The following is a 260,558-nucleotide window of genomic DNA, read 5'->3' as shown; positions in this document are numbered from 1 at the left end:
TGTCACTGCAGGCTAGTGACCATTTTTACCAATTCTGATTAGCACACTGGAACACCCTTATAATTCCCTAGTATATGGTACCTAGGTACCCAGGGTATTGGGGTTCCAGGAGATCCCCATGGGCTGCAGCATTTCTATTGCCACCCATAGGGAGCTCAGACCAATATTACACAGGACTGCCACTGCAGCCTAAGTGAAATAACGTCCACGTTATTTCACAGCCATTTTACACTGCACTTAAGTAACTTATAAGTCACCTATATGTCTAACCCTCACTTGGTGAAGGTTAGGTGCAAAGTTACTAAGTGTGAGTGCACCCTGGCACTAGCCAAGGTGCCCCCACATAGTTCAGGGCAATTTCCCCGGACTTTGTGAGTGCGGGGACACCATTACACACGTGCACTACATATAGGTCAATTCCAATATGTAGCTTCACAATGGTAACTCCGAATATGGCCAGGTAACATGTCTTAGATCATGGAATTGTCCCCCCATGCCAAATCTGGTACTGGGGTGCCAATCCCATGCATCCCCGGGGCTCCAGCATGGAGCCCGGTTATTGCCAAACCAGCTCTCTGGGGTTTTCACTGCAGCTACCGCTGCTGCCAACCCACAAACAGGCTTCTGCCCTCCTGGGGTCTGGGCAGCCCAGTCCCAGCAAGCCATAACAAAGGATTTCCTCAGAGAGGGTGTTACACCCTCTCCCTTGGAAATAGGTGTTAAGGGCCTCAGAGGAGTAGCCTCTCCTGGCCTCTGGGAATGCTTTGAAGGGCACAGATGGTGCCCTCCTGGCATAAACCAGTCTACACCGGTTCAGGGATCCCCGAGCCCCTGCTCTGGCATGAAACTGGACAAAGGAAAGGGGAGTGACCACTTCCCTGTCCATCACCACCCAAGGGGTGGTGCCCAGAGCTCCTCCAGTGTGTCCCAGACCTCTGCCATCTTGAATTCAGAGGTGTGAGGGCGCAATGGAGGCTTTTGAGTGGCCAGTGCCAGCAGGTGACGTCAGAGACCCATCCTGATAGGTGCTTACCTGACTAGGTGGCCATTCCTCCTCTGAGGGCTATTTAGGGTCTCTCCTGTGGGCTTCTCTTCAGATAACGAATGCAAGAGCTCACCAGAGTTCCTCTGCATCTCCCTCTTCGACTTCTGCCAAGAATCGACCGCTGACTGCTCCAGCACGCCTGCAAAACTGCAACAAAGTAGCAAGAAGACTACCAGCGACATTGTAGCGCCTAATCCTGCCGGCTTTCTCGACTGTTTCCTGGTGGTGCATGCTCTGGGGGGGGTGTCAGCCTTCACCCTGCACTGGAAGCCAAGAAGAAATCTCCCGTGGGTTGACGGAATCCTCCCCCTGCTAATGCAGGCACCAAACTTCTGCTACTCCGATCCTCTGGGTCCCCTCGCATTGTGACGAGCGTGGTCCCTGGAACACAGGAGCTGGATCCAAGTGACCGCGACAGTCCAGTGGTCCATCTGTCCAAATTTGGTGGAAGTAAGCCCATGCCTCCCCACGCCGGACAGTAATCCTTTGTACTGCGTGAACTGCGGTTGCTAGGGCTTCTGTGCACTTTTGTAAGGAATCCTTCATGCACGGCACAGCCCAGGTTCCCAGCACTCTGTCCTGCATTGCTCAACTCGCTGAGTTGACCACCAACTTCGTGGGACCTTCCTTGATAGTGTTGAGACGACTGCCGTGCTCAGTTTTCTTGAATCCGTGTACAAGTACTTCTGCGGGTGCTGCCTGCTTCTGCATGGGCTCTCTGTGTTGCTGAGCGCCCCCTCCGTCTCCTCCTCCAAGGGGCGACCTCCTGGTCTTTCCTGAGTCCGGGCAGCACCCATTTTCTTCAACCGCGACCTTTGCATCTAGCAAAGCTTGTTTGTGGTCTTTCTGTGTGGAAACAACTCTCCATCCTCCAGGACGCCGTGGGACATCTTCTATGCAAAGGAGAAGTTCCTGGCATCTTCTGTTGTTTCAGAATCTTCAGCTTCTTCCACCCGGAGGCAGCCATTTTGCACCTTCATCTGGGGTTTAGTGGGATCTTGCCCCCCCCGGACACTTTTGTGACTCTTGGACTTGGTCCCCTTCCTTTGCAGGTCCTCACGTCCAGGAATCCGTCTTCAGTGCTTTGCAGTCAGTTGTGGTCTTGGCAGAATCTCCTTTCACGACTTTAGTGTGTTTCTGGGGAAGTAGGGTAACTTTACTCCTACTTTTCAGGGTCTTGGGGTGGGGTATCTTGGACACCCTTAGTGTTTTCTTACACTCCCAGCAACCCTCTACACACTACACCAGGCCTGGGGTCCCTAAGCGGTTCGCATTCCACTTTCTTAGTATATGGTTTGTGTTGCCCCTAGGCCTATTGCTTCCTATTGTATTCTACAGTGTTTGCACTACTTTTCTAACTGTTTATTTACCTGATTTTGGTTTGTGTGTATATTTTGTGTATTTTACTTACCTCCTAAGGGACTATATCCTCTGAGATATTTTTGGCACATTGTCACTAAAATAAAGTACCTTTATTTTTAGTAACTCTGAGTATTGTGATTCCTATGATATAGTGCTTTATGATGTAAGTGGTATAGTAGGAGCTTTGCATGTCTCTTAGTTCAGCCTAAGCTGCTCTGATATAGCTACCTCTAACAGCCTAAGCTGCTAGAACACTACTAATAAGGGATAACTGGACCTGGCACAAGGTGTAAGAACCATCAGGTACCCACTATAAGCCAGGCCAGCCTCCTACACCATGGTGATGCTTATCAAATCGTGAATGCTGTCTGCACCGAGCATCTTCCACCAATGGAGGGAGCTCTGTTTATATGTTTTGCAACCACTGAAAATGCATTGTCAAAGATTTTGCAAGTTGGAGATCTTGCTAAATCTCTTGCTAGGAGATGCAACATGGAACACATATTCCTTTCCTCCTCTGCCTTTCCTGCCGCACGTTTTGAAGAACATCAGGCACTACTGAGCCCAAGTTATCTTAGTGACTCCAAATTTGACTAGGCAAATGTGGTATACAGAACATCTGGGCTTGAGCGTATGTCCCCAATCAGACCACCACTCAGGATTGTCTGTCCAACAGCAGGGCCAGGTTTTGCGCCTGAACCTGTGCAATCTGCACCTCCATTCCTGGAGACTGCGTAGGAGCAGTTGAATGTATTCAATCTACCACATGAAGTTATGGATGTCATCTTTGCTACCAGCTATCCATCTAAAAAGTCTGTTTATGCCGGACACTGGGACAATTGTCTGGTGTGGAGTACGCTAAACAGATCTTTTGCAAGCCAAATTGTTGGATGTTTAATTGTTTTGTCTTTGGCCCAGCAAAACCTTATTTTGTGCACTGTTACAGGTGATTTGCCAGCCCTTTTTGCCTTTTTTCCTTACTAGACCAACATTTTTTTAAATCCTTTGTTGTCATACAGTTCATTAAAGGTTTGACACACGTTTCCCCCTAAAGCATTTATGACGCCTCATTAGGACCTTAACTTGCCTTTGTTTCTCATGTGTGCTCCTTTCAAGTCAATGCATTGCTGCTGTTTGCATCTTTTGACTTTAAAGACAGTCTTTCTCATTGCAATAACTTCAGCTCATCCCATGAGTGACCTCCAGGTACAACTGCCCTACACCATCTTTTTTCCAGACATTCTGGTGCTGAAGACTGGGCTACCATACCAAAGACCAGTGAGTTGACAAGCAACTTTCTGTGGGCTTCTATGGGGCAAAGAAAGGAAAGTCAGCACAGAAAATATTCTGTTGATGCCGATAGTCCTCTACATGAAGGACTGCTACGCCCTGGCTTAAACGTAGACTGGCCAGACTGAAGGTCCATTCCTCCTGGACTAAGACTGCTACCACTGTATTGGCAAATGGACTGCCTATTGTTCAAATCTGCCAAGCTGCAATATGAGCATCAGTGCACGTGCTAATCAAGCACTACTGCCTTGAAAAGGTCGGACAAGAAGAGCATTTCCCCCTCTTTGTCAACGTAGTAATGCAAGACTTTTTGGTTTGAGTCCACGTCACAGACTTTCCACCTCCTGGAGGTGCTGCTTTGGTATCATTTCTGAAGGTAAGGTGTCTGCAATTAGAAGCATCCATCATAAGAACCAGTTACTTACTTTTGGTAACACATTTTCTAGAGGATACTCTATCTGGTCACAGATTACACTCTGCCCTCCCATCTCCCCACTTGTCTCTTTGTTCCCAAATTAGAGATCTGCACAGTGGTAGCGACAATTGTTTTGTGCTCAGTGCCAAGGGTATAGAAAGCGTCAAGCAGGAAACTGACGTTGATGTGCAGCATGGCTCTCTAATGTGGCTATGATCCGCTCTGTCACTTCTGGAGTGAAACAAAGCCAATGCAGAGTGCACAGCACTGAATAGTGTAGCATGGGAGCACTGTTATGAAATGTTTCCAGATCCAATCTGGCACATTGGGAACATTCTAATGAAGAGGAATCTGCAATTAGAGTATCCACTAGAAAGAGCGGTACCGGAGGGAAGTCATTTTTTTTCTTTTTTTTTTTTCCTCTCTTAGATAATTGCCATGATATAGCCGTTCACTTGAAAATCAGGTGGAATGTGTGGCGCCATGTGTAGGGCATATTGTTCACCGTTAGCCAGTAATAGGTTGGAAGGCTCTTTGTTTCTGTAGGATCACAAAGCCTTAAAAAAGGAAGTCCCCAGTTTTTCTGGGATGCTGCCATGAGTATTCCAGCTGAAAGTGTTGAAATCTGGTCAGTATGTCAAGTGCCTGTCTAGTCAACTGCCTCAATTGGCAGTGGACTTACTGCGAATCCTAGCCATCCCCGAGTCCTGCTAGAGGTGCTGGGCCTTCATCCACCTCAATAAAGACAAATGGGCAGAACTCGACTGGTAGTCCTTCGGTCTTAGCTGATGGGAATTATGTGCTCTGGGAAAGGGGAGATGGTGTAAAAGTGTCAGGACCTGGCAGGAGTGGGGCAAGGTGAAGTCTTTAGAGTATGGATAATAATCTTGCCCCACTCCAAGACAGAGGACATGGTATTCAGATCAAACGTTGACCAGTAAACGAGCGCCGATTCCCCACAATGCCAACATGCTGGTGATTTTCGCCTGCAGCAACAACACAAGACAGACCAACACATTTTGACGAGTAGATGAAGGGAAACTCACAAGAAAGGAGGACAATGATGGGATGGAGAGTGACAGGGAACTGAATACCGAAAAACGTGATAAAAGTGCTGGTAAGCCAAGCTGAGTGGTCGAACTATATGGGAGTGGAGAGGCAATGTAATCACTATTTATTGCCAGTTACAGGGCCATTTTCGAATTTGCATTTTTGAAACATTCTTTGATTAGGTAGTGAGATTAAAATGTACAATTAATCAGTAAATATATTTACGAATTGAGCATGTAATAAATGTCTACAAAAGTGACACATGCCTTCTACAGTGCAATATAGTTAATAAAATGCTTACACTCTTAAACATTTTTTAAAAAGAAATCTGCATAATTTTCAAAACATTTCAAAACGTCTGTTTTTATTGTACATATCTGCTGTTTATTTCACACTATCATCGTTTTACTCCATTCTCCTTTCGGTAAAAATAAGTGCAATTTCTGCTTTCCAATATAATGTAATCAAAGACCTCAATATTAAGAGCTGAAAATATGATTTATCTCACAGAGAGACACCTACTAACGCTTCTGAGTATCCTAAGAATACAACCATCTGCTCCCTTGGAATTATCCTAGTCAACTTCTCTTTCATATACAAAATAACTCCCTAGCCAAAACTGTCATATTTTCTGCCACATCCATATAATATGGGTCCAACTCCGGTATCTGCCAAATCCCTAAAACATTGAGAAATTACCTCATCATTAATTTTATGTACAAATACTGTTGCTCTATATATTAGCCATTTGACAAAGAGCGACATCCTTCTAAAATGTGCACCTCTAGTTATTCTAAGGTTCAATGCAGTCACTTCTTTCCATTCATTTAGTTCATTTCACCTGTGCCTCCTTTTCATTGTTATTTTACTACAAAATATCTTCCTCTGATTTCTCTAATAACTGCTTGTACCATTGCCTTAATCGAATATTTTTTGGATCTTCTAATAACCCTTACACTATATCTTTTTTTTTTCTTTTTCAAAGAATGCCTCATCCATGTTATGAAGCAGTGTTCTTATCTTCATTTAGCACCACTTCAATTATTGGTGTCTGAAGGAAAGTGTCACTATTGGCATGGTTACCCCCCTACTTTTTGCCTAGTGTTGATGCCAACTTTGTTTGAAGTGTGATGGAATCCTGCTAACCAGGCCCCAGCACCAGTGTTCTTTCCCAACGACTGTACCATTGTTTCCACAATTGGCACAACCCTGGCACACAGTTAAGTCCCTTGTAAAAAGTACCCATGGTACCAAGGGCCCTGTGGCCAGGGAAGGTCTCTAAGGGCTGCAGCTTGTATTAGGCCACCCTAGGGGACCCCTCACCAAGCACATGCACACTGCCTTGCAGCTTGTGTGTGTGCTAGTGGGGAGAAAAAGACAACGTCGACATGGCACAAACCACTAGCTGTGGCATAGGTAAGTCACCCCTCTAGCAGGCCTTACCACCCTAAGGCAGGGTGCACTATACCACAGGTGAGGGCATAGCTGCATGAGCAATATGCCCCTCTAAGTCCATTCTTAGACATTGTAAGTGCAGCGTAGCCATATTGACTATATGGTCTGGGCATTTGTCATTACGAACTCCACAGCTCCATAATGGCTTCACTGAATACTGGGAAGTTTGGTATCAAACATCTCAGCACAATAAACCCACACTGATGCCAGTGTGGGATTTATTGAAAAATGCACAAAGAGGGCATCTTAGAGATGTGCTCTGTATGTTAGCCAAACTGTTAGTGTAGGACTGACCGGTCTGTGCCAGCCTGCCACTTTCAGACAAGTTTCTGACCACATGGGGTCAGGGCTTTTGTGCTCTCGGTGGTCGGAAACAAAGCCTGTCCTAGGTGGAGGTGCTTCACACCTTCCCCCCTACAGGAACTGTAACACCTGGCAGTGAGCCTCAAAGGCTCAAGCCTCGGATTAAAGTGCCCCAGGGCACTCCAGCTATTTGAGATGCCCACCCCATGGACAAAGCCTCTTTTTTGGCAGCAAGTCCAAAGGGAAAAATAGGAAAAGCCAGGAGGAGTGACCACCCCTAAGATGTCCAGAGCTGAGGTGACCCCCACCCAGCAGAATCCTCCATATTGGTTTGGAGGACAGGGACCAATAGGATTAGGTTTGTGCCCACCTCCCAAAAGGAAGTGGGCACAAGGAGGGTGTAGCCACCCTCAGGGACAGTAGCCATTGGCTACTGCTCTCTGAGCCCTACAACACCCCTAAATCTAGGATTTAAGGGCCTCCCTGAACCCAGCTCACCAGATTCCTGGCAACCTGACAAGAAGGAGGACTGCTTAGCTGATTTCCCCAGCGGAGAAGAAGGAAGACAACTGATTTGGCACCAGCCCTACCGGCCTGGTTCCTGCTTCAATGAACCTGCAAAAGAACACCGAAGCATCCAGCGGGACCAGCAACCTCTGACAAGCTCCAGAGAACTGCCTTGCACCCAAAAGGACCAAGAACTCACGTGGACAGCAGCCCTCTTCCCGGAGAAACCAACAACTAAGGACTCTAACCTCATTCCAAATGCGTGTGTCCTAACCACTCTGCACCTGACACCAACGACCCGTGTCCAGGTGGTCCAACCAGCTAGAGAGGATCCCCAGGTGATTCCAAGCAAGTGCCCACCCTGGGTTGACCTATCCACCCCTCCTGGATGACGCCTGCAGAGGGAATCCCGAGGACCTCCCTGACCACGAAAGCTCAGGACGAAGATGTCCCTTATCAAAGGACCCACTACACCGCTGCCCCCAGGCCTTGGAGAAACCAACACCCAGTGCAGGCACGTTCAGCAGGCAGCCCTCCTCCCTACACGACTGATGGTATGCCCGAGACGCCCCTTTGGACCTCGCCCATAGCCTCCAAGTGACCCCCAGGGTCCCCTCATAGATCAGCATTGGAAGCCTGACGTCGTGTTTGCACCCTGCATCCGGCCGCTCCTGTGCCTCTGTGGTGTGTGTTTGGCCCTCCAATGTTCTTCTAATCTCCCCTGGTCTGCGCTCCGAGCCACGGGTACTTACCTTCAGGCAGACCTGATTCCGAGTACCCCCTGTCTCTGTAGGAGCCCACTTTAAATTTGCTCATCTTCGACCTCTGCTTTCTGCCGGCCCAGTGTTGCTGGTGGTGGGTGTTTGGGGTTAACTTGAACCCTAACCGGTGGACTGCCTGTAACCCGGAGACTAGTTGTGCTTACCTGCAAATTGTATTAACATTTCTTCCCCCCAGGAACTGTTTCTGAAAATTACATTGTGTCCATTTTTAAAACAGATTATTGCCAATTATTCAAAAACGGTATAACTTATTGATTTCAAACAAAGTACTGTTGATACATGTGTGAAATACAAACCTATTGAAGTACTTAACTGCAACTTGAATTTTGCGGTTCTGAAAATAAATTAAGAAAATATATTTTTTCTATATAAAATCATTGGTCTGGAGTTGTCATTGAGTGTGTGCCTCTTCTATTGTCTGTGTGTGTACAAATGCTTTGCATTACCCACACTACCACAAAAGAGAGCATTAGTATGATCTACTTTAGCTTCTGTTAAGCCTCTGGGGTGTAGTGAATCCTATCTTGTTTTAATGGGAAACAGAACTTAGCTTAGCCTTTGGCTTGCAGACTCGTGCCTCAGTGACTTTTACCCTACTTAGTTTGCTCTGTTTTAGCGCATTTATTTATTCATATGCTTCCAAGATGGCTGCCTTGTTTCTAGTTAGGCCAATGTTTTAGTTTCACGTGATCAGTGCCATCACGCTAAGGCGTCAATATCAATCAACAAAGATAAACTGTAGGTGTTCACATTAGGTACTTTCCCTCTTCACGCCTTTGAGGGAATTGTTTTCATAAATTGCCGTCTCAAGCATGTCTTGTTATCTATTGTTTGGGAACAGACCTACGTCAGGGGTCCGAGCAGATGTCTATAAATGCGACTCACTTAGACAGATAGTCAGAGGGATTCCGACCAGATGCCATTGCTGCTATCGATGCGGCATGTCACCTGGACACTGACCCAGTCTTTGTGTCCCTACGGAGTCTGAGCTACAGACCTCATTCCAAGGTAACAAAGATTGGGGGGCTCTTCTCATGGACATGACATTGGCAGATTAGATTTACCATACTTCGCTCTCTTTGGGTTAAAGATTAGGTTTATCATGCTAGGGTATTAGGACATTTTTCACATCTTATGTCATGTTATGTCATTGCAAGATGGCGGGGGTCTTCATATTAATGACTCTCGTCTTCACAATTCTGTTTCTTCCATTGTTCATTATCCTAATCATTGCAGCCCATTCAATTTATCGTAGATTGCAGTTATGTTAAGAAAACCTGTTGAAAAACTTTACTGCATCTCCTTCATTGCCTGTGTTTGATTGAGACATGTTGTTCATTTGTGAAAGGGGTACTCTCCGTTTAACCACGACACTCCCTGAGATGTCACACTCTTGAGTCCATGTGTAAAGGCTGCCACAAATCACCTTTTACTGTTTGGGTTTTTGGTGAGGTGCTGCTTGTGAGCCGGAAGGGTTGGGACAACAGTTGCGACTTGTTGTGGGATAGTCAGAGTCGCCTACAAACATAAGTACTGTCGTCCTTAAACCAGAAGTCTTGCCTAGAGCCAGAGTCAAACTACGACATGGCGCCACTAACGATGGTGTTTAGGCACTAATTTACAGATACCCTGACTATCACTGTCTCACATACAGCAGGTACCTTAAGTACCATTATACGGGGATGTCCGTGGTCTTGGGGAAGATGATCTCAGCTGAACAGGGAGCACCTAATTAGGCTGTAGGTTGTTTGAGCTCCAACTATTAAAAGGACTTTTCTCCCCACTTGGTGTTCCATCTCTTTACCCATTTCACAAAATGGCTAACGCCATTGACAGCCCTGAAAATGCTAGACAAGCATTAAAACTACACTTAGTAGCACATGGCTTAAGAGAAGGGGGTGGGGATGTTACACTCATAGTGGAAACTAGTGAAGCTTATCAAACAGAAACATTTTATTCCTGGGTTCGCTTTCCTAAGGAAGACAACACTACATTCACGTTCCACACATACAGAATTGCAAACCTATCTCATCGCTACCAGGCATACCAGTATCATGAAATACTGCTCACTTATAAGGAGCATCGGAACTGGTTTGAAGGTGCCCTACCACATGTAATACAACCCGTGAGATTAGGTCCCTTAGGTAATGATGGACCAACGTGGCCTATGTTTGCCACATACCCACCTCACCCAGGTATACAAAATATACAGACAGCAGATCTGCGAAATCTGTACATTGCGATAGTAACACTATATAGATGACTTGTTTAGTTTGTAATGCGAACTCTGAACACTATACCAGTGCGTCCAACACCACCAGCTCCTACTGGATACCAATTGGCTACTGGGATGAATCCATAAACAGTGCATACTATCATGGGCAAGGTAACCACGGAATGAGAGAAAATCCAGTTCTGGATAGCCCAGAAAACAAATCAGCTGGAAGCTGTGTTTCCCCATACGGGACCACAGGAAAAACAGAGTGCTCACAGTGTCCTTGCCCTTCAGGATGGTTCCCTCAGTGGATGACTGTGCCATATGGGGTGCAGTCTTTGCTGCAATTTATACTGCCACACATGGTACCCCAACACTTGCCTATTTACCTTTAGTGTTTAAACAAATTCAGAATAAGCATGGGGCTGCAGCAGCCCTAGATTTGGGGATGAAATTAATGCGTGACTTCGACACAGTCTTCTCAATCATACTCAGTAATATTAAAGGGGAAGCAGTAGCACTGGCTAAATGCCAGCACCTCTGAGGGATGCCACACTTGGACCAGGAGAAACAGCTACCGAAAATTATTTCCGACACCTATACCAGTATAGGACGGGATAGCTTGGGAGCCAAGCCGAAAAAGCTGGGACTACATAGTACCACCCAAAGGGGGGTACTAAACAAGCACAGGAGGGTTATAAGAAGTGATGGGGTAAACAAAAACAGTTTAAAGATGGACGAAATCAGAGAGCAGATTCTCCACAAGAACTCCGACAGGAGATATACTCTCAGAAAAAGAAAAAATATATAAGCTCCTGACAGATCTATTGAATCACGCCCCTCTCATTCCTTTCAGGACGCACTGGATGGATGTAGCAAAAGAGGGGGCCGTCCTGATCGACGGCCTGAATACGTAAAACAGAAGAAAGGCTCACCACAGTCTTCAGACAAAAAGAAGATAAGTCCCCACAACAAAAGCCACAGTTTAAAAAGAAAAAGGTGGCAGCACTGTCAGTTAAAAATGCCAGTACACTTGAGAACATTGCTGAAGAACAAGACGTGGGCAGTGACACTATTAGACAGCGGAGCAGAGGTCACAATATGTCGCCAGAGTCTGAAAGATCATCTGGATGCGACAGCAACTAGTGATGTCATTACAGTTGAGACTGTGGACAGGCGCATCCTCCCACTCGACAGGGTTTATGATTTAAATATCCAAATTGAAGGAGACGTGGAGCGCACCATTGGTGTGAAATTCTGGAATGAACTTAGTTGTGATATCCTACTGGCCGAAAGGGACTGGCCACGCGAGCACATCCGTAAGTTCCCACATGGGGAAGATGTAATTTTGCCTTCTTTCTCTGACTACCTCCCTGGTGCGGGTCACGACCAGTGGCCGACACCAGGGAGGGGGTGCATCGCACTCGAGGATTTATATATATATATATTTTTTTTTATTCCCCAGGAGACACAGAAGCTTTTCTGCGTCTCCCCCCTCCCGCCCCTTTGTGACGTCAGCGCACCGCGAGGCGCGCCGACATCACTTTGTGGATTTCCCCATCAGAGCAGGAAGCAGCCGCAAGGCGGCCTTCCCCACGTTCGGGAAGGCCTCGTAAAAGGGGAGACTCTCCCCTTTCTTACGAGGCCTTCCTGAAAGTGTTTCCTGGCAGGAAACACCACTAGACACCAGGGATTTCACTTGGGGGGGTCGGCCCCCTCGGAAAACGGGCCGGCCCCCACCCGGGGGCATTTTTTTTTTTTTTTTTTAAACTTAGGCAATTATTCTTTTTTTTTTTTAAATAAATTTAAAAAAAAGAAAAAGAAATGGTCAGGGGGTCGCCCGTGGGCAGGGCGACCCCCTGTGGGGGCAACTTTTTTTTTTTTTGTTGTAGGTTTTCCCTGGGGGCCATTTTGGCCACCAAGGAAACCATACAACAAAAAAAAAATATATAGATCGATATATATATATATATATATATATAAAATCTACATGGATATATCTATAGATAGATCTATAGATATATATATATATATATAAATCACTTTTGTCAATACGTGTGTGGTTTCCCTGGGGGCTGCGATCGCCCCCCAGGAAAACCAGACCCACATATAAAAGTGTTCTATATATATATATATATATATATATATATATATATATATATATATTGCCACCATTTGTCTTGCAGTTGCAGCTTGCGTCTTCAAAGCAATGCACATACTTCAACTGACGCATTTCAATTGTAGCTTTTAGGCAGCAATAAAAAAGTCAAGTAAGTATTGTGATTATGTTTCTGCTACAAAAGGGTCAGACTTTTGTCTAGTGGCAGTTTTAGTGCCATAAAGAAGCGCAGAAGTTTTATATGCCTACTGCAAAGAGCAAATTTGTATTTTATGTAAATAGCTGAGTACATTAGTAAAGTCAGCCATTACCTGCGCTATAATACAAATGAAATGTATGTGCGGGGTGGAGGGTGGCAATGGAGAGATGAAGGGCCCTTTTGCTGGGTGGTAATGAGGGAATCCGAGGAGGAGGGAGTGGGAGCACCAATAATGATTGCTGGACTGGGCGCAGGAGGTGCTAAAGACTGTGACGAATGGTATGTGACAAGGTGTTTTTTGAGTGTCTTGAAAGAACGTGCTGATTGAGGAAAAAAGCGCAGGTAAGGTGGCCTCTACTGTTGCACGTATCTCACACACACCATCGATTTTGTGACTGTCTACGTAGGCTAGTGTTTTAGAGCAACAGTTTAGCCAATAGCAGAGATGGCATCTTGATGGATGACTGCTGCCGTCACTCGGGTTATAGAGGACAGCTCTGACATAGGATCAGAGAATAAGACATCAGATACTGAGACAGCATCTGAGGGATAGGACAATTGCGCAGACTCTGGGAGTGATTTTTCAGTCGGAGGCGGCCCATTTGATAACTCCTCTTCCAGTAAATTATGAGGGAGGTGATGAGGACAGTCCTGCTGTCCCTTCGCAAGCACAGTCTGTGCAACGGAGTAATAGTGGGTTAGCCCAACCCAGAGAGCAGGTGAATGCGGCGGCAAGCAGAAAGAGAGAGAGTGCTCTCTTGGGATCTCCCCAATTTAGTTCAGCCCCAAATTCCACCGCCCAAATCATATTGTGGATACATCAAAATTATCTATCGCAAAACAAACTGGTTTTGTAAGACAGGCACCTGTGTTTTTGGTCCTGGGTTCGGCGGCCATATAGAGAAACACACTAAACCCAAACATTTCTGGAAACTAGACATTCAGGGGAATCCACAGAGGTGTGACTTGTGTGGATTCCCCAAACTTTTCTTACCCAGAATACCCTGCAAAGCTGAAATATTGAATAAAAACTCTATTTTTCTCGCATTTCTGTCACACAAACTACAGGAATATGCTGGGATCCACAAAATTCTTACCACCCAGTGATTCCTCACCTGTCCTGATAAAAACACTACCCCACTTGAGTGCCTACACCTAGTGCCTGCATCAGGAATGGATCACCCCAGGGTCAACAGCTGCCTCATGTAAGGACCAACATTGACCGTTCTGTGATCTATTCCTGTCGCGGGCACCAGGCCTACCCACACAAGTGAGGTACCATTTTTATCGGGAGACTTCGGGGAACGCTGGGTGAAAGAAAATTTGTGGCTCCTCTCAGATTCCAGAACTTTCTGTCACCGAAATATGAGGAAAATTTTGTTTTTTTTAGCCAAATTTTGAGGTTTGCAAGGGATTCTGGGTAACAGAACCTGGTCAGAGCCCCACAAATCACCCCATCTTGGATTCCCCTAGGTCTCTAGTTTTTAAAAATGCACAGGTTTGGTAGGTTTCCGTAGGTGCCGGCTGAGCTAGAGGCCAAAATCTACAGGTAGGCACTTTGCAAAAAAAACCTTTGTTTTCTGTGAAAAAATGTGATGTGTCCACGTTGTGTTTTGGGCCATTTCCATTAGTGGGCGCTAGGCCTACCCATGCTAGTGAGGTACCATTTTTATCGGGAGACTTGGGGGGAACGCTGGGTGGAAGGAAATTTGTGGCTCCTCTCAGATTCCAGAACTTTCTGTCACTGAAATGTGAGGAAAATGTGTTTTTTTTTTGTTGTCAAATTTTGAGGTTTGCAAAGGATTCTGGGTAACAGAACCTGGTCAGAGCCCCACAAGTCACCCCATCTTGGATTCCCCTAGGACTCTAGTTTTAAAAAATGCACAGGTTTGGTAGGTTTCCCTAGGTGCCGGCTGAGCTAGAGGTCAAAATCTACAGGTAGGCACTCTGCAAAAAACACCTCAGTTTCCTGTCGCGAGCATTAGGCCAACCCACGCAAGTGAGGTACCATTTTTATCGGGAGACTTGGGGGAACACAGAATAGCAAAACAAGTGTTATTGCCCCTTGTCTTTCTCTACATTTTTTCCTTCCAAATGTAAGACAGTGTGTAAAAAGACGTCTATTTGAGAAATGGCCTGTAATTCACATGCTAGTATGGGCACCCCAGAATTCAGAGATGTGCAAATAACCACTGCTTCTCAACACCTTATCTTATGCCCATTTTGGAAATACAAAGGTTTGCTTGATACCTATTTTTCACTCTTTATATTTCAGCAAATGAATTGCTGTATACCCAGTATAGAATGAAAACCCATTGCAAGGTGCACCTCATTTATTGGCTCTGGGTACCTAGGGATCTTGATGAACCTACAAGCCCTATATATCCTCGCAACCGGAAGAGTCCAGCAAACGTAGCGGTATATTGCTTTAAAAAATCTGACATTGCAGGAAAAAGTTACAGAGTAAAACGTGGAGAAAAATGGCTGTTTTTTTCAGCTCACTTTCAATATTTTTTTATTTCAGCTGTTATTTTCTGTACGAAAACCTTGTAGGATCTACACAAATGACCCCTTGCTGAATTCAGAATTTTATCTACTTTTCAGAAATGTTTAGCTTTCCGGGATCCAGCATTGGTTTCACACCCATTCCTGTCACTAACTGGAAGGAGGCTGAAAGCACCAAAAATAGTAAAAATGGGGTATGTCCCAGTAAAATGCCAAAATTGTGTTGAAAAATGTGGTTTTCTGATTCAAGTCTGCCTGTTCCTGAAAGGTAGGAAGATGGTGATTTTAGCACCAGAAACCCTTTGTTGATGCCATTTTCAGGGAAAAAACCACAAGCCTTCTTCGGCAGCCCTTTTTTCCCATTTTTTGGAAAAAAGCGACATTTTCACTGTATTTTGGCTAATTTCTTGGTCTTCTCCAGGGTAAACCACAAACTCTGGGTACCATTAGAATCCGTAGGATGTTGGGAAAAAAGGACGCAAATTTGGCGTGGATTGCTTATGTGGACAAAAAGTTATGAAGGCCTAAGCGCGAACTACCCCAAATAGCTAAAAAAAAGGGCTCTGCACTGGGTGGGGAAAAGGCCCAGCAGCTAAGAGGTTAACAACATAGTGCACAAAAAATACAAACAACCTTGGATATTTCTAAAAAAAAATTCTGCCAAAACTTAGCATACAAAAGTCAGGACCTGAGTGCATTCTCATTTGGCTCATAAAAACGCTTCTGCCGTTTGTTCCAAGGCTACAAGAATAGCCCAGGGCTGTTCTCAGCCCGTGTGATATCAATATTACATGATATTGACCCTGAGGCATTGTCCTACGTGGATGACATGTGTCTCACAGATGACGACCTCAACATTCATCTTGCCAGGGTTGATCAGATAATTTTAGGATTCGCAACACTCGGCTGCAAACTTAATTTTAGAAAGACTAAAATAGCCTTTCTCAGCGTATTGTTCCTGAGTTATGAGCTATCCAACGAGGGGAAGAGCTTGGCCCAGTTCTGGAAAATTTGCTCAACTCCACCAAACACTCTCAAGAAACTACAGTTTTTACTTGGTTTCTTTAATTTTGACAGAACATACATTCTTGACTATGCCCAACGCATCAATCCACTTTATGACTTAATACACCCTGATTTTTCTAGCAGACACTGGACAGTTGAACACACACACATCCTTAGGGAATTGCAACAGGACATGCTAGAAGCCAAACACATGTACACCCGTGACAACAAAACAAATTTGGTCATCAGAATAATTGCTGGTGCCATTGGGTTCACTTATGTCACTTTTAACGAGGGCGACACAATGCCCATAGCATATAAATCACATTTATACTCAAATGTAGAACAATGTTTTGCACCCACAGAAAACATTCTAACTGCAGTTCAGATGGTTGTCATTAAGGAGAGGCCACTTGCCCAAGGGAAACGCATCATTGTTGTTACCCCGGTGCCAGCCTTTGAGGCTGTCACCAAAGCAAGCGTTCCTAATGCTAAAGCATTACGTCCACGCTGGATTCAGTGGGCAACCTCAGTGACTGCCACTGATGTTGACTACATCTTTGATCCAAAACTTCAGACACAAGAATTTCTCCAATACAAACAGGAGTACCCCACTCCTCTAGATATTTTGCCACCTGACAGATACCATACTGTCATATATTCAGATGGTTCAGCACAGCCAGTTGTAAGTACCAAACATCAATATTCAGCCGCTTGCACAGCCGTGATCAGAGTGCTGAAGGATGGTGTATTCCACACTCACAATACCTACACGCAGACCCTAGGGGACTGCACAGCTCAGCTGGCTGACCTCAAAGCACTTATCTTAGCGCTAGAACACACAGAGCCAGGATTACTGACTTTGATTGTCTGTGACTCATACTACTGCATCCAGTCCTGCAATGATTATCTTAATCGTTGGCGATTGAACGGGTTTAGAGATTCTGAAGGGAACACTATAAAACACAGAACTCTGTGGGGAAGGGTGGCTGATCTTAAGTATAAGCTACATTGTGTCCATGTAGTACATACATTGGGCCACCAATGTGTAGGAGTACACGTTATCGGCAACACTTTGGCTGATGAAGCGGAAAAATCTGCAACGGCTTCTGTGGCTGCAGTGACTCGTTCTCAGACGAGATTGGATAGTGAAATTCTGACTGCCGTGAAAGCTTGGGCTGATGGCAAGTCTTTTCCAAAAGCATACTATACAAAATACCCTTACCACATCAGTGCACAAAATGTTGCATATGCAACACTTCTTGGGGTTGGAGATCAAGTGATCCCCAACCAAGACCAGAAATTAGATTTCATCAAAGCAGCGCATGAGGGTGTTGCATCTGCTCATGCTGGTGTTTCGGCTGCGGTAATACTCTTACAGAAACGCTTCTGGTGGCCAGGTCTATACAAACAGACAAAACAATACGTCCTTTGTTGGGACATTTGCCAGCAAATCAAGGGCCCCAACATCAAACGCCCACCGCAGACATCCCTTTTAGTGTCCAGCAGGTGACTACAATGTCTGTACCTGGAGCACTGTTGTCCGCTCCAACCTAATGATGCATATAACTACATCTTAGTCGCTTTAGATTCTTGTTCTAGATTCCTGTGGGTGTGGCCACAGCGGTCGGTTGATGCTCGAACTGTTATAAAAGACTTGCTGATCTTTATCGGTACATATGCAGTTGCAGCTTTCCATTCGGACCAGGGCTCTGCCTTTGCCTCTAAGGCACTCAGGGACACCCTGGGGACGATGGGTTTTGAACTCCATTACTCCTCACCATACCATCCCGAGGGAAATTTGGGTGTGGAGAGGAGGAATCGTGATCTAAAGCAGTCCTTAACAGCTATAGTATTAGGTTCTGGCCACAGTTAGCTTCATCACCTCTATGGGGTTCAGAGAGCACTGAATAATCCTCCAAGCCAGTCCTTGTTTGGGGAGGGTGGGTCGATGCACTCCCTAAGAGGTTCTCTTTGGGATACCTATGTATGTCCCAGATCTTGATGGCCCTGGTTTGGTGGCAGCAGACACACCTTTTGATAAAAATGAACTTCTCACTGGTTTACAGGAGCTTCAGCAATTTTGTGATGATAAATCATCTGCCAGTGCTGCCTCCTTAGGAATAAGGGATTTACCAACAACTTCCACTGGCTGGATTCCTATAGTTGGGGATCTGGTTCGTGAGAAGATCGCGGTGAAGAAGGAATTCAGTCCATCCTACAGACCACTGGTCCCAGGCCTGGGAGTACTAGCTACCAGAACTGTCATTTTACCACTGCTGCCTGGTTCCAAAGCAAACAGATTCATTTCCATTGATGACATCAAGCTTCACCACGTGGCTGATCCTGCACAGTAGACCAGATGTCCCTTGGGTAGTTCCTGGTCCCCTCTCATTACCCAACAGCACATACCTCTTCAAAGCAGAAATAACATTACTTCTGACTACACAAGCATGTCCAATGATGCTGTAAATACCTCCTCGACCGTGGGGAGGGTGGAAAATGAGCTCTTGCTGATTCCGGTTACCACTTCAATGACAGCACCTGTCCAAGATTTGGCTGTTTTTTTACACCAATACAACACAGTCTGATGACACCGTCTACTATGAGCCTCCACACAAAATGGATTCATCCACTGGTAATGCATCTGCTCCTGCGTTTGCAGAGACTCCTTCTGGTTACTTCATCGACATTGATGACTTTTCTTTAGACTCATCCACTCCTGTGAATACAAATGTTTCAAAGACACATAAGCTGTACCTAGGGCTTAAACATAACTATTGAATTCACCCCTGGAACTATTTATGGGTCTGCTTGATATTTTTTGTATTGTTTCTATGGATTGGTTTCGTGGCTGTTTTCTTTTTACTTATAAATGGTCATTACCTATCTGAGCACTCGTCTTTTGAGCCTGTAGATGAAGTCTTAACTCCATATAATTCCTCACATAAGGTCTGAGGAGGCTTGTCTCTTGTGACTATTTTAGCTGTACCTATTCCTGATGAGATTGTGTGAGACAAAGTTATATTTGATATATACGGGCCTACTGAGGTCATTCATATTCATATGTCTTTAAAATTTCTATGACTGGTGTAATTACACCTGGTGTTGTATCTGACGATTGGCATGTCCAGACAGTTGGTTTTATGTTAACTGAAATGAAGGACTATTCAGTATTTGAAAGTGATGATATATACACAAATACAATGAATTATGGGGAAATGTTCTGCCGTAACAACTGGGGACATTACTATCTGCACCATGCTACTAGAAATAGACAAGTATTTAACTACACACAGTGGAAACACTGTTCAACGCCACCTGTGGGGAGCCCAAAACATTTTACAGATAAATGTACTTATTTTTCTGGGCATGTCACAAAAAATGCAGAGTCATATTATTTCAAGTTACCTCCTTTCAAAATTAGGAAAATTTTGCTAACTGATACAAAACTGATTTATTCAGATTCCTTGGTTTCTCGTCTTACAGTTGAAGGCTACAAATCCTGGAAGAACACTATTGATTTAAAGAGTGTATGGGGAACACAAAATTGGCAAATACAGGGTAGGAAGCTTTGTTTAGAGCGTGCCTTATTCCTGTGCAAATGATCTTTTTGAAAGACACTATTCAGCAGACATCCTGTCTGGGGTTAGCAAAAATAAAAGAAATGAACACGCCCAGTATCCCCGCAACGTTTAATAATTAGCAATCCTTCCTGAATGTCACAGAGGAAGTGCTAGATGCAAAGGTTCAGGCTGGTACCTATAACTCTTCACTTTCCAGTCCTGGCGGGTGTTTGATTTGGCCAATAGACACAAATGAGTGTCAGGCACGTTTTGTGAATTCCTCAGGGTTTCAAGATTAGCCGGCCAAACCCTTGCTTTGTCTTGGATCAACACATGGGTATAGTTACAACATTCAGTGTGGGTAAACTATGCCAACAGTGAGTACAGGCTAACACTTTAGCCGCAGTTAAGGAACATCTTAACACTTTCTGAAGATATAGACTTGCAGGACTTCTTGTTAGGTCCTAGAAAACCACGCTCTAAAAGATTTATCTATGCCATATATAATGAGACCTGGAAGCTTTCCCAGATATACGCTGCTCCGTGTTGGAGGCAAATAGATAAGAAAAACTTAAAGGCTTTAGCTGTTGTCGACAGCGGCATTAACACTCTGTCCAACAGGACTTATTCCCTGACATACATAGTATCATCTGCAATAGATATCATTCAGACAGACATGTCCCTTTTATATCATGGGCAAAGTCAGCTGCGTTCCATCATGCAGTTAGGTTGGACGTTATAGACTTTGAAAAATGGCAGAGTTCCATGGAAGTACATAGCGGTAGTGAATTGTTCACTGCTTTTAATTTATCCAAGGAACAACAGACAGTGACTAAAAGGGAAGCGATTTTCACCTTGCTTCACATAGAGAAGTTAGAGAAGTTGCCTTTCACAGTTGCGGAGTCCTTCAACAGTATGGCTCCTACATGGCATTATTAATCTGCCCATTTCCACTTTTTGTTTTTCGAAATGCCTGAAACATCTTGCCGTGGGCAGGTACAAGCAACTAGGCGACAGCTACATTAAAGAAAAGTAGGAATTGCCCTTTGAACACAAATGTCTGAAAGGTGAAACAGAGGTCTTTCTTAGCTGAAGCGAATGTGAGACTACTGTTAGTCATTCAATGAACTGCAAGCTGGTGTCCCTCACGGCCTTTGCAATGCGGGGGTCACAAACTTGGCCTGTTTTCTGAAGGGTACTCCAGTCCCTTTGATCCGACCAGCATTTCATGTACTTTCGAATGGAAGTTATGTGGTGCAGAGCGACCAAAGCTGTTGCGGTATGCGACCAGGAATTGCCTATGCAATTTCATTCTCGAAGGTCATTACATGTTGTGAACAAGTTTCATTCCCCCCACACGAGAGATAAAAGTATCAGAAATGTGGCCTCACATTGATACTGCTAATGTAAATAATGACAAGCTGAGTAGACTAAAGGCGCTACTGTTCCAAAAACAAGTCGCGTTGACATTACCTAGAGAGACATATGCTCTCCAGATTGCGAGATCATCAGCCGAGATACAATCCCTATCAAATACCAACTTCCCCAAGCACTTTGGAGAGCTGATATCCAGAATTTTCAACGATTCGAGCTCTACAGGGATTGTCCAATTCTTTAAGGCTGTTGGGTCTGGATTTGTGTCCATCTTCCAGACTGTCTTTGGAGTCATTCCATCCGCCATCCATTCACTCTTTTCCAGTGTGTTTGGCAGCTTTCCTATAATTTTGGCATTAATAGGCGGAATCCTGCTGCTATTTCTTCTGATTCGCAGTGGTTGTGTCTTTCCAGCTAGGCAAAGCATGGAGCCACTGCCACAAGCTCAAATGTGCTGTGAACGCATGGTTCAGGTCTTTAATGCTCCATTGCTGGAAGAGTTGAGGCATGATTGGTCATTGTCATTCCAACCACTGCTATGGTGCGTACAACCAGTCTTTTGTTGTGTGTGGTGTCTCTTCGAACATTTGCCTACAGTGTCTTGCTGTCATGCCAGTGCCTCCTGTGGACCAAGCACTGCTGATGTCCCCGATGAGGGTTCATTTACGGTTGTGACCCTTGAGACTAAGGCTGATTCACGTGGCCACCTATGAGCCCCCTTCGGTGAATGATCTGGCTGTTTTTGGCACTGTGGAGAGTGCTACTCCTGCAGGTGGACCTGCACAAGAGACTGCTACGCACTACTGCTCCGTGGATCCATCTGCCTATCCGGTCATCATTCTCACATCTGACGATGTGGCCTCTTTCCTGAGGTCCTTTCCATTCAGTGGCTTTGAAGATACTCTTCAAGATCATGACAACTGTTAGAAAGATTTGATGATTGGCTTACTATACCAACTTCAAAGTTTGCCCTTACTTTTGCCTGCTGTGCTTGTCATGGTGAACATTATGGGGGTCATTTTGACCTCAGCGGCTTTTGTCAAGACCGCTGAGGGACCGCCGTGCTGAAGACTGCCAGTGGTGGCGGTTTTCCGCTCGGCGTATTATGACTGTTGGCAGCTCTCTGTCCTTTTTCGGACGGAGAGCCGCCAACAGCCATACTGACGGTCGGCGGGGAAGTGGAGGTTGCTCCACCTCCACCGCCACGTCAACAGAACACCGCCCACTAAATCACGTCCTGTGATTCGGCGTGGCAGTGTTCTGTTGACGGTGTGGTGTCGGAGGAGCAGCCCCCATGGATCCCATCCCCTCCCGGAGGATCGACGGACCAGGTAAGTCGATCTTCCGTTAGGGGAGGGGCGAGTGGGGGGTGTTGTGTGCGTGCATGGGGGTCTGCGTGTGTGTATGTAGTGGAGGGTGTGAGTACCTGTATGCTTGCGGGGGTGTTTTGAGTTTGGGAATGAGTGCGTGTATGTCTGTAGGTATATCTGTATGGTTGTGTGAGTGTATGTTTGAATGTGGGTTTGTGTGTCAGACTGTGTCTGTGGATGTTGGCATGTATGTCGGTGTGTGTGCGTGTATGTGTGTTGGTGGTGCCTGCGTGCGTGTCGTGTGTGATTGAGTGATGTGATGTTGGGGGTTGGGGTGGGGAGGGGGGTCCTGCCACCTTTGGGGGGTGGCGGGGGTGTAGGGGAGTGTAGGAGAGGGAGTCGGGGTGGGGGAGACCCCTATCAGTGCCAGGGAAGAAATTCCCTGGCACTGATAGTGCTTACCGCCATGGATTTCATGGCGGTTCCAAACCGCATGAAATCCATGGCGGTCAGCCGGGTCCAAATACCGCCGGCGGTATAGTGACGACCGCCGGGCTGGAGACCTAGGTCTCCAGCCCAGTGGGCGGAACGGAGAAGCGGCGGATGACCATGGCAGTAACCGCCATGGTCATAATTGCAAAAAATTGAGCGCCAGCCTGTTGGCGGTCTTACCGCTGCTTCTCCGCTGTCCGCCAGGGTCGTAATGACCCCCATAATCTCTTTGTATGGTTTTTAGCTATTGATTTTTAACACGTTTTTAAATGTGATTTTTTTTTTTTTTAATCTAGTTTTTATGCTTTTACTCCAGAGCACTTTTAGCATTGGCTTCATTCACCTTCAGTGATGTCATCCTATGGTGTCATACTTGTTACGGCAATGGGGAGGGTGTAGTGAATCCTATCTTGTTTCAATGGGAAACAGGAGTTAGCTTAGCCTTTGGCTTGCAGACCCGTGCCCCCGTTACCCAGTGACTTTAACCCTACTTAGCTTGCTCTGTTTTAGCGCATTTATTTAATTATATGTTTCCTAGATGGCTGCCTTGTTTCTAGTTAGGCTAGGACCTACGTCAGGGGTCCGAGCAGATCTGTATAAATGCACCTCACTTAGACAGATAGTCAGAGGGATTCCGACTAGATGCCATCGCTGCTATTGATGCTGCACGTCACCTTGACGCTGACCTAGTCTTCCTTCATGTCCCTACAGGGTCTGAGCTAGAGACCACATTCCAAGGTAACGAGGGTTGGGGCCTCTTCTCATGGACATGGCATGGCGAATTAGGTTTACCACACCTAGCTCTCTTTAGGTTAGAGATTAGGTTTATCATGCTAGGGTATGAGGACATTTTTCACATCTATGTCACTTTGTTATTGCAAGATGGCGGGGATCTTTGTATTAATGACACTTGTCTTCACAATTCTGCTTCTTGCATTGTTCATTAACCTAATCATTTCAGCCCATGCAACGTATCATAAATTGCAGTTTTGTTAATAAAACCTTTTGAAACTTTACTGCATCTCCTTCATTGCCTGTGTTTGACTGAGACATGTTGTTCATGTGTGAAAGGGGTAATCTCAGTTTAACCTCAACACTTCCTGAGAGTCATGCGTAAAGGCTGCCACAAATCACATTTTACTGTTTGGGTTTTTGGTGAGGTGCTGCTTGTGAGCTGGGAGGGTTGGGACAACAGTTGCAACTTGTTGTAGGATAGGCAGAGTCTCCTGCAAACGTAAGTACTGTCATCCTTAAACCAGCAGTCTTTCCTAGAGCAAGAGTCAAATTACAACAGGGGAACCCCTGGACTCTGTGCACACTATGGGGCAATTTTTGACGCACAATCGGCACAAACCCTGCCCCATATTTATACTTTGACGTCCAACCCTGCGGGCGTCAAAGTTCCACCATGTGCGTCATTTTTTGGAAGGGGGAACCAGCCTAGCGTTAATTATATGCAAGGTAGGCGTTCCCTTCCAAAAAATGACTTTAAGGCCTGTGCCCCATATTTATACTGTGACGTCATTTTGACGCACAGGAGGGGGCAGGCCTTAAAAAACGGCGCCCAGCCTGATGGGCGCCGTTTTTTAATGCCTGGGTCAGGGCAGGCGTTAAGGGACCTGTGGGCTCGGAAGGAGCCCAGAGGTGCCCTCCCCTGCCCCCAGGGACACCCCCTGCCACCCTTGCCCACCCCAGGAGGACACCCAAGGATGCAGGGACCCATCCCAGGGAAGTAAAGGTAAGTTGGGGTAATTATTTTTTTTCATATTTTTTTTGTGGCATAGGGGGGCCTGATTTGGGCCCCCCTACATGCCACTATGCCCAATGACCATGCCCAGGTGACATAAGTCCCCTGGGCATGGCCATTGGGCAAGGAGGCATGACTCCTGTCTTTGCTAAGACAGGAGTCATTTCAATGGGGGTTGGGCGTCAAAAAGAATGGCGCAAATCGGGTTGAGGCCTGAATTTTGCCTCAGACCTGACTTGCCCCATTTTTTGACGCCCAACCTCCATTTTCCCCTACGTCGGCGCTGCCTGGTGTGAGTCTTTTTTTTTTACGCACACCAGTCCGCAGCGCCGGCTAACGTCATTCAATAAATAAGGCGCCCGCATGGCGCTTTGGAATGGCGTTAGCCGGCGGTAAAACTTTTGACGCACAACTGCGTTGGCGCAGTTGTGCGTCAAAAAGTATAAATATGGGCCTATATCTCATTTTGATATAGTATATACAGAGCCAGCATCCTACAGTGCCCTTTAAATTGATCCTGTATAACTGACCAGGAAAACTGACAGTTGCCTGACATTAAATAAGTTATGTTAATTATGGTGATGTTCTTTATTTAATTTTTTGGGGAAAGTTGAAAGTTTATTTTCACAGTTTATTTGGGGAATAAAATCCTGGGTCTTGCATTGTCACTTTATATGTGCCAAAAAAGGAGGGGGCATTACCATTTCCCAAAAAACAATTGCATTGTTACTCTGCTTTTGCAGCTTTTTGTTCAAGATCTTAAAAAATCTCATTAAATATTTATAACACTCATTATTAGACATGCTTTCTGAAGGAAATAGAGGAATATTGTACCTATCTATACCCAAATGCTCAAAAAGCGTGTGATTTAAAACATTGGTCTCACTTTTTAGAAAGCAAGAAAAGAATTACAAGTAAGTTGGTATTCCTTTGATAAATATGGAAACTAAATTGATTGATTTGGTATGGACAAAAGGATGCTTTCTCACAGAGAGAGAGAAATATAGCCAATGTGGACTATCCTCAGCCATGTTTGCACTGCTGTTAAATATGTTGATGTCATGGAAGTGACCCTGATACTAGGAAATCTCCACCACTGCAGAAGTTAGTTGTTTAGCTATCTTGTGTGCCACTGTCTTGTCTTCCACAGACGCCAACCCTAGCACTGTGTTTTTCCATTGGATACTTATGGTAAAATCATTTTCTTACACATAGTCTTACTATGCTGGTGCATGTAAGCTCTTCCCTGCTTGTCTTTGTGTTGAAATCATGACAGCTGTTCTAGCACTACCTTTTACAATGGTTATACCTTCCTGAAGGCTCAAACAGGAGTTAAACTTGCATCTCAGTATTTGAACCCCAACCTCCATAAGCCTTCCTCCAATACAAACGTTGGTAAGCCGGGAGCAATTCTCAAGTTCTTTTCATTTTTCTTGAAGGATGATGTCTTGACTTGTAGACTATCCTGCTTTAAAAATATTTGTTCTATGGCTTCTTTATTAGGGAAAACCTCGAATTGGGAGACCCTCTTGCTCAGGCCATGGATGCCCCCTTTCACTTTCCAAATATCTTTGCTGAGGTCAGCTCTGAGTAAAGCAAAGTCCCCTTTCAGGCCTTTGAACAATGGCTTTCTGAAGTCCTTTATGACTATCAAGGCCTCTGAAGCTGCCAAGGCGGATGTGATTGAAGGGTCATGATTTGATGAGAGTAAACATTCCACCTGCGTCGCTGATCAGTTTGTCACTTTAAATTAATTAACATTAATATTTAACATAAGAATATATTTACTATTTTGTTTTTTCAAGAAAATATATATATATATATATATATATATATATATATATATATATATATATATATTTTTTTTTTTTTTTTTTTTTTACTTTTCCCCATAATTGACCAGGGGGAGAATCCACAGTCTGGGTAGAGATCTGCCAGTGGTAAATATAGAGAACATTATACATGTTGTTTAAACTTTATAATAAATTAATAAAAAATATTTGTATGTTAAATATTAATGTCAATTATTATATATATATATATATATATATATATATATATATATATATATAGAGAGATAGTAAATTTAGACTAAAGTAACAATGCTACAGCACTATTAACTTACTTTTGAAATAAATATTTAAATAATTAAAATAAATTCACATCTAAAGTAAACAAATTAAAGTTTTACGATGGATTAGTAACTATTAAAAGTGAGCTGTAGAATTCATTTAGAGCAATTTACTTGTGTTATAGTCAAAATGAATGGTGCATTCATTCATTTATAAAAGGTTGTTAAAATATTTTATCATTAATTCATGTTTTATTTTTGTTTTTTGTTAACATTAAATTCTATTTATTAACATTAACTATTTCTAATAAATTGTTTCAATTTAACATTATTTCCTGTACAGTTTTAGGTTTAGCCCCTACCTCCATTATTTTCTATGTGAGGGTTTTGCTGTATCAGGGGTTGGCCATATGTGGTGCTGGACTAATACTGTTATTATAGTTTTGAAAATAGTAACTTATGCTCCTAAATTTGTCTCCACACCCTTTTCAGAGGGTGGAGACATTTAAGTCTATACATTTAAATAACTTACACTCAGATTTTTCCAATTAGCAAATGCAGTAAAGTTATTTCAATGTGTAAGAGTAAATTACAAGTATTAAGGGGCATATTTATACTCCGTTTGCGCCGAATTTGCGTCGTTTTTTTCGACGCAAATTCGACGCTAAACTAACGCCAACTAACGCCATATTTATACTATGGCGTTAGACGCTTCGGGCGCCAAAGTGCCCGGAGAGTGCGTCATTTTTTAGCGTGAACCCCTTCCTTGCGTTAATGATATGCAAGGGAGGCGTTCCCGTCTTAAAAAATGACTCCCAGGCCTTTACGTGGTATTTATACTCCCGGGCAAAAATGACGCCCGGGAGTGGGCGTGGCCAAAAACGGCGCTTTTGAGCCGCTTTTTAACGCCTGGGTCAGGCATGGCGTTAAGGGACAAGTGGGCTCAAAATGAGCCCAGAGTGCCCTCCCCTGCCCCCAGGGACCCCCCCTGCCACCCTTGCCCACCCCAGGAGGACACCCAAGGACGGAGGGACCCATCCCATGGACATTAAGGTAAGTTCAGGTAAGTATTTTTTTTTTTTTTTTTTGTGGCATAGGGGGGCCTGATTTGTGCCCCCCTACATGCCACTATGCCCAATGACCATGCCCAGGGGACAGAAGTCCCCTGGGCATGGCCATTGGGCAAGGGGGCATGACTCCTATCTTTACAATGATAGGAGTCATGTTGATGGGGGATGGGCGTCGAAAAAACATGGCGCAAGTCGGGTTACGACGATTTTTTCGACGTAACCTGACTTGCCCCATTTTAAGACGCCCATACGCCATTTTCCCCCTACGCCGGCGCTGCCTGGTCTACGTGGTTTTTTTCCACGCACACCAGGCAGCGCCGGTCCGCTTGCGCCGGCTAACGCCATTCCATAAATACGGCGCCCGCATGGCGCTTCAGAATGGCGTTAGACGGCGCAAAATCTTTTGACGCTAAACTGCGTTAGCGCAGTTTAGCGTCAAAAACTATAAATATGGGCCTAAATGACTCAAAAGTGTTAGTTACCTTTGTGAAAGAGTCCAAGGGGTTACACATTTGCCATGTTGAGGTTTCCCAGAAAAAGAGCTGTCTGTTTGTTTTATGCCAGCCACAAATAAGATTATCCATACAAAGTTTAATTCTTTGAACTCTGGTGATTCGGGTAAGAAAATATGGGTCTGCATGGACTATAAAGCACAGCGAAATCAGGACTGGATACACACGAAATGATAATTCTTGAGAGATCTGAAGAGCAGAGACCAGGGTCCAACCTTGAAAGTTCAATGGGCGGCAAGGAGCTATGAGATGTCCCTGATACAACTCAGAAGTAGTGAGTCAGGGGACTTCAGAGAGTATCCTTTATGATCTGTGTGGTATGGACACTCATGAGTTAATCACTGGGCAGGTGTAAAGAGATTAAAGGTCTATTTGTTTGTTGAAAGATTGTGTTCACAAAGGCTTCAAAAACACAAAATGCAATCCATTACTCGATAGTGTGTGTAATCACTTCCCTAAAAGGTTATAACAGAGTGTAGAAAGTTTAATATCCCAACTTGCTACAGGAAATATTGGTCATTTGTTGGGGTCAATATTACAAACATAATTGCTCCTTATATACCTTGCAACATTATCTTACATATTTTATGGTACGTATCTTTGGAGCCTATATGGCATATTTGACTGCTATGTCAATAGTCGTGTACTACTTTTCTGTTCCATAAAATTCTATCCCAACCTTTGACTATATTTAAAAGAATTGTATGGTGGTAGAGTCAAGTGGTGAACATGGCAGACATGCTTCTCTGGGGCTGGCTTGCTGGGAGCATTCGCCTGCTGCTGCTGCTGTTAAGGGGTACTGCTGGGGATGCAGAGATGTGGTGATAAAGCTTGTAGGTATGGGTTTGGGGGCCCCAGGCTGTGGACAAGCCTCCGCAACTGCGAAGAAGGAGATGGGAGAGCAGCTTTTATGAATTGAAACATGAGACGATTGTGATTGGTTGGGAGGCCCGGTACCAGATATGAGGTTGAAGTCTCCAGCCGGCTAATACAGATTGGGGTGAGGGCCTCTCAGACTGAAAATTATGTTGGCTACTTCAGGACTGTAGATCCTCGGACACCCTTCACGTAGAACAAGTGCAGCAAGGGGTAGTTCCCTGGGGAAGCAACATTTCACAGTGGACCTAACGGTAGGCCAAGCTAAGCCTTCTCCAATAAGTAGCTCATGAGCTACTGGCAGCTTTCCAGGTACCTGTAAGAAGTTACCTCAAGTGCAGCCCAGCTTTTGCTTGGTTGATTTAATTTATGTATAGCAAAATTAAAATTGTGCATTTGAGGTGTGTGTTCAAAACTCATAAGTTGATGTTTGGAGAAATATAACTAAATTTCCTAAATATATTTAGAGCTCCTATTTGAGTGATAAATCATGTGCTATTGGGGAGACTTAGGGCCTCATTACGAGTTTGGCAGACGGGATAACCATCCGCCAAACCTCCGACGGGGAGGTTGCCGCCATGCTGGCTATGTCCACGCCAGGCCCATTACGACTTTCCTGCTGTTTCCAAGGTTTCCGCACATGAGCCAGGTGGGAAAGGGGTGGCACCATTGTCGCAGGCTTGTAATTGAGCCTGCGGCAATGCTGCCGCCTCGGGGTGCACCACAGGGTGCGTTGGCCAATATCCCTTTCTTGGGAAGAGTGCTGTAAACAAAATGTGCATTGTTTCGAGCTGCAAGAAATGTGGCATTCCTGTAAAAGCCGTCAGTTCTATGTCTTTTGACTGGACATCCTTCGATTTGTTTCTACATTGGGGCATATGAAGAATAACTTATCAGCTCCAACATTACTTATGTACTAACAACACTGATGACTTCATATCTGGTTTTCTTTTATGACCACAGAAAAGTGTGACTGGATCCACAATCTTTGAGATAGCAACCTTTGTCCTGCTTGAGGTCTCAGCTGCTTGTGAGTATTTTAATGCAAGTTCCTACTTTAAATCTTAGTTAGTTCCTCCTAATAGGTACTTGGCAAGGTGCCCTCCTCCTTACAAAGAAGAAACACATCCCAGCCCCCAAACCTATATAAATCAAATACATTTCCTTTGTTTTGAGAGGTCAGTTCAGGCTTCAAACTACCACTAATCGTATTTAATGAATAAACTTTGTCAGAAACAGTGGCCTCACTTTGACGTCTATCCTATCTCTGAGTCGATGGTGTAAAAGACATCCAATGAATGGCTAAATGTTCCGCTAAATCTAGGAATGAAGTATGAACAAAGTGCTCATTTCAAAGACAGCAAAATTGCATTTTCCAAATTTACCCAAAAGCCAACGTAACAGGCATAGAGCACTTATATAGAAACACCATTCAGTAAATAGACATACACCCCGTGAGACTAGAATCAAAGCGTTTGTGAATCATATAAACGCCGACCCCACTCTTGAGACCTATGTAGAAAATGTAAGGTTCTTGATTGTGCACATTAAGGGGCATAGTTACAAGAAAGTAGTGCATCAGCTCTGATGCACTGCTTTTCTTGCTTCGCTCCTGCATCCTCCTAACGTCACAATGGTAACAGTGTATTTACTATACAGTGCACCATGGCGCACATTAGCATCATAATTTATGACGCTAATATGGCGCTTTGCTGGATTAGTGGCATAAATCATGGCGCTAGTCCAACATAGCACAAGGAGGCCAATAGGTTGTTATGGGAGCGTCAGTTTAATGCCTGCCCTTGGCAGGCATAAAAAATGATTAAAAGAATCTTATAAATTTCACTGTGCCATTCTTTTGGGCCTCCTTGCATGGGAACGCCCTCTTGCATATGTTATACCTGGAGCAGGTATAATGTGGCGCAAGGGATTACAAAGTGGTGCAATGCATGGATTGTGCCACCTTGTAAATATGGCACACTATGGGGGCCTCCTTAAAGTCTCCTTAGCATAAAAAACAAATGACGCCAGGGTGGCACAAGAGTCTTGTAAATATGTCCCTCAATCTGCTGAGGAAGTACAATCCTGTACCACCCACCCTTCCCTTTATGTTAGCTCTTGTCCTCTTCCACCTTGTTTACTGTAAGTTCCTACTGGGGTGGGTGTGATACCATATCCTATCACCGCCCTCATTGTCTCGTCCCAGTGCTAAGACTGCGTCATAGTCGTACAAGAACAGCTCCATGGGCTCACACGGTACTGCACAGAGAAACTCCTTGTTACCACAGCCCATGAGAACTGCAATAGATCACAAAAGAAATTGAGCCAATCGAGGTTGAACACCCAACTGAACTGCACAAACATATCTAACTGGCATGCATTGATATACTATAGAGCATCCACTTGTTCAAACTGGGTTAAAACACTAAGGTCCACCACCAGTCTGATGTACAACTAATCCTGTGCCTCTCTTTGAGGAACCCTATCACCTCCTTTTGATCAGCATCTCCAAAAACCTATCTCCTCGAGCCAAATGACTGTAGGCCATGCACCTTCACTGTTGCACCTGTAAAGGGCTCTCATAGCAGTCTTGTGATATATGAAATACATAAGTTGACCGCAATACTTTGATTTTTGTTGAAGCACAAAGAAACCAATTCTGGGTATATGCTGCGCTACATAAAAAGTCCTGAAAATAGACAATAGAAAATGTTGCTTTCTAATCCGGCGTGGCTCCTCCGCTAAAACAATTAATAATTACAGCTGTAACAAAATGAGTAAGTATAAACCAAAGAGGTGTGAGGATAGTTTTATTTTCTATAGGTAAATGTGAAAAATATTCCAATAATTGGTCATGGTGTTACTATCATAGTTATTGTTTTTGAAGGCTACATTTTGGGTTTGTGGTACCTAGTTTTGTATAATCTGGTATACATGATCGTATCTGTTAGACTCGCTTTGTACACGTGACAGGTAGTAGACGCCTTGGCTATAGATATAACAAACCCTTTGTTGGCAAGGGTTCCTGCAAGGTTTCACCGTAAATAAATCAAAGCTAGACTTCTTATGTCTCCTTATTTAATATATACATATATGTATGTGTGTAGTTATATATAGTCACACACACGCACAAACACACATATATATATATATAATATTAAACCCAGTTTGAATTGGCAAGTATGCATTTTTTGCCACCATATCTGATGAGCCCTCTTTAGTTTTGTATGTAGGTGAACATCATTATAAGCTCTTCATGTTCTTCAAAGGTTCCCTCCTGAGGTTGACCTTAGGTGGATTTCACGCACGAGTTCACATACATAATACCTCGGTTTATTAGGTGTGTGATGGAAGGCGCCAGAAATTATCGGTGGGCGTGTGAGGGAAGGGAGATTGCAACGCACTGGCAGGACGGAGGTTGTATTAAGCAAGCAAAGTCGCAATAGAGACAATCCCTGCATTTATTCCGAACAGTGCTAGATTGTTGTGAGGCCGTGATTCCTGCCAGCATGCAGGGATTGGAATAAATATTGCTGAAATTCGCCTCTGTCCCCGGAAGAGCTTCTTATGCCCTGAGTTGGGTAATAATAAACATCGTTATCTGTTATTGGCGCCAACATAGCTCCACAAGAGTGAATGTATGCTCACAACTGCGCCGGCTATTCTATTCTATGATATGTTATGTGATATTTATTTAGACTTTTGGCCCGTGATTACTAAGACTTTGTGCAGGGAAAAGTGGCATATGGTATTTACGATCCAGCGCAAAATGAGTTTTACACAGGAAATGTGTCCATGTCTCAGCGCCTAAAAATGCTTTGACTCGAGTGGGTTACTGTAGTCAATCAGCTCAAACAATCATAGATTTTAATGCAAAACTCAACCTACTAATATAGCCATACTCTGCTTTGTATCAAACAACTAACCCCCATTTGAAGACCTCAGCAAGGTGGAATGGGTTAATTACTAAGAAGAAGGCCCAGCAAAATGCACAGCACACGTTCAATGCACGGGATCCTTCGGAGTTTGTCTAGGCATAGGAATTTGTATTGGAATTGTACGCTTGCGCTACAAATATACCCTCGATGGAGCACTCACCTCTTCACCATGTTGTGACGTTGTGCAGCATGAAAGGCAGCCTCGTCTGGGGGGCTTTTACTGGAGGTTGTGCGACTGCTTGCACTGCGGTGTGAGGTTTGTGCTGCCCTGCACAACCTCACAACGCAGAAGCGTCGTTCCACTTGTGTCACTTCAAACCACGTGGAAAACATTTGTAAATAACCCTCTAAAAAGCCAGTGCAGAGATTAGCCGCAGCAGGCCAATCATACTACAAATGGCAATATACCATGGCCTAGATTCACGTATAGGCCACACTCACTGACTGCTTCTGTGTAAATTTGTTGCGCTGTGTAGCATGAACCGGAGAGACCAGAAGAGCGCCATACGTACCACGATGCGTGTTGTTCTGTTTTCTCCCTGCTCAAGCGCACTGAAGGAGCCATGCCCCATTGGGCCTGCCATCGCGCCACAGTGCAAGGATGTCTGCATTGTCTGCAGCATAGTTTATGTACTGGAAGGCATTCCTTCCAGTACCAAAACTAAGCTTTAGGGTTTCCACACTTTGTATGTGTGCTGTTTAGTGAAACATTGTGTCCTCATTTTGCCTACCTCGAGGAGGCACCACATTTTGGTGCAAATACCTATCTACAATTATAGATGGGGATTTACATCAAACCTCATGGGTAGTTGCATGGGGACGCCCCTTGCACCTCCTATGGAAAGCTTCCTTTACACAAAACAACGGGAGGCAGCACATTGCGCAACTTTGAATTACTTTGGGTTTAAATCCAATGCAAATGCCAATTGTGAATCTCACATTTGTGTTCGTAAATCTAAGTCTGTGTTTTCCTACCATGTGCAACGCATAGAAACACAACGAATTTATTTGCTGTGATGTGTTGTGTGGAAAAATTAGTAAATTAATAAACCACAGGGTATTAAGGTAATTTGGTTGCAGCGCACATTATTCAAGCACCGTACATGTGTGCTGAAGTGTTTTTCACCACAAACTCGAAGCTGTGAATACGTGCAGTGCACCATTGAAGTGCAACAAGCAATTTAACTGGACAGTAGTTCGAGCCAATCATCCAATTTTACACATGCAATCAATGACAACAATGCTAACACAAACAGGAAGATGTTTCAGAACCAACAACACATGGTCACCCTCATATGTAACCTGAATTAAAGAAATGTTAACTTTTCAAACATTAGTATGAGACAGGTCCAGATCAATGATTAATCACATCAGTACCATCTTATTGCTCAATGAGCTGTGTGACAAGATTGGTGATCTCAGTCATGCTTTGCGTGGTCTAGAATTTTAGGACTACTGCGGAGCTAGGGAACTGTTCTCTAAGCAGAAGTAATAATATTTCAATGAATTGTAAATAACACCTAACAATTACCATACTCAATGACTTTTAGGGTTTTAGCTTTGCTATGCAGAGCCCTGCTTTGTCTATAGATGGGAGGCTGATGATGGAGAGTGGCCTGGTGAGGATGGAGCAGAAGAACAGTGGATCTGTTTTGGAGCCATTACGGTGAATTAAACTCGGGGCACTCCTTGTTTCAACAAAGGTTGAAAAAAAAACAGCTTTTGTGGTTTGATACTTTGTGTGTTTGTTCGCTGTCAATACATAGATCTTTATAAACAAGCTAACACTCATTGGATGATGTCATCAGAGATGACCTGAAGTAATAGGGGTGGTTCTTTTGCTGATAACCCTGAGGATAGTGTGAAAGGTGATCTTACAGAGCTTAGCTGACAGGTGAGCCATAAGGGACTCTGGGGCCAGATTTACAAAGAAACTGGTGCATCAGCACTGATGTGCCTGTTTTCTTGAATCATCCCTGCCCCACATAACAACACTATGAGTGTGCTGTATTTTTAATACGGCGCACCATGGCGCACGTTAGGCCAATAGCGCCAACAAGAATATTGACGCTAGTCGAGCAAAGTGCAAGGAGATCCATAGGTTAATATAACCTATGCTTTGAGCAGGTGTTAAAAATGACTCAGAAAATGGCACAATGAAATCTTGTAGATTTCACTGTACCATTTTTGCAGGACTCCTAAAACCCCCTTTGCATACATTATGGCATAATGTGGCGCAAGGGGGTGCAAAGTGGCTCAATGCATGCATTACCCACTTTTTAAATCCAGCACAGCAAAAATGCCTTCCTAATGCCACATCAGTATTAAAAATAATGTTAATGTGGTGCAAGGAGGCAGTAGGGGCTTGTAAATCTGCCCCTCTGTGTGTGACTGGTAGAAGATAGAAGGGCATAGAAAAACAATAAAAAAACAATATCTGATTTACAAAGGTGTTTTGTAAATACAAAGCCTTTCATTAGCAAAATCACAGTACTAGTGATCATAAAACACCTCTGCGTGATGTCCTAAAGCTATTTTTGTGGGTCAGAAAAGTATTCTGCAACACATTGCAAATGAAAGATTTGGGACCATATTTATACTTTTTTAGCGCCGCATTTGCGCCGCTTTTTGACGCACAAAAGCGCAAACTTACAAAATACAATTGTATTTTGTAAGTTTGCGCCATTTTTGCTCCAAAAAACAGCGCAAATGCGGCACAAAAAAAGTATAAGTATTGGCCTTGGTATTTTGGCAGACCAAGAAAGAGACAGATCTGGTTTTAACACTGGTTTGTCATTACAGAGATAAGGAGAATAAGGTGTCGAAAACGTGAATACAAGGACACTGGCACACAGAGACATGGACAATGAGATGGGGTGACAAGAACTCTACATGGGGAGCCTGATATAGGGATACGGAGCTACAGTCAGGCACCTAGGACATTAATTATGATACAACAAACCATATAATACAAGAAGACTTGGAGGCTCAGACTATGGGAGACACATACATTTAGAGAGGGAGACATGGACAGGAAGAAGAGGGTAGGAAGACAATCCCAATGTGGCAGAGAAACATGAACACTAGTTAAGAGAGGTACTGTGATAATAAGATATGCACAGAGGAGCAGATAGATCTACACTGTGGTGTGGAGACCCACACACAGGTTCATTGACACTGGGTCAAGAAGACGAAGATACACATACAAGAGAACAAAAGGAGACACACTTAAGGCCTGATTCACAAAGGAAAACGTACACTTTTGTGTAAGTTTACGATTGTTTGCTATTCACAAAGGTTTTTTACTATAAGTACCTCTAGGTCTGCACAGTTTCTGCACATAAAAAGATAAAACTAGCTTTTTGTTTTTTATATGCGGAGTCTTCGCAGTTGTAAAGATACTACTGGTAAAATACCTTTGTAAATAGCAAACGATTGTAAACTTACACAAAAGTGTAAGTTTATGTTTGAGAAATAGGCCCTTAGAGTAGAAGATATGCCGACTAGGGTGGAAAGATGGGAGATAGTAAGACGAATAAGATTTGCACAGCACAACGCTGCACGAAATCTGCACTGCTTGAAATTATTGCAATTCTACAGCATTGTATTTCTAATGTGATGCACGCCACCAATGTTATCAGCTATGTACATGCAAATAATGCATGTTCAAATGTAGCCATGTGCCATGGTGCAAAGGGTATCGAACATGACTTTTGTGCTTGATACACACCTTCCTGTACCATAGTCCTAACAGATAACTCCAGGGTAAATCCCATGTGTACTTTTTTGTGATTGCTACACGTATTACATACCATGCAATCTCACCCATCCCAACTTTTGCCCTTTGTTTCAACTGTTTCCAATAGGTGTGACTATTCCATGCAATGCTAATTTGAGTGAATTTAGCAGGTGTGGATTTTTATTGACGGCAGTGGGTGTTTATGCAGGTCCTGCCTTTTAATGCCCACTTTGCCTTAATTATCAGGCAATACAAGGCGTTTAATAGTGCGCTTGCAGAGACTTTAGTTACAAAAGATTTTTTGTCCATCAAAGATAGTCAATAATACTGAACACTTGGACCTAAGACAGGTGGAGTTGATACAAAAACAGAGACACAAACAGAGTCCGGAAGACTTGAGGACAAGGAACTAGAGGAGTGGCACAAAGACAGCCAGAAACACAGAGAAAGGAAGACACAACAGACTACTTAGCACAGTACATTCGGGAACTGTGGAACCGGACTATGTATACATCTGTTTCAACCCACATGGATGAGCTAAGATGGATGCCTTCTACATGTTAGTAATGTGACTCTTCACTGATGTTGCAGTTCTATGCTGCATGACTATGTTTGGACAACTACACCTTCTGTAATGGTAGAGTGATAGATGAGCGAATCATCTTGCACTATGAACTTTAATGTACCGTTTACAAGTGGGACCAACATAATTCTTGTGCAGTCTGCTTGCCCTTCCCTTTAGCTCCTTCAGGAGCAGACCTTTGGACTCTGGGAGATACAGTCCTCCCCACCCCTGCTCTTTATTCCAATGATTTGCTGAGACTTAGAACTTTTCCCCTGACCCAAGAAGAAGACTTGACCAAGTTTCTGACATGCTGATGCTTTCCCTTTGTACTTACTTTTTGCCCACTTTGGTTAGTCACCTTTTGCCCCAGATGTCATTTTTCCAAATTTTGTTTGTACTTTTCATTTCCATTTTCACTCTATTTTCTCTCACCCTTTTACATCCTTGTTCCGCCCTCCTTCCGGTTGATCTCTTGGGTTCATCCAATGGAATTCACTGGTTGGGGCGTCACTTCCAGATCTCCGTTTGCTGCAAGCAAAAGTCCTTTGTCACTATTGTTGTTTTTGTATCCCTGCCCTCCTTACATCTGTTTTCCTTAATTTCTTGTTCCAGGAGCGGCTTGGTATGAGTGGAGGGGAAGCAATCTGACTCCTGACCTAGCAACACACCGGGAAAGGAGAGGGTTGGGGTGGGAGCACCTTCACACTTGTCCTTTTAAATATTCTCCTGTTTCAGAATAAAACAAAAACAGGTATAAATACCTTTTGGTGGTAAATGATAAGCAATGTTGCATGAAAGTTGATTATGCCAGGTGTAGTGGAAGTAACATCATCCTTTGTCCCACCCCAATTCCCAGGATGGTGGGCAAAGAGGTTATTATCTCCCCAGAAATATGCCTTTTAAGGGGACTATGCTTGTGCTGCAGCATTTATTTATAGATTGTAAGACTAAGCTGGCCTGTTTATTAATAATGATGAGCCTGTTGACAAGCCAATTACCACTGGATGGCATCAGATGCTGGATATGAGGTGTTTTTTTTTTTTTTTCCCCCAGTTTATGTGTTTTTAATCTTGGAAACATGTCCTCCTTCTTTGAAGGGTCTCATTCGGTTCGTTGACCCAGGCCCATCAAACGCCTCTGACATGCTTATGTAGATCCTTCAATAGCCTGCTATTCACTGCTGAGTGGCTGTCTATGGTCCATACCGAGAAGATCACAGATAATGGTGAGAAGAGAAAACGACTGAACTTGAACATGACTATTAGACCCCTAGTAACCGTCTCTTTATGCTGCTGCCTTTATGACCCCTGATACCAGAGAAAGCAACAAAGAGCAAGCTCTGACCGTCATTAATTGATGTCCACGCTATGTGTGTAAGTACTCAGATAAAAGAGTAGTATCTTATCTGACTCTATCATCCTTAATCCTTCTCCTGGGTTGAAGACAATGGGAACAGCTAGGGAATATTAACTCACCATGTTCTCCATTGATGCTTCAGGCAGTTTGGCGTGGGCCACGAGGGGAAGCAGCAGATTGTCTGGTTGAATGGAAGGTATGTGGTTAGAAGAGTTTTGAGTGTGTGTGTGGGGGGAAGTCTTCCTCATTCTTGCCTTACCCTTTGCACCCATTGGGTCTCGTTGCTTCATGCTGTTGGGTAGCCCAGATGCTTGTACGGTGGGTGAGTTAGTGAGGTAGGCTGGCAGGATAAGATGAGAGTGTGATGGTGGGTATTAAGCTGCTCCAGGAAAAATGGATGGGCACCTTGTTGATGCCAGGAGTGGTTGAGTGCCATGTGCCAGAGGTCAGGCAAGAGGGACCTTCAAAGAGGATTGGCGGGCAGTAGAGCAGTGGGAGGGAAGGCAAAAGAAGTAACAGAGTCAGAGTTGCGATGGAGGAGCGACCAGCAAGGGCTAGGAACGCAGAGCACCAGTGGTACTGCAGGGAGTGGGGTGGGACAGTGATCAGGGCCCAAGGCTGCAAGAGTGTGCAGCCTGTTGGAGGCCCCCGCTGGGCAGGGATAGGCTGTGGAATTCAGGACAGCAGCAAAGGCAGGGAGGCAGGGGCACATCAGGTGGTGCTACAGTGCAATGAGAGCCGAGCTGTGCTGGCAAGGAGTTGACAGAATCAAAGGCGAGATAGAGGGAAGACAAGGAGAGAGAAGGGTGGAGGTGAGGACCACAAGGCAATCAGTTAGGAGAGGGCAGGGTATGGGAAGAAGGAAAGAGGGAGTTAGGTGGAAGAGGTGTGAGGACCGCAGTGGATAGGTAGGTTCCAAAGGAGGGAATGAGGCAGACTCAGGTAGATGAGGGTGGATGAAAGGAAACAAATTGGGAGAAGAATAGGAGAATAGTAGGCATGGATACTGAATGGCCTAGGGTGGCTCTGTGCGTAGGTGCACGTGGCTCTAGTTATCTCTTTGTGAAAGGAATGCCACAACAGGTGGGTACAAGTGGCAGTGGGTAGTCAGCAGAATTAGAGACAACTCCCTCGTGGCGGCTCAAAAAGCGAGACAGACCTGGGACTGCCTCTCTGCCAACGGCAATGAGGTAGACTTGGTTTTGTAATGAAGTGGGAGCTGGTGATGTGGGAAGGCTGCAGACTAACAGGACAACAAAGACGAGGGAAAGTAATGAGGAAGAGCTGGATTATGAGGAACAAGTAGACGGGGTAGGATTTTTTTAGTGGCGGCTGGATTCGTGGCCAAGTGGCAGGGCGGGGGCATAAAACAAAAAAGACACATAAAAACAAAAGAAAACCTTGCCTGCTGCATCTCCGCCAGTTCATCGCCGTTATGGGTCCCTCGCTGAAGGCACAGGCTCCCAGCCCGCCCTGCAGCCAACCCTAACACTGCTCTCGTGCTGCTGGCAGCACGAGAGCAGCATCAGGATTGGCCTGAGCGCTCCCGATTTGCACTCCCAGGCGGACTGGGAGAGCCTGTGCCTGCTCTCTCCAACCTGACAACACAGTGCCGGGTTGGCGACAGCTCAATGCGCATGTGTGCTTGGCCGTTCTGAGCTAGCAGACCAAACACACATGCACACTGAGGAGAGTGCACCTACCACTCCCCCGGTGTCTGTCATCCCCATGGCCCTGCCCCCAAAAAATAAAACGATAATAAACCTAGTTTATTATCGTTTTATTTTTCAAGTTTGCAGCTGCTGCTTTTGGCGGTGGGGGGTGATGCTCCTCCACCGTAGCTAAGGATAGCTGCTGGGGTTTTGGAGGGGAACTTGGGAAGGGGAAGTGAGGGATGACAGGCAGCGTGACAACGGTAGGAATATGGAGAGCTGGGAGTTGAGAGGGATGGTGGGTGCTTGAATGTTTGGGGAGGTGTGCCAAGGAACATGGAAATAAGGAGAAGAGAGAGTGGTGTTTCCCAGAGCCCAGTATGGAAACTGCAATGAGGTATACTAGCGCACATGATGCATTGAGGTTGGTCAGGAAGTGAGAAAAGGGAGAGGGGATGGAAACGTGTAGCAGCAGATTTGTTGTTGTAGTGAAAGCATTACTGATGGCTACTCAGTGCTATGGGCACTTATTGGAATGGTTCTTTAAGACTGCAACAGGTTGTAACATGGCAATACATTATTTCGATGATTTCTTTTTTACATGCAGGTGTAGGGCAGAGGATTGTGAAGCTGCCCTGTGGTCTTTTCAGGATTTGGCAGAGGAAGTACGATTAGCACTAGAAGAAATGAAGGGTCATGCAAGTACTCACATTTTTTGGTACTGGGCGGGATTCTGTAACAAGGGCAGAGAGATTTCTAACAAGAAAGTGGAGATTTTTCTGCAGCTGATGCAAATGGCGGTAAGGGAGGATAAAATGGAGCAGCTGAAAGTTCAGTAATCATTGGGGCATGTGAACTTTACGTGTAGTGTAGCCAGGGAAAGGATGACGTTTTGTAGGAGAAAATAATTGGTCGTTTCTGAGGAGTAGTTCCCACATAATAGAGTGATGGGGTGGGGTTCTGTAGGTCTTTTCAAGTCTAGCCTCAAGGGTGTTAGTGACTGGACTAAGGTCTCACGGTCTCGAGATGTTAGCAGGTCTTTTATCTTGCAAATGTGATATAGTTGCCATAGAGCATTCTTAGCTGTGTAGTTGTGTGACCCTGCCGTGAGAGTTTCTCATTGAGAGTAATCCCCTGAGATTTAGCCTTGCTTGCAAAGGTTTGTTTCCGAAGGAGTTCAAGTAGATGATAAGATTATTTGTAATGCTTTTTTGATGTGAAGAGTAAATGTTTATTTTTTTACATATTCTGCTGCGACATCACACTGGTGGATTAGCCATGAGAGCGATACAAGGTTCATGGTATATTCCTGGGCTTTAGGAAAATTATCACTGCCTTATGTGTGAAAGACACCAGTAAAGAAAAAGGAAATCCCCTGTAAGAAGAGCAGGGTGATGTAACAAACGCATGCATATTGACGACAGTCTGAAAAACTCATATCATTTGTCAAATATAAGAAATTCACTATTAAAATTGACTGATTCTGTTTGGTCCATTATTCCCATAGGAAGTCAGTTCTAGGCATTTGTAATTTCCCTGCAATTTTTTTTTTTTTTTTTTTTAATGGCTAAGTCACTGAATTAGCATTTGACTCGAATAACAATAAGGCATACATGTGGCATTTCCTGTTACTAGTAGGTAAGAAATCCTAGGCCCAAACACCATAAATGTAAATCAGCCTCTGGGTTCCGTTCACAGTGAAACTCCTCCTGCTTGCTTGTTAATTTGCCTAGTTTTTACATTTATTTGTATTATTTTGTATATTTTCTCCCACTGTTATACAGTGGGATATGTTGGTGTTGGAATTCACAAAACAGAGGAGTGGATCAAAACTGTAAACAGTTTCTATCCTCCGTTGGTGGGGAGTCACTAGGTTGATGTAACTAAATAAGGTTTCAATTAACTTCACACTTTGAATAGTAGATAGTCCAGTTCCAGCTTGAGATAGAGTGGAAGCCAATTGTGTTTGTTCTCGATCTTGTACGTTAGAGCACTGACAGGAAAATCCCACTGCCCAAAGCTCTGCAGTCTTCCATCTTGGTTAAATTCTCTTGTAAAATGTCACAGCTTTTCAAGTCTGTCCTGCTTGCATGACAGAGCTAATAAGTTTTGGCAGAGGGCCTAGAATTATACAAATATGTTACTAATGCACTATTTACAATAAAAGAGGCACAATTTTGAGCTGCAGTAAACAACAATTGTTCTGTAAATATTAGCTAGTACCTGAGGCCCAAATCATTCTATACTCTTCTACTGCTTGAGCAGATTATCTGTGATGGCATATGAGTGGTGTGAAGGAAAATGCCATGACTTTAAGAAGGGAAAGGGATGCAACTAGTGTGCAGACTATTTAAAACGCAGAGATGCTTTAGGCAGTAAATAAAAAGGGACCACAAAGGATGGGGGGCAGATTTACTCATTTTTCCTGCAATATGGGACAGCAAGCAAACTTGCTGTGCTGCGTTGCATGAAATGGAGACAGCAGAAATGTGCCATATCAATTAAGATATGGCACATTTGTGCTGCCTTCTAGCACTGTTGGATTGTGTGCCGCCTAACGCCAATGCAAGCACCCTTGCACCGTAATGCAGAGGTGCCAACGTTACAAACAGGATTGTTTTTCTGCAGAAATTGGCACCTTTCTGCACAAAAACAATCCTTAATGGCGTTTTCCTCTTTCTGTGTGCGCTGTAAAATGCAGTACATGTGGAAGGAAAAAATAGTCAGGAAAAATAACCATCTTTTTCTTCTTTAGGCCTCACTGGAGAATGTGTTGCATTTTGACGCATTCCGAGGTTTTCAAGTCTTGGGAATGCATCAAAATCCATGGGTGGCTGCATGGGAACGTTGTGTTACTTTGTATTTACTAAACCACACAAAGCGGCTTTGCATGGCTTAGTAAATAATAACCTATTATAAATGTAACACTTTATTTATTAAAGTTCATGTTAGTTTTGGAGCAGTTCACTTGCAAAGATGTTTTTTAAACAGGTAAATGTTTATTTTTTAAAATTTTGTATAACACATTTTAACTCACATGATCACTACAATCGTACACTGAGGTGGATCTACAACTAACTGCAGACCATCCATTTCAACAGCATTGCTTGTTCGTACGATCCATATCATAGTTACAAAGTCTTACCTAATAGTGCGCCACAAACAGAAACTACGGGGCAGTATCATCGATAGATGCACGTCACTAGTATTTCCACCAAAGACTCTCCTTAGCTACTAGCAAGTGCCCATTCTCTTCCCAAGAAGGACGTCCGCCTGATATAATAATAATGTTGCAGACATTAAACAGCATAATGTCCAGCAAGGGTGAAGGCGGCAGGGAGCATTGTGGAATACAGGTCTCCTAATCCTGGCTCCATAGGGACTGAACTTCCGTTTCAAGAAAGGTCATCCTCACTTCCGTCCACTGGTCCGCTACAGGTCGGCACCGGCACTTTTTTTTTTTTAGGGCCGGGGCTTATTCTTCTGCCTAAAGCATTTGTTGCGAGCAAAAGACACATATGGGAAAAGTGGAAGAAGGGAAAAACGAAAAAGCGTCACAAAGGGAGAAAGTAGAAAGCTGCAAGAGTGAGCTCAGGTGACAGGGAGTGGCTTTATATGCATTGAAGAGCCCGAGATGGCTTCAGGATTACGCCGCCTCAGTATTACGTGTTCTCACATTTAATTGCAGCAGCCGCGTGTTTCAGAGGAGGGCTTTGGGCACCGGCACGTTTTTATTTACAAATTAAGCAGTGCTCAGAGTCAAGGCGGCGCCCTCTGCCCTAGTCCACCTTTCAAGCTCCTGTTTTTCACCTGCTTTGAATTGCAAAGACTGCGAGTAAGGACCAGAGCTAGGTCTAAAAATGCATTACCAGCTTTCCGTTCTCTTTTTCTTACATATATGCCTAAAGGGCAGATTTTCTCGGTGAGCAATGCCAGCCTGGGTAAATAGAATTCCAAATCACCTGCCAGCTTTGCCCAGAATGGGAAGAGTACTGGGCAATCCCAGATCTTGTGAACGAACCCCACATCTGCAAGGCTACATCGGGGACAGTGCATGCATCATCACATTCAATCTGTGGAGAATGAGCTTCGTTTTTATGCAAATAATTGAATTCTGTGTAGTTATAATGGGTATTCCTTGAGACTGTGTGTACTTGTCCTAACCCTCGCCGCACTCCTCCTCTTGGGGTTGCCTACAATTTCTTCTTCTCACCTACTCTGTAAAGTCAGTAGCTTATCAGACACTATCTTAAGAGTTTTTTTTATAGAGCCAGGAAACCAATTTACATCCATTACCCGAATATCAGCAAGACCTGCAAGAGCTTGTGTTTCTGCAGCTCCATTGACCAGTTGCCCAATATGGCCCACATTTAAGAAAACGTGGTGCATCAGCTGTGATGCACTGCTTTTCTTGCGCCAGCCCACCGGCACCTAACGACACCATGGTTGCACTGTATTTATAATACGGCGCACCATGGGGATCATTAGCACAATAGCGTAAACATTTTCTATAGTGTTGTGGCGCTTTACTACACTAGCGTCAAAATGTTTGACGCTAGTGCAGCAAAGCACAAGGAGGCCTATAGGTTAGTATGGGAGCGTCATTTTAACACCTGCTCTGAGCAGGCATTAAAAATAACTGAAAAAATGGTGCAGTGAAATCTTTCAAATTTCACTGCACCATTTTTGCAGGCCTCTTAGTGCAGGATCGCCCCCTTGCAAACATTATGCCTGGTGCAGGCATAATGTGGCGCAAGAGGTTATAAAGTGGCTCAATGCATGCATTGCGCCACTTTGTAAATATGGTGTGGCAGACAAGCCACTTTAGCGCTACCTAAGCATAAAAAAAATGACCGTAACGCGGTGCTAATAAATATGCCTCTAAGTGCAGCAAATATCACAACACTGTACCAGTTATCACAAACTTAGGGGCATATTTACAGGAACGTGGTACATCAGTCCCAATGCACCACTTTTCTTGTGTTGTCTCTGCCCTACCTAACAACACCATGGTTGCGCCGTATTTACAATACAGCACACCATGGAGGTCGTTAGGACAATGGCATCAAATGTTATGACACTATTGTGGCACTTTGCTGCACTAGGGTCAAACATTTTGACGCCAGTGCAACAAAGCACAGGAAGGCCCAATAATTAAAATGGGTGCTTCATTTTAACGACTGCTCTGAGCAGGCATTAAAAATGCTAGAAAAAATGGTGCAGTGACATGTTGTAAATTTCTGTGCGCCATATTTTTGGGTCTCCCTGCATCAGAACACCTCCCTTGCATACATTATGCCTGGCGCAGGCATAATGTGGTGCAGGGGTTCCCAAAGTGTTGCAATGCAAGCATCGCGCCACTTTGTAAATATGGCGCGGGGGAAAGGCCTCCTTCACGCTGCCTTAACGTAAAATAAAATGACAGTAGGGTGGTGCAAGGTGGCGCTAGGGGCTTGTAAATATGCCCCTTAGAACAGATGCACCACTTTTCTTGCGTTGCCCTGCGCCCCTCTAACATCAATATAGTAGTGCTGTATTTACTATACATCGCACCATGCGTAGGTTAGCACAATAGCATTATAATTCATGACGCTATTCTGGTGCTTTGCTGGATCAGCACTGTAAATTATGGCGCTAGTCCAGGAAGGCACAGGGCGGCCCTTAGGTTATTATGGGAGCGTCGGTTTAAAGCATGCCCTCAGCAGGCATTAAGAACGATGGAAAAAATGGTGCAGGGAAATATTGTAAATTTCACTGCACCAGTTTTTCGGGCCTTCCTGCGTTGGAATGCCCCCCACTGCATACATTATACCTGGCACAGGTATAATGTGGCACAAGGCGTTACTTTATAAATATTTTAAATATGGCGCACAGTGGGAGCCTCCTTAATGCCTCCTTAGCATAAAAAAAACAAAATGATGCTAGGGCGGGGCAAGGAGGTGCAAGGGCCTTGTAAATATGCCCCTAAGTGGAGGAGGGGCCATCTGAATCATTGCAGTTAGGCTTTGGAGAAACATCCCTCAGAGTAACATTCACCCATGATCTCTATACCAACTGCCTGCCTCTAATGCAGACATCTCCCTGTGAGGAAACCCCCTCATGGCGTGGGTAGTCCCATCAGTGTTTGCACTGGGAAATACCACAGGTACTATAATGTTTTCCTGGTCACCACTTTCCAGCAGCAAAGCACTGTAGCGAGGAGTTAAGGTGATCGTGAATGTTTCAACCTTACCCTAGAAGCATTTCCACCAGTGCTCCCTCCCATTGCCATACACCCACCTCTGCCTTCTCCACCAGGTTCACACCTGTCAGCCATCACACTAACCATTGTAGCAGGGCTCTTAGGTGGTATAGTTCATAATCTTGAACTCCCAGGCCTCCACCCTTGGTTGACCGATGCAGAGTACATAGTGACATGCAATAATGCCTGCTATCCCAGATCAGATCTCTGAGCACGGAATTAAGAGATCTAAAACCATATCTGAGGTATCCAGACGATCAAGTTTATACATAAACATAATAATCTACTAAATACTACTGTTTTAATTAGAGTGATCCCAGCCATTATGGGTCATAGCGATGTATGCCAAAAAAGCCATATTTCCCCTCAGTGCCTGCAAGTGGCCACCTAGATTACCTTCTTGTGTGTCAGTGTCTATGTGATATACTTTGACTCCCAAGTATTTTAGAACTCGAGGTTCCCACTTAATACTGAGTATTGTTACTGCAGTAGTTGCTTGTTGTGGATCAGGTGATATCAGAAATGCACAGGTCATTCCCCCAATCGTTACGTAGGCCGGACACCCTCCCCAAGTCTTCTAAAATTGCTATGCTCCAAGGGGCCCAAAAAGTGCAAGGGACCTTATTTCTGCATCAGTACAAAAGCATATAATCAGTGTACAATGATATCATATGCTTGCCATCGCATGGAGAGAAATTCCTGACTCCTTCTGCTTTCATCACACTGGCAAATAAAGCATCGGAGAGAGGGGGAAGACCGGTCTTGTTCCCCAGCACCCATTTACAGTAGTGCAACCGATACTGCCCCTAGGTTCATACACTGCATAACAGGTCTAAGGTGTCCCCAAGGCCCGATGTGCGAAGCTATTTTGCAGTCGCAAACTGGAAAATTTGCCTTTTGCAACCACAAAGTGGCCTTGTTGCACGTACTAGCCCTATTTTACTAGTTGGAATCCTGTTACCAACTCTTAAAATAGGGATTGCGACTCGCAATTAGGAAGGGGAACGTCCCTTCCTAATTGCAACTCGTAGGCTCATGTATGATTGTTTTGCAACCGTGAATGCGGTCGCAAAACAATCGCAGATACCACCAATTTCAATTTGGTGGTAACCCATTCGCAAATGGGAAGAGGTCCCTGAGGGACCCCTTCCCCTTTGTGAATGGGGGTGCCAACATTTTTCAGAGCAGGCAGTAGTCCCACGGACCAGGCCTAGTCTGAAAAAATTAAAAGATAACTTTTCTTTTTTGTTTTTTAAATGCGTCCTTTTTGTACTCTGCTGACACCAGCAACCCGCATTTCCTGTGATTGTTGCCATTCACAAATGGGTCGCAAATTGCAATCTGCCTCATGAATAATAATGAGGCAGGTCCCTGGCGACCCATTCGTAAATCGCTGACAGAGTGGATTACACTATTGAACATTTTGTTTTGCGACTCAAAATTGGTGATTGAAAAAAACACAAATTGCGATTCTCAAAATGAAATGGTCGTATTTCTGGCCCAAAATGCCTTGTGTAAATCAATCCACAGTTGTGGCTCGATGTTGATGTTGCATCCAGAATTCAATAAAGCCTCCTAATTTTGAAGGAAGCATTGTATTAAGGGACAAAATTATTCTAGTCCTCCTGGAACAAGGTCTGAAGGTGAGGCTGCATGTGATTTGCTAGTATCTTACTGAGAATTTTATAACCAAGATTCAGCATGGACAAGGGGCTATACGAGGCAACATTCAATGCATTGGTTCCAGGTTTAGGAATGCAAACATTGACTCCTCTAAAGTGGTGGGCAAAGAACCTCACTCCAATGCCTCCTCATACATCTCAGCTAGCCTGGATGATAACTGAGGTACATAAATCTCTTAACGTTCCACATACAGCCCATCATTTCCCTGCATCTTACTCCGCACAAGTTCCTTAATGGCTACTTTAATCTCGGGCTTCATTATCAGTCTGCCTAGAGTCTCATGTTCCTCATTAGCCAACTGGATTAGTAGCGCCAAATTAAAAAAAAACTTCAGTTTCTTCCTCAGGAGCCAATTCTTGTTCTCCATACAAGTTTTAGTAATGCTAGGAAAACACTTGGGATCAGATTCCCTACATTCTCTTGCAATGTAACGCAACAGCCAAAAATGCTGCACTGCATTGTGTGAGAAGGAGCAAGCAGGAGAGGCCATACCTACAGAGATATGGCTCTCTCCTTCTCTCTACCTAGCACTTTTACAGAAATTTGCTGACGAGTGCCATGCACACCCATTTGCACCATAGCTCAAGGGCGTGTGCATGAGCCTAGCATTATTTTTGTACTGGAAGGGTTTAAATCCAGTACAAAACACTTTGGCCCTCATTACAACCCTGGCGGACGGCAGAAAAATTGAGAAATGTACTGCCAACAGGCTGGCAGTACATTTCCCCATATTAGGACATTGGCGGTTTGGCTCAAGCCAAACTGCCAGTGTACCATTCCGTCCGCCACGGCGGTAACAGCCGCCGGGGTGGAGACTTCAGTCTCCAGCCAGGCGGCCGTCACTAGCCTGCCCCCGGGATCATGACCTCGCCTAGCAGCATGGTTTTCGTGGCTTCCTTACCACCACGAAAACCATGGCAGTAGGCACTATCAGTGACAGGGAATTTCTTTCCTGTCACTGATAGGGGTCTTCCCCTCCCTCCCCCCATCCACAGGTTTCCCCCCCACCCTCCTCCCACTCCAGACCCCCAACATACATGCACCTTCACGCACGATCGAACACACGCATATACACACTTATACCCACATCCATCCCCGCATGCATACATCCATTCACACACACATCCACACACTTACATACATACATGCACACACGCATTCGCACAACACAACATACACGCACTCACACATCCATACATGCACACTCGCATCCATGGACACACAGACATACACCCCCTCCCCCCCACACACACACACAACAACCCCGACCCCTCTCCCCTGTTGTAGCACTCGACTTACCTGATTTCAGGGGGTCCTCTGACAGGAGACGGGACGGTGTGCTGCTGGAAGCAACAGCGTCCACCAGCAGAAGACCAGCAGGCCGTATCATGGGTCATGATACGGTCTGCGGCGGTCTACTGGTGTGGCGCTGCTGCTGGCAGCAGCACCACCTTACCGCCATCCGCCGGCATGGCCGCAGCCAGAATTCTGCCATCCTTCTGGCGGAATTCCGGCTACGGTCATAATTTGGCAGACAGGTGGTATTCTGGCGACCGTCGCCGCGGTGGTAGGCGGTTACTTCCGCCAATGTTATAATGAGGACCTATGTCTAAACAACGTTTAAAACTATTCCTACTTTGTATGTGTGATGTACAGTACAGCACACATGCAAACTCATAACAGAAAGGAGAAATGTAAACATTTCTCCTTTTAACACATGCCTTCAAATGGCATGAACGTTGGACATAAAATCCTATCTCAGATTTTTGGTAGATAGGGTTTCACGTCAATAAGCATGGGTGGTTGCATGGGAATGCATGGATGAATGGGAATGCCCATATACCACCCATGTAACGCCCCCTTGACGCTAAGTAACACAAATCAGCACTTCAAACTGCTTTGCTTTACTTTTAGGCAACTTTTCAGCACAAAACAAGTTTTGTGCTGGAAAGTAAATAAAAACATAGCACAAAATGCTTGTAAATCTGGGCCTTCATGTATCTCCTAGTGAGCAAACGCTATGTCACCAGCTGAATTTCGAGTTTGAGTAACTGGGTGATGCCTAGTTGCAGTATTAGCCAGATTAACAATCTTCCTGCCCAGCCCTTCTGTATATGGGATGTATTAGGTTTTCGCAGTAGTCTAGGGCCCTCAATTTTTCTACTCCTAGAAGTGTGTTGCTGGAGTTTCCGAAAGCCCTCTTTCTAAGTCACGGATATTTGTTTAAATTTGAATGATGAAATTTTTTAGTGTATTCTTCAACCCTACGACTTTGGTAGTGAAGAGGCCTCTAATCAGTACAATATAGGCATCCCAGTCAGTGCAAAGGTGGTTCAGTCATTTGATGAATAATTTGAAAAAAAATCCTGTGTGATATTCCCCACTGGATCCTTAAACGCTGGTTCCTGAATATGCAAAACCGCGAGTTTCCATTTCCGGATGACGGTCAGTCGCTGCCCCCACAAGAGTTTTAAAAGAAGCAGATTATGCTCTGATAGGATGCGCCTCAAATACACACTGTGTATGAACTGGCTGTTCACCCCCAGGGAACACAGAATCTTATTGAATGTGACCTGCAAGTCATGTACGGGAGAGTAGAACGAGTGTTCCTTTCACTTCTCACCCAGTCCATAAAATTAAATGCTAATTTTATCATTGGTGTCTCAGCGTGTGGGGGAGTCCATCTGTCAAGTCCCCAACCACCAGCACCATAGTCCGCAGATCCAATGTCAAGAGTGAAGCATGGAACTCTAAAAATGTTATAGGTCTACATATGGAAGGTACATGCTGCTTACGGTGATTGATTTCCTGTTAGTCTACCATGCAGCATTAAATGTCATCCGTCTGTGTCAGAGTGTTATGTTGTAGATTTTAGTGGGCTAATTGTCTTAACCCAGCCCAATTCACCTCTAGCGTAAGAGGAAAATCAGGTGGCATAAATCTGCCTTCTCCATGTCCTCTCAGATTGGTCACCTCCCCCAATTTTGAATGAGTTTTTTGTAAGAGCGCCATATCTAACCCTCCCCCTCCATCTCAGGTAGGCCGATGTTTTATAGCGCTTGCTAATGCACCATATCCGCTTAACATTCAAAATGAGGAACGTCTAAGTAGATTACAATATTTATTCAAGAAAGCACATATCTGTCTAGTCCAGTGGTGACAAATCTCTCTAGCTAAGGTAAGATTGGGGTGAGGCAACTCTGTTGTGCTAGGGACATAAGTTATCTGGGTTTGCTCTGTGTTACTAACCTCAAGTCCCATTCTTCTGGTTGGTGTGGGAACGGCAATCTGCCCAAAACAAATTACACAAGAAAAAAGAAGTAGGAAAACAAGACGATAACTGATGGATCATCTTCATCCTTCGCAGGAATCAAAGCTCATTGATGTCAAATGATCTCTGGACTTTGCATAGGATGTGGTAGAACTAATAAATCAAATTTCAAAACAAACCAACTAAGTTACACAGTATGACCAATGTGGCCATACAAGGAAAACTCCAGCCAGGAGTAAAGTTAAGGGATTTATTACAAACGTAAGCTTGAGTCAAGTAAACAATTTTCACACATTATAAAGATAGAGAATCACCAAGAGTTGCCCACAGTGAAGAAATAGCTTCAGGCAGACCAAAATTAAAAGAACTAGCCACTCAATGAATAAAATACAAAAAAAACAATAAGAAAACTTGATGTAGAGTGAATAAGGCCTATATTTCAAAGAAAATAACGGAGTGCGACGCTGCTCCAAAACCGGCAGCACCGCGCTCCGTCATTCTCACAACACAGGGATCTGCGTATATAATTGAATACGGCGCACCCCTGTGTTGTCCCCTTGCTGGTGCTAAATTTAGCTGCCTGCGCCAATGCAGGCATCCGTGCACCATCGTGCAAAGAAGTCTGTGTTGAGGGGTGTGATTGTTTATGTGTGGGAAGGTGTCCCTTCCTGCACATAAACAATCACTAATGGTGATTTGGCCCTTCTGTGTTTGCTGCAGAATGCATCACTCATGGAAGTGCCAAAGCATAATTTTGAAATAATCTTTTATGTGCAGGAAGGGGCACCTGTCCACATATAAACATTCATGTCTGCCATTTTGCTCTTTCTATGCGTGCTGCAGAATGCAGCACACATAAAAAGCAAAAAAACAATGAGGAATAAAAGTATTCCTACTTGTTGCACCTTGCTAACGCCACCTATGGGGTGGCGTTAGATTTTGGTGCTGCCTCAGGTTTACGAAAACTTGTAAATCTGAGGCAGCGTCAAAATTCAATGGGTGTTGCTGTGGCACACCCACAGCAACACCCATTGCACGCCCCTTCTACTTAAAGGGCTGCGTGTGAAGGGGCCATATTTACAAGGTAGCATTAAGCCACAAAAAGTGGCTTAACATCACCTTGCTAATACGGCGCAGTGCATAGCGCCACTGGAGCGTCACGAAAAGTGATGCTCTGGTGGCTAGAGGCTCATAAATATGCCCCTAAGTGTTGCTCAGATTTACAGGCATCAAGGCAATTGAAATCACCAACATTCAATTTAACTGGGCACAGGGAAACCCTACAGTTTAACCAAAACAGGGGAAGATGTGTGGAATGGAACACATGGGAGCAAAAGACTAAAGGCCAGATTTAAGAGTGCCTAGCGCCATTCCAACTCCACATTAGCGTCATTTTTTTACGCTAATGTGGCATTGGAGGCCCAAAACGCTGCGCCATATTTACACAGTGGTGCAATGTTTGCTTTGCTGCACTTTGTAACCCCTTGCGCCCCATTATGACTGTGCCATGCATAATGTATGCAAGGGGGGGGGCGTTCCGGCGCTTGGGGTCCGAAAAAATGGCACAAAGAAATCTAAAAGATTTCTTTGCATCATTTTTATTGGTATTTTAATGCCTGCTAAGAGCAAGCGTTAAAGGGAGGTTATCATTGTTTTGACGCTTATACTGCAAAGCCCCGGACTAGCTTAAAAAATTATGACGCTAGTACCCCTGACTATCACTATGGTGCACCGTATTTTAAATACAGCGCACACATGGTGGCGTTAGAGGGGAGAGCTAAGGGGTGCAAGAAAAGTGGCGCTGCACAAAGTGCAGCGCCACTTTTCATAAATCTGCCCCTAAATGAACAAAAGGACAGAAAGAATTTGGAAAAAGGTAATCTTGGGCAACAAGTTACTAACTAAGGTAGGAGAAAAGTAGGTAAAAAGAGAAAGCATAAGCATGTCGGAAGCTCAATCAAGGATCTTCTTTAGGGGATAGGGAGAACATTCTAAGTCTCAGCAGGGCATTTCAGAGGGGCAAAGCAGAGAGGAAAATACCTCTCCAATGAGCTCAGCATGCAGGGTTCTTCCTCTAATAGGCAGCCGTCCAGATTCTTCTCTGACAGAATACTGATCTGATGAAAGTACTACTGGGTATTGACATATCAAATTCATACGGCAATCTGATTCGTCAGCGCAAAAGTTAATTTAACGGTGAAGTGGCATCATCTAATAGAAATCAATCTTATGACCCCTAACTTAAAAACCTTAGGTTTTCCCAAGTCTGTCATGAGACCAGCGTCCATCCATGTAACTTCATATGAGATTGAAACAAATGTGTAAATTTCTATTCCACAGTCCAGGATGATCCACATCCAAGGTCGAATTCTTTCAATTCTCTGTGTAAAACAATAAACATTTATTATTAAGCTAGTCTTCTCATGGGAACGAAGTCTGAAAGGAAAGTTCACATTAGCAAAATGACAACATTTTCTGCACAGTCATGAAATATAGAACCAAGCAGGCCTGACTTAGGTTAATGCAATTGAGTTATTACAGCACATTAATGCATCCACTGCACAGACAGGGCAGGAATCACCTCCGGTGTCCTCCCAATTATATCCCAGGTTCTGCAGCAATTCAGCATTCATCCACCTCACCTCAGGACCCTAAAGCACTCCTGCTTTCTCTGCCACTGAGGTCCTGTATAGTACCTGGACATCACCTCAGGCTGCCTTGGGATCTCCTCCCTCTGATGAGGTGCAAGCACCTCCTGGACTGTTCCCTCGTTCAGGTTCAATAAACATTGCCTTTCTACTGTCCCAGAAGAGTTCTATGTTGTCCTTTTTTGTGATAACACACTGAAATTCTCTTCCTGTCATTTTTCACAGTCAACAAAACTAGGGCCTTTTTGAAACCATTTCAAAACCTGGCATTTTCTATCCACCAGAGATTTGATTCCTCCTTTCCAGGACTGACATCTGATTCTAGCATCAGAAAGCCCTTTGGGCGAGTGTGCACTCTAAAAATGGTATTCATCATTAATTCATTCATTCACATCCACTATGCTTCTTCACACACCCACTGACTGACATATGTCAACGCAACCACCGTCATATACCAACATTCCTGCAGAACCAAACTCATGAGCAAAAACCCACAGACATACCCCACATACCTACCTTCATAAGTTCACACACACAACTAACATCACAGGCCTGCACAACCACCATCATACGCCAATGCAATCACCAGCATACGCCAATGCAACCACTTTCATACACCTGGGCAAACCATACGTACAAAGGGAGTAGGTAGTTTGTCCCCAGTGCTCTCGTTTTGCTGTGCCGAAGGGTAGAATTAAAAAAATAATAAAAATACAGAGATAAGTGAGTGATCTGTCACCCACTGCAGCCCTTTGTTTATAGGAAGGGCCAAAAGACAGGTGGTACCTGAACCACAGCTTTGTGGTCTGCTACATTGTGTGGGGTGCGGAAGAGTACATTAACTGGGACTGGCTCCTGTGCCCTGTTCTCCATTGGGAACAGCTGCTAGTTACTCTGCTGTTTTTTACAGCCCCACTCTCCCTTGGCAAGGTGAGGACGTTCAGTGAACATCTCCCTGCATTTGGGCAATTATGGAGTGAGTCCTTGGACAAGGAGAGAGAGGGCTTTTGTGGGGCAGCATAGGCTGCAGAGGTGAAACTTCAAAGTGCTCTTCCACTCTTAGGAAAGGAGGTGGTATAGACACAGTTAAACCCTCCCCAACCCTTAGACTAGGCAGAAAGTGAATAACTTGACTTCCCGGGCCTTAGGCATTGGGGCTTTATATTGAACTACTAGGCCAAGATGGCTGGCGGGTAAAAGCCTCATTTATCTTCCCTCCTGTCCTCTTACAATACTACAGCATCAGGTCTCCCACTATTCTACTTTTTTACTGTTTCCCATTTGTCCTCCCAATTTTGTGAACATTGAGAGGAAAAGTCATATCAGTGTCCAGAGTGTATGCACAGAGTATTGTGCATTCACAATGTGTCCCTATTGTCCACGATGTGTAACATTGTGAAAAATCAGAAAATATACATTCTGACGTGCACTGGACATTCACATTTTGATTAAATCTCCATCGCAGCTGAATAAATATTCACAAAGTAAGATAAGGCACCAAAAGAAGGTAAGGCCACGATGACATAAAATTGGAGGCCCATATTTATACTTTTCTAGCGTCGCATTTACGTCATTTTTTTTTTTTGCAAAAGCAGCACAAACACAAAGGCCCATATTTATACTTTTTGACGCAAACCAGCGCCGGCGCTGGTTTGCATACATTTTTTTACCACCGGCTAACGCCATTCCAACGTACCAGGCGGGCACCTTATTTATGGATTGACGTTAGCCGGTGCTGCGGGCTGGTTAGAGTAAAAAAAAAATGACTCTAACCGGGCAGCGCAGGCATAGGGAAGAATGGGGGTTGTGTGTCAAAAAATGGTGCAAGTCAGATTAGAGTAAAAAAATCATGGCTCTAACCGGACTTGCACCATTTTTTTACGCACATCCCCCATTGAAATGACTCCTGTCTTAGGAAAGACAGGAGTCATGCCCCCCTGCCCAATGGCCATGCCCAGGGGAGTACTGACCCCTGGGCATGGTCATTGGGCACAGTGGCATGTAGGGGGGCCCAAGTTAGGCCCCCCTCTGCCACTTAAAAAAATAAAATAAATACTTACCTCAACTTACCTGTACTTACCTGGGATGTATCCCCCATCCATGGGTGTCCTCCAGGGGTGGGCGAGGGTGGCAGGGGGTGTCCCTGGGGGCAGGGAAGGGCACCTGTGGACTGCTTCAATTGTCGGAGACCATGGAAATGAGCCCACAAGTCCCTTAACGCCTGCCCTCACCCAGGCGTTAAAAAAACGTTGCAAATCAGGCTGTGCGCTATTTTTTAAGGCCCACCCCCTCGAAATGACGCAGGAGTATAAATAAGGCGCACATGCCTTAAAGTCATTTTTGGGACGGGAACGCCTACCTTGCATGTCATTAACACAGGGTGGTTTCCCACATCCAGAAAATGACGCACACTGCTGAATTTTGACGTTCGCGGGGTCGGGCGTCAAAGTATAAATCTGGTGTTAGGTTTGCACCGAATTTGCGTAAAAATTTTTGATGCAAATTCGGCGCAAACAGAGTATAAATATGGGCCAAAATTCAATTATATTTTGAAAGTTTGTGCCGTTTTTGCATTAAAAAAAATTACGCAAATGCGGCCCTAGAGAAGTATAAATATGGGCCGGAGTTTCCAAATTAAATGAGCAAAAACATCTCCTAAAGGAAATTATGTTGCATTTGCAAATATTTTAGTACCATGCCTTATGAACTGACATTCTTCCCAAATTCTGTACAAAGTAGCCAAAGGGTGGCAAAGTTGTTAAGGGTGCAAAAGTGGGATTTCCTACATGTTTGGTGCTTTCAGTGCTAGGCATAATGATGATACAGACAGCTAAATCATTAACAGCAGAAAGGAATGATGATGAAAATGCCATGTCACTGTCTTTATACCTACCACGAGATTATCGTTACTTACTACATAAATTGTTCATAACGCTGTATATGAGGCTCATGTTTCAAAAACAATAGACTGGAATGTAGCCCCTGAAAATTAGCAGTGGCTGAGATTAATTCAAGTATTCCACCTATCAATTTTTGTTTTTCTAAGTGAGACACTATAAGTATGATGGGTATGCCCGGCATGGGTCGCATAAGTAATATGCCTTTGCACTCAAGCTGCACCTCACTGATAAAGCCTAAAAGGTTGATAAAGTAAAAGGGAGAATTTGTATTGCCATTTGGATAGGATCTGGCCTAGCAGTTCATGTTACACTCTTTCTATTGGAGCAGGACCAAGACTGATCTGTATAGGGCCACCCTCTGACTAGAGTGGAATAGAGGAAAAATGATGGTCTGGAATACAACACTAGGTAATTACCAGTGGTTCAGATGAATTCAATAATTTCACCCATCATGTTTTGCTTGTGTTACATATCTAGGGCAGGGACGCAAGATGGAAGCAGTGCTCTAGATCCCCCCATCATGGACCACTAATTTGCCCTCTCCTTGCCTCACCACCAGTCACCATGGCTGTTGAAGCCACCCAGGCCAAATAGAGGCTTGCATAAAACAAGCATTGGCAAAGCCAATAGGTTGCGTCTATGTGAAATCTATTGTCTTTCTCAATGTTTTTTACATGCTGACAGTAGCATGGAAAGTTAATTAAAACCACTGCTTATGCATCACAGCTTTTTTTAAGGAGTCAGAGCACATTTGTAACAAAGTTAATTCATTTGAAACATTGAAATTATTGATTATTTAGGAATGTTTATTTTTTCCTCAGCCGTAGACAAAACATGAACAATGTATTTACTTTGTCACTAGTCTGACTTGCCATACCTGTAATGTACATTGATTAGCTCTATAATTGGGATGATGGAGGGGTGGAAACGTTAGGAAATTCTAGGGGTAGTTCTCGGGTTCACTTCGAAGGGCAGGGGCATCTCGAAATACTTCACCACCAACAGAATTAGTTTGACCTTTCTGAAGGCGTACCATTTAGAATCCATGACACAACAGGTCTTTATTACACTCCACAGTCCCAATCAGACTTTTTATAAAGGTTGTGCAAACAACGCGGGACATGAGGACTATGACTGGAGTGGAGCCGTTTCAGCAGAAAGCATTGTTAAAGTTAGTTCCATTACGTACCTGACCATATGCAATCTTGATTTTGTTTTCCATGCCAAGCAGTAACAACTCTCCGAAACATATTTGGGCCCGTATTTATACTTTTTGACGCTAAACTGCGCTAACGCAGTTTAGCGTCAAAAAAGTTTGCGCCGGCTAACGCCATTCTGAAGCGTCATGCGGGCGCCGTATTTATTGAATGGCGTTAGCCGGCGCAAGCAGACCGGCGCTGCCTGGTGTGCGCGGAAAAAAAACACGTACACCAGGCAGCGCCGGCGTTGGGAAAAATGGCGCTAGGGCGTCTTAAAAATGGTGCAAGTCAGGTTGACGCAAAAAATCGCCTCCACCCGATTTGCGCCATTTTTAACGACGCCCAGACGCCATTTACATGACTCCTGTCTTAGTAAAGACAGGAGTCATGCCCCTTGCCCAATGGCCATGCCCAGGGGACTTATGTCCCCTGGGCATGGTCATTGGGCATTGAGGCATGTAGGGGGGCACAAATCAGGCCCCCCTATGCCCCAAAAAAATATTTAAAAAAAAAAAATTATACTTACCTGAACTTACCTGAATGTCCCTGGGGTGGGTCCCTCCATCCTTGGGTGTCCTCCTGGGGTGGGCAAGGGTGGCAGGGGGGGTCCCTGGGGGCATGGGAGGGCAGCTGTGGGCTCATTTTGAGCCCACAGGTCCCTTAACGCCTGCCCTGACCCAGGCGCTAAAATCCGGCGCAAATGCGGGGTTTTTTGCCCCGCCCACTCCTGGGCGTCATTTTTGCCCGGGAGTATAAATACGACGCATTTGCGGCGCAGTCATTTTTTTAGACGGGAACACCTACCTTGCATCTCATTAACGCAAGGAAGGCGTTCACGCAAAAAAATGACGCTCTTTCCTCATACTTTGGCGCTAGACGCGTCTAACGCCAAAGTATAAATATGGCGTTAGTTTTGCGCCGAATTTGCGTCGAAAAAAACGACGCAAATTCGGCGCAAACGGAGTATAAATATGCCCCTTGATGTCAAATCATAAAGAAACCTTTTCACGACTCGCACCTGATTGTGCTACACTGTCAAAACAAGGAATACGCTGGACCCAATGTTACCAAATAACTTCAGCACTATATGCTGTTAAAAAAAACCTAAAGCAAAGCTTTTGAATGCACAGTACCGTACCCCTTTGATTTTATGCAGTTAATCAATAGTTAATGCAATACCTTTGTGGAGCATAACTCTTCAGAACTATGGCAATTACAAGATGGTGCATTTCACAGTCCACCCACTTATATGACTTGCAAACCTATAGCGAGAGCTCTTTAAAAGGTTTATTCCTGCACACAGCAGCAGCCTTCCACTGTAATTTCAAGTGCTGGACACCTCTGCATGATGTGCTTAAAGTGCCCTCCATTCAGACAGCTGAAGAAAGCAAGACTAGGAGAAAGAGGAGAGGACGTGGCGTTTCGACCAGAGCTGCAGACTTTGGAGCTGGTGAACAAGGGTTGAGTCTCGGCGTCACACCCACCATCCTATGATTCTGCGCAAATCATTTTATCTCCCCGTTTCAACAAAAAAAATGAATGTGTTGCAGTGTAATGTAACTGGTGTTCATGTAAAGCCCTCGAATACCTTAAGGTCGATTGTGCTATCTAAAAAAAAACCAAGCATTTGCTATGCAACGGGTCTCGCGTTTGCTTGAGCTAGAGCAATTAGCATTGTAAACTCCTAACCGGACTTTTCTTGCCGCATAAATTGAAAATGAAAATAAAACAGTTTCACATAACTAACTGGACTTTTCTTGCCATATAAACTGAAAAGTAAAAGTTTCACATAAGTGAGCTGACGGCTGCCATCAGTGCAAAGCAGACACACAAAGGGAAAGAAAAGTTAACTTGTAGTGAAAACTATCTACAAAAGTGCAATTATCCATGTAACCGGCAAAAGTGCAATTATCTACGTAACCGTCAAAAGTGCAATTAACTATGTAACAGGGTCGCTGTCATGCAAAGCACTCGACTTCTGCCCAGCAAGATCGCGATGCGAAAAAAGAGAAAAAGTAGTCCAGAAACCGGACGGAAAACGTGGAGCCTCGTATGTTTTCAGTACTTGGTCGCTGCGCTCGAGGAGGGCTAAACACCGGAAAAGGCATGACTTAAGCATGCTTTTAACTAATGAAAGCAAGCAGTTTTAAAAAGGCAAGCTCACAAACCAATGAAAGAAACTGGCGTGACATGGGTGTGGTTTGAAGCCCAAATAGAGATTACAACACGGGACGGAGTGCTTTGCGCTCGCCCCTAAAAAGGGGAAGTGATTTTTCACAGGGGCAGTGACACCACAGTGAAGGTGACAAAAACAAATGGAGCAGGTGGAGAGGGCAAGGGAGAGTAACACCTCAGGGAGGTTGACAAAAACAATGTGATAGTTTGCTGTAACAAAAAAGATCTCGATTACGAAGTTGAAAGTGTAGCTTCCTCAACCATCGAGGAGAATTCAGCATGCATTTTAGAAAATGTACGTGTAAATAATGAAACTGTAAGAAGTTAGGTAAAGGCACAACTAAACAATAAGAGTGAAGAATCCATGCCTGCCTCCAGGAAAATAATTCTTTCTTCCAATACATCAGCAAAAGCACAGGTTCAATGCGTGCAGCCAGGGAAAGTAAGGACCGTATTTAAGAGCCCCTACCACCACTACCGGAGCGTCGCTTTTAGTGACGCTCCAGTGGCGCTATGCACTACAACGTATTTACAAGGTGGCATTAAGCCACTTTTTGTGGCTTAACCTCACCTCATAAATAAGTCCCTACCACACACAGCACTTTGCGTGGAAGGGGCATGCAATGGGTGTTGCTGTGAGCGTGCCACAGCAACACCCATTGCATTTTTATGCTGCTCCAGATTTACGAGTCTTTGTAAACCTGAGGCAGCGCCAAAATTTAATGCCACCCCATGGGTGGCATTAGCAGGGTGCAACAAGGAGAAATGCTTTCATTTCTCCTTGTTTTTTGCTCTTTCTATGTGTGTTGCATTTTGCAGCACACATAGAAAGAGCAAATCCCCATCAGAGATAGTCTAACAAGGACGTGTGGCCAAGCCGCCGACCATGACGGCTGCACGGGTGTAAAGCTCCTCAGGCAGCTCACGGGTGATTGACTGGAACGGGCCGCCACAGCATGCACGGCTGACGGTGGCGGAGCGGTGAGGAGCGGCTCGCTGTTGGTGGGATGCGTGGATGCTGCTTTGGTTGCGGCCCACGCCCGTCCGGCTCGCGTGCTTCAGAGATTCCGAGGCGACAGGGGCCTCGGGTAAGCCTGAGGTGGGGGGTCAACTGGGCAGCATGGTGCTGCCCGGCGGTGTTGGCGCGAGTCCTCCCTCCACCCAGTCTAACATCGGGGAAGGCTGGGGCTTCCCCCAGGGCCTGAGCTGGTGACTCTTGGACAGTGCGGCCCTGCCGGGCTGCCATTGTGACGTCAGTGGTGGGGGCTGCTGATGCAGCCTCCGTCGGAGGCCCTGGACTATACCCGCCCCCCCCATGGTTCACTGGGGGTGCGGTGAGCGGCTGTGGCCCCCGGCACTGCTGGTGTGCTGCTGTGTAGGCCGCGGGGGCCTGATTGGTAGGTAAGCCCCCTATCTCTCCTCGCCTCTGGGTTCCCAGGTGCTGCGGAGTGCCCACCTTGATGAGGTTGGGGGGCAGCTCCACACTTTGGACCAACTTCAACGCGACTCCTCGGCTACATTGTAGCGATGTTTCGATCATGGATGCGCTAATGAGGAGCATCCATCTAGTTGCCCTGTGGTAATTTGGTGCCCGGGTGGATGCTGTTTGCCCGGCTCTAAAGCGTGGTGCAGCAGCTGTGGAGTTTTGGAGTCTCTGCCCTCTATTAGACATGGGTTGCGTTGACCTGAAACAGCAAAAACTTCCATTGGAGAAGCAGAAGCAGATTGGCATGACTGCTGTGGCTGCGAAGGACGAGGATGGTGCTCATGATGGCCACATATGTGATCAAGCAGTTGGTGGAGGGGGCATAATGGCTGAGCAGTGCGCCGGGTTCTGAGCCATTGACACCAGATTTGATTCCTAAACCACCAGGTTAGACAACATGGGAAGCAGGCTAGATAAGCAACAGACCTGCCTGGAGGGGGCAGAGGGTCGCATCTCTGCTGTCGAGGATGGGACAGCGACATTACTAAATCATCTCAAGAAAGTGGAGGGCAGGTTAAAAACAGTAGTTATTAAAAATGAAGACTTGGAGACTCGGGGGCACCGCAACAACCTTCGTGTTTCGGGAATTTCTGAAACCATTAACACTAGTCGGCTGGACCTGTTCAGTGAGAACCTTCTGGTGGAGCTGCTAGTATGCCAGAGCTTCTCCCCAACCTTCGTGGTGGAGAGGGCACATCGTACTAAGTTATAGGGACTGTGATACTGCCCTTTGCCTGGCCAGGGAAAAGGCCCCTTTGCAAGATCAGGGTGTGGTTGTATCCCTCTTTCCAGACTTTATGCCTGCTGTTCTGGATGCCAGGTGGAAGTTTTCTGAAGTCAAACGAGTGCTCCGGAACCTTGACATTTATTATGGCATGATATACCCGGCTAGGCTGAGAGTGGAGGGGGATGGTAAGCTGCGCTATTTCGCCAATCCCGGTGATGTCATGGCATTCGTAATCCCACTCAGATGCCCGACAATGTGGATATGCAGCCTGCTTCCAGGATGGATTTGTTTCCCCATACTAGGACAGATTGGCCTGCTTGTGAAGTTTCATTATGCACAGTTCTGAATTGATCTCCCCAGGTTGCATATGACAATTACATTTTCCACTGCTCTGTCACCTTTTCCACAGGTTCCTTATATGGATTGCCCATTCCGGTTCCGAATATGCTATCACTCTTGCCTTCTGTCTGAGAGCGCCTCGAAGTTGCGTTGCCATTCTCCCATGGTTGATACCGAGATACTTGTTGTTCTGTTGGAAATGTCCCTGTTAGGGATTACAGGTGATTCACTTGGCAGTTATAGGGCGGATGTGGGAGCTGGGTGGGTTGTTTTATTTCAATGGATTTTATGTTTGTATGTTATGCAATGCAGTCAACATTTATACTTTTCTCTCTTACGAATGGCCACACGCTCCCCTCAAGCGGCCGCTAACTCTCTTGTCGTAAAACAGTCCATGGACCTAACTCTTATGTCCTGGAACGTATGTGACCTCAATAACCCCTGCAAAGGCAAATTGGTGCTGCAATATCTCCACAGGTAAAAGGTGCAGGTTGCTTTTCTACAAGAGATACACCTCCCTGCCGGCGCTGTGCCCTCCTTCGCATCCACATGGGGCTCCCACCGTTACATTGCTAGTTATAGCACCTATTCCCGGGGGAAGGGGGTATGTTTTTGGTGCATAAGAATGTACCATTTAGGCCCCTATCTTCACAGTCGACTGTAGATATGTTTTGGTTTCGGGGCTGCTCGACAATCTCAAGATTTTACTTGTAAACATTTATGCACTGAATGTTGAGACGCCTGAATTTTTTTATGACCTTCATTACCACATAGAATACTTTAAGGTAGACCACATTCTGCTGGGAGGTGATCTTAATATGGCAATGGACCTGGCGCTTGACACCACCTCTAATGCCCAAGCATCTAAACCCCAATCCCGCCGAGCCATAGATGACATCTGTGAAGCCTTTGCCCTACATGACCCCTAGAGATTGTATGGTACTGACGCCCTGGCCTACACTTTTTGTTCAGCGCCCCGTGGCACCTGGTCGCGCATCGATTATTGGCTCCTTACTAGTGTAGTCACTCAGTGGGTCACAGCTGTCAAGCACCTACCCCACACTGTCAGATCACTCACAGGTACAAATCGCACTTGTATCCCTGTGACCAGAGGCACTAGGAAACTCTGGAGGTTCCCTGACATGGCACTTCAGGACGCACCATCCTGCACAAAAGTGAGGGAGGCAATGATTGAATTTTTCAAGTTAAATTAAGGTTCGATGGGCACTTGGGCAGTGCTTTTGGATGTTTTTAAGGCATACCTCAGGGATATTTGCATATCTACCCATTCAGGAATTCTGAGCGATGTACGTCGCAGGCTAGCCCGAGTGGAGATGCAGCTCACAGATATTGATCGGGAGCCTGGGATGACTGACATTTTATGCCAACTCCACCGTCGTAGACTGTTGCTTCATGACTTTAATGAACTGGCAGAAAGAGAGGCGAATTACATGGGCAAGTACATTATGTCACGTAAATATGGTGAGGGTGACAGACCTGGGAAGACGCTGGCCAGACTATTACGTCCATCGTACCCCACGTCACACATACTTTAAATTAAGAGGTCTAATAGTAGCGGTCCTGTCTGAGCTCTTTACATACTGCTCCTGCCTGTACATGGCCCAGCCAACACAACCATGCCCTGCATTGAAAAAATACTTAGACCACATTGCAATGGTATGGTTAGCCACTGCCCAAAAGCAGTTCCACAGAGAGCCTTTCTCTACTGAGGAGGTAATACAGGCAATAGATTCATTGGAAGGGGCGCTGGCCTGGGGACTTGATGGGTTTACTGGGGTGTTCTAAAAGAGGTATAAAGACATACTGAGTGCCCGCCCCATCTCAGTGTATACAGATGTGTTGGAAGCTGGAGACCTCCCTGAGACAATATGTGAGGCGGTTATCACCCTTTTGCGAAAACTTGGTAAAGACCCTCTCAGAGCTTTTTTCCACTGACCGACAGCACCGTTCCACCCACAGTTGAGTCCCCCCTGTGATGGTATGCTGATTCCGCGAATTATCTTGGTATTCATATTCACAGAGACAAGGAACAGGTTGTTTCTTTAAATTATGGGCCTGCCATAGAGAAGACTCACTGCCCAGGTGGGCAGATGGGTAAAGTTCCCACTCTCTATGGTGGGCCTCATTTCACTTATTAAAATGATGTTTTTTCCACAATTCTTGTATATCTCTTTGAACATCCCGGTGCTGCTCACAAACTCCTTTTTGGAGACACTTCGAGGTTTGCTCATTTGGCTGGTGTGGGCAGACAGGCATTCCTGTATTTGCTGGGAGGTCCTTACCCTTCCGTATGAACGGGGTGGGTTCGGGGTTCCCCATCTTCAGGACTACTACGTTGTGGCGCAATGTCAATATTTGCATCACTGGTATCACCCTGACGCTCACCTTCCTTATTCAATCCCAGAGTGAGATCTGGCACCTCCTGTCCCATTGGACGCCCTCTTGCCTAGAGGAGTCCCCCACACCACAGAGCTATCCAAACTCTCTCTACATATAGCTGGGCATTGTGTGGTGTAGCCAGGCCCGCCTACTTCAATGTGACACGCTATACTCCTCAGCACGGATATTGATTAAAAAAACCTTTTTACCTATTACGCAGGAGGCGCTTGTTCAGTGAACATTACAAAAGCTCAAAATCCAGACCATTGGTGATGTCTTTCCAAATGACCACATATTCTCGGGCACAGCGGATACCAACTTTTCGGATGCCACCCATTTAGAACACTTTGTACTTTGTCGCCTACAGAACGCTTTGTGGGCACGGCACCCCACTTATCCACTGGCTCTGGCTGATTTTGCACCACTTACCTTGGTCGCTACAGTGGACTCAGGGGCATGACTGGTCTCCAGACTATATTGTGTATGTATCATGGCCCTCCCGGTTTCAGACGCACGACTCAGAGAGTCCTGGGAAAGGGACCTGGGACGTCCCCTATTCCAAAAAGTCTGGGAGGCGTGTTGTGCACAGAGCCGGTTTGTCTCATTTAATCAGCGCCATAAGATGATCCATTTCAAATTCCCGAGAAGAGCTTGTATTACCCTTATTGCCATGGCTCACATTTATCAGAACCACTCCCCCATCTGCCTAAATGCTGTGCACTGTCTGCTGACTTTCCACACTTGACCTGGACCTGTCCAAATATCAGTTGCTTTTGGTGTGAGGTTTTTGATTGATTATTGTGGGATGGCTTCTCTGTCCTGATCCGCTCATGGCTTTTCTGGGTTACATCGAAGATAAACCAAAAACTATTAGCCGCCTCACAGCTATTTCACTCTTATTGGCCAAATGTAAGATAGCACTTCTGTGGGGCACCAAATGTATGTCAACCACCACTTCCTGGTTAACAAGTCTTACATATTGCGACACTAACAGTGAACTTTGTGCATTGCTACAGCCTGTGACAGCTAAGCCAAAAGATATTTGGCAGCCACTGAGGGACAACTTGAGTACACTGGTTACCTCTCCACCTTCCTCACAGTCCTCTACTGAAATATGATGCTCCTGTGGTCCTCTCTTTCCCCCTTTTTTTGGCACCCTTGTTCCGAACATGCTGGCTCTACCTTTCTCTATGGCACTGAATATGCTCCTGTTCTGATCAGTCATTTCAAATGCCATGAACCTGTTCACCCTGTACTTGTCATACACAGTAATGCCTGTACTCTGAAATATTGATTTGCCATTTACGTGTGGAATGGGTTTTTTGCTAGACCTGCATTGCTATGTGTTTGTTTTTTGTTACATCTGAAAATGATAAATAACATGCGAAAAGAGAGATAGTCTAACAAACCCTAAATACTTAACAACTTGTCTCTTCTTGTAATTGACATTGTAAGGGTGTATTTAAAATGAGTAAATGTAGTGGCTTTTGCTAACTTTCTCAATTCAATTTTCCTACTGGCCTTGACATACAAAATTCCAGCCATTTAGTTAATTTACTGCAACTGTAATGTGAATACAAATTTTGAAATGTATGTTTATGCATATGTAAAGTATATATTCAGCTGTGCTGTGTGTAATAAGTTATTTACTTTTATTGTTGAGTTTGGTAGGGGCTATAACTCAGGCAAAGCCTCAAGTGAGTCATGGTGACTGTTAGGGTCTTTGGTTGGCAGTCAGCTTATACCCTGTCCAAGTAAGGACCCTCACTCAAGTCAGGGTGAGTCACACACAATCCAGATGATCCAGTGTCCACCCTCTGGTAGCTTGGCATTGAGCAGTCAGGCTTAACTTAGAAGGCAATGTGTAAAGTATTTGTGCAATAAATCATGCAATAACACAGTATAACAGCACAAAAAATACACCACACCGTGTTTAGAAAAATATAAAATATTTATCTGGTTAAATCCAGGTCAAAATGATCAAGATTTGACCCAGTGATCTGGTCCAGTTATATAAACATGATATCAAATGCAATAGCAGCTGGGGGCCCAATACCCAGTGCTTGGAAAGGGGCTGAAATAATTCCCATTTATAAAAGAAGGAGTTGTGAGCTCCCCTGCTAACTATAGACTTATCAGCCTTATTGATAATCTCCAAAATATTTTTGCTAAACAGCTTTTGGATAGGCTGCTGGATTGGGCTGATGTCCATTATGTGATATCCCCTCTTCAGGTTGGTTTCCGCCCCAAAACTAGTACAGTGGGTTGGGTTTTCATGTTGGCGATCCTTTATTGGAAATATGTAACTCTTGCTAAACAAAATTGATACGTTGCTTTCATGGACCGTCGGCCTTCTTTTGATTTGGTCCCCAGAGAAAAACTATGGGGTGTTCTACATAAAATAGGTACTCCAGTGAATATAATCCATCTTTCACAGTGGTTACACAAGAGCACATATGCCCAGATGAGATGGGGTAATCAGGGAGAACTAACAGATCACATTGCCATCCAGCAGGGGGGTTCGTCAAGGTTGTGTCTTGGCACCAACATTATTTACTTTATATATAAACGAGGTGGTACAAGCTGTATCTCTCTACCAAAACAATGCCCCCTCCTTAAATGCGCAAAACATTTCTATACTACTTTTTGCGCATGACTCCCTCCTCATCTCGAAGACTCTAATGGGTCTTCAGACTCTCATTGATAAGTTTATAACTTTCTGTACAGACCATGGGTTGGAATTGAATGCTAGCAAAACCAAACTAATGGTGTTTAGTTCAGGATGAGCTAGGAGATGCACTATCACTTTAGCCGGGGCTCCCTCCGAAAAAGTAAGCTCAATAGATTATATGGGTGCTCCGAAAGCCGTTTCCCGGGCTAGAAAGAGCTATTTGGCTAAAGTGCAAAATGCTGCTACTTATGGCGCAGAGATGTGGGGATTTTGCAAAACTACTAAACTGTCTGTGAGTGAAAATAGTTTTGCCAGAGCATTACTTGAGTGCCCAGGCAATACTCCCTTGATTCCCATCTTTCTGGACCTTGGTTTTAATCGTATCTCCGATACGATAGCCCTAAGACCGTTACTCTTTTGGGTAGGATTTGGATGACCCCACAGCCCATTATTTATAGGGTCTCCCTTCTCGATCTTTTAAAAAGACCTAATGCAGCCTCTAGCCCATGGCTTAGGCATGTGTCTAGCTGGTTTTGTACCCTGGGACTTGGGAATTACTGGGAAAATCCACAGGATCTAGGGAAGGCCATAAACTATCTTTGAAAACAGTCTATTGGTCCTATGTTACGAACACCTATCGCCTTGGTACATCACATGGAAGACTGACTAACCTATTTCTTGATTTCAAGTGGTACCCCCAGTATGCACCTTAATTAGATCTTATTCCTGACTCCCTAGGAAAGAGCCTGTATGCCCATTTTCGTTACAGGTGTTTACTGTTACTGTCTTTCACTGGCAGTTGGAGGACACCGTCAGTGTCTAACCTATGCCCAGGCTGCAATGCTGTCCTGGAATCAGTTGAACATTTTATGTTCTTCTGCCCAGCTTATGCTTCTCCTTGACGCAAGTGGATTCGTCCAGTTTGTCAGAACTTGGGCATCAGACAATTATTGCCCATAGGATTTTAAAGAGTGATACCTCTATTGCTCTGATTAACGCAGTTAGCAAGTTCCTTGTGGCTGCATGGTATCTACGAAGTTGCCTTTTAAAAATTCCGTAATCTGTAAATATGTATGTTATAGGGCAAGAACTGAGAGATTTATATACTTTTGTTTTATTGCTAGTATTAAATGGTGTTTTTAATTGCTTTTTACTATTTATTTTTTAATCCATTGTAATTTGTAATTATATAGAGTATTGTGGTTATTTGCTTTGATTGCTGTATGACCGAAAGAAACTTGTGTTATAAAGATCAAGATTTGGTAAGTACATGTTGAAATATCACTTTAGAGAATGATAAAAAGAGTCTTAAGTTCTTAAAAAGCAACAAGTGTCTCTAGCAAGCACAAAGTACCTGGTTTGCGTCTAAATTATCCACAAGGTGCCGCAGAGGAGGAGATGCGTGGAAAACGGGGAGGTGTGAGTCAGTTTCTCCGGGTGCACACAGGTGATAGGTCGATATTTTCCTATGTAATCAGGGCCTTGCGTCGATTTCCGGCGCAAAGACTTGGATCCTCTTCGGGTTGCAGGGTATTTGGACACCCTGGGGACGATGCAGAGAAATCCTCGGCGTGCAGGACGAAGTCATAGGAGCTGCGTCGATCCGGTGGGCGATGCGGGGACATTTGTGTTGCACTGCAGGGGCTGCGTCGATTCTTCTCGCAGGAAGACAGGCTGCATCATTCTGTCTCAGCTACGTGTCGATCCAGTGGGGCGTGCGTCGAAGTTCCGGTCGCAATGCTGGTGCTGCATCGATCTCCTCTCGGGGGCCGGGCTGCGTCATTCCAGTTCGGCGTGCAGTGATTTTCTCACTGCGATGCAGGCTGTATTTCTGACAGGCTGTGCATCAAATTTCTGCCGCACAAGGAGTTCTTTACAGGATGAAGTCATTTTGGTCCTGAGACTTCAAGGAACAGGAAGCAAGCTCTATCCAAGCCCTTGGGGAGCACTTCTCAGCAGTGCCAGAGGGCAGCAAGGCAGCAGGGCAACAGCAGGGCCGCAGTCCTTTGCAGAAAAGCAGACAGGTGAGTCCTCTGGGCAGCCAGTCAGTTCCTCTCAGCAGGTTGCAGGTTCTGGTTCAGAGTTTCTTCACCAGTTATATCTTGTCCAGAAGTGTCTGAGTTGATAGGGTCAGAGGCCCTGTTTAAATACCCAAATGTGCCTTTGAAGTGGGGGGGACTTCAAAGAGTGGCTCAGAAGCGCACCAGGTCCCCTTTCAGTTCCATCCTGTCTGCCAGGATCCCAGTAGGGGGTTTGGCATTCCATTGCGTGAGCGCAGGCCACTGTCCTTTCAAATGTAAGTGCCAGGCCCTCCACCCACCCAGCCCAGGAAGACCCATTCAGTATGCAGATGTGTGCAGGTGTGACTGAGCATCCTGTGTTTGGGGTTGTCTAAGTGAAATGCACAAGGGAGCTGTCAACTAACTTAGCCAGGCGTGGATTGTAAGGCACAGAAGGATGTAAGTGCAGAGAAATGCTAACTTTCTAAAAGTGGCATTTCTAAAATAGTAATATTAAATCCAACTTAACCAGTCAGCAGGATTTTGTATTACCATTCTGGCCATTCTAAATATGACCTTGTTACTCCTTTCAGTTCAGAATCTACCACTCAAACAGTATATGAGGGTAGCCCAAATGTTAGTCTATGAAAGGAGCAGGTCTCACAGCAGTGTAAAACAAATTTAGGAGTTCTACACTACCAGAACATATAAACTACACAGGTATATGTCCTGCCTTTTATCTACATAGCACCCTGCCCTATGGGCTACCTAGGGCCTACCTTAGGGGTGACTTATATGTAGAAAAAGGGGAGTTTAAGGCTTGGAAAGTACTTTTAAATGCCAAGTCGAATTGGCAGTGAAACTGCACTCACAGGCCTTGCAATGGCAGGCCTGAGGCATGGTTAAGGGGCTACTTATGTGGGTGGCACAAGCAATGCTGCAGGCCCACTAGTAGCATTTAATCTACAGGCCCTGGGCACATGTAGTGCAATTTACTGGGGACTTACAAGTAGATTAAATAAGCCAATTGGGTAGGAACCAATGTCATCATGTTTTCAGGGAGAGAGCATATGCACTTTAGCACTGTTAGCAGTGGTAAAGTGCGCAGAGTCCTATTATGTCATGTGTATTTGTTTTAACAAAAATATTTAATCAAAACCAGGATACTAGGGTTTAAATTTTTGCAGCAAGGTAAAGTCACATTCATAGATATGGTGACTATAGGGAAAGTTGTTTACAGTGTGAAAGGATTGTTTTATGCAATCTGTGAGTCAGTTAAAGGTTTACTCATGGCACTTTGCTGTCCTTTGGTAATAAACGTGAGTATGACCCTTGCACTGTAGTAATACGTGTTTAAATGTGTGTTAATTAGTAACATGCTCTAAAAAGCACTTGTATTGGGCCACATTTATTTTAATTGCTATGGTATATATCTTTTTTTTCACAGAAAAAACAAAGGTTAAAGTGATATATTTGGGTATGGTGATAACATCTTAGCTCACTTACAAAAACCATTGATAAAACAGAGGTTAAAGTGACATTGTAGTTAAGTGTTGAAATCAGATAAAAACTAATGTTTAAAAACCTTCACAGTTTACTCAGCTAACTATAACTTGCACCCTCAACATGCATTACCAATGATCTCACATATTTCAGAACATGACATGTTAAATTACATCATTGATTAAATCACTAATGACACCCTAAATGACATCATTGATGAAAGCACTGATGACATCACTAAAAACACAATAGTCTGTGTATATACAGCATAGAGTTGCTGAGTGTACACATGTGGGTCCTTAGCATGAAAAAAGTGTAAACCCTTTAGACAAGTGTAATTGTGCATGTTGAAAGTTACATGGTTCGCCATTTGCAAATCACTTAGGTTTGGGGTTATGGTTGTGCACAGCTCTGCACATTTGGGAATGGCCAGAAAGACTGATGTCTTTCCAGACCTTGCAGCCACCCCTCTGCAGGCAGCCAGCTCTAGCTCTGCTCAGATTCCAGCTATGTACAGTGGGGGTAAGTGGCAAGGACTGGGCTGTTGCCAGGCTCTGCTCCAATCCCATCAAGTTGCAGACAACCGCCATGTATGGCTGTCGGCCAGGTGAAGCAATAGTACACTGAATACTTTTTTACTTACTTAATACCAAACCAAGTAATGGCCTTTCCTTGAATAATGTTCTATTTACGTACAAGGTTTGGTATAATAACATTGAGCCCTTTTTTCATGTTAAAGAGCAAAGATGCAATGGAAGTTAAAATGGGGAAGGTTACGTTTGACCATGTGTATTAAATGCTCCATTTGAGGGATGAGCTCTAAACATGCTGTGAAGAAGTCATACAAGATATAGCTTTCTTCTTTTTGAATTTCAGACAGATATGCCAAATGGAACCAAAGTTATTGACAAACAAAAATGTTGTTCAATGGAAAATCTGACTTAACCATACCTTCAGTGGTGTTATCACTGCTCAGTGTTTAATTTCAGTCCAGTGCTTAATCTGAGCCGGTGGTTGTGAGTGACGCCTACCGGTACTCATTTTTGGGGACCTGCACTCATTTTTCCTCATCAGACGTTGTCCCCGAGTAAGAAAGGGAAAATCTCACACGGGTAAAGATGAAAGAAGAGAAAGAGGCATGAGTTGGAATCATGACTATGCAGCATTGGTATTTGACATGCAGACATTCAAGATCACCGGTTGCAAGCTTCTGAGCAAAACTTTGGGCCCATCATTTATTTGTTTACAAACTAGGCACTGTTACGGCCTCTGTTATTCATGTAATTTTAATGACTAACGGCTTCATTATGAGTTTGGCGGTCCATGGACCACCATGGCGATGTTGGTGGTCGGAGCGCTGTATTATGAGTCATGCGGGTCTATGGAACAAAGACTGCCATGGTGACGAAGCACCACAAACAGGCTGGCGAGCCAGTGTTTCCGCTGGACACAATATGAGGTTACACAGCACTAATGTGACCATGGCAGTCCAACCACCATGTCTCAGCAGGCGGAAACAAGGAGTATAAAGGGAGACACTTACCTGCAGGCAGCCTTACACGTATGGCACCACCATGGAGCACATCACACATGTCCTGCCACTGATGCTGATCATTGAAGTTGCAAAAAATCCACAGCTCTGTGGACGCAACCAACCGTAAGCTACATTATATGGGATGCAACCAACCGTAAGCCACATTATATGGTGGTCACGCTACGGGCACAAAGTACACTTGTCATTGTGCCTGGGTCAGAATCATACACAAATAAGGACACATTCACAGTCACTAAATGCCCTGTTTGGGCAAGTCACTCACACTGCACCTTAACACTACTCAAAAACACACATCTACTCATCTCAGGGCCAGTGAAGTGTACACAACATTTTGCCATATGACACCAACAACATAAAGCATAACCTCTGCAAATACAACTCACACACTCACATTACACACATGCCATGGACTGTCATCACATTTAACCCCACATTTGTATGGATGTGGTATGGAACACAAATACCACTCCTATTAAACAGCCCTCTAATGGACACTCACATCACACACATTGAAACACAATGGAAGGACAATGGGATGCACAATAGACAGAGAGACAAATATACAAAGCTCACCATGCAGACACTACCTGTACATAGGGATGGGTGCATCAGGAGCACTCACGGAAGGAGGGTGCACTGGGACACATATCACTTTGCATATGCCCCTTAAACAACATTTGCACAGGAACTGGCTTTTTAGGTATCTCTGGGACAAATAATACTAGACTCAAGTGGCATGCCTACCTGCACAATGTGGAACTGCAAGTCAACAAAGCAAATGCAACTCCAACTGCATGGGGCATATATCTACCTGAAGTAGCTGCAAGGTCCACAAGCTAAATGGACACATGCACATTCAAATGCAAAGGAATCTAGCACAATTGAACATACTCCATGTCTGCACAAACATAACTCAAACTGCCACACATTACATGAATGTGTAATCCGTATCAGGGGGACACGTCTAACACCATACATGCTCACATTGGACATCACAAGATTAAATACTTACCATACCAAACAGAACACAATGCTATGATACCACAATTGTATTAACACCCACATATCCATACAGTCAACATATACCCTTGTCCTGGGGGACACCAGCACTGCCCACAAAGTTAGATACTGCAAACATCAGCAAATGGATCAGCAAGCAGGCTTAAACACACACAACTGTAGGAATACAACACAAGTTACTCAGGAACAACATAAAGGTAGAAAAGGAATGCAGGACAAATGTATACAAAAAAACAACTGTTTGGGTTTATGTCATAGCAAATGGAAAATTTTCAAGGCCATTGCCCAGTCCTTATGGAATTCCCCATGCACATCACTGTGCTCTCACTTGACTCCTTTACTGCCAAGGAACCTTCACAGGAAGGGGCATCAAGTGGGCAGGCAGGCACCTCAGGGATCATCCTTGTGGGGCGGGGGGCTGATTTGGGATGGTTGGGTTTGCGGTTGGGTTTGGGAGGGGTGGACTGCTTCTTAGGAGGGGTAAGCTTCTTCTTGGGGGTATGGGTGCTTGCAGGGGGGCAGATGTGACTGGGGAGGACTTTGATGTGGAAGGGATGGGATGGGAAGTAGGTCGGGCCTCTTGGGTTTTGGGGGGGTGGAGGAAACAGGGGAAAGGGCAAGCTCAAATAAAAAATCTATATTAAGAACACAGGGATGGTCATCAGAAGGGGTGGGGGATTTGGAGATCAAGAGAGTGGTTGTCTGCTGTGTCGGTGTGGATGTCTTGGGTGTGGGCATGTGTGAGGGATACGTATATTGCGTGGTGTCTGTTGCATGTGTAAGTATGGGTGTTTGCATGTCTTGGGAGGCTGTGAGGTGGAAGTGCTGGGTGATGGAGTGGTGGATGTGTGTGTGTCTGTTGGGGTGGTTGTCTGCAGGTATGCTGGTAGTGGTGGATGTGTGTGTGTCTGGGGAAGTGGTGTCTGCAGGTATGGTGGATGTGGTTGATGTCTGTGTGTCTGTTGGGGTGGTGTCTGTGGGTATTGTGGATGTGGTGGATGTCTGTGTGTCTGTTGTGGTGGTGTCTGCGGGTATGTTGGGTGTGTCACTGACTGTTGTGGGGATGGCTGTGGTGATGCCTGTGTGTTACGGTGGGGGGCGGTGGAGCCTGGGAAAGTGATGGCTGATGTTGTGTGTGTGGGTGTCTGTTGAGTGCTTGCGTGCCAGTGTGTTTTGTGGTGTTTGTGTTTATGTGTCCTGCTCTTGTGTGCTGAAGTGGGTGCGTGCGTATCAGTCTGTGTGCTTGGGATAGGTAGAGGAATGGGGGTTTTGGATTGGGAAGAGGGAGGTACGGAAGGTAGGGGGTGACTGGCTACCATTGGTGTGGAGGCCAGAGCCTGAAAAGAGCTCCAGTAGGGCAGACATTGCAGTATCGATGCTTTCCAGGAATGCATTTGCCTGTTGCAGGTGGGTGGATAACCCTTAGATGGAATTTACAATCGCTGTCTGACCCACAGAGGTGCTCCTCAGGAGGCCAATGGCCTCCTCACTGAGGACAGCAGGGGTAATAGGGGCTGGGGCAGATGTGCCTTCTGCAAAGGAGATGCACACCCTCTTGGGTGAGCGGGCACGGCCAAATGGGTATGGAGCAACAGGAAGGGTGGCAATAGAGCTGGAGGTGGCGGACAGAGATTGTACAGGGGTACATCCCGATGGGTCCACCACCACTAGGGAGTGTCTGCTGGAGGAAGAATCCGATGATGATGAGGACGTAGATCTGATCTACCCTGTGGCACTCCCCTCACCCTCCGGGCCACTGTGTCCCTCTGTGTGGGTGGTGTCATGACCCAAGCTCCAAAGGCCAGAAATGTCCCCGCTCAGCTGTGCCCTGTCTCATTCACTGCCCTGGGCTGATGCTACAAATACAAAGAGAAATAGGGTCATCACATGTCCAGATCACACTTGAACAACAGTTGTGATTAGCAAACATTACCATGATGTCAAGTAGGCCGAAGAAACAAACTCCACCTGAGTGTCCTATACATGTACCATACCAAATGTATGCATGCCATCGAAACTGTCAACAGTTGCCCACAGGAAATCAGGATCTCACTCCACTACAATTGCATGGCTGAAGTTGTTTCTTCACAGTAACCATTGAACAAGTAGGAGACCTCATCATCTTCAATACTTTGCCTCATTGTCAACATCAGGGCAGTGCGCGCTCTACGGGCGACTAGAATGCAAAAACCCAGCACTCTCAAGATAACGTAATTTATGCATCGTGCTGATATGCTGTTGTTTAACCTTTTGCATTGCAGAGTTTAATCCTGAAGACTTATGTTCAAGGTGCATATAAATACTGTTCATTTGCAATGTACTGCTGCAGGCTTTCAGAGTGTGTCAGGGTGTGGTCCCTTTCCAGGGCCTTCTAGAAGCTTTCCCTGCAGCATACCTGGGTGTGGTTTGTGGGCTGGGCCAAGACTCCATATAAGGGAGCCAGCCCAGCTCCACCTGCTCATTATTCAGAGGTCCCGAGTCAGAGCAGCAGCAACTTCCTGAGCTCCTGTTCCGGAGGCCTACTTTGATCTTCCAGGCCTCGCCCTTTCACTTTGTTCAGTGATTCTTGATCAGGGCGGTAAGACAGAGGTCGGGCTGGGCCCCCGATTCCGTTCTCGAAGGATTTCGAGTTCTTGGGCCTAATTAGCATGATAAATCTATTTTGCTCTCGTGCGTGTGAATGTGCGCTTGATTTTTAATGGCATTTACATGCTGGCATTCTAATCAGCGAGACGTGCGATTCTTTTCTCGTGTACAAATCTTGATATTCATTGTGCGCTACCATTTTATGGCATTTACAAGGTAGCATGTGAATCAGCAAGATGCGCAATTCATTTTCCTGTGCTTAATTCATGTTATTCATTGTACCCTACCATTTCTTGGCATTCATATGGTGGTATTCGAATCTGCAAGACGCGCAATTCATTTCCTGTGCTTAATTCATGTTATTCATTGTACGCTACCATTTCTTGGAATTCACTTGGTGGCCTTCGGATCGGCAAGACGCGCGATTCGTTTCTTGCGTTTAATTCATGATATTCATTGTGTGTTACCATTTCATGGCATTTACTTGGTGACCTTCGAATCGGCAAGACGCGCGATTCATTTCTCGTGCCTAACTCATGTTATTCATTGTGCACAATCATTTCATAGCATTTATAAACCTTTGTGGAAATCTGCAATGTGCGCAATTCATGTTCCTGCATTTTAAGAAAACTAAAGTGTTAGAATTCTAGATGTTATATTGTATGTGCATAATAAGTCCCTCAAGTACAATTCATATGGTGTTATAGAAATCTTTCAGATTATTTCCTGGTCCTCATGCAAAAGACTATTCTTGAATTTGAAAGTGTAATGCTAGAAGGTTCTGATGTTTCTAATCCATGTGTAACATTTCATTGAGTGGTTGGTACTAATCTTTCTTGATTCCCTCACAGGTATCCAGACATCTTGAGGCCGAGTTATTTAAGTCCATGCTTAAGTTATCCATGTTTCCAGTATGACAATGCTTAGAGTCATAGCCTAGTAATGATTAATATGATATAATCTGGATATTGAGGCCCATATTTATACTTTTTTAGTGCTGCATTTGCGTCGTTTTTTGATGCAAAATCGGCGCAAACTTACAAAATACAATTGTATTTTGTAAGTTTGAGCTGTTTTTGCATCAAAAAGCGGCGCAAGTGCGGCGCTAAAAAAGTATAAATATGGGCCTGTGTGTTTTCACCTTTTTGCTTCCTACAGGTCTTCTTCCCAGCAGTTCCCTTCCTAATCCCCTTTTCCCCACTTGGACTCTCTTAGACTCTGTGACATTCTAATCAGAGTATTGGAGCTGTCTTGTGGTGAACGTGTTGGGAACGTGCACAGACCCCGAGGATCTGGTGACTCTGACAGAATAGTGAGCCCATGAATTAATAATCCTCCTGGTTTGTGTATGTTCTCAGCATGGCCACACTGGACGAGCTAGTCAAGGTTATCACGCAGCTCCAGGCAGAAGTGGTGTCATCAAAAGATTTAGCAGCTAGTCTAGCTGAGAGAGTGAGTCAGTTACAGCATAAGGTAGAGAAGAAGGAACAAAATCCTACAGGTGTGTCTTGGCCAGGTCCTTCCTCTCAGACCTCTGGAGGAAATCCCACAAACATTTCCCTCAATGTTCCTTCGGCCATTCCTTTAGCTCCACCAGAACGTTTCTCAGGCGATCCCTTGAAAGCGCAATCTTTCCTGGTTCAAGTGGAATTACATTTCACCTGCCGACCACATACTTTCCCTGATGCCCAGTCCAAAGTAGCTTTCTTGTTATCATATCTGACTGGAGATGCTGCTACATGGGCTATACCTCTTGTGCATAAAGACAGTCCCTTGCTTTACAACTGGAGAAACTTTGTTCGTGAGTTTGAGCGAGTATTTAATTGTAGAACTGTAACATTGTCGGCAGATCGTGAATTATTAGACTTACGACAAGGTAATCAATATTTAGGTGGTCATTACAACCCTGGCGGACGGTGTTAAAGTGGCGGTAAGACCGCAAACAGGCCGGCGAAAAAAAAAAGGGAATTATGACCGTGCGGAAACCGCCAACAAAGACAGCCACTTTAACACTCCGACCGCCATGGCGGTACAGACAAGCAGCGCAGCGGTCACCGCCAACAGACAGGCGGGAGACAAAGTACCACCCACAGTATCACAACCTACCAATCCGACACCTTTTCCGGGGCGGATTCACCGTGGATAAAAACACAGCAGAAACAGCCATTTCAAAGGGAAAACGCTCACCTCAAACACTCCACGATGAAGGAGGGCACCATGGAGCCGGAACTCCAAATACTCCCTGCGATAGTCTTCCTGCTCCTGTACGATGACCATCAACGGTGGCGCCGAAGACAACGGTGAGTACTGCACCTACGACACAGGGGGGGGAGGCAAAAGTCAGGGACACACACACGCAACACCCCCACCCCCACCCTCACCCACTACAACACACACACCAATGCATATCCAAACAACACAGTAACAATCCCCAGCCCCCCCGGAAGAATGCAAAGACAAAAGGAAATGAGTGCAACCATTGTAATGTATAAAAAAACAGTAAGCTAATATATACAGATATATATACACATTCTACAAAATATACATCACGATTAGTAGTGCAGGTATGCACCATTCAATGTCCGTGGACCACTGGCCCCAAAATGCATGGGCGAGGCCCACACTAGATACCTGAGCAAACCGGAGAGAACACTGCTGGGGCATCAGATAGAAATACAACAGGCACCTCAGGGGGAAGGGTATGGGGGGCACCTCAGCCGGATGACAGAACCACGCCAGATCCACAAGGGGGCTCCATGCCCATTGATGTATCCTGGGGAGTGCAAAGCCGCAGTCTCACAAGTCCTTTCAGTGGGTGGTGTGCCCACTGTACCATCCTGGGGAGTGCAAAGCCACAGTCTCACAAGTCTCTACAGTGGGTGGTTTGCCCACTGTACCATCCTGGGGAGTGCAAAGCCACAGTCTCACAAGTCTTTTCAGTGGGTGGTTTGCCAACTGTACCATCCTGGGGAGTGCAAAGCCACAGTCTCACAAGTCTCTACAGTGGGTGGTTTGCCCACTGTACCATCCTGGGGAGTGCAAAGCCACGTTCTCTCAAGTCAATAAAAGGCTCCACTGGTTCTGGAGGGGGCTTGGTGCCCAGAGTGCTTCATCCTGTTAAGGACAGACGGAGTGGATGCTGTTCTCCACTGGTTCTGGAGGGGGACTGAGTCCAGAGTGCATCACTGTCCCCGTGACGGTCCCTGTTCCGTCACTGCCCCTGCCGCACATGGGCTAGCGGTGCTTGAGTTGGCGGTGCTTGCCCTGTTCAGCGGTGCTTGCCATGGCGGTCTTTGCCCTGTTCAGCGGTGCTTGACTTTGCAGTTTCTGACCTGTTCAGCGGTGCTTGCCATGGCGGTGCTTGCCCTGTTCAGCGGTGCTTGCCATGGCGGTCTTTGCCCTGTTCAGCGGTTCTTGACTTTGCAGTTTCTGACCTGTTCAGCGGTGCTTGCCATGGCGGTGCTTGCCCTGTTCAGCGGTGCTTGCCATGGTGGTCTTTGCCCTGTTCAGCGGTGCTTGCCCTGTTCAGCGGTGCTTGACTTTGCTGTCTCTGACTTGTTCAGCGGTGCTTGACCATGCAGTTTCTGACCTGTTCAGCGGTGCTTGCCATGGCGGTCTTTGCCCTGTTCAGCGGTGCTTGCCATGGCGGTCTTTGCCCTGTTCAGCGGTTCTTGCCCTGTTCAGCAGTGCTTGACTTTGCTGTCTCTGACCTGTTCAGCGGTGCTTGACTTTGCAGTTTCTGACCTGTGCAGCGGTGTTTGCCATGGCAGTCCCTCACTGCCCAGTGGGGCTGTGGCTGCCGGGGCTCTCCTGGGCACTGACTCCAGCGGTGGTCTCCGAACCAGTGACAATGGGACTGCCCTCCTGGGCACTGACTCTGGCGATGGTCTCCTGACCACTGACGATGGGGCTGGCGGAGGCCTCCTGGGCAGCAGGGATGATGGCGGCCTTCTCCGCCGCGCTGCTCTTCCCAGACTTTTGCGCTTTCTTCTGCCCCTTCCCCACCTTGGGAGGAGTCACAGCTGAGTCGACACTCCCCCCGGGACCCTTGTGAGCGGCTTTGCCGGCTGGAGTCTTCCCCCTATCCCGTCAAGCACTGTCCAACTTCTGGTGCTTCACAGGGGGGGGACTGGCTGTGCTTTGGCTCCGTGTCACACTGGCTGCCCTGGTGCCCGGTGCACTCCACATACCTCTAACAGGCACCACTGGTACCAGAGATTTTTTGGCTGAGGTGCTAGTACGGGACCTATGAATCGGAGGGGGGGTGGGAAAGAGGTCAACGTTGCTCAGGAAAAGTTTCTGACGAACACTGGGACGGGTAGCTGGAGGGGGTCTGGGAGTGGAGGAAGAGGAGGTGGTTGTAGGAGGTGTAACTTTTGATGATTTGGGTGCAGGTGCATGTTCTGGAGGCTGTCGTGAGGTGGATGGATGCTGGGTGTGTGTGTGCCCGCGTTTGTGTACTTTGGGAGGAGGCGTCACAGACACACTGGGAGAGGACACAGGGGACGTGTAAATGGTAGTGGGGGTGGTGAGTGCAGGTGAGCGGGGTGTGCTTTTGGGTGTTCTGGTGCGAGTCATAGTGGCTGTAGTGGTAGTGCATGCAGGTGAGAGTTTTGACGACACTGGGAGGGAGGAGGGATACGACGAGGAGGGGGACACAGTGGAGGCAGTGGATGTTGCTGTGTCTGTATGTGGGTGATGCTTGTGTGAGTGCCTGTGGGATGTGTGGTGCCTATGTTTGCCTGAGCTTCCCTTGTGTGTTGAAGTGTGTGCAGGCTGGTCTGATGGTGTGCTTGGGATAGGCAGGTATACAGGGGATTGGGTCTGGGTGGAGGAAGTTGGAAGGGAGAGGCTAGACACAGGGACAATGGCTGCCATCAGTGCTGAGACCAGAGATTGCAGGGTTCGATGATGAGCAGCCTGACCAGAATGAATGCCCTCCAGGAATGCATTAGTGTGTTGCAACTCCCTTTCTACACCCTGGATGGCATTCACAATGGTAGACAGCCCAACAGTGAGTGACCTGAGGAGGTCAATGGCCTCCTCACTGAGGGCAGCAGAGGTGACAGGGGCAGGGGCTGAGATGCCTGGGGCGAAGGTGATGCCCACCCCCCTGGGTGAGCGGGCACGGGGCACACGCTGAGGGGCTTCTGGGAGGGCAGTGCTGGTAGGGGGGGGGTGGCGGCTGTACCTGTAGAAGTGGGGGGCACAGATGTTGCCGACACCACAAGGGAGCTCCCATCGGAGGACGAGTCCGTGTCGCTGGTTGCTGATCCGGTGACCGCCGTGAAGCGCCCCTCGCCCTCCGTCCCACTGGTGTATTCGGAGTCCGTGGTGTGGCCCTCCATGGCCATGTGGGATGCAGCCCCCTCTTGCTCCGGTGCCACTGTACCTCCGCCTGATGATGCTGATGCACAAAAGAACAGGGAGAGCACAAAAAGGGGGGGAGGACAGATGAAAGACAGGTTGAGTGCATGGCTTACCGCTACCGTTGGTGGACAATACAGACACAGCAGCCCCCTACACTATGCCACGCTGTTGGGCTCTACAGATGCAGTTCCTGGGATATGGCCTACATGTCTATGGGACATCTGCACACATAGATGACACAGGGACATATATACCTGTACTTGGCACTCTACAGAGGTGGGGTGGAGTGGCACATGGCCTGCATTACGGAGGGGCCTGGCCTACGGAACTCGCCCTGGCCTAGGGAAACCCACAGCCCTCCTCCCCCACCCAGACCCCTCCACTGCGCGCAGAGTCAGCTGAATGAGAGTGTACTCACCCCCTTGTGTCTGCTGTGATGCCCTCAAGCGCCCATCCAACTCAGGTTAGGCCACCGCCAGGATCCGGAACATCAGGGGGGTCATGGTGCGACGGGCACCCCTCCCACATTGGGAGGCCATCCCCAGCTGAGCCTCCGCCATCTTCTTGCTCCAGCGGCGAATGTCCTCCCATCTTTTACGGCAGTGGGTGCTCCGTCTCTGGTGGACCCCCAGGGTCCGGACGTCCTTGGCGATGGCATGCCAAATATCCTTCTTCTGGTGGGCGCTGACCTACATGACATGGACAGGGGAAGAAGAGAAGTCATTACCAACTGCACCGTCGAAATGAGTGGCCCACATCCCTGCCCTTGCCATGTGGCACATGCATTCACAGTCCTTCATGCTCACAGAACTCTGCCCCCTTCCTTCTTACGAGCAGCCCTCTCCAGCCAGGCATAGCCCATACAACTTGCACCCTATGTTCCCACCGGTTGGTCTGGAGGACCGTAGAGTAGCGTGTACTGGGGGAGGACCCCGTCCACAAGCTTCTCCAACTCCTGTGCAGTGAAGGCAGGGGCCCTTTCCCCAGACGCACGTGCCATTGTCTCTTCCAGACCGAGGTCACAGCAGCACTTGCAGTATAGGTTCTCTCCTGTCGAAGATCAGGTATCGAGTGATTCAACAGATAGAAAATGGCGGTCACGTCCGCGGCGGTGACGTCCTCGGCGGTGCATATCATCACCGCCGGCGCACTTCCTCATTAGCTCCTGGGACCCATAGGGTCCAATATTAACCAATGCAGCATTGCGCCGCCGTCTTCGACCACCTACCACGACGGTGTATAACGCCAGCGCAGTTACCTCACATCCCATTGTCCCAGCTTAGAGGTCAGGCAGCCGCCATTTCAGGGGGCCACATTGCTTCATTTTCAACTGCGTCACACATACCTAGGCCTGAACTCAACACTCCTACAGACAACTTTTTGGATTATGTTTCGTGTTCTGTGTATCTGTGGGTACATACCTCTGAGTTGCTTGACTCTGTGGTCGCTTTTGTCCTTCCTAGGCACCGTCAGCTGGGACATGTGAGGAGATGGCGGAATCCTCCGGTGTACAGACCGCTGGTGGACCTGTTGACAATGGAGGAGCGACATTTAATCATCACCTAAAGGTTTGACCGTGCCACAATCCAGGAACTGTGTACCCAGTTGGAGCCAGACCTGATGTCAGCAATCCGCCATCCCACAGGAATCCCCCCTCAAGTGCAGGTGTTATCAGTGCTCCATTTCCTTGCAAGTGGGTCATTTCAGACAACAGTGGCCATGGCATCAGGGATGTCCCAGCCTATGTTTTCCAACGTGTTGTCCAGAGTGTTGTCTGCCCGGCTGAAACACATGAGGAGCTACATTGTTTTCCCTCAGGTGGAGGATTTAGCTACAGTGAAAGGTGACTTCTATGCCCTTGGACATATCCCCAACATCATAGGTGCCATTGATGGGACCCATGTAGCTCTGGTCCCCCCCTACAGGAGTGAACAGGTGTACAGGAACCGGAAGAGTTATCATTCCATGAATGTACAGATGGTATGTTTGGCAAACCAGTACATCTCCCAGGTAAATGCTATGTTCCCTGGCTCTGTGCATGACGCCTACATCCTGCGGAATAGCAGCATCCCTTATGTGATGGGTCAACTCCAGAGGCACCAGGTGTGGCTATTAGGGGACTCTGGTTACCCCAACCTGTCATGGCTACTGACCCCAGTGAGGAATCCCAGGACCAGGGCAGAGGAACGCTACAATGAGGCCCATGGGCGGACTAGGAGGGTGATCAAACGCACCTTCGGCCTCCTGAAGGCCAGGTTCAGGTGCCTCCATATGACAGGTGGTTCCCTATTCTACTCACCAAGGAAGGTGTGCCAGATCATCATCGCCTGCTGTATGCTTCACAATCTTGCTTTGCGACGCCAGGTGCCTTTTCTACAGGAGGATGGTCCAGATGACGGTGTTGTGGCAGCTGTGGAGCCTGTGGACAGTGATGAGGAGGAAGCAGAGGAAGAAGACATTGACAACAGGGACTCAGTCATACAGCAATATTTCCAGTGACACAAAGGTGAGAACACTTTCTTGACTACTACAAGTACTTTCACACTTCTACCTCTATCCTGTCTGTCAATTTCAAGCAGTATTTGGTAACTGAGTTGTACATTTCCCTTACGGTTTCACAGGTGTGGTTACTAACGTGTGTCATCTGCTTGCATCCTTCATGGACTTGTGATGTGTGACATAGGTATGTTGACATTACTATTGAGAACTAATTTTGTCACTGTAATTGCTAATACACATTTTCTAAATCACAGACTGACTCTAGATTGTTTTGTGGTTCAAGGGTGTTTATTGAAGTGCTAAATATTGGAGGGGGTGGTAAAATGGTGAGGGGTGATGGTGGAGGAATGTCCATGGCAGAGTCCAGTCTATTACTCTCACAGGTGCATTGCCCATATGGGCATAGGAAGTGGAGCTGGGGCAGTTCCAATATGGACAGGGTTATAAAGTGGGACCGTGCGATGACAATCAAGGTGGTCTCATTTCTTGGCGGGGTTCTTGCCATTGTGCTCTGTCCTGTTCCTGGATCTCAGGGACCGCTTGCGGGGTGGTTCTCAGTCTGCAGGGGGTTGGGTGCTGGTGTGGTGGTCCTGTGGCGGGCGTCCTGTCCACTAGCGCCGGCGGAGGTGGTGGGCAGCTCATCGTCCATGCTAGTGTCAGGGGCCCCTTGGAGTGCCACGGTGTCCCTCATGCTGTTCTGTATGTCCTTCAGCACCACTACGATGGTGCCCAGGGCGGAGCTGATGGTTCTGAGTTCCTCCCTGAAGCCCAAATACTGTTCCTCCTGCAGGCGCTGGGTCTCCTGAAACTTGGCCAGGACCGTTGCCATTGTCTCCTGGGAGTGGTGGTATGCTCCCATGATGGAGGAGAGGGCCTCGTGGAGAGTGGGTTCCCTTGGCCTGTCCGCCCCTGTCGCATGGCAGCCCTCCCAGTTTCCCTGTGTTCCTGTGCCTCCGTCCCCTGGACCGTGTGCCCACTACCATTGTCCCCAGGTCCCTGTTGTTGTTGGGGTGGTGGGTTATCCTGGGTTCCCTGTAGTGGTGGACACACAGCTGATTGACATGTCCTGGGGACGGAGGTATGGGCCCGCTGGGTGGGTGCTGTGCTGGTGTTTACAGAGGGGGGTAGGTCTGTGTTGGGCTGTGCCTGTGTCAGGGGAACCGACTGTCCCGAGGCCCACGATGGTCCGGGCTGGTCATCTGGATCCAGTTGGCCAGATCTGCTGTCATCACTGTGGGCCTCTTCTGTGGGTGGGGTAGAGATGTCTGGACCCTCCTGTCTGGTGACGTTAGGTAGTGGTCCTGCAGGGGTGTAAAAGTATGATTATTGCATGTGTGTGTGTCATGGTGTGCAATGGGTGGGTGAGCGTGTACCCCAGTGCTAGCATTCCTGTGTGGGGGCTTGTGTGATGATGGTTGGGGGGGGTGTTATGGGTATGTGCCGTGGGCATGCTTTAGTGAGGGGGTGTCCATGCTTTGTTGTGTCATGCAGGGCTTGGTGTTGGGATGTGTGGTTTGTGTTATTAGTACATTAGTGAGGAGTTGGAGTGATAGGGGAGGGGTGAGGGTGGGGGTGTGTGATAGCATGCAGGTAGGGTGGGGGATATGATAGTTAAGATTTGACTTACCAGTGTCCATTCCTCCACCGCCTCCTCCGAGGCCCTCAGGATGCATAATGGTCAAGACCTGCTCCTCCCATGTTGTTAGTTGTGGGGGAGCAGGTAGGGGTTCGCCGCCAGTCTGCTGTACCGCAATGTTGTGCCTGGAGACCACGGAACGCACCTTCCCCCGTAGGTCGTTCCACCTCTTCCTGATGTCGTCCCAATTTCTTGGGTGCTGTCCCACTGCGTTGGCCCTGTAGACTATTCTTCGCCATAGCTCCATCTTCCTAGCTATGGAGGTGTGCTGCACCTGTACTCCAAATAGCTCTGGCTCTACCCGTACGATTTCCTCCACCATGACCCTGAGCTCCTCCTCAGAGAACCTGGGGTGTCTTTGGCGTGCCATGGGGTGGTGTAGGTGATGTGTGGGGTGGTGTATGTGGTGATGAGTGTGGTGATGTGTAGTGGTGTGTGGTGTTTTGTGCGTGGATGTTGTGTGGGTGATGGTGTTGTGTGCCTCTGTGTGGTGGGGTTGTCTATTCTGTGCTCTCTCTCTGGCCTTTGTCAATAATGTTTTGTCGTAGGGGTTTGTGGGTGATGTGGGTGTGTGTTTTAGATTGTGTTGGGTGTGTGGGAGTGGTGTTTGTATGTGTATCAGGTGTGTGTAATTCGAATTGTCCAATGTGGCGGTGTTTTGGAGATGTGTGTGTATTTTGAGTGCAGCGGTGTGTCCCGCCAATGGAACACCGTGGTTGAAAGACCGCCGCGTGGATTCGTGGGTCGTGATAGCATGGGTGTGTTTCTGTTGGCGTGACGGTGTCGGTTTTGTTTTCGCCAGTTCATCACTGACCTTTGGTGTGGCAGACTTGTGTGGGTGTCTGAATTTCGGCGGATTCCGAGATGTGGGTCATAATAGCTGTGGCGGATTTCAGCGTCCGCGGCGGTGTTTTGGCGGTCTTCTGCACGGCAGTAAGCAGCTTTTACCGCCAATGTTGTAATGAGGGCTGTAGTATCATATTTAGCCAACTTTAACCGGCTGGTAGCCGAGACATCCTGGCCTGAAGAAAAGCAAGCGGCCTTGTTCTACAAGGGACTCAAAGAGGAACTGAAAGATATTATAGCTCAAATAGACCCGCAGCCTACAGACTGTCAAGACCTGATAAACCTCGTTTTGAGACTGGATATCGTTTAACAGAACGAAGGGGAACACGCAAAAAGACTGAAACATATTCCTGGTGTGTTCACGATAACAGAGACTCAAGAATTCAGAAAGAAAGGATGCCAGAACCTATGGAAATTGGAACAATCAGGAGACCATTGACCAAAGACGAAAAGGACCTACGTAAAAAGAATGGGCAATGTCTTTATTGTGGGCGCAAGGGTCATTTTGCCAAAGAATGTCCAATCAAACAAAAGAGCAAACGAGGTCCTGTCCAGAAAGTTGCAGCCAATGCACAAGTCGAGTCAGAAAACTAAAACACCCAAGATGTAAAGAAGGGTTGCTCTTGGGTGTCACCGTGGATCCTTCACAATCTAGACATCTCAAGCTGGGCATAAAAGTTCAAGTAAAAAAAAAGACTTATTTCAAGAAGGCCCTAGTAGACTCTGGGGCTACGGGAACTTTGTTGATGACCAATTGGTTCGTGCATGGGGGATCCCATGTATTGAGAAAAAGACCCCAGAAATCATCCAGGCAGTAGATGGAAAACTCTTGACTGGAGGTCCGGTAACTCTTCAGACTGTTCCCTTGTCGGTGATCTGTGAGGATAAGAACCAAAGAAAGAAATGTAAATAGAAACTCATCCTTGACGTGATCCATGCTCCCCAGTATAGAATTATCCTTGGCTTACCCTGGTTAACTCATCACAATCTTGAGATTCATTGGGCAGAATGAAAGGTTGTGTTCTCATCAGCGCTATGTAAAGAACAATGCCTCCAAAAGTCTCAAGTACCAAAAGTTTGCAACTATTACATAGCCACTGCAGCGGAGAAAGAAGTTAAGTTGCCCAAGCAGTATTCATCCTACGAAGATGTATTCGATGGGAAAGAAGCAGAAAACTTGCCTCCTCATAGATCCTATGACTGTAAAATTGATCTAGTTCCAGGTGCGATACTCCCCAACTGTTGTGTATACGCCCAGTCAGAACATGAAAATCAACATTTACGAAAGTATCTAGATCAATTCTTGGAGAATGGTTTCATTCGCCCTTCTAAGTCTCCTGCAGCCTCTCCTTTGTTTTTTGTCCAAAGGCAAATGGAGATCTTCAACCTTGTATCGACTATAGGGGTTCTGCACAAAGTCAGCATCAAGAACAAATATCCCTTACCCCTAATTCCGGTCTTGCAGGAACAAGTAAAGAAAGCAAAAATCTACACAAAGCTTGATCTACAAGATGCTTATCATTTGGTCAGAATGAGAGAGGGCTACGAATGGAAAACAGCATTCAAGACAAGATATGGCCTCTTTGAATACACCGTCATGCCTTTTGGTCTGTGTAATGCTCCAGCAGCATTTCAATTTTTCTTGACCAACGTTCTTAGAGAGTATCTCGACATATTTGCCATAGTCTACATCGATGATATTTTGATCTACTCTGACAATGAAAATGAACATGTACAACATGTCAAGAAAATTCTTGCAGCCCTTCGAAAGCACCATTTATATTGCAAGCTAACCAAGTGTGAGTTTCATGTTACCAGAGTTGAGTTTTTAGGGGTTACCCTTACCCCTCAAGGAATGGTGATGGCAGAAAAGAAAGTAAAAGCCGTATCTGAGTGGCCCATCCCAAAGACTGTTCGTGATGTACAATGTTTACTGGGGTTTGCACATTTTTACCGGAGGTTCATAATTCACTTCTCCCAGACAGTGGCCCCAATCACTAAGTTATTAAGAAAGAAAGAAAAAATTGTATGGTCCCCAGAAGCTGACCAAGCCTTTTCAACTTTGAAGGAAGCATTTTCCACTGCCCCAGTCCTGACTCACCCAGATGCGGATCGTCCCTTCATAGTGGAAGCTTATGCTTCCAATGTGGCAATAGGTGCAGTCTTGTCACAACAAAACAAAGACTCTGGCCAACTTCATCCTGTAGCTTACATGTCTCGGAAGCTGAACGAAGCCGAACAGAGCTATGTCATTGCTGAAAAAGAGCTTCCGGCGATTTGTGACGCCTTTAAAGAATGGAGACATCATTTGTTGGGTGCCAAATACACTGTCACAGTATATACTGATCATCGCAATCTCCAGTTCATGAGTTCCGCCAGACTTTTGCCTCCTCTGCAATTACGCTGGATGCTGTTTTTTGCCGAATTTGATTTTGTGGTAACTTTCCGACCTGGTAAAGACAATCCCAAAGCTGACGCCTTGTCCCGCCAAGAGTCTGCCTGCAGAAAGTCCTATGTATCATAAAAACTGAAGATTTCTTTGAAGACATCTGCAATTCTTTCACTGTTGAGAAATGGCAGACATGGGCCCAAGCAGATCCCAAAAGGTCAATCAAGCAAGGATGACCTTTTCATGACGCTCGTTTGTTCGTGCCCACTTCCAAACTTCACAAGATAGTATTTAATTGGTTGCATGGCACACCTACGGCAGGTCATCCAGGTACTCCTAAAACTCTTGAATTAATCCAACGCTATTTTTGGTGGCATACTCTGACAAAAGATGTAAAAGCAATGGTGAACAACTGCGAAGTCTGTGCTCGTATTAAAACAAGTCATTCAAAACCGAAAGGGTTGTTGCATCCACTCCCAACTCCGAGTCGTCCTTGGGAGCACATTTCTTTAGATTTTATTGCAGGTCTACCAGTGGTTCAACAACATTCAGTAATCCTGGTGGTAGTAGACAGTCTCATGAAATATGGACATTTCATTGCCTGTAAGATATTGCCCACCTCCAGTGAACTGTCAACTATTTTACTGAATAGAGTGGTTCGTTATCATGGACTGCCGAAAATGATCCTCTCCGATCGAGGGTCGCAATTTGCCTCCAATTTCTGGAAGACATGGTGCAAAACACTTCAAGGGACATCCATACTATCTACTAGCCACCATCCTCAAACAGATGGTCGAACGGAGAGACTAAATCAAACTTTGAAGAAATACCTGCGTGCTTATGCAGAAAATACACTTCATTCTTGGACATCAATGCTCTGGTTAGCTGAGTTAGCCTACAATAACTCTTTCCACACTTCTACTGGCATTACACCCTTTTTTGGCTTGTTTGGCTATCATCCTGACACCTTGCCCATCACGATCCCTCAAGAAAGTTCTCTTACACCAGCTGTGTCAGAAACCATTCAACATCTTCATCAAACCCAGAAATTGATTCAACAGCATTTAGAAAAGGCCAAACAAAAATACAAAAAGCAATATGACAAGAAACATTGTGAGGGACCGCAGTATCAACCAGGTGATAAAGTATGGCTTTCTACAAAACATATAGACTTCAAGAAGAAGCACATGTTCAACCCTAAATTCATAGGTCCTTACACTGTCCTTCAGCAAATCAATCCTGTGACCTATAAACTGCAATTGCCAAGATCATTATGGATTCATCCAGTGTTCCACACTTCCCTCTTGAAAAAGGCAGTCCAGAAGGTCCGCTCTCATCCAGCTCCAGTTCTAGTGCAAGGGGAAGTAGAATACGAAGTCAAGAAGGTGTTGGATTCCAAACTGAGAGGGCGTAATCTATGGTACTTAATCTCATGGAAAGGTTATGGCCCTGAAAGTAACTCATGGGTTTCCGCATCTGATATTCATGCTCCAGTACTTGTGAGGCGTTTTCATCGTCTCAATCCAGACAAACCAGGCCCTAGAGCGCGTCTGGGAGAGGGGAGTACTGTCAACATCAGGGCAGTGCGCGCTCTATGGGCGACTAGAATGCAAAAATCCAGCACTCTCAAGATAACGTAATTTATGCATCGTGCTGATATGCTGTTGTTTAACCTTTTGCATTGCAGAGTTTCATCCTGAAGACTGATGTTCAAGGTGCATTTAAATACTGTTAATTTGCAATGTACTGCTGCAGGCTTTCAGAGTGTGTCAGGGTGTGGTCCCTTTCCAGGGCCTTCTAGAAGCTTTCCCTGCAGCATGCCTGGGTGTGGTTTGTGGGCTGGGCCAAGACTCTATATAAGGGAGCCAGCCCAGCTCCACGTGCTCACTATTCAGAGGTCCCGGTGCAGAGCAGCAGCAACTTCCTGAGCTCCTGTTCCGGAGGCCTACTTTTATCTTCCAGGCCTCGCCCTTTCACTTTGTGTTCGGTGATTCTTGATCAGGGCGGTAAGACGGAGGTCGGGCTGGGCCCCCGATTCCGTTCTCGAAGGATTTCGAGTTCTTGGGCCTAATTAGCATGATAAATCTATTTTGCTCTCATGCGTATGAATGTGCACTTGATGTTGAATGGCATTTACATGCTGGCATTCGAATCGGCTAGACGCACAATTCTTTTCTCGTGTACAACTCTTGATATTCATTGTGCGCTACCATTTTATGGCATTTACAAGGTAGCATTCGAATCGGCAAGACGTTCGATTCATTTTCCTGTGCTTAATTCATGTTATTCATTGTATGCTACTATTTCTTGGCATTCACATGGTGGTATTCGAATCGGCAAGACGCGCGATTTATTTCCTGTGCTTAATTCATGTTATTCATTGTACGCTACCATTTCTTGGCACTCATATGGTGGTACTCGAATCGGCAAGATGCGCGATTCATTTCCTGTGCTTAATTCATGTTATTCATTGTACGCAACCATTTATCGGAATTCATATGGTGGCTTTCGAATCGGTAAGACGCGCAATTCATTTCTTGTGTTAATTCATAATATTCAGTGAGAGCTACCATTTCTTGCCATTCACATGGTGGCCTTTGAATCGGCAAGAAGCGTGATTAATTTCTTGTGTCGAATTCATGATATTCATTGTGCGTTACCAACTCATGGCATTCACATGGTGGTATTCGAATCGGCAAGATGCACGATTCATTTCCTCTGCTTAATTTATGATATTCAGTGTGCGTTATCATTTTTTGGCATTCACATGGTGGCCTGCAAATCGGCAAGAAGCGCGATTCATTCCTTGTGTTTAATTCATGATATTCAATGTGTGCTACCATTTCTTGGTATTCACTTGGCGGCCTTCGAATCGGCAAGACACGTGATTTGTTTCTTGCGTTTAATTCATGATATTCATTGTGTGTTACCACTTCATGGCATTTACTTGGTGACCTTCAAATCGGCAAGACGCGCAATTCATTTCTCGTGCCTAACTCATGTTATTCATTGTGCACAATCATTTCATGGCATATATAAACCTTTGTGGAAATCTGCAATGTGCGCAATTCCTGTTCCTGCATTTTAAGAAAACTAAAGTGTTAGAATTCTAGCTGTTATATTGTGCATAATAAGTCCCTCAAGTACAATTTATATGGTGTTATAGAAATCTTTCAGATTATTTCTTGGTCCTCATGCAAAAGGCTATTCTTGAATTTGAAAGTGTAATGCTAGAAGGTTCTGATGTTTCTAATCCATGTGTAACATTTCATTGAGTGGTTTATTAGAAAGTGGTACTAATCTTTCTTGATTCCCTCACAGGTATCCAGACATCTTGAGGCCTAGTTATTTAAGTCCATGCTTATGTTATCCATGTTTCCAGTATGACAATGCTTAGAGTCATAGCCTAGTAATGATTAATATGATATAATCTTGTTATTGTGCGTTTTAACCTTTTTGCTTCCTACAGGTCTCCTTCCCAGCAGTTCCTTTCCTAGTCCCCTTTTCCCCACTTGGACTCTCTTGGACTCTGTGACATTCTAATCAGAGTATTGGAGCTGTCTTGTGGTGGACGTGTTGGGAACGTGCACAGACCCCGAGGATCTGGTGACTCTGACACTCATTGGGCATACATCACTTACCTGTTGTCATACAATAGTACGCCAATGCCAACTCCATTCCCACAAATCCCACACAAGGTCATGCACACATCTATTTGTCACATACAAAATGACACAACAATAATAAATGATACTCCCAGAACATGCCATGTTGCTGACAAGGGTACAATAGCCTGGAGAAGGTGATATGGAAATACTCATGTTACACTGAAAACAGTTCCACAATGCACACTTCACCAAGTGATGTTTGTCCCAAAGGAGTCATGGAAGTAGTACTAATGTTGCTCAGATAGGCCACACATTTGGCATGGAAATGTACACTGTAGACAAAATGTGTAAAATGTCAGTGAGATATGTCTTTAAGCTCCACAACTCAATGAATCAGCAACTCCAAGGTTTAGGAAGCTGCCTGCTGTGTGGTGGACACCTGAGGTGCTTACATCTTATGCCAGGTCCAGGTATCCCCATTTAGTGTAGTGTAGGCAGTGTCTAGAAGCCAGGCTCTCTAGAGGTAGCTGTGAATGAGCAGCCAAGGCTTATCTAGGAGACATGCTAAGCTCATGTAATACCACTGCAGTCACACAGCACTTACACACATGTTACAAACATAAAGGTATTTTATTTTAGTGAGACAAATACCAAGAAGTACTAGAGAGGCAACCCTCCAATAAAAGGTAAGTAACACGCTAGATATGTACACTAGTAATCAGCAATAGGCATAGAAAGTAATAGAAAACAGTGCAAATGCAAATAGACAATAGTGAACCTAGGGGGACCCCAAGGATATGCTAAAAAAATGGAATGAGAACAAAGGACCCCCACCTAGGTAAGTGGAATGTGTTGAGGGGAGTTGGGGTTACTAGGAAACCCCAAAGGTAAGTACCACAGTGCCCCCTAGTGCCCAGGAAGAAAGGAGTAAATTACTGGATTTTCACCCAAAAGGAAGGAAAAGAAGAAAATGCAACACCCAGACAAGACTGAAAGAACCCAGCGGTGGATTCCTGAAGGAGAAGACCTGTGGAAGTAGGGGACCAAGTCCAGAAGTCACAGAAGAGCCCAGGGTGAGCAAGAGCTACTACCCACCTAGCTGTGGATGCAGGAGTTGGTTGACGGTGGGATGAAGACAATCAGGAATGCAGCTGTGGAGCAGGTGAATAGTTTCTGGAGGATGCAGTCGACGTCCCATACCGGATGGATGATTGCTGTTGGTCAGTGGCGTGGAAAAGCCACCAACGAGCCTTGGCAAAGGCAGAAGTTGCGGTGAGGCACAAAGTGTAGCTGCCAGGGACCAGCAATGTCCAGGAGGACTCAACCCATGGGGAAAGCCTTTGGGAGACCCTCTGCAAGGCAGAGAGTCCAAAGAAGAAGAGGCAGCCCCCACAGGAGACCCACTGAGAACAAGGAGTCGCATTGGAGCCCACACAGCATAACTGGGGAAGGGTCCCACACCGCAGGAGAAGCACGCAGAGGGCTGTGTGTGCCACAGGAAGGAGTGCTGGGGGCTTGGGGCTACACGGTGCCTGGAGATCCTGTGTAGGAGATGCAAGCAAGCTTATGTAGCTGAAAGAGACACAGTGCATGGGAGTACTGTCCTGCGTGGGAAGACAAGGGATTACCTCTACCAAAGGTGGACAGCTGGCAGAGAGGACCAAGAGGACTACCGCAGACCACCACCCATGATGCTGAAATCACACAGCTTAGGATAAGAAGAGATCCATGCAGCCAGTCGTTGTTGCAGTTGGTGTCTGGGTATGCAGGAGACTGACTCCTTCACTCCAAGGGAGATTCCTTCTTCCTACTTGTGCAGACTGAAGACTTGCCGCCCTCAGAGGATGCACAGCTGGAGAAATGTTGCAGAAACTGGAAGGAGCCATGGAAAACAATGTTGCAAGCAGAGTTTTCGTTGTGGATGCTGATTGTTGGTTCCTGGATGGTCCAGTCGCGGTTCCAGTGGCTAGAAGTCAAAGTAGAGATTCCAGCTAGAATCTTGCAAGCAGAATATGAGGACCTACCCAAGAGAGAGACCCTAAATAGCCCTGAAAGGGTGATTTGTCACCTAGCCAGGTGACCACCTATCAGGAGGGGTCCCTGATGTCACCTGCCTGGCCTGGCCACTCAGATGCTCCCAGAGGTCCCTGCCCACCTTGAATTCAAGATGGCAGAACCCAGTGACCCTCTGGAGGAGGTTTGGGCACCACCTCTGGGGCGGTGATGGACAGGAGAGTGGTCACTACCCTTTCCAGTTTTGTGCCAGAGCAGTGACTGAGAGTCCCTTAACCGGTATTGACTGGTTTATGCCCAAAGGGTACAAAATGTGCCCTTCAAAGCATACCAGTGGCTTGGGGTGCCTACCCCTCTGCAGCCATGTAAGACCTTTTTCCAAAGGCAGATGGTGTTGCCCCCCTCTCCCAAAGGAAATCCTTTGTTCTGGCAACCTGGGCTTGAGCTGTTCAAGCAGCAGGCGGGCAAAAACCTGTCTGAGGGGTGGCAGCATCTTGAGCTGAGCCCCAGAATGCTGGAAGGAGCAATGCTAGTGGTCCTCTAAGGAGCCCCCAACGTGCATGGAATCATGCTTCCAATACTGGCAACAGTATTGGGGTTTTATTCCGACATGTTTGATATCAAACATGCCGATGTTCGTAGTTACCATTATTTAGCTGGACATAGGAGTGGGTACAGTCCCACACTTACATAGCCATAGTGTCACTCCCACAGCCTGGACTACGTCCCATACTGGGACATAATTTGACAGGTCCTGGTCTCTCCAGGCTGGGCAAACAGAATCTACATGACACTCTGTTCCCACCACTTCCATGCATGACAGTACATCATGTGGCCATCAGCAATGTGGCATGTGGTGTGTGTGGCAACCGAAAGGGAACAGTGAGTCATGATATGCTTTCCACACAACAGTTTATCAAGGCCAGATGTTGTTTGAAAGATTTTTGGTACTATACACATTGCTCACATGATTCTCAAATAACTCATACAGCTTGCAAACACAGCTCATGCTGTCATACATATAAATGTTGTCCAAAAATTACAACAGTCATGAGGAAAGAGATGTTGTTGGATGGCAGTAATGTCTCCTTACCTAGTAATGTGCATCCAACACAAGGATGACCTAGGACCCCAAAAACCTCACAAAACACAATATGTATCTGCACATTCTCCATCCCATTAAAGCCACACACACTGCAACAACAGGCACACACAAAATGTAACTGGCACACAGGGGCACATTGCAGCTTGTGAGCAGGAAAAGGATGATGAAGTACAGAAAACTGTGTGCAAATGAGGTACTTACCTGCTGCTTTGGTTAGTCAAAGAGCTGTCCATTAAGGGGTAGGACCTCAGTAACAAGCCTCTCCAGCTCCTCTAGAGAGAAGGCAGGGGCCCTATCCCCTGCAGGACGTGGCGATGATTGCTCCCAGAGGCTGCACACAGCAGCTCAGTTCATGGAGTTGTTGCTGGCAGCAGTGTTGGGAGTCAAGTGAATGAATCTACAGAACATGGCCTACACGTCCGCCACATATGTGGTTGTCACTGCCGGTGGACACAGCCATTGGGCCGCAACTGCCACTAGCAACAACATGAGCCAACGGAAGTGTCCAATGCCATGCCATGTCTACTGCCATGATGACTTCCACCAGTAGTCACAGGGGGTTCCTAATGTCCAGTGGAGTAGTTCAGGCATCTGCCATTTTGGCAGCCTGAAATGCGATATTGGGCTTTATAAACTGTGTTACATCTACAAAACATATATTTTTACCTCACAAACATCCTTATCCTGTCTTGTCATGTAGGTCCTACTACTCAATCACTATTGTAGTATGTCCACCATCGTTGACGGTCATTTCGGCGGACGAAGTATAGAGTCACATTTGTAGGGTCATTGGTGTTGCACATCTTTGAATTTTGTCCAAATCCATGGTGTGGACACGTGTTGAAAACCATGGGGGGTGGTTCACATGTGACCGTTGTGTAGTTGGCAGCTGTGATGTATACTGGGTGCCATGTCTATACAGTCAGAAATGCTTTGTCACATGTTATTATTGACATGCATGAGGTATGTTGCTGTAGACACACTGACTAATGTTAGAAATCATGTCTTGTCATGCATAAGTACCCAGGGAGAGGGAGGATGCAACAACCTCCTGTCTACCATCCACTGCCAGACCTTCAGACCATGAAGCAAAGGCACATCATGTAGTACTGCCTTGATAGGCAAACAATAGTGGACTTATGCTGTCAATTGGAAACAGATCTGATGACAGCTATTAGTTATCCAACCACCATACTACCCATTGCACAAGTCATGTCAGTATTGCACTTCCTAGCCACAGGGTCCCTTCAACATACAGTGGCCCTTTCTGCTAGTATGTCTCAACCTATGTTCAGTCTGGTGTTGAAGGATGTTGTCTCAGCAATGTTGAAACACCTTGACATCTATATCAGGTTTCCCAGACGTGAGTATTTATCCCAAGTGAAGGCTGATTTTTATGGTTTTGCATGCCTCCCACGTGTGGTGGGGGCCATTGATGGCACACACATTGGCTTGGTGCGACCCCAGGCCAATGAACAAGTTTATTGAAAGAGAAAGAACTTCCATTCCATCAATGTAAAAATTGTCTGTTTGGCAGATCTCTACATTTCACAAGACTGTGCCCATTATCCGGGTTCAGCCCATGATTCCTTCATAATGCAGAAGAGCACCATATCCTAGCTGATGTCACAACTGTACCCAAACAGGACCTGGCTGGTTGGTAAGTCACATCTGTCCTGATTGTGTGTGTGCAATGTCAGGTGCTACAATCATGACCTAAGTGAGTCCTTGTTGCATATATGTCCCATTCATCATCATCATCATCATAAAAGTTTATTTCGGCCACAAGAAGTGGCCATAAAAGTATACACAATAAAAACAGCACACAATATATAGAAATTACCAATAAAAATACATACATTTAAAAAAATAGGAGAGAGGAAATAAACATGCATAAATAGAAACACATACTCTGGGTCATAAAAAATCCATTGCAAATAGAAATGCCCCTATCAAAACAGTAGAGATTTTCTTCTGCTAAGTGCACATTTTAAAAAAGTGAAGAAGTTTAAAGGAGAATCTAACTGTTGTAAATACACCAGAGCTGCCTTTGTGAATCTGATGCCCTTTTTACGGATAATTGGGACTAGAAACTGCATTGAAAGATCTTCAAAATAATTACAAAATAAAATGCAACAGTCTTTGTGGAGAGGATTTGTCACAAAGGCATAAAGCACCTTAGCAGGGTTGAATTGGCCTAAGGGAAACCCCAGACTCTATCACACAAAACCAAACCTAAATCTGGTGAGCAGGCACCTATCCGAGAAAGTATCTATCGACACAAGACAAGGGTCAATAGAGGGAGAAAGATGAACTTCCGCATAGTCCCTAACGGACCGCTTCTCAAACTCGAGGCGCTCCCTCAACAGCCAAGACCTGTTCATGAAGGCAGTTTTGACCCATGAGACATAGCCTAGCCAAGGGATTCTCAGCTTCACACCCCAAACAATGGAGAATAATCTCCCTAATTAATGAGGCATGTATATGGGCCCTGATCTAGCACCCAAGAAGTAAAGGAGCAAACCTAACAACATCCTCTACATACTCTATCCCGAGCTCCTGATGGACAATAAATGTGGAGCATTAAGGAGAACCCCTAGGATTCTCCTCAAAATCCTATTATGCTCCACCTGAAGTGCACTGGTGTTCCCATACCCCCAAATTTCAGCCCTATATTTGAGTATAGGGAGACATTTCTTTCTATACACTTCCAGGAGAGGGGCCATAGGTTTCTTACCAATATTCTTGGCCATGTTAAAGATGCACCCCACTGCACTGGCAAATTTGCCCCTCACCCTGGTAATGCAAGGCCCCCAGCTAAATCTGGTGTCCATAACACACCAAGGTTCGAGAGCTCAGGGACCTGTGCAACAGGCTGACCATTAAGCACAATACCCCACATCCTGTAGCTCTTCCGATTACAAACCATGGCAAAGGTTTTTGCTTGATTAATTGTCAAGCCTAAGGAGCCCATAAAGGATAAAAATTCCTAGAATAGAATATGAAGGCCGTTTGGGGTTCTAGATAATAAAACCGCATCATCTGCATCTAAAAAAATTGGGCCCTTTTTCCTGCCAATCATGGGGATGTTCAGGGTTGCATTATTATACAAAAGAAATAAGATTGGTGCCAATACACAATCCTGCCCCACCCCACGCCCCAGGCTAAAACTTTCAAACCTATCCCCAAGCGGGCCAATTCCTTAACAGGAGACTCTGCATATCTGAACTGTGTTTGGTTGTTGACGCCACTAAGGAATCCAACTACACCATGGAATGTCTGCTTCAATGAGGCCCATGAAAAAACACAACAGATACTCTCCTCCTCTACTCTGCCGGAAAAGTGTGTCAGACCACTGTGGCATGCTGCATGCTCCACAACATTGTCGTGCAGGGGAATATCCCACACATCTCAGAGGAGGAGGAGCCTGAAGTGCTACCGGTTGTGACTCCTGAAAGGCCAAGTGAGGATGACAGTAGTGAAGAGGAAACAGCTGACTTGTGGGAAGATCTCATCAACAGCTACTTTTCATGAGTGTAAGTATGTCATGTGATGGCATGACAGTGACTGAACAATGAACTGTAGTTGTGAGTATGTGTGGTGTTGAGTGTTTTAGAAACAACTAGGGAGCTGATACTCTGCAATATTCAACCAAGGCTTCATGATGAGTTAGCTTTTGCCATATCCCCACCTTGATGATGTTGCTTTGTTTGTGTCAGTTTCCTTGCAATATCGTTTCAGTTCCAGATGCTTGCTGTGTGATCTGTGTTATAGGTATGTTTTCAAGCCTATACTCCTTGTTTTGTCTTTGTACAGGTGCCTTCACCATGACAATGACATCCTCATGTGGGCATTTCAGAGTTGTGACATTGGCAGGAATCTGATGCTATTCTGACATACAAAGTGGACATGGATTGTCACAGGTATTGTAGGTCACAGATTTTGGGTGTATGAGACCTGTGCTATAACAGCTTGAACAGTGTTTGGGTAGAAGGTCAGAAGTGCACATTGGACTTGTTTTGTGTGCTGTGGTGGGCCAATTGCAACAAGCGTGTCATCATGTGGGCATGAAATATGTATTCATAGACTTCAACCAAGTCATTTTCCCTTCACATTGGCTAAAACCTATTCTTGTATGACCTGTATCTAACTGTAGATGTGTTTGATCATTGCAGGTCAAAGTGCCTGTGCCACAACACTAACATATGTTTGTGTCATACCACCAGATGCATGGTCATTGGATTATGATGGGCCTGTGATCAGCGACTGTTGTAGTGCAATCTGTCTGTATCTTGGATTATGTGATGCTGGATTACTTCGGTGAGGTATGTGATAAGAATCAAGCTGGTAACATCATCCACTTTGATGTGTGCCTATTCTACAGGACAATGACAAATCCCTTCCTTCATGGTCTGTGGGGCTGTACCTTGAATGTCACACATTCTTGTTTCAAAAAGCTAAGACATATAGACAACCTTTGTGCTTGTGCTGTACACTGGAATAAAATGTCTGGTGTGACCAGCCACTTGTACTAATATATTTTTGTGTAAAGGTTGTAATCCTGCGCAGAATACTGGGTACCTCTAACATATCCCTCATTGCACAACTAGCTTGTGTCTTGATTATATGGTTCACATGGTCTTATATCTCTACATACCAAAATGTGTAAAGCAAAGGTATTTGGACAAGTGACCACTGGTCTGGTATTTTGAGTTACAGAAACAGTGTCCTGGGAGTTGCAGTCAAGTCCCTCTCCATACTACATACACTTGATGCTATCCTCCCAAGTGATTAAACTTCATTTGGGATTTCACAAATAGATGTATTTGGGGCAAGTGAACACTGTTTGGTGGTTGGAGTTATTGAAACAGGGCATATTGGGCTCTGCATTCCAGTCACTCCCTCTACTTCTCAGCACCATACAAATGATGTTCTCCCAGGAGGGTAAACGTCAATTGAGAGTTAACAGACATGGGTATTTTGGCATGTGAACACTAGGCTTGTGTTTGGAGCTAGAGAAGCAGAGCCCCCTGGCCTTAGCAGTCATGTCACTCCCTCTACGCCATACACTTGATAAATGTCATCCCCCAGACGAGTACACTTCATTTGTGAGTTACCAAACAAGGGTAAATGGAGAACAGAACACTGGACTGGTTGTTGGAGTGATCGTAACAGAGCCTCCTGGGAGGTGCAGTCATTTCAGACCCTGTACTACACACAATATACAAATAGTGTTCCCCCAGGTTAGTACACTTCATGTGTGAGTTACCAAACAGGAGTCTTTGGAGAAGAGGACACTGGGCTGGTAAGTGAAGTAACAGTGTCAGAGCCTCCTGGCCTTATCAGTCATGTCTCCCCCTTTACTTCATACACTTGATAAATGTCATCCCCCAAGGTGGGTACACTTCATTTGTGAGTTACCAAACAAGGGTATTTGGAGAAGAGAATACTGTACTAGTGGTTGGAGTGACAGTAACAGAGCCTCCTGGAGTTGCAGTCATGTTAGTCCCTGTACTACATACACTATATAAATATTAACCCCCCCAGGTGAGTACACTTCATGTGTGAGTTACCAAACAAGAGTCTTTGGAGAAGAGGACACTGGGCTAGTGAGTGAAGTAACAGTGATGGAGCCTTCGGACCTTAGCAATTATTTCACTCCCTCCACAACACACACTATACAAAAGGTGTCCTCCCTGCTGAGTAAACCTACATTGCGAGTTGCCAAACAAGAGTTTTTCGATGATGACCACTTTTCTGGTATTTAGAGTCAGAGAAACAGGTCCTCCTGTGAGTTGCTGTCAGTTTATTCAATCTACTTCACACACTTGACCAATCGTATCCCACAAGGTGAGTAAACGTCATTTGTGAGTTGACACACAAGGGTATTTGGACAAGGGAACACTGAGCTGGTGTATGGGGCTTTTTAAAAAGTGCCACCTGGGAGATGCAGCCATGTCACTGTCTGTACTACACCCACTATACAAATGTTATCCCCTAGGTGAGTACACTAGAATTTATAATGGTGAAACAAATGTATTGGGGCATGTGTCCATTGTGCTGGTGGTTAGAGTTAGATGAATAGTACCTCTTGTGAGTTGCAGTCAGATAACTCTCTCTACTACACTCACACTTGACCAATGTTCTCTCCCCCAGATGAGTACACTGCCATTGAGAGTTCATTAACAGATGTATTGTAGCATGTGACCACTGTGCAAGTGTCTGTGGTTACAGGAATAGTGCCTGCTGGGAGTTGTAGTCATGTCAGAGCCTGTACTACACAGACTTGACAAATGTTATCTCCTCAGGTGCGTACCCTTAAATTGATAGATAACAAACAGGGGTCTTTGGAAAAGTGACCACTGGTCTGCTCTTTGGAGTTATGGAAGCAGTGCCTGCTGGGAGTTGGATTCATGTCAGTCCTTGTACTACACACACAATGCAAATGTCATCTCCCCAGGTGAGTATATTTCAATTGTAAGTTGCCCAATAGAGGTCTTTGGACAGGTGAACACTTGGCTGGTGAGTGGAGTAACAGTAAATGAGGCAAAAGGATTGGTATGAGCATGCATGACTGCATTTTGATGACATTTTTAGTGTTGTAACTTACCAGACTACACTCCCCAGGTATTCCTGTCAAGCCCTCAGGGTGCAGGATGGCCAAGACCAAGACCTTCCCTTCCCAGGTAAATAGATGTAATGGGGCACTGGGAGGGCGACCACCAGTCTTCTTGGCCTGCAGCTGGTGCCTGGGGACCAGGGAATGGACCTTGCCCCTGTGCTCATTCCACCTCTTCCTGATGTCCTCCTTTGTGTGCAGGGCGGTGCCTCTAGCATTCATTCTGTCAACGATCCTGTCCCACATTTCCATTTTCCTACTGAGAGTACTATGATTGACTTGTGCTCCAAACAATTGTCGCTCTGCTTTTCTGATTGAATCTACTGTGACTCGTAATGCATCCACAGAAAAATGGGGATTTTTGGATCGTGACATGGTGGAACAAAAAATAATGGGTGACAGTGACTTACTAAACAGGGGAAGTGCAATAGGATGTGAATGGACAAAAGTGTGTGCTGGGTGACCAATGGGATGGTGAAAAAAAGGCGTGCCTAATCTATGTACTAAAGTGCTAGGACTTTGTTGTCTTGCAGTGGAAATGCAAAGGATTGTGATCTGTGAAGGGGTGTGTTTTATAGTGTCCTTTGCAGGTGTGTCCACTGTGGCAATGTGTGTCAGCTGTGTTGTTTTCAAATTAATTCAATGTGAAGTTGTGTATTACTTTGCTGACTGTGGACTGGCGTGGTTCGGACAGCCATTGGCTGACTGCCATGGGGGTATGGCACGGTGACCTCATGCTTCTAATAAGGTCAGTGGTTGGTCGCTGTGCTGTCGGTGCTGGAGGTCAGACTACCTATTTCCAGGCTGCCGCACTGCTGGCGGTCTGCCATTTTTGCTTGGCGGGTGGCGGTCCTGCCTGTATAACTTATATTAGGGCGGTCTGAAAGACCGCTAACATGGTGGACTTTTCAAGACCACCAACATGGAGGTCGGGTGGTCCAACCGCCAAACCCATAATGATGCCCTTAATAGTTGAAAATAATCAAGAACTGTGAACTTTGCACTGAAAAATACATTAGATTCTATTGAGATGAAAATGAGTCTGCAGTTTTCAACCTTTCTTGAACCTTGTACTGCTCTATTCTTTGAACTGAACCGGCTTTTTAAAATTGCCTTTGTTGTATCTGTTAGCAGTGCATCGGGTGAAAAATAGTTTTTCAGCACTATATTAATCAAGTCACATATGCACACGACAGAGGAAAGGTCCGATCTTTGCACATGAGCAATTAAATGTAATCTTCAAGCCCAGATCTGTATAGACAAAGTTATTGAAAGATCTGCAGCAGTCTAAAAGAATTCCTGTTTAAACTTCTACTGATGCAAACCCTAGGCTTATGTAGTGCTTGAAGAACACTCAATATTGCCTTATAGAAAATATGTTGCAAAGTATTGCACTAAGCGTGTCATTAAGACCCTGGTGGACGGCGGTAATTTGGGGAAAGGTACTGCCAACAGGCTGCCGGTACCTCTTCCCAAATTATGACATTGGGCGGTTTGGCTCAAGCCAAACCGCCAATGTACCACTCCGTCTGCCAGGGTGGTAAAGGCCGCTGGTCTGGAGACTTCAGTCTCAAGCCAGGCAGCCGTCACAATCCCACCCTCGGGATAATGACCCCGCCTACCGCCATGGTGTTCGTGGCAATCATACCGCCACGAAAACCATTGCGGCCAGCACTATCAGTGCCAGGGAATTTCTTCCCCGGCACTGATAGGGGTCTCATTTGCCCCCCTCCCCAGAGTCCTCCCCCACGTCCCCATCCCTCTCCCGCCCCCCCACATATACACACCCACACATGCACACATACACATTCATACACACACGCATACCCACATCCACCCACACATGCACAAATACATACCCACACACCGCAACACACACTTACATACATTGTCGCCCACACGCATTCACAACACACAACATACACGTACACTCACAGTCAGTCATTCACGCACGCATTCCACGCAACTCACACCCACATGCACGCATACAGAAACAGACACCCCCCCCACAACACCCACAAACACACCACTCCCCACCCCATCTCCTGTCTGAGAACCCGACTTACCTGCTTGCAGGGGGTCCTCCGGCAGGAGACGGCACGCAGTGCTGCAGCTAGCATCAGCGTCCGCCAGCAAAACACTGCCAGGCCGTATCATAGAACATGATACGGTAGGCGGTGTTTTGCTGGTGTGGCGCTGCAGCTGGCAGCAGCGCCACCTTACTGCCGTCCGTCGCCATGACCGTTGACGGACTTCCGCCAGCCTTCTGACGGTATTCCATAGACGGTTATAATGCGGTTGGCAGCTGGTAGCCACAGCGATGGTATGTTGGCGGCCGTCGCCGTGGCGGTAGGCGGCATTTACCGCCTAACTTGACAATATAGATAGGCAGCATGACTACGATGTTGGGTTGGGAACATCTTTAGCTGCCACTATAAGTCCCTAGAAAATGGTACTTAGCACCCAGGGAATGAGGTACTAAGGGTAGACCCCTGAGGGCAGCAGCACAGATTGTGCCACCCTCAAGGACCATGCATCCCGGTGCACACAGCACTGCCATTGCAAGCTAAGTATCCTGGTGCAATCCTAAAATGCAAAACTGATATGGCACACAGCCCGTGTGACCTGTCTACTACAAACTATATGCTATATAGGTAAGCCACCCCTCTGGCAGGCGTTCCAGTCCTAAGGCAGGGTGCACTATAATGCATGTGTGGGCATAGATGCATGAGCAATATGCCCCTACTGTGTACTTGCCAAACCTGGGATATAGTAAGTGAACAGAGCAGCCGTTTTAAGTGCTTGTGCTGGACACTGATCAATATGAGTTTCACAGCTACATGATGGCCACGCTGAACCCTGGGTTGTTTGGTATCAAACAACTCAGAACAATAAATCCAAACTGGTACCAGAATTGGATGTATTGTAAAATGTACCCAGAGACCACCTTAGTGGTGCTCCCTGCAAAAACGAACTAACCCCGGCCTGGTCGCCTTCCACCACCAGACAAGATTCCTGGTTACCGCCATGGTCATCCGCCGGTTCTCCATTCCGCCCGCCGGGCTGTATTTTGACCCGGCTGACCGCCATGGATTTCATGCGGTTTGAAACCGCCATGAAATCCATGGCGGTAAGCACTATCAGTTCCCTGGGAATTCCTTCCCTGGCATTGATAGGGGTCTCCCCCACCCCCCACCCCCACCCCGACTCCCTCCTCTACACCCCCCACCACTCCTGCCACCCCCCAAAGGTGGCAGGACCCCCCATCCCACCCTGACCCCCAACATCACATAACTCACACACACACGACACGCACGCAGGCACCACCAACACACACACGCACACACACCGACATACATGCCAACATCCACACTCACAGTCAGACACGCACACCCACATTAAAACATCCACGCACACATCCATACAGACATACCCACAGACATACACGCACTCATTCCCAAAACACGCAACACCCCCGCAAGCATACACGCACTCACACACCCCCTCTACATTCACAGACGCACACCCCCATGCACCCACACAACACTCCCCCACCCCCCTTCCCTAATGGACGATCGACTTACCTGGTCCGTCGATCCTCCGGGAGGGGACGGGAGCCATGGGGGCTGCTCCGCCGACACCACACCGCCAACAGAACACCGCCACGCCGAATCACAGGACGTGATTCGGTGGGCGGTGTTCTGTTGGCGTGGCGGTGGAGGTGGAGCAACCTCCACTTCCCCGCCGCCCGCCAGTATGGCTGTTGGTGGCTCTCCGTCCGAAAAAGGACGGAGAGCAGCCAACAGTCATAATACGCCGAGCGGCAAACCGCCACTACTGGCGGTCTTCCGCACGGCGGTCCCTCGGCGGTCTTGTAAAAAGACCGCCGAGGTTGTAATAACCACCTATGTGTTTTATTAACAAGTATTAAATCTATTGCATTTTATATTTTCTTGTGTTAGCAGAACTAAGGCCCACAGAGCTTGCATTTCCAGTCATGTAAACATGCTGAATTGTTTTTCACAACGTGAAGCCTTCTTTCAGATTTCGTCCCCATGAGAAGCATAGTCCCATTTGTAAAAAGTCTATTGTTTAACTGTAGAAAATATTTACCCATTTGGCCTTGAGAGCCCTGTAATGCAGGAACATTAACTGAAATAGTATACATTTGTTACAACCCATTGAAGTCACACGGAAAAGGAGATTTTCTCAGAGATGTCTCTCTGGGAAAATGTCAAACTCTTGCAATCTGAAGTCTGCCAATAATTTATGATTGGATGATGCCTATTTAGAATAACATGAACTGACCCTGGTGACCAATTGGAACATTTCATGTGGGTTAATATACCGTTCGCTGATCGAACTTTGTGCAGAAGCAGTCCTGTCTTGGTCTGGGACAGACAATCTCCTGATGCTTCCTGACCAGATGTTTTGCTGATGAAGATTCCCTGAATGCTTTATCCCTTGGAGAGGTATCTTTCTCTCTGCCTACTTGAAATGCTCTTTTAGGCTAGAAACTACACAGGGCTGACATTTATTTTATTTTTTATTTTAGTTAGTGTCCTGTAGTCCAAGTTATTCTTTTTCACTTATTTTTGTCCCTTTTTGTACTTTGTATTTTGCCCATATGTGTTTCTCCCCACACATGTATTTCCCTAATTTGGTTAGCCGTAGGTTTGACCTGTGCGCAGCCAAAGATTTTTGATGATTGAATTTTAATTGACTAAATGATTGTGCAATCTGAGCACCATATGATTTCTGTGTCTCAGATATTTCTATTGACTTTTTGTCTCATTCTACTTGAATGCTTAGTTTTATTGATGTTAGTACACCTGAATTTATTTCATCACCTTGAGCAACCCTTGGTGATTATGTATCTCTATAACTTGGTGCCTGAGTTTGAGTTAGATTCCTGATTGGAGTTTACTTTCCAGTGGCCACATTAGTCATGGTGTCTAAATTGTTGGGGTAGTGTTGAAGTAATTGTTGTTGATGGTTCACCACACATCTTTCGGGGTCCAAAGATCTGTTGACCTTGTTGTGCATTTGATTAACGCATAGGATGAAAATGTGTCCACAGTTCTGGTAGAGGATTTTTTAATTATTTTTGTTTAGTATTGGGGAGATAGGATTGACTCCATGTCATTGCCCAGTCCAAAATTTGCTCACACTGTAATTCGTCCCATAGTCAGTTCCAGAGATGAAGGTCTAGCTTTGTGAATACAAGTGACGTGTTGTGTGAGTATGAATAAGGTCTCCTTTTCGATATAAGGTTGCGAAGAAGCATGATGTTGTGAAGTGTTTTGTGGAGTCGTCATACTCAAAGAGATTGTATTGCTTTGTGCTAAAAAATGCCCGTGGTTGTTGTTGATGAGTCTGTCATAGCCTAAGATCCCAGAATAACGCACAAATGTAGAAGACACTTGCTTAATCTATTGTCTGCAGTGAGGTACTTGTCATTAGACGTTGTTGACAGTGCCAATAGTTTTCCTTGAGTGAGTGAAAGTTGGTTGGTATTTAGTGAATCTGAAAGGCCTTCGGAGGATCTATATCAAAAGGAGTGAGAATTGCTGGTCAAGTTTCACTTGTTGTGTAATTGTGAAAACCATAGTCAAAAGTGTAGCCCGTACAACTTTCAAAGTGAATAAGTTCCTACCCGTAGTGTGCAGACAGATTTTGCTTTTTGCTTGCAATGTTTTGCATTAGGTGTGAGTGAGCGATTGTGTGAGAGACAATTACGAAGCGGTTGCAGGCGGTGGGAGAAGTGAGTGTGACATAATTCTGTGCTGCGCTGGTATAGGTTGCTTATTGTGAAGCCGTACTGGTATTTGGTGAACAGTACCAAAGGATTGTGGGATTGAATTTACTTCCTGATTTGATCAGAAATTCTTGTGGGCTAATTTAATTTAAGCAAAAATTAAGTTTTTCAAAGCCTAAAAAAGTGCGCTAAGGGGAGATGTGTTTGTTCCAGTTAGAGAGGGTGAAAAGGTAGCACCCGAGGGTACACCAGCTTATGAAGTGTCAGAAACAAGAGGAGTTTCAGCACGCTTATGGCTTTAACAATGGTGTAAAGAAACTTAGAACGGGTAGCTTTTCCTTGTTGTGGATCATCAAAACTGAGAATCTTTGAAAATTTGAGGGGAATGATGTGCAAATCAAAGCCTCCTCCAAGACCTACCAAATTGGAAGCCCTTGCTATTTAGGAACTTGTGGCAAGACAGAAAGAAACAACATACCTTTAGAACAGAAAGCAGAAAGCAATTAAGGCTTTATTGAAAGCTAGATGGGATGCAGAACAGAAAAGGTGGAGAGCAGAGATACTAGATGGAGTAGGAATGTTCTCAGCCATTACAGAGTAAGGTGATGGGAGTATCAACAAAAAAACAGCCAAAAGAGGGGCAAAAAGTGGGATATTCGGAGTACAAACTCCTGGTCCCGTGTGTAAGGTTCCCAATAGTCAATAAATCAAAAAAGGTTACACACGGTTCCAAACCAAACAGAGGGTTTATTTCAAAAGGATGAATCAATCAGTAGATGAAAACCGACAATTCTCGAAGCAAGAGCCCTCACTCACCTTCCGGTGACATGCTTCATCATGGGGCCAAGCTCCTCGTCAGGCCGGCGCTGCAATGCCTGACGGCCCCAGAGAGGGGCTCTTTGCCGGAGATCTTTTAAGAATCGTGTATGGCCGGTCAAAAACAGTAAAGTGAAGGATTGGTATATGGAAAAATGTTAAAAATGACTAGAGGTAATCACTGAAGGTTTTATTCTCATACTGGTACCTCTGACATGATTAAAACCAGTGTGGGGGGAGATAGTGGAATGATGTCCACAAACCCCACAAAAAAACAGGTAGGTATAATTACTGTGTCTCTTACTAGGGAATAATAAGAAAGGGACGGTGCACACAGGATCCCCTGTGTCACTCTATGTAGTTGGTCAACATGTTTCTCGCTTTTAATGCGATTCGTCAGGACCTATTTACATACCTAATCCTTTAAACCATGGATGTTCCCAAAAATAAGGAAATCAAAACCTAAGAGAGTTGAGAAGAAAGAAACCAAGGTTAGAACATGGCATAATTTATAAGGACAGTGTGTTTACAAAATCCTATATCGTGAAACCCCATACGTAAGTGCGGGATCCCTACAGTGCCATGTGACGTAGAAAAGTGATCATAACACTCATAGACAAGAAAGTGTGCGGAAGCCAATCAGGCAACGAAACATCCACTTTGCTTACCCTCCAAAAACTAATGGTAGGGCCTCATCGGGGTGGTGTCAGGCTCTAAAAATCCACTCTGATCTACATATATACACAGAGAATACAGACAATATTATTACAGATAATGGTCACCAGATTTGGTTATCCAACACATTAATCATGACCACAATAAATAGAGTGTGTCACTCACTAGTAGACTCCCTTATTACTGCAAATTACTAGTACCCGACCTCATATCATGTCTGGTCGGAGATGCAGCAGTATGAGCAATACATATAAATCAAAATTGCATTATAGAGGTATTACCCAACTTATTAATGACATAAGGATTCATTATGACCCTAAATCATGTGATATTACACAAACATTATAAATACAAAAGAAAAGAAAAGACAATGTCCTATTGGGACATACTGCAAAGAAAGGGACTAAAGAAAAATACAACAGAAGCACCAGGCGAAACTATCAGCAATCTCATAAGCAGGGCGCTCCCTAGTGTATCATAATCGTAAAAAGCACCAAAAGACCCATGTAAGTAGAACAGTCGGGAGAGTACCAGGAGGGCTATAAGCAATTGCGGTTGTATAGACAACATATAAATCAGAGAGTGCTGAAGGTCGCATTTCTACGCGCCATCCTTATCGCGCTCCCAGCCACAACAAGGACGCGCTGTAAAGGAGTGAACGCGTGAGCGTCCACATCCATTTCCCTCGTTCGGTAGGTAGAAGAAGGAGAGCGCGCGGGATCTAAAGCGCGTATCTCCTGAAATTTTGGCGTCCAAGCACCCAAATACATTTGAATGGTGTCCGCGAGCACACGCGGGCACACAAGTACAAACGCCGATACCGCATGGTCAAAATTACTTGGCCATGCAGTGTCGGGATTTGGAAATCGACAGTAAAAACTATGCATCCATTTCAAAAAGGCACTTACTTAACCAGATGACGGACACTGCCAAGCCACCTATGCCTAATTTAAAAAAGGCACTTACTTAACCAGATGACGGACACTGCCAAGCCACCTATGCCTAAGCACCTAGCTTGGCTTGTGTATATATGTTTACCTTCGAGCAACGCCACATCCTGACTCCTGACCAACCATTCTTTTCCAACATTAAATTGTGGCGCCGGTATATAGATGATATCCTAGTGATTTGGAAGGGCGATATGGACCAAGCCATAGCTTTTACCCAGTGGGTCAACACTTTGGATACTCATCTTCGTTTCAGTTCCACCATTTCTGACAAAGAAGTATCCTTTCTTGACCTACGAATCACACTCAGAGATGGATTGCTTATCTCATCCGTATATCATAAACCTACGGATCGTAATAGTCTTTTACTTTACAATAGTTACCACCCCAAAGCCCTTCGAGATAACTTGCCTTTCGGGCAATTTTTGAGGATACAACGTAACTGTTCAGATAAAAATGATTTCCACACACAAGCTAATACTTTATGTCGGAAACTTTATGAACGTAAATATCCCATATCTAGCATTCGACAGGCTAAGAAAAGGGCCAGCAACATTGTGAGAAAGTAGCCTCTTTCTAGCCTTGTTACCCCCACTTTAGGCCTGTTTGTGAGTGTATGTCAGGGTGTTTTCACTGTCTCACTGGGATCCTGCCAGCCAGGGCCCAGTGCTCATAGTGAAAACCCTATGTTTTCAGTATGTTTGTTATGTGTCACTGGGACCCTGCTAGTCAGGACCCCAGTGCTCATAAGTTTGTGACCTATAGGTATGTGTTCCCTGTGTGATGCCTAACTGTCTCACTGAGGCTCTGCTAACCAGAACCTCAGTGGTTATGCTCTCTCATTTCTTTCAAATTGTCACTGACAGGCTAGTGACCAATTTTTACCAATTTACATTGGCTTACTGGAACACCCTTATAATTCCCTAGTATATGCTACTGAGGTACCCAGGGTATTGGGGTTCCAGGAGATCCCTATGGGCTGCAGCATTTCTTTTGCCACCCATAGGGAGCTCTGACAATTCTTACACAGGCCTCCCACTGCAGCCTGAGTGAAATAACGTACACGTTATTTCACAGCCATTTTACACTGCACTTAAGTAACTTATAAGTCACCTATATGTCTAACCTTTACCTGGTAAAGGTTAGGTGCAAAGTTACTTAGTGTGAGGGCACCCTGGCACTAGCCAAGGTGCCCCCACATTGTTCAGAGCCAATTCCCTGAACTTTGTGAGTGCGGGGACACCATTACACTCGTGCACTACATATAGGTCACTACCTATATGTAGCTTCACAATGGTAACTCCGAATATGGCCATGTAACATGTCTATGATCATGGAATTGCCCCCTCTATACCATCCTGGCATAGTTGGCACAATCCCATGATCCCAGTGGTCTGTAGCACAGACCCTGGTACTGCCAAACTGCCCTTCCTGGGGTTTCACTGCAGCTGCTGCTGCTGCCAGCCCCTGAGACAGGCAGCTGCCCTCCTGGGGTCCAGCCAGGCCTGGCCCAGGATGGCAGAACATAGGACTTCCTCTGGGAGAGGGTGTGACACCCTCTCCCTTTGGAAAATGGTGTGAAGGCAGGGGAGGAGTAGCCTCCCTCAGCCTCTGGAAATGCTTTCTTGGGCACAGATGTGCCCAATTCTGCATAAGCCAGTCTACACCGGTTCAGGGACCCCTTAGCCCTGCTCTGGCGCGAAACTGGACAAAGGAAAGGGGAGTGACCACTCCCCTGACCTGTACCTCCCCTGGGAGGTGCCCAGAGCTCCTCCAGTGTGCTCCAGACCTCTGCCATCTTGGAAACAGAGGTGCTGCTGGCACACTGGACTGCTCTGAGTGGCCAGTGCCACCAGGTGACGTCAGAGACTCCTTGTGATAGGCTCCTTCAGGTGTTGCTAGCCTATCCTCTCTCCTAAGTAGCCAAACCCTCTTTTCTGGCTATTTAGGGTCTCTGTCTCTTGGGATTCCTTAGATAACGAATGCAAGAGCTCAGCCGAGTTCCTCTGCATCTCTCTCTTCACCTTCTGCCAAGGAATCGCATGCTGACCGCGCTGGAAGCCTGCAAACCTGCAACATAGTAGCAAAGACGACTACTGCAACTCTGTAACGCTGATCCTGCCGCCTTCTCGACTGTTTTCCTGGTGGTGCATGCTGTGGGGGTAGTCTGCCTCCTCTCTGCACTAGAAGCTGCGAAGAAATCTCCTGTGGGTCGACGGAATCTTCCCCCTGCAAACGCAGGCACCAAAAAGCTGCATTACCGGTCCCTTGGGTCTCCTCTCAGCACGACGAGCGAGGTCCCTCGAATCCAGCAACTCTGTCCAAGTGACTCCCACAGTCCAGTGACTCTTCAGTCCAAGTTTGGTGGAGGTAAGTCCTTGCCTCACCTCGCTAGACTGCATTGCTGGGAACCGCGACTTTTGCAGCTACTCCGGCCCCTGTGCACTTCCGGCGGAAATCCTTCGTGCACAGCCAAGCCTGGGTCCACGGCACTCTAACCTGCATTGCACAACTTTCTAAGTTGGTCTCCGGCGACGTGGGACTCCTTTGTGTAACTTCGGGTGAGCACCGTTTCACGCATCCTCGTAGTGCCTGTTTCTGGCACTTCTCCGGGTGCTACCTGCTGCTAAGAGGGCTCCTTGTCTTGCTCGACGTCCCCTCTACCTCCTGGTCCAATTTGCGACCTCCTGGGCCGCAGCAGCGTCCAAAAACGCTAACCGCACGATTTGCTGCTAGCAAGGCTTGTTGGCGTTCTTTTGGCGGGAAAACACTTCTGCACGACTCTACAAGGCGAGAGGAATCCGTCCTCCAAAGGGGAAGTCTCTGGCCCTTTGCGTTCCTGCAGAAACCGCAGCTTCTTCAGTCCAGTCGAAGCTTCTTTGCACCCGCAGCTGGCATTTCCTGGGCATCTGCCCATCTCCGACTTGCTTGTGACTTTTGGACTTGGTCCCCTTGTTCCACAGGTACCCCAGATTGGAAATACAGCGTTGTTGCATTGTTGGTTTGTGTCTTTCCTGCATTATTCCTCTAACACGACTTCTTTGTCTTTAGGGGAACTTTAGTGCACTTTGCACTCACTTTTCAGGGTCTTGGGGTGGGCTATTTTCCTAACCCTCACTATTTTCTAATAGTCCCAGCGACCCTCTACAAGGTCACATAGGTTTGGGGTCCATTCGTGGTTCACATTCCACTTTTGGAGTATATGGTTTGTGTTGCCCCTATCCCTATGTGTCCCCATTGCATCCTATTGTAACTATACATTGTTTGCACTGTTTTCTAAGACTATACTGCATATTTCTGGTAATGTGTATATATATCTTGTGTATATTTCCTATCCTCTCACTGAGGGTACACTCTGAGATACTTTGGCATATTGTCATAAAAATAAAGTACCTTTATTTTTAGTATAACTGTGTATTGTGTTTTCTTATGATATTGTGCATATGACACTAGGTGGTACTGTAGTAGCTTCACACGTCTCCTAGTTCAGCCTAGGCTGCTCTGCTAAGCTACCATTATCTATCAGCCTAAGCTGCTAGACACCCTATACACTAATAAGGGATAACTGGGCCTGGTGCAAGGTGCAAGTACCCCTTGGTACTCACTACAAGCCAGTCCAGCCTCCTACATTGGTTGTGCAGCGGTGGGATAAGTGCTTTGAGACTACTTACCACTCTTGTCATTGTACTTTTCATAAGAGAAAAATATACAAAACAAGTTCAGTGTATATACACATTGCCAAAAAGATTTGCATTTCCTCTTTTCACTCTTTTCTAAGTGCTGAAAAGTACTTCTAACTTTCTAAAAAGTTCTAAAAAATTTAAAAAGTTTTTTTTCCAGTCTTTCTAAAAGCTCTGACAAACTTTTTCTCTTTTTCTATCACTTTAACTCTCTCTAAAAATGTCTGGCACAGGCCAAAATGTTGATCTGTCCAAACTTGCATATGATCACCTTAGCTGGAAAGGAGCAAGGAGTCTCTGCATAGAGAGAGGTTTGAGTGTAGGGAAGAATCCTTCCTTGGAATTGTTACTTAACATGCTTAGAGAACAAGATAAGGCAAGAAGTGCCCCATCTGTTGAAAAAGTAGCTAATGGTTCCCAATCTGATCCAGGGACTCCCCCAGGAAAAGATTCAGGAAAGAAACTTCCTAGCCTGCCCATTACTAGACAGTCTAGCATAGTTGGTAATGATGATGGGTCACACCATACAAATAGTGTTGTCTCACATCATAGCAAAAGCATTTACTCACACCACAGTGGTACTGATGTTTCTGTTAGCCAAGCTGTTAGGGTGTCCTCTGTAATGGACAGGTCTCCTTCTGTCCATTCTCACCATACTTCTGTTTCAAGGCATGTCCCTCCCACCCACCCTGATGACAGATTGTTAGAAAGGGAGCTCAATAGATTGAGAGTGGAACAAACCAGACTGAAGCTCAAGAAGCAACAGCTGGATTTGGATAGACAGACTTTAGAAGTAGAGAAGGAGAGACAGAAACTGGGTCTAGAAACCCATGGTGGCAGCAGCAGTATTCCCCATAGTCATCCTGCAAAAGAGCATGATTTCAGGAATCTGCATAAGATAGTTCCCCCTTATAAGGAGGGGGATGACATTAACAAGTGGTTTGCTGCACTTGAGAGGGCCTGTGTTGTACAGGATGTCCCTCAAAGGCAGTGGGCTGCTATCCTATGGCTATCATTTAGTGGAAAAGGTAGGGATAGGCTCCTTACTGTAAAAGAAAATGAAGCTAATGATTCCAAAGTTCTTAAGAATGCACTCCTGGATGGTTATGGCTTAACCACTGAACAATACAGGATAAAGTTCAGAGAGACCAAAAAGGAGTCTTCACAAGACTGGGTTGATTTCATTGACCATTCAGTGAAGGCCTTGGAGGGGTGGTTACATGGCAGTAAAGTTACTGATTATGACAGCCTGTATAACTTGATCCTGAGAGAGCATATTCTTAATAATTGTGTGTCTGATTTGTTGCACCAGTACTTGGTGGACTCTGATCTGACCTCTCCCCAAGAATTGGGAAAGAAGGCAGACAAATGGGTCAGAACAAGGGTGAACAGAAAAGTTGATACAGGGGGTGACAAAGAGAACACTAAGAAGAAAGATGGTGAAAAATCTCAAGATAAGCATGGGGACAAGGGTAAAACCAAAGATCCCACTTCAAATCTTAAACACTCTTCAGAGGGTGGGGATAAAACAAATTCTTTCTCTTCTTCTCAACCTACACAATTTAAAAAGCCTTGGTGCTTTGTGTGTAAAAATAGAGGCCATAGGCCAGGGGATAAGTCCTGTCCAGGTAAACCCCCTGAGCCTACCACCACTAATACATCAAGCTCTAGTGCCCCTTGCAGTAGTGGTACTAGTGGTGGGACTGCTGGCAACAGTCAAGCAAAGGGTGTAGTTGGGTTCACTTATGGGTCCATCATAGAAACTGGGGTAGTCAGTCCCAAGACAGTTTCTGTCACACCTAGTGGCATTGGCCTTGCCACACTGGCTGCTTGTCCCCTTACAATGGATATGTACAGGCAGACAGTTTCAATAAATGGTGTTGAGGCCTTGGCCTACAGGGACACAGGTGCCAGTATCACTTTGGTGACTGAAAACCTAGTGCCTCCTGAACAACACATCATTGGACAACAGTATAAGATTATTGATGTCCATAACTCCACTAAGTTTCTTCCCTTAGCTATAATTCAGTTTAGTTGGGGTGGAGTTACTGGCCCTAAGCAGGTGGTGGTATCACCTAGCTTACCTGTAGACTGTCTCTTAGGTAATGACCTAGAGGCCTCAGGTTGGGCTGATGTAGAGTTTTATGCCCATGCAGCCATGCTGGGCATCCCTGAGGAATTGTTCCCTCTCATTTCTACTGAAATGAAAAAGCAAAGGAGAGAAGGCCTGAAAACTCAGGATCCTTCTCCATCAACAGGTAAAAAGGGTATCACAGTATCCCCTAACCACCCTGCCATTCAGGATACCATTCCTGTGGTGGGAGAAACCTCTCCTGGGGTGGCACCTGTTCCAAGGGAATCATCAGCTGGCAAAGCTGTACTCCCTGAGGTAGAAGTACCTCTCTGTGGGATAACTAACATTGGTGACAAAAAGAGCACCATTTTAGTTAACATGGAGCATCCCTCCAACCCTCCCAGAGAAACTTTAGTGCAGAAACTCTGCACTGCCTCACAACACTTAGGACAGCATCCCTGCCCTAGTGTGGAGCTCATAGGACAGCATCCCTGCCCTGCTCCAATTCAAGAGAAACAGCATCCCTGTTCTCTCTTCCAGCCATATGGACAAAGTTTTTGCCCAGCTATGGCTTTTCTGAGACAGCATCCCTGTCTGGCATTTCCATCACTACAAATAGGTTCAGTGGACAATTCCCACTGCTCTAAACTAAAACTTACTGATAGAAACTCTGAAAATACATATTCACATTGTTGCTTAGCTAAAAAACTTCAAACAGGGTGGTTTACATCCCCACAGGGAAGTAACCATATAGTGGATGATAAAGGGACTAACCAGTCTATTGCAGAGCTACTCTCTACTTATCACCACTTAGACAATAAAGTCTCAACTGGCCAAGGTTAGCCTTATTGTCCTTCGTTTGGGGGGGGGGGGGGGGGTTGTGTGAGAAAGTAGCCTCTTTCTAGCCTTGTTACCCCCACTTTAGGCCTGTTTGTGAGTGTATGTCAGGGTGTTTTCACTGTCTCACTGGGATCTTGCCAGCCAGGGCCCAGTGCTCATAGTGAAAACCCTATGTTTTCAGTATGTTTGTTATGTGTCACTGGGACCCTGCTAGTCAGGACCCCAGTGCTCATAAGTTTGTGACCTATAGGTATGTGTTCCCTGTGTGATGCCTAACTGTCTCACTGAGGCTCTGCTAACCAGAACCTCAGTGGTTATGCTCTCTCATTTCTTTCAAATTGTCACTGACAGGCTAGTGACCAATTTTTACCAATTTACATTGGCTTACTGGAACACCCTTATAATTCCCTAGTATATGGTACTGAGGTACCCAGGGTATTGGGGTTCCAGGAGATCCCTATGGGCTGCAGCATTTCTTTTGCCACCCATAGGGAGCTCTGACAATTCTTACACAGGCCTGCCACTGCAGCCTGAGTGAAATAACGTACACGTTATTTCACAGCCATTTTACACTGCACTTAAGTAACTTATAAGTCACCCATATGTCTAACCTTTACCTGGTAAAGGTTAGGTGCAAAGTTACTTAGTGTGAGGGCACCCTGGCACTAGCCAAGGTGCCCCCACATTGTTCAGAGCCAATTCCCTGAACTTTGTGAGTGCGGGGACACCATTACACTCGTGCACTACATATAGGTCACTACCTATATGTAGCTTCACAATGGTAACTCCGAATATGGCCATGTAACATGTCTATGATCATGGAATTGCCCCCTCTATACCATCCTGGCATAGTTGGCACAATCCCATGATCCCAGTGGTCTGTAGCACAGACCCTGGTACTGCCAAACTGCCCTTCCTGGGGTTTCACTGCAGCTGCTGCTGCTGCCAGCCCCTGAGACAGGCAGCTGCCCTCCTGGGGTCCAGCCAGGCCTGGCCCAGGATGGCAGAACAAAGGACTTCCTCTGAGAGAGGGTGTGACACCCTCTCCCTTTGGAAAATGGTGTGAAGGCAGGGGAGGAGTAGCCTCCCTCAGCCTCTGGAAATGCTTTCTTGGGCACAGATGTGCCCAATTCTGCATAAGCCAGTCTACACCGGTTCAGGGACCCCTTAGCCCTGCTCTGGCGCGAAACTGGACAAAGGAAAGGGGAGTGACCACTCCCCTGACCTGTACCTCCCCTGGGAGGTGCCCAGAGCTCCTCCAGTGTGCTCCAGACCTCTGCCATCTTGGAAACAGAGGTGCTGCTGGCACACTGGACTGCTCTGAGTGGCCAGTGCCACCAGGTGACGTCAGAGACTCCTTGTGATAGGCTCCTTCAGGTGTTGCTAGCCTATCCTCTCTCCTAAGTAGCCAAACCCTCTTTTCTGGCTATTTAGGGTCTCTGTCTCTTGGGATTCCTTAGATAACGAATGCAAGAGCTCAGCCGAGTTCCTCTGCATCTCTCTCTTCACCTTCTGCCAAGGAATCGACTGCTGACCGCGCTGGAAGCCTGCAAACCTGCAACATAGTAGCAAAGACGACTACTGCAACTCTGTAACGCTGATCCTGCCGCCTTCTCGACTGTTTTCCTGGTGGTGCATGCTGTGGGGGTAGTCTGCCTCCTCTCTGCACTAGAAGCTCCGAAGAAATCTCCCGTGGGTCGACGGAATCTTCCCCCTGCAACCGCAGGCACCAAAAAGCTGCATTACCGGTCCCTTGGGTCTCCTCTCAGCACGACGAGCGAGGTCCCTCGAATCCAGCAACTCTGTCCAAGTGACTCCCACAGTCCAGTGACTCTTCAGTCCAAGTTTGGTGGAGGTAAGTCCTTGCCTCACCTCGCTAGACTGCATTGCTGGGAACCGCGACTTTTGCAGCTACTCCGGCCCCTGTGCACTTCCGGCGGAAATCCTTCGTGCACAGCCAAGCCTGGGTCCACGGCACTCTAACCTGCATTGCACGACTTTCTAAGTTGGTCTCCGGCGACGTGGGACTCCTTTGTGTAACTTCGGGTGAGCACCATTTCATGCATCCTCGTAGTGCCTGTTTCTGGCACTTCTCCGGGTGCTACCTGCTGCTAAGAGGGCTACTTGTCTTGCTCGACGTCCCCTCTACCTCCTGGTCCAATTTGCGACCTCCTGGTCCCTCCTGGGCCGCAGCAGCGTCCAAAAACGCTAACCGCACGATTTGCTGCTAGCAAGGCTTGTTGGCGTTCTTTTCGCGAGAAAACACTTCTGCACGACTCTACAAGGCGAGAGGAATCCGTCCTCCAAAGGGGAAGTCTCTGGCCCTTTGCGTTCTTGCAGAAACCGCAGCTTCTTCAGTCCAGTCGAAGCTTCTTTGCACCCGCAGCTGGCATTTCCTGGGCATCTGCCCATCTCCGACTTGCTTGTGACTTTTGGACTTGGTCCCCTTGTTCCACAGGTACCCCAGATTGGAAATCCAGCGTTGTTGCATTGTTGGTTTGTGTCTTTCCTGCATTATTCCTCTAACACGACTTCTTTGTCTTTAGGGGAACTTTAGTGCACTTTGCACTCACTTTTCAGGGTCTTGGGGTGGGCTATTTTCCTAACCCTCACTATTTTCTAATAGTCCCAGCGACCCTCTACAAGGTCACATAGGTTTGGGGTCCATTCGTGGTTCACATTCCACTTTTGGAGTATATGGTTTGTGTTGCCCCTATCCCTATGTGTCCCCATTGCATCCTATTGTAACTATACATTGTTTGCACTGTTTTCTAAGACTATACTGCATATTTCTGGTAATGTGTATATATATCTTGTGTATATTTCCTATCCTCTCACTGAGGGTACACTCTGAGATACTTTGGCATATTGTCATAAAAATAAAGTACCTTTATTTTTAGTATAACTGTGTATTGTGTTTTCTTATGATATTGTGCATATGACACTAGGTGGTACTGTAGTAGCTTCACACGTCTCCTAGTTCAGCCTAAGCTGCTCTGCTAAGCTACCATTATCTATCAGCCTAAGCTGCTAGACACCCTAAACACTAATAAGGGATAACTGGGCCTGGTGCAAGGTGCAAGTACCCCTTGGTACTCACTACAAGCCAATCCAGCCTCCTACAAACATCCCTAGAGAAACATTATTGACTGATAACATCCGTACACAACAATCAAGATTAACCTGTGTGACCACGTTCACTCCTCTTAGCAACCAGATAAAGGGCATTATCCGGAGGATTTGGCCCATCCTCACTAGTGCAGGCACTGCATTAGAACGCCCTCTCTTTGCCTTTAAAAGAACCTCTAACATTAAGGACCTAGTGGTCCATACCAGACCTAGAATTAACCGGCCCCTTGATAATTCGGGCCCTAGCCAATGGCTTAAAGTGAAGGGGCATTACCCTTGTGGTTGCTGTAATGTTTGTCCCTTTACCGATAGTGTCCAGGAAGTGGAAATAGGTGAACAGAAGACCTGGCGATTAAGATCCCATACTAATTGCCGCACTAAGAGTTGTATTTATATGATTACTTGTCCGTGCAACCTAAAATACATCGGCATGACGACCAGAATGGTGAAAATTCGTATTAACGAGCACCGCAGCACTATTAGATGTAAGAGATCCTCCACCAAATTGACCAACCATTTTATTGAGAAACAGCACACTCCCAACGATATCAAATGGATTGTTCTAGAAACTATGAGAGATAATGTAGACTGCTCAAAGAAACTTCTAGAAAGAGAACAACGGTGGGTCTTCAGACTTAAGACCCATGAACTCGGTCTTAAAGATGATATTCAGTGGACCAGCTTTATTGATTGACAACTACACTTTTTAAATTTTTCATACAACAGACCACACTATTGTAGTCCTTGAATGTGGCTACTTGGTGATTACTCAAGTTTGGAGGACTGGTGATAATATTTGAATTTATTCTTTTTCACCTATTTTGATTTTTTCAGGGGTTACTTCCCCTGATGATTCTGTGACCAGACTACTCCAAAATGGCTGACACCTTCTTTCTGGATCCACTTTCCATTATGCTGATTCCCTTTGTAGTCCTTTTTTAGTTTCGACTTTCCTCCCTTCTGTTAAAAAGTTCCCGGCACCAGTTGGCTTCTTGATACCGGGGGATTGGATTAGGCATAGGTGGCTTGGCAGTGTCCGTCATCTGGTTAAGTAAGTGCCTTTTTGAAATGGATGCATAGTTTTTACTGTTGATTTCCAAATCCCGACACTGCATGGCCAAGTAATTTTGACCATGCGGTATCGGCGTTTGTACTTGTGTGCCCGCGTGTGCTCGCGGACACCATTCAAATGTATTTGGGCGCTTGGATGCCAAAATTTCAGGAGATACGCGCTTTAGATCCTGCGCGCTCTCCTTCTTCTACCTACCGAACGAGGGAAATGGATGTGGACGCTCACACGTTCACTCCTTTACAGCGCGTCCTTGTTGTGGCTGGGAGCGCGATAAGGATGGCGCGTAGAAATGCGACCTTCAGCACTCTCTGATTTATATGTTGTCTATACAACCGCAATTGCTTATAGCCCTCCTGGTACTCTCCCGACTGTTCTACTTACATGGGTCTTTTGGTGCTTTTTACGATTATGATACACTATTGAGCGCCCTGCTTATGAGATTGCTGATAGTTTCGCCTGGTGCTTCTGTTGTATTTTTCTTTAGTCCCTTTCTTTGCAGTACGTCCCAATAGGACATTGTCTTTTCTTTTCTTTGTATTTATAATGTTTGTGTAATATCACATGATTTAGGGTCATAATGAATCCTTATGTCATTAATAAGTTGGGTAATACCTCTATAATGCAATTTTGATTTATATGTATTGTTCATACTGCTGCATCTCCGACCAGACATGATATGAGGTCGGGTACTAGTAATTTGCAGTAATAAGGGAGTCTACTAGTGAGTGACACACTCTATTTATTGTGGTCATGATTAATGTGTTGGATAACCAAATCTGGTGACCATTATCTGTAATAATATTGTCTGCATTCTCTGTGTATATATGTAGATCAGAGTGGATTTTTAGAGCCTGACACCACCCCAATGAGGCCCTACCATTAGTTTTTGGAGGGTAAGCAAAGTGGATGTTTAGTTGCCTGATTGGCTTCCGCACACTTTCTTGTCTATGAGTGTTATGATCACTTTTCTACGTCACATGGCACTGTAGGGATCCCGCACTTACGTATGGGGTTTCACGATATAGGATTTTGTAAACACACTGTCCTTATAAATTATGCCATGTTCTAACCTTGGTTTCTTTCTTCTCAACTCTCTTAGGTTTTGATTTCCTTATTTTTGGGAACATCCATAGTTTAAAGGATTAGGTATGTAAATAGGTCCTGACGAATCGCATTAAAAGCGAGAAACATGTTGACCAACTACATAGAGTGACACAGGGGATCCTGTGTGCACCGTCTATTTCTTATTATTCCATAGTAAGAGACACAGGGCCTCATTATGACCCTGGCGGGCGGCGGAGGCCACCCGCCAGGATCCCGCCCTCCAAATTACCGCGCCGCGGTCAAAAGACCGCGGCGGGTATTACGAGTTTTCCCCTGGGCTGGCGGGCGGTTCCAGTTAAACCGCCCGCCAGCCCAGGGGAAAACGACCTTCCCACGAGGATGCCGGCTCGTAATCGAGCCGGCGGAGTGGGAAGGTGCGACGGGTGCTACTGCACCCGTCGCGTATTTCACTGTCTGCAAGGCAGACAGTGAAATACATTTTGGGGCCCTCTTACGGGGGCCCCTGCCGTGCCCATGCCATTGGCATGGGCACGGCAGGGGCCCCCAGGGGCCCCGCGACCCCCCCTACCGCCATCCTGTTCATGGCGGCTTTCCCGCCATGAACTGGATGGCGGTAGGGGGGGTCAGAATCCTCATGGCTGCGGAGCGCGCTCCGCAGCCATGGAGGATTCCAATGAGCAGCGGAAAGTCAGCGGGAGACCGCTGACTTTCCGCTTCTGACCGCGGCTGAACCGCTGCGGTCAGAATGCTCATTGGAGCACCGCCAGCCTGTCGGCGGTGCTCCCGTGGTCGGTGGCCCTGGCGGCCACCGGCCGCCAGGGTCAGAATGACCCTCACAGTAATTATACCTACCTGTTTTTTTGTGGGGTTTGTGGACATCATTCCACTATCTCCCCCCACACTGGTTTTAATCATGTCAGAGGTACCAGTATGAGAATAAAACCTTCAGTGATTACCTCTAATCATTTTTAACATTTTTCCATATACCAATCCTTCACTTTACTGTTTTTGACCGGCCATACACGATTCTTAAAAGATCTCCAGCAAAGAGCCCCTCTGTGGGGCCGTCAGGCATTGCAGCGCCGGCCTGACGAGGAGCTTGGCCCCATGATGAAGCATGTCACCGGAAGGTGAGTGAGGGCTCTTGCTTCGAGAATTGTCGGTTTTCATCTACTGATGGGAGTATCAAACTTAAGACAAGAAAGAAACAGTCAGTGAAGACAGAACAGTCAGCAGAAGACAAGGGTAAAAAGACAGTTACATATGAGAGTGATTCAGAAGACGAGTTAAAAAATCAGCTTCGGATGAATCGTCCCCCACTGTATCATTCAGTTGAGGAGGCAGTACAGAATGTGGCCCTGGATATGCCAACTGCTCCAGGTACACAGATTCCAATCCAATTCAAATAGTTTCAAGTACACATACAACTTCAAGAACACAAGTGCTCCGGGTTATCCACCCGTTTCAACCATCAATACAGCACAGTCCATTACAAGTTTAGTTGTGAACCAGGAAATGCCAAGATCTAATATGAATCATCTATGCAGAACTGTACTTAGAATCACCCTATGCCAATGTATACACCATTGCAGACAATGTTGAATGTTACCCTGAATCAAAAAGGACAAACTTTGGGTACTGTTTTAACAGGTCAAAATAATGGAATGACCATTCCACAGAGTCAGACAAATTTGATCGGTCCCAATGAACTAACAGTTCCTGTGACTATAGGTCCAGTTGTTCCATAATATGATTCCCTGGAAGTAATGCCCAGTCAATGAAAGCTTCAGCAGTTCCTGAAATGCCAGCAGCATCTGCTGGGATATCGCCAATCGGTATCCAAAAATCAGTCTATTCAAACAATTTGGGGGTGCAGAGAATAGCTTTGTTTGTCCCAACTTTGACCCCTAACTAAATTGCAGAACCTAAGCAGATGTTAAATCAAGTAGGACCAGTTCTTGACAAGAGGATTCCTAGGGGCACCCCACTTCCGTACATGCCCAAACCAGATCATATTACAAGTGTACATTGTAGCACCCCGCCAAATGTGCCACAGAGAACTAATATTAGTTTGCAAGGTCTTTCAGCACAGCAGTTGTTGCGAGTCACTCACCTGAACTCCAGGTGGTTCCAATGGGGTGACTTAAATCCCGGAACTGACAGGGCAGCAATGAAGGGCATACTGCAACCCTAGGAGTTTTCAAGAGGAAGGGGGAGGGATGAGAGAAATACCAGGACTTCTGTGTATTTGGATTTCTCTACTCCGGGCATTGCTGGGCTCAAGGATATTTGGATTCTGGTTCTGAATTCAGGATACTGAAAATCAGGATTATTCAGATACAAGGGTCTGAACTCTCATTTCCCTGTAATGAAACCACACTTTAAAACAAAAAAAACCTTAACAGATTTTTGGCATTAACTAAAGTCAAATCAACATACCAATAATTCACACTAGAAACATTTGCCAGTGTGATTCGAAAATTATCCAGGAATTATCATGAACTGGAATTATCATGTACAAGGATTTCACTGAGAGAAAATAACTGGGTTAATCACAACAAAACTACTTCAAATTCTTCAGTAGTTCAAGTCTCTCAATAGTTCAACGTTCAAACGCAAATATGCAATGGCAATCAGACTATAGTTCTCAGTTGTCCCAAAAGTCTTTAGAACATCAACATCAGATTCTGATCAAGAAAGCACATATTGAAACCCAATTATGAACACAAGATCCAGAAAGGCACAGGTATTACAAGAAATATGACTTTTCTCTAATATCTTTTCAGGGACAAGATTGATCCGAACATTGTCGCTGGCTTCAGATAAGTTTGACTAATCAGTGCTTATCGAGATCCCAAATTAAACAGAAAAACTTGTGTTATCTTATTTGAGATGATTTGTGTCTTTTTTTCAGCACAAAAAAGTGCAATGTGAGATATGAATTGCAAGCTCCCTGCCTTTTACAGGTACTGTGGTAACTGCGGAGAAGATCGGAAATACTAGCTCGGAACTCAGGAACACCAACACTGTGAGAAGAGGCCTGTCCCTGTGAAGGTGTGGCTGGAGCTGCGAAGAGAGGTTTGCTGCCGTGATGGGAAGGCTGTCAAAGACTGGAGACAGGTAAGCGTCACTTCCAAGTTAAACGAGGCTAAGCAGGATTTAGCATAAAACACCAGCTTTTATAGCCGGCCCGAACCAGGTGCAAGGAAACACATGGGGAAAACAGAGGAACTCTAAAGTCATTATTGTAATTGCACATGTTTCTGTCTTTTTGCCATTAGAAGGCTCAATTAAAGAGCCAGGAATTGTCTACAGTTGGCATGTGCTTCCTGGATTACTTGGGTGAGATCCAAGTGAATGTAGACAGTTGAAGTGTGCTCCCTGGATTACCTGGGTGAAGCCGAAGGGTTCAGAAGTTGACCACAAGCATTGGTCTAGATTTTAAATGTTGCCATTATGTTAATAGCTGAGTTGCCATGTTACACAAGCTTTCAAAGCCATAACATGATTCGAACTGGTACAGTGATGAAAAGAAAATACCAAACATCTCTGAATTTCTTTCTTTTGGCCAAGCCGTTACAGAGATTTACACACAAGGACGTGTCTGATCCGATACCATTAGATGACGAATGCATGAAAACCTTCACTGAGCTGAGAGGAAGCTTGTGCCGAGCCCCAGCTCTGGGAATGCCTGATTACAACAAATGTCTTTTTTTGTTTTGCTGTGAGAGGGGTGATGCGCTCTCTCTGTTTCGGCACAGTTACATGGAAGAGCCAACAAGCCTGTGGCATATTTTTTAGGCACACTGATCCTGTAGCTGCTGCACTGCCTGGCTGTTTAAAAGCCGTCACCGCATTAAGTGTCAGTATTAAGCAATGCAAAGGCATTGTTATGGGCCACACCCTGAACATTTTCATTCCCCACTCAGCTGAGCTTTTGCTTACCTGTTTTAAGACCCAGTTTCTCTCAAGTGCTTATTTGACCCACTGCAAGCAAGTGATCCTAGGTTCCCCTAATGTAAACTTTAAATGATGTAATGGTTTGAATGTTGCAATTATTTTGCCAGATCCTGTTGAAAATGCAGACAATCAATAGGATGAGGTTGAGCATGACTGTCTTGATGTGACTGAACTCTGCACCAAATCAAGACCAGGTATTCAAGATGTCCCCTTGGTTGAAAATGACCTTTGCCTTTTTGTTGATGGCTCCTATTTAAGAGATTCTGAAGGTGCTCTGAGAGGTGGTTATGCAGTTTGCCAAATCTCAGGTGTGATAGAAGCTTCTTGGCTTTGAGAAATCTTTTCTGCCTAAGAAACCGAAGTGGTTCCTCTTACTAGAGCATGCTGTATTTTTGAACAGCTCAAAGTGATCATATTCACTGATAGTCAATATGGGTTTGGTATTGTTCACAACTTTGGACAGTTGTGGTCCCAGAGAGGTTTCATGACCTCTTCTGGATCACCTATCCGAAACAGTGAGAAAGTTTATCAATTGCTGAAAGCATTACAGTTACCTGTGAAAATTGCAGTTGAAAATGTGCAGCTCAACAGAAATAAAATGATTACATATATTTGGCAAAATACCTATGTTGACGAAGTTGCGAGTTGGCTTGCATTGCACTTCCTTTAATGAAGAATTGAGTTATGGAAGTGACGATGAGACAAGTTAAAATGTCTTCATGATAGCCATTGATACTTGGGAAGAAGTCAAAAGATTGCAGGATGAAGTGATAAAAGAAGGGAAGCAGGGTTGGATTACAGCAAGATGTGTCCAGAGGAATGAGGATGATGTTTGGGTTTTGAGTGAGGATAAAGCAGTGTTGTCGAATAGCTTATTGTACCCGATGGCAAGATACTACCATTGGCAGGCTCACATTGGTAGAGTCGCAATGATTAGACCATTCAGACAAACATGACTCAACCCTAGATTCAGATTGGTTGCAGAAGCAGTGTGTCACACACATGTAATGTGTCAGCAGATGAATGCAGGGAAACACTCAGTTGTTACACTGAGCCATATAGACAGGTCAAGAGGATATTTCAACTGAATGCAACTTGATTTCATTGAATTGCCAATGTGCAATGGGTTGAGATATGTGTTGGTTGTGGTGTGTGTTTTCTCCTATTGGGTCGAGGCTTACTCAACTAGAGGAAATGATAGCCTTACAGTTTCAATACAGTTATTGAGGGAGTTTTCCAACTTCTCTGGAATCAGATCGAGGCATTTCAACAGTGAGATCCTAAATTATAGTGTGTGGCATTACAAGTTTATCAAAGATTGCATTGCAGTTGCAGACCAGAAGTCTCAGCTCTGGTAGAGCAGAAAAATGGAACACTGAAGTCTTGAATGGCCAACGTATGCTTATCGTCAACACTGAAATGGGCAGATGGATTGTCTCTTGTCATGATGAGTATGTGCAGCACACCCGATAGAAAGACAGGCTATTTGCTACATGAGATCATCATGGGGCGAGCTATGCGATTGCTAGCAGTGCCTGCTAACGCTCTTGTGAACATTACAAATGACTTTGTTCTGGATTGTTGCAAAGGACTAGATGATGTGGTTCGTTCTTTGCCAGGTTTCAGAAGCAACTGTGCAACCACAAGAACTTTTTCGTTACCTGACTCCTGGCACTAGGGTGCTAGTGAAGAAGTAAGTAAGAAAGACATGCTTGGAGCTGAGTTGGAAAGGCCTGTACCAGATTGTTCTTCTTACAACAACAACTGTGAAGTGTGCTGGCATTCCGAACTGGATCTATGCAATCCACACACGTAAAGTTCCAAGTCCCCTTCGTGAAACAATGCCTATTCCCGAAGGGTCAGTTACAGTGAGAGAAAGGGTCACGTTTGGCCTAGCTGTGTGGACTGAACAAGTGGCTAAAGCAGAGCATGCACAGTCTGGTAAAAATCTGAGCTGGTCAACAGCAGTTGAATGTACAGAAGGGTTGAGACAAAGTCAGGAAATTGTTGCTAGCTCAGATAATGTTGAAATATCAGTAGTGCAAGAGAAAAGAGCTGTTACTGGAGATCAGTGACCTGAGAAAAGCCCAGGGCCATTGATAAAAGTGCTTCTACTCCTGCTAAAGTAACTGAAGAATCAGAGCAAAGTGATAGTAAAACAGAAGATCGTGTGACAAGGAGAGCAAAGAGAAAAAGGGTGCCAGGTCACAGATACTCTGCTCCTGAATCAACATATTTCACAACTGATGACTGGGAGAATTAGTTTGTTGCCTTTTTCTTTAACTTTGAAATCTTATTGCTGCTTGATGAACAGATACATTATTTGCTGGAAGTGCTAATCAGTGATTACCAAATGGTTTATTATTAGAGATATTTGAACTCTTAGTTGGGTCTTTTGAATTTTTGTAAACAAGAAAAACTCTTGATGAAATTTCGAATCTTTATTTTTGTTTTTGAAAAAACTGTTTTTGCAGTTGCTTTGCTCATATAAAGAAAAGACTGAAATCTTTTTGCCATCATTAAAGAACTCACCAAACCAAAATCCTTCGCCACCGACCAGCCCTCACTCCCAAGACCTCTGCAACTCCCTCTCCAACTACTTCCACCGCAAGATCGTAGACATATATGAAAGTTTCACATCGGCATCTCCTACCATCACCCCCAACCACACAACCAACACCAGAGCACCCTGCCGCACCAACGTACTGAACTCCTGGACCCCCACTAACGATGAAGAAACCAGCAAAACCATGAGCTCCATCCACTCAGGCTCCCCTATAGACATCTGCCCCCACCACGTCCTCAACAAGGCCAACAAAATCATCGCTCCCCAGCTCCGAGCCGTCATCAACAGCACCTTCGAGACCTCAACCTTCCCGGATATGTGGAAACACGCTGAAGTCAACGCCCTGCTAAAGAAGCCCAAAGCAGACCCCGGACACCTCAAGGACTACCGGCCCATCTCCCTCCTCCCCTTCCCTGCAAAGGTCATCGAGAAGATCCTCAAAGGCCAACTGACCCACTTCTTGGAGGACAACAACATGCTAGACATCTCCCAATCCAGATTCCGTAGGAACCACAGCACTGAGACTGCACTCATCGCCGCAACCAACGACATCAGGACCATGCTCGACAAAGGCGAAACCGCTGCCCTCATCCTCCTAGATCCCTCGGCAGCCTTCAACACCGTCTGACACCACACCCTGCGCACACGCCTCTTTGATGCTGGGATCTGCCAAAAGGCCCTGGACTGGCTCACATCCTTCCTCTCGGGCAGAACCCAGAGTCCGCCTCCCTCCCTCCGTTCCTGTCTGAAGCCACTATGACCATCTGCGGCATTCCCCAAGGATCCTCTCTCAGCCCAACTCTCTTCAACATCTACATGGCTCCGCTCACCAACATTGTCAGATCCCACAGCCTCAACATCATCTCCTACGCAGATGACACCCAGCTGATCCTCTCTCTCACCAAGGACCCTGCCACCACTAAGACTAGCCTCCACGACGGACTGCATGCCATCGCCAACTGGATGAAGATGAGCCGCCTCAAACTGAACTCCGACAAGACTGAGATCCTAATCCTCGGTTCCAACCGCTCCACATGGGATGACTCCTGGTGGCCAGCCACCCTAGGAACTGCACCGACACCCACCACCCACAGACGCAACCTAGGTTTCATCCTTGACTCATCTTTCACCATGACCCAGCAAGTCAACGCCGTCTCATCCGCCTGTTTCAACACCCTCTGCATGCTCCGCAAGATCTTCAGATGGATCCCCACCGAAACTAGAAAGAAGGTCACCCACTTCCTCGTCAGCAGCAGACTGAACTACAGCAACGCGCTCTACACAGGATCAACGGCCAAGCTCCAGAAGAGACTGCAACAAATACAGAACGCCTCCCCACGCCTCATCCTCAACATTCCTTGCCGTGACCACATCACAGCTCACCTCAGAGATCTACACTGGCTTCCCGTCAACAAGAGGATCACGTTCAAGCTCCTGGTCCACGCTCACAAAGCTCTCCACAACACAGGTCCTGCCTACCTCAACGAGCGACTTACCTTCCATATTCCCACCCGCCAGCTACGATCCGCCAACCTCGCCACCGTCCCTCGCATCCGTCGGACCACAGCCGGCGGCAGATCCTTTTCCCATCTCGCTGCCAAGACGTGGTACTCCCTCCCGGTTCACCTACAACAGATCCAGGCTCTCCTGACCTTCAGGAAACGCCTCAAGACCTGGCTTTTCGAGCAGTAGCAGTCCCGTCCCGCCCCTTTCAGTGCCTTGAGACCCTAAAGGGTGAGTAGAGCTCTTTACAAATGATTGATTGATTGATTGATTGATTGACTGAAAGAGACAGTGAAATAATTGAAAGACGCTTTTGCATTTTTGATTTTGATTTTATTTTGAATTTGATGTATGTTGTGGTCTGAGTCTAGAAAAGCCATTAATGTTGGTCGAAGTGAGAAGAGTACATGCAAGTGTGTGTGTGCATAGATTTAGAAGTAGCATGGGTTATTGTGATCATATTGATGATTATTGGATTGAGTTTGCATGTTAAGGATGAGAGTGAAAAAACTTCAGTCACAAGTTCCCCGAATTTAGAAGGTTCACCCACAAATCAAGGTCCCCTATATGAGGATGAGAAATGTTTAAAAACAGATAATTCTAAGACAGATTTGACATCAAATGTATATTACAAATTATTATATGAGTACATCGAAAGCATGGAGGTGCAGAATTGCTATGTTTGCATGAAAGACCCATCGGTACAGGAAGGAATCACTTATCACAGCTTGCCACTAACGTATGGAATTTATTGTAGTCTATTACTAGAACGGCTGTATAATCAGGAGTTTTACCAATACTTGTATTCAAATTATGATCTAGTTGTTTGTTTCATACCTATCATGAAGAAGCTGAGTAGTACTGGTAAAGCGAAAAACATTGACATTGTGGGAGGATTCTTTGAGCCTACCCTGACATTTAGAACAGGATATACACACAAAAAATAGTTTGACCTGCATACTTAGGCCCGTATTTATACTTTTTTTGCGCTGCATTTGTGTCACTTTTTGACACAAAAGTGGGGCAAACTTACAAAATACAATTATATTTTGTAAGTCTGCACCGCTTTTGCGTCAAAAAATGACGCAAATGCTGTGCAAAAAAAAGTATAAATAAGGGCCTTAGTTTAGTAGAGAAAGAATTAATTGGACAGGTTTATGACTGAAGGAGGGCAATGAAAGCCAAAATAGAAAAGGAAGTAGTTATACAAAATTAGGAAAAACATACACCACATTCAGTGTCAGAAAATCAAGGATTTGTGGCTTTAGATTAGCAACAAGTATGAAAATTATTTTTATTTAGACCAAAGTCAAAGACAGATACACATTTTGTAGGAACTAGTGAATGTAGACATGCATTTGTGTTCAGAAATTCATGGACCTTTATGTTAAATGGACAGGATCCCACCATACCAGGTGTTTATTTTATATGTGGAAAGAAAGCTTATTACAAGCTGCTGAAAAGCTGGTATGGAACTTGATACTTGAGAGTAGTTTCACTGAAAATGTATCATATGGACAGCATAAATGAACCAGTTTGGAATGAGAAATCAAACTCCAGAGTTAAAAGAGGAGCAAGTGCCTCCGATAGTAGGAGATATTTTGGTGCCATAATGCCATCAGTGGAAGTTCTCTTGAATGATCTCAAGATTAAGAAATTACCAACAATAGTAGACAAGCTATCTACTGAATCTGCAGAAGCTATGTTATTACAGACTGCCAATACATCACAGTCCATTACAAGTCCAGTTGTGAACCAGGTAATGCCAAGAAATAATGTTTATCAAACTGTGCATGTAGATGGTTGCTGTGAGATCAATGGTTTTGCAAAATCTTCTTGCGTTAGACATTTTACTCACAAAGGAGTGCCGAGTCTGTAAGACATTACGGGCCATATTTATACTTTTTGACGCAAAACTGCGCTAACGCAGTTTTGCGCCCAAAAAATTAGCGCCGGCTAACGCCATTCTGAAGCACCATGCGGGCGCCGTATTTATTCAATGACGTTATCCGGCGTTAGCCGCCGGCGCTGTCTGGTGTGCGTTGAAAAAAACGACGTACACCAGGCAGCGCCGGCGTAGGGGAAAAATGGCGTATGGGCGTCCACAAATGGTGCAAGTCAGGCTGAGGCAAAAAAATCGCCACAACCCGATTTGCGCCATTTTTTTACGACGCCCATCCCCCATTGAAATGACTCCTGTCTTAGCAAAGACAGGAGTCATGCCCCCTTGCCCAATGGCCATGCCCAGGGGACTTCTGTCCCCTGGGCATGGTCATTGGGCATAGTGGCATGTAGGGGGGCACAAATCAGGCCCCCCTATGCCACAAAAAAAAAAAAAAAAATACTTACCTGGACTTACCTTAATGTCCCTGGGGTGGGTCCCTCCATCCTTGGGTGTCCTCCTGGGGTGGGCAAGGGTGGCAGGGGGTGTCCCTGGGGGCAGGGGAGGGCACCTCTGGGCTCATTCTGAGCCCACAGGTCCCTTAACGCCTGCCCTGACCCAGGCGCTAAAATCCGGCGCTAATGCAGGTTTTTTAGACCCGCCCACTCCCGGGCGTCATTTTTGCCCGGGAGTATAAATACGACGCATATGCATCGGAGTCATTTTTTAAGACGGGAACGCCTACCTTGCATATCATCAACGCAAGGAAGGTGTTCACGCAAAAAAATGACGCTAACTCCATGAACTTTGGCGCTAGACGCGTCTAACGCCAAAGTATAAATATGGAGTTAGTTTTGCGTCGAATTTGCGTTGCAAAAAATGACGCAAATTCGGCGCAAACGGAGTATAAATATGCCCCTACATGTGCAACATTGTTGTACATACATACCTGTTAAAAGTAAGGAGATAAGAAAGCACACTGCAAACACGACTGATTTGAAGAGAGGCCTGAAAGGTTTGACATCCACCGGTGCATGGGAAGCTATTGGAAGTGTTTTTTCAGCCATTAGAAAATGGTTTGGAGACATGGGAAAGGGGATAGTAGGAAGTATCTTGAGACCCCTGTTGATTATGGCTTTGTGGTCTATAGTTACACTTGGATTTTACAAACTGTACAAGATGCTGTAGGAAAAAAGAGAAAGGAATGAGCAGATGAAAGAGAAAATAGAAATGGAGAAAAGGAGAAGCATTTATTACTGTAATCCCAAGAAGATGGAGCATTACAGCAGACCTTATTGAAATAAGACATCAAAATTCTGTGTTATCTCATTGAAATGATAATTTGGCCTTCTGTCAAAGCAGAGACTTCTAGAGAGTAAATTTTAGCTCTGCCCCTCGTATCATGGAAGTCAGCAGACTGTGACAAGTTTAAGCTCATAAATCTAAAATAGAGGAAAACTAACGTAGAAAGCTGCACTGACCCGCATTTTAAATGTCCAATGTGCTTGTATTTCAAATTTGACATAGGTGTCAATTTGATTAAATCACATGCTAGAAGGTTAAAGTTGATGTTTAAATGTAAGTTAGACTCTAAACTAGTAGTGTTTATAGAAACAAATTTAGATTTATGTTTAATGAAAGATTAATAACTGAAAATTTACACAAGTGAGAAAAATGCACTTCTCTGTTATACTTAGTGTAATGCATCAGCACAGATTTTCCATTTAAATTAAATGTTTTACTCATACTGATGAAATATTATTAATGTTGAATTTATAAAGTCTGCAAATTATGGCCCTCATTACAACCCTGGCGGTAAATCCCGCTTTCTGCCGTGCTGAAGACTGCCAACATACCGTTGCGGAGGCGGAATTCCACTACAGGTATTACAACCCACATTTCAGAATCCTCCAAAATACAGACACCCACACAAGTCCGCCACACCAAAGGTCAGTGATAAACTGGCGATACCAAAACCTCCACCATCACGCCAACAAGAATACGCCACACTATCACAACCCACGAATCAACGCGGCGGTCTTACAACCGCGGTAATCCATAGGCGATACACACCGCCGCGCTCAAAATACACACACATTTACAAAACACCACCACATTGGACAATTCAAAATACACACACCTGATACACATACACATACCACACCCACACACTCACAACCCTATAAAACACACACCAACATTACCCAGAAACCCTTACAACTACATTTTCTTTTAAAAGCTGAGAGAGAGAGAATTGCAAACACAACCCCAGCATCCATAGGCACACAACACCATTACTCATACAACATCCACGCACCTCAAACAACACACACCAACACAACACATCACAAAGCACAATAAACAGCACCTCACACATCACCCACACAACATCATGGCACCTGAAAGACACCCCAGGTTTTCAGAGGAGGAGCTCAGGGTCATGGTGGATGGAAATCATCTGGGTAGAGCCACAGCTTTTCGGATCACAGGTGCAACACACCTCCATTGCTAGGAAGATGGAGCTATGGCGGAGAATCGTCGACAGGGTCAACGCAGTGGGACAGCATCCAAGAACACGGGATGACATCAGGAAGAGGTGGAACGACCTATGGGGGAAGGTGCGTTCAGTGGTATCCAGACACCAGATTGCTGTACAGAGGACTGGCGGTTGACCCCACCTCCTCCCCCACAATTAACAACATGGGGGGAGCAAGTCTTGGCAATACTGCATCCTGAGGGCCTCGCAGGAGTAGCAGGAGGACTGGACTCTGGTAAGTCATATCTAATTTTCCAAATCCCCCCACCCCACCTGCATGCCACCACATACCCCCACCCTCACCCCCATCACTCAAACACCTCACATATGTCCCACTATCACAACCCACACATCCCAATACCAAGGCCCTGCATGCAACACCTATGCATGGACCACCATTACCAAAGCATGTCCAGTACAGATACCCACACAGACCCCAAACCAACTATCACAAAAGGGCAAATACAATTATGCAAGCACAAGAGTAGAGGGTACCTCACCCAATGAACAATATGGCACACACAGATACTAAAACTATGCATTTACACCCCAACAGGACCCATACCCAACGCCACCGGACAGGAGGTGCCAGACATATCCAGTCCCCCCACAGAAGAGGCCCATAGTGATGACAGAAGCTCTGCATGCCTGGATCAAGATGACCAGCCCGGCCCTTCAGGGACCTCTAGACAGTCGGATCCCCTGTCACTGTCACAAGCCACCACAGGACCTCCCCCCTCAGGAAACACCAACACAGCACCAACCCAGCGGGCCCATCCCTCTGTCCCTAGGACACGTCAATCAGCAGTGTGTCCACCACTACAGGGAACCCAGGCAAACCTATCAACCCAAGAAAATCAGGGACCTGGGGTCAGTGACAGTAGGCACATGGTTCAGGGGACAGAGACACAGTATAACAGGGAAGCTGGGAGGACTGCTGTGCAACAGGGGGAGGACAGGCCCAGGGAACCGACACTCCACAAGGCACTCTCCAACATCATGGGAGCATACCACCATCCCTAGGAGACCATGGGCATGGTACTGGCCAAGTTTCAGAAGACTCAGCGGCTGCAGGAGGAACACTACCTTGGGATCAGGGAGGACTTGAAGTCCATTAACAACACCCTGGTCACCATTGCAGGGGTGCTGGCAGACCTTGTCAACACCATGAGGAACACAGTGGCACACAAACGGGCCCCTGACACTAGCCTGGACGATGAACAGCCCTCCACCTCCGCTGGAGCTAGTGGACAGGAGGCACCGCCACAGGACCAACAGGCCACCAGCACCCCACCCCCTGCAGAAGGAGAACCACCCCGCAAACGGTCCCTGAGATCCAGGAACAAGACAGAGAACATTGCCAAGACCCCCGCCAGGAAATAAGACCCTCCTGAATGTCACCCTTCTGTCTCACTTTGTCACCCTGTCCACCTTAAACTACCATTGCTCCCCTTCCTATGCCCCATTGGACAATGCACCTGTGAGACCAAGAGACTGGACTGTACCATGGACATTCCTCCACCATCACCCCAGCCCATTCCACACTCCCCTTCCACTTATTAGCACAGAAATAAACACCCTTGAATCACAAAACAATCCTAAGTCAGTCTGTGCTTTCACAAATGTGTAATTGCAACCTCTCTGAAATATAGCAATGTCAATGTACTTGTTCACATACCAATGTTACACAGTTGTAGGCCGGCAGTAAACATAGCAGAGGGCACAAAGTGGGACTCAGATCTGTGAAATGGAAAGCCAAAGTGACAAGTCAGGGTCCATACGCAGAAGTAAAAAGGCAGATTTATGCTAGGTCCTACAATAGTATGAGATGTGGGAAGCAGTTCCATCCTGTTACCTGTGTCTCACTGGAAGTATTGCATGATGATGTTGTTACGGTTGTCTACATCTTCTTCTTCTGCCTCCTCATCTTCACTGTCCACAGGCTCCACAGCTGCCACAAGACCACCATCAGGCACATCCTCCTGCAGAAAAGGCACCTGGCGTCGCAAAGCCAGGTTGTGCAACATACAGCATGCCACGATGATCTGGCACACCTTCTTCGGTGAGTAGTATAGGGATCCACCTGTCAGATGGAGGCACCGGAATCTGGCCTTCAGAGGCCGAAGGTGCGCTCTATTATCCTCCTAGTTCGCCCATGTGCCTCATTGTAGCATTCCTCTACCCTTGTCCTGGGATTCCTCACTGGGGTCAGTAGCCATGACAGGATGGGGTAACCAGAGTCACCTGCAAATATCGAGGGACAACTGTTAGACATCCTCCAAACATTAGGGAATCTCCCATACCCAGACAGCAAATGAAACTGTGTGGGGACTTTAGGCTCACCTATTAGCCACACACAGTGCCTCTGGAGTTGCCCTGCACATAAGGGATGCTGCTATTCCTCAAAATGTAAGCGTCATGCACTGAGCCAGGATACTGTCAGAGTCACCAGATCCTCGGGGTCTGTGCACGTTCCCAACACTTCCACCACAAGACAGCTCCAATACTCTGATTAGATTTATCAAAGAGTCTAACAGAGTCCAAGTGGGGAAAAGGGGATTAGGACGGGAACAGCTGGGAAGGAGACCTGTAGGAAGCAAAAGGTTAAAACACAACATCAAAATTACATCTCATGAAATCAGTACCATGCTACAACTCTAAGCTTCGTCTTTTCCGAAAAACATGAACAACCCTAGAATAGTCCTAAAACTGACTAGGCTTTAGATGAGCGAATGCCTAGGGAGGAAACAGGAAAAGTTAAATAGGACTTTCAGATTCGAGTACTTTCTTTAGCATGAGAATCAGGAAACACTCTGAGCAATTTCTAAACAACCATATGAATCTCCTTTTAAGAATATATATCAGGAACACACAGCATTACATCTAGAACTCTGGTATTGTTGTGTTCATCTCAGAAAAAACATTGGGAAGTGAATTGCACACATTGCAGATTTTTATATGAGTATTAAACACCATAAAGGATTGTGCACCATGAAATCACACAACGTAGATTCAAGGAATAAATCATGCAACGTTCCAACTTGAAATGCTACCAAGAAAATGTCTTAGAATAGTAGCACACAGTAATTTACATTATTTATACACGAGGAAAGAATTGCGCGTCTTGCCGATTCAAATGCCACCATACAAATGCCAAGAAATAGTAGCGCACAATGAACAACATGAAAAGCACTCAGGGAAAGAATCGCGCGTCTTGTCGATTCAAATGCCACCATGCAAATGCCAAGAAATGGTAGCGCACAATGAACAACATGAAAAAACACTCAAGGAAAGAATCGCGCGTGTTGCCGATTCGAATGCCACCATGTAAATGCCAGAAAATGGTAGCGCACAATGAACAGCATGAATTACACACGAGAAGTGAATCGCGCGTTTCGCCGATTCGAATGCCACCATGTAAATGTCAAGAAAAGGTAGCGCGCGCGCAATGAACAACAAAGTTAAATGCTCATGAAACGAGTTGCACGTCTTGCCAACTCGTAAAACATCATGTAAATGTCAAGAAATAGCGCGCAATGAACAACAATGTAATAACGAAGTCAAATCTTTATGGAATAAATTGCGCGTCCTCCCTATTTGCAATCCACCATACAAATGTCAAAAAATGGCAGCACACAAGTAATCTGTTATTCATTTAAGAATTAAAATCAAGAATATGAAAATTCTCAATTACGGTGTTGGGAAATGTCCAAACACCGTCTTACCGCCTGGAAACAGTGATCACCAATGAGAGATGAGTGCAGAAGACTGGAAAATCCAAATAGGCCACCGGGACAGGAGCTCAGGAAGAGGCTGCTGCTTTGCACCGGGATCTCTGAATACTGAGTACTGGAAGTTGGGCTGACTCTCTTTTATAGAGTCTTGGCCCAGCCTAGAACCACGCCCAGGCATGTTGCAGGGAAAGTCTCTATAAGGCCCTGGAAAGGGACCACACCCTAACAAACTCTGAATGTCTGCAGCAATACATTGCAAATGTACAGTATTTATAAGCACCTTAAAAATGAATCTTTTGGATGGAATTCTGCAATGCAAAAGGTTAAACAATAACATATCATCACAATGCATCAATTACATTATCTTGCGCGTGTTGGGTTTTTGCATTCTAGATGCCCGTAGAGCGCGCACTGTCCTGGTGTTGACAGTACTCCCCTCTCCCAGGCGCGCTCTAGGGCCTGGTTTATCTGGATTGAGACGATGAAAGCGTCTCACAAGTACTGGAGCATGAACATCAGATGCGGAAACCCATGAATTACTTTCAGGGCCATAACCTTTCCATGAGATTAAGTACCATAGGTTACGCCCTCTCAGTTTAGAGTCCAACACTTTCTTGACTTCATATTCTTCTTCCCCCTGTACTAGAACAGGAGCTGGATGAGGGTGGACCTTTTGGACTGCCTTTTTTAAGAGGGAAGTATGGAACACTGGATGAATCCGTAATGATTTTGGCAATTGTAGTTTATAGGTCACAGGATTGATTTGCTGAAGAACAGTGTAAGGACCTATAAATTTGGGGTTGAACATGTGCTTCTTCTTGAAGTCTATATGTTTTGTGGAAAGCCACACTTTGTCACCAGGTTGATACTGCGGTCCCTCACAATGTTTCTTGTCATAATGCTTTTTGTATTTTTTTTGTTGCTTTTTCTAAATGTTGTTGAATCGATTTCTGAGTTTGATGCAAATGTTGAATGATTTCTGACACAGCTGGAGTGAGAGAACTTTCTTGAGGAATTGTGATGGGCAAGGTGTCAGGATGATAGCCAAACAAACCAAAGAAGGGTGTAACGCCAGTAGATGTGTGGAAGGAGTTGTTGTAGGCTAACTCAGCTAACCAGAGCATTGATGTCCATGAATTAAGTGCTTTTTCAGCGTGCGCACGAAGGTATTGCTTCAAAGTCTGATTTAGTCTCTCCGTTTGACCATCTGTTTGAGGATGGTGGCTAGTAGATAGGGTAGATGTCACTTGGAGTGTTTTACACCATGTCTTCCAGAAGTTGGAGGAAAAATGGCGATCCCCGATCGGAGAGGATCACTTTTGGCAGTCCATGATAACGAACCACTCTATTCAGTAAGATAGTTGCCAGTTCACTAGAGGTGGGTAATTTCTTACAGGCAATGAAATGTCCATATTTCGTGAGACTATCTACTACCACCAGAATTACTGAATGCTGTTGAACCACTGGCAGACCTGTAATAAAGTCTAAAGAGATGTGTTCCCACGGACGACTTGTGGTTGGGAGTGGGAGTAAAAACCCTTTCGGTTTTGAATGACTTGTTTTAGTGCGAGCACAGACTTCGCAGTTGTTTACCATTGTTTTTACATCCTTTGTTAAGGTAGGCCACCAAAAATAGCGTTGGATTAATTCAAGAGTTTTAGGAGTACCAGGGTGACCTGCTGTAGGTATAACATGCAACCAATGAAACACTATCTTGCGAAGTTTGGTAGTGGGCACGAACAAACGAGCATCGTGAAAGGGTAATCCTTGCTTGATTGATCTTTTCGGATCTGCTTGGGCCCACGCCTGCCATTTTTCAACAGTGAATGAATTGCGGATGTCTTCAAAGAAATCTTCTGTTTTTATGATACATAGGACCTTGTCAGGAGCAATGATAGCTCTGGAGGTTTGAACTGCAGGCAATGTGGTAGACTCTTGGCGGGACAAGGCGTCAGCTTTGCGATTATCTTTACCAGGCCGGAAGGTTACCACAAAATCAAACTCGGCAAAAAACAGCATCCAGCGTAATTGCCGAGGAGTCAAAAGCCTGGCAGAACTCATGAATTGAAGATTGCGATGATCAGTATATACTGTGACAGTATATTTAGCTCCCAAAAAATGATGTCTCCATTCTTTAAAGGCGTCACGAATCGCCAGAAGCTCTTTTTCAGCAATGACATAGTTCTGTTCGGCTTCGTTCAACTTCCGAGACATGTAAGCTACAGGATGAAGCTGACCAGTGTCTTTGTTTCGTTGTGACAAGACTGCTCCTATCGCCACATCTGAAGCATCAGCTTCCACTATGAAAGGTCGATCCGCATCTGGATGAGTCAAGACTGGGGCAGTGGGGAAAGCTTCTTTCAAAGTTGAAAAGGCTTGGTCTGCTTCTGGGGACCATACAAATTTTTCTTTCTTTCTTAATAACTTAGTAATTGGAGCCACTGTCTGGGAGAAATGATTGATGAACCTCCGGTAAAAATTTGCAAAGCCCAGGAAACATTGTACATCACGAACAGTCTTTGGGATGGGCCATTCAGATACAGCTTTTATTTTCCTTTCTGCCATCACCATACCTTGAGGGGTAAGGATAACCCCTAAAAACTCAACTGTGGTAACATGAAACTCACACTTGGTTAGCTTGCAATATAAATGGTGTTTACGAAGGGCTGCCAAACTTTTCTTGACATGTTGAACATGTTCATTCTCATTGTCTGAGTAGATCAAAATGTCATCAATGTAAACTATGGCAAAGATATTGAGGTACTCTCTAAGAACATCATTTAAGAAAAATGTAAATGCTGCTGGAGCATTGCACAGACCAAAAGGCATGACGGTGTATTCAAAAAGGCCATATCTTGTTTTGAATGCCGTTTTCCATTCGTCACCCTCTCTCATTCTGACCAAATGGTAAGCACCTCGAAGATCAAGCTTCGTGTAGATTTTTGCTTTCTTTACTTGTTCCAGTAAGACCGGAATTAGAGGCAAAGGATATTTGTTCTTGATGGTGATTTTATTCAAGCCCCTATAGTCGATACAAGTTCGAAGCTCTCCGTTCGCTTTTGAAACAAAAAACAAAGGAGAAGCTGTGGGAGACTTAGAGGGGCGGATGAAACCATTCTCTAAGAATTGATCCAAGTATTTTCGTAAATGTTGATTTTCATGTTCTGACAGGGCATACACACGACAGTTGGGAAGTATCCCCCCTGGGACTAGATCAATTTGACAGTCATATGATCTATGAGGAGGTAAGTTCTCTGCTTCCTTCTCATCAAATACATCTTCATAAGACGAATACTGTTTGGGCAACTGAACTTCTTTCTCTGTGGCGGTAGCTATGTAAGAATGGTGAACTTCCGATTCTTGAGTACCGCCGCCCGCCATGCGGTCACCGCCATTTGGCCGCTCTGCGGTCAAAAGACCGCGGAGGCCATTCTGGCTTTCCCGCTGGGCCGGCGGGCGCCCGTCAAAGGAGAGCCCACCGGCCCAGCGGGAAAGGCCCTGCAACATAGAAGCCGGCTCCGAATGGAGCCGGCGGTGTTGCAGGGGTGCGACGGGTGCAGTTGCACCCATCGTGATTTTCACTGTCTGCTATGCAGACAGTGAAAATCATGCTGGGGCCCTGTTAGGGAGCCCCTGCACTGCCCATGCCAGTGGCATGGGCAGTGCAGGGGCCCCCAGGGGCCCCACGACACCCGTTCCCGCCATCCTGTTCCTGGCGGTAAAAACCGCCAGAAACAGGGTGGCGGGAAGGGGGTCGGAATCTCCATGGCGGCGCTGCTTGCAGCGCCGCCATGGAGATTCAGCCCAGACAGGGGAAATCCGGCGGGAAACCGCTGGATCCCCTTTCTGACCGCGGCTTTACTGCCGCGGTCAGAATGGGCAGGGAAGCACCGCCAGCCTGTTGGCGGTGCTGCCAGGGTTGGAATGACCCCCAATGTTCTTTACATAGCACTGATGGGAACACAATCTTTCGATCTGCCCAATTAATCTCTGGATTGTGATGAGTTAACCATGGCAAGCCAAGGATGATCCCATACTGGGGAGCATGGATCACGTCAAGGATGAGTTCCTCTTTATGTTTCTTTCTTTGATTTTTACCTTCACAAATTATTGTCAAGGGGACAGTCTGAAGAGTTATCGGACCTCCAGTGAAGAGTTTTCCATCAACTGCCTGGATGGTTTCTGGGGTCTTCTTTTCAATCCATTGGATCCCCCATGCACGAACCAATTGGGCGTCAACAAAGTTTTCGGTAGCCCCAGAGTCGACTAGAGCCTTCTTGAAATAGGTATTTTTCTTGACCTGAACTCTTATTCCTAATTTTAGATGTTTGGATTGTGAAGGATCCATGGTGACACCCAAGAGCAACCCTTCTCTGCAACTTGGGTGCTTTAGATTTCCCGACTCGAATGATGCATTGGTTGCAACTTTCTGAACTGGGCCTCGCTTGCTCTTTGTTTTGATTGGACAATCTTTGGCGAAATGACCTTTCCGCCCACAATAGAGACATTGCCCATTTTTTCTGCGTAGGTCCTTTTCATCTTTGGTCAAAGGTCTCCTGATGGTTCCAATTTCCATCGGTTCCGGCGTTCTTTCTCTCTGAGTTCTTGAGTCTTTGTTATCATGAGCATGCCAAGAATGTTTTTCAGTCTTTTTACGCGTTCCTTTTCGTTCATTTAAACGATGATCAAGCCTCAAGACAAGGTTTATTAAATCTTGACAGTTTGCAGGTTGTGGGTCGATTTGCGCTAAGATGTCTTTTAGCTCCTCTTTGAGTCCCCTGTAAAACAAGGACGCTTGTTTTTCTTCAGGCCAGGATGTCTCAGCAACCAGCCGATTAAAGTTAGCTAAATATGACACTAAGTCCTGATTCCCTTGGCGTAAGTCTAATAATTCACGATCTGCTGACTGTGTTACAGTTCTACGATCGAAAACTCTCTCAAATTCACAAACAAAATGTTTCCAGTTGTACAACAGGGGACTATTTTTACGCACAAGAGGAATAGCCCAGGTAGCTGCATCTCCAGACAGATATGACAACAAGAAAGCTACTTTAGACTGGGCATCGGGGAAAGTATGTGGTCTGCAGGTGAAGTGAAGTTCCACTTGAACCAGAAAAGATTGCGCATTCAAGGGATCACCTGAGAAGCGTTCTGGGGGAGCTAAAGGAATGGCTGAAGGAACATTGAGGGAAATGTTAGTCGGATTACCTCCAGAAGTCCGAGAAAAAGTACCTGGCCAAGACACACCTGTGGGACTTTGTTCTTTCTTCTCAACCTTATTCTGTAACTGACTCACCCTCTCAGCTAGACTATTTGTCAAATCCTTTGATGATACCACTTCTGACTTGAGCTGGGTGATAGCCTTGACTAGCTCGTCCAGTGTGGCCATGCTGAGAACATACACAAACCAGGAGGATAATAATTTGTGGGCTCACTATTCTGTCAGAGTCACCAGATCCTCGGGGTCTGTGCACGTTCCCAACACTTCCACCACAAGACAGCTCCAATACTCTGATTAGATTTATCACAGAGTCTAAGAGAGTCCAAGTGGGGAAAAGGGGATTAGGACGGGAACAGCTGGGAAGGAGACCTGTAGGAAGCAAAAGGTTAAATCACAACATCAAAATTACATCTCATGAAATCAGTACCATGCTACAACTCTAAGCTTTGTCTTTTCCGAAAAACATGAACAACCCTAGAATAGTCCTAAAACTGACTAGGCTTTAGATGAGCGAATGCCTAGGGAGGAAACAGGAAAAGTTAAATAGGACTTTCAGATTCGAGTACTTTCTTTAGCATGAGAATCAGGAAACACTCTGAGCAATTTCTAAACAACCATATGAATCTCCTTTTAAGAATATATATCAGGAACACACAGCATTACATCTAGAACTCTGGTATTGTTGTGTTCATCTCAGAAAAAACATTGGGAAGTGAATTGCGCACATTGCAGATTTTTATATGAGTATTAAACACCATAAAGGATTGTGCACCATGAAATCACACAACGTAGATTCAAGGAATAAATCACGCAACGTGTCAACTTGAAATGCTACCAAGAAAATGTCTTAGAATAGTAGCGCACAGTAATTTACATTATTTATACACGAGGAAAGAATTGCGCGTCTTGCTGATTCAAATGCCACCATACAAATGCCAAGAAATGGTAGCGCACAATGAACAACATTAAAAGCACTCAGGGAAAGAATCGCGCGTCTTGTCGATTCAAATGCCACCATGCAAATGCCAAGAAATGGTAGCGCACAATGAAGAACATGAAAAAACACTCAAGGAAAGAATCGCGCGTGTTGCCGATTCGAATGCCACCATGTAAATGCCAGAAAATGGTAGCGCACAATGAACAGCATGAATTACACACGAGAAGTGAATCGCGCGTTTCGCCGTTTCGAATGCCACCATGTAAATGTCAAGAAAAGGTAGCGCGCGCGCAATGAACAACAAAGTTAAATGCTCATGAAACGAGTTGCACGTCTTGCCAACTCGTAAAACATCATGTAAATGTCAAGAAATATCAGCACGCAATGAACAACAATGTAATAACGAAGTCAAATCTTTATGGAATAAATTGCGCGTCCTCCCTATTTGCAATCCACCATACAAATGTCAAAAAATGGCAGCACACAAGTAATCTGTTATTCATTTAAGAATTAAAATCAAGAATATGAAAATTCTCAATTATGGTGTTGGGAAATGTCCAAACACCGTCTTACTGCCTGGAGACAGTGATCACCAATGAGAGATGAGTGCATAAGACTGGAAAATCCAAATAGGCCACCGGGACAGGAGCTCAGGAAGAAGCTGCTGCTCTGCACCGGGACCTCTGAATAGTGAGCACTGGAAGTTGGGCTGACTCTCTTTTATAGAGTCTTGGCCCAGCCTAGAACCACGCCCAGGCATGTTGCAGGTACAGTCTCTAGAAGGCCCTGGAAAGGGACCACACCCTAACAGACTCTGAATGTCTGCAGCAATGCATTGCAAATGTACAGTATTTATAAGCACCTTAAAAATGAATCTTTTGGATGGAATTCTGCAATCTTGCGCGTGTTGGGTTTTTGCATTCTAGATGCCCGTAGAGCGCACACTGTCCTGGTGTTGACAGATACTTGGCATTCACATGGGAGATGTACTGGTCTGCCAAACACACCATCTGCACATTCATTGAATGGTAGCTTTTCCAGTTTCTGTACACCTGTTTATTCCTGCGGGGGGGGGGGCAAATGGCCCATCAATGGCACCAATTATGTTGGGGATATGTCCCAGGGCATAAAAGTCACCTTTCACTGTGGGCAGATCCTCCGCCTGAGGGAAAACGATGTAGCTGCACATGTGTTTCAGCAGGGCAGATAACACTCTGGAGAACACGTTAGAGAACATTGGCTGTGACATCCCTGATGCCATGGCTACTGTTTTTTTAAAAGACCCACTTGCCAGGAAATGGAGCACAGATGGGACCTGCACTATAGGGGGGATTCCTGTGGGATGGCGGATAGCTGACATCAGGTCTGGCTCCAACTGGGCACACAGTTCCTGGATTGTTTGCACAATCAAGTCTGTAAGTGATAATGATGTGTCTGCCTTCCATTGTCGACAGGTCCTGCAGGGGTCTGTACACCAGAGGATGCTGCCATCTCATCACCTGCCCCAGCGGACGTGCCCTATGGATGAGAACGGTGAGCAGAGGGTCATACACCACATAGGTTTCACAAGGCTGTTTAGCACAATCATAAAATTTTCTCTATGTGCCTTTGTCTGTCCGTATTCCTGGCCCAAATAGGTGTGACGCAGTTAGTTGGCCTGCCATGTGGCCCCCTGAAATGGCAGCTGCCTGACCCAATCCCCTATACTTCAGCCTATCCAAAGCACACCATCGGACCAGCATGCACACTCATCAACACACAAGAGTGGACATGACAAACATGAGCACCACACATCCCACAGGCACTCACACAAGCACCATCCCCATGCAGACACACCAACATACACTGCCTCCACTGTGTCCCCCTCCTCCATGTCCTCCTCCTCCCTCCCTGTCTCGTCTCCACTCACACCTGCATGCACTACATCTTCATCCACCACCTCCATCAACCAGTACGCCCATTACCACACACCGCTCATGTGCAATCACCGCCCCCACTACCATGCACACAGCCCCTGTGTCCTCTCCCAGTGTGTATGTGAGCCCTCCTCCCAAAGTACACAAACGCAGGCACACACCCACCCAACAGCCATCCACATCACAACAGCCTCCGGCCCATGCATCTTCCTGTCCCAGTGTGTCTAAGAAACTCTTCCTGGCTAACATTGACCTCTTCCCTACACCTTCCCCCCGTCCTTCGCCTAGGGCCAGGCTGTCCAGGTCCCAGCCCAGCACCTCAGCCACCAAATCATCCAGCACAGTGGTCTCAGCAAGTCCGGTCACATCGAGGGCGTCACCCATCAGGGCTGCCAGTGTGCCACCTAGCGAGGCCAAGGAGCAGGCCATTCCGCCCCCTGCCAAGGTGAAGAAGGTGCCCACATGCCGGAGGGAGAAGCCGCACCTACCACCAAGCAAGGGCTCCTCCAAGCCAAATGGGGATAGTGGCAAGGGACTAGCAGCGACATCAAAGGTGGGGAAGGGACACAAGGCGAAGAGTAGGTCAGGACAGGGCACGGAGGCTCCGGCTGAGGGACCAGAGTCACCCCTTCTGTCAACCAGAACATCAACCTGTACGGCGGTGGACACTGCCACCTGCACCGCCACCTGTACGTCTGCAACAGTCCCCAGCATCATCCCCAGTGGGCAGCCGTCCGAGGCTGCAGGAGACGTCCTGCTGTGTCCTTCCACAGGTGCAGACACATGCAACACCGCCAGCACCTCCACCACAGACACCGCCGCAACCACTGTCACGAGCCCCACGACGTGCTCAGACAGTGCCACCACAGCTGACATGGCAATCATCCCCAGTTGCCAGCTGTCCGAGGCTGCAGGAGACGTCCTGGACCCTGCACAGCATACATGAGGCACGACACCCAGCACTGTTTGTACCTTCAGGTGGCAGGCGAAGTCACAGCAGGGTGGAGTGTGTCTCTGCCTCCATGCAGTATCATGCTACCTGTTCCCAGGCAATCTCGTGGCACACACACCCAGGTGAGGGAATGGGACCTGCCACACTGCATGTGAAGCACTCTGGGCACAAAGCCCCCTCCAGAACCAGTGGAGATTCACATCCACTACTTCAGTCCTAGGCAGGATGAAGCACTCTGGGCACAAAGCCCCCTCCAGAACCAGTAGAGATTCACATCCACTACCTCAGTCCTTGGCAGGATGAAGCACTCTGGGCACAATGCCCCCTCCAGAACCAGTGGAGACTGACATCCACTTGAGAGACTGTGGCTTTGCACTCCCCAGGATAAAGCAGTGGGCAAACCACCCACTGGAGAGACTTGTGAGACTGTGCCTTTGCACTCCCCAGGATAAAGCAGTGGGCAAGCCACCCACTGGAGAGACTTGTGAGACTGTGGCTTTGCACTCCCCAGGATAAAGCAGTGGGCAAACCACCCACTTGAGAGACTGTGGCTTTGCACTCCCCAGGATAAAGCAGTGGGCAAACCACCCACTGGAGAGACTTGTGAGACTGTGGCTTTGCACTCCCCAGGATAAAGCAGTGGGCAAACCACCAACTGGAGAGACTTGTGAGACTGTCACTTTGCACTCCTCAGGACCAATCAGCGGGCATGGAGCCCCCTCGTGGAGCAGTGGCGTTGTCTGTTCATATGGCTGAGGTGCCCCCCTCTCCCCCTCCCCCTGAGGTGCCTGTTTATTTTCCATCTGATGCCCCTGCAGAGTTCTCTCCGTTTCGAATCAGGTATCTTGTGTGAGCTTCGCCCATGTATTTTGGGACACTGATCCACGGACAATGATTTCATTCATATCCGGACTTATGTAGTTGGTGTACATATTTGTGTATACTGATATTTGAATTTGGCCTATCTGATATTTCAATGATTACACTTGTTACAATAATTTCCTTTTGTCCTTGCGTTCTTCCAGGGGGTGACGGGGTGTATATGTAATGTTGCTGCATGTATTTGTGTGTATGGTGTTGTGGGTGAGGGTGGGGGTGTTGCGTATTGCGTGGTTGTGTAACTCTCTTTTACCTCCCACCCTCCCCTGTGTGCTAGGTGCAGTACTCACCTTGGTCGTCGCCAGCGTCTTTGCTGCTCCTGATACAAGAGGAGGTAGATCAGCATCAGCAGGACCTGTAACTCGGGCTCCATGGCGTTCTGGTTATTCGTAAAGTGTCGAAAGGTGAGTGGTTTCCGTTCCAAGTCCTGTTTCTGCCATGCTTTTGATGGCGTTGGTACCGCCCCGGAAAAGGTGGCAGATAGGTGTGTTGTAATACAGTGGGTGGAACCTTGTCTTCCGCGTCTGTTGGCGGTTACCGCCGCAGTCTTTGTTTCTACCGCTGTGGTGGTCGGAGTGTTAAAGTGGCTGTCTATGTTGGCGGTTTCCGCCATGGTCGTGATTCCATTTTTTTTACCGCCAGCCTGTTGCCGGTATTACTGCCGCTTTCACACCGACCGCCAGGGTTGTAATGAGGGCCTATGTGTTTTATTAACATGTATTAAATCTATTGCATTTTATGTTTTCTTGTATTAGCATAAGTGAGGCCTATAGAGCTTGCATTTCGCAGTCATGTAAATGTGCTGAATTGTTTTTTCACAACTTGAAGTCTTCTTACAGATTTCGTTCCCATGAGAAGCAAAGTCCCATTTGTAAAAAGTCTTGTTTAACTATAGAAGAACACTACCCGTTTGACCTTGAGAGTCCTGTAATGCAGGAACATGAGCTGAAATTGCATATACTTGTTACAACCCACTGGAATCACAAAGAAAATGAGATGTTCTCATGACAGACCTGGGGGAATGTTGTGGTGAATCCATTTTAGTTCTTATTGGGACTCATGAGTTTAGCTTAGCCTTTAGCTTGCAGGCCTGTGCCCCTGTCACCTAGTGACTTTTAACTTACTTAACTTGCTCTGTTTTAGTCAATTTATTTTATTATTTATTTTAAGATGGCTGCTATTGTTTGTAGTTTAGAACTTTTTTGATGTGTATTATCAGTGCCACTCTGTGAAGGCGTCACTATCAGCATCATAATCAAGTGATGTACGCAGGTATTAACATCATATCCTTTTCTCACTTAAGTGTGACAGGAACATAATGTATACTTGTTGGGGATTGTTTATATAAATGCCGCCACGAGTCTGCCTCCTTACCAATTATTTGGAAACAGACTTGCGTCAGGGGTCCTACATGATCTGTATATATACATCTCATATGGACAAGGTCACTAGAGGGATTCCTTCCAGATGCCATCTACACTGCACGTCACCTTGCTGCAGAACTCAGCCTTTGTGTCACCACAGAGACTGACCTAGAGACCTCATTCCAAGGTAACAAGTGTTTGGGGGTGCCTCTCATGGACATGGTACTGGCAAATTAAGTTTATCATACCTAGCTCTCATTAGGTGAGGGATTAGGTTCTCTTTGCTAGGAGTTTTACATCTCATGTTTATTTTAAGATGGTGGGGGGGTTGTTTTCACAACTCTCATCTTCACAATTATGCTTCTTTTACTGTTCATTATCCTAATCATTGCAGCGCATGCATTTTATCATACATTGCAGTCTTTTCAATAAATATATTGAAAACTCCTCTGCATCTCCTTCATTGCCTGTGTGTGACTGAGACATTCTGCTAACGTGAGTAAAAGGTAACTTCCGTTCCACCACGACTTTCTTGAGATATCGCAATCTAGAGTCCATACATAAGGCTGCCAGAAATCACCTTTTACTGTTTGGGTTTTTAGTGAGGCACTGCTTGTGAGCTGGGAGGGTTGGGCCGACAGTTGTGACTTGTTGTAGGAGTGGCTTAGTTGCCTACAAATAAAAGTGCTGTCTCCCCTAAACCAGCAGTCTTGTCTAGAAGCGAGTCCAACTACGACAATGTTGAACTGTTGCAATGTGAAGTCTGCGAATAATTTATGACTGGATGATGCTCCTTTAACATAACATGAACTGACCCTGGTGCCCAATTAGAAAATTTCATGTGCCGTAATATACTGTTTGCTAATCGAACTTTGTACAGAATCAGTCCTCTCTTGGTCTGAGACAGACACTTTCCTGATGCTTGCTGACCAGATTCTGTGCTGATAAAGATTACCTTACAGCGGCATCCTTTGGAGATGTACCTTCCTCTCTGCCAATTACCCTTCCCCCTTGAAATGCCGTTTTAGGTTAGACACTCCACCATGCTGACGCTTATTTTATTTTTCGTTTTACTTAGTGACCTGTAGCCCGAGTTATTCTTTTCCAAATAATTTTGTCCCTATTTGTATTTTGTATTTTACCTGCATGTTTCTCCCTACACATGTATTTCCCTAATTTGGTTAGCTGTAGTATTAACCTGTGCCCAGGCAAATATTTTTGACTTGATTGAATTTTAATTGACTAAATGTGCAATCTGAGCACTGCGTGATTTCCGTGTCCCAGATATTTCTACTGACTTTCTGTATCATTCAACTTGACTGCTTAGTTTTATTGATGTTACTACACCTGAATTTATTTTGTTGCCTTGGGCAACACTTGGTTATTTATCTCTATAACTTGGTTTTGCACCTAGTCTACATGACTTCGAGCTTGAGTTTATAATTAAGCTTTGACCTTGATTCCTGATTGCAGTTTTCCTTCCACAGTGGTCATGATATCTGAATTATTGGGGTGGTGTAGAAGTAATTGTTGATGGTTCACCACAAATCTTTCTGGGTCCAAAGGTCAGTTGACCTCACTGTACATTTGATCCCTGCAAAAGGTGAAATCCCTGAGATAAACCTGACATTAATGGTAAATTGACTCCATGTCACCAGCACGAACAGTGGGGGTTGTATCCCTGGTTCAAGTCAAATAAACCAACATGACAGAAAAAACGCCCGAAACAAAGATTAGAAAAAGAAAGCTCGGGACGGGAACACTGTGTTCCCGGCGACATAATGTCAAGTGCTAACCTTACTGCAGGAGGGATCTGAACAAATCTCACTAAAGGGTGGTCACCAAAGCACTTTGAACATTTGATTTAAAAGGACTGATTCTTATGTGGAAAATTAAGAACTAGCCCAGTCCCGCGAGAGAGAACACATGACCTTTAATTTTCCACCCAACCGGCTCTTTTATTTCCGCGTGCTGACAACGGGGACGCCAGAGCAGCTCTGTGAGAAAAGGAAGCAGCCCAGCGCAAACAATGAGCGTCAGATATGTTTGCATAGGGGGGCCGTTGCTTTTGAGAAAAAAAAACACACCCGGAGCTGTCTTTGCATCGGGGATGCTGCCAGGCTCCGCCCTAGCATGGCTCTGCACTAAAGCAACGTGTACCAATGCTCTGGCAGGGAGCCTCTAGCAGCAACTCTACTATCAGAGCTCGCGCAGGCAACTGCTGCGCGTGCAGAGGCCGGGACCACCAGCAAGCAGCGCGAGCCAGGACCTGGCGGCTGCGCGTGCGGGACTGCGAGCGACACGCGAGACTTGCAGAGCACAAGTTCTTTCAGGTAGGTTCCTCCTGCGGAGTGTCGAGTGCCAGGTACTGTTTTCCCGCAAACAACCTCAGAAATACCAAATAGTCAAGAAGCGCAGGTTAGAACGTGGCGAGAAAAGTATTTTAACAACCCCCTATCCCCCCCCCAATTTGGATAATTGACGTGAAGTATTAAAAAACTTTCCATATTTTGCTCCAGATCTAAATGTTAACCCAGCGTAGTGTATTTTTACTGGAGCTTTCGGGTCGGGATAGCGTATCAGTCGAGGAAGTCTCGTTGCAACGTTGACAGGTTGATGTGAGCTTAATTTTGCCACCACACCAGCGAAGACACCTTGGTGGGACAGTCCCTCAATTAGGAACAGAAATAGCAGTATGAGCAAGTCCCAAGTTTCTGTCCGTCAAACTAAAATAACTGTTTCTGTTGCCCGAGTTTCACCTACACACAGGGCTTCCCTGTCTACAAAGTACTTGAAATTAAATTGCAACCGCTGAAGTGCCCTGTATGTGACATAGCTCTAGTGCGGCGGCCTTCAGACGTTTTAATGTACACCCTCCTTACTAACAATACATCACTGAGCCTTACAGACTGACAAACATATTTTCTCATAATAATTCGGTGGCATCGCCGGCTCTGAACATATTTAACTATAAAAACATTACCGTTCTGTGAAGTTACCCATTTAAAAAATGCGAATTCGTGATTGCTAACTTGCTAGTGGCAGTCCGTCAATCTAAAAGTGTACAATTGTCCAGAGTGTAAGAGCCCTTAATGGTTACTTGCAACAAATCTCGCATTGGCGCATATAGGACATGGAATGACAAAAACATTACTGATGCCCCATTACATAATGGCTCGCAGTCACTCAGTTTTCTGTGTACAACATGCGTTAGCCATGGTACATTATGGGCATAGAAAATGTTCCTGTTGTCCAGAACCTGGCACTCCCCCTGAGATGAATTCAGCCCCCTCCAGGATGACCCCCCACAGTTTGAAGCCCTATTCTCTAGGGTGACCTTTTTGAGGGACAGGACCCCTATTTTACCTTCATTTTCAGTAAAAAAAAAAAAGACTTACTTCCCTGATCCTACCGTCCAAACTCAAGAACTTCAATGGAAAGTTTGTTTTGAAAAATCATACTGTAGCTGTTCAACTTAAGGATTTTAGGGCCAAAGCAAGACATATTTTGAGGCCCACTGACAGATAAACTTTGAATTTTATTACTGATTTTGTATGAATTTATGCTTGTAAAATGGCAAACAAAAGTGATTTATAGCTTAAACTTTCAGAAACGGGTCTCCCAACAGCTGAAATACGTTTTTCCCAGGGCCCCAAAAATCTTAAAAATGGCCTGGGTAGAGAGGAAGTCAGAGATACATTAAGGCAGAGAAGAGAAAGGGTAAGAGAGAATTAGACACATGTATAATATAAAAATCAGTTTCGGAGTGGGCAACATTATAGGTTGTGGCACTGGGCAGTTGCCCACTTTGCCCATGCCTTAAAACGTCTCTGGTACAAAATCTCATATGAAATAATATAAAGTTTGACCCACTGCTAAAAAAAGAAACGTGGACAAGTGCTAACTGACAACCACTATGAAAAAAGAGTGACACTGTTCCATCAAACATTTATTGTAATTAGAGTAAGGATTGTGTGCGGAATTGTCAATGTATTTTAGTGTCATAGGAGTGGCACATTTGTTTGCCCGCCTTTCTCTCCATTCCTTCACTCCCTTGGCTACAGTGTGCTTATGGCTGTGAGAAATTATTTAACGGATGCAGGTTTTAAATCCAGGAAGATGGTTCAGTGAGTTGAGCACTTGTGGCTGGCCTGTGTGTTTATGTGACACCCGCTTATGCATGGAAATACTGGCATGCACTGCAAATTCATCCTTTCATCCTTCTGAGGTTACTACTATTGCAAAAGGATCCAGGAGCTTTGTATTAAAGAATGCACATCCATTAACGTGTAGGCAGTGCCCGGGTATTGACCGTGCACGTACTGGTTGCTAAACCCCACGTACCTTTCTGCTTTGGAGGCTACTGAAACTGTTGAGTGACCCACCATTACTGGGAGAACCAAACTAAATAGCACTGCACTAAATAGCAGTAAGAGGGCAGCACTCTCAAATTTGCAAGTCCACGTGGGGAAGTTGAACAGTTGAAAATAATTATGGTTCTTGGATATTATTTGTTTGTTATACAGCAACCTTGTATTCTTGATATATTGTAATATTACATCTCATAAAATAGCAGATACATGTATTATCAACATATGACTTCCTTAAGACCCAAACGGAATCTGTGTCTTGGATATAATGAGTCAATGTATGTAAACACTGGCATCAGATACAGTAGCGTTCTCTGTGTGGTAGGGCAGAATGGGCTCTTATGGACTCTAAGTTTATCCCACCTCTGAAGAAAATGGCCATCATTGGTGGTTAGTGCATTGTGGCATGTTTGTTGAGTATGTGGGTGTGCAGTATTGGGTGTCAAAGATATAAACCACCTAGAAGGTTCTAGGATTTATTCACTTGATGCTGTTATGGGTGTTTGTGGACCTGCATTTCATGAATTAAAATACCCCCATGCATAGCCAATTCATTTGTTTGTCCAGCTGAGGTTAATTAACTGAGTAGTGTAAAAGAAATAATAAATTGAGGAGGAGGCGGAGCACCATGGCTATAACCACTGCCTTTAGAACATTGCTGACCAGGTTCGAATCCCAGCTTTGGGTCAACATCCTGGGAATATGGTCAAATAATTTAATCTCCCTATGCTGAAAAAATGTTTTGTTAAGAAAGTGAAACTGTAACGCAAAGTTTTTTTTATGCAAAGCACTCTAATACCCTCGGGCCTGGTTTGCACAAAAAAGTGCAAAAAAATGGGATGTAATGGGTTTAGAAATAGCAAAACTGGTGTATGAAGTACTTCAGAAAGAACAGTTTTTTTGTTTAGATCCACATCTGCGCACTTACTCATGTCTTGGACAAATCTAATTGCAAATTAATGTTCTTCTAAGAAGTGCTTGAAAACCATGTTCCACAAGGAGGTTGGAGAGTCTGTAGGGGAATTTTTGGAGGGGTGGCATTTAGTGTAAAGGGTGAACTTTAGGCAAATAAGGACAGTAACATTGATGAAGAATTTTTAGGATAGAAGACCGTAACACAGGATTTTAGGATAAGCCCTCAAGGTTTAGGAAATGTGGTAATTAAATTTACGCACGCAAGGTAGGTTTGCAAATGTAAACTCTGTAATTTGCAAAATCAATGGATTCGCAACTGCAAAAATTCCTTTTTTTAAATTACAAACCCATTTTTTGAGTTGGAAAACGCAGCTGCCACAGAATCGCATAATCCCAGTGGCCTTGGATTACAAATGCAGATGATGGTCTACACTCACTGGGAAAAGGTGGGTGAGAGAAAAAGGAACATTCCTTTTGTGGGCAAATCAAGAGCAGAAAGCAGAGGTTTAATTGAGTTCAAGATTGGTTAGGGTAGAAAAGTATAGAATTGTAAAAATAGGGGATCAAAACTGAAGGGTAGAATTTGAGTTTGACGTAGTAGGGTGGTGGTCCTGGTTGTTGTCATGAAGTGACCCCTGATCTTGTCAATAAAAGGTAGCTAATTTTTAAAGTTTGTAAATCAGACTCTTGTGAGTGGTCATTGTCAACAGTCTCCTTATCTATTGACCATGCATTGGTTGGGGAGACACCCTTCCACTGAAAACACATCTAAACCACTGCCAGGGCCATGGAGAGCCACTCGTACCAGTGCGGTAGTATCCGCGGGATGGTGAGGTGCCATGGAGAAGCACTAAGTCAGTGAGTGAGGTTATAGCCACACCGATTTCACGCAGAGCACAGATTCAGCCCTGAACATGAGTTACTGTTGGACAGGATCCAACAACATGTATAATGTTGCAGTCCAGATGTTTGCTTCTTCACCAGAGATAGGAGGTACTGATGCCTCTCCTTCAGAGATGGGCCAAGCATCATCGCCATTCACAACAGATTTTAAAAACAGCTGAACTTGAGGCAGGTGTTTATCCTGGACGGGCTGTTCCTCCTTGGAGTACACAGTGATGAAATGATCCTGCTACATAAACAGCAGCATTGATTCGGTGGGTTTGTCGAATATACCTTCCAGTATGAATCCATATAAGCCGGAAACCACCCTCCTGCAGCAAACTCATGAAGTGAGATAGCTCACAGGTAGAGAGCGAGCCAGGGATGGGCAGCCAGGTTCTTTTTAAGGAATTGTGAAAGTCGTAAGTATTTCTCCAGGAACTTCCGGATGTTGACTGTTACACCGCAATCTTTCAACAATATTTAATGCCATAGATGTTACCTTTTTCATGCGACTAAAACTGGAGCAGCTTTTCTTGTCTGTATACCTTATTCAAGTAACTCAAGTACATCTAGATTGTAATAGTGGTGCTTCAGGCTTGAAGTAGATTTTAATGTCTGTAAGTGTTTCTGTCACTTGTGAGTACAAGTGCAGCAGACTTTCTTCGCTTCAAGTATTTTTTCTGCCAGTGGTGCCTCCTGATTTCAGCTACATCAACTCTCCGTAACATGCAGGTGAGACCGCAGAACCCCTGTTTCTCTAACTGGTCTCTATAAGGACAGCTCATTGATTGCTGACAGTGGAAATGTCTTGTTGAAACTGCATCTCATGCATGTGAATTGTTATTACCCGTATGTTGAACTAAAACAACTTCTGCTCCCCTTGTAATCAGAATGAGGACATCTGGTTGCCAACAGCAGGACTTTAATCTTCATGCAGTCTCTGGGAGGATATCTTTTTAGTACACATGTAGCTTTTACTTTCTGTACACTCTATGTGAGGGAACCTAGTTGCTGTCAGTGGTGTTGATGGCTTTAGCCTCAGTGCCTTGTCTATGAGAATATGTGTTCAGTAGAGTTTCAGACTCCCCCTCCTTCATAATCACGGGGAGCATGCATAGTTGATGACTACCTTTGTTGACATATGTGATGTCACCAGCAATGCCGTAGGTGATGTAATTTGTGATGTCATTTCTGGTGTCTTGGATGCGGATTGCTGTGATTTGTAGCTAACCATAATTCCGAATCACAGTAATCCCCTCAATTGGAGTAATTTTCAAAAATGTAAAGTGTCTGTTTTTAGTAATGATAGTTGGGTTGTTCATATTAGTGCACACGCATAATATCACCAAATGAATAATTTTCAGTGATACTTATTTTTGCTTGTACCTCTGCCCCGTGTATCTACTGACATCGCTTACGGCCACTTACGGCATTATGCACAAATGGTATAGTCATAGGTCATGTCCTGTGCCCAGCATCCCTTTCAGAGCTTTCCGTGGACAGGACATGGCTCTAAGAATGATCGTTTTCCCGTCTAAATTTGGAGAATGCTCACATAGGCTTCACCTAATCTTGGCACATTATTTATTCAACAAGATTGTATGAGGTGGTTGAGGTGGGTCTTGAACCACAAAATAACACATTGGCTGAAAAAGAGCCCCATTCAATCAGTTTCTTAGTTTACAAACATAGGGGCATATTTAAGAAAGGTGGTGCTGCACAAAGTGCAGCACCCCTTTCCTTTTGTGGTTTAATGCCCTCCTACTACCACCATTTAAAATATTGCACACCATGGCGCAGGGTAGGGGGCAATAGCGTTATTTTGTATGACGCTATTGATGTACTCTGCAGAAGTGCCAACATTTTGGCACTACTCCTGGAGAGTACATATGGGCCCATTGTAAACAATGATGTGCCCCCTTTCAACGCCTGCTCTGAACAGGCGTTAAAAGTGATGAAAAAAATGACGCAAGGAACTCTCTTAGATTTCCTTGCGCCATTTTTTCGGCCCCCCCAACGCGGAAACCCCCCTTTTGAATACATTATGCCTGGTGCAGGCATAATGTAGCGCATAAGCTTACAAAGTGGTGTAATGCAAGCATTGCACTACTTTGTAAATATTGCGCTAGGATTTAGGTCTCATTGGCCACATTAGCGTCAGAAAAAATGATGCTAATGTGGCGCAAGGAGGTGCTAGGGGCTCTTAAATATGACCCCTAATTTTTATAATATCTAGATATGTTGAGGCATATTTATAAGCTCCTAGCGCCACCTTGCGCCACATTAGTGTAATTTTTATACGCTAATGTGGCCCACAAGGCCAAAATCCTAGCGCCATATTTACAAAGTAGCTCAATGCATGCACTTTGTAACCCTTTGTGCTACATTATGGCTGCGACAGACATAATGTATGCGAAGAGAGTGTTCCCCCATGGGGGGGTGAAAAAATGGTAGCAAGGAAATCTAAGGGATTTTGTACTGCACTTTAAAGTGCTCAGAGCATGCGTTAAAAGGGGGCTTCCATTATTTATAATGGGCCCCTATGTACTCTCCAGGAGTACTGCCAATATTTTTGGCACTACACCTGCACAGTACATCAATAGCAACATGAAACATGATACTATTGCCCCCTTCCCTGCACTGGATTTTAAATACAGCGCACACATGGTGGCGGTAGGGGGGCACTAAGGGGTGCAGGGCAAGTGGAGCTGCACTCAGTGCAGCGCTACTTTCCATAAATCTTCCCTGTTGATGGAGCGTGGTGCTGAGCCAAAATTGGCAGCGCTGCACACTGTTATTTTCACAATGCAGGGATGCGTCGTATTGAATTGAATACAGCGCACTTCTGTGTTGTCCCCTGCACTGGCGCTAAATTTAGCTGCCAACACAGGCATCCTTGCACCATTGTGCAAGGATGTCTGCCTTGAGAGGTGTGATGGTTTATGTGCGGGAAGGTGTCCCTTCCTGCACATAAACAATCACTAATGTCGATTTGGCACTTCTGTGTGTGCTGCAAAATGCAGAACTCACAAAAGTGCCATAGCGTCATTTTCAAATGATTGTTTATGTGCAAGAAGTGACACCTTCCTGCACATAAACAATCATTTCTGGCATTTTCCCTTTCTATGCGTGCTGCAGAATGCAGCACACATAGAAAAAGCAAATAATGAGATGGAATAAAAGTATTCCTCCTCGTTGCGCCTTGCTAACGCCACCCCTGGGGTGACGTTATATTTTGGCGCTGCCTCAGGTTTACGAAAATACATAAATCCGGGGCAGCGTCAAAATGCAATGAGTGTTGTTGTGGTACACCCTCAGCAACACCCATTGCACGCCCCTTCTATGCAAAGGGCTGATCGTGAAGGGTCCATGTTTACAAGGCACAGCGCCACCGGAGCGTCAAGAAAAGTGGTGCTCCGGTAGCAGTAGGGGGTCATAAACATGCTCCTACCGCCACTGGAGCTCATAAACATGCCCCTAAATGAGGCAGGAGGGTTAGGTTTTATCTTGCTTAGTATTCATGCTGTACAGCAGTTTTTGCTGTACTGAAGTGAAAAATGTCATAAAGGATTTTGAATGGGAAATGTAACTTACTGCTGTGATGTGTTTCTCATTTGCCACAGGACTCAAAAATCTTGGGGCGGTAAACTTGCTGAAACAACAATGTTGAAACAAAAGGGAAGGATATAGGAAAGGATTTTAGGCCAGGATTCCGAGCAACAGAAGAGGTGAGTATATACATTAAATATAGGGATTAGGTAAAAAAGATAATGTCTAGGACCTCGTTTTGGGTCCTCCTTTAATGTAATTAAATTAAACAAATGTGTGGAAAGAGTACAGTTGAGCAAAAAAAAGGAATAATACATGGAGTAAGGTAATGGAATGTTAATGGGTATGCTGTGTCTCTTCCACCACTTTTCTTGCATCCCTTGGTGCCCCCCTAACGCCACCATGTGTGCCATGTATCTAAGATACGGTGCTGCATGACGGTAGTTAGGGAACTAGTGTCAACATTTTTAATGCTATGTCGGAGCTTTGCAGGGTTAACGTAAAAGATGTTGATGCTAATCCTGAAAAGCCCATTAAGGCCCATTGTAAGCAATGGTGTGCCTCCTTTTAACGCCCTCTCTGGGCAGGCACTAAAAGTGTGAAAAAATGACACAAAGAAATCTCTTAGATGGCACAGGCTTACTGTGGCTCAAAGGGTTACTAAGTGGAGCAATACGTGCATTGTGCCACTTTGTAAATATGGCGCAGTGATTTTGGCCTCGTTGGGCCACATTAGCGCAAAGAAATGATGCGAATGTGGCCCAAGGAGGCGCTAGGTGCTCTTAAATCTTCCTCTTAATTTGTTGAGTAATAGCAATTAACCTTAAACACGAGACATTTTTATATTAAACTCGACATTCCTGAAAAAATGCCTCGAGGGCTAGAAAAAATAGGACTCATATTGATAATTCAGCGAAAAATCCTGCTGACGAAATGGAACCAATATGACTTTTGTCTTTAATCTACATTAAACTTTCCAGCACCACACTAAGATGCACAGATTCTTTTTTGCGAGTGTTGTGGAGATCCATCTAATAAGGCCCAAGATAATAGCGTTAAGTACATTTTATCTATAAACTGCCTACTCTCACAATCTGTGGCACCACATGTGTAATATAGGTAGAACATTTATCTAAATATTTGTAAAGCATTTTCTAGCAAAGAAGATAATTTTAAGTGCTAAATCATTTAAGCTAACTGCCAAAAGTGAATATGGCGACAAAAATTAAAGTGTGAGGCTTGTAAAGAGAAAGTATGGAAAGAAAGAGAAAAGACAGTAGACTTGAGATGTGAATTTTATCAGGGATAGACTCTCATTAGTCAGTGGTTATGCATGCAGTTTTCCACACTTTTATTGAAGAACTGGTTTTATTGTTTGTATTTTTGGGTGACATTGGTAAATTAAATAAAAAACATAAAACTTGAGGGAGTTTCTTCATTAAACAAATGGAGAATTGTATTTTAAGTTGAACGGGTTTCCTGATCCCTATTTTCAGTGGGGCATCAGCCCTCACAGAAGCACACTGCCACACCAAGAAGGTGGGGGGAGAAGGGGGGTTGGGTATGTGTGTGATCACAGAGTGCCTGTTACCACTATATATAGTTATAGTTAGGACTTGGTTTACATTGGAAATTCATTTTTTGGTTTGCTAATAACTTTGGTGGCATTTCACAAAACTCTCCACAAAAAAGGTTAAGCCACCTCCTTCCTGGAAAGTTTCAGGCCATCGGTCAAACGGATGGCAGAGAAAAAGGGGGTTCTAAAAACACATTTTCTCCTTGCAGTCTTTTATGGGGGGTTCCGAATAGCACTACAGCCAAAATGGGTGAACAGAATTAAACCAAATGTGGTAATAAGCTAAATCTTTGTCCACAAAGTGTGCTTTTTTTAATTTGGTGTAAATCTGTTCGGTAGTTTTTGAGAAATTGAAGCTGAAAATGTATATATATAGTGCTACATGGTACATTTGCAGCACTAACATGGAGTACAGCTATACCTCAGCTCAAAACACATGATCTGATTGGTAGGCCACAACCTGAAGAAAATGTTGCAGCTGCCATTTTATGACTTGTGGACTGGATCCCCATGTCGTAGGACATAAATGCAAATAAGATATAGGCAGGCAGGGCATGGTACCCTGACTGCCTGTGCCTTGTTGGGCGGTCCCGCCTTGGGTGAAACATTTTTTTTTCACAGCGGTACTGCCTGTACTCCCCTCATGGCCCCCAGGAAAATTCTCCTCAGTAACGTGGCACCACAAAAAAATATAGTGGAAAGCTCGGGCATTGCTTGACTATGATGGTTGGCCAGCAGCGGTGTGGTGGGGCACCTGTGGGGATTTGGGCACCCATGGGGTGGTGTGTGCATAGGTTGGCCAAAGGCCAGACCCTGCACCCAATCCCACAGAACGTACTGCCAAAAGTCCTGTTCTGGATTGGCATAGTAAGGTGTGGCAATAAAATATTACTTTGGCCTTCATTACAACCCTGGTGGTCGGTGATAAAGTGGCGGTAATACCGCCAACAGGCTGGCGGCGGTAAAAAAAAAGGAATTATGACTATGGCGGAAACCACCAACACAGACAGCCACTTTAACACTCTGACCCCCACGGCTGTAGCAACAAGCACAGCAGCGGTAACCGCCAACAGCCAGGGGAAAGACAATGTACCGCCCACTGCATTATGAGAGGCCAATCCGCCACCTTTTCCGGGGCAGTACCAACGCCATCAAAAGCACGGTGGAAACAGTACACAGAAGGGAAACAACTGACCTCTCGACACTCAAAGAAGAACCACAACGCCATGGAGCCCGAGCTGCACATTTTTCCTATGCTGGTGTACCTTCTCATGCACCAGGAACACGAACGGCGGCAAAGACGACCACAGTGAGTACTGCACCTAGCACACAAGGGTGGGGTGGAGGAAAAAGAGAGTGACACACAAACACGCAACACCCCCACCCACACCCTCACCCCCAACACCATGCACACAAACATACAAACAGATGCAACAATATTGCATATACACCCTTTAATCCGCAGGAATAACGCAAGGACAAAAGGAATCGATTAAAATGAGTGTAATAGTACAATTTTAGATAAATACGTCCTTAAAGCAATAAACAGTATGTACAATATATACAATAGGAGGGACAATGCCCACTCCAAAATGTCCGTGGCCCACGGGGCCATAACACATACTTGACTCCTGCCTCAATACGGAGAGAACACTGCAGGGGCATCAGGTTGAAAACACACAGGCACCTCAGGAGGATGGGGAATGGGGGGGCATTGCTCCTGGAGGGGGCTACATGCCCATTGCGATGTCCTGGGGAGTGCAAAGCCACAGTCTCTCTGGTGGGTGGGTTGCCCGCTGCCTGGTCTTGGGAAGTGCAAAGCCACAGTCTCTCTAGTCTGTGGGTTGCCCACTGCTTGGTCCTGGGGAGTGCAAAGCCACAGTCTCTCTAGTGGGTGGGTTGCCCACTGCTTGTTCCTGGGGAGTGCAAATCCACAGTCTCTCTAGTGGGTGGTTTGCCCACTGCTTGGTCCTGGAGAGTGCAAAGCCACAGTCTCTCTAGTGGGTGGTTTGCCCACTGCTTGTTCCTGGGGAGTGCAAAGCCACAGTCTCTCTAGTGGGTGGGTTGCCCACTGCTTGGTCCTAGGGAGTGCAAAGCTACAGTCTCTCTAGTGGATGGCTTCTCCATTAGTTCTGGAGGGGGCCTTGCGCCCACTGTGCTTCATCCTGCCATGGAGGGGGTGAGTGGATGCCTTCTTCCATTGTGCTGGAGGGGGCTTTGTGCCCAGTGTGCTTCATCCTGGATGGTGCAAGGCCACACCTGGGTGTCACACCTCCAGGTGTTGCAGGGGCCAGGACGCACTGCAGCCCATGTAGTCACGACTACACACCGCTCGCCGGCGGTGACAGCTGCTCAGTGGATGGCAGTTGCGGTGCAGGTAGCGGTGCTGTCAGTGGTGGGGGAGGCTCCAGCCCTTCCCCTGCAGCCTCGGACGGCTGCCCACTGGGGCTGCTGCTGCTGGCAGTGGTGCTGCTGGCGGTGCAGGTGGCGGTGCTGCTGGCGGTGCAGGTGGCAGTGCTGGCAGTGGTGCAGGTGGCAGTGCTGTCAGTGGTGGGGGGAGGCTCCAGCCCTTCCCATGCAACTTTCGGACGGCTACCCACTGGGGCTGCTGCTGCTGGCAGTGGTGGTGCTGCTGGCGGTGCAGGTGGCGGTGCTGTCGGTGGTGGGGGGAGGCTCCAGCCCTTCCTCTGCAGCCTTGGACAGCTGAAGTGCCATGGCTGGTGTTGTGTGCCCCTTCCTGCCCTTGGCAGATGGTGGTGCCTCCTAGTTTCTGCCAGCTGGTGTTCCCTTCCTGCCCTTGCTGGCTGGTGGTGCCTCCTTCCCCTTGCTGGCTGGTGGTGCCTTCTTCCCCTTGCTGGCTGGTGGTGTCTCCTTCCCCTTTCAGGCTGGTGTCCCATTCTTGCCCTTCCTAGGTGGGTGCCCTTTCTGTCCTTGGCAGGTGGTGCATGCACACTCGCTCTGCTGACGGGTGCCTCCTTGGAGCCTCTCACACCTGCAGTAGCTGCAGAAACCACAGTGGCCGCGGACTGGGTGGCTCAGGTGCTGGGCTGGGTTCTGGCCACCCTGGCCCGAAGTGAAGGACGGGAGGGGAGGGGCAGGGATTAGGTCAAGGGTGGCGAGGAAAAGCTTCTTAGGGACACTGGGGTGGGAAGAGGGTGAAGGTTTGGGAGTGGAGGAAGAGGGAGTGGTTGTAGGAGGTGTCTGTCCGCTGTGTTTGGGTGCAGGTGCATGGGCTGGATGCTGTCGTGAAGTGGGTGGCTGTTGGGTGTCTGAGTGCTTGGGTTTGTGTACCTTGGGAGGAGGGGTCACAGACACAGAGGGAGAGGACACAGGGGATGTGTGCATGGATGTGGGGGTGGTGACTGCCAGTGAGGGGCGTGTTGTGATAGGTGTGCTGGTGATGGAGGTAGTGGATGAGGATGTAGTGCATGCAGGTGTGAGTGGAGACGCTACTGGGAGGGAGGTGGATGACGAGGAGGAGAGGGACAGTGGATGATGGTGTGTTTGCTTCTGGATGGTGCTTGTGTGAGACCTGTGGAATGAAGTGTGGTACTTGTGTTTGCCTGAGCCACTTCTGTGTGTTGATGTGGGTGCATGCAGGTCTGAAGGTGTGCTTGGGATAGGCTGGGGTTGAGGGGATTGGGACTAGGTAGAGGAAGTTGGAGGGGGGAGGCTGGAGACAGGGACAATGGCTGCCATCAGTGGGTTGGCCAGAGCCTGGAATGCTCTCTGTTGAGCCGCCACACCAGACTGAATGCCCTCCAGGTATGCATTTGTTTGTTGCAAATGCCCTGCTAGACCCTGGATGGCATTCAGTATGGTTGACTGCCCAACAGAGAGGGATCAAAGGAGGTCAATAGCCTCCTCACTGAGGGCAGCAGGGCTGACTGGGGCAGGGCCTGAGGTGCCTGGGGCGAAGGAGATGCCCACCCTCCTGGGTGAGCGGGCACAGGAAACACGCTAAGGGGCTGCTGGGAGGAAAGTGCTGGTATGGGGGGTGGTGGCTGTGCCTGTAGTTGGGGTGGCCACAGAGGTGTCCGCCACCACCAGGGAGCTTCCATCGGAGGAGGAGTCGCTGTTAGTACTGTCTCCTCCTGTCTCTGTCGTGGTGCTCCCCTCACCCTCCATCTCACTGGTGCCCTCACCATCAGTGGATTCGGCCTCCAGGCCCATGTGGGATGCAGCTCCCTCCATTGCCGGTGCGTCTGCTTCTCCGCCAGATGATGCTGATGCACACAAGGACAGGGTGACAAAACAAAAAGGGTGGGGAAGAGACAGAGGACACACTTGGTCAGTGCCAGCAACAACACTACCGTTAGCGTAAACAACTTACAGGGAACAGCCCTATGCACTTGGCCATGCACTACCAGTTACAACGCTAGTCACCAGCCCATGGGGTACAATGCCTAATGCCATTAGCTGCACACCTGAAACCCACAAGACCCTGCCCAGTAGGAGATGCCCACTAACATTATTGGGGTTGGAGTGCATCTGAGCTTGCCCATCATGGAACCTACCCTGCCATGTTTGCCCGGGACTAGCGGTACCCACAGCCCACATCCCCCACCCTGGTAACACCGTAGAAAATGGGCGTCACGTCCGCTGCGGTGCATACAGTCACCACCGGCGTACATCACCATTGGCTCCTGGAACCCGTAGGCCCGAATGATAACCAATGCGGTGTTGCACGGCGGTCATCGACAGCGAAATTACCTAATTTCCACTTGTCCCTCTCACAGGTCAGGCGGCTGACATTTCAGGGGACACAGGCCATGGCACCTAACTGCGTCACAGCCGACACAGGCACATCAACGGATCTACATGTTCACATACTGTTTCTGTAAAAGAAAAAAAAAAGAATATCAATCTGAGTATATGTTTAAATATGACCATTTGCTCACCGTTTTTCACCCTAGAGTTCAACCGCTGAGGATGAATAGGAGATGAAGACATACCCCCGTGTACAGACCCCTGGTGGACCTGACGACAATGGAGAACAGCCATATTATCCTAACCTACAGACGTGATAGGGCCACAACCCAAGAGCTGTGTGCCCAATTGGAGCCAGACCTGATTTCCGCTATCCGCAATCCCACAGGTATCCCCCCTCTAGTTTATGTCCTGTCAGTGCTCCATTTTTTGGCAAGTGGTTCCTTCCAAGCGACAGTGGCAATGGCATCAGGGATGTCACAACCTATGTTCTCAAATGTGCTGACCAGAGTTTTGTCTGCCCTGATGAAACACATGCGCAGCTACATCGTATTCCCCAGGTGGATAATTTGGCCACAGTGAAGGCTGAATTCTATGCAATGGGACATATCCCCAACATCATTAGTGCTATTGATGGTACACATATTGCCTTTGTCCCACCATGGAGAAATTAACAGGTGTTCAGAAATCGAAAGAGCTTTCACTCTCTGAATGTGCATTTGATGTGTTTGGCAGACCAGTACATCTCCCATGTCAATGCAAAGTATCCTGGCTCTGTGCATGATGCCTTTATCCTGAGGAATAGCAGCATCCAATATGTGATACCTCAACTCCAGAGGCACAGGGTATGGCTTATAGGTGAGCCCATGGTCCCCACCCAGTTGATGTAGATATATGGGTGTGGGGTTGGCCCTAAGGGTTAGTGTCTGGTTAACAGGCATCCCTCGATATTTGCAGGTGACCCTGGTTACCCCAACCTTTCATGGCCACTGACCCCAGTGAGGAATGCCAGGACAAGTGAGGAGGAACGTTACAATGAGGCACATGGGCGAACAAGGAGGATCATTGAGCGCACCTTTGGCCTCCTGAAGGCCAGATTCCGGTGCCTCCATCTGACAGGTGGATCCCTGTACTACTCACCCAAGAAGGTGTGCCAGATCATCGTTGCATGTTGCACAAGCTGGCCTTGAGATGCAAGGTGCCTTTTCTGCAGGAGGATGAGGCTGGAGGTGGTCGTGTGGCAGCGGTGGAGCCTGTGGACAGTGACGAAGAGGAGGCAGAGGAAGAGGATGTGAACAACAGAACTACTATAATTCAACAGTACTTCCAGTGACACATAGGTAAGACACTGTAACTTCACCTTCCATTGCAGTTTTGTGTTGGTCACTGTGCATTGCAGCCTGAATTTCAGAATTGTATGACCACTTACTGTACCCTTTGGCATCTCTATTTTCAGATACCTGTGCCCCACCATGGCTTCTGGTGTGTTTACTGCTGCCCACTACAGGTCATACCTATGTATATGTAACTGTACATTTGAATTGCAATGTTTACAGATTGTTAAACTATTACATATTTCAAACAATTAACAGACTCCATACTTGCATTAGTTCCAAGGGTGTTTATTTCTGTGATAATAAGTGTAGGGGTTATTGCAATGGGCTGGGTTGATGGTGGAGGAATGTCCAGGGTAGAGCCCACTCTATTTTTATCACAGGTGCATTGTCCAAGGGGACATAGGAAGTGGAGAAATGGCAGTTCAAGGTGGACAGGGTGACAGAGTAGGACACAAGGGTGACATTCAGGGGAACCTTATTTCCTGGCGGGCCTTGGCAATGTTCTCTGGCTTCTGCCTGGATTGCAGGGACCTTTTGCGTGGTGGTTCTCCTTCTGCAGGGGGTGGGGTGCCGGTGGTCCTTTTTGTTCCAGTGGCGGGGCTTCCTGTCCACTAGCGTCAGCGGAGGTGGAGGGCTGTTCATCGGTGTGGCTAGTGTCAGGGGCCCATTGGTGTGCCACTGCCTCCCTCATGGTGTTAACCATGTCTGCCAGCACCCCTGCAATGGTGGCCAGGGTGGTGTGGATGTCTCTCAGGTCCTCCCTGATACTCTGGTACTGTCCCTCCTGCAGCCGCTGGGTCTCCTGCAGCTTGGCCAGTATCTGGCCCATGGTCTTCTGGGAATGGTGGTATGCTCCCAGGATGTTGGTGAGTGCCTCGTGGAGAGTTGGTTCCCTGGGCCTGTCCTCCCCCTATCGCACAACAGTCCTCCCAGCTTCCCTGTTGTCCTGTGCCTCTGTCCACTAGACCATGTGCCCTCTGCTACTGACCCCAGGTCCCTGATTGTCCTGTGTTTGTGGGGTTGCCTGGGGTCCCTGTATTGGTGGACACACTGCTGATTGACGTGTCCTGGGGACAGAGGGATGGGCCCGCTGGGTGGGTGCTGTGGTGGTGTTTCCCCAGGGAGGAGGCTGTGTGGTGGTTTAGTAATGTGGCTGGTCACCAACTGTCCAGAGGTCCCTGATGGGCCAGGTTGGTCATCCTGATCCAGGCGTGCAGGGCTGCTGTCTTCACTGTGGGCCTCTTCTGGGGGGGACTGGGTGTGGCTGGCACGTCCTTTCCGGTGACGGTGTGTGGGGGTACTGTGGGGCTGTAAATGAAGTGTTATTGTTTCTGCGTGTGACATCTTGTGCATGGGTATGTTCCCCTCTATGGTTGTTATTACCAAGGCAGCTCTGGCTTGTGTGAGTTGTGATTTGGTTGGCTAAAAGATTGTCACTAGTGTGCATGCTGTGGTGATGGGTGTCCATGCATTGGTGTAGCATGCAGGGCTTGGTATTGGGATGGGTGGGTTGTGATGGTGGGGTATATGTGAGGTAGTGGAGTGATGGGGGTGAGGGTAGGGGTAGGAGTATGTGATGGCATGCAGAAAGTGTGTCTGTATAGTGGCGGATTTCTATGTGTGGGTCATAATATGCGTAGCAGTATACCGCCACGGTCCCAGTATGTTGGCGGCAGTCAGCATGGCGGTATGCAGCATTTACAGCCAATGTCATAATGAGGGCCTTTATGTCAATCTAGAATTTCATTGAAACCAAAGAAAGTGACATTGTAGTTAGGTATTATAATATCTTTCTTTACATTAAAACGTTAGACATTTTCTAAAAAAAACAAAGTTTAAAGTCATTTTATTGTTAGATAAAAATGCCAGTTAAAACGTAACATTTTGAACTCTAAAAACCACTGCAATTCACTAGTTATATTTAACTGAAGGAACTAAAACTTCAGCTCTCACCATGCATTTCATATGACCTCACATATAACATAATTCATGACATTTTCTATGACTTTATTGATAACCCCTAACGACATCTGAAATTACATTATTGGTGACAACACTGTGCATGGTGAGGGTGTGAGTTATCAATAGATAGACAGATGAATAGATAGATAGATAGATAGATAGATAGATAGATAGATAGATAGATAGATAGATAGATCGATCGATCGATCATACCAGGTAACCATGCCATAGGGGCCTATACTGCCATCAAGGGGTTCCAGTGACTTACTTTTACAAACCACAAGATTGAAGGTTGAGTGGTTTATAAATGTCACCTGGACCCCAAGAAAGTAATGTTGTACCATATTACACGTTCTTCATCATGTGTTTTTTATATTACAGAGTTTATTACTTGATTTTAGTACTCTTTAGAAAGATTTGTAGCATCTGAGCATCAGTCTTTAAAATTCATTGTTTGCCTGAAACTGAAGATAAAATATGTTTTATGCAGCAATACATATTATTATTAAACACATTTTAAGTGCAAAGAGCATTGCAAGGAATTAAAAATACACTTTCTAAAATTGGCTTTTCTTTTGTAGTACATTGGCATTATAGTGTAAGTTTAACAACACTTATATAAAGAAATAAAATAACGTGCAATGTAGTGTGTAACTTTTTGTTCATAGTGGTTTGGGATTACAATGTTTATTTTCACATACTGCACAGGATTCATTGGTATATGCAAGCAGGATGAGCTTGCAAGGGTGAGCTTTTCAGATTTGCTGATTAATGGCCTAAAAGCAGTACTGTCATTGTGAAAGCATTTTTACGAGCACTGAAAAGAAAGTTAAAATGCTATGTTTATTTTTTTTATTTGTTTACCGAAGCTAAATATGTTGCATATGTAATCAGCACTGAGAATTATGAGAAATAATACAGAGTTAAACCTCCTTTCTGTGAAGTAGAAGCTTTGAAACAATTGCAAAGATTCGACAAAAAGTCTTGACCATGTAATATATTTAATATCACTGTGTGGTTCAGGGCAGCTTTCACTGAAATTATGTTTGATTTCCCTATATCTTTTGAACCCATGGACAGCCGTACACCAGGTTTGGCATTCAGTTGGTTTGATTTGCGACTTACTGTTTCATTTTTTATATCTGTCATTTTAAGTAGTAGATTTGGCCACCGTATTGTAATAAAAAAAAAAAAATCACAATCTGGATTTGATTTTTGACTTTCAGAAAAAGTTAAAAAAAGACAGAAGTCTTCATCTGTTCCATCTTGGCAATTTTTCTCTAGGCTAAGGGAATTGGAGTTATTGTATTAGCCTGGCTGAGATCCATCCTGGAAAGATGGGCTCACACAGGTGTGTTCTCTGGCCTGTACATTTTAGAGTTCCATACTATTAAAAACGGGGTTCTTTCAAGATCACCTTTAGCCCTTTTTCCTGTAAGTATGTAGCCACACTTGCCAGGATTATCAGTTAATTTGAGTCGAGGATGATACTCAAATGATCCTAAAATGGACTGTCATTAATCTGCTACTAATGTCTTCCATTGCTACCTGGATGGTCGATAAAGGCTTTCAAGTTAAATGCGGACAGTGCCAAAGTCCTGGTGTTTGAGATGTAAATAACTGTATAGTCGGGGTCAAAATCCTTTGGTGTATTGCTGTTCCACGTGACTTTCCATAACCAAGGGTGCATTTTTAATGCATCCCTTACCTTGGTGCCACAAGTCAACAGAGTGGCATTGACATAGTCGTAGGTATGAGAGATTATGCCTCTTCTGCTTGCATTTCATTTGTAAGTAATCCAAGTGTTGATTTCATTTTTGTCTGATCTACATGAATGCTATTTATTTAGCAGCTAAACGTATGCTGGTTCTCAGTAGGAGAACATCTGTTTCACTGTACTTTAAGTCTTTGTGTTTGATTCCAGTTGCCAATAAAATTACCCTTAGGACCTTGTACCTTGGCCTCAATGCTTCACCACTGCAAACCTAAGTGAATGTTAAGATTGAAAGCTTTACTGATTGTTCTAAGGTTTCATCACTCCCTAAGCAGGGCAATTTGTTCTGTTACCTTTCACATCCAATTTGCTTGAGCTACCACTATCACAAGAATTCCATCTTACCTGATCATTCTCCCTAAACTATTGAGGCAGTGGACACCCATGTATGATTGAATCTTTCATTTGTGAAAAAAACACAAGTTAGAGTTAAGAGTGTGTGAAGGTGCACAGCTTATCCTGGGTAAAGCTGTTGTTCTTCACAAATTTGGGCCATTGTGGGAAAGCCATTCAGCAAAATCTGATTTTAGTGGAACACTTCTCAAATCAAAGTAGCTTTTCCAAGACAGTTATTCTGCAAGCAAAGTTTTGTGAGTTTGCCAAAACCTTTAAATTTTCACAGCTTAGAAGCTTGCTGAAGAAATGTAATTTTCGTCAATTCTAGTTAAGAAGGGGTAAGGTTGAGATATAAAACTAAAACCCCAGCACTGTAGGAGCCTTAAAAGAAATTTTGTCAGATTCCCGCTATATGAGTTATGGATTTGGAGCTAGGGTAGAGGTTTTGCAGATAACCATGAACAGCTAGTATCAGTATTGCTATATTATCCTGTCCCAACTATAATTTTGAAAAGCAAATGAGGTAGAGCAGAGCAATTTAAACGCCAATTTTTCAAATATACTGGTTAAAAGATGCAATTGGCTTGCCAGAGCTTAGCAGAGAAGTGACACGCAACCTTGAGGTGTGCCTACTTCCCCCAGACCTCAACCAGAAAAGTAGGTAATAGATTCATCGACTTAGCATTGACGATACCTAAATTGCTTGTTGCTGTTTACTAGAAAGCTACAGGTGGATGCAGGCTGGGAGCATGGGAAGAGGAGGAAGCCCTGCCTAGGGAGGACGCACATGACATTCGTAGGCAACCAATACTTGATCTGTGGATCGAAATACTTCAAGAAAAATCACAGACAAATCAGGCTGCCAGTTAAGGAAATTATAGGAAAACTGACTCATGACCTAGCGGTCCCACCCCTCCTTTATTTTGTGGGATCGGGGCACGTCTTACTAAAATGTAATGTTCTGTTCTTGTGTGTTGATGTCCTCATTGACTACCCTTGGGTTAATTTACTGTTTGTAATCCACACCGATAGGTCATACCTGGATTTGGTTTGCCATGCTTTCTTTTGATTGGTTATGTTTCTGTTTGTATTAAGCCCCGTCTTGTCTTATTGTATAGATTCTTACTGCTTCATGATGTGAAACACTGACGTTTGAAAAAAATAATTGAAATACTTGTATTCTGACTACATATTTGGCTTTTGTATAAGTAATTGGAAGATAAGTTATTTTAACGAAATGAAATAGGTTTTAAACGCATCCCCGAAGGGACACTTGTGTGGTACTGCAATATATTTCTGGGTGTACTTTCCCCATCTGACCTTCCACTGGGGTATAGGAGAGGTTCAACCCCAGAGAAGCATCAAACTTTGAAACTGGTGAATCATAAATTCACCTTCAGATTTCACCAAAGGTGAGGGAGCAGCCTGAAGGCAAGCATCCCACAGTTTCATGAAATATGCTCCAGTATCCTGCTAGGCCAGTCCACTGTTGTAGAAAAGGTTATTTCTACAACAGGAGAAATATTTTGACTGATGGAGGCAAAAGCAAAAAAAGCTAGCTCTGGTAATGTACACATTTGTCCCTTTCACTCCTGCAGTTTTACCTTTCTAAAAATCTGCAGGAGTAAATAAAGGGCAGTGCATTGAACACATACAATCTGCTACTTGTGTAGACTTCCATGCTTAATCCTGTGATTATTTTATGAACAATCCAAAAAGTCCTTAAAATAAGAACATTGCACAAGGAAAAAAAACTTTAAGTAGAAAACAAACTTAACATTTCCATTCTGATTTAGTCCCTATATATTACTGTTTAAAGAGGGGCTCACTATCTACTATAATTTCCTAATAGTATTTCTGTTACAATGGGATGAGCCTATATTGTAAATGATACTCTTAAGTTGTATCCTTGCGCCATAGAACGAGGATGTCTGAGTTGTGGTCAGGATGGTCTTTGTGCAGGAAGGGGTATCTTCCAGCACAAAAACTATCCTTTGAGGTTATTTACTCTTAGTATGAGTACTTCAGAATGCAGCACACATGAGGAGAAATAAATATATTATTTCTTTGTATGCCAGCCTCAGGCAGGCGCTGGATTTTGGTGCATAATCCATGTCTACAAGTCTTTGTAGATGTGGGTTGCATCAAAATCCATGGATGGATGCTCAGGAACACCCATGCCTTCATGACATAAAATAGTGCAAGATATGCAAAGTACTAAGGCCCGTATTTATACTTTTTTAGCGCCGCATTTGCGTCGTTTTTTGACGCAAAAACGGCGCAAACTTGCAAAATACCATTGTATTTTGTAGGTTTGCGCAGTTTTGCGTCAAAAAGCGGCGCTAAAAAAAGTATAAATACGGGCCTAAATTCCAAAAAGGGTTTTGTGTCGCGTCTGCATAAAAAAAAAGACCGCGGCGGTCATTCTGGCTTTCCTACTGAAAGTCCGCCCGCCAGCCCAGCGGGAAACACCCTTCCCACGAGGAAGCCGGCTCAGAATGGAGCCGGCGGAGTGGGAAGGTGCGACGGGTGCAGTTGCACCCGTCGCGAATTTCAGTGTCTGCAAAGCAGACACTGAAATTCTTTGTGGGGCCCTCTTACGGGGGCCCCTCGACACCCCATACCGCCATCCTGTTCCTGGCGGGTGAACCGCCAGGAACAGGATGGCGGTATGGGCTGTCAGAATCCCCATGGAGGCGCAGCAAGCTGCGCCGCCATGGCGGATTCCCATGGGCAGCGGAAAGTCGGCGGTACACCGCCGGCTTTCCGCTTCTGCCCGCGGCTGTACCGCCGCGGTCAGAATGCCCGGCGGAGCACCGCCAGCCTGTTGGCGGTGCTACCGCCAACCTCCGCCATGGCGGTAATTACCGCCAGGGTCAGAATGACCCCCATAGTGTCTTCTTATTTTTCTGTGTGAGACTGAGTAGCAGATTTACCAACATTTTGCATTGATTTGCATCACAAGAGTAAAACAAACCAGTGAAAGTATTTATGTGGGAATCACTTTCTTTGTTTGTACTGGAAAGTAGCCCTAAAAAAATACAAAGTAGCACTAGCACTGCTGTGTGTAAAGTGGCATATCATGGATATTCCAATCAATCAGCCATGGTTTTTGACGCAAAGTCCTATCCAATAATATTTGTAGACATGACTTTGTGCCAAAAAACACCACCACTTTGAATCTGGTACGAAAAAGGAGAATTTTTTTAACTTCTGCAAACATTTCTGACTTTGCATGTACACTGTACAGCATGCATCTAAAGTGGGAAGAGTTTTATAGTTTGTCTGATGTAGTATTTTGTACTGGAAGATTTCTCTTACAGTAGAAAACCTATGTGAGACATCATGTAGACACCATTGCACTATGATGCAAGGGTGTGTGCGTGTGGTGATAGGCAGCCTGATTGCGTGTCAGCACTAGGGAAAAGAGTAGAAGATCAATGCTTCTGTATATATGGCGCTGTACCCCCGTCTCTTATCTCATGCAGCACAGGGCAGCAACATTGGTCGAACGATTCAGGCTATGAAGCCTCAGTGACTACTTCACTGAGACCTATGCTGCAGGTTAAAACATCAGAATAACATCCCAAATGTCTTGGGCATGTTGGAGGGATGGCTCAGAAAAGCACCATGTCCAGTATGGCTCAGATGAAGGGAAGCTGCTGTGAAAGAGTCTAGTGTGACTTCGGCACTTTGATAGAAAGTCCCCACAATGTCAACAGGTTGGCCATTGTCTGGATGTGGTTTAAGCAGCCATTTGTTGAGATATGGGAAGACTGGTATCCCAAACCATCAACTTTGTAAAAACCCGAAGAACACTGGTAACTGGTAATGCCAAAAGGGACCATGGTGAACTGAAAGTGCTTTTGCTGTACATCAAATTGAAGATAAACTCTGTGGGACTGCAGGATGGGAATTTGAAAATATGCATCCTACAATCTAAGGTCACATGCAGTCTCCTGAATCCAGGTTTTCAGCCAGTGTGAGCATTTTGAACTTGTCCTTCTGGAGGAAGAAGTTTGCTCTATGGTACAGGAAGGCCTAAGTCCTCTTTTGGCACCAGAAAGTGACAACCAGTTCGAATTTCTGATGTTGGAACCCTCTGTATTTTCCCTTGTTCAAGAGAGCGTGAACTTCTCCAAGGAGTATGGACAAGCGTCTCTCCAGGAGGTGTTGTGTGGGTGGAATGTCTGTGGGGTAGGACAGAAGGTGTATTGAGTATCCATTTTGCACAGCCAGGAGAACCCATTGAGCAGATGTGTTGCTCCTCAAGCAGGAGAGGTGGGAGGTGATGAAATCTCTAAATGGATTTTCAAGCGCCGCTGAGGACAAGTTACAGTGGTTTTGTGGTGGTTGCAGATTTAGAGGCTGGGCTTTGGGTAGCTAGTTGAACCTGGGAGCCTGAACACTGTTAGCCCGATCCTCAGACTTGACCTCGAAATGAGGGGGAGACCTGTTGCTGCTGAGGTGGATATTGTGTGTGCAGGTAGCCCACACCATAGCTTCAAACTGGGCACTGGTGCTAGGGGAACTGCTGACCTGGGGATACTCAGCCCAGAGAGTAGCCAGTGGTCTTGCTTTCTTTAAATGTCTCCAGACCAGAGTCCACTTCCGCTCCAAACAATCTAGAACTGACACAGGGTGTGTCTCTAAGGGGTAGCTGGACATCTGTGGAAAATCCAGAGGAGCAAATCCAGGCGTGGCACCTTGGCACCAGGCTGGTGGTGCCAACTGCCCTACCCAAACAGTCAGTAGTGTCTAAACCATACTTCAGAGAGTATATTGTTGCATCACTCCCATCTAAAATCAGCTTCAGTAAGGTTTGACAGACAACCTCTGAGACCATTGGTAAGACACCTGCCACTTTGAACTGTAATGCAGAGAGTGAGACTAGCAGCTGAAAAAATAATGTGGTGAATGTCTCCATTCTTTTCAATTCCCTTAACAGGTGGAGTGGTAGGGAATGCATAGGGGTTCCAGCTGCTCATTGTTTTGGACAACAAAGCTCCTGGGGTGGGATGCTCTTAGAGGAAGTCTGGATCACCAGGAGATGGTCTGTGTTACCTCACCACCTGCTTATTGACCAGAGGTAAAGATCCTGGTTTAGACATGGTGCCCACTAGCATGTCAGGTAAGTCCTTGGTAAAGAGGAACAGCGGCTTATGAATAGTTCGTGCAGGGTTAAGGACTTCTGTTAGAAGGGTAGTTTTGTCCTCCTGGGTTGGTATGATGGGGGCAAGTGCCTCAGCATCAGTTCGAATCACAGTGGTGAAGAATGCAGACTACTCATTAGCAATGACAGGATTACATGAGGAGAGGCCAATGTCTGGTGAGGTGTCTACTGGCATCCTGGAGGTCATTTCAGATATTGCCTTCATCATATTGTTCGTTGGCGTCCTAATCAAGATTGGCTAATTGGTAATGTGGGGCACAATATGGCAAAATATTGTCCGTGCACAGGTTTAGCTGATGGGGTTGCTGTTGCCCCCCTGTCCATTCGAAGTGGGACCAACGCAGGACTAGCACAGGCCTCAGAACAATCAGAAAAATGTTGCCAGACCTGCATATCCAGTGACTTGAATAATCTACCAGATCTTACTGTAACACACTTGACCTATAAACCCATCTCAGATTGTGTCATCCTAGGCAAATATTTTATTTCACCTAGCCACCTCTTTCTTCATTACCTCATACAAGAATACCACCAAATATGTGAATTCAGCATGTGTGAGGAACAAAAACTCTTTTATTTGATTTAATAGACTGAACATTTGCTCCATGTAAATAAAACTCTAGCCCACAGATATGGTGCACATGAAACCTGACTTGCCTCTTAGTTCACTAATAGAATTGTCATCAGGGCCGGAATGTTTCTCGGTTCACAATTAAAGACTTTCTCATTTACAAACAGACATTTTCTAAGGAAATGGCCACAAACTTTCCTGCTACTATGCATTTTTGTTAATACAAACAAAATGTGCGAAAATCAGATTTCAGTCAATATTTATCATTTGTACATTACCAAGTAAATTATTCTGCTTGTTTTGACTTTGTTTCCATCTCACTCAAGAATTACAAAAAAGTGTTTTCTAACTACTAAAATATATTTTGAAACTTTTGTAGCATTTATTTACAAGTTGTTTAAATGTTGTGTGCCCAGCATGACTGTTAGAAATTTCACTTTACAAAATCCTCTAAGCAGTCAGAGAAACAAAAGTAAACACCACTCTCCAGGAAGAAATAAGCAGTGATCTGTCAGAAGAAATAGCCTGACAGTTTATTTCTGTCTTTGAACACACAGCAAATGTGACAAGATAAAAACAAGATTTAAAGGCTCATTCACTTTGTGAATGAACAGAACACCTGTTCTATGCTAGCTTGCCAGACAGGGACAGTAGGTCAAACTGATAAAATCTGACTCACCAGAGTGAGTGGGCAAGTAGATGTTTCGAGGCCTGCAGCATCAAAATCGATTCCTCAGGAGTGGAACAACTCAGCAGCTTAGAAATGCTAGGGGTGTTGCATGACACCAAGTAGTGAGAGTGGCGGGACAGTGAAGACCGATGCTTGGATTTTTTGGGGGACTTCCTTGACTTACCTGAGGCCCATGACCTCAAAGATGACAAGTCACTGGAGCCGACTTCAGAAAGGGAGCACACCCGCTTCCTCTATTTTGATGTGAACAGACAAAAGTGATGGACTGAATGAGGAACCAATCAAACATTTACCCTCAGTCACAGATCTGGGTTTAATCCATCAATTCTTTTGCTCACCATGCCACCCTAGTTTGGACTCAGCCATATGCAAATCAGTCTTGACCCTGTTCCCCATGGAAACAGCCCAGCCCGAACTTGCAGGCCAGGTCCTCCCTGGACCGGAAACAAGCATCCTTGTACCAGTTTCAGGGTATCACCCTTCATCATCCATGTTAGCTTAAATCCAGTAACATAGTGAGCACAGGACTCACGTCTGGGCATGCCTGGCACACTTAAGGTGACAAAAGCAAACAGACACAAATGACAGATGGAATGCGGAACCAATCAAACATTCAATCCGAGTCACAGATCTGGGTTTAATCCATCAATTCTTTCGCTCATCATGCCACCCCAGTTTGGACCTAGCCATATGCAAATCAGTCTTGACCCCGTTCCCCATGGGAACAGTCCAGCCTGAATGGCCTGGCCAAGTCCTTCCAGGACCAGAAACCAGCATTCTGGGACCGGATTCAGGGTATCACCCTTCATCAACCAGACAAGCTTGGATCAAGTGACATAGGCCCATATTTATACTTTTTTAGCGCCACATTTGGAAGAAATAGGACCATTTGTTCCGGGGGCATACCACACAAGCCAATAGACTGCATCAGTCTGTTCTGACTCAACCTCTCTGAGTGTTCCTCCGTCTAGTGACAGTGACACGGATGGAGGGGAAGGGACATTGTATAAAAATGTATCTACAAACAGAAGTACTTTCTTACAGGAAATTTTGAGAATCAAACAGGGAAATTGGGAACAGAACAAAGAGGAGACTGTGTAGGAAAGCCCAGAGGGGTAAAAGAGGAGGAGGCTCCCAGGGAGAGAGGAGGTATGAAGACAAGATCGAGGGACAAGAAAGATTAGGGACAACCCCAGAACAGGTGGGAAATGTAGTCAACTTATCAGAAAAGATTCTTTCACCGGATATGATTTCACTTTTAAGTAAGGGATTGTGTTTCTGTCTAGCTAGCGTAGGGGACATTTGTAGGTCAAGGATTGATCTCTGTAAATGTGTTAGACATCTGAAGTTAAAGAGGTTCTTTGAATGGAATTCTCACAGAATAAAGACTCAAGAACACCAGTACAAAGAGTGGAGCCTAGTGGTCTTTCCATACAGGATATACATGATACCATGACAATATTATTGATTATAGATTATGAGGATGATCCAACCAATTTATCTAAAGTATTGAGTGACCTGAATATACAACAGGGAGTGGCTATGGGTTCAAGGTTCTCTTCTTTTTCTGCAAACCTCTTTAATGGGAGCTTTGAGGAGGGGTGGATCTGGCGACCAGGGGCTACACAAGGACAAGTGTATATTCTATATTGGAGACGATATATAGATGATTGCTTCTTGTTATGGACAGGCACTACTGATCAGTTGATGGATTTTTGTGATTACCTAAATACAAATGATGTTAATGTTAGATTCACTTACCAATATAGTTTGAAGAACATTGAGCTTTTGGATGTTGAATTGTATATTAAGGAAGACAAGATTAAAAGTAGACCATACCGAAAACCGACATCCTGTAACTCTATCTTACATGCGTCAATTGCACACCCCAGACACCAAATTCAGACAATACCTTTTGGTGAGATGATACGGCCCAGACGAAAGGAAGGGGAATTTCAAAAATGTATACAAGACATAGGTCAACATTTTAAACTAAGGGGTTGCCAAGCACATGATATCAAGAAAGCACAACAGAGGGCTATTAAAACCACCAGTAAAGATACATTGAGATCCCATTCTGCTCCAGTTGATAAAAAAGGATAAAGTGAGGATGGTGACTGATTATACTGGGACTTCAGTTGTTCTACACAGAGTTATGAAAAACCATTGGAATATTCTATTGCAAGATTTGACCTTAAAGGGCTGCATTTCAGACAGGCCTGAAATTACTTATCAGAGGGGAAGATCATTGAGAAGCCTCCTCAGCCCCATTTACCCAGTTTGTCAGATAAAGGACCATTGGCTCTCCGAATATACAAACGATTTTTTAAATGTGGCCAATGTGGTGTCTGTAGGTGGGCATGTCATGAAAAAACGGACTTCGGAATAGCTGGGAACCGGAGGTTCCAAATCCAATCTAATATTAATTGTGGTATGAACTTTGTGGTATATATCATACTATGTAATTGTGAGCGTATATATATTGGGAGCGCAATTCAACCCCTTAGAGTAAGGATTACTGAACACTTGAGGGCACTGAAACAGGATGATGAACATTATCCAATAGTGCAACATATGAGGATATGTGACACACAGGGAGCACATAAGGAGTTTAAATTCTTTGGGATTGAGCATGTATCTAAGGTCCCTCGGGTGGCAATAGGGAAATGCATCTCAGAAGGAGAGAATCACTTTGGATCTTGCGTCTTAGGGCAGTTGAGGGATGGACTGAATACAGATCAAGAATTAGAATATTGTTTGGGAAAAAATTAAGAGTGTCCCATGAATTATGTTTGTTTCCACTTGCATTGAGAAAGGTGACTGGGATGGTACATGTGTATAATTTTTGTATAGAGCTCTATATAATGTAGATACTATAAGACTATATATACATTATTTACAGCCCTGATGAAGTCTTTGGGTTACATCCCAACAGACGGAGCACGTGTTGGTTGTAGTTCGGGCTGAAGTTTTGCTGTTACAGGACATAGAAGACGGTTACATTAATGTGAAATAAACCTGGAACTTATGCATGGACTATATACAAAGAGAAAATAATGTATTTTTTACATGGTAGGGTGAGTGCTTTAATGTTTCCTTATTAGGTGGTTATAGGGGTTGGCTGCAGTGACTGGCTGCAGGCCAGGCCCAGCGGACATCCTCCCCGGTGCACAGCCGCAGGCCGTGCGCAGAGCGGCGTTGGGTAGTTATAGGGATTGGCCGCAAAGATTGGTTATCTTTGATAACAACTTTGATAAATTGCAGTAACATTTTTGACGAAAAAACTGTGCTGGTGGGGGCGCAAGTTATAGTTACCTTAGGGCATGAGTTATAGTTACTTGGGATAACTCTAACTATAACTGGTGACTTTCTATGGTTTGGTATGTTTAACTATAACATCCCTGTAACCTTTGTTTTTTTAAGTGAATATACATATATATACATATTTTTTTCCACTGAAAAAAACAAATACTGCAGGAACGTTATAGTTAGGTTCAGATTTTAGACACATTAAACCATAGAAATTCAGCAGTTGTAGTTATAATTATCTCAAGTAAGTATAACTTGTGACCTAAGGTAAATATAACTCGTGACCCACCATGCGCAGTTTCCTCATCAATAATTTCACTGCAAATGTTGCAGTTATATTATCAATGATGTTATAGAAGATGTCATGAGTGATGTAATATGTGGGGTAATTAATAGTACATAGTGAGGGTGCGAATTATAGTTAACTTAGGCACAAGTTATAGTTACTTGAGATAACTATAACTGGTGAATTTCTGTGGTTTTGTATGTGTAAAATCTGAACCCAACTATAACGTCCCGGTAACCTTTGTTTTTTTCAATGAATCTCTATGTTTTTTAAATGTTTATTTCCTCACTATAGCATCCCTGTAACCTTTAGTTTTTCAGTGAAGTTCCATGGCTTTTTATTAATGCTGTTTCCTAACTATACTGACCCTGTAACCTGGGTGTGTGAGTGTTTGCTTGGTGTTTAAGTGGGTATGTGAGAGTGTGGTCAGTGTGTGAATGTGTGTGTGACTGGCTGTGTGGTTCTGTGAGTGGCTCTGGGAGTGACTGTGTGGGTGTGTTAGTGGTTTTGTGGATCTGTGATTGAGTGTGTGACTGGCTGTATAGGTGTGTGAGTAGCAGTGTGAGTGGGTTTGTGATTGTGTAAGTGGGTGTGTGGGTCTTAGAGTGCGTGTATGAATGGTTTTGTGGGTCTGAGTGGGTGTGTGTGTGTGGATGTGTGGGCGTGTAAGTAGGTCTGTGAGTGTAAGTAGGTGTGTGAGTGCTGTGTAGGTCTGTGAGTGGATGTGTGAGTGGTTTTGAGGGTTTTAGTGGGTGTGTTAGTGATTATGTGTTTGTGGGTTTGTGGGTGTGTGAGTGGGTGTATGGGTGTTTAAGTGGGTATGTGAGTGAGCGTGTGAGTAGGTGTGTGGGTCTGTGAGTGACTGAGTGTTAATTGGGTTCTGAAACCGTGGACCCATGAGAATCCAGGTGGATCTGCGAATCATTGTTCACTAAAAAAAAAAACATTTTGGACAATTTCTTGCCAATGAGGGGTCACTCACAAACCCCTCCATTAGTCCCATGGGGTTAAGGTATCTCTACCCAGACCCCTTCTATCACTTTTAGATGACCCCGCTGGGCACCGACTCCCAATGATAAAAATGTCAGATGCAATTTTCCTCTCAGGTTGCAGCCAGCCAATCACAGCATTGCCGTTGGCGCATGGATCTTCAAATCCACCCAGATCCGGGGAAGATACATGCCACTAGATATCTATATTTACTTTTTCTTTAATAGCTCCAAAACTACTGAACCTGTTTGCACCTCATTACAAAAAGAGATCTTTCTGGACCAAGGTCCAGTTTTCTTCCAAATTAGGTGTAATTCCGTTCAGCGGTTCGGACTGCAGTCATGCCTAAAATCCCTATGAGAACTTGCATGGGGAAAACACATCTTTATTGGTCCCGCTTGAAAAATCACCCCAAAACTTTCAAGACAGCAGCTGAAGTGAGTGGGACAGTAGTTTTGAAAAGTTTGTGAAGATTCGTGAAACGGTGCCAAAGTTATAGGCAAAACAAAATATGTCGTTCCTATGGTAACTAGGTCCTAACTATATCTGATTGGCTGCCAACAGTTCAAGCTCCAAGAAAAAAATAAAAAAAATAAACAGAAGGCATCAGGGTAGGAATACCCTGACCCCCTAAGCCTGATGGTGTGGTCCCACAGAGCCCAAAAATGTTTTTTTTAAATTTTTTGCTGCAAATTGGTCGGAGGATCTGCGAATAGTGGCAATTTTAAGAGTATGTTTTTTTATTTGAACACCCCCCCAACCAGCCCACACCCCCCAGCTACCAGGTCCCTGCAGTGGACATTATTATTATGCGGCAAGGGGGGTACTGATGGCCCCGCTCTCCAGACTGCCCATTTTTAGAAGGGGGGAGGTGGGCCAGGTGGACCCCATCCCTGGGTCGCGATTGGCCCCGGGGACCATATCATCCTGGGCCCGGCTATACAATTTGAAAAGGTGGCGGCTGCTTGGCCCTCCTCCCGGGCACTGGAGACCACCACTACCTCCAAGGGGTCAGGCTAATTTACAGAATGGGGAAGGGGGGCTGGCCAGCCCACCTCCTCGGGTCCCGTTCGGCACGGGGACCACCATCCCCAAGGTCCAGCCCTGAACTTTGTAAAGGAGGAGAGGGGCCGCATGTCATTCCAGCCGGAGTCATCAATGGCCCTGGGGACTCCCAATCCCTCAGGGCCAGCACCCTAAGTCCTGAGGTGCACACCCTCAGGACTTAGCCATTTCCGCTCACTTGGCAGGAGCTTTGACAGCTCTAACCAAGCAAGAGCAAACAGTAAGTGCACTCCCAGTGGGCGGGAGCAGGGAAATTCTCCCACCCTTTTGGAGGGAACTTCTCATGTGTTTCCATGCCCGCTGTGAAGCAGGCAGGAAAACAGATGAAAAAATTGCTGCCGTCCACAGGGAGCAGCCTTTTAAGTTGCTCCTTGTGGGCTGGAGCCGTGCCGGCTCGCGAAGGAGGCGGGAAGCTGGCAGGGATCACACGGGCATTGAGGCTCCCCCTGTGGCCTACAGCAAACAGCAAATAGATGGCCTGGGTGGGCATCAGGGCATCTACCATGTAGTGGCCAGGGCCTGGGGAATGGGGTTCCCGGGGCCAATATTGGCCTAGGGAGGGGGTTGCGTGCCCCCTTCCCATTTAGTGAGTTGCCAGGTCCCAAGGGATGGGGCACCTGGGCCCAGTATTGGCCCGGGGAGGGGGCTGCATGCCCCCTTCCCCATTTATTGTGTGTCAGCAGGCTGCAGAGGATGGGGTCCCTGGGGAGAATATTGTCCTGTGGAGGGGGGTGCCCACCTCCTGGTTTACATCTTGTCCAGGTCTCAGGAGATGAGATCCCATAGGCCAACATTGGCCCCGGGAGGGTAGCTGCATGACCCCCTCCCAATTAATAGTAAGACGTGGCCCCGGGAGGTGTGGTCCCCAAAGCTAAAAGCAGCCTAGGGAGGGGGGCAGCATGACCGTCTCTCTTTTATATATGAAGTTGGAGCCCCGGGTGGGCTTCATGGTACACACTATTTACTTGGCAGGCCCTGGGGGATGGGTCCCCCAGAGCCAATATTGGCTTGGGGAGGGGAGCTACGTGCCTCCATCCCCTTTACATACTGGCCTGGTCGCCCCTCTCCTAAAAAAAGGTAGAAGGCCATGGGGGATGGAGCTCCTGAGGCCAAAATTGGCCCAGGGAGGGTGAGGCTAGGTGCCCCACACCCAGAATAACTGCCTTTAGAGGGGTTGGTAACAAGTCCTGGGTGCAGGGCAGGACCCGTGACCACCCCCGGCCGCACACTGCCAAAGGCCATGTGTGGTGTGTGGGTGTCTGGATACAGGGGGTTGGCTGGAATAACATATGACATTACAGTTAGGAAATAGAATTTAAAAGCACTAACAAAACAAAGGTTTAAGGGGCATTATAGTTAGGTTCATATTTTACATGCACAAAACCATAGACATTCAGTAGTTATCTCAAGTAACTATAACTCATGGCCATCAGTTGTTTTGGAATTATTAAAGGAAAAAGAAATATAGATATCTAGGGACCTGGACCCTTTGCAGATCCACTCGCAGAGCAAGACTCTGATTTGCTAGCCGCGCACCCAGAAGAAAGTTGTGGCTGCCTTTGTCTTTCTCGTATTGGGCGAGGGGGGGGACAAAAAACACTGCAAAACAGCCACGAGGGGTCAGGCTAAAGGTATCCTGACCCCATAGGAGAGATGGTGGGCAACAATAGCCCCAATTATTTTTTTTCCGCACAAATAGCAGATCTGCGGATCCTCTGCGGGGCTCAGCGAGGCTACCCAGTATAACACTGCGAAGTATCAGCAAATTAGGAACAAATTGAATAAAAAATAAATTCACCCTCTAACACACCGCAGGCCGCTGCGCACACCTGAAGGCATTGTGTTGGATGCATGCGGGGTGTTGACTACGGCCAGGCCATGTGGCCAACCCCTGCCGCGCACTGCCAAAGGCCACGTGTGTCGGCGGTTGTATTAACGTTTGGTAATTTTAAATTATTTTAAGTTAAAAAAAACACAGAAATTCACTGACAAAACTAAAGGTTATCGGGACGTTATAGTTAGACTGACCTTTTAACCATACAAAACCATAGAAATTCAGCAGTTATAGTTATACTTATCGTTATACTTTCTGAAGAAATTGGAACTTGTGCCTTTAAGTAAATTTAGGCAATGAGGTATAGTTCCTCAACAAAAGTATAACTACAAGTTTAACAATAACTGCTGAATTTCTATGGTTTTGTATGGGTAGAATGTCAACCTAACTGTAACGACCCTGTAACGTTTGGTTTTGTCAGTATATACATATATATATATATATATATATATATATGTAATATATATATATATATATTTACACACACACACACTCACGTATACATTTGGGTAAGGGTGTTTTAAGGGTTGGGGGTAGGAGTATAGGGAGGAAAGGGTGTTTTTAGGGTGTAGGGGTGGGTAGGATTATAGGGTGGTAAGAGTTTCTTTTAGGGTTTAGGGGTGGTAATTGTGGTAATAAGGCAATTTTAGAGTTTAGGTGTGGGTAAAGGGTGGTAAGTGTATTTATGGGTTTGGGATTGTGTAGGATTATATGGTTGTAAGGGTATTTTTAGGGTTTAGGGGCAGGTAGAGGTACAGAGTGTTAAGGAATTTTTGAGGTTTAGAGGTGGGTAGTGGTAAAGGGTGATAAGGGTATTTCTTAGGCTTTAGGGGTGGGTAGAGGTATTGGGTGGTAAGGGTGTGTATTTCACCTAAAGGTGAAATACACTAAAAGGTTTTGATAATACTGTCCAAGGTTTTTGGTATGTATTAATTAGAAACAATAGTACTTAATTTGTGAACTACAAATATGTTTTAGGCAAGTGTCTGTATAAAAAAAGAGTGACCTGGTATTACAGGGAAATAATAGTATGCCAAAGGAGGACGTTGTAAGCTCCAACTTGTGTGGCCTGTGAACTTTTGGACAGTATTATCAAAGGTTTTCGGTATTTCACCTTTCAGCCTTGAAAAAGTCACCTTAGACAAAAACACAAGTTGGCTGCCTAACGTGTAAATGCTAAAAGAATATTGTACCAGTTGGGAACTTCAAATGGATTAAATACCATTGTATTGTGTTACATAACCCTACATTGTGGACTGTATATTTTGTGATTACTATGTAAATGAGTGCTTCAGTATCAATCTATATTTAATTGATGTATGGTAAACCCCAGGGCTTACACCCAGGCATTCATCCGTGAGTGGCAGGGGTACTGATATCAAGAGAGGACTACCACACACATCAATAACAACTCTTTCTCCGTACATAACCCTAAACATGGATCAGTTTGGAAGTGCAATTTACCACAGCTATTCAAAGTTGCATTTTCAAATTCCTTAGCACGTTTGACTTAACGTCTTGGTATTGCCAGATTGCCTTGACTGAGGAGGCTAAAGAGAGACCTGCATTCTCTACTCCAGAAGGGCTCTTGCACTCTGGGTGATGCCATTTGAGTTGAAGATTACCCCCTTCCACAGGTCCTGGTTGAGAATAACTTTGTGGTCTTCATTTCTAGCTGGGCGAACCACCATTGTCACCTCAGAGGAGTGCTTCAGGCTTTGAAGAGGGCAGGCCTGACTATCAAGGCCAGCAAGGGCCAGATAGGGCAAGGTTCAGTGACTACTTCGGTCACCAAGTGAGAAGAGGCAAGGTGCAGCCCCTCTGGGCCAAGATTTAATACTGGCTTGGGAGCTCCCCCAAGACCCAGACATAGGTGAGAGTCTTCTTAGGCCTCACCAGCCACTAGAGTAGAGTTATCAAGTATAGCACCATTGTTGCACCCTTGACAAAGCTGACTTCCAAGAAGCAGCCACATCATGTGATCTGGACAGAGGCATGGCAGAAAGCTTTTGATACCCTGAAGGAGGCCATGTGCACAGCACCCATTCCCAAGGCCTCTGGCTTATCCAAATGGATGCCGCAGAGCATGGCTTAGGGGCCATGCTCTCACATCTAAATGAAGAAGGCCTGGATCAACCATCATCAGTAGGAGGTTACTTCCCAGGGAACAGAGGTGGAGTACAATAGAGAGGGACACCTTTGGTCCCTCTGAGCACTGAAGAAGCTGAAACCAGACCTTTTTGGTGCTCGCTTCCGTGTTCAGGCAGACAACAGTCCCCTCAGTCAATCAATCAATCAGGATTTATAAAGCACGGCTAATCACCCGAGAGGGTATCTAGGCGCTTGCAGGTCCCGAAGACTTATTTGAACAACCAGGTCTTGAGGGCCCTTCAGAATTCCAAAAGTGAGGTGCTGATTCGGAGGTGTGTGAGCAGGCTGTTCCAGGTTTTTACTGCAGTGTGAGAGAAGGAGCGTCCTCCACTTCTGCATCTGTAGATGCGGGGAGTATGGACAAGTGAAAAGCAGGTAGAGCGTAGTCTTCTTGACTTAGTTGGTGGAACTTCAGGCGGTGCTTAATGTATGCAGGTACTTGGTTGTGTAGAGCCTTGTGTGTGCGTGGGTCAGCAGCTTGAATTGCCATCTCGTCTGTATGGAGAGCCAGTGGAATTGTCTGAGGTGGGGTGTGATGTGGGTTCGTCGGGGAAGGCCGAGGATGAGACTTGCTGCGGCACTCTGTATGGCCTGAAGTCTCTGCAGGAGGTGCGTGGCAATTCCTACGTGGAGGGCATTGGCTGGTTATGAGGGCCTGTGTGACAGTGCATCTCGTGTGTAGAGGTAGCCACATGAAGATCTTATGTAGCATGCGCAAAGTGAAGAATCAGACGGAGGAGACTATGTTGATCTGTGATTTCATGGTGAGCTTGTTGTCAATGAGATTCTGAGGTTTCTAGCGTGGTAGGAGGGAGTGGTGTGGGTCCTAGGTCTGATGGCCACCAGGAGTTGTTCCATGTGTTGGTGCTGTTGCCAAAGATCAGTACTTCCATCTTGTCTGTGTTCAGCTGCAGACAGTTGTTCTTCATCCAATCAGCAACGCTCGTTATGCATCTATGAAAGCTTGTTCTAGTGGTGAAGGGGCCGTTGGTGTGAGTGAGAGGATGAGGTGGGTGTCGTCTGCATAGGAAATTATGTTGAGACAATTGGATCTGTTGATGTTGACCAGCGGGGTAATAAATGAGTTGAAGAGCGTGGGGCTGAGGGATGAGCCCTGGGGGACACCACAGGTGATTTTTCTGGGATCGGAGATGAAAGGTGAGAAGTAGATCTTCTGGGTTCTTCCTGTGAGGAAAGAGGTGATCCATCTGAGCACATCCCTTTTGATGCTGATGTGGAGTCTTTCAATCAGCATGTGGTGGGATACGGTGTTGAAGGCTGCCGAGAGGTCAAGGAGGATCAAAGCTGCTGTTTGTCCTCAGTTGAGGAGGGTTCAGATGTCATCGGTGGCTGTGATCAGGGCAGTTTTAGTGCTGTGATTGCTGTGGAAGCCGGATTTGGAGGCATTGAGTAGCTTGCTCTGCTCCAGGTATGTCATGAGTTGCTTGATGAGGATCTTTTCCAGTACATTTGCTGGGAATGGGAGCAGGGAGATTGGCCGGTAGTTTTTGGGTTCCCTGGGGTCGGCTGTGGGTTTTTGAGTAGTGGTCTGACTTCGGTGTGTTTCCAGGCGACTGGAATGTTGTGGTGTTGATAGAGATGTTGACCAGGGTGATGTGTTCCCGGTTAATCCTTTGGTTTCCAAGGTTGAAGATGTAGTGGGAGCATGGGTGGGAGCTCCCAAGTGGATGGATTTTATGGTGGAGGTGATGTCCTGGGTGGAGAAGATGTTCCGGGTGGTCAGTATGTGCTTCATGTCAATTACGCTGGTGGCGTATCTGTCGAGGAAGTCGTGCATGTGGATTGGGGTTTGAAGTTTCTGGATATGGTTGCGATCTTTTCATGGTAGAAGTGGACAAGGTTGTCACACAACTCCTATGAGTGTGTGATGTTGTTTTCGCTCGAAGCTGGGTTGGAGAATTCCTTAACAATGTATAAAAGTTCCTTGGTGATGTTAGTGCTGGTTTCAATGTGCATGGCAATGGCTGTCTTCTTTGTTGCCTTCAGCAGGTGGTGGTACAGGTTTAGAGAGGTCTTGAAGGCTGCTTTTTCAGAGGTGTCCTTGATGGCGCGCCACCTCCTCTCCAGCTGTTTGCTGTATCGTGTCACTTTTCTGACTTCTTGGGTGTACCAACTGGCTTTTTTGGAGGATTTTCTCTGGATGTTGCACTTGATCAGGACAATGCTGTTGGTGCAATTGGTGATCCAGGGGTTGAAGTTTTTCACTTCCTATTTGAGGTTGGTGCAGTAGCGGGGTTGGAGGTGTTGAGGGCATTCACCCAGCTTGTCTCTAAGATTATGTTCCACCTCTGGTGGGGGCGCTGGTCATCTTGGGGGTGGAGGTGCGGGAGCTGAAGATGCTGAAGTGGATAATGGAGTGATCGGTCAATGTGAGTTCTGCAATATGGCTGTATTTGACTCAGTTGCTGGAGGTGAAAATGGGTTTGAGCGTGTGTCCTTCAGTTTGCGTACTGTCGTGGACAGTCTGGGTCAATCCAAGGCTGCTCATACTGTCAAGGAGGTATGCAGTATTGATGTTGGGGTCGTCAATGTGGAAATTTAGGTAATTGAGGGAGATGTGTCCTTGGAGTCAAAGGTTAGGGACACAATGAAGTCTGCAATGATGTTGCAGAAGCTGGAGTGTGGGTCTGTGGGTCAGTATGCGAGGGTGACTCTGATGGTTGTTTTGTCATCCATGTGGAGCATGAAGTTGAGATGTTCCATGGGGTGGTGGTGTTGTCAGTGTTGGTGGTGCTCAGTATGGGCTCTTTGTGGATGATAGCTGTTCCTCCTCCCAGCTTGTTGGTACAGTCCTGGTGAGTGATTTTATATCTGTCAGGAATCGCTGTGGCAGTGTCTGGGGCGGATGTGGTATTGAGCCAGGTCTCGTGAGGAAGGCGATGTCGGGGGTTCGCTATGAGGTCCCATAATATGGTGGAATGCTTGCATAGTGAACGTGTTTTAGAAGGGTGCATGGAAGTTGGTGTTTTTGTTCAGGTGGTGTCTGTGGTGTGTTCGGGGTAGGGCTGGTCGGCGGACTGGTATGTGTGCTGTGGCAGGTGAAATGGCAGTGGAATTGAGCCAGATCTCGGTGTGGAAGATGATGTCGGGGACGAGGTTGGTGATGAGGTCCCACAATTTGGTTGAATGCTTGCATAGTGAGCTTGTGTTTAGAAGGGTGGATGCAAGTTGGTGTTTTTGTTCAGGTGGTGTCCGTGGTGTGTTCCAGGTAGGGCTGGTCGGTGGGCTGGTGTGTGTGCTGTGGCAGGTGAAATGGCAGTGCGTGTAGGTAAAAGGTCCTAATGTGGAGCGTAGGTCAGCACGGTGGCAGTGTTTGTTGCGGGTCCGGGGTCAACGGTGTACAGCTAGGTGAAGGTGTATCTTCAGGGTGAGGGAGGTCCAGGGGTTCGTGGCGTGGCGCTGGGCGCAATCCAGGCGTGGACAGGCACAGACGGACTTGCCTTTGGCAGTTGGTCAGATAATGCAAATGAAGGGTGAGAATCCCAAACTATTGAGGTGGTACATCTTCCTACAGAGAATGGACTTTACTGTGGAACACATTCCTGACACCGACCACACCAATGCAGATGGTCTTTCCAGATACTTCTGCCTTAGTGAAGATCCCCACTTTCAAATGGTGGGGCACGTGTTAGACCTGGCACCCATGGCATGGTTTCCCCCAGGCTTTTTGACTTCCATCCGCCTGTTTGCTGACTTTGTTTTTGCTGGCCTTAGGACTCTGTACACTTTACCACTGCTAACCAGGCTAAAGTGCTTGTGTTCACTGCTGAAAACATGTTAATATTGGCTTGTACCCAATTGGCATATCTAAGATATCTAAGTTACTTATAAGGCCCTAGCAAAGTGCACTGTATGTGCTCTGGGCCTGTAAAGTAAATGTTACTAGTGAGCCTTCAGAGCTGTGTCGAGGTTTTAAACTGCCATTTCAACCTGGCAAAATAAACGTTTTGCCAAGTGCAAACCTTCCCTTTTTATACATATAAATCACTCCTAGGTTAGACCCTCAACATCCCAGAGAGCCGGGTGCCATGTATTTGAAAGGTAAGGATTGAACTTTTTAGCTTTACATGTTCTGGTAGTGAAAAACTCTTAAATTTGTTTCTCACTGGTTCAGGGCATCTCTCCCATAGGATATGTCACACACTCACCTGGTCCCAAGCATGGAGACGACACTGGATCTCCAATCCCTCTCAGGATGGTGCAAGATTAACGGAAGGAACTCCTAGATCCTGCACTATCCCAAGGGGTAAGGGAGGAAGGGACAAAATAAGAAAAGGACACTTGCTGTACTGGATCTCCTCAGCGACGCGGTACAAGACTGCTCACCAGAATGTGTCACTCCTGAGACCTTCTGTGTTTGCTAATGTGGACATTTACAGGACCTAAACCTCTGGTTTAATGGAGGCGCAATACACTGTGAACAACAAGAAGAGGCAATTACCATAAGTACACTAGCAAGCCTCTACATACATAAACAATCCATTAACTTCAGTAACAAACACTTACAGATTACTCTAAAATCATGGCATGAGAACAGAATTGCCAAGTTCTTGGATAAGACTCTCAAAGACTCTGAAGGAAGAACTTGAAACACTGATTTGAGCTTCTGACACTCCTGGGGTAAACCTGGAACATAGTTTGGAGGTACTGGCACTCCCAAGGTTACACTCGGAACATGGGTTGGACTTACTGGCATTCCCAAGATCACACTTGAAACATAGGTTGGAGTTAGGGACCCTCCCAAGGTATGCTATAAGCACAGATTGGAGTTACAAGGTTCATATAATATCAATCAAGCTAAAAGAACATTCTTATTGACACTTCTGTTCATCAGGGAGATATAGAGTTGAGGGCCTCAACGGTCTGCCCGCATTATTTAAATGTTGGCGAGCCCATTTGCCAGAGACCACCTGAGTCCTGCCGACTCAGCCAGGAATTTCCACCCATATCAATGGCGCCACTGGAAATAGTGGCTAGCGGCGGGACTCCAGCCAGTGTTCCCTCCAAGCCCATCTCAATGTGGCTTCCTGCCAAGGCAACTGTGGCGGTGTTACATCCACATCTGAGTTGGTGGATTGGAAGGGAAGTGAGGTTACAAGATACCTTTTTTCCTGTTTCCACTTCCGTTTTTAACTTCACACGACTGGATGAGACCTGCCAGTGCTGCTACCACTGGACCATGATGGGCACATGACCCTGTTGTTGCTGGACTCAAAGGTAAGCATTCTGCATTACTTTTGTATGTTGGTTGGTCACTTCACATTAGCTCAGGACCACTGCAGACATATACATGGCTCAGCAATATTTAAAAAAATAACTTGTGACATGCATATGTCTGTAAATCATCTATGTCAGACATTCATGGGGACACACCTGTATATGACACAAATCGATGACTTACACACTTTTTAATATGGTGTAAGGTGCTAAGCTTGGCCTAGTGTCAACAAAAATGACACTAGCCAGATGGGGGTGGCGGTAGGGGTGAAGGTCGTTTTGCCTAAAAAAATAACGCTAGGCTGCCTAGAGGCAAAAAAATGCCATTAACCAGCCAAGAGTAATTTCCTGACGCACAACTATCCACAACACATGACTACTGTCTTAGCAAAGACAGGAGTCATGCCCACCACCCCAGTGGTCAGCACAGGGGACCAGTGTCCCCTAGGCATGGCCATTGCACCCAGGGCCATGCAGGAGGCCCCTTGTTGGGGCCCCCAATGGCACTTTAAAATAAAGCCAAAAAATACTCACCCATGCTTACCCTACTTACCTGGGATGGGATCCCCCATCCTCTGGTGTCCCTCCGGTGTGGGGGTTCCTGAGGCTTGGGGTGGACACCTGTGGACCTATTCCATGGTGTTTGACCATGGAAATGGGTCCACAGGGCCCCTAACATCTGGTCTGACCCAGGCGTTGAATAATGGTGCTAAGCAAGCATAGCACAATTGTTTAGCCCGGCCTCCCACCTGTGCATCATTTTAGCACGGGGGATAAATATGGGGCTATGGGGTTAGCGCCATTTTTTGGATGGGAACAACTACCTTGCATCTCATCGACGCAAGGTAGGTGCACGCATCCAAAATATCGTGCAAACCCCTATGTTTTGACGTTAGACGTGTCTAATGTCAAAATATAAATAAGGGGTTGAGGGCCATATTTATACTTTTCGACGCACAACTGCGCCAACGCAGTTGTGCGTCAAAAAATGTAACGCCGGCTAACGCCATTCTGAAGCGCCATGCGGGCGCCGTATTTATTCAATGACGTTAGCCGGCGTTAGCCGGTGCTGCGGAGTGGTGTGCGTAAAAAAAAATGACTTACACCAGGCAGCGCCGGCGTAGGGGAATATGGAGCTTGGGCATAAAAAAATGGGGCAACTCAGGCTGAGGCAAAATTTTCGCCTCAACCCGAATTGCGCCGTTTTTTTTTACTCCCAACCCCCATTGAAATGACTCCTGTCTTAGCAAAGACAGGAGTCATGCCCCCTTGCCCAATGGCCATGCCCAGGGGACTTATGTCCCCTGGACATGGTCATTGGGCATAGTGGCATGTAGGGGGGCACAAATCAGGCCCCCCTATGCCACCCCAAAAAAAAAAATAATACTTACCTGAACTTACCTTAAGTTCCCTGGGATGGGTCCCTCCATCCTTGGGCGTCCTCCTGGGGTAGGCAAGGGTGGCAGGGGGTGTCCCTGGGGTCATGGGAGGGCACCTCTGGGCTCCTTCCGAGCCCACACGTCCCTTAACGCCTGCCCTGAGCAGGCATTAAAAAATGACGCTAACAAGGGTAGACATCATTTTTTTTGACCCGCCCACTCCCGGGCGTCATTTTTGCCCGGGAGTATAAATACGACGCACATGCCTCAGAGTCATTTTTTAGTAGGGAACGCCTCCCTTGCATATCATTAACGCAAGGAAGGTGTCCACGCTAAAAAATGACGCAAACTCCAAGATCTTTGGCGCTCGACGCGTCTAACGCCAAAGTATAAATATGGAGTTAGTTTTGCGTCGGATTTGCGTAAAAAAAACGACGCAAATCCGCCGCAAACAGAGTATAAATATGCCCCTAAGTTTGCACCGAATTTGTGTAAAAAAAAATTATGAAAAAAGAGTATAACCATGCCCCTTAATTTGTAAGGAACAGATGGAGCCCGTACTGACAACCAGATTCCTGACTTCAGCTGAGTGAAATAGTGATGTCCCCCTGAAGCCATGGCTTCAAGATGGAAAGAGACTGCAGGCAAGGTGAAACATATAGGAGTCCAGAAGTGGGGGCCTTAGTGGGACTACCGCTCAACTACGGGATACACCACAGAAACAAAGGTAGTATCTCTGGGTGACAAGGAGCAGGAACATAGATTATTAACCAAAAGTGTGATGGACTCCCCAGTTGTTTTCTCAAAGAGACTCTGATGAAATGGTAGTGAGGTGGCAGCCACACTCCATGTCCATGTTGGTGCCATGAGTAGCATAGTGTTCCAACAACCTTTGCAGCACTTCCCTACCATGATTCAGGCACAAGGGAGACGTCTGTAAGAAAAGTGGTAGCAGACCGCCTTATGCCTTGAGCGCAATGAGGGTTGCAGAAGGTCTCTGGCGCCTTCCCCTCTCCTGCTGCTAATGGATAACCTTTAAAATGTATGTTTACTTTAACTGGAAGAGACACTGAGGACCTTCATTTACAAGCAGCTTGCGCCACCAGTGCGTCTCTTCTTTTTTTTTTTTAACTCACCAGCGTAGGCTGCAGGCCCATACCTACAACGCCACGCAAAGCCACTTTGGGTGGCTTTTCATGGCCTTGTATATAAGGCAATGCAGTGTGAGCCACCCAGCTGACTCACATTTCCATTGTTTTCGTTGTGGGGTAGACAGATATCAGTGGCTCTGTGTGCTGTAAGGCAGATCATCATGGCACTATGGGGTAAAAAAGAAATTCATCCTCTCAGGACTGCTTGCACTGACTATGGGATGCACTTGGAAAGGAGAAGGTAACTCTTACGGTTGTGAGTGATGCTCACAAATCTGGAAAGCCTTTGATCTCATAATTTTAGGTGAAGGGAGATGTTTTGTCCACCGACCCCTTGGTGTTTTTCATATAATCCCACCATATGAACACCAGCATTGAGGGGAAGAGGAGCGTTGGAATGGAACATGGTTGGGACAACACGATGCAGAATGAGTGGCAGATCTTCAAATGCAACTGTGACAAATGTCTCCTTTGACGACTGGTGATTTGGAGGCGGGAGGAGGTATGAGACATAGTAGACAGTTATTTGTGTTCATTTATGTCACCTGCACTGGCCTCCTGGGTTGGAAGAATTGGTTACTGTGTATTTCTAAATTCAATAAACAGATTTGATACATAAGATCATCCCATGTACATTATGTGCAACGCTGCGTGGGTTTGGGAACTTTACCAGGAATTAGCATTGTTTGTGAATTCAGTGTAATCGCATGGCCAGTTTAAACATTTGTAAAATTCTGCACTCTTAATTATAAATATCAAGTAAGAAAACATGTGTCTATCACAATCAAGCAGAAAGAAGTGTATACTGTATATATTGTTTTTTATAGGTATTTTATGAATCCTGGCCATAGACCTTTGCTGGTGTAAGGGATCCCCACTTACTGTCTGCTCCTAGCTGACCATTAATCTTCCTTTCCAACAGACTCAGTTGAGGTATCTGTTAGATACAGAGGTCCTGGCTATTGAACACAACGCAAGTGTTTTAGCCTATATATATCATGCACTAGGGAAATACCATGGGTTATGAATAACTGAAGACAGAAGCTGACTTTAGTGCCATCAGACTGTCAGAATAACACATAGATGATTCTCTATTCTTATCCAGGAGGTTCCTCTGTGCAAATATTGTCATAATGTTTTGGTTGAAGTGGAGGAGTAACAAAGCTCCTTCCAATGTTAAACTATTACAAGTCACAGCTGTCCTATTTAGACATCTGTTGTTGCACTCATCAAAGGCAAAACTGTCCAAGCCCCTAGCAAGGAAGTACCTATATTCATCAGGTGATAATATGAAATGTGGTTTAGTATGTGACTTCTCACCCCTTCTTAATTTTACAGATAGCCCGGGGGAGTTCTAACACATGCATAAAGTTATTTTACCTGTATTTTGTGTGCCATAACGTATGCAAGGTGTGGTCCTGGTGTTTATATTTTGAAACTTGTATTTCATAAGAATGCTGCAATAATGTTATGTTACTGCAATTCTCTACATAATTAACGTATAACTGGGATACTGCCTACTGCCTGCTGCCGTAATGTGCAGTTACCTGCTACCGTTGAGGGGGAGGAGGTGGCAAGGAGGACGAAACCCTAGCTCTTGCCTGCTCCACTCCAGCCTGTCGGGTGATTCAGGCTGAGGAGCTCCTGAGGAGATTTGCGACTGGTTCAGGGATGCAGCCACCATCACCTCGAATCTCCCTGCCTACCCGCAGAAAGGAACTTTCCGGGACGGACAGCGGTGTGGCCTCACAAGATCCGTGGCCTTGCAGCATCAATCTAGCTAGGCAGGCTCAGCGGGTGAGGCAAGTCTTTCGGGCCCCTGGGCACTGGAGCGTGGCTCATTTGCTAGGTTCTCAGCGCATCTGCAGGTCCATTATTGGGCTAACCGGCTGGTGTGGTCTTGTGGCGAGGCGGGCCATGACAGCTATATATTAGTTTCTAAAGCTGCTGGGTCCTCTGCTTGCTTTGAAGAAAACTGCCGGTCCGTCCAGTGGGTGTAAACACTCGGACAGCACCACTTGAAATTGTTAATCTGACCTTTGACTTTGGCCAATTTCGACCCAAGGCTCTTTTTCATTTCCAACCACATGAATTTATACTTACTTCTCCTATTTGTTGATACAGCGTGCCCGTGCCCCTCCCCTGCACCTTGTGGAAGATCCTCTTACTGACTACTGATACCTTGCAGGGGAGGTAAGGCGGCACTGGTAGGGCAGCTCAGAGCCATGAGATCTAGCACAAAGCTGGAGGCTAAAGGGAGAGACAAGGTGCAAGCCTCAGCAATTTCCCCACACAAGCATCTGAGCCAAGCCTCTAGCCATCTGGGGATCCGCTTGAGGACTGGCTTGACTGAGACACTGTTGCCTATCTGCAGTGTGCCAGTGGAGTATCCTCTTAGCAGCTAGTGACATAGAACCCAGGAGGAAGGCAAGGTACTGTCTAGGGCACAGGAAACTATCCAGATTCACACCAGACTCACTGCACTTGCTCAGACTTACATGCCAGAAATAAAAAAAACTTTCCTCGCCACCCACTTCCACTCCCATGCTGTAAGAGGTGGGATGTGCTATGCATGGCGACTGTCAGGCTAAGTGGGGTTGTGCTGTGAAAGACCCTAGGTGGTTGATGAATGCGGGGGTAGGCGCGGAAGGGGCCGGAGTTAATCTGGTGTGGAGTGCACCCCCCGCAGCCTGTTACCTCACGCTGACCCTCTAACTTCATCCCGTTCAAAGGGCTTACACAAGGACTCATCATTCACCATGCGATCTTTGCAAACCTCAAAGGCTATTGGAGGTCCGGAAGAAAAAGAGGAAGCAGACAGATTTATCAGCTCATCTAGCCCCCTCAGACCAGATTCTACAACTTACTCCAAGGGTACCGCAGCCTGCAACAGCCACATGTTGGCGGAATCATGCTCCCTAGCAGGGGCAAAACCAAACTAAAATTATGACAAAATTCAACTGCCTAAAGGATGCCGGGGCTGCACTTTTCTCCAGTAACTCTCACATTGAGGGGCTTCCTGCCCCCCTAAGACCTATAGTGGTTGTACACCCAAGGGCCTAGCCTTCACTTGGCAGGAAGGGAGTAGGGATTGTGTCAAGGAGGTCATTAGCTTGGATGTGAACCAAAGCCCCTCCCTAAAAGAGAGTGATCTAGCCTTCTGGGGCAAGGTAGTGGGGTCTGGTTCCAAACTTTGCCTTAATAATTTACCTAGCCCCATGCCGCAAGAGAAGCTAGGGGCACTAGAGACCACTGCCATGAAATGAGACCTCAAACCCATGTACGAGGGAGACTTTCCACAACCTCCGCTATGCTCGTCGCTATGCCAGGAAGACCTCCTCCAAATGATAAATCAACTAGAGGAAGAGGAAAAAAAGTGTATTTCACTTGGGCCTGAGGTTGCCAAAGCCCACAAAGTAGATAATAGTCCATTGGACGCAAGATGAGCGGACGCGTCTCAAAGAGCTCCGAGATGGCCTCCATCAACTAAGATTCTGAATGCCCGCCTGACCTCTCCAAGACCGGTTGCTGGGGACCGGGAGTTCCCCCCTGCCCTTGTGCCCCACCCCCGAAAGATTGTGTATCCAGAGCCGACGGCCTGGGGGTTGCAGCCGCGCCTCCGTGCGGTGAGGAGAATACGAGGCGTGCAGAGGAGGGGATTGTCAGGAAAGAGCCGCAGTGACTCCACGGGCCCGAGAGAGAGCGGGCGCGTCGGGCCGTGAGTGGTGTAGACAATCAGTGCTCGCGGGGCCTACTCCCGGACAAAGCTAGGGCCAGTGTGAGATAGGCCTCCGGTGCGGGATTGAAAGAGGCGCTTAGAGAGGGATGAGCCCTCACACCCATCGGAACGGCCGGCTGGAGCGGGGACCTGCTCCGGGTCTCCGCGGACGTGTGGAGGGCCCGGTGAGAGGAGGGCCGGAAGAGAAAGAGATCGGCTGTCCCCAGGGGGCCTGTCTGGTCCCGGGGCATTGGAGGGCCCAGTGATGGAGGGAGCCTCGCGTCGGGGCGAGTGAGGCCCGCGCGCCCATCGGAGCGGCCTGCTGGAGCTGGGGCCTGCTCCGGAGCCTCACGGATGAGCGGGGGCCCGGTAGGTGGAAGGACTGTAACGGAGGAGGGTCGGCTGTCCTTGGGGTGACTGGCTGGCTCGGCCCCCCCCCGGCATCAGAGGGCCCGGTGATCATGGAAGCTTCGTGCTGGGGCCAGTGAAGCCCTTGCGCTGATCGGGCGGCCTGCTGGAGCCAGGGCCATCTCCGGAGCCCCGCGGACGAGAGGGAGGCCCGGTGAGTAGAAGGGCTGGAACAAAGGAGGGTTGGCTGTCCCTGGGGTGACTGGCTGACCAGGGCCCCCCTCCCCGGCGCGGTGGAGGGCCCGGTGATCTCAGGAACCACGCGCCGGGGCCTGCGGCGCCGAGCTGCGCCCCGCATGCCACCCCCCCCTGCTGCGGATGTAGGATTCACAAACGGAGACGGGGAACCCGAGGGATTAAAACGAGGCCCACATACAGCGCAGACCAGAGATGAGAAGACCCAGAAAGTGCATAAGGGCGAAATGAGACTTGGCACATGCTAATTAAAAACTGCTACTCCTAATGAGGGGGGAAAGCACCCTATACAAAACTTGGAATCGGCGATGACCCCATAAGATCGAGAAGAGAGTCTTGCGGCAGCGGTGGTGGATCGGGGTGGGTGTCCCACCTTGAGACCGGGCCCGCCATCGCGGTCTGCCCACAGTGGTAAAAGACAAGTACTCCTGCTGTGTTTTTTTGGGCCTTTCTGAAACTAAGTGATACGGACAGGGCTCTGGGGACCCCAGATTGCACGAGACAAAGACCCTAAACCGCCCGACAGGGCAAAATGGGCAGGTATACAAAAGTAGTGACCCCCCCCGGGTGCCCGCAGGAGATACTGCGCCTGCTCCGGACAACAGCGAGCTCCTCTCGGCCATACAGGCTTCTCGGGGTGCCCTTGAGGAACGGATGGGCGAGGTACATTCGGAGGTGTCCCTCCTCCATCAGGACCTTCGCAAGGTGGTGGAGAGGGTCACGTCCGCAGAGAACTCGCATCCAAGAAATGGAAGATACGGTAAGGGACTTACGAAAGGAGGTAGCAGAAATCAAAATCTTCAACAAAGATGTACACTGGAGGTTGGAGGATTCGGAAAATAGAGCAAGACGCAATAACCTCTGCTTTGTGGGTTTTGCAGAAGGAGCGGAAGGGACCGACATGAACTGCTTTGTAAATCAATGGCTCAAACGTGTCATCCCACAGGAAAAGTTCTTGTCATGTTTCATAATAGAACGTGCACACAGGGCTTTGGGGGGAGTGGCCCCCGCCGGGCGCGCCCCCAAGACCAGTAATTGCCCGCTTTCTCAACTATCAGGATAGAGATATGATCCTGTCAGAAATTCGCAAGATGGGAGAAGTCAGACACGAAAACACAAAGATCCTTGTCTTCCCGGACTACACAAGGGAGGTGCAGAAACAGCGATGAGCCTTTGATGCAGTCAAAGCCCGGCTCCAGCGCCTCCAGCTTGGATATATGCTCCTCTTCCCGGCCAAACTTAAAATCCTGTTTCAGGGGAAATCCTTTTTTTTCAGTCTCCGGAGGAGGCCTGGGACTGGATTGAGGAGAGACCTCGGCTTGGCAGTGAGAGATCTAGAGAACCTGAAAAGTCGCCCAGGACAGCGGCGGGCGGGAGACCCAAAGAATGGTCCCTACAAGTATGATGAGGCAGGCGGAGACAGAGAGCTGGAAGAAGCACGCCCTGGCGGATTCCCAGACACACATATACGAGAGCGGACGCCACAGACTCGGAGGGTAGCCGCAGTGTAAGAGCCCGGACACAGAGTGGTCAAGAAGGAACAAGCCCGCGGATGTCTGAGAACTGGGTGGGCCGGGGAGGGGGGTCGCCGCACCCTTTGTTGGAGGCTATTGACAGAATGGAGGTGGAACAAGAGGCACGGACTCTGCTGAGTCCAGATGGGTAGATACAAGACAGTACTAGAAAGAGGTGGTGAGACGTCTCAATCTTAACCCAAACTTGTAAAAAGGTTTTTACACCCCTTATAGCAGGGTGGCTTGAATACTATACCCAGTTTACTTGGATGAAAGGGTGGGGGATACAGACCTCCAGTCTCCTGTGGACTAGAACAATGCAGGCACACACTCACAGGGGTCAACGGGAGGTGGGGAGGGGGGTGGGAGGGGAGTTTAGTTAAAGTCAGTTATACATTAAAAAGTTATTTCTAAGTTACATGGCAAACCCACAGGTACAGACGCGAGTAGATGAGCACCACGCGACACCAGAGAGTATCCCCAAACGACATTATAACACCCGAGGGTGCCCCAGTAGGGCTGTAAATGTCGACATTGTGATTTCTATAGAACAAGATGGCCCCTGGAAGTGTGGATAGGGTGACATCTCCCGGAAATGAAAAAGGTTTTAGTGTGCTCTCCTGGAATGTCAACGGTCTTGGAGATAGAGTGAAAAGAGGTCTAGTCTCCCAGTACATTAGAGACAAAAGCCAGATATAGTGCTCCTACAGGAGACCCACCTCAAAGGTACAAGATGTGTTTTTTTGAGTAGAGGCCCTTATATAGTCCTCGCGCATGCAGGATACACAGCCGGCTCTAGAGGAGTAGCAATTCAGATCCGTAAACACCCGCCCCCCTTTTCGGATCACCCAAAAATGGGAAGACACAGGTGGTCGCTTTGTGGGAGTGGAAGGGTCATGGGGACGGAGGGAAATCCTACTGGTGAGTGCATATGCTCCCCCGAGACTACAGGGCCCCTTACTAGACAAGATTGCAAGGCTCCTATTAGCATCCTCAGCATCCCTTCACATACTGGGTGGGGACTTCAATGATGTGATGGACATAGGATTGGACAGATCAGGGGTAAGACTGGTAACAGGACAGGCCACTCAATTACAGGGGTTTGCGGCCTCGCTGGGATTGACAGATATATGGAGAAGTGTACACCCCACGGAAAGAAAATATTCATACTTCTCAGGGGCACACCGAGTTTTCTCCCGCCTGGACTACGTCTTTGCCCCGGCTGGGGAGGTGGGAAAGGTGACCGGGGCAGACTACCTAGCAAGGGGACTTTCAGATCACTCTCCCCTACTGGTGACAATAGGTGGGAAAGTGGGGGGTCGCGGAGTCTGGAGGATGAACTCCTGGGACCTCCAAGACCAAGAAGTGAATAGAGGACTGCGAATAGATACTGAATTGTACTAAAAAGAAAATGTAGGGACAGTGGACTCTGCAGTGACATTATGGGAAGCCTATAAGACTGTGCTTAGAGATAGTTCCCAAAACCTAGTGGCTCAAAAAATACGAAGAGATAATAAAAAGCTGAGTGATATTGAAAGAATGCTCCTCGAGTTAGAGGCGAAGGTGGTATTGACGCCCACACCCGCACTTCTCAGACAGATAGAGCTAGTGAAGGTAGAATATAGAGAGACAGCAGATAGAGAGGCACGCTCCCGCCTCCAGTCGACTCAACACAGTCTATTTGAAACTGGAGACAAGGCGGGAAAACTTCTTGCCTGGCTCGGGAAAAAAGAAAGAGAAGCTAGATGGGTTCCAGAGATTGAGACCCAAGACGGGACTAGGGTAACCGCTGACGAGGACATTGCGGAGACATTTGCTAGTTATTATGAAGACTTCTATAAAGCTAGACCGTTGGCAAACGTGGACCACATTAAGTAATACCTAAACGCGATAGATGTCCCCACTCTAGATGAGGAGAGACGGAAAGGACTTGAGAGCGAAATCACGATAGAGGAAGTCTTGACCGCCATGGCACGGCTTAGACCCGGCAAGGCACCAGGACCAAATGGCTTCCCGGCAGAAGTCTTTAAAAACCTCCGAGAATACTGGCTTTGCATTTACTGAATATGTATTTGGAGGCGCGGAAACAGGAAATTCTCCCCCCAGACCTACGATGGGTGGAGATTGTGGTTATACACAAAGAGGGAAGGCCCAAATACAGCTGTGCCTCATATAGGCCGATATCCCTGCTGAACATTGAGGTAAAGGTCCTCGCTACAGTGCTGGCCACCCGAATGTTAGGGGTCATCTCCTCATGGGTTCATTTGGACCAGACCGGCTTCATGCCCAGAAGATCCACAAGACACAACTTGAGAAGAGCACAGGTATGGTTAGCCACAATTATGAATCACTTGGAGCCGCACTTAATCCTGGCCCTGGACGCGGAGAAGGCCTTTGATGCCGTCCACTGGCCCTTCTTGGAGGCTATGCTAAAGAGATTTGGTTTCGGCCCAAAGTATGCAACGTGGGTGAGACTGTTGTACACAAAACCGGTGGTGAGGTGGTGAGAGTTATCGAAGTCCTTTAATCAGAATTTTCCATAGAAAGAGGTACGAGACAGGGTTGCCCGTTGTACCCCCTACTCTTTGCCCTTACTCTCGAGTCTCTGGCGTGCAAGATCAGGAACTCAATAGGCTTATATGGCTTTAGACTTAAACAGACGAAAGTGAAGAGGAACGTATCTCCCTGTATGCGGATGATGTCCTCCTCTACATCACCCGCCCTGAGTGGACCCTCCCGTGACTGTTTCTATTAATGGAGGAATATGGGAGTCATTCCGGCTATTGCATTAATTGGCAAAAATCGATCCTTTACACATCGCAGGGGGGTGCTCACATGCCCCCTTTGCCGATGAGGCTACAGTGCACGAAGGAAGGATTCTCATACCTGGGCATCTATGTGACACACGAGGCGGACAGAAGCCATAACAGTAATCTGGGGAAGGCCATGAAGTAATGCAGCTCTGATTTCAACAGATGGACAACTTTACCTCTGACGCTGATGGGCAGGGTCGCCATGGTCAAAATGATTTCTCTACCAAAGTTCCTATAAGTTCTGCAGAACACGTATTACCAACTTCCTTCAGGCCAATTTAGAGACATAGAAAGGGACATACGACGTTTTCTGTGGGAAGGGAAACACCCACGAATAGCCCTTAAAACGCTGCAACGTAATCAGTACGCTGGGGGTCTGTCCCTACTGGATATAGAGGCATATTATTGGGCGGCACATCTTATCAACGTGAATGACTGGGTATTTGCCACAGACGAACATCCCACATTTCGTCTGGAACGGCTACAATGGGAGGGCAAGACATGTAGACAATTCCTCTATGAGAAGGTGGGAGACCGACTCCTCACCCCAGCTACAAAAGTGACTATAACGGCCTGGAAAAGAACTAACAAAATGATGGGATGGTATAGAAGACCCACCAGTATGACCCCTCTCTGGGAGAGTAGCTGGTTAAAAGAAATTAAGAAACTCAAGGACTACGAGGGCTGGGATAGGATTGGAATCTCTGAGCTTGGGGACTTGATACAAAATGGGGAACTTATGCCCTTCGAATCTCTACAGGCAGAATACGACCTAAATAGAACTCAATACTTTCACTATTTACGACTAAGACATGCCTGGGTAGCGGAGGGTCTTCAGGGAATGGAAATCCCAGATAGCTCCCCCCCCTAGAGCGGCGGTTGCTGTCGACCAAAATAATAGCGAAAGGGACCTCGCCGGTATACAAAACCATGAATAACAATACGCCAAATACACTGACCGGACTACGCACTAGGTGGGAGACGGAAATAGGCCCCTTGGAGGACATAGACTGGGAAACTGCTTTGATGTTTCCCAGGGAGGTCGCAATTAGGATACGAATCAGACTGATACAATTTAAGATTCTACACAGAGTATACTATGACCCACAGAGACTATACCGGATGAGGAGGGCCAGGCGTCCAGACTACAGCAGAGGATGTGGTGGGATTGAATCCTTTTTTCATGTCCTATGGGAGTGTCCCATGATTAAGGTATACTGGAACAAGGTGATAGGAATACTTGCTGGAGTCCTGACGGCGCAGATCCCCCTAGACCCTAAATACATAATACTAGGCATATCTAATGACATATACATGCCCAGAAGGAAGCTCCTGTTCTGCGGGCTAGGGCTGATGGTTGCCAAAAGAGACATAGTACGACTATGGGGGGCCGAAAGCTTCCCGACAATAAGCATATGGAAAAAGGGCATGGATGGGTTCATGATGGGGGAAAAGACAACGTATATTCATAGAGGATGCCTGCAAAAATGTCAAAAGATATGGGGAAAATGGATCGCATACTACTCCCTGGAGATATAGATCAGACTGAAAATGGTCTCAAGAGAGACATGAGAGAAATAGGACTAAGGGCCGTCAATGGAGGGATCGCAACTATTGATATGGGGATGAAACGTAACAAACAGGCTGGTGGGGCTGATCAAAGGGATGCTGGGTGCCCTAAAGGGCGTTGGGGGAAGGGGAGAGGGGTAGGGAGAGTTATTTTTATTGTTGAATATATATTTGTATTTTCCCAGAGACACTATACTGTGACCCGTATGTTTAACTTCTTGGAAATGTTATGTCTCAACTTAAAGGCAAATAAAAAAATTATACATTTTTTTAAAAAAGTAGATAATAGTTAGACCAGCCCAATATTGTGTTCATTGATGGAAAAAAGGTACAATGGCAGCAGTAAATCACAGGGAAACGGGGCTAATCAAACTGCCCATTTGAGGATGACTCACATGTCCTTTCAAAAGTCTTACCTACATTCCAAAGAGTAGGAAAACATGCTGGCGACATATGGTAACAACGTACCAACAAACTCTAGCCCCATTACAACTGGCAATAAAGAATCTCAGGGGCCCCAAGAGACGCTATGGACAACAATGCTCGGAATCTCGTAGAGATCAGTGAAGGCAATGAATTTCCAGGCCAATAAAATGGACTTACAGATCAGCCTCCTGAATACGCTAGCAATGTATGTTGCCAGAATTGATTACAAGTTTGCCAACTTAAACAACTTGATTAAAAGAGCACAGGCGGATGTACAGATCCCAGTTTGGGGGTGCCACTACTCCATAGTCCTTGATAAGTTAGCTACATTACCGGAGACGATGACAAAGCTACTTGACAACCTAAAAGTTGCAATCAGCAGGGAACCCCATAAGGACAATAGGATACCTGCAGGCTGGAAACCAGCAAGGGCAGAGAGAGATTTTAAACCAGCCAGGGCACAGAGATGTCACAATTGAGGTAGTGATAAATGAGGATTGGGCAGGGCATTTATAAAACTCCAGGGGTAACTGAATGAAAACAATTGTCAGAACATGTCAACCAATGAAACTAGCTCTGGGGAGATACCAGCCCCGATCATAAGTGTAGGAGGTTGGCTCAGTTTATGGTGTACAGCTATGGTGGCACCCTACACCGAGTCCAGGCAACTCTTAGTGATAGTGAATAGGTGTCCAGATAGCAAAAGCTCTCTAGGGGTAAGAGAGGCAAGCAGCTGAAGCTTATCCAGGAGGAATGTAACTCACTCACAAGAAAGAACCACAAAAGTTTTTCAAAAATAAAGGATACTTTATTACAGCACCACTATCAGACTAGCATTAGTATATCTCCATTTGGAGAGATGTATACACACAATATATCCACAAAATAACCACCAGAAATAGCATAGAAATACACAGGGCCCTATCAGAGGGCCAAACTATATTCTAAAAAAAAGAATTGTTTAACAGTGACCCCAACCAAGGTAAGTGTGGTAGTTAGCTAGGGGCTGTGGAAGAGAGAAACAACAGAGGTAAGCACAGTAAGTGTCCCCAGCAACCAGGTGCAAACCCACCCAATTGCCCCAAAGGCTAACACAGAGAGTAGTGTTTGAAGTTTGTGGAATTCACAACCCTTCCTGGTGGACCCAGAGGAAACCAGAATTCACAAGGATGGATAGAGAGTGCCCCGACCGCAGGATAACCAGAAGACAGGAGGACCTACACCAGGGAGCCCGATGCAGAGGGGAGAAGGGATTCTCTATGAAGTCAGTGGCTGCCTCAGATTGCCCAGCTGCTGTCACGACCTGTGGACCAGCTCGGTGGAACCCAGGGACAGATCGTAGATATGGAGGAACTGCAAAGGAAGGGAACAGAGTCCAGCAACCTTGGAGGTGCTCAGGTGGTGCAGGTGGCAATGCCCACCCTCCTGAAGGTGAAGTTCCTGCAAGTCAGTGGGAGAAAAAGTCCAGCTGCAGGGTCCAGGAGCTGTGGAAGATCCCAGGAGTTGTTATTAGCTGGGTATCGACGGTCGCAGGATTGCAGGAGGGTCAGTGACCAGCCAGGTCACCAACAAGCACTGGCAAATGCAAGCAGGAGTTGCAGCAGGATTCACAAAAGGTCCAGGAGGCACTACCCTTGAGGAGGAGTCAGGGCTGGCCCTCAGCTTGCAGGAAGGCCAGTGGAAGTTGATGGAGCCCCCATGAGTGACCCACATGCGAAGGACACAGGGAGTCACAAGGAGGCCTTACCAGCACAACAAAACAGAAGTCCCACGTTGCAGGAGTTACAGGACAGGGCCTAGTCTTCGAGTTACTGATTGCTGAAGGCCGCGGCTTCTTGGTGCCTGAAGATCTCCATAGAAAGAGTCAACAAGCCTTGGTAAGTGCAACAGTTGCGGTGCACAACAGTTCCGGTTCAGTGGCATTAGCGGGCCCCACATTCTCCCAAGTTGGTTTGAAGACAAGCAGGACCCAGAGAAAGCCACAGACTCACCACCTGTGAAACAGGATCTTCAGATGTCCATGGGACAGCAGACCCTACCAACCAATTGACGTTGTCTTGAGGTACCTACAGATGCAGGTGAGTGACTCCTTCACTCCAAGGGAGATTCTTTCATGCTTCCAGGTGCAAACAGAGTGCTTGTGTCCCTGGAGGATGCACAATCTTGGTTGTTTCAGAATTCTTCAGGATCCGGAGAAACAATGTTGCAATGGGAACCTTCCCACTAGAAGCAGACCGGCAGCTTGGAACCATTTGGTTCCAAGCAGACCAGCAGCGGTTAAAGAGGCTTGGAGAAGAAACATGTCTTGCAGAGAGTTCCTTGGAGAGTCTTGCTCAAGGGAGTCTGAGGACCCACCACAAGGGAGCCTTTAAGTAACCCTAAAAGGGGATTGGTCACTCTCTGAAGTGACCCACCTATCAGAGGGGGTCAGGGACATCATCTACCAGGCCTCACCAGTCAGATGCTCCCAGGGGCCTCTGCACATCTCATTTCCAAGATGGCAGAATCAAGTGGCCGTTTGGCAGAGCTCTGTGCACCTCCCTAGGGGAGGAGCTGGACAGTGGGTGGGTCACTCCCCTTTCCATTGTGTAGTTTTGTGTCAGAGAAGGTACGGGGGTTCCTGAACTGTTGCAAACTGGATTATGCAAGGAGAGCACCAAATGTGCCCTTCAAAGCAGTCTTGTGGTGCTCAGAGTCCACCCCACCCCAGCCCTGAGACACCCAATGCACAGGGGAGGTGGTCATACCTCTCACTTGCAGGAAATCCTTTCTTCAGCCTATCTGGCCTGAGTCTGGCTCACCAGCAGGAGGGGGGAACAGTGTCTGCGGTAGGAGCAGCGTGGGCTGGCAGCTAGAATCCATAAGGCTGCACAGGCAGAACTGGGGATCCCCCAAGGAACCCCCAGTATACATGGTATCATGCAACTAACACTGGATGGGTGTAGTTGCATGATTCCAACATGTTTGATACCAAACATGCCCAGGTTCAGAGAAGCCATTATGTAGTTAGACCACTCGTGTTGGCCAGTGTCCAATACATACCTTAATATGGCTTCCCCACACTTACAGAGTGCAGGAATTGGCCTGGGGTCTGTAGGGGTACCCTCAGACTTAAAGACATGCACCCAGCCGTGGGGCTGAAGGGAGGGATGGTTTATCACAGGATTCACCCATGTGATGTTTTTATAAAGGAAATAGGGTGGATTTTAGGTGATGTTTTAAATATATGGGACCATGAATATAGTACTATGTATGTGCACATAATGTTGGTGGTGGAATTGTGGAGCACACATACATATGTTTTATGAATATTAAGAAAAATGTGTGTTTGTTCTGAAACGTACTCTTTCTTATATGTCTTAGTTGTGAATGATCAAAGGAGTGATGATGGGAGGATTTCATTTTGTCCTGAAGAAGGTGGTTATAAGAGTTTGAGATACCACTGAAACGCGTTGACGCCTGTCAAATTTGCTAAACACATTGAAACTGCCCTATAAAGACCTGGAACAACAATCTATGGGACATTATATACCAAATTGTGGACGGACAGCATACAACAATAGACTATGGAATTGTCTGTGGTGTGTCTCCCATGTTTATGTGGTATTTACTTGTTTGATTGATCTCCTTGATGTACTTTTTATAGGGTTTTATTTATGTGTCTTTTATGGAAATTATTATTAAATTATCAGTTTAAACCAAATTTCCTTTATCAAAACTGAGTATTTATGTTGTATGTATTTGGATTGTCGGGTGAGTAATGAATAGATGGTGTGTTGCCCCCAAGGTTTTTTTTTCTTATTACTGATACCAAACATGCCCATGTTCAGAGAAGACATTATGGGGGTCATTCTGACCCCGGCGGTCTCAGACCGCCGGGGCCAGGGTCGGCGGGAGCACCGCCGACAGACCGGCGGTGCCCCGCAGGGCATTCTGACCGCGGCGCTTTGGCCGCGGTCAGTGCAGGAAAACCGGCGGTCTCCCGCCGGTTTTCCGCTGCCCGTCAGAATCCTCCAAGGCGGCGCAGCATGCTGCGCCGCCTTGGGGATTCTGACACCCCCTACCGCCATCCTGTTCCTGGCGGTTCGCCCGCCAGGAACAGGATGGCGGTAGGGGGTGTCGCGGGGCCCCTGGGGGCCCCTGCAGTGCCCATGCCAATGGCATGGGCACTGCAGGGGCCCCCGTAAGAGGGCCCCGCTTGTATTTCACTGTCTGCATAGCAGACAGTGAAATACGCGACGGGTGCAGTAGCACCCGTCGCACCTTCCCACTCCGCCGGCTCGATTACGAGCCGGCTTCATGGTGGGAAGGTCGTTTTCCCCTGGGCTTGCGGGCGGCCTTTTGGAGGCTGCCCGCCAGCCCAGGGGAAAACTCAAAATACCCGCCGCGGTCTTCCGACCGCGGTACGGTATTTTGGCGGCTCCCGCCGGGCGCGCGGTGACCGCGCCCGGCGGGAGTCAGAATGACCCCCTATGTAGTTAGACCACTCGTGTTGACCAGAGTCCACTACATACCTTAATATGGCTTCCCCACACGTACAGAGTGCAGGAATTGGCCTGGGGTCTGTAGCGGTACCCTCAGACTTAAAGACATGCACCCAGCCCTGGGGCTTAAGGGCCTACCAGAGGGGTGACTTATAATGTCTAACTGCAGTGACCAGGTTTACGACCTGGCTAATAAGCTAGAAGACCCTGAAATCTGCCAACACCTATGGTCTTTCCACATAGTGCTCCTACAAGAGACATGGTCACAGACAGCTTTTCAGCTGGATGGCTAAGTAAACCATTTAATTATAGCAACCAAGGAACGCAAGTATTGGCTTAACAAGGGGGGTCTCTCCACCTACATAACTGCCACCAGTGCAATTGATTGTCGGGAACAGGATTGCAAAGACGTGGGACTACAGGCAGTAGAGTTGTCACTCAAAACAGCCAAGGGCCAGACTAAGAAAAGTACCATGTTAAATGTGTATATTCAGCCAAATGCAAGATCGAGATCCAAGGAAAGTGCTAAAAAGGGAGACGAAGAACTACCAAAGGGAGGTGTGAAACTCCTGGGCTACACTTTTGAAGGACATCAAAACAAACAACTCCACTAACTTCTGGAGGACCATAAATGGAATCAGCAGACCACTTCCAAAAGTGGCTTCCTCCAACATCCCAGAGCCAACCTGGTATCAATTTCTGCTTGAACATTACAATCCAGCACCTCAGGCGGATATTCCTAGCAGCCAGGTAGATGGTTTGGAGCCTGTAAAATCTTTCTCACCCCACGGGAAATGACCAGGATACAATTTGGTACTCCGCTTATACAAAAACTGGTTTGCAACAAATTGCAAAGGGTCAGAAAGATGGGGTGCCCAGCTCGATTGGAATTCCACCTGTCATCTGCAAGGATGAACCAACATTCTGTGTCGCCCAACTAACACCGCTACTTGCCACCATCCTTCAGCTTAATTGTATCCCCCCTTCATGGCAAGGCTCAATATTAGCACCAATCTTCAGAGGGGGAAAAAAAGTATCCTGCAAACTATCGTCTGGTGGCTTTCATTGGCAGTGGGCTGAGGCCAATACCATCATTCTGCTAAACCAAACTGGCTTTAGTAAGAACACAGGGACTTATGTTAAAATTGTGACATTCTCCCTGTTAACTGACTGGGTGAAGTCCTACAGCCAGCCAGTTTACCTGGGCTTCATCAACTACAGGTCTGCATTGGATAGAGTTGATTGAGGGAAGCTGTGGTGGAAATTAGCCAACCAACACATCCTGTATTACCTAGTAAGGGCCCTCCAGCTACTGCAAACACAAACATGAGTCAAAATCAAGTAGTGGTGATGGTTCCTGATGATCCAGGCGATTTAAACTTATGCAAGGCGTCGAGCAGGGCTGCGTCCATGCTCCAACAATATTTAACCTGTTCCTATCGGATCTTACCCTGAATCTAAATGCAATTAATTCCCATCTGCCTAAAATTGGGGGCCTCCAGCTTTCAAACCAGCTATGTGCGGATGACCTCGTCTTGATTATTAGAAGCAAGGCTAACATGCAGCATTAGGAATAGTTTGACAATCAACAGGAAGAAGACAAAACTCTTAGCAGTCCAAGGTTCTAGGAATCATAATCCCACGTGGTTCTTGAGCCAAGAAAAACCAGGTCTAGTAAAAAGCTTTAAGTATCAGCATTTATTTCAACGAAAATGGGAGGTTTGGCGAACAGCTCGAAGAAATCAAGAGAAAGGGCAATGCCCTGTCCTTTGGCCTTAGGTCTCTTTACAGAAAATTGAAAGGTCCATCGCCCACGCCATTTCTGCAGGTGCCCAAGCATAAGTTGTACCTTTATTGACCTATGGAAGTGAGGCGTTTAGGGGACGAGACAGTGCAACACTTGATAAAGTGCTACGCAAGGTGTATAGGACAATCTTCCAGCTATCCTCTTAGACATCTCCTGCCCAGGTCAGATTGGAATTTGGCATCGTCAAACAGTCATTGGCATGGAAGCCGGCCTTCATAGTGTATTGCATTAAACATAAATTAGCAAGGGAAGTCTCCCGGGGCAACCATCTCTGGTCTGAAATTGAAACAAGGCATATATCCTGGGTAAGGTCTTACCTGCTACAGGCCCTGAGAACTCTTGGCCTAATCAGCGGTTGGGATCTCGCTATCAGTCACCAGGAGTTAAAACTCGTTAAATCAAGTACACAGCTGTTGTCCCTGCTTGAGGACAAGGACTGCCTGCCCCGATGCAAGCACAGCTGGTTGACACTTCACAATTACCCCAGGTTGAAACCTCAGGGCTACCTCAGCGAACCATTGAGTGAGCGGTTCAAGTTGCAATTTCTGAAACATGGGCTAGGGGCATCGCCGTTCTGAAGCTACTATCCTGTTTGGATCAGACTGAAAGTGCAAGATAACTGCTGGCTGTGCAATCAGGGTCAGGAAGACATTATTTGCATACTATGCAAATGCACCACCCTGAGGGAGGACTGGTGCAAGCTCCTTCGGAGACTATGGAATGATTGTTGGGTAAGGACCTTCAGGGAGGCAGTGATGGGCTACTTCAAACAATCAAATGTAATTGAATTGTGCAACGGTGCAATTCCTCCAGAGGGCCAGGAAAGATATCAAGGCTAGGTTCTCAGTTGCTACAGGGAAGGGAGGTGACTAGCTCATATCATAGCTTATATTACAATAATGAAATTCTAATAGGGTATAGCTCACAGTTTAATATTTTTACTTTTAACTCTAATTTCCAGAATTTCTAGTTTTTCTCAAGACTAAGGGGCCCTGTGCCAATTTAAGCCAATTCAGGCTGAAGGCAGAAATATTGAAGCTTCCGGGCATTCGCATCAATGGTTGCACTTTATTTCCCCCTCCATTGGCCCACAGATATGACAGGGGATCACTTAATCACTTTGCTTCTGGGGGCTACTTTCTCTGGGTGCTGCCTTTAATCCTAGCCCTTCAGCCATAAACTGAAATAAGGCATTCGTGTCCCATGTAGGTACTTAACTCACTGAAATCATTGCACCAGCATTTTCTATTGATAATGACCACATTACTTCATCTCTCCACCCTTGGATGTTGCACCTTTTACCCATTGTAGTACATATAACTTTTGTAGCACCTTTTAAGTATTGCTGCAAAGCACTGCACTTTAATTTTTAGCCTTTGAACTTTCCAGTCATCTAGCTTATAATTTGGCTTCTCTCTGACAGGTTATTTTCATTGAAATTCATTTAAGTTGTCTGTCTTTTTTTCAGCATATGTAGACACACCAACTACTGCAGATACTTTATCCAGCCAACTCTAGTCCTTTGTAATTCCTAGACATACTTCCTTATCTTTACATTAGACCATTACATATAGATATAGATAATGCCTATCTTGTAATGTAAAGCCATCCTGTACTGATTCTATACCTCATCACATATATCCCCATATTACACAATGTACTCCATTGGAAGGAGAATCTGATCAAATATAATTCCTGTTTCCTATCTTGATGATTTTGTTTACTGGAAATATGATCTAAACTTATATACAACTAGTATTAAAATATGTAGGGGTTGCTTTATAAATCTGCATGTTCTGCAGATAAATTCACTTGTCCATTTGGTGCCACGTAGTGCAGCAACAAATTAAAGCAGCAATCTCATTATGTAAGAGCTCGGATATTAGCCTCTCTTATTAGGCTAGGGCTTATAAGGTAGTAGAGTTTGAATACTATCAATTTTATTATTTTGCCACCTTTCTGGAGATATACATACTGGCTGGACGTAGTGTTAAGCAATAGTTGAAAGATTGGAATGCCACTTTAAGTCTGTGCAAACCTACAAACTTGCATGTTTTAAGTGGTTTCACCAGCTCTTCTCTAATCTTTTCCCACACTGAGAAATGTTGGAAATTTACTCATGAACAGTAAAGAGTTAAAACCTCTTTCAGGCTTGGGGAGAAAAGTGGTTGAAGGAAAAGTGAACTTGTAAATGCTTAACATATTTATTGCATAAGCAAATCTATACATGCAAATTTGCTCATACTAAAATGCAGTTCACAGATATTTTCTAGTACAATTTCCTGGTCTCCTGTAAATTCTTGGGAATTCATGAAAGCTGTAAATCTGCACTAATGTAAGGACATGTACCATAGATGCACTTTTGTGACTTTCTTTAAGAAATTGAGCCATGTTGGAAAAAAGGCCCTCTCTGAAGGGTCACTCCAGACTTCTATTGGCTTTAGGACTCTGGGCACTATACCACTGCTAACCCGTGCTAAAGTGCATGTGCTCTCTCCCTAAAACATGGTAACATTGGCTCATACCCAATTGACATATTTAATTTACAACTAAGTTCCTAGTAAAGTGCAGTACTTGTTTCCACGGGCCTGTAAATTAAATGGTACTAGTGGGTCTGCAGCACTGATTGTGTCACCCACACCTTAACTGTGTCTCAGGCCTGCCATTGCAGGGCCTGTGTGTGCAGTTTACTGCCACTCGGACTTGGCTTTTACAACTACTTGTCAAGCCTTAAACTCCCCTTTTATAACAGATTTCACTACCTAAGGTATGCCCTAGGTAGCTCATTTGGCAGGGTCAATATAAGTAAAAGGCAGGACATGTACTTGTCAGTTTTACATGTCCTGGTAGTGAAAAACTCCCAAAGTTGTTTTTCACTATTGTGACAACTGCTCCTCTCATAGGCCAGCATTGGTAATTCCCTTATATACAATTAAGTGGTAATTTCTGACCTGAAAGGAGTGGAATTGTCATTTTGATATGGGTGGAATGGTTGGAATGGTAGGGAAAAATACTGCTTACTGCTGAAGTCAGATTTAACATTACTACTTTAGAAATGCCACTTTTAGAAAATCTGTGGGCCGTATTTATACTCCGTTTGCGCCGAATTTGCGTCGTTTTTTTCGACGCAAATTCGACGCTAAACTAACGCCAACTAACGCCATATTTATACTATGGCGTTAGAGGCGTATAGCGCCAAAGTTCCCGGAATGTGCGTCATTTTTTAGCGTGAACCCCTTCCTTGCGTTAATGATATGCAAGGGAGGCGTTCCCGTCTAAAAAAGACTCCCAGGCCTTTACGTGGTATTTATACTCCCGGGCAAAAGAGACGCCCGGGAGTGGGCGTGGCTAAAAACGGCGCATTTGCGCCGCTTTTTAACGCCTGGGTCAGGCATGGCGTTAAGGGACAAGTGGGCTCAAAATGAGCCCAGAGTGCCCTCCCCTGCCCCCAGGGACCCCCCTGCCACCCTTGCCCACCCCAGGAGGACACCCAAGGTTGGAGGGACCCACCCCAGGGACATTCAGGTAAGTTCAGGTAAGTATTTTTTTTTTTTTTTTAATAATTTTTTTTGGCATAGGGGGGCCTGATTTGTGCCCCCCTACATGCCACTATGCCCAATGACCATGCCCAGGGGACAGAAGTCCCCTGGGCATGGCCATTGGGCAAGGGGGCATGACTCCTATCTTTACAATGATAGGAGTCATGTTGATGGGGGATGGGCGTCGTTAAAAAATGGCGCAAGTCGGGTTAAGACGATTTTTTTGCCTCAACCTGACTTGCCCCATTTTAAGACGCCCTAACGTCATTTTTGCCCAACGCCGGCGCTGCCTGGTCTACGTGGTTTTTTTCCACGCACACCAGGCAGCGCCGGTCTGCTTGCGCCGGCTAACGCCATTCCATAAATACGGCGCCCGCATGGCGCTTCAGAATGGCGTTAGACGGCGCAAAATTTTTTGACGCTAAACTGCGTTAGCGCAGTTTAGCGTCAAAAAGTATAAATATGGGCCTGTATTTCTCTGCACTTACTGCTGTCTCCAATCCAGGTCTGGTCTGTTCTGGTTGAAAGCTTCCCTTGTGCATTCCACCCAGACAGCCATAAACACAGGACACTCAGCTGCTCTACATTCATCTGAACACTGACGAGTCTTCCTGGGCAGGAAGGGTTGAGGGGCTCTCACTTACACTTCAAAGGCTAGTGGCCTGATCCCACACAAAGGACTGATAACCCCCCCCCACATTCCTCCTGGCAGACAGGACTGGGCTGAAAGGGGAACCAGTGCACTTCAGAACCACTCTTTGAAGTCTTCTCCACTTTAATGACACATTTGGCGATACATAAAAAATCAGACACTTCTTAACCTACAACTGGACTCTGTCAGAAGGACTGCAGTGCTGCCAATAGGACGCAACTGGACTGCTTCCTGGAAGGACTGCTCTTCAGCTTGTTGCCCTGCTGCTGGCTGCTCCCTGACTCTGCTGAAAGGACCTTGCCTTCCCACCACAAGTGATCTCCAAGTTCTTGTCAGCATGCCTCCTGTTACGTCTCAGGGCCATCAAAGACTTCACCTAGAAGAGAATATACACTCCTCAGTGCGCCTGAAACATTTACGAAATGCCTGACTTACAGCTGAAAAATCGATGCCACGCCTGTAGAACTGACATAGCACCTTTCCCACGGCTGAAAAATAAAACCAGTGGATGCATATTCCACGCAGCATTGGTTTCTCTGCGGATTGATCATCACAGCACATCTGGATTTTCCACCCATCGTTCCTGGGCATCAATTTGTCATCAACCCAGCACACAAGTAAGGAACTGAGGCTACGTGTGTGTCTGGAAATTGGCGCATCACTTTTCTTGCGAGGAAAGAATGAACTCATCACCTCCCCTGCCAGAACCAACAACTCCCCTGTGGTCTGCATCATCTTTGTTTTTGACGCATCCCAGGTCCTTTGTGCTAAAGAGATACATCCATTGATTCCTAAGACTTACTTAAACCTCTAAAAGTGATATCTTGACCTGTGTATATTGGAATTTTGTCGTTTTGGTCTTGTTTTATTCAGATAAATATTATCATTTTTTTTAAAACTGGTGTGGAGTACTCTCTGTGGTGTTTGCCCCACAATGCAGTATGAGTTATTGCACAAATAATTTACACATTGGCTTCTAAGTTAAGCCTGCCTGCTCTTTGCCCAGCTACCGGAGGGTGAACACAGGATAATTTAGGTTGTGTTGTGATTTACCTTGATTAGGATTGTGGTTCCTACTTGGACAAGGTGCATGCCTCTGCCAACTAGAGACCCAATTTCTATCAGGTCCCTAATTAGGTCTGGTGTTAACCAAGACCTTATGTTTTTATTCAGTTCTGTCTCTGTTAGCTGGCTTCACTGTGAGTGACAGCATTCTACTCTTTCACAAGGAGCATATCAGCACACAAAGTAGTTGTATCAGCGCCAAGGACTACTGTAACAATGTGTACTTTTTGAGACCAGAAACTGTTTCTGCTTTTTTGCCAATGTTTGTTATAATAGTGAGGGCCCAACAGCTCCCACAACAGAGCTTTATAAAACCATGACAAAACAAGACATGCATGTGCAAAACCTAAAGGCTGACCACCAGTATCAGACCTTTTGGCTTTGCAAATGTTTGTTTATTTTCATGTTCCCCATAATCTTGTTGAAATTGGTTACACTGAATACATTATGAGTATATTTTGGAAATACCAGCATGCATCAATGCATTTTACTGGAAGTGGTATCTAAAATTTCACAGCAGTTAATTTAGGAAAAGCAAATCTTTTTTTTTTTTCTAGATGCATTTTTTGTGAACATTTTATTTTGAAAGCAAAGAATCATCAATCTTGCTTTCAATCTTTTGCAAATAGTTGCATCTTATTAGAGAGCATTCTTGGTGGTAAACTTTCCAAACATGTGTACGCCTTTATACGCTGGAAACTCTTGTCTATAGTGCAATACGAGCTTACATTTCCATACAGTGCCTCACTGTAATAATAAAGGCTTTGCATTAATGAACCATAAATACAAGTTCAAACAGCATTAATCGTTGAACAGCATTAACAAATGGACACAGACATTACCTTAGCTACGGACAATGCCCTTCCCTGATCTATAATGTGGTACAATAAACTGGCAACCAAAGGGTTTGTGCTGCCGGTGGTTGGGCCTACTTGTCCCAAGGACAAAATACATTTGAAAACCTTTTGTCCTAGACCCCAAACAATATGTATTGGGCACCGGACTATAGGAAGTCCATACCCCTGAATATGATTGATTGGATTAGTATTTGTTCCCTAAAATAATTCACTCTCCTATCTAAATACACATGAAGTATTAACCATTTTATGGGGCTTATGTTTGGATTATCAACGTGCTTAGGCCCATATTTATGGGAAAATTATGGAGCACAACGCTGCACCAAAATTGGCAGCGCCTTGCTCTGTCATTTTCACAATGCAGGGATGCGCCACATTTAAGTGAATACAGCGCACCCCTATGTTGACCCCTGCACTGGTGCTAAATTTAAGCATGTCTGCTTTGAAGGGTGTGATTGTTTATGTGCGGGAAGGTGTCCCTTCCCGCACGTAAACAATCACTAATGGCGCTTTGGAACTTCTGTGTGAGTGCCAAAGCGTCATTTTCAAATTATTGTTTATGTGCAGGAAGGGACACCTTCCGGTACATAACAAATAATTTCTGGCATTTTGCTTTTTCTATGCGTGCTGCAGAATGCAGTATGCATAGAAAAAGCAATAAATGAGGAAGGGTGGCATTAGATTTGGGCACTGCCTCATGTTTACAAAATCTTGTAAATCTGAGGCAGCATCAATATGCAATGGGTGTTGCTGTGTTACGCCCACAGCAACACCCATTGCACGCCCCTCTGACACAGATAACTGCATCAGAGGGTCCCATATTTACAAGGAGGTGTAACCCCACAAAAAGTGTTGTTACACCTCCATGTAAAAAATGGAGCAGAGGTTAGCGCCACTGGAGCATCACCTAAGGTGATGCTCCAGTGGTGCTAGGGGCTCATAATATGCACCTTAATCCTTCCTCATACATTAAATAATCCAGCCCTTTTCTTCGTTTTCTTGAATGTCTTTGCACTTTCCTAAGTTTAACAATGTCCTTTTTCACACTAAAGTTGTAATCAAACCTGAAATTGAAACCTGTATGTTCCATAAGCAACATTTTGTACAATCAGATTATTATTTATTTAAATTGTACTTGCTATACCTCTTTTAACAATATATTCCAGCATTTGTTTTTAATATTACCCAAGAACATTAACAATAAATAGCTCTTTACCACTAACCCCTGACTAAGATTTCGAATCTTGTGGTTTTGTTTTATATTTTTTCATCGGATGTAGTGTGTACGAACTTCAGATATGGGGCCAGATGTAGGTAAGTGACAAATTGCGACTTGCAATTTGCGAGTCAAAGCGACTCGCAAATTGCAACTCGCAATTCGCGATGCAGAAAGGTGTCTCAGACACCTTCTGCGACTTGCTATGGGGTCGCAAAGACCCACCTCATAAATATTTATGAGGTGGGTCGCAGTTTGCGACCCCATAGTGAGTCTAGGCACTCACGGGGATGGTGGCCTGCTGGAGACAGCAGACCACCATGTCCGTGACTGCTTTTCAATAAAGCAGTTTTATTTTTTTTCTATCTGCAGCCCGTTTTCCTTAAAGGAAAACGAGCTGCAAATAGAAAAAATACCGAAACCTTTTTGTTTCGGTTTTTTTCAGAGTAGGCAGTGGTCCATAGGACCACTGCCTGCTCTGAAAAAATAATTTTGTGAGCATTCACAAAGGGGAAGGGGTCCCATGGGGACCCCTTTCCGTTTGCGAATGAGTTACCATCCACTTTAAGTGGATGGTAACTGCGAGTTGATTTGCGACCGCTTTCGCGGTCACAAATCAACTCTACATCACGGTGCGACTCGCAAATAGGAAGGGAACACCCCTTCCTATTTGCGAGTCTGAAACACATTTTGCGAGTCGGTACCGACTCGCAAAATGTGTTTCTGCATCGCGTGAGGCCTTTTGCGCCTCGCAAACGGCGTTTTTCGCCGTTTGCGAGGCGCAAAAGGCTACGTACATCTGGCCCTTAGTACTTTGTACATTTTACAACAAGTGGGTAGTAAACTCATGCCATAATATCCACATCATCATTGATAGTACCACATGATGAAATATTAAATGCTTTTGTAAAGGTAACATCGACTTCTTCAGCTGCATTTTAATAAATATACTTGCACTGCTTTTGAAAAAAAATGAAATAGTTTATGGTAACATATTATATAATAATGTTTGCAGTATGCTACCTGGTAGACAAGTCAATATTGTTCTCTAATAATAAATTCCAGTGTAACAAATTCCTTACACCTTTTTTTAATGAGAATCAAATCTCCATGTGTACGGTCCCTGTATTCTCCTTGTATTTCTAGGCATTGCTTAGCATACTGATCACACTGCTGATCTCACTGTCTGAGTTACCAAGAACTAAAGTATCCAAGGCCATATGTATGAACACATTTTCCCATAGACACAGAATGGGTAAAACCATTTGATACATCTGGCCCCTAGTTCATTATAGGGCCTGTTTCACACAGCAAATAGCTTTTATTAATTATTAACAATCACCTAGGCATTATAGAAGCAGTGTTCTGGATCTGTACACACGCCCAAACATATGCTCAAGATACCAACAATCTTTAGAACTTGTGATTGCAAACAATGACATCTGTTTAATACGTGAAGGCATACTTTGTGGAATCAACTAAATGTGATCATCTTATCCTCTTACATACAGTCCAATGACTTCCTGTTAGAAATGGGGTCTTTGGTTGGCAGTCAGGTTACCCCCTGTCCAAGCAAGGACCCTCACTCTAGTCAGGGTAAAAGAGAATCACCCTCAGCTAACCCCTGCTTACCCCCTTGGTAGCTTGGCACGAGCAGTAGGCTTAACTTCAGAGTGCTAGGTGTAAAGTATTTGTACCAACACGCACAGTAACTTAATGCAAACACTACAAAATAACAGAACACAGGTTTAGAAAAATAGAAAATAGTTATCTAAACGAAACAAGACCAAAATGACAAAAATCCACAATACACAAGTTAGTTATCAATTAAAATTCAAAAAGAGTCTTCATGTAATTTTAAACACACACTACCACTATTAGCATGAAAATGTACCTTGGGTGCGTCAAAAATAATCCAGCTCGGCCGAGTGTGCGTCAAAAAGGGCTTGTGATGCGTCTATTTCACTCACAAGCTTGACCTTGCATCGTTTCTCCTTCTGTCGGGTGGGGGCACGTCGTTTCTTCTCTCCGCAAGAGAGTGATGCGTTGATCCGGACAGCCCTCTTGGGTCCGGGCAGGCCTTGCGTAGTTTTTACACACCCAGCGGTGCTTGTGTCAGAAATCCAGCCCCACAATGATCCGAACACCACGCAGCGCAGGTTGGGATCTCATCAGCCTCCATCAGGGATGCTGTGCGTTATTTCTCCGGCTGCGGGTGTCGATCTTCAGGTCACGTTGCAGGCGAGTGTCGATTTTCAGCCGCGAAGCCCCTTTTGTCAGCCGCAGATCAGAGGCGCGTAGATCTTTTCCCCGCACGTGCTTGGATTTCTTCCTCTTAGGCCGCCATCTTCTCCTTTCAGGGTCCCAGGAACTGGATGGGCACCACTTGGCAGAGTAGGAGCCTCTCCAGAGACCAGGTGCTGGCAGAGAAAAGTCTTTGCTGTCCCTGAGACTTCAAACAACAGGAAGTAAGCTGTAAATCAAGCCCTTGGTGATTTTCACAAGAAGTAAGGCACACAAAGTCCAGTCTTTGCCCTCTTACTCTGGCAGAAGCAGCAACTGCAGGATAGCCCCACAAAGCACAGTCACAGGCAGGGCAGCTCTTCTTCCTCAGCTCTTCAACTCTTCTCCAGGCAGTGTTCTAAAGTCTGTGGTTTTGGGTGCCCTTCTTATACCCATTTTCTCCTTTGAAGTAGGCCTACTTCAAAGAAAAGTCTCTCTTGATTGTGAAATCCTGCCTTGCCCAGGCCAGGCCCCAAACACACCAGGGGGTTGGAGACTGCATTGTGTGAGCGCAGGCACAGCCCTTTCAGGTGTGAGTGACCACTCCTCCCCTCCCTCCTAACACAGATGGCTCATCAGGAAATGCAGACTACGCCCCAGCTCCCTTTGTGTCACTGTCTAGTGTGAGGTGCAACCAGCCCAACTGTCAAACTGACCCAGACAGGGAATCCACAAACAGGCAGAGTCAGAGAAATGGTATAAGCAAGAGAATGCTTACTTTCTAGAAGTGGCATTTGCAAACACACAATCTTAAAATCAACTTTACTATAAGATATATTTTTTAATTGTGAGCTCAGAGAACCCAAACTCCAAATGTCCATCTGCTCCCAAAGGGAATCTACACTTTAATCGGATTTAATGGTAGCCCCCATGTTAACCTAGGAGAGGGACAGGCCTTGGGACTGTGAAAAACGAATTTAGCAATATTTCACTGCCAGGACATATAAAACACATTACTATATGTCCTACCTTAACCATACACTACACCATGCCCTTGGGGTTACCTAGGGCCTACCTTAGGGGTGAATTACATGTAAGAAAAGGGAAGGTTTAGGCCTGGCAAGTGGGTACACTTGCCAAGTCGAATTTACAGTTAAAACTGCACACACAGACACTGCAGTGGCAGGTCTGAGACATGATTACAGAGCTACTTATGTGGGTGGCACAGCCAGTGGTGCAGGTCCACTAGTAGTATTTGGTTTACAGGCCCTGGGCACCTCTAGTGCACTTTACCAGGGACTTAATAGTAAATAAAATATGCCAATTGTGGATAACCCAATTACATTCACATCTGTAAAGGAGCACATGCACTTTAGCACTGGTTAGCAGTGGTAAAGTGCCCAGAGTAACAAAAACAGTAAAATCAGAGTCCAGCACACATCAACAACCTGGGAAACAAAGGCAAAAAGTTAAGGGAGACCACGCCAAGGATGAAAAGTCCAACACTTGCTATTGCAGCTGACCATTACACTGAATATTTTGAAGTCAATCTCTGTGTACAGGGACGTGGAATTCCTATGGCTCAAATCCTATGACTTATTGTTCGGGGCGAAAGACAACATGTTTTCATGTTTATTTTGTTATCTAGACACCTAGACTTTATCCCTTACAGCACAGACCTTTGGCTGTAATTTTACAGGACCGCAGTCATATCTATGAAAGAGCTTGGTCTGCCATTAAGGCAAGGTTTGTATCCATATGCCTAAATTGTTCTAACTGTTTATATGATTTAGTAATACAAAAGCCTTTACTGCTAATGCGAGTGCTCTAATGAAATGCAGTGAGGTGTAAGCCCAGTTTGTATTACTTAGGGAAGTTTCAGAATAAAAACATGTTCATTTGTTAAATGTAACACTTTGAGTTTGCTTTTAATGCATAGAGAATACTCCCTGAGAAATTGCAAATACAAGAAGAAGCATGAAAGCAAGATTGGCAATTGTCTGCTTTCAAAACAAAATGCATATTAACAGTAGCAGCTTGAAAAAAATGTTTTGCTACACTGTTGTACAACTTTAAGTACTGTTTTTCAACAGTCTTGTTTAGTAAAATGCGTTTGGTGAATGCAAACATTTTGTAAAAAAAAATCATAATAGCAAATCTGGGTAAAACCATTATAGGCACCAATACGTGTCCTAGGGTCCACATTTACAAAGACTTTTTGTGGTTGCAAATGAGCTGACTTACTGAATCAAATGTACAAAACCCTAATTGCGATTTAGTGACCTATTACCGAATCATTATTTGGGTTTACGTTTCGGTATAAGGAAGGGGCGTGTTTAGGGCGTCTCTGCCTAATACCGTATACCAGTGGCATTGATGAATGTTACGCGACAAAAATGCGGTCTCAAAACATTCACATTTTGCCGCCAACATCAAGTTGGTGGTAACCCATTCACAAATTCACAAGAGGTACCCTTTGAGAATGGTTGAGAAAATATTTTAACAGCAGGCAGTCCCACGGACCACTGTCTACTCTGAAAAAATGAAAAGAAAACTTTTCATTTTTCATGTTGAAACTAATCCTGTTTTCCTTTGAGGAAAACAGGATGCATTAAAAAAAAAATATTACTTTACTGAAAAGTAATCCCAGACATGGTGTTCTGCTGACCCCAGCAGGCCAACATCCTTTTCATTTTTGTGATTCCCAATGGGTCAAAAACCTAGACCTACCTCATTAATATTCATGAGGTTTGTCTATTTGCAACGCACTGGGAATCATAAAATGTGTAAAACACACATTTGTGCATTGCTGTTTGCGATTACCAAATAGGAAATCAAAAAATGTGGTTTTGGGTAATCGCTTACCTTTGTACATCTGGCCCCTGGTTCTTAAAGAAAGTCACAAAAGTTGCCCTGCAGGTATTATCCCTTGCATTATTGCAGATTCAGGACTTTGAGACATTCACAAGAGTTTACAGAAGTCATCCGGAAACTGCTGAAGCGTAAATCTGCTGAAAGATAGTAAATTGACTTTCCATAACCCCAATTTTAGCCTACCATGGAAACTAATTTAAGTTTAAGTTTTTTGTCTGGTTAATTGAAATCATTACAAACATATTAAACAAAATAATAAAATGATCTCACAAAAAACTATACATGTAAAATAACTCAAGATGTGCAAATCATTCTCAAAAACCTGCGCAAAAAGATGCTGAAGTGCTTACTAGTAATTATCCATCCTTTAACATCTGATGCCAGATGTACAAAGCATTTTTCTAGTCGCAAAGGGGCCACTTCGCAGAATCGGCCTGTTTGCGACTAGAAAATTGCTTTTTGGGACGTACAAAGCCAAAACTGTGATTCGGTAACTTGTTACCGAATTGCAGTTTGGGTTTTGCGATTCGGTATTAGGAAGGGGCGTGTCATGGGCGTCCCTTCCTAATACGAATCTAAATGGTATGTATGATTGTTTTGTGACCGCAAATGCAGTCGCATAACAATCGCAGTTAGCAACAATTTCAAATTGGTGCTAACCCATTCGCAAATGGGAAGGGGTCCCCCTGGAACTCCTTCCCCTTTGTGAATGCATGCAAAAACATTTTTTCAGAGCATACAGTGGTCCCACGGACCACTGCCTGCTCTGAAAAAATGAAAAGAAAACTTTTCATTTTTGTTTTCGAAATGCATTCCGTTTTCCTTCAAGGAAAACGGGCTGCATTTAAAAAAAATACTGCTTTATTTAAAAGCAGTCACAGACATGGTGGTCTGCTGACACCAGCAGGCCACCATCCTGTGAGTGCCACCTTTCCCAATGGGGTCGCAAATAGAGATCTACCTCATGAATATTCATGATGTAGGTCATTTGCGACCCCATTGCGAATCGCAGACAGTGTCATTGATACTGTTGTACATCCGGTTTCGTGACTCGCAGTTTGCGAGTCGCAAAACCGGATCTTCGTACATGTGACCCCAGGTCCTTTGTTTTTTAGTACTAAGCTTGTGCAGCACAGTTCTCTCAGAAGTACATTAACACTTGTAGTGGACCAAATACAAATCATGCACAGGCTATTCAAGAATTGTTAAAGTGCTTGGCATTAGTAATCCATCACTACCTTCTAATTAATGATTCACATTACTTATAAAAAAATAGTTAAATTAGTTAACGTTAATTCTTCATTAGACAATTATTTTTTGACGGTATTTATCAACTGCTTGTTACAGGGCCAGTGCAAAAGGTTACTAAAGTGCTTATAATTGATTCACTATCTTTTAACTTCTTATCAGTTTCTGGTTATCAGTAGGGCTAGATAAAACATACATATGACATTTAAAAGAGAATGCATAAAGTGCTGGGCGTTCAGATAAGTCTCCACCAAGGAAACAATTTTACTCCTGCCTTTTTAGGAGTACATTTTCAACTTTTACCATCATGGGAAGAGATCAGAGAGGAGTTAACAACCCTAAAACATGTATCTTTTTGGGGGTGCACCAACTCACATGGGATCCTTGCTTTTTCCCCCGTTTTTGTATTGCCTTTCCTTGCTTTCCCTCTTTTTTTGTGTGTCTTCTCCTTGCTTTTCCCTCGTTCTCACTGCTTCCTCTTTGCTTTTTCTCCCATTTTTTCTGTTCATTCTCCTTGCTCTTCCTTCATTTTCACTGCTTCCTTCTTGCTTTTCCACAGTTTTAGTGTGCCTTTTCCCTCATTTTCACTGCTTTCTCTGGGACCTGCAAGTGCACAGATACCCTGTTGGGTGAATAGCTGCACTTAACAAATCCTGATTAATTGATTGATGTGTGAGGACTTCATTTGTATCAGGGTGATTATTTGCACTCTTCCACCTAAAGCACTGAATTTATGGTTTACATTTTCTTATTGTTTTACATCACGGCAAAAGTAAGGTAGTAACATTTACGCTGCATCGCTCATGAAAGCAACCAAGGGACCATATTACAACAGAATTCCAACACCTAACCCCTGTCACTCCAACCTCTCCCAGGAGTACTCATATCAGATGACTCAGTAAGATAAGGCACTAAGCATTAACTGTGGGTTCACTGTGGGTAGCCCTGTGGGCCTGTAGGGGGTTGTCAACGTCTATCAAATGTAGCAATCAAATTTATAATACAATAAAATATGACCTTAGGTGCCAAAATGCTAAACAAATCTAGGATGGATACAGTATCTATACATGGAGGAGGGAAATTTGAAAGCTATGTTGCTATGGAACTGTCTCAACCGTAAATAACTAAGATACAGCAATTCGGGAACCAAGGAATCCTTTGCTAGCATGCCAGCACTCCAAACAAATGGGAACAAAGCCCAGCCTTCACTGAAGCTGATGAAATGATCTATACTCCAGCCAGCCTCACAATGTCCGCCATATATGCCCCCCAGCATGGTCGTTTTCTTTATTTGGGCGTGGGGACATCACTTCCTGTTTGTTTTGTTTCCCCAAATGTTTCTGACTTACTTTGGGTTCCAGTGTGTGGCATTGCCTGGACAAAGTTACAAGAGAATGACTGAGGGCGGGTGGAAGGGGAGCCTCCGAGCCTGCATAATAGCTTCCAGACCTCCTTGGGGTGAAGTGCACATGTCTGGTTGGACGGGCGCCTCACTCTGACCAGCCCGTCATGCGCACTTGGACTCTGCCCTACCTCTACAATTTAGGAGCCCGGGGGATTGCTGCTACAGTCCACAAGGCTCCAAACGAGCACTGGCAGCACCTGCCCAAGCCTATCCTTGCTCTGCTCTCTTGCTGTTTTCTGACATAAAGAGCAAGGCAGCAGCATCCAGATTGGCTTAGTAGTTGCAGGGGGGGGGGGGGGGCTAGGGAGTGAGACTGGAGGGAGGTCTGGCCATAAATTCTGTTCTCACAGCATGCCTGGAATCAAAGACAGGAGTCAGGATGAGTGTTAAGGGCTGAGAGGGACAGGACGGTGAGTGTTTGAACTTTTAGTTAGTCTTAAGTCGTATGACAGTTGCTGAATACAAAGTTCAGTTGGTTTACCTACAACCGTCACCGTGTGAAGCAAATGGCTTCATCGCATTATTTTCCAATTAGGGAAGGCAGATTGAAATGACAGTTATCATTGGACAAAGGGCCATATTTACAAGAAAGTGGTGCATCACTTTTCTTACGGCCCTCCTTGCGTCACTTAATGCCACCATGGTATTGCCGTATTTACAATATGGCGTTCCATGGTGCATGTTAGGGGCAATAGCGTCATTTTTAATGCTATTGTAACGCCATACTGGATAAGGGTAAAAAATAATGGTGCTAATCCAGTATAGTGTTAAGAGGCCCATTGAAATCCATCGGAGCCTCTTTTCAACACCTGCTTCAAGCAGGCGTTAAAAATGACACTAGAAATAGTGCAATGGAATCTTGTAGATTCCATTGCATAATTTTTAGCGACCCTCTAACAAGGGAATGCCCCTTTGTATACATCATGCATATATTATGCATGATGTGGCGCAAACGGAATACAAGGTGGCACAAACCTAGTTTGGGCCACCTCGTAAATATGGCGCTATGGCAGTGGCCCGTTAGCATCTCATTTGCGGCAAAAATGTTGCCGCAAATGTGGCTCTAAGGGGTGCAGGGGCCTTTTAAATCTGGCCCTTAATGGCTTATACGCTGCTACTGCCCATATAATTATAATAGGAACTCATTATAGCGGACAAGAAAATAAGCCCATTCCTTTGTCCCTCCTGGTCACTCTCCTGCCATTTGCCAAGATTAATTCTGTAAACAGTTAGGTACGTACTTAAAAGTTGTTGATTCTTTAATTAATGAAAACACGTTTTAATCAGAACTCCCCTACTTACCACTGATCCTAGGCAAATGTCCATATATTTTCATCAGCAGTCACCACCATGCTTCGAATGATTAAACTGCCCAAATATAGCTCTGGCATTATAATGGATCCACGGTATTAAGCGCTATTTGTAAATAGTGTATGCACTTTCACGGCTGTGCAGCAAGGGTGCAAGGTGCCTTAAGGCAAGAAAGGAATTGGCATAGTAGTAATGTTAAAAACGTTAATTGAAATGTATGGGACCTTCACACTGGTGGTGTCACAGCACCTGCTACACTGCCCTGGTGCTACTTTGCGCTTCAGCTATTCACACCATCAAGTGCATTTGCAGCCTGGTTTCCGAAAACGATAACTATGAACTGTACAGATTTCCAAATGACACAGAAAGAACATCTTTATAAAGTGCTGTGCACAAGTTTGTGACATGTACAAAATGAGCATCCTAAAATGAAAATCATAAATGCAGGGCAGACAGCGTCCTGCATAGTGCCGCAGTCAGGCACTTTCTCTTAGTGCCTTTGACAACACTACATTACAATACTGGAGACTACCATTATGCATTATTCCTTTAATGCTGCTCCACCCATCACCTGAAAGGAGTTAACATCAGAAAAGAAAACATTCCACAACAGAAGAACAAGTTACTTACCTTTGGTAACGAATTATCTGGTGGAGACTCTATCTAGCTGCAGATTCCTTACCTTAGAATTCCCTGGCGTCAGCTTCAAATCCGGAATTTTTCTGCTGAGCAGTAACTTGCGCACGCCATCAGGTGGCGTCGTTCGGATCCGCGTGCGTCTTCTGGCTCCCTGTGGCATCGTCAGCGTCATTGGAGCTGTCTGCGATGTCGCAGTTGTCTATATAGACGCCACCTCGGCGCATGTACTTCAGTTCTTTTTCCATAACTATCCACGCCAGAAGCACAAAGTCATGGAAGAACCAACAGCATTGGTAAGGAATCTGCAGCTGGATAGAATCTCTACCAGATACTTTGTTACCAAAGGTAAGTAACTTGTTCATCTGATAGAGACTTCGAGCTGCAGATTCCTTAACCTTAGAATAGATACCCAAGCTATAACACCTGGTGGTGGGTGAAGTGGATATATTTCACACCAGGAAGACCTGCAGGACCGAGCGGGCAAAATGCCCCTCTCTTCTCCCCTGGCTATCATGTCAGTAGTGTTTCGCAAACGTGTGCAACAAAAACCACGTTGCCGCTTGGCAGATGTCAAGAACCAGCACACCACGAGCTAACGCAGTGGTAGCAGCTTTTCCTCTGGTGGAGTGAGCCCTCAAACCCTCTGGAGGCTGCTTCTTGGCCCAAAGCGTAGCAAATCTTTATACAGAGAATGACCCAGCGCGAAATGGACCGTTTCTGTACTGCCCGACCCTTCTTTGCACCAACTTATCCCACAAAGAGTTGGTCATCCACCCGGAACTCTTTTGTGCGGTCAAGGTAGAACGATAAGGCTCTTTTTGAGTCCAGCCGATTAAGACGCTCCTCTTCCCTAGAGGAATGCGGTGGCGCAAAGAAGGTGGGTAGGGTGATATTTTGACCCAGATGGAAAGGGGTCACCACCTTGGGGAGGAAAGAGGCAAGAGTTCTGAGGACTACTTTATAAGGATATATCGTGAGATACAGTGGTTTAAATGATAAAGCCTGCAGCTCACTTACTCTCCTGGCAGATGTAATTGCCACCAAAAAGGCTGTTTTGATAGTGAGCAGCCGGAGAGGACAGTTACGTAAGGGCTCAAAAGGAGCACACATTAGGAAAGTAAGAACAAAATTAAGATCCCACTGGGGCGTGACAAAAGGCACAGATGGAAACATATGCACAAGCCCTTTTAAAAATCTTTGATCGATGGGAGACTTAAACAAAGATGGTTGATCAGGGAAGCGTAGAAAAGCCGATAAGGCAGCAAGATAGCCCATGAGGGTCCCTAAGGAGGAACCATGTTGGGCAAGAGATAAAATAAACAAAAGTATAATAGATAGAGAAGAAGAGGATCAATAGACTTCTCTGTACAATATGAAACAAAACGTTTCCACCGGCAGGCGTAAATCGTCTTAGTAGAGGGACGCCTGACTGCCAGAATGACATCACAGACTTCGGAAGGGAGGTCATGAACCATCAACCGTCACCGCTCAACCTCCATGCATGAAGCCGCAAGGTTGACAGGTTCGGGTGAAGAACCTTCCCCTGCTGCTGCGAAAGAAGATCCTCCCGAAGAGGCAACCTGATTGGAGGACTGATGCTCATTTTGAGAAGCTCTGGATACCAGACTCTCCTTGCCGATTCCAGAGCCACTAGGATTAATTGGACCCGGTTGTTCTTGATTTTCTTGAGAACTCTGGGCAGCAGTGGTATGGGCGGAAAGACGTACAGGAGGTCTTAACTCCACTTGTGGCGAAAAGCATCGCCTAGCGATAGCTGCTTTAGAAACTCGAGCGCGCAAAACTGCTGACATTGCGCGTTCTCTACGGAGGCGAACAAATCTAAACAAGGCTTTCCCCACTGCTGAAACGAGTCCTTCCACCACATCCGGATGGAGATACTATTCATGATCCGCTAAGCATCGTCAGCTGAGTTTGTCCACCCTGGCGTCCAGAGAACCGGCCATGTGTTGAACCACTAGAGTTATGCCTGCTGTTCCAGCCATGTCCAGAGACGCAGAGCCTCTTGACAAAGGGTCCACGACCCCACACCGCCCTGCTTTTTGCAGTACCACATTACGGTGATGTTGTCCGTGAACACCTGCACTACCTTCCCTTTCACAACAGGAAGAAATGCCTTTAATGCTAGTCAGATCGCCTGAAGCTCCAACAAGTTGATATGGAGCCCGGATTCCGCCAGAGAGCAGAGACCCCTGATCTCCACCTCTCCCAGATGGCCGCCCCATCCCAGAAGTGACGCATCTGTCACTACTGTGAGATCTGGCTGGGGAAGGGAGAGGACTCTGCCTTTGACCCAATCGCAGTTCACTAACCACCACTGCAGATCCTTTGCCGTCCCCTCCGAGATCTGAACCATGTCGGTAAGATTCCCCTGATGCTGTGCCCATTGGAACTTCAGGTCCCACTGCAGAGCCCTAATATGCCATCGGGCATGCTTGACTAACAGGATGCAGGAAGCCATGAGTCCCAACAGCCTCAGAGTCTGTATCACCAAAATCCAGGATAGAGGCCGAATCATCGGTATCATAACCTGAATATCCTGGACTCGCTGTTCGGGATGATAGGCCTGATACTGCACTGTGTCCAGAAAATCAGAGGAAAGTGAGCTTCTGAGAGGGAGTCAGGGGTAACTTCGGCACATTGATAGTGAACCCCAGCGAATACAGGAGGTTCGCCATCGTCTGGAGATGGGTAACGAGAGCCTGGGGCATGGGAGCCTTCAACAGCTAATCGTCGAGTTAGGGGAAGACTGAAATCCCTGACCTGCGCAGATGAGCTGCTATCACTGCCATCACCTTTGTGAACACCCGATGGGCACTGGTGAGACCAAAAGGGAGCACAGTAAACTGAAAGTGCTCGTGGACCAACTTGAACTGCAGGTAACGCCTGAGGGAAGGGCAGGATGGGGCTATGAAAATACGCATCCTGCAAGTCTAACGCTACTATCCAGTCTCCTTGGTCTAGGGCAGACAAGACCTGAGCAAGAGTGAGCATCTTGACTTTTTCCTTCTTGAGGAAGAGATTGATGTCCCTTAAATCCAAGATAGGGCGAAGGCCCTTGTTCTTTTTGGGATTCAGAAAGTAGCGAGAATAAAAACCACTGCCTACTTCTGACATCGGGACCCTTTCTATGGCTTTCTTGGCCAAGAGAGCCGTAACTTTCTTGTGGAGCAAAACCAAATGGTCCTCCATCAGCCGTTCTTTTGTTGGAAGGATAGATGGAGGAAAATACTGGAAGGGGAGGGAATAGCCCTTCCGTATGATCTGCAAGACCCATTTGTCCGTTGTGATGGAATGCCAGTGAGGGAGATTAAATTGAATCTCCCTCCAACTGGACAGACATGGTCCTGCAGAACTACACTAGGAGGGCTTGGGCGCAGTTGAGGGGGGCTGTGTGGTGGCCAACCGCTGGCCAGACCCTCTGGGTCTCATGGTACCATGACCATGTCCTCTCCCGGGATGGCGTGAAGCATGAGGACGGTGGCTGAGTTGTGGCTGGTGAGGTACTGCACCCCTTCCAAAGCATTGGAAGGGGCTAAAGACAGACTGCTGTTGAGCTGGCGCTGAGAGGCCCAAGGATCTAACTGTAGCTCAAGAATCCTTGAACCTCTCAAGCACGGAGTCTGCCTTCTCACCAAAAAGGTGAGAGCCATCAAAGGGCATGTCCGTCAAACTAGACTGGACATCCCCTGAAAAGCCAGTTGAACGTAGCCAGGCGTGGCGACGTAGGGCCACTGTTGATGCAATCGCTCTACCCAGCGAGTCGGTCGTGTCCAATCCACACCTGATAGTAAACTTGGCTGCATCTCTCCCATCCTTGACAGCCTGGGTGAGAGTGTCCTGTACGCCCTTCGGGACCTGGGGCAGCACCTGTGCCACTGTATCTCATAAAGTATGAGAGAAATGGCCTAATGGGCAAGAGGTGTTTACTGACCTCAATGTCAGCTGGAGGAAGAAAACATTTTCTTTCCAAGCTGATCCAGCCTCTTGGATTCCCCATCCGGCGGAGCGAAAGGGAAGGCACCACAGGAAGTAGAGGCTTGGACCACGAAGCTCTCCGGGGTGGGGCGTTTGGTAAGGAAACTAGGGTCGCTCTGTGCGTGTCTTTGGCGGCGGCCGACTGTCCTATTCACAGGAGCCCCTGTGCTGGGTTTGGACCATGTTCCCAGAAGGACGTCCATTAGGGCCTCATTGAAGGGCAACATCGGCTCTGATGTAGTCACCCTGGCTGAAGTACCTCTGTCAGGAGATTCGTCCTGACTGGCACCGTGGGCAAGTCTAGGTCCAAGACCTCAGCTGCCCTACGCACCACCATAGCATAAGAAGCTCCATCCTCCATAGCCACATTAGGAGCTGAGAGCATACCAGTATCTGGCGATGTTTCCAGTCCACTGGCCTCCCCTAGATCCTCGTACCAGTCCTGTTCTTGTTCCAGGTCATACTCTAAAGGGTCCTCAGACCCCTCCCATTTGTCTCCTGTGGCTGGCTGTTCAGATTAAGGCTCAGGCAATGATCTGGGCCTAATTGGCACCGTCAGTGTCGACGTCGTACGAGGTCGCTCTGGCTCTGGATCATCGGAATGAGGATGGGGCTACCACCGGAGGGCACCGGTGGTAAAGGAAGCGTCGACTTCGGACCTGGTGCCAGAGGAGGTTGAGTGTGAGAGACCGGTGCCGGTCCGGATCTGATATCGGATCCTGGGGTCCTCAATGGTGCTGAGGCCAAAGCCGCTGACGTTGAGCCCGATGGGGCCCCTGCCGACCCCGTGGGGCCCAAAGACCCATCCGAGGATGCAGCCCGCTCAAAAACAAGGTGCATGGCCTCGTAAAATTCCTTTTTTTGAGCGGGGGTCGCTCCGGTTATCGGAAAAGGGCAAAGACGTGGAGTCGTCCCTGGCGACGGCTCTGCAGAACCGCTCTCGGAACGTCGACATTCCCTAGACGCCTCGTCAGCCGACAGGCGTGGCAATGTCAAAGTCCGCTTGGACTTATTCTTCTTGTGCCTCTTACCTGAGTGATTGGATGACCTCGAATGTGAGGAAGAAGACTTGGGGCTCCGGGAGCGGTGCCGCGACGTCCTCCTACAGCGGGACCGTGACCTCAGAGTCGCGCCGACCGAAGACGGCTGTCGTGCCGCAAGAAGTTTGAGGGATCTCTCCCTCAAGGCCTTCGGAGCCATGGTCCGACAGTCGGAACACGAAGTGGAGTCTTGATCCTTCTCTAAACACCAGAGACAAACTCGGTGTGGATCCGTTAGCGACATGGTGCGATGACATGCACCACACAGTTTGAACCCAGTCTTTCTAGAAGACATGCTTCAAACAATCAAGTATTGAAAAAACCTTGACGTTCTTTGAAGAATAGGGTAGCTCTATCTGGATCTGCGCTTAACCGGTGGCATCTATTTAGACAACCGCGACGTCGCAGACGGCTCCAACGACGCTGATGACGCCACGCAGAGCCGGACGATGCATGAGGATCTGAATGACGCTACCCGACTTCGCACGCAGGGTACTGCTCAGCAGAAAAATTCCGGATTCGAAGCTGATGCCAGGGAATTCTAAGGAAAGGAATTTGCAGCTAGAAGTCTCTATCAGCTCATTTAATACATGTAATACATCCATGTAACCAACAATCTGCCTCTTTTAAATGCTGCTCCTCGCAGGTACTAACATTTTATGCTATGTCATTTACATTTGATATAGTTTTGTTTTGATTAATTTAGTTCACAGAGCTTCCAATTTATGGTAACCAGTGTTATCTTTGTTGTCTTTGTATTCTGGTACTTTAACATTATTTTTGACTAAAATAGTATTTCCTTACTTGCCAACAAGTTTCTTTAAATACTTTTTACTGCCTTTGTTGAGTAGGTGGTAGTGCCCTCATTGTGCGCTGCCTGTCTGAGCCGGTTTAGCTTGTGGAGGCGAGCAACATTATTCCAGTTGCCCCGCAACCCAAGCAAGACCCTAGTTACCTGCTGATCCGACCTACAGGCCCTCGCTCGTGTTGCCTTGCCTGCAGGTTCTGGATCAACAAGCGCACTTTAGTGCGACTCTGGAGGCTCTAGCGGCTGCACCTGCAGTTTAGTACTGGTGGCACCCACGACAATCAGTCAAGTTTCTCCATAGAGCCTTCTTCTGGGCCTCTGATACATTTCCAGGCCACATCTGACCGAATCCCTCTTCCAAGCTTGACGTGTCGGTCAGAGTTAAAGGAATTCTCTCTGCAACGGCCCATATCATAATGCGCCACCATCTTTTTTTGGTCCTTTGCCAAGGCCCCTGGGCACATGAGGGGGACTGTGATCCATCATATTGATACTTGACAGTTACACGTTGAAAGTTAAAGTGCAAACTACTGTTAGCTCCTTCTATAAGATTTAGGGGCATATTTATACTCTGCTTGCGCCGAATGTGTGTCAAAAAATTTGACGCACATTTGGCGCAAACCCTGCCCCATATTTATACTTTGATGCCCGACACAGCGGGCGTCAAAATCCAACCATGTGCATCATTTTTTGGAAGGGGGAACCTGCCTTGCATTAATGATATTCAAGGTAGACGTTCCCTTCCAAAAAATTACTTTAAGGCCTGTGCGCCTTATTTATACTCTGGTATCATTTTGACGCACAGGAGAGGGTGGGCCTTAAAAAACGGCGCACAGCCTGATGGGCGCCGTTTTTTAACGCCTGGGTCAATGCAGGCGTTTAGGGACCTGTGGGCTCGGAAGGAGCCCAGAGGTGCCCTCCCCTGCCCCCAGGGACACCCCCTGCCACCCTTGCCCACCCCAGGAGGACACCCAAGGATGGAGGGACCCATCCCAAGGAAGGAAAGGTAAGTTCTGATAATTATTTTTTTCTGTTTTTTTTTAAGTGGCAAAGGGGGGCCTGATTTGGGTCCCCCTACATGCCACTATGCCCAATGACCATGCCCAGGGGACACAAGTCCCCTGGGTATGGCTATTGGGCAAAAGGGCATGACTCCTGTCTTTGCTAAGACAGGAGTCATGTAAATGGGGGTTGTGCGTCAAAAAAAATGGCGCAAGTCCGGTTTGAGGCCTGATTTTTGCCTCAGACCTGACTTGCACCATTTTTTGACGCACAACCCCCATTTTCCCATACGCCGGCACAGCCTGGTGTGAGTAATTTGTTTTTAACGCAGACCAGTCCGCAGCGCCGGCTAACATCATTCCATAAATAAGGCACCCGCATAGCGCGTTGGAATGGCGTTAGCCGTCGGTAAAGTTTTTGACGCACAACTGCTCTGTCCTTCAACATAAACTAAAATGCCTGACCAGGAAGGAGAGAACCCTGAAATCTCACAAAAAAGAATTAATGAAAAGCTGGTCAAAAAAAATATCCAGCATGAAATGTGCAGTTGTGTTTGGGGAAACCCTTGATCATGTGATTTCTAGGAAGAGAATCAAAGAATGAAAGGGACCATAGGTCCACCTCACGAGAAAACCCTGTTCAAGGTGACAAAGGGGGTAACAGAGAAAATTAAAGCACATTGAGAAGGGAACTATGCCTTTTAAAAAGATTGGAGTTCGAAGCACCTCAAGAAAGGTGGGAGGACTCAGCACCAAAAAGAGAATAGGAGGGCCAAGAATCTTGCACAGTATGGGTGTCTCAAGCGGCACAAAAATGAAGGGTGTCCTATGCAACACAACCAATTCCGATGTTCTAAGTGACATCCAAGTTCCTGATATAAGTGAGGAAGATCCACATGATGAATCCCCCTTAGACAAATATATTTTGGACCCAGATCAAGGGGACTTTGCTGGGAATGGACTGTTTATGGAGGATGATGCCCCTCTACCTCCAAAGATGTAACTAGAGGACCCTTAGGGAAGGAAATGTTTTCTCTAACCAACATCAAGCACCCTAGGAGTGCCAAGTGGTGGCCCCTTGACCACATAGCCAAGTTAATAAAGCAGTGGATTTAGAAGCCACTTGAAAAAGGAGCAAGGAACATTTCAAGGGCCGAATGGTCAAGGCCGGTTATACAGGATAAGGTGTGCCTTACCCCTAATTCGAACCCCGAGCTCATCACATTTCTTTTCAAACTGGGTAGAGATCCTAGAAAGGGACTTGAGAGGTCCTTTAAATTATGTCAAGCTCGCCTCCTTGATGTGGTCGGACCCCTGGTGAGAATTATCGATATGGTGGAGGAGGCACATGCAAATGATCTCCCAGTGGACATAGACCTACTCAGGGGATGGAGCCAAAGAGCTATGGTTCTCAGAACCGCGAATGCCGGCCTTACTGTCAAGAGTCATAGACCCGTATTAATAAAGATAAATCTGAAACTTGGGGACCTTATGGAAAATGAGTCTTCTGAGGATCTCAAAGGTCTTCTCCTTGGCAAAGACATGATTAAAACTCTGAGCAAACTATGTTGCAGCAATTACTGACCTTGACAAGGCGTAGTCTAATATGCATAAAGTGTTTAGTGCAATGTGTTTTTGAACACGCCAGTAGAAGGGGGCTTTCTGCCGGCTAGGGGTCCCATTTCACTAATTACAGACACCCAAGAGCTTCTGGCAGAGGTTACCAGGCAGGAACTACAGCATCCTTCTATCCCTAAAGAGGACATGTCCATTGTGGAAGAGGCTATAGGTTATATGGACACAGCTCAGCAGGATAACAGGATGACTGCACCAATTTCAACCTCTTATTCTACCTGGGAAGAGTGGGAAGACATATCAGACATTTTTTTCCCTAAGTCATAGAAACTGTCCAAGGGCTAAAAATTGATTTTTGGAAAGTACCCATTCAGACAGTTCCCCCAAGAGAGCCGAGGTTATCCACTTTTCAACAGCAGATTGTACAAGAAGAGGTAAAGACCTTGTTACAAAAGGAAGACATTCTGTAGGTTTCTTTAGAACACAGGGTTTTTGTAAGTACACTGTTCCTTATGGAAGAAAAGGACAAGAGGTGGAGACCCGTGATAAACCTAAGAGACCTGAACAAGTACTTAGTCTACAGGCCCTTTAAGATGGAGGGGATCCATCTCTTAAGGGATATGTTAGTAAGGAAGGACTGGCTAGTGAACTTAGACCTGAAAGAGGCCTACTTTACCATTTCCATGGCCAGGAAGTATCAACCTTACTTTCAATTCACCTCGCAGGGTCAACAATATCAAATCTGTGCGCTCCTTTTTGGCCTATCGTCAGCACCTTGGTGTTTTACCAAGGTAATGAGAACAGTAGCTTCCTACCTCAGGAAGAGAGGTATTCTGATGATCATTTATCTGGACAACATCCCAATGCAGAGCGCAGATTTGGACAAATCTAGACACAGTCATGTTCATCTTAGTGAGTTTGAGCTTCATCGTAAACAGGGAGACATCTGTACTTACTCCCTCCAGGTCTCTAGAGTTCTTAGGATTCACAATAGATACCATGAGGGTAGTCCTCTTATTACCATTAAAGAAGATTGCCAAAATTCGAAAAGAGATAGGATATGTATTCAAGCTTGAGTCTTTAGCTCTGAGGGAACTAGCCAGGCTATTAGGTCTTTTGTCGTCTTCTATTCAGGTGATCTTTCCAAACCCTTTACATTATCGGGCCTTGCAGAAGATAAAAGCAATGGCCCTTCAGGGATGATTATGGTATGGGAACAAGGTGATTCTAGATGGGGAAGCAAGGTCAGATTTATCTTGGTGGTTAGAGAACTTGGACACCTTGAATGCGATCTTCGGATGTCATCCCGATTTCATCCTGGAGTCGGATGCAAGCTTAGCCGGTTGGGGTGCACGCTTGGGTTCTCAGGATACTGGTGGCTTGTGGTCACAAGCAGAGAGGCTGCATCATATATACTATTTAGAATTGACGGCGGGACTTTGTGCCCTTATGAGTTTCAAACATTGTTTACAAGGCAGAGCGGTTTTGTTGAAAATGGGCAATGTTTCTGCAGCAGCATATATAAATCGCTTATGTGGAACTAGATCCTTAGACCTATCAGAATTAGTAAAGAAGCTCTGGCTATTCTGCTTGGAATACAAGATCAACCTGAAGGCAGAATATTTGCCAGGGAAGCCAAATGTTGCTGCAGACTGGTATTCAAGGCTTTTATGAGATTTCAGTGACAGGAAGTTGAACAAAGATTGCTTCAGGAAGCTATCTCAGATTTGAGGCCTTTTGGTGTTAGATCTCTTTGTGAGCAGGGTGACATTTCAACTAAAGAGATATTACATTTGGATGCCAGACATGGGTGCTCATGCAGTGAACGCATTTCTTAGTCTTCGAAAGGAACCAACGCTTATGTGTTCATTCCTTTCGCTATGATTCCTAGAGTTCTTCAGAAGGTCAGACAGGAGAGGTGCTCATTCTGGCAACTCGATTTTGGGTCTCTCAAGCATGGTTTCCAATGACTTTAGAGCTAGCTCGTGTCATTCCCATTTTTGTCCTGCCATGCAAGGCCTATTGCAAAGCGTAGATGGAGAGGAACTTCCTCTAGGTCTTACTGGGACTTTGAACCTTCTTGCCTGGAGAGTTTCAGGAGATCTAGAGAAATGTCGGGTCTTTTGGGAAGAGCAGAGGAGGTCCTGCAGGAGTCCTGAGCTCCAGGTACCGAGGGCAGATATAGTGGAATTTGGAAGACATGGGTACGTTGGTGCTTGGAAAGGGATTTGGATCCCGTGGAGGCAACTATAGTGGAGGCAGCTAATTTTCTCGTAGAACAATTCTATAAAGGCCTTAGCAATAGAAGGATAAACTGCTATAGATCTGCTATTAATGCAGGGCATTGCCTAATCAATGGCAAGACTGTAGAAAATAATGTTTTGGTTTGCAGAGTGCTTAAAAGCATCAGGTTAAGGAGACCTCCTAGATATAATTCTGTATGGGACGTTAATTTAGTCCTCTCTTTGTTTTACTATTAGCCTGGTAATAGGTACTTGGATATGAAAAGTCTTTCTGTGAAGTAGGCTTCTTTACTTTGCTTAATATCTTGTCAACAAGTGACTGTTAAGGCCTTGGAGGTAAGTAACAGAGTTTACAATGCCTTTGGAGGTACCTTTGAGGTTACTAGAAGAACAAAAACTGTGTCCAATACCATATTTTATCCAACCTTTGATTATTGCAGAAAACTTTGCGTTGTGAATTGCATGAAAACGTATGACTCCAGAATGAGTGAATTTCACCTCAATGGCACTGACCAGCTTTTAATTTCCTTTGTTAAACCCTTCAAAGCGGTTACTAGAGCTATGATTGCTGGATGGGTGAAATGGACTATGCAATCTGCTGTTTTTGATTTGTAGAAATTTCAAACTCAGTCTACGAGGGATACAATGGCAAGCCAGTCCTTTTTTTAAGGCGGCAGACTGGAGGACATTTTGAGAGCAGCCGTTTGGTCTAATTCCTCTATCTTTGCAAAGCATTACTGTAAACCAATTGAGCATGTCTGATGTGCTGAGGGGCTACCAAAATGCATAATGGTAGCCTCCGGTCTTGTAATGAAATAGCGATTCTCCAAATTAAATGCCAGATGAATCTGTATTGCATCAATGACACAGAGGCTAACATTATCCTTCCCCCTCAGCCATGTATTTTGGGATTTATGTTTAAAAAGAAAAGAGCAGGTGAGAATCTGTAGAATAATGTTGTTATAGATGCAATTTCTCTGTTATAATTTGGAGAATTGCTATTCCCTCCGTAGATTTAATTTGTAAAGGTATATCAATAAATAAGGAAATTTGTGAGGTTCTCAGCATTGTTTTCTCAAAGTCTGTTATGAACTTCTATGATTATACTGAATAAGCAGCTACCTACATCATCATATGAAATCTCTTTATTGATGTCATAACTACATTTTCACAATTGTTTTATTAACCTTCTTGCTTTCTCAAATTTGCTTGAAAATGCACCATTTGCCCACTTATTTTTCAAAATGTTCTCAAATCCCCCTGAGAACTCTTGATGCCGGTCGGGGTAACTTGCTGCGCTCGCACACAGGTCACTCAACCAAAGTTTTTACGCCTCCCCAGTTTCAGATGTCACAACCCACCACTGCTCCACAGTATTCTGGATTGCTGACTGACTTACTCCACGATGGGCAGGACTCTGTCCATGATTCTGCAGTACTACTTCCATTCAGGGTCCAGCCACAAGACACTCTCCAGTTCCAACTAGCACCTGCTGCAGTACTCCCTCCTAACATTGCCATTACTTTAATACTCCTTCCTTTCCTCTATCCAACATGCTAAAGCATTCTCTCCTTTCAGGCTTCTGAAGCACTCATGTCCTCCATGCTTCTGCAATTCTCTCACCCTTCTTGCAATCTACTTTTACCTATCACTTCCTTCTGGATGCTGGGGCACTCACTCGTTTAGAGTGCTTACAGCACTCCTTGCACCAGTAGTCACTCTCTGGGCTTATTATAGCTGTCAACTGACCCCGTGTTTATGAGTAAATTTCAGCCAGTACTTCTTTTTTAGCCGATATCACTAATATCACCAGGCATGCTGTGACTTATAAAGTAAAATTACATCCAGTACCTTTGCCTAAAACAGTACTTGTTCAAAGGTATCCTTACTTTTAAGCTGGAAGCTTTGCTTTAGCGCTTGAAGCACACCCACCATTCTAATTTCCAAGTTCTGCTTGAGTGGACTTCCTCTCTATAGCAGAACGTCCTTTCCATCTAAACTCTGGCCCACATAATTCTTATTTTGTGAACATGCTGCCTTTGCAACTTTTGCCACTTCAATAACAGGATAGCAAACAGTAGTGGGATCACTGTAACTGAACGTTGTGACAGGATCCTTTCCACAGAGGCCTGTACTTCATAAAATTATGATCTTTTAAACTGTCATATTAACTTGTGACAGTAGCTTTGGCTCAGTTCTCCTGTGCTCTACAGTTGTGTCCCTTATTTTGTTAATCTAGCAATAGTGGTAAGCAAACTAAACTATGAGCGCTCAACGGTTCCTGCTACCTTAGGAGAGTGTTGCAGCCTATTGTTTGGTAACAGGAAAAACTCCAGGGCTGTAGGGAGAAAGCATAATGAGCTGTGGCGCTGCGGAGCTCATTCACTGCTGTGAGAGGTGCCTGGAACACGGAAAAGTATGTTGCACCTGTGATCTTGAGAAGAATGTCCCTGAGGCTGCCTCACTGCACTGTTTCATCCCTTAGAATGGAGGCACTGCAATTCATTGTAAATGAAGTTTCAAAGTTTTAAGTTTATTTATTTGCACAATTAATACAAACCATCACAAATCATCATAATAAAATCAGTAAAATATAAAAAGAGCATGCAATTCGAACCCAAGTTGTACATCAGATTGATAAACCCCCAAACGCATCATATTAAATTAAATAAATAAATAATTATTTAAAACAAAAACTAAAATGCTTATGTTTAGTTAATCCAGCTGTGGCAGCTAAACTCTGCAAGACTATTGTAGCCGCTTGGAGGTTGAACAAAGTCTTTTTCCGGATATCACGTGCGGGAAAGGCTAACAGAGTTAATGAAGATCAGCTGATATGCGTGACAAATAGATTACCCTCTGATTATCCAGGGGATTATACTAAACTGTGTAAATTTAAGCCCAGATGCATGGCACTTGAAATGGCTGAGGTCATGAATAATCATTTACTAGAATCCATTAGGAAGTGTAAATATAAATACAATAGGATTCTAAGTAACAAAACAGGAATCTTTGTAAAGAAACTGGAAGCAATAAAGCTCTGTGAGTTTAACAAAACTAGCAAGGAACAGCCAATTACTTAAAATGTAAACACTCCAGACAGAACAAATATGCAATCAAAGGCAAAAAGGGGCAATACAGACAAATCATAAATTGATTGCCAAAATGTTCAAAGAGTTCTCTGTAAACTTGTATTCGAAAAACGAAATCATCAGTTTAGAGAACTGCAAATTATATGCAGACAACATCCACAGCTCCACATTTTCAGAGGAAGACCATAACTTTGTGAAAAATCTGTTTTTCTGAAAGAAATACCCACAGCTAACAAATTAATAAACAATTGGAAAAGCCCGTACACATATGGTTTTCCAGCTAAGTTTTTATAAATCATTGGCTGAACAGTTATCCTCTCCCCTCTGAGAGCTATTTAATCACTATGAAATCTCTGATGAAAGACGTGGCACTACTGCAGAATCTATGACATTTGTCTGACCTAAAGAAGGGAATGACAATAATTTGGCCCAAAACTTCAGACTAATATCCTTAAAAATATAAACTGCATAATGTATGCCAAGATCTTAGTCAACAAACTAAAGACCATCCTCTCAAAACTTTTACTACCCTCACAAACAGGCTAATGGCAAATAGATTCTTCAGAACTAACACTCTTGAGAACAGCAAATTCTCAAGCACAGCTTCAGAAGCCATAGCACTGGGTGCAGAAAAGTTGCATGCCCGTTTCTACATGCAACTGTAAATAAGTTTAGATGTGGCCAAAAATTAACCAGAATTACCTCATTCCTTTTTTTGTAAACCAAGGGCAAAAGTGAGAAAAGCAGGATCATCGCTGACTCTTGTAATGTACAGCAGGTTACAAGTCAAGGTTGCCTGTTATCTCTGGCACTATTCCTAGGAGAATTGAACAACTACTTCAATCTACAAGATCAAACTCCTTAATTGAAAGAGTGATGTTTAACAATATATCATACAAAGTGTCCTCCTATGCCATTGATATATTGATCTACACCAAAATAGTGGTAATTTCATCCCTGCGTTAACTGGAACTATTGCTAAATATGCAGGGGCATATTTATGAAGAAATCACGAAGGTCAGCGCACCAGGTCACCTTGCTGCACTGTTTGATAGAAAAGGGCAATAATGCGCCATATTTAACGTAATACAGTGCTTTCCTGTCACAATGTGCTGTCTAGCGCCAAAGCAGACACAATTGCACCATAGTGCAGGGGTGTCTGCGTTGTGAGCAGGATTGTTTTTGTTGCAGGAAGGGACACCTTCCGCAACAAAATAATTCTAAGAGACATTTTCCTCTTTCTATGTGTGCTGCAGAATGGAGCACACATAGAAAGATGAGATAAGGAGGAGAAATAAAGATATTCCCCCTCGTTACACCTCACCTGGGAATGTGTACGATTTTGTAGCATTCCCAGGTCTACCAGTAATGGTATATCTGGAAATGCGCCAAAATCTATGGGCCAACACCTATGGCCAAACCATGGAACTCCTTTGCAGGTCCATCCAAGGTGGCCTGATAACTTTAAAGTTGTGTCACTCTTGCATCCCATTGCGTAGCGCAAGGGCGACACAACACTTGAACAAATATGTCCCTAAATCTGATAGATACCTTTAGCAACAGATTCCTTACCTTAGAATTATCTCCAGGTGTTAGACTTCATCCAGAAAGAAAAGATGCCTAGGATAAATCGAAAATAAGGAATCTGCGACTAGATAGAGTCCGAATGTAAGTAACTCGTTCTTAGCCTCTCGTTACACTTTAGATAAAGACATGTTGGGGGCAAGACCTTTATGGAGGTATTAGGAGATACAGCCCTAACATGGCAACTGGAATCCAAAAATATATCTTCATTAGACTTTAATACTAACAGTACTAATTCTGTAGACACAATTGCCAACAAAAATAAAAAAATCAGATCTCCTAGAATGCTGGTCATTCAGAGAATAGAAACAATTAAGAACGATGGTCATTCCAATAATACATGATTCAATGAGTAGGATACCCACATCTTTTTAGAAAAATAAGGCTCTCAAAGGATTAGGGAGGGGTTAAGCTGGCAAACTTTTACTTATACCAAACAGCCTTCCTTTTTAGGTAAGGATCCATCTGGTTTCAAGACAAGGCTCTATTTATACTGCTTGATTTTAGAAAGCTTTATTTACAATTGTTATGCTACCTGCCATGATAACAATACTCAAATTATACCCCACTCCAATCTGATACTAAAAATGCCCTTCTCCAAACAGATAATAGAATGGAAATCAAAATTTTGAAATCAAATTTAGCTTCAGTTTGATTGAATCATAACATAAAGATTGATTTAAAAAAATCGGTGCCTTTGGCAAGATTGGAAAATGCAGGAAGTTTACTATATAAAAAAACTAGGGTTCTAAAAGGATCCAGATTTGTTGCCAATCAACATGCATTCAGTTTAGACAATAACACTTTTTAAAACGTCCTAAAATTAAAAGTATGTACGAATAGGATAAACATCAAGGTTCTGACCTATATTTAAGTATAATTGATTGACCGTTATTTCAATTATATAATCATAAAAGAATAAAATCAACATAAGATATCACAAACATCATGCAAGCATGGACAAAATAAATACATTAATAGCCTTATATTCATTTAAAAATTCATATGCTTATTCAGGAATAAAGCATTTTTTTAAATGAGCAGACCGCGGAGGCCACTACATGGTCGCCCAATAATTGCAAATAGAGAAATGCTGGTCTGTATTGATAAAAAACCCTTGCCTTCATGACAGGCAACAAATACATGCAACGCAGGCGACCATACAACTCACAAAAGAGGACCATGTGTACTAGAGTCTGAAGGGAGCAGCAATCACAAGGGCATACCTTTATGGAAGATGGTGCGAACTGCCCAGATGGAAAACAGAGATGTGTACAAATAGAGCCCAGACAAAAACTTATAAGGAGCAATCTATCCCAGGGCCGTCTAACCCAGGTAGGATAAGGTTGTAACCCACACACCATTTTCAAGAGTGGGAATGCTGACAGAGTTGACCTACCCAAAATCATGTTTTCTCTTCTCTCCCTGGCATGGGAAAATAGGAGTTCCTTTACTCTTTTACCTTCCCCTTTGCTGAGCAAGGGTGGGGTGCAAAACAATTCTGGTAGGACCAAGGTCTCAGCCACACTCTTCATTCGCCTAAGCCAGAGAATTCTAAGGCCATTGTCACAGCCCAGACAATCCTTGATCACATCCCTATTGAATGCAGTAAACTCACCACACTATACAGCAATGCACAGAATCCTCGGGATGACAGTAGCAAGCTATTCAACAAAATCCAGGCCCAGCTCTTCATGCACAAAATGGGCAGCAGCAGTAGGGCCCAAACCTAGCAACCTTCTACAAAAACAAATTTGCTCCCTTCGAATTCCCAAACAGTCCCTGTACCCCCATACTGCGGTCCCATTCAGCAGCACACGTTGGCACTTAATTTTGTAAATTTGTAAAAGTGTCTCATTTTGTTTGCTGCCCAGCGTAGAGGCAAATTGAAAAAGAGAGCCACAGGCTTGATTGAATAATAAACATGGGTTCTCAAGGCAGACAGCCCAGGTATTAAGATGGTCGAAAGTTACCCCCAGGTAAGGGAAGCCAGCCACCCTTACTATGGACTTCCCCTTAATGGTGATAGGCCTTAGCTTGACTGAGTGCTTCTCACATACTAAATAGTGGGTTTTCCAATATTCGTATCCAAGTCCAAATTGTCCATGTACTCCACAAATAGGTCCACCAAGCACTTGAGCCCATTTGGGGTGCGGGAAAGGAGAACAACATCATATTATTATAAATAGAGATGGTACAGGAGATGATTTTACTCTGGGCATGTCTCTCCCGTTCTCTGCCAGGAAGGAATTAAGCCCATTGATATGAAAAAGAAACAAAATGGGTGCAAGTACACACCCCTGACAGACCCTTCTGTTGGGTATATTATTCTCTAAGCTTCACAAAACAGTTCATATTTTATCAATAATATATAAGGGTCTTCACTCTAAATCATCCAATCTACTGGCGAAAAAAATACTAAAATAGAAGACAGAACTATCCTAAATTGAAAAGGTACCTATCCTCAAATTGTTTGTAACAAAATTTGGGAAGCAACTTTATATGCTGCTACTGAACTACTGAAGTAAAATTGTGATACAACAACATGTTCATACAATCTTATCACACAAGGGTATTAATTGAGTGGAACATCACGATATGGAAATAATACTAACACTAACACTCCCACTCAAACCTCTACCCATATGCTTTTTTGTCTTCTGCCAAGTCTACTATTCTACTGGCTTTCCTTTGCTTCTAGCCTCTCGGTTCCTCGTTTTTCTTTCCCTTTCCTTTTTTCCTCTCTGAGCCCAATTTGCTGCTACCTATATAGAGACCACATGTATGAAAATAAAGAGAAGAAGATGCAATCATTATGGTGAAAGTTCAACATGTACAGTATATGTAATGACATATGATGACTATGATTTTACTTATTTCTATTTAAACTTGATATCTTATGTTATTGACTGTAAACCCTTATTTTGTAATTACTGTCTTATCAAAATAAACGTTTCTTGAATTAAAAAGAAAGAATAAGCAGCGCTCCTGAGACAGAAGAGTTGGATCAAGAGAGTGTAGTAAGTAAAAGAAGAAATAGGAGGAATGAAGTGAGAGGCATCAAAACTATAAGAAAAAGAGGAATAGTTAGTCCCTTCAATTAAACAGTCATAAGAAGACAGCAGAGATTAGAAGTGAAGCTAGATGGATTAATTATTCAAGTTAAGATGATATCTTAATTGTACTTGGGAGGAAGCAGGAGGGAGTCTGAATGCCTTACTATAACTCTTACAATGTATTATCTCAAGCCAGTCAACTAGTTTGTTCTTAAAAACACTCATACCATACAGAATTGTTGGAGTTAGTTTACACTCCATCACTTTACAAAATTGAGGTGTGTCAGAACATGAAATGTTCTCTAGAAGACAACAGAATACTGTGCTGAAAAAGGTGGCTGTATTCCTAGTTGATATTTGTGTGCTATTACGCACCCCGTCTCCTCAAACCACCCCCCTAAATATTTACAGCGCTGTGCCTTCTCAATGGATTGAATCATTGCCAATCAACCAGTGGCCTTAACGTTTTCCTACCATGAACAATGAGCTTTGTTTTAGATATGTCACATTTTCTGTGATACATGCAACTCTGTATGTGCCATAGTCTAGTGTTTAGTTTGGAAGTCCTCATCTGGAGTATTGTAGCAAGGGCTTGAAGGCCTAGCTTAAGTAATGTGCCCATGTCTGACAGCCTCAGCTGAAGTACTGAAATTATTTTACTGTCTACATCTGCAGAATTGTTTCCATTTCTTGAGGCCAAGTATTGTGTACAATGCTCAAATTCTCATTCAGCATTTTGTGTCTGTTCTGAAGGCAATACCTATAATGTTTGTGGAGACATAATTTGGAGATTTATTTTGCAGTTCTGGAGACCGTGTGTGGTGTATTGTTTTCAGGTTGGGAGGCCATCACTGGTCTATTGTGGTCCACTCCAAAGGTCCAGTCTGGAGTAATGCATATAATTCCAGGCATCAAATATAGAAAGATGTCTTGCACCACAGTACTCCTTTGGTGCATTGTGTCTAGGTACACTGATTTCACTTTGAGTATGGCATCAAGGGTCTTAAGCCCCAGCTGAATATTACATCCATTTTGTGATACTTCACTTTAGTTGTTGCTCCCAATTTTAGTGACCCTTTTCACACATTTCATCCTGTTTGGAGGGTCCATCTTGAGGCCACTTCTGATATGATGTGTCCAGTTTTAGAAACCAATTTTCCCATAGTTTGTCCAGTTCCAGAGCTAACTCTGGTGTACTGTCTGAAGTTCTGTGGCCACTTGTGGCACATTATTTCCAGTTCCAAGGTCACATCTCAGTGGTTGTGTGAATCTGTTTATTGTATGTGTGTGCATTTGTGTGTGTGTGTGTGTGTGCATATGTGTGAAGATTTATATTATTTATGTGGAAGAGTAAGTGGATGGGTGGGTGAGTGGCTGGGCGGATGAGAGGGAGTCAAGCATTGACTGAGTAGTCAACCGAGAAGTAGGGATACAAGGATGAAAGGCGTGGTGGTACAGAGCCACAAGACAATGAGGAACTTAGGGTAACTAGAGGAAGGGTGAAGAGGCGGGGACCTTTGATCATGGACCGTGTGAAGGAAGTAGACATAAGGGTCTGACAGATCATAAGAGCTTAAAATGTCTAATACGTGTGTGTTTTCTATTATTTATTGTGGGTGCACTAGGTTGTAGCAGCTGGCTATGCACATTATAATTTACATTTTATTTTTTGCATCATTTTCAAATAGATTTGTGGGGAAGAAACCCCACTCATTTGTCACTTGGAGAAACTAGGTTCAGGGTGAAATTTTAAGGGAATCTTTTTTTTTGCTCGCATTTGAAGGTTGGTTAGTGGAGGTTTTTGTTCAAAGATAGTGAAATGCTAAAAACATATTTTTTTAATTTGCATTTTACTTTAAACAGGAAAGGGTATTCCCTTACTACAAACCACTGTGACATTGTATAGGTGTACCATCTATTTGTGCCTACATGTGGGAAATGCTTTGAAAATGCCAGGCATAGATGACAGTGGTACATGAAAAAACGGCTTTGTGTATCTCTGGGGAGGGATAAATGAACAAGTTACAATTATCGTCATGCACACCTACTTAAGGGAAAAGCTTGGTGAACCCCACCACTGCTGCAATAAGCTTATTATTTTAGATCAGGGGTGCACATCGTGCATTTGGAACTGGGAAATAGTCTAGCTCTTTGAGATTGAGGCACTGAACTGTTTGATGAGGCGGCAGAGGATTGGGAGAATCCGGATTTAAGTTCCAAATATTTCACCACCACTGTAGAGATGAACATATATGGGACTTTAATTTACTGCTTAAATGTTAGGGCTGTATAATTGCTGTGTATAACAAACTTATAGGTTCCAACAGGATCATGTTTCCAAGCAAGTTCTTACTGTAGGCCCCTCTTCTTTCTTCTGCTATAGATTGTTACAAGAATTCCTTTCTGCTGGACTCCAGCTGATTCACTGGAACTTGTTGTTGAAACCTGTAAAGCATGGGAAATATAACCAAAGAGGGGCCATACCAATAGCATGCAAAACCTCTAGTATTTTCTAAGTATTATAAAAACTTCTCTTGCAATGTTGTCATGCTACCCTCCATGGCAGGAGAAGGCAGGAGACAGGTAATGAGAAGACAGGATGCAGGATAGGAAGCAGGAAATTAAAAGCGACACAAAGACACCTAATAGAGGGGACTAGCATATAAATCTATCCTTATAACAAACTCTAATGAGACTTGTTCCGCTCAGAAAAAGAATAATGTGAACACGTCCATCAGACCAAAGCCCACAGTGAAGAGCAAGCCTTACAGCAAGAGTGCAGGTCTTGCAGGCACAGTGTCATGCGTTTGGTTAATTCTTGATTGCATTTTCTATGGCCTCCTTTTCTCTCATGCGTCAGTTTCAAGCAGAAGTTTACTTCTGATTCATCCTTGCTTCTTTATAGGCTCTGTCCAACAACTTCTCCATGGCAGTCAAGCTGTCCCTTCCAAAATCTCCTTCTATTGAACTTCTTTTTTCTCCACCTCTCAGTCTCTTTTGTGTCACCACACACTGCCCCAGTCTCTGCCACAACATGTAAAATACCGTAATAGTGTCTTCGATGTCCATGACCCAAAAAAAGTGTATCCCTTATTAGCTCCTGAATATGGGAATACAAGGGACTGTTCTTTCTTCAAGCCTTTTTTAGCTTTCTACAGACCTTATATATTTGGAACACTTTTTTTTGTATCTGCTGCTATGTCTCTGACCAACTAACTTGGTGCACCAGAAGACTCTATTGTGGTATTTCTCAGTGGGTCCCTTTACTGTTTCTGTGAAACTTTTTATTCAATGTTCATTCACAGGCAGGTTTTAAACTGTTTTATTTTAAAAGAGTGGAAGAGTAAGGGTTCCAGGCCTAAGGGCACATTTGTGGGGAAAGAGGGAGGGAGAGGTTACTGATGTTTCCCAAGACATTTGCCTGAATGCCTAGTGAAGTTGTGCCGCACAAGCCACCCAGCCTGTATGGTCCACAGGATCTCTGTAGGGTCCCTTCTCGTCCACCTCCAGGGTCTGCTCCAATCTTATAGGTACCTAGCCTCAGAAGTGGAGGCCCCCTGGATCACTATATTAAGGGTGGCTCTGGATGAAAATGAGGCAAGTGTACACCGCTTCTTTCTGATCTTCTGCTAGCTCCTTTAAAAAAAAAATGCCACCCTGTACTCACTCAAGTCAATTTCTCAGTTCACCTCAATCATTACTCCACTACAAACACGCCTCCCCCTGCACCACAGTAATGAAGGGATTTTGACCGATTATTCAGCTTGCTTTGTCCTGTAATTCACTGTACTTTTAAAGTGAATGTATCTCTTTATGATCAGGCTATACAGTGCAGCTTTCACCAGACAGTTATGTGCCAATCACCAGGAGATGGGCTTTGGCCCCGCCTACATGTTGGGAGTCAGGAATATATGATTTGATTGGACAGAATTTGTGTGCTTTCACAAACAATCGCGCTTGACCTCCATGCAGCTGTAATCATGTTCTCTATTTATTGAGCTGCCGGATCTGGAACTTTCAGTGGCACACTAATGACATTGTAATGCTATTAAAGTGCCTTAGATAACTAAATAATTTACAGTGTTTTTCTCTGGCAGCAACACAGAGGGGAGAAGGGCAGATATTACTCTATATTAAAGTGTACAGCTAAGTATTTTGTTGCATGGAATCTCACAGATTACTACAGTAGGCAAGAAGAGTGACATTGGTCACCCTCTCTGACAAACACTAGGAAGTTTCACTTTGATAGTTTTTGTTAGGCTCTGTTGAGTGGGATTGTGCATTGTTTTGCAAGCTGTGTTTGTCTACATATTTGTATATTGTAACTGTATGCATGATGGTTGCCAGTTTATGTGGACTTGAATAGGCCAGGGGTAGGTAAAGTCTAAAGCATAAAGGCATCATCAATTAATTGGGAAAACCATGACAAATGTAATAGATTTTACCTGTTTATTATGAAGTGGTATAATAATGACTCTAGGGATGACCTGCTTATTGTGAAAAGCACAATTTAAAAATAATAGGCTTTTAAGGAAGGGTTGTTAGTACACTGTGTTGAAGCTGGTAGGCACTTACTTTGTTACATGGATATTCACAGATTGCTGTAGTAGACAAGGGAGTTGGTGATCCACCCGAACAAGACAATGGGGACAGAAGATATGCACTAAAAAAAATCTTATTAGGCTTTCTTAGGAGAGATAGTATTTAGCATTTATTATTTTGCTTCTTCTCTTTTTATTTGAATGTTTCTTAAGTGGCTACTACAGCTTTCCAGGTTGTACTATTGGTTGTTTGCACGCTGCTCATTTAATCTGCAGTGCACTGCATTGCACCTGGCCAATTCCTCTAAACCAGGAGATCAATATAAGATGCGTTTGTCCATAATATATCATTGGTTTATCATTTCAAGATAGAAAACATATTGTTTCTAAATGTGGCAGTCATGATTGAACTTAAAAGAGTGATAGACTATTTACAATACCTTTTCAAGGTGGACACCGGCTACTGTGTTTAGTTTTTTATTGTTAGGATATGCCAGCCTGGTTTACAAGGCAGCATGTTATCTGTTTTTTCTAGTTATATTCTTTTTATTTATGTTGCATTTGTTATTGAGTTTGTGTATGTTGTAATACAGTTTATCTAAGAGGGTGGCTGAAAGGTTAGTCAGTGGATTAATGAATAGATGCATAACTGCAAAAATGAGTGAGAGTGACTTATGAGATGCTGGGTGTCTACACCCATCAGTAATACAATAGGCACTTTCAGTCATAAGCCAGACCTATTGCTATTGCTAGTGCTTGTTAGATTTTATATTCATCAGTGTCTTTTTATTTGGAACTGAACAACTGAATTTGGGTCACATGGAAACAAGATTTTAACTTGATATTTGTAAATTTTCAAAGGCTATCTACTGTTATGAGTGACAAGCTCCCATGACATCCTGAGGAAGCACTCTGTTTGTGTTCGAAGTATGCCATGTTGGTGGTTAGCAGAGTGTGGAAAATTGTTCAAAGTTAGTGCCCTGACGTTTCTTATGAACTGTGACTCAAATTAAATTTAAAACAACAATATAAACGAATGTCTTTTGTGACTACAACAAACTGGTGTGGTATGGCTCTGTCCCATGGATGAGCCCAGAAGGGGCTTCTTGTTTATTGAAATATACTGTTTATAAGGTTATTGTGCTTTGTGACTCTGCTAGTACCAGTCTACAATGAGCCACTTTCTAGGAAGGGAGGCACAAATCATAGGGTACTTCTTAGAAACACGATGGGGCCTTTTCACAAGGGAAAATTACACATTTAGATTTACTATTAGTAAATTTAAGCTTACACTTTTGAGTTACTTCCCTACTTTGAGCTATTCACAAAATACGAGTGTGAAGTTACTCACAAGTGTAGTCTCACAAGTCTCGACCTGCTTAAAATGGTGGTGGAGCAAAATTTATCAGTTACTGCTGCAGAAAAGGAGCAGTAGTAAGTTCAGCACCACACATGGCTAACTACCAATACTGCAACACCCTTCCATAGACAATAATGGCGGCAGGAAGGTAATAAAAAAAAAAAACCTTAGGACATAATATGAAATGAAATTAAAGTATTTAAAATAGTTAAAAGTATAAATAGTTGTAAATAATTTGTTAAAAAATATTTTAAAATATTTTTTTTACATATTTTAATACTCTTGTAAATTAATATTTTTCCACATACTTTACTAACAAAGTAAAACAATGAAACAGTTCAGCAGAAGTAAGTTGAGCACCACACGTGGCCAACCACTGATACTTTAACGCCCTTCCATAAAAAATAATGGTGGAAGGAATGTTAAATTAAATCCCATAGGACATATTAATAAATGTAATTATTTGGTTTAAAATAGGTAAGAATATAAATAGTTTTAAATAATGTGTTTAAAAACATTTTAAAATAAAATATTTTTTCTTTTAACATATTTTAATAAAGTTTCGGAAATAACCGCCTTTCCCCCATAAATTTCTAACAAAGTAAAACAATGCCGCAGCCCTGTTAACTTCATTTTAATATTTTTATTATGTGGTAAAAATGAGTAAAAGAGGTGTATAGACTTAATTAAATATAGTTTAATTTAATTGTAATAAACTAAAATAAAATAATGTTTAAATTAAAGAAGGGTATTCAAATATTTACAAATAAAATTATAGATATGGTTTATTTTCAGATAATTTGTGTAATATTGCATTTGATGTATTTATATTTTTAACTGGTTTAAATAATTTAATATAACATTGTTTCCTTCAGGGTTTTATTTTAAGTCTCCACCTATTATTTTTATATAGGAGGATGTTGCAGTACCATTTTTGGTGCTGGGATATTTTCTAGCTTTGAGTTGGACTACATTTATTACTGTTATGTTTTTTTTAGGATGTAGTAATAGTAATTTTAGAAGTGTGGTTTGTGAATAGCAGTGGGTTTACTCTTTTGGTGGGTGGATGCATGTTCCTCCCTAAACCCTCCTTACACCTTACTAAACCACTCCCATTTAGTAGTAACTATGCACTTTTCCCTGCCACTCCTACTGATCCCGTCCACATTTACAACTGAGTAATACATTAACATTTGCGAGGATCTCCCCATAGAAAAGATGGGAGAGTTGGAAATGTAGATTTACACTCTTAGGTTTGTGAATTGCGTTTTTTAGTAAGTAGTACTGCTGTAGGTACTACAAAACGTACTTTGTGAAACAAGCCCTTTGTTACAGCGTTTTGTGCATTGTGTAGGGTTTTGTTTTAGCTGCAAACTCTTGGTGTGCTAATACCTTGTTCGTTCGCTGCTGCAGATTTGTTCAGCATTCTGATTTATCTGTGAGCTGCTTTGCCTCACAGCCTCACAATTCCTGCCTACTTCTCTGACTAGACTATCATGCATATATTTTGTATTCATATCCACTCTGTTTCAAGCATCTGTTGACACCTATTATGTGACTGGGCACTAACCTTTTGTTTTCCCTTTCTTTGCTTTTTTCCTTCTGTATCCTTGTCCTTAATCCCTGTTTTTGCTTTCATGTGTCAACAAGGTATTAGATGTCCCAGTGCTTGTTCGGTACATCCTTGGGATTTTATTAGTAATTATGTCCGCCAGCGAGTAGCTGGTTGTCCCAGTGCATGTTGAGTATACCGTGGTCTTCATCTCTTGCTTTCTGAATTCTTGTTTTTGATATCTGTAGTCCTGGTTATGACTTTTAATCTTGAATGTTGCCCTGACTTCTTGCTGTTCTCTAAACTAGTTTATCGGTACACATTAACACTGTCCCTCTTGACTAAACACCCTCTCATCAAGCGGCAGAAAGTGGCCTTGGAGCCCACATTTTAGGACTAGGCAAAGCTTATTAGTGACACTCATGGAAAAATAAAGGTCTCTATAAAGAAACTGCAAGTATGTCTTGCTCATATATCCTCACATGACAATAATTATTCATTGGTATTGGCTCTGTCTCTGGGCTCTGCGCTCCTAAACCTTTTCAAAGCAAGGAATATTCATCTCTGGCAATAGTGACAAGTAACTTGCAGTGCACTCCTATACTCATAACTCACCACTGATACTGTTTTGATCAGGAGTGGCCAAGCCAAAATAAGCTCAACCACATTTATTTAAATCTGCTTTTTTATGCCAGCTAAGTTAAGAATTTCTAAAAAGGAAGCTGTGTTTTCTGATGTTAGTAATGGGTGTTCTTTGTGGCTTGTCATGGATCAAAATGCTGCACTTGGTCAAAGTAAGCACAGGCCTGCTATTCTATCCCTTCTCAGTACAGACTTACAAAAGTAAGCAGTTGCAGATTCACATCTAACTTTGTGATTTCATCTTTTTACAGCACATGACCACTTCCACTAAGTCTGCAACCTGTTGAAGGATGAAGTCAAAAGCTAAAATGAGGAAACAAAGGACTGTAGCTGACGCAGTGGATCTTCCGGATGACGAACCAACAGCGGGTCAGTTTGAAGTACTGAAACGTTCAGACTACAAGGAAAAAGCCAAAGGAAATGTAAAAGAGATGGGCAGAGTGGCCGTGAAGCGCAAGAAACACCCATCTAAGGTAAAGGAGCACACCACACGGCGACTGGAAAGCAATGAACGTGAAAGGCAGCGTATGCACAAACTCAACAACGCCTTCCAAGCTTTGCGTGAAGTAATTCCTCACGTCAGAGCAGAGAAGAAGCTGTCTAAAATTGAAACACTCACATTGGCAAAGAATTATATTAACACTCTAACTGCTACTGTGCTTAATTTGTCCAATGGATTTTTACCTGCAAAAGAAGGTAACAGCTCTGCAAGTGGGGGCAAACTTTACAAACATTACCAGAAACACAATGGAGACGATGAGAGCGATGAACAGTTAAAAAAATACTCTACACAGATCCACAGCTTCCGACAAGGTAGCTAATGTAAGCTACTGACTTAGCCCCTATATTATGGAATATTCCATTACTTGATCCCTCTGGACTTGTGAAGTAGAATGAGTGTTTTTTCTTTCTTTTTTTATCATGACAGGTAGATGTCAATGAAATTTAAAGTACTCCCAGTTTATGTCTTCCTAAATTTTCCATCTAAGAAAAATATTTTGAAAGTCAAGGTGCTGATGAGTTGCAAGCACCAAGGTGCAAAGAGAGACGCATGGAACAATCAAAGTTCTGTTTGTAAATTATGTATTTGTTGCAGCTAATGCTCCAATATTGTGTTTCACGGCAGTAAACAAAAAGGGCCTGATTTAGGGTTTAGCAGATACGTTACTCCGTCACAAAAGTGATGGATATCTTGTACGTCGTATTACGATGTCAATAGGATATAATGGGATCGTAAAATGGCAAATGGGATATCCGTAATGTGTGTGATGGACCAACCTCATCCGCCAAACTCTAAATCAGGCCTAAAATTGTTTAAGGTCAGGCAGTGGTGGGCTTGATGATACAGCAGTTCTTCCAACAAACTGAAGTACTGTTGCGTATTAAATTGTGAATGGCTTGCTAGCCAGAGCAGGGACGGTTACCATCATAGTGTATTACAGATCAAAGGAGTGCAAATCGAACTGTCTTTGATATTGTGAGATACAAAAAAGAACTAACATGAGGATGTTAGTGTGTTTCCGAATGGAGAAAATGGGATGGCTCAGGACCAGTAGTACAGAAGATAAAAAAGGTAGAGCACAAAATTACTTCTTCAACTTACCCACAACAAATTTAACTCCACAGCGCCAACCATTACCTCTATTACCTTTACATTGTTCACCACCATCTTATGAATCGAAAAAAGGGGGTTAATGTTCATGCATTTTAGTTACAAGTGCTTCAAAATAAATATTTTATTACAACACAATTAAAATATGGATTAAAATAAAGAAAACATTGGTTACGATTAAGGCTAGCGTTCAGGTAACAACTGAAAATAAATAAAAGAAATATAATTTGAAAATATTATCCATTGTTTGAAGTAAGGTTAGGGGTTTGGGTTAGGGAAATTAGTAGAGCTAGAGTAATTTTGTATTTACTATTATCAAAGTTAAAACTAGCATTAATTTAAGGATAAATGTTCCATAATGAAGTCCTTTTATTTAACATCAGGTAATTCAATTGACATAAAAATAATTCTACAGTTTTTGCTGACAGCGGATTGATAAAAACATAATCTAGTACAAATAATTAGATACGTTGGTTTACAGGTAAGAGGTAGGGTTAGCAATAGAGTTATAGAAGGGAATGTTATTTAAAGATCAATATAGTTAATCTAAAGGAACGGTAATTAATGTAAATTAATTTTTTGAAAATAATGCAAATGACAATGAAATTTGTATAGGATAGGAATAGGTTTAGGAATTAGTGATAAGATAAAGGTCAAACAAAGGTGTGATGCTAATATAATGGTAATTTTAATGTTATAAAATAGGCTACAAGGCTATGGTAGATGAGATATAAATGGCAAGGTAGAATGGTTAATAGTAGGGAGGTAATGGTGAGTATCCTAAAAAGCAGTAGTCATATAGTAGGATTATGTAAAATTCCTTACTCCTTCTTTTTCTTACCTCTCCACTCCTCAAGAGAAAAATCACAAAACGTACCTGGTCACTCAGCATACCCTCAAACAAAACTCCAGTTTGAACAATATTGTAAAGATGGGAACTCAACTGTGGTGAATGAATGGAAATATGCCCCACCGCAACAATTCAACAGTATTCAGTGTAATGTCCTTAAAATCAAGCAATTCGTTTTAACAATGTCCTTATGCAAAACTGAGGTATTTAATTCTGTACCCTTCTTGGATCCCTAAGTGTTCCCATCTGCAAGTTACAGAGCAAGGAATGAGTGATCATTGGTTTTAACCAATATGTGATCATTTCACATAAATTGATGACAAATCTATATGACCGTTATTACCAAGGAAATTCTGCTAGTGTTTAGGTATAAAAAACTGCGTGCTTAAAATGTTTTCCGCCTGCCAGTAAAGGTATCTTGATGGAACACAGCATTTAATTCTACAGACATTATTCGTAGCAGTGATACAATTACAACCAAACATATAATTTGTGCCTTCTTCAGTGAAAAAGATCCTTGGTCAGAAGCAGTGTGTGAATTGCAAGGGCAGTGACAGGAAACCACTTCACTCTCCTTAAACTGAGTATTTATGCCAATACCTAACCTAGAATAGCAATACATTTTTTTTTTGTGGCAATTACCCCACTTTAAGTGAGATATTTCTTCCTGTAATGGTATCCGTTCGAGCGAATACACGCCTTACTGGCAGAGACCTGACGGAGTTAATTTTATCCTTTAGTAATGGGGAGTATTTTACCACCAGTACTTATTGCAACAAAAAAAAAGAAAACAGAAAAATAAGTGGTATATATATATATAAACGTTTTGTAATGTATGTGTTTTGTACTATGTATTTAATATTTTATGTAGCCAAATTATCATAAATAACAGGTAGGATGAAGAAAATAAATTAGGGTGTAGTGTTGAAGGGAGGAGGTTGATGTTTGCAGTAGGTGAGCCAACACTGTATTTCATGACATGCCATTTTAGTGAAAATTAAAACAGTGCCCCTATTTTGGATCAGTGAGGGGAGAAAGAGGTTTATGTGACAGCTTACTCCTATTGTTTTTAATCGTAATAATTATGTGTCCTTTACCTAGAAAAAAACAAGCGCTATTTTTAACAGACTGGAACATCATCAGACTTTGAAGGGCCTACTGACAGATACTGGGCACTTGAAAGACGCCTTAACAAGAAATGAACACCCTTCTTGAAAAAATAATTCTGAACTCAAAACAGGGAAAACGCGTGTTCTGGACACTTGAAATATGACCCATGTTTTATTCCCCGTATTAGATAGAGTTGGTGGTATTGTAAAGTCCTCTGATTTCTGGAGAAAACATTAAATTATGAAAATCCAGAGTGAATGTGATCTCAATGAGAGAGATATTTCTGCAGATAAATTCACCTCCGGTTCAAAAATACACTGACGTTTCTTTTGATCTCGCCTCTAAATTGTTTATATTGTTCTTCTAAATGTAAGTATGAACACATACACAACAGGAGGGTCTCACTTCCTCAGCCGCTGGATCACAGAGGCCTTAATGCGCTGGATTATCACACGGTTCAACAGAATGTTCAGTTGCAACACGTTAAGGCAAAAGCCTGACACATGCAGTAGAAACACAGAAGTACCGAAGAATTATCTGGGCTGCCCTCGTCAACCTAAGCAATATTTTTGTAAATGTGAAACACTAACACGAGCAGCAAAAGAAACTGCTGAGTGTGCCTCGACGTAAAGCTGCAGCATTCACTCTCGCATAAAAGTCATGTTGTACTTTCCGAACTGCTTTGTGTACCGTCAATGTGTTTGCTTTTGCGTGTGACCTATGAAGTACCTAGAATACACAAGAATTATTCTGAGAGATTGCTGGC

At 45.3% G+C, this 260,558-nt stretch overlaps 1 protein-coding gene across 2 annotated transcripts; it reads left to right on the top strand.

Annotated features, from left to right (window-relative positions):
• Positions 1-152,681: 152,681 nt before the first annotated feature.
• On the top strand, positions 152,682-260,107 carry BHLHA15 (basic helix-loop-helix family member a15). Of its 2 annotated transcripts, XM_069210140.1 has the most exons (3): positions 152,682-152,848; positions 160,309-160,413; positions 256,472-260,107. In XM_069210140.1, the coding sequence occupies exon 3, from the start codon at positions 256,511-256,513 to the stop codon at positions 257,039-257,041; it is 531 nt and encodes a 176-aa protein (XP_069066241.1). In that variant the 5' UTR covers positions 152,682-152,848; positions 160,309-160,413; positions 256,472-256,510; the 3' UTR covers positions 257,042-260,107. The 2 variants fall into 2 exon arrangements, with proteins under 2 accessions (XP_069066241.1, XP_069066243.1); XM_069210142.1 differs by lacking the exon at positions 160,309-160,413.
• Positions 260,108-260,558: the final 451 nt, after the last annotated feature.

The sequence above is a fragment of the Pleurodeles waltl genome, chromosome 10 (genome assembly GCF_031143425.1).
Source record: "Pleurodeles waltl isolate 20211129_DDA chromosome 10, aPleWal1.hap1.20221129, whole genome shotgun sequence".
NCBI classification, from domain to species: Eukaryota; Metazoa; Chordata; class Amphibia; order Caudata; family Salamandridae; genus Pleurodeles; species Pleurodeles waltl.
Note: the sequence above shows the minus strand (reverse complement) of the source record. Positions and strands in the feature narration are given on the sequence as shown.

Excerpts from the sequence above, each read along its gene's own strand:
- BHLHA15 (XM_069210142.1), top strand. The coding sequence starts at position 256,511 with ATGAAGTCAAAAGCTAAAATGAGGAAACAAAGGACTGTAGCTGACGCA.